General features: G+C 43.8%; 4 protein-coding genes across 8 annotated transcripts; 1 reads left to right on the top strand and 3 right to left on the bottom strand.

The window, feature by feature from the left end:
- Positions 1-3844: 3844 nt before the first annotated feature.
- On the bottom strand, positions 3845-54481 carry LOC129702476 (uncharacterized). Its single transcript, XM_055644206.1, has 16 exons — positions 54361-54481; positions 52165-52325; positions 49891-49915; positions 48247-48360; positions 45986-46126; positions 43992-44116; positions 40537-40657; positions 36940-37556; positions 28993-29071; positions 23767-23927; positions 19553-19577; positions 18571-18684; positions 15494-15625; positions 10871-11052; positions 9538-9655; positions 3845-4652 (listed from the first exon to the last, which is right to left on the bottom strand). Exons 1-16 carry the CDS (start codon positions 54428-54430, stop codon positions 4075-4077), a joined length of 2763 nt encoding a protein of 920 aa, XP_055500181.1. The 5' UTR covers positions 54431-54481; the 3' UTR covers positions 3845-4074.
- Positions 54482-55107: 626 nt separating this feature from the next.
- On the bottom strand, positions 55108-165844 carry mcf2la (mcf.2 cell line derived transforming sequence-like a). 4 transcript variants are annotated; one of them, XM_055644711.1, is made up of 31 exons: positions 165714-165809; positions 164877-165156; positions 126334-126414; positions 115070-115184; positions 112313-112403; positions 109485-109604; positions 106305-106421; positions 105495-105644; positions 104426-104550; positions 101709-101823; positions 98371-98490; positions 96024-96215; positions 95446-95637; positions 94470-94635; positions 93398-93486; positions 91161-91237; positions 86503-86569; positions 84227-84342; positions 83357-83426; positions 80722-80814; positions 78471-78563; positions 77260-77385; positions 74150-74371; positions 73230-73322; positions 71435-71513; positions 68383-68449; positions 65281-65381; positions 64332-64447; positions 61429-61541; positions 57847-57950; positions 55108-56594 (listed from the first exon to the last, which is right to left on the bottom strand). In XM_055644711.1, exons 3-31 carry the CDS (start codon positions 126404-126406, stop codon positions 56500-56502), a joined length of 3297 nt encoding a protein of 1098 aa, XP_055500686.1. In that variant the 5' UTR covers positions 126407-126414; positions 164877-165156; positions 165714-165809; the 3' UTR covers positions 55108-56499. The 4 variants fall into 4 exon arrangements, with proteins under 4 accessions (XP_055500686.1, XP_055500685.1, XP_055500683.1 ...); XM_055644710.1 differs by having other exon boundaries at positions 164877-165844; XM_055644708.1 differs by lacking the exons at positions 164877-165156; positions 165714-165809 and adding an exon at positions 150227-150683.
- A 17321-nt stretch (positions 165845-183165) lies between these two features.
- grtp1a (growth hormone regulated TBC protein 1a) lies at positions 183166-231171 on the top strand. 2 transcript variants are annotated; one of them, XM_055644705.1, is made up of 8 exons: positions 183167-183325; positions 183431-183570; positions 192612-192770; positions 195388-195512; positions 199417-199513; positions 213681-213853; positions 225580-225765; positions 230388-231171. In XM_055644705.1, exons 1-8 carry the CDS (start codon positions 183282-183284, stop codon positions 230475-230477), a joined length of 1014 nt encoding a protein of 337 aa, XP_055500680.1. In that variant the 5' UTR covers positions 183167-183281; the 3' UTR covers positions 230478-231171. The 2 variants fall into 2 exon arrangements, with proteins under 2 accessions (XP_055500681.1, XP_055500680.1); XM_055644706.1 differs by lacking the exon at positions 225580-225765 and having other exon boundaries at positions 183166-183325.
- Positions 231172-235003: 3832 nt separating this feature from the next.
- LOC129702762 (cilia- and flagella-associated protein 44-like) lies at positions 235004-242980 on the bottom strand. The gene is made up of 2 exons (XM_055644707.1): positions 242825-242980; positions 235004-235496 (listed from the first exon to the last, which is right to left on the bottom strand). Exons 1-2 carry the CDS (start codon positions 242882-242884, stop codon positions 235329-235331), a joined length of 228 nt encoding a protein of 75 aa, XP_055500682.1. The 5' UTR covers positions 242885-242980; the 3' UTR covers positions 235004-235328.
- Positions 242981-244456: the final 1476 nt, after the last annotated feature.

Genomic DNA, 244456 nt, shown 5'->3' with positions numbered 1-244456 from the left:
TTGCATGACAGCATTTTGAATAGAGTGGAGAAAGTTTCTTCCTGTTACTCTGTTCAGTATTCATTTCACAATGGACACAACTTAAAATAGCAAATTACTTGCACTTTCTATTCATCAGGACGTGGTAACAAAAGAGGGAGTGCAGAAGATTCACTAGAATGTTGGAATGGAGGGCTATAGATACAAGGAGGGATTGGATAGACTTGGTTTATGCTCATTTGCTAGCAGAAGGCTGAAGGATGACATAAAATTATAAGGACAACAGGCACAATAGGTTGTTAGATGTTGTTCCAAATGCAGGAGAGTCTAGAACTAGAGGGCACATGTTTAAAGTGAGAGGGGAGAAACTTAAAGGAGATCTGAGGGGTCAATTGTTCGCAAAAAAGGGTGGTGGTTATTTGGAATGAGCTGCCACGGGAGATGGCAGAGGTTGAGATAATTACATTTTAAAAGCATTTGAACGGGTGCTTGGATAAGAAGGTAGTGATAGGAGCCTAATAGCAAAAGGATTTGAGTATAAGAGCAGGGAGGTTCTACTGCAGTTGTACAGGGTCTTGGTGAGACCACACCTGGAGTATTGCATACAGTTTTGGTCTCCTAATCTGAGGAAAGACATTCTTGACATAGAGGGAGTACAGAGAAGTTTCACCAGACTGATTCCTGGGATGTCAGGACTTTCATATGAAGAAAGACTGGATAGACTCGGCTTGTACTCGCTAGAATTTAGAAGATTGAGGGGGGATCTTATAGAAACGTACAAAATTCTTAAGGGGTTGGACAGGCTAGATGCAGGAAGATTGTTCCTGATGTTGGGGAAGTCCAGAACAAGGGGTCACAGTTTAAGGATAAAGGGGAAATCTTTTAGGACTGAGATGAGAAACATTTTTCACACAGCGAGTGGTGAATCTCTGGAATTCTCTGCCACAGAATGTAGTTGAGGCCAGTTCATTGGATATATTTAAGAGGGAGTTAGATGTGGCCCTTGTGGCTAAAGGGATCAGGGGGTATGGAGAGAAAGCAGGTACAGAATACTGAGTTGGATGATCAGCCATGATCATATTGAATGGCGGTGCAGGCTCAAAGGGCCGAATGGCCTACTCCTGCACCTATTTTCTATGTTTCTAATGAAGGTACATGAGATTAGCATAGACAGGCATTATGGATCCAAAGAACACACCTGTGATCAATTCTGTGATTCTACAATCTATCTCATTGCTCTTTGTGATGCATTCCGTGCCCAAATTAGTCTTTACCTGTATTCACCAGAGACTGCACCTTAAATTGTTTCATTCCTGTAAGACACTCAGGATATCTTGAAGTCATGAAAAGTGTTTCAACATCACAGAGCAATAGAGGAGCCAAATAGGTCCTTTGCCCCACACAAGGCTGGCATGTTGATACACCCTTCTGGAGTACGTTACTGTAGTCAGCCAGCTTTATCACACATGCCAACAGAGTTCAGTACATCTCTACTAATTGTACCCTTGACCAGATTCAGTGTATCTCCAGCTGTTGTATCCTTGGCATGGTTCAAAATAGCTGCCACTATTGTATATTTGGCACAGTTCTGTGTATCTCCCACTGTTGTACACTTGCACAGTTTAGGATATCTTCATCTATCATGTCCTTGGTACGGTTCAACCTAACTTAGCAGGCTTCAGTGTATCTCCCACGATTGTTCACGTGGTTAGAGTATCTCCCACTATTATAAACCTGGCAGAGTTCATGATACCTTCCACTATTGTACACTTGTTATGGTTCAGTGTATCTCCCACTCTTGTATACTTGGCAGAGTTTAGTGTAACCCCCACTATGGTACCGCTACAGTCTTTTCAGGTGAGGCAGAGGCTCACTTGCACCTCCTCCAAACCTCATCTACTGTATCCGCTGTTCCAAGTGTGGACTCCTATTTATCGGTGAAACCAAACGCAGGCTCGGCGATCGTTTTGCTGAACACCTCCACCTAAACCTATCTGATCTCCCGGTTGCTAAACACTTTAACTCCCTGTCCCAATCCCACGCTGACCTTTCTGTCCTAGGCCTCCTCCATTGTCAGAGTGAGGCCCAGCACAAATTGGAGGAATAGCACCTCATATTTCACCTGTGTAGCTTATGAATATTGACCTCTTTAACTTCGTAACCCTTGCTTTACCTCTCTCTCCACCCTTTCCCCATCCCAGTTCTCCAACCAGTCTGACCTGTTCCTGATTACATTTTATCTCTGTTTGCTTTGTTGTTACCTTCTCCTAGCTAACAATGATCTATTTTACATTTTCCTTGAGCTTCACCCCCTTTGATGTCTCATTCTCATACTTCCTTATCTCTGTATCTCCCCCTCCTCTGAGTCTCAACCCGAAACGCCATCCATTCCTTCTCTCCAGTGATGCTGCCTGTCCTGCTGAGTAACTCCAGCATTTTGTGTCCATCCCCGCTATGGTCCACTTGTTATGGTTCAGTGTATCTCTCACTAAGGTGCACATGGCACAGTTTAGGATATATTCCGCAATCGTACCCTTGGCACAGTTCAGTACAGGTGCTCCCCGACTAACATACTATGCCCATCCCCTTCCCAAACTAACTCACTGAGAGTATTAACTGTCTCAGCAGCATCTGGCTGCACCTGGGGCACTTTCTGCAGCATGCCGCCTTCTGGGTATTCACTGCCACATTGTCGACTAGTTTCTGATATAAACTTGAAATTACAAACTGTCTAGATTGCACTAGGGATTGAGTGCTGGAGAGACAGTTGACGGCATGGAAAGAAGGCACCCGGGAAAGGCTGGGTTAGCACCCCAGTCTGTGTCTTTCGTGAGAAAGTCACCCAATAAAGTTACGGAAAGGCCTAATGAACCACCATGGTCTAAAAACCCATCAGGTAGGAATGAAATGCTTGGAGGAGGAGAAAGAGGTACAGCGCACAGGCCTTGAACCTGGTGAGGTGCAGGATAGGCCCGGCCAGGACTAACCCACAGAGCCCAGTCCCTCCACGCACTAGAATCTCTCCACCCCTGCAGAGTAGTTATTAAGATGGCTGATCCGTGGGCGTTTGTTGCTGGGACGCAAGTTGAGGCCTGATCAACCCGGGCTGGGTCGCCTGGGCGAGGGTGTCTGATGTTGTGAAACCCGAAACACCCGATGACCCTAGATGTGATCATCACTGAGGATGCGTCCCAGAGCATCTAGAAGATGTATATTTTTCACAGCACAAAATTATTTGTGAAAGTGCGAGGTTTATGTAAAACGCCTATTGCATACTTAGCTAAATTCAGTATATCTCCCGACTTTGTACCCTTGGCACAGTTCAGTATATCTCCACTGTTGAACTGTGATGTGCTGAACCGTGCCATTTTTAAGTAGCCACTGTAGTGTATCTGTCATTATTGTATATTTTTTCATAGCTTGTTATATTATTGTATAATATGATACAATTACACTATCAGACATGTATGGTTCAGTGTATCTTTAACCCCTGTATTTTTCCTATGTCTGTCACTACTCTACGCTTGCACTGTACCGTGTATAAAGCATCATTTTATTCATTTACTGCCAGTGTAAACTTGCACCATTAGTGTATGGGTCACTATTTTATACTTCTAACATTCAGCATTTCTGTATGCTTGCATAATTCATTTTGTCTGCCACAGTTAACTTTCTGCACTGTTCATTGTTGTGATTACATGTACCATTTGACTTTCAGATGATGTAAATTCTGATGATAAATATTTATTCTGGATATTACTGGTGCACTTTTCAGTGATGCTGTACAATTTAATTGGGACGACAGATTGCTGCTTGATATTTTACATGCGGCATTAAACAAAAAATGGAATGAAGGAGAAAACCAGCCATTTTGGATTATTTTATTTCAATCTTTGAAAAGGGTAAAACTCAGCCGCAAACATAATGTAGATAAACGTCGACATATTTTGATAATAGCTCTAATTTCAAATATGTTGTGAATTTCTGTCTTCAGCTCTGAAGTGTAATTGTATCTAGGAAGTTTAAGTTTGTTATGTAATTGGAATCATGAGAGATGCATAGCCTTCATATATTAAAATGAGATGCATTTTCAATCTAAGTATCTGTCTGTGTGTTTGCAAACAGGGAAGTCATCTCATTCATAGCCCTTTTGATCCACTTGATATATTTTGACACCTTTGTGTAGATGCCATATTTCCCTTTTTGTGCACATCCTTCTCCCCAACTCACAACACCAGTCAAGAACCAAGTGCCCTTGTGTTCAGTGACATGTGGTCCACCACTGTCTCCTTGACAAGCATCTTGCATCGCAATATCGTAGCCAGCACAGAACATGTTAGAAGTAACTGAGTATCGACTGGACTCGATACACTTCGCCCGATCGACAAAAGGCACAGTGAGTTGCTGGAGCTTGAGGGATGGCACACCATGGTCTTGGACACGGCCCCAGCCACTGATTAATGCATTCTGCTGATTCATCAATACTTTTTCTGCAAAATGTCTTTGGGGCAGACAGATTGCTACCACATTCTCGTTCAATTGTAGAGGTTTCTTCAACATTATAATTGCAATGTCATTGTCAAAGGTGTGTCTTTGGAAATTAGAATGAGCAACGATCATTAGAACATCTCGGCGTTGCTCTGTACCTTCTTCCACTTTGACATCAAATTCACCTACATGGAGTGACAGAAATTCCCAAATAAGTTTTTAACTAATGGTCGAAGTTCTGTCAAATTATTTGCAAAATAATGGAGTGCCGAGTGTATGTTTCTACTTTGCAATCTGGACCAACTGCCAGTAATTTTACAACTTGCTACATCAATCTAGTGTCTTTGGTGTCATGAGAATTAATTTGTTCTACTCACTTTTGTACCCTCTCGAGGAAAGCCGAGAAGGTAATTGCAACATCTTAGCCATCTCTTTTCATGGTAATAATTATATTAATATAAAACAGTGCAAACATTACATCACCACCTCAATTTACTACAACAGCATCAATTTATATTTAACGTACCATTAATATAATCAAATGTCATGCAATGCTCATATTATCCAACAAAATAATATGAAGATCCAAAAGAGGAAAATTACAAGTAGTTGACCTAAAACAAAGAGGCAGCTTTTAACAGAGGATAGAGGTTGAGAATGTAGTTTGCAATATAGATGCAATTCAAATGTTTTGGACATTGGAGACACAGCAGAGGTTGAGGAATAGTTAAATCTGCATTCCTCAAGCACAAGAACTGGCGAGCCTTTCGCATCCTGGAAGATTGTGGGACTGATGGGGATGACAAAGACGTGGAGTGACAAGGTGATGGAAGGATTTACAAACATGGATAAGAATTTTAAAAGCATTGAAATTATGGAATATTAACCAGGATTCAGGAAACCCAAGAGAGATTGGATTCAAGTTATTCAGTTATGATACAAGCAACAAAGATCATGAATGTCCAAATTCTGTGGACACAGGGTGGAAAGATAGAGTTGGACATAGATGAGGATTTCAACAGTGATTTCAACAGCAACAGGATGGAAATAGGTAGTCTTAATCCTTAGGAATATATGTTGGAAAATTATCTCGGAGTCAACAGGATGCCTAAATACCTCCGTCTCCTCTGCATCGGCGACCAAGATGTGGTGTTCCATACTACATTTTACATAAACACATTTCACTCAAGGCCAAAAAAACTTATCAAAGCACTCTCCCCCCCCCCCCCCCCCCCCCCCCCCCCCACCCCCACCCCCCCCCCCACCCCCCCCCGATGGGCAAAGTCAAAGCCCCCGGCTGGCGATGGCGATGTCCGCGGCCATGTCTGGGAACGTGGGTTCCCTGTCATAAAGGAGGCCTTCACACGTGTCTCCTGTGTCCCATAGTTCTGCTTATGCTCACCCTCCCCACAGACACAACATGGTCAGAGTTCCTTGATCTTCACCTTTCCCCGGTCCTCACTTTTCACCCCGTTGCAGCCCCCGCGCCAACAGACCCGACGAGAAAAGGTCCTCCGACACAGGGAGAGTCACCTCTTAAGGGAACCCTCCCCCCCCCCCCCCCGCCCCCCCCACACACACACCCCAACATAAAATAACAAAAACCATAAAAACCACCCCGTTCCACCCAGAGGCCGCAGGCACCAATCCCCGCTGCAACTTCTTCAGCCACTCACTTGTCCTCCGTTCCTTCCCTCTTAAGGAACGACCACCTCCCTCCAGGTACTTTCCCCTGCAGGCCACAAGAGATGCAACACATTCTGCCTTTAGACCACTGCTCCCTTTCAACTCCAACCAGGGACCCCTTTAGAACTGCAATCCTTTCAGGGACCCCAGCAATCCTTTCAGAGGTTCACATGTACCTCCTCTAACCACAGCTATGGCATCCAGTGTTCTCGATGTGGGCTCCAGTACATTGGCGAGACTAAACGTAGACTTGGCGACCGTTTCATTGAAGACTTACGCTCGGTCTGCCTCCGGCTTCTCCCGGTTGCCAAGTTTTTCAACTCCCCTTCCCATTCTCATTCCCATTCCCATACTGACCTTTCAGTCCTGGGCCTCCTGCATTGGCAGATTGAAGCCACATGCAAATTTTAAGAACAGCACCTCAAATTTGCCTGACAAACCAAAGGTATGTACATTGAACTATCCAATTTTAAGTAACTTCTACTTACACTCCCCTCCCTTTTGCCCCCTTCCTCCACCCTAGTTATTTTACCAGTTGCACAATTTTCCACTTTAATTCACTCTGGAGTTTACCACCTCCCGAGCCAACAATGAACCCACCAGGCCCTGAGATCGTTTGTGGCCAGCCCTGATTGATTCTGCTCTTCTATCGTTCCAGCTCTCAATCCAGAGATGTTTTATCCAGAGATGCTGCCTGACCCACTGAGTTAATCCAGCACTTTGTGTCTATCTTTACCAGAGGGAAAGGTGGATCAATGGCAAGAAAAATGAATTTGTGTGGAACAAAAGAGAATGTTTTAGACATCAATATTTATACGGAAGAACCATTACTGGATGTTGGACAAGCAATATGATGGTGACTAGAGGGGGGCTGAGATAGATAGTGCTGAAGTGGAACTGTGGGCTGCCAGCATATATGAGAGAAATTATATAGTACTCTGAATGAAGTTGCTGTAGATACAGACCGTCAGGTCAAGTGCTTTTAGCTGTTTTTAATCCCTTTAGTTTGTTCAGTTCTTTTTCTCTATTGATAAGTATTAATTCATCTATTTCTTCCCTGCTCTGCCTAATTTTCCACTATTATTGGGATGTTATCGAAGGCAAGTACAAAATATTTGTTCAGTCTCTGCCTTTTCATTATTTCCTATTATGAACGCATATATCATTCTCCTAAGGACCATTTGTTTAAGCTACTCACATTTTTATATTCATGTAGAAATTCTTACTGTCTGCTTCATATTTCTTGATAGTTTACTCTCAAGACAGTTATATTTTCTCTCTCTCTCTGTCTTAAGTTATCTACTGCTGGTTTCCCAATATTCTGGCCTACTATTAACGCCGGCAACACTGCATGGCTTTTCTTACAGTTCAATGCCATTTTCTACTTCCTCAGTTGCTAAAAGCACATCAGTCTTCTTTATGAACTGTTTTAGTGTTGCTGTGGGCCAGGGGTATGATTGGATGGATTCAAATGTGCTGATCTGGAAAAGCTGGGCGTAGATTTGGAATGTGACTGTCATTTTCACGGACTGTAGGAGAAATCACAAGAGGAATAGATCGGGTAGATGCACAAAGTCTCTTACCTAGAGTAGGTGAATCGGGGGGTGAGATTGCAACCTTCACGTGGTCCGCCCTGTTTCGACGAATGCAATCAACCCGGCGTGCACAATCAAATAAGATCAAATAGAACAAGTTGTCGTGCAACTTTAGGCTGTGCACGCCATACGCAAGAAGAAGAAGAAGAAGATGGTGAATCGAGGACCAGAGGACATGGGTTTAAGGTGAAAGGGAAAAGATTTAATAGGAATATGAGGGGTAACTTGTTGACACAAAGGGTGGTGGGTGGATGAAACAAGCTGCCAGAGGAGGTAGTTGAGGCTGGGACTATCGCAACATTTAATAAGCAGTTAGACAGGTACATGGACGCAGGCAGGTGGGACTAGTGTAGCTGGGATATGTCAGCCAATGTGGGAAAGATGAACTAAAGAGCCTGTTTCCACACTGTGTCATTCTGTGACTCTATGAATCCAGTTGGACGGAGACAGTTTGAAGGACAGTAATTTTTTTTTAGTGTAAGGATAAGAACTTAAGAAATAAGTCAATTGGCACTGGAGCATGCTCTGCCCTACTGTGAGATCATGGCTCGTCTGGCTAGGAACTCAGACCCATGTTTTTGCCTGTTCCCATCAGCTTCAACTCTCCAATAGAACAAAATCCTGCAATCTCAATTCTGAATGTATTTAATCACTCGGCTGCTGCAGCCTGGGACAGAGAACTACAATCATTCAAGCATCTGAGTGAAAAAAAATCTCCCTCATATCTATCTTAATTAGGATGCTTGGTGGCACAGCTAACAGAGTTGCTGCCTTGCAGCTCTGGTGCCCTGGGTTTAGTCCTAACCTCTGGTTCTGTCTGGAGTGTGTATGTTTTCCCACTGACTGTGTGGGGTTCCTTCCATATCCCAATGACGTTTGTTTTGGTAAATTAGTTATCCCCTGTAAAAGATCCCTCAGGTATAGCTCAATGATAGAATCTGAAACATAATTGGAATGTAAAGACAGCATACTACAGGGAAGATTAGTGGGTATGGGATTGCTCCATGAACCAGTATAGACAAGAAGGGCCAAAGGATTTTGTATGGAAAATATGGACTGAAACCTCTCGACTCATTAACAGGGTAGTTTACAACCAGATGTCATGAACACCAAATTCTCCAGTTTTCAGGTAACCTACTACCTCTCTGTCCATTTCTTTCTTCTTCTGACCTACCCAGGTCCTATCCTTTTCAACTCCACTCCATCCCCCTATCATCCATTTATTCTCCATACCTCACCCACTCCAGTTGTCCATCACCCTCACAATCCCCCGACTGTTCCCAGCTGCCGATCCCACATTTCTTATTCCATTCACTACTTTCCTATCAGATGCCAGCATCTGCAGCCTTTCGTTGCCTCCACCTTTCAGTTCCTCGACTCTATTCCCTGCATCTGCAAATCAATACTTTCTTACCTGGATCCACTTTATCACTTGCTAGCTCTTGTGCCACCCCTCCCTCCGCCTCTTTGTACTGACTCCACTCATGCAATCCATATGCTGGGGTCTGACCTGAAAAGTCGACTGTCCATTTCCCTCCAGTGTTGCTGCCTAACCTGCTGAGTTCCCTCAGTTGATTATTAGTTGTTCCCGATTCCAGCATCTGCCATCTCATGGGTCCCCATTAAAAATTATTAGATATAAATATTAATTGAAGAAATGGATTTTTACAAAAGAGGCAAAAGCACAGAAAATATTAGAGTCAGTGCAACATTTGACACTGAACCTGAAATAATTTTAAGTAAGAATCACTATTTGTCAATGAAGCAATGAAGGAAAGAGAGTCCCTACCTGCAACAGCAATAATATTCTTGGTCTGGTTAAGGCAATGGGCTGCAGTCAGCAGGAACCATTCACTTAAAATCGTGGCTCCACAGAATCCTAAGCCCGTTTCATCAAGTAAAAGAACCTGGTGGTTAATTAATAATCAAAATAATTATTGGACACTTTGGGCGTTGTGAAAATTCAGACAGGAGGTCACGGACAAAGACTTTCAGTGTGGAGTTCTCCCTGTGATTACATGGGATTCCTCTGGCTGTTCTGGCTTTCTTCCACATTTCATAGGCATCAGTTTGTTTAGTTTGGTAAATTACTCCATGCGGATGGGTGGTCAGAGGGGAGCTGACGGGCTTGTATGAGAGAGAATAGGTTACAGGGATAGAAGTGGAGATTCACAAAAAAGCTGTAGAAACTCAGCGGGTGCAGCAGCATCTATGGAGCGAAGGAAATAGGCAACGTTTCGGGCTGAAACCCGTCTGAAGAAGGGTTTCGACCCGAAACGTTGCTTATTTCCTTCACTCCATAGATGCTGCTGCACCCACTGAGTTTCTACAGCTTTTTTGTGTACCTTCTATTTTCCAGCATCTGCAGTTCCCTCTTAAAAACTATAAGTGGAGGTTGATGCTTTGAGAACAGGCATAGACTCAGAGGGCCAAATTATCTCAGTCTATGTTATAAGACAATATGAATCTACAGATGAGGAGAGTGAGGTTATACTGGGTGGGTTATTAAAGAGTATTGGGCAAGAATGGGACAGTGATATGGAGAGCAACTATGGGATATATTGTAAGATATGGTGCAGAGAAGACATGAGATTTGATTAAGTGGAGAGTGGGTGAGCACAAAACAGTGGGTTTTGACCTAGCACAATTTTAGTGCGTTTAGGGAGAGAACTGGAGTGTGAGATTTGATTGAGTGGTATATTAAAAGGTATTAAAGGATATGTGTATGGTGGAGAGGACAGTGCATAGAATGATACCGGGGATACTAATGCTATGATACTATGCTATGAGCAAGAGGATGGGATTGCACTGAGTGGAATATTAAAGTTTATTGGAATGAAGTCGATGAGTGGGATTAAATTGCGTGGAATCTCAATGACATGGGAAAAGACTGGGAGTGTGGGATTAGGTTTGGTGGGATATACAAGGTATGGGGTGTACACTGGGTGGTGGGTTTGGGAATGGGGCTGTACCCTAATTGGTGCATGTGGCAATAAAGATGAACTTGTACTTGAGATTAAAGTGCCTGTGACCTGTTTTTGTGCTGGGAATGGAGTGACTATAGACTTGTCTTCTGATTGTGAAGTGGAAGCTTTTCCACTCTTTAAATGCATGGTAAGTACCTGCCATGGACAGTGTCCCAGGGGGCAATCCCGGCCTCCCACGATTCTCACCATTGCGTCAGATCTTTCACCTTCTGTAACATCCAAATTGGCATTGGTGTAATTTACCATACTGCTGTTACTTTGTGTAGAATCGATGAATTCTGTATTGATGTCACCAACGGTTCCACAGGGATTACGTACTGTTCAAAGGAATAAAGAAAATTAACGTGTTTATTAAAGATTTATCAATCCATTCAGATGTAAGCATTTTATGACTAGCTTGAACACCAAAACGTTTTCAGAGGCATTTATTAGATTCCATTATTGTCATTCAGACCTTTCGGTCTGAACAAAATTATGTTGCCTGCAGTCATACACAGAACCAATAAAAACAAAACATACAATAAACACAAATTAAACATCCACCACAGTGAGTTCACCAAGCGCCTCCTCACTGTGATGGAGGCAAAGTCTTAGTCTCCGTCTCTTCCCTCCTTGTTCTCCCTCTGCGCTGAAGCGATCGATCCAGGACGGAGTTGTAGCCCTCCAGTCCAGCGGACCTCCGTGGTGATGTCGCCGCCGCCGAAAGCCGGAACGCCGTCTCCGCTCCGAGACGGCCCGCCACAGCATCAGCTCCGGGCTAAACATTATGCTAAAACCAAAATGTTAATTTGTTTTGAGAGGGTCTCACACCAGAGTTTCAGCAGCATAGTGGGTTCCAGACATAGGGTCATAGGATCACGGAGCACAGCAAACAATTCAGTCATCAATCCATCGAGATTAAACCTGCTGTTTCTCCCTCGCAGATGTTTTCCAAGTTACCTCAAATTAATATCCTCTGGTTATCAACTGACATTTTTAACGGATGCTCCTTATTAATAGAAAATAGGTGCAGGAGTAGGCCACTCGGCCCTTCAAGCCAGCACCAGATTCCAGGTTAAAAACTGTGGCTCTGAAGCTAGACAGACAGACAGACAGACAGGAATTGTCCAACACTAGAGGTTATAGCTACAAGATGAGAGGGGGATGGTTAATGGAGATGGGTTTTTTTTACACAGAAAGTGATGAAGGCCTGGAACACACTGCGTGGTGGTGTAGGAGGCAGATACAATAGAGGAATTTAAGAGGCTTTTAGATAGGTACATGGAATTGAAGAGGGTAGCGGGATATGGATCATACAGGCAGATGAGATCAGTTTAACCTTGCATCATCTTCGGCACTAATAGCTGCAGGAAGTATGTTGTTAATCTGGAAAGAGTGGAGAGATTTATGAGAACGTTGCCAGAACCGGAGGGCCTGAGCTACAAGGAGAGGTTCGGCAGGCTAGACTTTATTCCTTGGAATGCAGGAGGCTGGAGGGTGATCATATAGAGGTATATAAGATCATGAGGGGAATAGATGGGGTGAATTCATAGTGTTCTTACCCAGAGTAGGGGAATGTGTCTAAGGTGAGAGGAAAAATATCTAATAGGAACCAGAGGAGCAACTTTCTCACACCGAGGGTGGTGGGTATCTGGATTGAGCTGCCTGAAGAGGTAGTTAAGGCAGGTACTATAATTACATTTAAAGGACATTTGGACAGGTACATGGATTGTAAATGGGACTAGCGTAGATGGGGAATCTTGGTGAGCATGGATAAGTTTCCAATCATGTATGATTATGACCAACAGAAAGTTATCCTACAAAGAGAAACTAGATGGTTTAGGCTTGCATTCCTTGGAGTTGAGAATAATGAGGGCTGACATTCAAGCATAAAATCCTGAGGGTGCTTGGCTGGGTCGCCAATGGGATGTTTACACTGGGGAACATAACTATAGGATAAAGGGGCTCGCTCATTAAATTTGAGGTGTGTAGAAATTCCTTATGGCTGGATGTGGAGGGTACAGGAGGTGGAAGCTGGATAATGGGAAGAATTTAAAGAAGGTGGGGTCCAGCCACAGTAATGGAGACTGTTGCAAAGTCCCTCCTTAGAGACTAAATCTAAAACAAAGGGGCCGAGCCAGAGAGGTGACCAAAGACCAAAGTGATTCCTAAATGAACGGAGCGCGGTGTAAGTCACAGCTACACAATATCCTCCCACTGGGTGGACACTTGTAATCTATTTCTCCACCCTCGTGCCCATAACATCTATTCCTGACCCTTGACAATAAACTCAACTATTCAGACTTCTTGTCTGGAAACACACCCTCACTCATAGAAAAATAGAAACTTGAAACTCCCAACTCGGAGAGATGTATGGCTGGGGATAAACTACAAACTTAAGGTTAAGACGTGGATCCGTCATGTTACAAGTAAACAGCGGCTGAGGGTCTGAATCACCCATTTATTTTTGGTACACAGATGGCTGATGGTGATTTGAGAAGGAGGGAATATATGAATAGTTCAGCAAATCTAGGAATTTTGAGAAAGGATAGGAAGATTCGATTGGGAATTTGAGTTTCACTGTACCTTAATTGGTACATGTAACAATTAACTGACCTTTGAATCTTTGAACCTTTGGAAGTGGACAGCGGCAGGGAATGATGAAGACTTGAACAAACATGAAGAGAATAATTGTGTAGTAATTTGTGGAAGAGGGTATCTGACCGGACACCACGATCATTTACCCCTTGATGCTACTTAAACCAGGGCCTTCTTGCAGGTAGTCATTCACCTCCCGACCCACGTTGTGTCTCTCTGTCTTTCGCTCTCAGATACTGAGCTTTACACAGTGAGAAATCATGTAAAATAATCACTGAATTTTATTTTAAATGAATGTACCTGCGTGTTTTACTGTTTAGTTTGGAGATACAGCGCAGATAGTCCAATGAGTGTGCGATCTCCGCACATTAACGCTATCTGACGCACCCTGAGGACAATTTACAATTTTACCAGAGCCAATCGGCCTACAAACTTGGATATCTTTGAAGTGTGGGAAGGAAACTGGAGAACCCGCAGTGAGAACCCACATCAGTCACGGGGAGAACGTACAAACTCCGTGCACTATTGGACCCAGGTCTCTGGCCCTTTAAGGCAGCAACTCTACCGCTGCACCACCATACTGCCCGCACTGTTGAAGTGGTTTGCTACTTGTGTGTGACAGCCTTGCTGTAAGTTTCAGTGGGTTAATCCATTACAATGCAGGTACTACTTCTGTTCAAGTGGTACTTTCTGAACGAGTCCAGGAACAACGACCGTGGCCCATGGTCAAGTGTAACTGAAGTAGCGCTACTCCCTCCTCACTTCCTGGAGTGCTCCACTGGCTCACTATTGTTTGTGATGTTTGCTTTTCAAATATATTCAAGTCTTCCACCTGTCTTCCTCTTGCAAAAATGGAATGCATTTATAGCATGTCTCAATCTCGTCAGGTTAGTTCACCTCATCAACTGCAACTCTCCAGAATGTAGCTTTCTTTACTCCGGAATTTAGTGTCTACCTTTAAAATAAATCCGTGGTCCGCTGAAGAAACAACACGATAGACCACTTTGGAAGTGCAAGTCTTGCTGTACACTTCATACTGTAGAACACATCATAATACACTTTGAGTGAATTAATGGGGTTAGATTATTTTTTTTAATCTGTTGTCTAGAATTAATCGATACTCACCCTATGTACCTTACATTAGATTTAAATTGGAATTCCGATTTTTTTGTTTTGCTATTTGTCAATTTTTTTGTGCCCGATTATTTGGCGGCCAATCAACTGCTGTCTCTAAGGGGGTTGTGTCCAATCACCGACCAGTTTGCCTTAAAATTCCCATCCAATCAACAAATCGGTCTCCTCCCGTCTAATCAGCTGCTGTCTCCAAGGGCATTGTGTCCAATCACATTAATGGTAATTAGCAGCTACAGTAAAGGTTGGAAGCCAGCGGAGGGACTGATAGTCAGACGGGAGCAGGAGAGATTAAGACAGTGTATAATCCATAGCACCTTAGTGTACAATTTCATAATATATACTAAATAACAGGGCTGACAGACCTAGGCTGGGAACCTGGGGCTCACCAAAATTGTTCCCAATTGGGCCCCGCACCTCCTAAGGCCGGCCCTGACTTAAACTATTGGTCTGCCAGGGAGGGGTCCTACAAAAATGATCAGAATTGTCTACATCCGTGGAAACAATCGTTGGTAGGATACGGTTCTCAGTTCTCAATCTCGTTTGTGGCCGATTAAATTACTATGAACTTTGTCACAGAAAACAACACAAGACATAAGACTTTACCAGAGACGCTACCTGACACATTGAGTTACTCCAGCCCTTTGTATCTTTTTTTTGTAAATCAGCATATGCAGTTCCTTGTGGACACATAAGACTTCAGTTGGCCAATTTTATTATACTAAAGAATGCACTGAAATCAGGTTTGTGATGAGGGTGAACACCATCTGGTCTGCAAATAGACTCTGCCACTGCATCAGCTTTACATGAGAAATAGAGAAAGCCTGAGTGAAGAGGGAACTGTAAGGATTTGGTTTGTTTGTGATTTTAAATAAGCTGAAGAATGAGGTCGTTATGACAAACCGAGACTCGGTTTAGCTGTTAGCCTTCACAGCCTCGCCCTCCCATTACTGATGTTGGGACACAAAGCCACCAAATTATTCTTCACCTTCTGCCCCCAGCAAATATGCAGAGGTTGAGAAGATTGTAAAAAGCATACTAGGTGCTTACCTGCGGGAAGGCATAATTTCCCATCGATATCAAGTAAAAAGTCCTCAACGCAAGAACATTTTACCCGATCTTGCTGGACTTGACAGTAGTGCTGGCAGCCTCCATTATCCAGACTGCAGAGCTTTGGAATATCTGGAAGACAGTAAATATAAACTGAAGCAGGGACCTGATTCTCACTGTGGGCCAGAGGCCAGGCTCCCCGACTCATCTCGCGATCCCAGTAGGATGTGTTTAGTTTACTTTGGTTTAGAGATACAGCGCAGAAACAAGCCTTTTGGCCCACGAGTTTGCGCAGACCAATGATCCACATACACTAGCACTATCCTATACACAGGGGACATTTTTACAATTTTAGTGAAACCAATTAACCTACAAGCCTGTATGTCTTTGGAATGTGGGAGGAAACCGGAGCACCCGGAGGAAACCAACGAGGCCAAACTCAAGGTACAGCACCTGTCGTCAGGATCGAGCACAGGTCTCTGACACTGTGAGGCAGCAACTCTACCGTTGCACCACCCTGCACCGTGGTGGAAGATCAGACAGGAGATGACCAAGGAGAGCAGGCTCCACCAGGAGTAACTATGAAGAGTGCGAGTTTGTGGCAGTAAGGGTTTATGTTGTTTATGGGGGAAGTCAGTGCTCAGGGTACAACCCACACCATGGTTTGCGGAAGACAACACTGGTACCTGCCCAGCTGTGGCGTGATGAATTTCCCATGGGCAGCTGACCTGGGTGATTTAATAACCATTACCTGGTCTCTAGAGGTGAGTACGCTTCACAGTCCATCCAACTCCGATTTAACTTTCTACCCTGCTATCCCTTTCCCACCCACTGATGAATCAGAGAGGCGGGGGTCAGAAACAAGCTTAGATTTACCCACTTGCTTCCCCTGGCTTGGCCTGACAGTCGTCAGGTTTAAATCCTAGATGATCAAGATACCCATCTCAATGCAATGAATGCTCAATAATGTGGAGTGAACTTCATACGAGCTGAAGTTTGAGCTTGCGGCTCTCTTCAGCTGTCAGGGAATGAGTTCATGACAACAGAGGCCTGCTAAGTGGGCTTTTAATGAATTTGATTATGGGGCTGGAAACACCTGCTATTTCACTTGTGAGGCCCCCACCCCCTTCCAATCCCCCACCCCCACGACTAGAGGACCATGACTACCTGACAGTGACAGTGTGACACGTTTAGATCCTACTGTATGTTGTCATTAAACAGTTGGTTTTAAAATACATATTGGATTCACCGCTGAGCGGGCGATGCCTTACCTGGATCGCTGTTTGAAGGTCCGGAGTGTTGGGCCTGCTGCTTCAACAACATGGAGCTGCGGTTTGTGGAGCTCCCAGCCTTGGGCCGCGCTGATTTTAATATCGCGGAGCCCTGGGAACCCTTTGCCGAGGGCCGCCAGTGTGAATCTCCACCCAGCTCAGCCTGTGGACTTCGGGAGCCACGGTCTCCAGTAGGAAGTGGCTGATTCGGAAGTCCAAGCCACTAAGAATGTTCTCCCATTCTGACGTCGGATGGTGACCCCCAAATTTCATTGTACCAATGGCCATGAGGGGCGGGGGGTCCAAGAGGAGGGGGTCCGTTGGAGACGGGAAAAGGGATCATCAAAGGGGGCGAGGACACCTTCTCATGGAAGAACGGTGTGAGGCATAGGCGCCGGAAGAAGAGCTCCAAATCGCGGCCGGCGCGGAACTCATTGAGGTGGGGACGGAGGGGGACAAAGGTGAGGCCTCTGCTGAGGACAGACTGTTCGGTATCAGAGAGGGGGAGGTTGGGGGGATGGTGAATACACGGCAGGGATGGGGGTTGGAGCCGGAGGAAGACAGGTGAGTGGACTGAGGCCGAGGCGTTGTCTGGTGGAGTGGTGGTGGGTGGTCAGGGGGCAGGGGGTATGAGGACTGTAGTGTGGGTGGGGAAGAGCTGGGGTCACATGGTTTGAGGGGAATGGGGAAGACCCAGTGGAACAGCCATTGAGATTACAAGGGTTGGGGGGGGGGGGGGGCTAACACTAGAACCCACCGCAGTCAATCCCGTGGGAGTGGGAATCTGGAGCGTGGAAACATCAGGCCCGGTGCTGAGTCCAGGCTGCAGGTAAGGCGATGGCTGCGGCTGCTGGAGGGCGGTGGAGTGGCCAGGGTCAGTGGGCAAACAGTAGGAGGCCCCGGTGGCAGATGGTCGGTGGGGCGGCAAGGTTTGACGGGTCTGGTGAGGCAGCAAGGTGAGTAGGCCCCCCTAGATCTCGAGGCCCTAAGCTTAAGCTTGTCTAGCTCAGCCATTGGCCCATAGTTCCAGCAACTTGGGTTTAATCCCGACCTCTGGTGCTATCTGTGTTTAATTTGCTCGTTCTCTCTGTGATCACGTGGATTTGGAGCCAGTGTTGGAGCTCCGACCGTGGGTGCCTGTTGACTTTAACATCATGGAGCTTCTAGCCGCGGGCGCAGCGGGGACTTTAAAATCGCAGAGCCTGAGATCTTTTGCCGAGGATCGCCAGTGTTGGAGCTTCGATCCCGGGGCCAGTGGACTTGAACATAATGAAGCCGCGGTGTCCGGTAAGAACCTGTTCTGATCCGTCCCGACGTCGGAGTTTCAATCAATCCGACGAGATGGCCTGAACATCTTAGCGGCCACTGCAGAGGGTTCAAGGCCCCGACCACGGGTGAACAAAGGAGGAAGATGACTGAACGTTATTGCTTTCCATCACAGTGAAGAATGCCGATTCCACTGTGGTGGATGTTTATGTAAAATCTATTGTGCATTGTGTTCTTTTTACTTGTATGGCTGTATGGTAACTCAAATATCACTGTACCTTAATTGGTACATGTGACAATAAATTTGAACTTGAACTTGATTTCTCCCACATCTGAAACACATGTAGATTGGTTGTTTAATTAGTCGCTGTAAACTATCCCCAGTGAGTATGTATTAGTAGAATCATGGGGAAATTGATGGGGGATTGGTATAGCATCATTGTAAGTATGTGCTTAGTAGTTGATGTGAACTCAGTAGGATGGAGGTGCGATATGACTCTTACACCTTTGAGTAAGATTGCAAACTCTCCCGGATCTTACCGATTTCGCAGTTGTTGCCTTTGAAGCCTTGCGTGCAGTTGCATTGATACTGGTTGATGCCATCGCGACACTGGCCTTGATTCTTGCATGGATTGGATTCACACTGGTTCCCATCTGCAGGAAGAATGTGGAACATGTTTATGAAATTCCAGCTTCTATCCAACAGAGTGCACAAGGTACACAAAAATGCTGGAGAAACTCAGCAGGTGCAGCAGCATCTATGGAGCGAAGGAAATAGGCAACGTTTCGGGCCGAAAGCCTTCTTCAGACTGATGTAGGGTGGGGAGAAGAAAGGAAAAAGGAAGAAGAGGAGGAGCCGGAGGGCTGAGGGAGAGCTGAGAGGGGGAGAAGACAGCAAGGGCTACGGGAAATTGGAGAATTCAATGTTTATGCCGCTAGGGTGCAGACTGCCCAAGCGGAATATGATGTGCTGCTCCTCCAATTTCTGGTGGTGCTCACACTGGCCATGGAGGAGGCCCAGAACAGAGAGGTCGGATACGGAATGGGAGGGGGAGTTAAAGTGCTGAGCCACCGGGAGGTCAGGTTGGTGAATGCGGACCGAGCGGAGGTGTTCAGCGAAACGATCAGCAAGCCTACGCTTGGTCTCACCGATGTAGATCAGCTGACATCTAGAGCAGCGGATGCAATAGATGAGGTTGAAGGAGATGCAGGTGAACAGAGGTCACACGTGGAACGACTGCTTGGGTCCTTGAATGGAGTCGAGGGGGGAGGTGAAGCGACGTGTAGCATCTCTTGCGGTTGCAAGGGAAAGTGCCCGGGGAGGGGGTGGTGCGGGAGGGAAGGGAAGAATTGACCAGGGGGTTACGGAGGGAGTGGTCTTTGCGGAAAGCAAACAGGGGGGGGGGGAGATGGGAAGATGTGGCGAGTGGTGGGGCCACATTATAGGTCCCTTACTGGGCCAAAAACTCAAGCAGAGCAACCATAACTGAAAGAGATTAAATTAAAAGTTGTGGTTACTCACCTACATATTTATTCCAGAATTCATCCTGAAATGAGAGGAAAAGGGAAGACTGAATTGGACAGATAATACGGTGAGGTCCACTGGTAGCCATCAGCTAAGTATTCGCCATTGCCTGCATTCTGAGGTTTAGTTTGGTTTAGTTTAGAAATACAGCGCCGAAACAGGCCCTTCGGCCCACCGGGTCTGTGCCGACCAGCGATCCCCACAAATTAACATTATCCTGCACCCACTAGAGACAATTTTTACATTTACCAAGTCAATTAACCTACAAACCTGTACTTCTTTGGAGTGTGTGAGGAAACCGAAGATGTCGGATAAAACCCACGCAGGTCATGGGGAGAATGTACATACTCTGTACAGACAGCACCCGTCGTCGGTATCGAACCCGGGTCTCCAGCGCTGCATTCGCTGTAAGGCCACCGTGACTCCCCTCACAAAGTCTCGCGAAGACGGAGAAGGGCAAGCCCTTCATTCCCACAGGGAGTTAATATAGCAGGTGGATGACTGACATAGTGAGCAGGTGATGCGTGATACCCACTATCAGCACTGAGCTCCAGGCATTCAGTGTTTGACAATAGACAATAGGTGCAGGAGTAGGCCATTTGGCCCTTCGAGCCCTCGATCTAAATGTGATCATGGCTGATCATCCCCAATCAGTACCCTTTTCCTGTCTTCGCCCCATATCCCCTGACCGCTATTTTTATGAGCTCTATCTAGCTCTCTTTTGAAAGCATCCAGAGAACCTGCCTCCAGAGAATTCCACAGACTCACCATTCTCTGTGAGAAAAAGTGTTTCCTCATCTCTGTTCTAAATGGCTTACTCCTTATTATTAAACTATTGCATCCCCTGGTTCTGGACTCCCCCAACATCGGGAACATGTTTCCTGCCTCTAGCGTGTCCAAGCCCTTAACAATCTTATATGTTTCAATGAGAACCCCTCTCATCCTTCTAAACACCAGAGTGTACAAGCCTCTCGATTCTCTCAGCATATGACAGTCCCGCCATCCCGGGAATTAACCTTGTAAACCTACTCCGTCAATAGCAAGAATGTCCATCCTCAAATTAGGGGACCAAAACTGCACACAATACTCCAGGTGTGGTCTCACTAGGGCCCTGTACAACTGCAGAAGGACCTCTTTGCTCCTATATTCGATTCCTCTTGTTATAAAGATGCTGTTCCTCAAGCTTATATTGGGCTGATTTTCAGTCAGGATAAATGGATCATTTTCAGATTGATGATCATAGCTAGTGGGCTGCTACAAGGATAAGAACTGGGCCTCAATTATTTATAATGACTTGGCCAAGTGTGATCTGCTGTTGATACAAGGAAAGGTGGGTTAGCAATTATGAGGAGGACACAGGGAGTCTGCACATGGGTTAAGTTAGTGGGAAACAAATTGGCAAGAGGAGCATGATGTGGGAAAATGTGAGATTTCCCATTTTGGAAGGATGGACAAAAAGCAAATTATTACTTAAATTAATTAACCGCTGCAAAATGTTGTAGTGTGAAGTGATCTAGGAGTCCAGATACATGAAACAAAACGTTAACTTGCAGATTCAACAAATAATTTAAAGCCCTGTCTCACGGTGCAAGCTGACCCATGAGGTGCCCCGAGTGAAAGACTCGTGGTGTGTACGAGATTCCAAGTGTATGATCAAGAGTTTAACCGAGTTCCCACGGGCATGACAAGTTTGCCGTTTACTTGTCATTTCTGCGATGTTCCAAGTTCGTCTCCCGAGTTACTCTTGAGCCAACCCTGAATGAAGGTGTTTTAATAAGCAACGCCTTGTAGACAGATGAAGTGACAGCAGCATTTAAGAGGCTTTTTAGGTAGGACATGAATATGCAGGGAGTGGAGGGATACGGATGACATGTAGGCAAAGGAGATAAGGAGATTAATTTAACTTGGTGTGTCCCGACCCGACCCCCTGGGAAACTGAAGGGAGCAACAATCAACTTGGGGGGGATAAGGGGAGAAGGCAGGAACGGGGTACTGAATGTGGATGATGAGCCATGATCACAGTGAATGGTGGTGCTGGCCCGAAGGGGCCGAATGGCCTACTCCTGCACCTATTGTCTATTGTCAGTTGACTCGCGGCATTGTAATAAAATGCATTTGTGCCTTTGCCTTCTTCATGCTGCGGTGAATATGTATTGTTAGATTAGGAGCCCATACACTTCAGTAGACTGCTGGCCTAGCCACTGGTTCTTTTAAAAGTAATAAATGACTTTCCAGAATTTCAAGCTTCGCCAAAAAAAACAAGCATTTAACGCTTTCCAGAGCACTTGAACCAACTCTAGATTGGTTCTCGCTAAAGTTGACTTTGAATGTGATATTGTCTCTCTCCCAGGTTAAGGAGGCAAAGTCACATTCAATGGCAATGCAGTAAAGCTGCAAAAAGACAAAGGCCAACCACTAAACCCTGCCCCGCCATCCCAATAGATCAAGGCTGACATCCACCATTTACCACGACAGCTCCGTATCCCTTGGTATCTCTTTCCAGCACAATACTACCACTCCCTGTCTAGATAGAATAAGTTGCCCTAACGTCCATGAATGTTTGCGGAGGGAATTCCAACTTTGTACTGTGTAGAAAGGGATAGCAGATGCTGGTTTATACCGACTATAGGCACAACGTGCTAGAGTAACTCAGGCAGCGGGTCAGGCAGCATCACTGGAGATCAAGGATTGGTGAAGTTTCGGGTCGAGACGCTTCTTCGGACTAGCACAATTCTACCACTCACTGTCTAGACAGATCACATTGTCCTAACGGCCATGAATGTTTGTAGAGGGAATTACGGGTTTGTGCTGCTGTTTGTGAGAAACCGTGTCGCCACCCTCTCAGATAGTCTAGTCTGGTCCCAAACTCGCCTACAGATGGTGCGACTCATTTGCGTCCATCTTATTGAATTTACGTTCAGCATTGTAAGTACTTTTTAGACCGTATTAAAGAACCAAAGTGGACCATTGTGGGCTCCACCTTTCCTTGATCATCGTTGCTGGCTTGGATTTGTTATTTTCATACTTTTCACTCATTTGTTCTTTGTACCTTTCCATACCTCGCGTCTCCCTTTCCCCTGACTCTCAGTCTGAAGAAGGATCTCGACCTGAAACATCGCCTATTCATTTTCTGTCCTGTCCCGCTGCCTGTCCCGCTGAGTGTCTCCAGCATTTTGTGTCTACCTTCGGTGTAAACCGGCATCTGCGGTTCCTTCCTACCCGTTTTATCTTCTATATTGTGCAGAACAATACTTGCCAGCTCAACGTCGAATCCCCAAACTCACTAATTCTGAGACGGCACAGGAAATTGGGTCTTTGATTTTTTTTGGATTAAATAGAGTTTCCTATCTCAATAAGGTAGGTCGTAGACCTATAAGTTAATGGTATAGTTTCCAAAGTTTACACTGGAGGTCTGAAATTTATGCTGTGTGTCTGAACGGGAACAGTCATCTCAGATCTCAATTGCAGAACCCTTAACGCGTTTGTACCAGAATATAAAAAAGGCTTTCACGCCATTAAGCAAAGTAGCCAACAAATGGCACAACATTTTACTTAACAAAAGTTATTAGCAAGTATAACTCTGCATAAAAATGAAACAAGTTGGACGTTAAGATCTGTGGAAATCTTGCGCATAATTTTGCAGGACGTAAGAGTTCCCACCGTAGACTCACGAGACACTAAGGTAAATGCACGGGCCACTACGTTCTTAAAACGAGTTAAAATGTTTCAATTCTTAACCACAAGAGTAAATTTGACTCGTGGAAAACTATAAACATGTTTGAATTTTCCAAGAGTTGACAAGTTTCACGGGTACCTGCTGTTAGCGTAAGTTGAGTCCACGAGTTCCGACATTACAGCTCCGTTAATCGTACGTTATTACCACGAGTTTTAACTCGGGGTACCTCGTGTGTCAACTCGCACCGTGAGACAGGGGTTTTAGGAAGGCGAATGAAACATAGGGGAAATGTTAATGAGTTCATCTAAAACCCAGTTTCTTGTGATTTAAGACTCACCCTCAATTTTAAAATTATTCTTTTTGTTTTGCTTTGGCTTCATCTCTCTACACTTCTGTAATCTCTTTTAGCCCCATTGCTTTTCTGACACCGACCCTTTACTCATCCCTGAATATAATTAATCCACTACCAGTGGATACACTCAAGATGAGATCAACTAAAATTGGCATCTGAATACACAATAACGCATGCACTCACAGTTCGTTGGTCATCTTCAAAACATTCCCTTGCTTCTTCTTTCGAACACCTCTCTTCGAAGCATTCTCTCTGCAAGTTGCCTTCTTTCATTTCTTCAAAAAAACTGTTTGCACGTCTTAGGCGTGTTAAGAAGTTGCTTGCCTTCCTGTTGTCTAGAAATACTTGAATAGAAGCAGACAATGTTAGCCGACTGACCCAGCAGCAATGACTCAATGTCAGCTAAACCTCTGGTCATTAATAGTATTAGACTAGGACCAGGTCAGACAGAAGCAAGAAGGAAATAACCAATCCTGTGGAACTGTGAGCTTATCCGAACCTACAGTATCACAGACCTAACCTTACTGAGAGAGGCAATAGCCTATTAACAAATGATATACATATGGGTCTATGCCTGATTAATAAAATTAGCTGATGAGAGGACCATTCACTTGCCTCATTACAGCTGGGAAGAAATTATCCTTGAATCTGGAGGTATACGTTTTCAAACTTCTGTACCTGACGGGAGAGGGAGAAGAGGGAGTATTTCTTGATTACGCTGGTGGCCTTGCCGAGGCAGCATGACGTGCCAGCTCTCTTTAATAAAGAACTTTATCAAATGTCATTGGAAAGTCCATATAAACTAGATCCATGGGCCAAATGTAATATCCACGTGGACATTTTTCTGATTGGCTGAAATGTTTAGAGGGCTCAGTCAGTTAATCCTCAATTGGGTGAAATTCCCAACAATAAGTGTTGGGTGAGCATCTGTCATTCCCTGCTTTCCAATTTCCATCCATCTTAAATGGAAGTGCCCAATATTCCCATAGAAATGACATGTTATTGAATTGAGAGAAATTTGTAAAATTATAATTAAGACTCTCGTAATGTTCCCTTACTTCATGTGAAACCACCAGAGAGAAGCCACGTGATCCTGTGATTTTTTTTTTACTGCCTGATCACATAGATTCTTCTCATTGCTCTATTTGTGTTGTGTTAATTCTGCTAAAACTCTGTTCATATTCTAAACAAATAGAAATATACAGAATGTCATCCTTTGCAGTATATACTCTAATTGTGTGGTGAAAAGAAAGTGACAAACAAGAGGAACAGCACTTCATATTCTGCCTGAACATAACATTTTTCAGTTTCAGGTAACCTTCAAGCCAGCTGCTCTCACACCCAGCCTTCTTTAAAAATCTCACCCTCAGCCTCCGACCAAGTGGTTTCTTTCCCTTTTCCAACCCACTCTATCTGTCCATGAAAAGTGTGCAAGGAGTGTACCCGAGGCAAGATCAAACCCGGGACCATGAAGCTGTGTCACACCACCAATACCTGCAGTCTCTCTAGTTTCATTTTGTCAAGTACCCTTGAACATGGAAAAATATTCCTCGTCCAAAGTGTTAAAGACTTCAGGTTAAATTGATGTTTAGTGATCCCAATAGTCAAAAGAAAGTTGGAGCCAATGGCACAGATTGACCAGTATTGACAGACAAAGATTGAATCAGAAAACTGAAATCAGAATGGGAAGATTCTTTTGGCATGGAGTCTCCAAAATTGCCCTTAGATCGACTACTGGGAAATTATGCAGGTTTTTTTTAAAGAATAGCTGCACTAGTGTTACAGCTTATAATGTTCATACACCGATCAAGACAAATGGAAGAACATGACTGTAGGCTTTGACTTGTCCAACTGCAATGGAAAACCAAGTGGAGGAAGAATTAGATAAGTTAGAATAAATGGAATTTTAGTTAAACGGTGGTGGACAATACCAGCTGTGTTGGTTCCAAAGTTGACAAAACTTCATTTGAAGCAGAAACAAAAAATACTGGAAATATTCAACAGGTCACATCTATGAAAAGAGTAAAAAGGGCCATGTTTCTGGTTGAAGACCCTGTGCCAGAACTGAAATGGAGACTAAAATGCTTGTTAAACTGAAGGGAAGGTGAGGGAGAGGGGCGAGAATCCACAAACCTGTCTTCATCGGTGGTGGACAATGTCATAAACTTGAAGTTCCTGGGCGTGGATATCTCGGAAGAACTGTCCTGGACCCAGCACATTGATGCAATCATAAAGAAAGCCCACCAATGCCTCTACCTCCCTAATAGATTGAGGTGGCTCGGTATGTTTATGAATACGCTCTTGACCTTCTACAGGTGTATGGTGGAGAGCATATTGACTGGTTGCATCATGGCTTGGTTCCACAACTCAAATACCCAGGAACGGAGAAACTTGAAATAAAATGGTGGACACTGCCTAGTCCATCCCGGGTACTGACATCCCCACCGTTAAAGGGATCTACTGTATAGGTGTCGCTTAGTCAAAAAGGCGGCCAGCCTCATGAGGGACCCACATCACCCTGGCCACACTCATTTCAAACTCCTATACTTCCCCAGCCATTGGGAAGAAGGTAAAGGAGCCTGAAAACTACAACATCCAGGTTTAGAAGCATCTTGTTTTCCAACAACCATCAGGCTATTGAACACTACAAACCCAGGCTTCATAAATTCATAAGACGTAGGAGCAGATTAGGCCATTCAATCCATTCAGTCTGCTCTGCCATTCAATCAGACTGCTGATCGATCTTCTCCTGCCATCGCCCCATAAACTTTGACACCCTTACCAATCAAGAACCTATCAATCTCTTCTTTAAAAAATACCCAAAGACGGCCTCCACAACCATCTGTGGCAATTAATTCCACAGATATATCAAGAAATTCCTCCTCATCTCCTTTACAAAGGTACGTCCTATTATTCTGAGCTGTGCCCGCTGGTCCTGGACTCTCCCAGCAATGGAAACATCCTCTCCATATTCACTCTATCTAGGCCGTTCATTATTCTGTAAGTTTTAATGAGATCTCCCCTCATCCTTCTAAGCTACAGCGAGTACAACTCCAACTCCAACTGCATGGTATGGATCACATGCTATACAACAAAGATGACGTATTAATAGTTACAAATACTGAGGAACAAAATCTTTGCGTATCAGAAGAACTGTCTGTTTTTTTGTGAACAGAATATAAGGCTCAAAAAGAGAAAGACTGAGTGCATTAAATAATATCTTTGGCCAAGAGTCAACACAGCCAAATTGCAACCAGTAAAATAAAAAGATGAAGCAATTGTGAAGGCAGAGAAATCAGAAAACTTTGCAGATAATTCCTAGAAACAGTTTGTTTCTTTTTTTTTGCAGCAGTGCTGATGCTAGAAAAATGAAGAAGGGAATTGGGGCAAAGAACAGCAAATGTCATCTCACTAATGCAAGGAGAGTCTAGGAGGTGAGCTTTACCAGGATGCATCATGCACATTAGGATTTGCATGTTATACTTCAAATTGTGGAGTGGCAGCTGCAATAAACAATCTCACCAACATCACACAAACTTGAATTGTAAAATAAATTAATATTAAAATTGAGTTATGTGGAGTGGGAATTGGCTTTGGAGTGAAAAAAAAAGGTTCTGTCCATCTTGACTGCAGATGACAAGCTTATATTAGGAATTCCTGTTAAGACAATGATACTGACAATGTTTGTGTCCCAATGCAATTATGGGCCAGTTCTTATCTCAATATGATTACACAGTTGAACTTAGAACTTCTAAACAAAATAACCTTGGCAATGCATCTGCAATGACATCATATGAATTCAGACAGAGAGAGGAAACATAATGCTTACTTTGGAAACATCAAGGTGATTGTCAGGAAAAACACAAAATATCCTTCAAATATGAATTGGATGAACAGATAAATGTCCTGATGTATTCAACGGTGAATCAGAGTTGTCATACCAAAAGTATGAGAAAACAAATTTGAGTAGTGCATTGAATAGTATTGTGAACAGAAGGGAACTGCTGGAAGTTATGAATTAAAAAAAATATATATTTATACAGCGCGGAAGCAGATATTTCGCACAATATCCCCGCATATTAACACTATCCTACACACACTAGGGACAATGTTTACATTTACCAAGCCAATTAACCTACAAACTTGTACGTCTTTGGAGTGTGGGAGGAAACTGAAGATCTCGGAGAAAACCCACGCAGGTCACGGGGAGAACGTACAAACTCCATACAGACAGCACCCGTAGTGGGGATCGAACCCGGGTCTGCGGCGCTGCATTCGCTATAAGGCAGCAACTCTACTGTTGTGCCACCGTGCCTTGGATTATTTAAGTACCTGAAAAAGCCAGCAATAATTTTGCAGATCCAAGGCATCAAACACACCTTCAAGGAGATGAAAATGGTCGTTGATTATTTCCAGGAGGGGATTGATATCTTACTCATAGGTAGACACCAAAGTCGATCAATGTGAAAGGTGTACCAAGAAGGAATTAACACATTTTCTAAACGGCTCACCACAAATCTTTGATAAACAATAAGAAGCAATGAAGCAAATAAGAGGGGCATTCCTGTGGCACCGATTATGAAATGAGTTGCTAAATTGATAGCTTGGAAATGAGCGATAAAATCAGAAGTATACACATCATTCTTTCAAGGGATATGTGAAAGAATATTGAAGAATTATATCATTATGAATATACTGCAGGTTAATCCAGTGGAGGCCATGCAACAATTGATATACGATTAATTAGGAGTGAATACAATGCCATGTTCCTTTGTGAGGATAAGAGCTTCACAGAAAGCCTTTCAGTAGGATAAATCAGTACCTAGCATGAATTATGAATTAAAATGCAAAACCACGTTAATGCATGTCATGTATGTACAATGCATGTATCTACGTGCAATGGAATTAGAAAGCTCTGTAATCAGTTGCACATGTTCCAGTAACTCTTCCTTTCTCCAGGTCTGTGGTGATGAATGTATACACATCTACAAACATTACAGTTGGGTATAAATGTGGTACAAGGGCAGATAGGCAGGCAATCTACAGAAACGGCAAAAATAATGAACAAAGAGAAGATTTATAACAGATTAACTCATTATTATCACCATGCATTTTGCATCAAGCGTCAGCCTGATGCCTTTTTAATGAAAGCCGTACTTTACTAAAGTTCTTCATAATACTCACTTTAAACAAACACAAAAAAGAACTCCTAAGCAAGAGTGTGGGCATTTGGTTAACTATGTTTAAAGTACTGAAGCTTTCCGGATTGTAAACATTGACAGTAACCTCACGAAATCAATGGTGCTCCCGCCCTAAGCTAAGGTTTACAAAGTTCGAAGCTTACAACGAGGCCTGTTTTAAAGTGTTCCACTGTGAATTCAGTTCAAAAAGTTTCCAGACAGACAGTACCTTGCGTTTCAGCTGCTGTGAGGTTAATGAGGAGGTGAAAAAGATTTATAACCCACAAAAGATTCGCCATGGTCCGTTTCTACTAAACCTTCCTGCATCTGAATTTCAGTGCTCTGGCTAAATAAACAAAAGTTTAAAGTTCAGTGGCCAGATTAGCAAGACACTTGATACATATTGATCCTCAGTTCCCATTGCTTGCACCTCTGATTTCTAATCGGCAAATTTCACCAGCTTGCAAATAGCTAGAGTTAAAGCAAGAGTTTGAGAACAAAACAACCTTCATCCAAATCCAAGATCATTGGGAAAAGTTAAGACCTCTTTTTGTTTCAGGGGAAAATGTAGTTCTTGCCACCTTTCTACCTGGAAATCAATCATCCCAATTTCCTGACACAATGCAAATTGCCACAAAGCAGGAAGTGACATCAACTTTTAAATTATTTTTTCATTCACACCAGTTGGCCAGGCTGGGATTTGTTACCCAAGGACTCGTTGACTTGGAGAAGCTGGAAGGCAGTGACGTTTTTTAATCATTAGTTCTGTTGGGTCAGGAGTTTCTGGATTTGGAGCCAGTGACTATGAGGGGCCAGCGATATGTAGATGGTATGAAAGGAACACCTGCTGGGGATGGTGTTCCATTGCTTCTGCTGCTCTTGTCCCGGTGGTGGTAGAGGTCATAGGTTTGGGGTACTGAGAGTAACATAGAGAAGTTATTCATTGCATTTTGTAAATTATTTTTCTATTCTGGGAAAAGATTTGGACTGTCTACCCTATCTATGTCCCTCATAATTGTATATACTTCTATCAAGTCATTCTGCAACATTCGGCATTTCAGAGAAAACTATCCATGTCTGCCCAAACTACAGCTAATACCTCCTCATCCTTGCACAATTCTGGTCAACCTCCTCTGCACCCTTTTCAAAGCCTCCACACCCTTCTTGTAATGGGACCAGAACTGCACACTATACACCAAATGCAGCCTAACCAAAGCCCTGTAAAGTAAGTAAGTAAGTAAGTGATTTTTATTTATACAGCACTTTTAAATCAAATCATGTTGAAGCCAAAGTTCTTTTACAGAGAAAAAAAATAGATTACCATACATCCATATAAAATAAAAAAGAAGAAAAAAAGACACAATACACTATAGGATTCAACATGAACGCCCCCCCCCCCCCCCCCCCCACCCCCACACCCCAGAATCCCACCCCCCCCCCCCACCAAAAAGTCCTCCTCCTCCCACCACCCGGTCGGGGCCTGTTTGAGGCCTCCGCAGCCAGTCGCCGCAATGGCGGCCCGATGTTATAGGCCCACCTGGGGTGAAAAGTCCTCAGCGGCATGGAAATGTCTGGAGCGGCCGCCTCCTCCCCGGAGACCGCGGCACCCGCAGTCCTCAGGCCGCGCTGGTTGGAGCTCTGACTCTGGCGATCTCGGATCCCAAGCTCCGCGTTGTTTTAAATCCAGCGCCGCCCGTGGCTGGACGCCCTCAGCCACAGCTCTGTGATGTTGGGAGTCGGCGGTCACAGCACTCCGGAGCTTACCACACGGCGACCCGGTAAGGCATCGCCTGCTCCATGTTGGTGTCCCAGCACTGCGCCGTCGCCGAAGCTGTGGTCCCGGCCGGTCCCGGCAGGAAACGCCGCTCCAGTCCGATGGTTGCCTGCACGGAGAGGACAAAGATGCGATTTGGAGGAAAACCGCAGAAATAACGTTTCCCCCTTCCCCTCCCCCCCACCCACCACATAAAAGAAGACCTACAACAAACATTTTGATCTAACAAGACTAAAAATAAAATTAAAAAGGGTGAAAGGATGGACTGCAGGCGCCCCACTCCTGCAGCCCGCCGTCAAAGCTGCATAAAGGGGCTGTCCCACTTGGGCGACCTAATTGGTGAGTTTAGAAGAGTTTGACAAAATGACATGTTGAAGACCTCCTGCGACTATGTAGAAGACTAGCTTCGACTAGCTGCGACTAGCTACGACTAACTTCCTGAAAATTGGACACCGAATAGTGGAGAGTGAAGACGACCTCCTTCGACCTCCCTTCGACCTCCCTTCGACTATGATGAAGACTATCTACGACTACCCTTTACTACCTTCGACTACCCTCCATTACCTACGACTAACATGCCGACCTACTACGACCTACTATGACTAAATCTACAAGCAAAAAAAGTATCGATTTTTCCATGGCGACATTTTTTTACTCTTGGGCTTTTTTTTAACAAATTGAAAAAAGCGCCGCAACCTAGCTGTGGCCTTGAGTACGCGGAGACCACTCTCGAGCATGAAGGAGAGTTACGAAGACCTCCCACGTCCTTGTGTCGACCATGCTGCGAGTATGAGTCGAGGGCAAACTCGGCAGAATTTGCGGATTAGGTCGCCCAAGTGGGACATGCCCTTAATGACTTCTGGATTCCCATTAGTTTAGTTTATTGTCAAGTGTACTGAGGTACAGTGAAAAACTTTTGTTGCATGCTAACCAATGCCCTGACCAATGAAAATAAGCACACCATATTCCTTCATTACCACCCCAGGTACACCACCTATTTTCCGGTATTCTTGATTCGAGAGCCTTGCCGAATTATCCGTTTATTCCGGACCAACAGTGGCCAAACGATAATAATTCATAGTAATAATCTTGTGGGTTGTTGTCCTCGCTCAACATGTTAATTTACCCAGAGATCAAGAAGGGAGAAGATGAGAGACGTGAGTGTACAGTCACCGGCACACAACTTAAAGTAACAGGGCTCAGCAAACTGAGCTGGGCTGCTGTGCAGGGACTGCTTTGCTGCGCTCTCTGCCTGTCCCTGTGCTGAGCCACTCACTTAATTTTGAATGGGGCAACTCGCACCGCTGAAGCTCATGCATGCAGATTTTTTTTTTAAACTGTAAAAAAAGGATTCTTTGGGTCGCAGCGGATAGATCTTGTTCCTTGTTCCACACGGGGTGGGAGGCACGGCTGCACACGTACATCATGCACCGATTAACTCCTGGACTGCTCAGCTGGTGCAACAGCTAAGGATGGAGGTGAGTGTGGGAAACATAGAAACATAGAAACATAGAAATTAGGTGCAGGAGTAGGCCATTCGGCCCTTCGAGCCTGCACCGCCATTCAATATGATCATGGCTGATCATCCAACTCAGTATCCCGTACCTGCCTTCTCTCCATACCCTCTGATCCCCTTAGCCCCAAGGGCCACATCTAACTCCCTCTTAAATATAGCCAATGAACTGGCCTCGACTACCCTCTGCGGCAGAGAGTTCCAGAGATTCACCACTCTCTGTGTGAAAAAAGTTCTTCTCATCTCGGTTTTAAAGGATTTCCCCCTTATCCTTAAGCTGTGACCCCTTGTCCTAGACTTCCTCAACATCGGGAGCAATCTTCCTGCATCTAGCCTGTCCAACCCCTTAAGAATCGATGGGTGCTGCAGTGGGAGTGAAGAACTGCAAGGACAGAGGGGATGTGACAACTAAACGAGTGAGTGGAAAAATAAAGACATGTGGAAGACATGCAACTCATGTATACTGCGGCTGCAAAGAATCATTTCCATATCATAATTTTGTCCGGATTAAAGGCGTTGCCAGACAACCGCTAGAGTATTGTAAATACTTGTGACGTAATTTTCAAGGAGTTATGGACTTTGACCCAAAGATCCCTCTGTACATCAATACTGCTGAATCTTGCCATGTATTTTATATTTTCCCCTTATGTTTGACATCGCAAAGTGAAACACCGTACACTTGTTCAGATTAAACTGCATCTGCCATTTCTCCACCCATTTCTGTAGTTGATTTATATCCTGTTACTAGACTAAGTGGGAGTCGTTGGGTCCCATGTTCACACGGGAGGGCTGGTCCCCCGACGCAATATTCCACCTCTCCACCAATTCCACCTCTCCACCAATTAATTCAACCTAAACAACCATTTGCAATGTGTTTTTACTTCAACCCAAACAACCATTTGCAGTGCATTTTTACTTCAAACCAACCATATTTTCATTTTCAAACCACATTAAGGGCACTCACAGTTAAGTAGACATGTGTTCAGCGTTATTCAGAGCTCACAGAGACGTGACCATCTGGCTTCCTCCATCTTGCAGAGACTGAGTGAGGCACACCCCTTCCTGGTTTTATAGTCCCTCCCCCTCCCTCCAGCAGGGGCAGCAGAGAGAATGGCAAATTATTTAAAAACATTAATATCTCTCTGATTTTTCATCGATGGGAAAAATCCTCCGGTCCCGGAAGGTGGAGGGGGGCTCTGAGCGAGGTGGCCAAAAATGGCAGCCGTAGATGGCGGCGTTCTCTTAGAAATCGCAGCACAGCGAGCCAAAAGCAGTCAAGATCAGACTTTTAGTAATATAGGTATACATTGACAGCCTTCCTCATGATCTGTAACACCAGCAGTCTTGGTGTCATGTGCAAATTAACCAACCCGCCTCCATTTATATCCAAGTCATTTATAAATACAACAAACGGCAGAGTTTCCTGCACAGATCCCTGCAGAACTCTAATGGTCACAGATCTTTAGCCTGAATAGGTGAAAGTGACATAGCCACGCTAGCTACAGTAGAGGGAGAGAGTAGGTGGGTGACCACGAGGTGAGGGAGTAGACAGAAAGTGCAATTGACCCGTGTGGCCATTCCCTTTCAAAACAGGTATACCTTTTTGGATACTGTTGATACGTCAGGGTTGAACAGCAGCAATAGGCAGGGCTGTGGAAACGAGGCTGCCTCTGAAGCGCAGCGGGACAGGTAGTTTCAGCCAGAGCCATGGTGATAAGAGATTTGTTAGTCAGGAGATCTTGTGTGGCAATCGAGACTCCAGGATGTGTGTTGCATCCGTGGTGCAAGGGTCCAGGATGTCTTGAAGCGGCTGTGTAACATTCTTAAGGGGGGGGGGGGGGGGGTTGATCAGGCAGAAATCGTTGAGTAGGTTGGCATAAATGACATAGGTGGGAAAAATGGGATGAGGTCCTGCAAAATGAATATAGGGAGTTAGGCAAAATGTTAATAAGCAGAACTTCCAAGGTGGTGACCCCCAGATTATTCCCAATGCTATGTGCTAGTGAGAGTAGGAACAGGAAGATAGAGGAGAAGAATGTGTGGCTGAGGAGTTGGTGCAGGGGGGCAAGAATGTTTGGACATTTGGGATCTGCAGCCGAGGTCTTCTTCTTTCATGTCCATCTTCCATGTTTCAAATGTGAACATCAGTGTCATCGTCCATCCTGAAAAAGACGCAAGATTCCAGCGACCATCAGTGGGAGCCATCACTTGTTGCAATAGATGATGGTGGTCGCAGAATTAGCTCGGAATACTTCCAGTTTCCAGCCCCGCGACATGGACGAGGTGATCTGTACAAGAGGATTGGACTGTATCTGAACTGGAGGGGAAGCAATATACAAGGCCGGTTTGCTAGTGCTACACGGGTGGGTTTAAACTAGACTGTCAGGGGAGGGGATCCAATGCAGGACCGAGGTAGATGGGAGGCAGAAAGTCAGCATGGATGATGATAAAATAAAGTTCAGTGGACAGAACCGGCAAGAACACTGCAGGGAGTGTGGAATAACTGTTGGGTTGAATTGCACTTATTTTAATGCAAGGGGCGTGATGGGTAAGGTAGGTGAACTCAGGGCGTGGATAGGTACATGAGATTAGGACATTGTAGCAGGCCTGACAGCTTAATGTTCCAGAATACAGGTACTGCAGGGCTGTTGCTTCATTAAATAAGGAGAATGTCCTGGCAGTAGTCCGAGATGGCATTACTGATGGTTCATCCAGTGTGGCTGTGTGGGTGGAACTGAAAAATATCAGGGGGATGATCACTTTGTTGGGAATGCACACCAGGCTCCCAAATAGACCATGGGAATTAGAAGAGTTTGACAAACATAGCAAATATGCCAGGAGATTGTTGGCAGATGCAGTTTGTCATATGTTTGTCATAGTAGAGGATTTTAGCTCTCCCATTATAGACTGGGACTGTCATAGTGCCAAGGACAGACAGTGTGGAATTTGTCAAATGTGTTCAGCAAATGTAGAGATCCTAAACGGGAGAGGGCATAGCTTGATCTGAGGAAGTTGGGAAGGGCAATTGACTGAAGTCTCTTTTGAGACTAGCGGTCACTGTTCTGTTAGCTTTAGCATAGTTATGGATTAAGACTTATCAATTGAATATTGATATGTGGCCCACTCACAACTGCAGCCATAGGCATAGATTCACACAGCACAGAAACAGACCCACATAGTCCATGCCAATCACTTTGCCCTTCTGAGCTAGTCCCATTTACATGCATTTGACCTAAATCACTCTAAATCTTTTGTATCCAAGCACATGTCCAAATGTCTTAAATGTTATGAATATAGAACATAAATCAGTACAGCAATGGGCCTTTTGGCCCACAATGTTTGTGCCGATCAAATTGTCCACAGTGTACAGATACAGGATAAAGGGAATAATGTTTAGTGCAATATAAAATCTGATTAAAGATTGTCTGAAGGTCACCAATAAGGTAGATGGTAGGTCAGGACCGCTCTCTAGTTGGTGATAAGAGGTTCATTTGCCTGATAACAGCTGGGAAGAAACTGTCCCTGAATCTGGTGGTATGCATTCTGCCACTTCTGCACCTCTTGCCTGATGGGAAAGGGGAGAAGAGGGAGTGACCAGGGTGAAACTGGTCCTTGATTATGCTGGAGGCCTTGTCGATGCGGCATGGTGTCGATGGAGTCAATGGAAGGGAGGTTAGTTTTGAGTGATGGTCTGGGTTACATCCACAATTGGACGGAGTTGTTCCCACACCATGCTGTGATGACCCCCAATAAAATGTTTTCTACGCCACATCTGTAGAAGTCGGGGAATGTTATTGGGAACATTCCAAACTTCCTGAGCCTTCTAAGGAAGTAGACATGTTGACAATTGCTGCAGCTGGTCCAGGACAAGTTGCTGGTGATATTTACTCCTAGGACCTCCTAACTTTATTTTATGGCTTAAAAGTGGTATGTTTCATTTTGAACAGCTTTAGAATTTTGATGAATATTGGAGTTAGGCCAAGTGCTTAATTTGGTCGACAGCTGGTCATGCCCGGAAGCATTCCTTAGCCACCTGTCAAAGCCAAGTGTATGACCCAACGCACCAGGCATCAGAGCTGAGCTGAAGGATGTGTGTGTGAGTGTGTGGGAGGGTCAGAATGGATCCCAGTGCTGCTGGGAATATTTACTATGGGAGGCAGAAGTTTGTTTCTCCAGGTCAGTTGTGGTGTGTTCCCTCACTTCAGCCTGGGGGACGGATGCCACGGGCGGGTTTAACCTGTCACATAACAGTTACATTGAGGTGCCCACAGAGTGAAGAAGAATTAAACTGAGGTAGTTTCAATAATCTTTGTGATCAAGTACCCCCCCCCCCCCCCCCACTCTCCAGGAATCGCGCCTTTCGAGGTGAGTGAAGGAAGTCGACCCTCATCAATCAGCTGTTTACACTGAGGTTTGGGGCTGTGAAACTGCCCAGTGATAATGTGCACACCTCCACTCCACCAACCTGCTGGTGGTGTGAACCCTCCTGGGAGGCCACACTAGCCGCCTCCCGTTGGTGTGGTGTGGAGCAGCTTGGCGTGTCGGGCAGTTTGCTGATCACTGGAGGGGCGTGATACTGTGTACAACTCTGCCTCTAGAGGAAACTTTATAAAATTGCGAAGTGCTGTCAATGCCTGTCTACAACCCCCCCCCCCCCCCCCCCCCCCCCCCCCCCCACTTACCAACCACAACCCACACCGCACCACCAGGATATCTTTCTTCCACCCCCTCTTCCCCCTATCCCTCTCCCTCCCCCACTCCCTCTCCCTCTCCCTCTCCTCCTTAGAATTTTATAAGACTGATATAAAATTTTACTAATACAGAAACAATGTTTAACATTTTTTATTCTAAGAAGCTGCATGAGTTTGCTGGTTCATAAAGCTAGCTTATTGATAAGAAATGTTTGCTGTTGGCGGCACTGATCCTGTAGGATTTGCAGAACTTTCTGCACTGACTCTTGTACTGTGGGGATCCAGGAACTGCCTTATCCAATTGAAGTACTTGTGTACTTTGGTGTAGATTCCATACTTGCCTTCACGAGCACATCCTTCTCCCCAGCTAACTATTCCTGTCAAAAACCAGGTGCCTTTGTAGTTTGTAACATGTGGTCCCCCACTGTCTCCCTTACAAGTGTCTTTCTTTGCCTCCCGATAGCCTGCACAGAACATGTTGTCAGTGATGTTGAACTTGGTGCTCTGACGGCACTCAGATGGCCAGACCATCGGCACCTCGAGGGTGTGCAGCGTGTTAGTCGTCAGCCCAGCCTCCAACTGCATTCCCCATCCACTCACAGTGGAATGTTTGATGTGTCTCAACTCCCGCATAACAAAGTCTGGCTCGGGTAAACAAATTGGGACCACATAATCGTCCAGAGTGATCGGCACATCGAGCTTCAGCATTGCAATGTCATTGTTAATAGTTTTGTTGTTGTAGTTCTCATGTTGGATCAATTCCGACACGTTCCTTTTCTGCTCAGTATTTTCGTCTTTATTCAGCACATGGTCACCTGAAAAGAGGAGTAACGGCTAATTCAGTTCAGCTCATCTTTCAAATCAACGTCGTTGCAGCATGCTGGCCAACAATCTAAGGAATAACATCCCAATATCTACCATCAACTCCACCATTTGGTCACATTAAAGGACGGTGCTCGAATTAGCAATCCCACTTTATTCTCGTATAACATTTTTAATTTTTTTTTTTTAATCAGCTGCTCAGATTCTGCCACTCAGCTATACCAGGGACAATTAACAGTGCTTGAAAAACCTGCTCAACATGCACATTGTTGAGATGTTGGAGGAAACCAGAACACTCAGAGGAAACCCATGCAGTCACAAGGACAACATGCAGACACCACATGGACAGCCCTAGAGAACAGGATTGAACCCAGGACAGTGGAATTATGAGGTAGTGGGTCGACCATATGTACCACTGTGCTGCTTGCTTTCTGTAAGTGCATGGCTTTGAGAGGCATTGTTTCTAGGGAAATTGGGTGAGTAACAACTGATCGGTGACTAAATAAGTCAGTCCGTTTAATACCAAAGAGTTCTAAAATCAAGCTGGAGATACCTTTCATGTTATAAGGAGAAAGCTTTAAATTGGGAAAAAAAAAATCTAGTGCTGACAGAAAATCCTACAAAAACGGCAAAGATTGAATTCAGCATTTTATGCAATTTTGGAGGATAATTTCCCGGCTCGATTATTCTTTACTTAATGTGCAAAATCCCAAGCCATATAACTGCAAAATAAAACCACAACCAAATATAATATGGGAGAAACATAAACCAGACATGCAACTAACGTAATCTCCATTGTGGAATCCAAAACCAACCACACCTTAGCTGCACAATACTAACCCAACCCAAACTTTATTATGTTATCTCATTTGGAAGAATTTCAGCTCCTTCATTTTAAAGCAAAGTAATCCACAATACAGAATTCAACATTTTGGGTGGCACAGTAGCCAATCGTGGTGATTAGAGCAGGAGTAGTGTAAGAGTGGAGACACAGATTGTGTCTACAATTGGAGACTGCAGAGGTCAGAATCTTGAGGAAAAAAAAAGTGCTGGTAGAACTCAGCAGGACAAGCAGCATCTGTGGAGGGAATGGACAGATGATGTTTTGAATTGGGACCCTTTTTCTCAGATTCAAGGAATAAAGGGGGAAGCGTGTGAAAGAACAAACGGCAATCGTAAAAGAAAACATAAGTATAAGGAGGTGAAAAGGGTTACAGGATATCTGAGGTTGGTTGAAGAGGTCCCTAGCAGGGAGTTGTGCTTGTCAGAGGTGCATGATCTGCAGCTATTGTCAGAGCAATCTAATATTGAAGGAATGCTGAAGTGTTTTTGTGAAATCTGCTCTGCGTTCTGTATAAAAGATCGCACAAATCTTTGTTCAGTGAACAATTTGTTCCCAAACCCCGTTATCTTTGACATTCTTAAATAAAGTCTTGATTGTCTTACCCAATGTTTTAAAGTTGTCTTTAACAAGCAGCACAGTGGCACAGCGGTAGATTTGCTGCATTACAGCGCCAGTGACCCAAGTTTGATCTTGACTATGGGTGCTGTCTGTATGGAGTTTGAACGTTCTCCCTGTCACTGCGTAGGGTTTTCCCTGGTGCACTGTTTCCCACCCACATTCCAAAACCGTGCAGGTTTGCAGGTTAATTGGTTTCTGTAAGAATTGTCCCCATTGTGTAGGAGCGCTGGTCGTCACGGAATCAGTGGGAAAATGGCCTGTTGCCACGCTGTATCTCTAAACTAAAGTAAGGGGATGGAACGGGGCAAGAACTGGCAAGTGATAGGTGGATTTGGGTGAGGGATGTTTGACAAATGGGTGGAGATAGGCTGGAAGAGAAATGGAGACAAAAGGGTGTTGATTTGGAATCTCATAAGGAAGAAAGCTAGGGAGTGAGGGAAGGGTAGTGGGTGGAAGGAAATGGGGATGGGGGGAGAAGTGGGAAAGAAGAAAAAGAGGGACAGAGCAGGGCTGGGTGGGGGCAAGGGGGGGGGGAGAGATAAGTAGATAGTTGATTCTCAAAGGCTGAGTGGCTATGATTCCTTGCTGCATTTCTATATATATCTCTAAAATCTCATCAAAACACAAACTATACTTCCCCAAATTACCTTCCAATCCAGTTCCTATAATGCAATCCCTATTCACGCCCATCTCCAACATAGAATCCAGGTTTGGTTCAGCATCGTATCAAAAAATATTCAATAGAGAAAGGATGGGAGGGTGAGGGATGGGCGGGTGTACCCCCCACAGCCCTGTAAATGTTCAGTCATTTCGAGAGACTGCTCTGCTCCATAACATTAATCTCATCATTGGATACACTCTACAACTGGCCCCACACAAACCACAGCAGTTAAGAAGTAAAGACATTTCTCAACTTGGCCTTAAGTGAGCTGGCCCTTATCCGGGAAAATGTTGCTCCCAGCCGAAGACACTCCACAAGAGCAAGCTACCTCTGACATTTATGGCCTAGATATTGAACAGTGCTGGTGTGCTACTGAATGCATGTGGGCCCACTGTCATAAACATGTGCTGCACATAACGCTGTATAGGTGTTCCACAATGAGAAGACCCTTACCTCACCATTACACCATGGAATTCCAGATCTGTAGTCATTGAGTTAAGTCAGATCCGCTCGTGCTGGGGGAGGTGGGTGAAGGGGAAGATTGGTTGAGGTGGGGATTGGGACAGGTGAGTATTTGTGGAGTGGAGGTGGGGGGGGGGGGAGGGGGGGGGGGTGGGGGGGGGGGGGGGGGGGGGGGGGGGGGGGGGGGGGGGGGGGGGGGAGGGAGGAGGGGGGGAAGTAGCGGACCACTTAACAAAGTCCCCATGCGCCCACCCTGTCAGTCACTTCTTACCCAGCTGTGAAGGAGTCTGTGATTCCCACATTAGCCTCATCAGTCACCTTGGAACTCATGGAACTGGAGTGGAAACGAGTCCTGAATCTGAGGCACTGCCTGAGAATAAGAACATACCTGCTACGACTTGTAAATCCTCCATCGTCATGTTGTTGGTGCAATGAGCAGCAGTGACAGCCCACTGTGGACTGACTAACACGGCACCACATATAAAATGTCCTTTGTAAGCCAGAACCATCTGTCCAAAAATACAGAGCAGAATCAGATTGAAATGTTTTCATATCTTTTAAAGAACCAATCTAATTCCTCTCTATTGCTCAGCCTGTTTCCCTCAATATCCCAGTATTTAATCCCTTCAATGTCCCAGCATCTAATCCCACTTCCCATTCTCTCCCCACATCTTTATTATCCCACCCAGTCTATTTACACTTTCTTACCATACTCTTCAGTGTCTGACCGTATTAAATTCTGCTTAGTTCATTATTCATACGAGCAAAATTAGCCCATTTGGCCCATCGAGACTACTCCATCATTCAATCATGGTTGATCTATCTTTCCCTCTCAACCACTTTCTCCTGCCATCTCCCCGTGAACTTTGACATCCTTACTAATCAAGAACCTAGAAATCTCTGATTTAAAAATATCCAATTACTTGGCCTCCACAACCATCTATGACAATGAATTCCTCAGATTCACCCACCCCCTGGCTAAAGAAATTCCTCCTCATCGCCCTTCTAAAGATACGTCCTTTTTTTCTGAAGCTGTGTCCTCTGGTTCTGGACTCTCCCACTAGTGGAAACATCCTCTCCACATCTACTCTATCCAGGCCTTTCATTATTTGGTAAGTTTCCACATGGTCCTCCCTCATCCTTCTAAATTTCAATGGGTCCAGGGCTGTCACGCTGATGACACATGACTGTTGTGCCAAACATAATTCGAACCACAACATCAAGTTCGCAGATGACACAACAGTGGTGTGTCTCATCAGCCACAATGACGACTCAGCCTACAGAGAGGAGGTACAACAACTCATCAACTGGTGTGACATCAATAACCTTCAACTCAATGTCAATAAAACAAAATAAATAACTGTGGACTTCAGGAAGAAACAGACAGCACACACCCCACTCACCATCAATGGCAGTGCAGTGGAGTCTGTGAAAAGCACCAAGTTCCTGGGAGTGCATATCACAGATGATCAGACATGGTCCACCAACACCATTTCCCTAGTCAAGAAAGCACAGCAACGCCTCCACTTCCTTCGACGGATGAGGAGAGCCGACCTCCCCCCTTCTGCCCTCACCACTTTTTACAGGGGTGCCATTGAGAGCATTCTTACCAGCAGTCTCTCAGTCTGGTATGGCAGTTGCTCTGCTGCTGACCAGAAGGCCCCACAGAGAGTGGTGAGGACAGCGGAGAAGATCACCAGATCACCCCAACCAGCAATCCAGGACTTATACCCATCTCGCTAGCGCAAGAGAGCAACCAATATCATCAAAGACACCACCCACCCAGCACACAAACTGTTCACCCTCCTACCATCCGGCAAGCGCTACCGCAGCATGCGGAGCAAAACCACCAGATTCAAAAATAGCTTTTTCCCTCAGGCCATCAGACTACTCAACACACTCAAGAAAATTCCATGAACATTACACAAACTAAGACCAATTGACTGTCAAAATAACTTTAATTCAATGTCTGCAGTATGCCATTTGCAATTTTCTATATTGTACCTTTTATTATTGCACCTTAATAACATACCTCAAAATTTTACTACACTCTGGCACACTGTGAATATTTTATATAATGTATATGTCCTGTCTATTTTTATTGGTATATAGTCTGTCTGTGTTATAAATATTACTTGCACATTTGGAGTATGGGGAAACGCAATTTCAATCCTCTGTGTAACTACTTGTTGCATTATTTGAATTGACAATAAAGTTTACTTTACTTTACAAACACTCACCATACTTTAACCCCATCCCCAGGGTTATTCTGGTAAACCTCCCTGGACCCTTTCCATGCCAGCACCTCCCTACTCAGATATGGGACCCAAAACTGCTCACAATACTCCAAATGTGGCCCCTTATAAAGCCTCAGCATTACATCCTTGCTTTTACATTCTAGTCCTCTTGAAATGAATGCTAACATTGGATTTGCCTTCTTGACTACAGATTCAACTTGCAAATTAACCTTTTGGGATCCTGCACCAGCATTCCCAAGTCCCTTTACACCTCCGATTTCTGAATCCACTCCCCATTTAGAAAATAGCCTACGACTTTATTCCTACTACCAAAGTTCATGACCACACACTTTGCCACTCTGTATTCCATCTTAGCTAGATGCATTTGTCCACGTTTGACCCATAAACATTTTGTATCCATACACCCGTTCAAGTTTCTTTTTAAATACTGTGATAGTGCCTACCTCAACCACTTTCTCTGTCAACGTGATCCATATATCTCTAATAGATCAGCCTCCTCTGCTCCAAGGAATAAAATCCTAGCCTGCCCAACCTTTCCCTGTAGCCCCGGCACTCAAGTCCTGGCAACATCCTTATACTTCTTCACTGAGCTCTTTCCAGCTTCATGGCATCCTTCCTATAGCAATATGACCAAATCTCTACACTGTGCTCCAAATGCATCCTCACCAACGGTAAGAAAACGTCCCAACTTCTATATTCATCTCCCTCTCTTTGCATTCCCATACTAACCTTTCTGTCCTGTGCCTCCTCCATTGTCAGAGTGAAGCCACACACAAATTGGAGAAACCGGACCTCATATTTCACTTGAGCAGCTTACAACTCACCGGTGTGAATGTTGATTACTCTAATTTCAATTAATCCCTGCATTCCCTCTCCCCCCCCGCTCCCCCACCCCCAACTTACTCGTTCTACTAGTTCCACTGTTTGCATCACTGTATCTCTTCGTTATCACCAGCCAACAATGGACCATTATGGGCTCCACCCTCCTGTTCCTTGGTCATCCGTTGCTGTCCCTGATTTGTTCTGGCCTTTCCCTATTTCCAATTCCCCCTCCTCTACCTTCAGCCTGAAGAAGGTTTCGACCTTAAACATCCTTTTTCCTTTCTCCAGAGATGCTGCCTGACCTGCTGAGTGTCTATTTTCCATATTCAACACCCTGACTTCTTCTTCTTGTGTATGTCGTGCACAGCCTAAAGTTGTAGGACAACTTGTTCTATTTGATCTTATTTGATTGTGCACGGCAGGTTGATTGCATTCGTTGAAACAGGGCGGACCACGTGAAGGTTGCAATCTCCTACCCCGCACCCTGACTGATAAGAGCAAGAAGACCAGGAGTTCCTTTTTCAATTGGTTGGCACCAATCTCTGAGGCTGATTACAACCAGGAGGCAACCATCATGCATGTAGCACATGGAATTGAGCTATTGAAGCCAAATCAAGAACAGCTGGGTCAATTATTCAAGGAGGTAGAGGGGCTGAAATTTCTTAATTACTTGAGATCTACAATGGTTTACTAACCATGCTTAGCAATGCCAGGGAATTGAGGACACTACAGTTACAACCAGAATCTACATGTTGGTGTTTACCTGCCAAGGGGATTGACCTTTTACAGCTACATTCCCACCCACAATTCTACTCCTTTCAGTTTCGGCAGTGAGGCCCGATTCCAAAGAATATTTCCAAAGAGGCACCTTCCCGCAAGGATATTGCACTGTGGATGAAAATAAGTCATTGTGGTTTCCATAAATCAAATGTTGAGCCAACAGTTTTCTTTTATTTAGACATTCAACTAAGACCGAACGTGCCCCTCCATCTGACTCATCTGGAGCGCTCAGTATAATTGTAAAACCTCCCATCAACTGCTGCCCTGAGCATATCATAGGAGGGGTTATGCTGGAAAATTGTAGTCCACCTAAACGGTAATGAGTGTGGGATAGCAGGACCCTGGTATTTATTGGAGCCACTGTAAACAGGTAGTTGTGAGGTCCCTGGTATCAGGGACAATTATAGACAGACAATGACCAGATAGTTATTGGTTAGTTTTACTTTAGTTGAGAGATACAGCGCAGAAACAGGCCCTTCGCCCCACCAACTCCACACCAGCCCGGGGATCCCCGTACACTAACATTATCCTACACACACTAGGGAGAACTTTTTTACATTCATACCAAGCCAATTAACGTACAAATGTGTATGTCTATGGAGTGTGGGATGATATCGAAGATCTCAGAGAAAACCCTCGCGGTCACGAGGAGAACGTACAAACTCCGTACAGACAGCACCCGTAGTCAAGATTAAACCCAGGTCCCTGGTGCTGTAAGGCAGCAACACTACTGTTGTGCCACCATGCCGCCCGTTAAGGTCCTTAGATTTGGTAATACCCTGTTATCAATGTTATAGTGACATCACTATCAGTTTGCTGTAGAATCCTAGTTAGAGATAAATTATAGAGACACTGCTGTCAGTAAGTTTGAAGTTTACACCAGTGTGTAAGTCACAGTTATTGCAGATTATAGATTCACATCTGTTATACACAAGTGCTAAGGACCCTGATGGCAGTTCAATGTAGGGTCCCTGCAGTTGGTTATTAGCCTGAAAAAGGGTCTCAACCTGAAACGTCACCCATTGCTTCTCTCCAGAGATGCTGCCTGTCCCACTGAGCTACTCCAGCATTTTGTGTCTTCCGTTGGTTATTAAAGATTCTGTGGTAGTGCTATGTTAAGACCTAATGTTAATGTTGTCAGCGGGCCACAAGTTCCCATGCCCAGATAATCGTAGGATCCCTGACATGGGCTACTTATTTGGTTGTCTACGTTCCTTGTTGCCATCTGCTCACCATAGGATGAAGCATTGAAGCGCAGATTATTCGCTGGAGAAGAGGCCCTGGTCATTGCCAGCTGAGAGCTTCAGATATTTTCCAACTGATCACTCCCAATCTGTTGTGGCCATGCCGTCAAACAGTACAGCACCCAGTGCACCACATCCCTGGGGGCCACCCACTGAACTAGGCGCAGCTGCATTCAGGATCTCTGCCCTCATACACCTCCATGAGCTCCACACCCCTCCCTATACAGGATGGGAACTGTTTCCCTTCATTCCACCATGACCCTCAATCCCGCTTAGTCATGTCTCTGACAAAGGAGAGAAGACCTGTCCCTTGTTGTATTCTAGCCTCACAGAATATATGCACCTCCCACAGCTTCCTCTGTTCCAGGGTGAATAACCTCAGCCCTATCAATCTTTTTAAATCAGTGCGGCCCTCCAGGTCTAACACCAGTCTCCTGACCCAGACATCTCTGGTGTAACATGTGATCCTGAACGAGACACAATGTTCTAATTGTGGCTCAACTATTGTTTCGTTCATGGCCTCTGTGCCCTTTTGAATGTTTTTGCTTTAATTAATCAAATAATCTTTTTTTTTTACACTCTTATCTTCCCTTCCCATTGCCTTCAGCAATCTGTGAACCTACGCCAAGGTTGGTTAATTGTTTCTCATGTTTCAGAATCCTGCTATCAGCTGGCTTAGGGTTTCAGCATTTTCATCACATTTTGCCTGTCAAATAAAGATAATATAAATGACCTTTGCTAATGCACGACATTCCATCTTCGGCAAGTCTGTAGTCCATTGCACAGCTGCAATCACGAGATGAATTAGCAACATCGGTGCAGAACTGCATACAATGGCCATTCTCAAAGATGCATTTAATCTTTCTGATTCTTTCTGCAAGAAAGAAAAGTAGGTCATTTTCAGGCAATAGCCAGTGCAGAGTGAACAAGCTGTGTGTGTGTGTGCATGCATATCCCAGAGTGTGTGTGTGTGTGTGTGTGCGTGCATGCATATCCCAGTGTGTGTGTGTGTGTGTGTGTGTGTGTGTGTGTGTGTGTGTGTGTGTGTGTGTGTGTGTGCATGCATATCCCAGTGTGTGTGTGTGTGTGTGTGCGTGTGCGCGTGTGTGTGTGTGTGTGCGTGTGCGCGTGTGTGTGTGTGCGTGCGTGCATGCGTGCGTGCATGCGTGCGTGTGAGTGTGGCACTATGCGTGAGTGAATGTATGAATGAATGTGTGCAAGTAAACACAAATGAGTGAGTGTGTGTTCAAATGTGTGTGAATGAGTGTGTTTTCAAATGTGTGTGAATGAGTGTGTGTCTGTGTGTTCACCCAATTACATGAATAATTACTTGCAATGCCTCCAATAGAATTTCCTTGTCCAGTAATTTTTCACTTTTACAGTACTGATTATCCACTGTGATTGTGATACATTTCTTATTTGTTCAATTGCGTAAATTTGTAGCTTGAATCAAAAGCTGAGTTTTAGCCACTTCCTAATGATGCGCCATCTGGCCCACATAGGCTGTGGTCCGAGGTGCTTTATCCTTTAAGTTCGTGACCCAAATCACATAACTTCCGAATTTTTAACATATTGTGTAAAAATATTATAGAAATCATACCTGAAACTCATCAAGGACAAAACCTGCACATATTTTTAAAATATGAGAAAAACTTCAAATTTTCCGAGTAGTAATTGTCCAGTCAATGCACATTAGATATTGCGTCGGACGCCAATTGACCAATCATGGATTTTGTTTCATGGTAGCAAGGCAGCGAGCACTCTGGGATCATGGCTGCCTCCTAATTACATCAAAACAATAGCAAGGTTTCGAAGGAATAAAGATAATGCTAACATTGCTGATAATTTTGTTTTACAATTGATGTATCTTTGTAAAGTTATGATGCGAATTGTTAAATAAAAATAATAAATAAAAATGTAAAGCTAGGATTAGGATTAGGGTTGGTTGGGCTGTCGGTAGGCCGGTGGATGCTGCGAGGGGTCGGTCGGGCTGTAGGCCGGCCGGTGTTGCAGCGAGCGAGCGGGAGGACTGACTGACGCGCTGAGTAGCCACACTCAACGGCTCCCGGCTCGTCGTGGTGGTCGCCGCAGAAGCAGCTCTCCAAGCACTCTGCCCTCTCAGCACTCTTCCCACTCCACTCCTTCAGCTTTAGGCCTCACTCAACGGCTCCCGGCTCCGGAACCAGTTGCACTCAGCGACTCCCGACTGCACTCAGCGGCTCCCAGCCCCGGTCCAGCCACACTCAGCGGGTCATCGCGGTGGTCACCGCAGAAGCACTCCGCACATTCTGCTCCTTCAGCTTTATTCTCCTCGCCACCGATGACTGACAGCGGGTGCCGGAAGGGGCGGGTTTTACGATTTTTAAACCTTCATAACTTTTGTAATAGTTCACCAATTGGAACAAAACTTGGTGCACTTGCAGCACAGGAGAATGGCAAGGCGGCAAAAAATCGTAACGCAATCGGGTTCCATTTTTGTGCAAATGTAACAACAACGCAAACCGGAAGAGGACAAGATGAGAGTTTTAATTAAGGAACAGACAGACAGACAGACAGACAGACACAGACAGACAGACACAGACAGACAGACAGACAGACAGACAGACAGACAGACAGAATCAGATCTGACTTCCACATTTTGGTTTAATATGGCTAAATCCTTGAAAGGATGCACTCTGGCAGGGTGGCATGCCCAGGTTTAGCAGGACCGGGAGAGGATTTGAAATAGGACCAGTTATCAAAGATAAGGGAAGGATGATTCTCAATTTATTGCAAAGTTAGAAACAAAAGGCTGGAGTAACACAGCGAGTCAGGCAGCATCTCTGGAGAAAAAGAATAGATGACGTTTCTGGTTGAGACCCTTCACTGAGAGTCAGGGGAGGGGGAAACTATAGGTATGAAAAGGTACAGAACAAACCTAATGCCAACCACCCAGGAAAGGTGGCCCATTTATTGGTTTGCTTTAGGCCACAGCATCTAAAATACTACCCTTACCCGTTTCACAATTTGAGCCTTCGAAGTCCTCTGTACACCAGCACTGGTAACGATTCAACTGGTCCTCGCATATTCCTCCGTTTAGGCATGGACTTGATGAACATTGATCGCCTTCTGCAGATGACAGTTATTAAAACAGGCCTCTAGTTTCAAGAGAATAACAAAATAATGAAAATATTGAAATATCAGATATGGGGAACACAGCTTTGATCTTAAATGCAGTAAGAAGGCATGCATTATTTTAACATTTTTCCTCAGTCCTATTATTGTAGTGATTACAGAATATGGAAACAATCACCACTGGGTTTACCAGTTCATGTTGATGTTCTATTCCTGCTAACAATTCTTCATTGTCAGGCCTATTTTACTTGCTCCACTGCTGAGGTTCAACACAGTGGTGCAGCTTGTGATGCTGAAATCTCACAGCTCCAGGGCCCGGGTTTCATCCTGACCTCGGGTGCTACCTGTATGGAGTTTGCATGTTCTCCTTGTGATCTCATGGATCTCCTCTGGGTGCTGCAGAAGTAGGTGCCAGTCCAGGTGGGGCAGAGGGAGGGGAGGAAAATGGGTGGGAGGGGTGGCACATTGGTTAGTTACCTAATATTCAAAAATTCAATGTTCATACTGTTGGGCTGTAAGGTATGAGGTGTTGTTCCTCTAGTTTGCATGTGGACTCACTCTGGCAATGGAGAAGACCCAGGACAGAAAGGTCAGTGTGGGAATGGTTGAAGAATGAATTTGATTTGCAACTGGGAGATTCAGTAGGCTTTGCGAATCTTTTGTGAATCGGGTGCTCTCTCTCTCTCTCTTCTCCAGTCTCCCTCCTCCGACACACTCCGAGAGTGTGTGGCTGCTGTATGAATACCATGCTGAATGTACCTTTAAAGCGAAAAATATTGAATGCTACGACTCGGAACTAGAAGTGCTGAGATCACTCAGCAGGCCAGGCAGCAGTGAAGAGAGAAACTGAGTTAACAGTTAAAGCATAGTGTTGCAGCTGATAGAATCGGTTTCTCACAGCTTCAGAAACCTGTGCTGTCTTTGTGGATTTTGTTTCTTCTCCCTGGGATCAGGTGGTTTCCCCTGGGTGCTCTGGCTTCTACTCACATACCAAAGAAGTCTGTGTTGAAAGGTTTAATTGGATGTTGTAAATTACCCTGAGTGTGTTAAGACAACGGGAGAGTTGATGAGAATGTGAGGAGAATAAAATAGGATTAGTTGGCATTGATTAAAAAAAAGAGAAAAGTGCAGACTCTGTTGTCTGGCAATCAACCTCCACCTCCCTCCCATCACTTGCATCTATCCCTAACACTTGCCACTTTGTCCAGACCCCCACACTCTTCCATCAACCTCCTCCCCCCCACCTCACTACAATGTCAGAAGAAGGATCCCAGCCTGAAAAGTCATCTATCCATGTTCCCCGCAGGTGTTGCCTGACCCGCTGAGTTACTCTAGTGCTTGGTGACTTTTTTTGTAAACCAGCATCTGCAGTTCCTGGTATTCCCATTTGGTCTCATGCTGTCTGATATAATCCTTTGTCTACCCAAATGTTTAGAAGGCCATCATGATGAGGGTAACTTGTGGACAGTTCTTAATAAATACATTTTGTTTTGCTGATAACCCAGAAAGACCGTTAAAACGTACCTGTGAACTTGATCCAGAACTCTTCCTGGAAAAAAAGGGAAGAAAACGTTTTGTGTAAATCTCCAACAAAGTTTGGATGGTAGATGAAGGGAGGTCTCAACCAACTCTCAGAAATAGGAGCTTTGGGTCTTAACAGAGGACTGTTGCAAAAATCTGTGATGCCCTGAACAAAGAGGGCTGGAGGGCCATCCATTCACAGCATGCTCTCCCACATCCGGTACGGCTAGACTGCCTTCCAGCCCACCCCACCATCCACCAATACCTGCTCACCCACCAGTGTCCAATCTCACCTTCTCCAAGGCTACCTATAATCTCCAACCCAATGGTCAAACAAAACCATTTGTATTTGGAAGATGAAACCCCTGCCATTGGGACTTCCCAATTGGCATCAATGGACCACATTTCCTGCCATCCCCTCGGCCATCGTGAGCGCCAATGTATATCCCACCTGTAATTGTCACATGCTCCCCTCACCCCATTCCTCCAACCCCAGACACCCGTCTCCCTGCCTTTTGCTCCTCCTTCAGCTCTGTCAGCTGCACTCCTAAGGCAAGGCAGTGGCCCATCATTATAAATAAAGGAGGTTTGGCATCAGAACTGGTGGGGTCCAGAGGAGATTTACGGGGATGGTTCCTGGGATGAGGAACTACAGATAGGTACAGATAGATCGGACAGGTCTGGACTGTTGGAGTATGGAGGATGGACCAAGAGGAATCTTGATAGATATAAAATGATGAGGAGTTCAGACAGAGGGGATAGTGGGAGGCCTTTAAGATTTGTGGAGGTCTAGAGGTCATGGGTATAAAACAAGGGGTAAGGGAATTACCAGCAATGCAAGGAAAACCTTTAGTTACAAAGTGTGGTTGAAATCTACAATGATCTGCCAGCAGGTGAGGGAGGCAGGTTCCTCAGTGGCTATGAGGGAATTGAATGCATTGGAAAAAACATTTGCAAGTCTATGCAGAAGGTGCTGGAGGGAACTCGTTAAATGCTCTGGTGGAGAATTGGTATGGACTTGATGGGCCCAATGGCCTACAATGCTGCAATTGTGTTTGATTCTATGATGCTAAGTCTCTTCACACAGTCGCCAAACAAGCCTTTGGATGGCTTGGAGTGAGAAAAGTGCTTTTTTAAACGCTCTTGATGAACAGTGGCATTTCCTCGTTTCCCTCTTGCCTCCATCCCGAGAGTTAAGCAGAGGTTCACTGGCACCACCTCCAACCTCATCTATTGTGTCCTTTTCTCTCGGTGTGCTCCTATATTTCAGTGAGACCAAGTGAGATCGTTTCACTGAAAACCTTTGCTCAGTCCACCTTTGCCTACGCGATTGCCAAACATTTCAACTCCCCATTCCCATACTGACTTTGTCCTGGACCTCCTCCACTGTCAGAGTGAGGCCACATGCAAATTGGAGAAACAGCACTTCATATTTTGCATAAAGTTATCCTTGCATTCCCTCCCTCTCTCCCCCACTCTAGTCATCTCTCTAGTTTCACTTCATTAGTGATTATTTATCTATCATTTTGCTCTCCAAATCTGAGGAAGGACATTATTGCCATAGAGGGAATGCAGAGACGGTTCACCAGACTGATTCCTGGGATGTCAGGACTGTCTTATGAAGAAAGACTGGATAGACTTGGTTTATGCTCCCTAGAATTTAGGAGATTGAGAGGGGATCTTATAGAAACTTACAAAATTCTTAAGGGGTTGGACAGGCTAGATGCAGGAAGATTGTTCCAGATGTTAGGGAAGTCCAGGACAAGGGGTCACAGCTTAAGGATAAGGGGGAAATCCTTTAAAACCGAGATGAGAAGAACTTTTTTCACACACAGAGAGTGGTGAATCTCTGGAACTCTCTGCCACAGAGGGTAGTTGAGGCCAGTTCATTGGCTATATTTAAGAGGGAGTTAGATGTGGCCCTTGTGGCTAAGGGGATTAGGGGGTATGGAGAGAAGGCAGGTACGGGATACTGAGTTGGATGATCAGCCATGATCATATTGAACGGCGGTGCAGGCTCGAAGGGCCGAATGGCCTACTCCTGCACCTAATTTCTATGTTTCTATGTTTCTATTATCAGCTCTTCCACAGCCAGCAATGGACCATTGTGTGCTCCATTTTTCTTGAGTCATCGGTGCCAGCTCTAATTTGTTCTGTACCTTTTCATACCTCTAGTTTCCCACTCCCCTGACTCTCGAAAAGTCACCTATTCCTTTTTTCGCTCAGAGATGCTGCCTGACCCGCAGTCACTCCAACATTTTGTGTCTAACATCTTACAGTTCTTGATTCATTTTCAAACACTTCTCTTGCTTCTTCACGTGAGCATTGTTCCTCGAAACACTCTCGCTCAATGGAACCTCTTTTAAACTCTTCAAACGCCGAGTTGGCTCGTCGGTCTCTGTGCAATAGATCTTTGGCCTCATGCTCCTGCAGGAAGACTGGTGCAACAGATTGCAAAGGGTATGTCACCAGAAAATTAACTCCAATAGCCAAACCCCCCAACTTCTCCCATCGCTGCTTCTTAGGCAGTCCATGCTCGACATTGAGATCGATAAACCAGTTCTTTTAACACCATTATTTATTTATTTTGTCAGCACTCAATTTACAAATTTGAAACGGTGCATAAGATGAGGATGATAACTCTTCACTTTGGAGTAAGGTTTGATCTTTGATCTGGCGTGCTGTCGCAGCAGCGGATCCACAAATTATTTCACTCTTACTTCTCTGTGTCTACATCCACGTGTAGCAGAATTTGACTGCGCAGCATACAAAACAAGCTTTTCAGTGTATCATGGTGCACATGATCATAATAAACTAGACTAAAACTAAACTAAACATTATTAATCTATGAAACATTCTGGAATCTAGAAAGTATATGCCATGGGAGAATCAGCTGTGTGCACCGTTAATAAGAGAGCAGTAAAACAACCTCTGTCCAAAAACACAGTCACATTTTGAAGGTATTCCCTAAGGTTCAGCATATAGAATCATAGGGTACAGAGACAGGCCTTTTGGCCCAACTCATCTATGCTGAACAGGATGTGTTTCTGAGATAGTCCTATTTGCCTGCATTTGGTTCACATCCAGCTAAATCATTTCTATTGATGTACCCGTCTAATGTTTTTAAAATGCTTTTATTGTACCCATCCTTACAGCTTCCTCTAGCAGCTTATTCCAAATACCAAACCTCTTTGTAAAAAAAGTTTCCCTTCAGTTCCCTTTTAAATCATTCTTCTCTCACCTTAAATCTGTGCCCTCTAATTTTCTACTCCCCTACCCTGGCAAACAGATTGGGACCATCGATCTTTTCTAGGCCCTTCATGATTTTATCTTTATCTTTAACCTTCTTCACTTCAGGGAAATAGTCCCAGTCTATCCAGCCTCTCCTTATAACTCAAAATCTCTGGTCCCGATAACGTCCCCATGAATTTTTTCTGATCCTTCTCCAGATTAATGACACACTTCCTATAGCAGGGTGACCAGAAGTATGCACAATGCCCCAAGTATGGTCTCACCAATGTCTTGTCCAGTTGCAACATGAGGTCCCAATTTCAGTATTTAATGTATTGGCTGATAAATGCTAAATGCCGTCATCACCACTCTATCTGCCCGTGCCTCCACTTGTTGTGAATTATATACTGTAACTCTAGGTCTCTCTGTTCTACAGACCACTCTGGGGCCCGCCCATTTACTGTGTAAGTCCTGCCCTAGTTTAATATCCCAAAGTTTGAGCACCTTGTGGACACCACCTCATCACTGGTGTGTGTGTGTACCTAACATTCGAGGGGATCTCATGACTCAAAGCTGCAATCCTCTCACAAAGTTTCCTCAGTCCTGTGACAACAGTTTCTATGCCCCATAACTGGACCCACCCGTCTCCAGTGGAAACCCTACAGTTTACCTCTCCATAACTCAGGGAGCTGCTCTCCCTGTTGCCCACTGTCCTTTCTTCTGCCTCAGTGGAAATGGTGGAGGTGTCTGGAGACAGGCCCCTACCTACCAACCACTGCCCCACTATCATAACAATTCTACACCTTTTGTACAAATGGGAAAAACCCACTCAACATCTGCCTCCATTCGTAATGATATTCTCTTAGCCTTTCTCTTGTAAGCATTGAGGCAAATGTGTTTAATTGTCATATATACCGAAACAGAACAATGGAATTCTTACTTGCAGAAGCACACCAGGTTTGTAATCACAGTACTAAATAAGCAACAAACAAATAAAAAAGTTCACTGAATTAAAAAAAACAAAAATACTGCCAAACAAAATAAAAACCCACGTCCCGTAAAGAAAGAAATCAATTGTTAGGTCTTCCCCAATGTGAGTGAGATAGCTAAAAAGCATGCAGAAAATATGTCAAAAATCTGTAGAATGCACATATTATCACAACGTGGAGCAAGGACTAGGCAACGGGTTAATAATAATTGGCAGTCTTCTGCAGATCCCTGCGCTGTGGGCAAGTAACATACCTGCAGAGTGTGTCAGGCAGAACAGCTGAAGGACCCAAGAAACCAACACACTCGTGTATAAAGAAGCCATGTCCAGATTGACGATGGCCAGTCTCTGTTAATCAGAGAACAAAAACAAATAGAAATCTTGTGGGCAAAGTGCAGAGGAGAGGGTTTGCTCGAATGCACACTGACCCGGGAGATGTGTATGTTTAAGAGTTTGTGGCACAATTTGGGGCTAAATGATTGTATGTGTGTGTTTCATGTTTGTCACTATCTTTGAGCCAATTTAAACATTTTGATACTCTGTCATTAGTTTGCTGATGTGCAGGGTTAGTTGTTGGTGCTAACATAGAACATAGTTGTTGGTTTACATAGAACATAGAACAGTGCAGAAGCAGCCCCTCCGGCCCCCAATGTTTGTGCCGAACATGCCTAGTTAAACTGATCTCATCTGCCTGTTTATGATCAATATCACTGTATTCCCTGCACATCCATGAGTAAGCCCTAGTCAATATTAGGGAAGTTATAGTCACTCACTACAACAACCCTGTGGTTCTTGCATCCTTCCAAAATCTGTCTACATATCTGATCCTCTAGCTCCTGGTGGCTATTGAGCTCAACCCATAATGCCTCAGAAGACGTACCCTCCAGTAGTACTAGTTTATTGCCAAGATGAAAAACATTTTTTTTTTTGTTTTGCAATATATTTCAGCTTTATGAGGTCATAAATAGTGCGACATAAAAGATGAGAACTCTACAACAATGTGTTATTATTGCTTCCTTTATTGTACACATGCTTCCATACACAAAATACCATTGGACACAACTTGGACAACATCAAAATGACAGACATCACTGAAAAAGAGAGCAGAGTGTGCAGAACCAAAGGTGCTATGAAATGTATTGCATTGCAAGTTCTGTGTGATCTGTGGATACTACTACTACAACAAGGCCAAATATTGGAACCAGCAAAATCCAAAAAGGCCAATTGACAACTATGACTTCAGCCACAAATGAGGCCATCAATGCCCGTCAGAGATTGACTCGGCTGCCGGTGAGAGTGACACTGAATGCCCAATCATATTTACTGGGTGTGGGGCAGCAGGCAGGTCTCTCTCTCTGTGCAATTCGCACCCAAGTCATATATGGTCTCCAGAAAGCATTTCTCAAGCTTGTGTCATAGCCAAGATCAAATTTATTGCATACAATGTATTCAAGCATCAGGGTTGAAGGACGTTGGAAACAATGCTCAATCTGTAACATAAGCACTGCTGGCACAAGATGCTAATACACCATTTGACCATTTTGTCAGTTTTCCCATCTCTATAGAGTCATGGTTTTGGGACTTCAACCCCACCCCCTTACTGCAAAGGGGAAATGGTAGGTTACACAGCAGCAGGGGCAAGCACATTGCATCAACAGATGGATAAATAAAAACAATACCAAGGAAGCTATTAAATACTCATTAAAAACTTCACCTTAAAATGGCAACAGTTCAAACTTTCTAGATCAGATTCTCTCACAATGGTCACGAAGAAGTGATTCCAGTGTTGGGCATTATGTCCTAGAAACAGTTATGTGATGGACACGAGTTTAGAAGCATCTGAAAATCACAGCCAAATACCATAAAGTGCAACTTAATATTACTGCCAATTTCCCAGAAATATGCATATCCAAAGCTCCTGATGAAGTACCTTAACACTGGTACCTTATTTGTTGTCATTGTTGTTTCCCTGATGAGTAATCCCAAGACTATTTATTCTGTATTTGGCCTCACATTATTGCCCCCATCGCTCCACTTCGATCTACAATGCTCCCTGAGCTAATATCTTCACTTTGTGTGCATCAGAAACAGCCATGACCCCTCAGTTTCACGTACTGCAGCCTCCAGTATTGACGACAAGATATCTATGGATGTTCTTTAGCTCTGGCCTTTGCACTGTTGAGGGCCCACAGTTTCATCGCCAGAGATATTGGTCGTAACCTCCACTCCAAGAAAAGCTTTGGTGAATGTTAAAACCACAGTAGGCATCGACCATAAGCCGGGTGAGAAGGAGAAGCTGCAGGACAAATTACCGACTTTCTACCTCGGTGCAGGTTACTTCAGGAAGGGAGAACTTTGAGAAGGACCACCAATTTTACACATCTTCACAGTCATTAGCCCTTAATATCAGCAGTGCTGGTGCCACTAGCAGTGTAATGCTCAGTGCAGCTTGAAGAAGAACTCAGAGTACTCGAAGCACTTGCTGACTCTAGATTTAAAAAGAGAGGGTGAATGAAGAATTAGTAACAAGTGCCAGACTTTGAACCAACTATGCACATACAGAAAACAAAGCTTTTTCTGCTCTCGAGGTCTAACATTAGTTGTTTACATCAGGGAGAGTACCCTGTTGTTTATTTAAACCACACAGGGATCCACAAATTTAACCACGCTCATTGTGTCACCTTCCTAACCAATACCTGAGCATTAAATTGTCCCTTTTGGTTCTGCACTGGTGTCAGACTGGTGTTAAAAATATTAGTAAGGATGGACTAGTACACTGTTGGGAAGGGAGGTCCACTAACAAGATGAAAGAGTGTGTCAATAATTCAATGCAGGGGTCAGTTGGTACAGTGATTGTACAATAGCTATTGTGAATGGCCACAGGGTTTTCCCCAGGGTAGGGGAGACTAAGACTAGAGAGCTAAGATTTAAGGTGAGGGGGATAAGATTTAAAAGGAACCCGAGGAGCAACTCTTTCACACATGGTGGGTGTATGCAACAAGCGGCCATTCCCGCTTTCTCCGCCAAAGGGGCGCCACGGTGGCGCAGCTGTAGAGTTGCTGCCTTACAGCGCTGGAGACCCGGGTTCAATCCTGACTTTAGGTGATTATCTGTACGGAGTTTCTATGTTCTCCCTGTGACCCATGTGGATTTTCTCCGGAATCTCCAGTTTCCTCCAACACTCCAGAAACGTACAGGCTTGTAAGTTAATTGGCTTGGTGTAATTGTAAATTATTTCTCGTGTGTGTGGGATTGTGTGAGTGTGCGGGGATCATTGGTAGGCGTGGACACAGTAGACCGAAGGGCTTGTTTCCGCACTGTATCTCTAAACTGAACTGGAAACAATACTAAAGAAAGCCGTTAAGGCAGGTATAATCACACCATTTTAAAGATATTTCTACAGAGTCACGATCAAAGTAAATGGGATAAGCGTAGATAAGCATCTTGGTCAGCATGGTCAAGTTGGGCCGACTGGCCTGTTCCCATGTAGTATGTCCCTATGCCTAACATAATAACAGGTCGAGCTAGGGGGGGGAAACTTGTTGAGGGCAATGTGTGAAAAGAGGAACAAGCCAATGAAGGCACATGCTAATGAAAGGGACAATGTAAATGTGGAGAGAGGCTATAATAAGCATTGGTGAAGGAAGGGTATAATTCATGAGGGTGGCTTGATATTGGAGCATTAATAATGCCATCCCTTAACTAGCTGCCGATCTGAGATCTATCATTAATATTCTTACCTGAGCTGCTTATCGACTGGAAAGAATTGGAATCCCCCAGCAGTGTCTGCAGGTTTGTAGCTGAGACCCAGCCTTCTTTATTTGTGTTAAGATTTCTGACGAGCCTGAGAACAACATAAAATCAGTATGAGCTTTATCCCAATTCCATATTCAGTGGTGTGGCAACAGCACAGACATTATTGGTGTGCATTGAAAGTAACAACAGGAGCTAATTAAGCCAACAGCAAGGTAACAAAATGCTCTGGGGTTTAATTATAATGGCATAAACATTTTATAGACATCTACTAGAATAATGATTAATTTGCTGATTAATATCCACAGGCCTAATTTATTGATCCAGAGGCATGTTTAAATCCCACTTTAGCAGATGGAGGATTTACAGTTATTTATAATCCCATCTAGTTCACAAGTTCATCAGTAATGTCATCAGTCTGAAGAAGGGTCTCAACCCGAAACGTCACCCATTCTTTCTCTCCAGGGATGCTGCCTGTCTCACTGAGTTACTCCAGCATTTTGTGCCTACCAATTTAAACAAGCATCTGCAGTTCTTTCCTACATAGTTCACATGTTTATCAGGTAGGAAACCTAGTCTTCACCCAGTCTGGCTTGAATGTGACTTCAGACTGACTAATGTGCCTGACCCGTAACTCAGTCCATGCCAGCCAAGGATGGGCAATGACTGCAGACGTTGCCAACAACATGGCTATCCTATTAATAAACAAGGACAAGCTGTGGTTAGTATGTTGCAAGAGGCTCTGCGCAAGGCAGGAGAAGCATTTACAGAGGGGGTATTCGACCAGTACATTTGGCCTTACATTCATCCTCCCAAAGTGCAACACCTCACACTTGCTCAGATTAAGCCCTTTAGTTTATTCTCAACCTGCAATCCTTTTGGCAACCCTCCCTCTGTTTAACTATTCTTCACATTTCCATTTAATCAGCCACACTGGCAGGAAACCTAATCTTTGTGCAATGTCCTGTCCTCCATGCATAGTCACTTCACAACTTTTCAACCGCATTTGCCATTGTACTCACGTAGAGTGCCTTTTAAACTCCATTTGTGACTGAGAATACAGAACACCAGGGGGAGACAGAGAGCCGCAAGCAACCTTGCAGCAACTTTGCAACACTATTTGTGCCTCTATTTAAGAAGGGCTGCGAGGCACTGCCTGGGAACTATAGACCAGTGAGCGTAAACAAGCTACTGGAGAGCATTCTAAATGCACCTTGATTTGCAATTATGCACATATTTGTATTTGGAATTGCGCAGTCTGGCTGAGTAGGGATAGTTAGCATGGTTTTATAACATGGGAGATTATGTCTTACAAATGTGATTGATTTTTTTGAAGAAGTAAGCAGAAAGGTTGACAAGGTAAAACCATAGCAGTTGTCTATATAGACTTCAGCAAAGCATTTGATAAGGTTTGTATGGTCGCTGCTCTTAGGAAGGTTAGATCGCACAGGATCTCAGGAGAGCTAGCCAACTGCATAGGGAATTGACTTCATGGAAGGAAGCAGAGGGTGATGGTGGAAGGTTGTTTGAAGGACAGCACCCTCGGGCAGTCCTGGACTTTCTTACTTTTGTAAAAATATATCACGTACGTTCATCCTACTGTGAGTGTCGGTGCGGTCACTGTCGAACCCAACGTTGTTCCCTGACACCACACAACCTATCTCTCTCCCTCTGGCTTTACATTTCACTCCTCTTCTCTCTTCATTGGTCAACCTTTTGTCTCCTTGTCTTCTTTGTGTCTACATTTGTTTCCTTTTAATCTCTAACCTTTGTCAACCCAGCTGCTTATTAAACCCCCCCTTGCCTGTATCCATCTATCACATTGTCCTGCACCCACCTATTTTCCAGCTCTCTCACCCCTGCTACAATCTGTCTGAAGAAGGGTTTTGACCTGAAACACAGCCTATTCATGTCCTTCAAAGATGCTGCCTGACCTGCCGAGTTACTCCAGCACTTCAGATTCCAGGTGATTCCTTGTGTCGCAATATTTCAGGTGGGATAACAACAAGAAGAGCCATTGTTCAATACCCATCATGGACTCTTCCCTCAACCGGTGACACATGGGTCACACATCTCAAGTGAGTGACAGAAGATGTAGTAGGCACAGGTGCCGGGGGAAGTCCAGACAGGAGGACATATGAAAATCTCCAGATGCTGTGCTCTATGGGTGATTGATCAATGGGACCTCCTGAAGCAAAAACGAAAAATGTGCGAGGTCAATTATGGACAAAGGAGAGGTATTGAGCCAACTTGCAGAGAGCCTGCAAATATCCATCACCAGCATGAGTGGCTTGATGTCACACTCATGTATGATGACATTTTCATCCCCAGATCCACATCCACTGGGTGGCATGGTGCGCGGCAGTAGAGTTACTGCCTTACAACGCCACAGACCCGGGTTCGATCCTGACTGCTTGTCCGTACGGTGTTGGTACATTCTCCCCATGACCCACGTGGATTTTCTCTGAGATCTTTGGTTTCATCCCACACTCCAAAAATGTACAGGTTTGTAGGTTATTTGGCTTGGTGTAAATGTAACATTGTTCCTAGTGTGTGTAAGGGTGTGGGGATCATTGGTCAGCGTGGACTCGGTGGGCCAAAGGGCCTGTTTCCGTGCTATATCACTAAACTAAACTAAAGAAAGAATTGCCACCATGTGATGCAATGATCGCGTGAGTGTATATAGGCTTGAGGGAATGTACACTATGAATGTTACCTCTGAGACACATTATTGGTTATTAAGTGCCCTTTTAAAGTCAGAGTCATACAGCATAGGGACTGATCTTATGGTCCAACTCGTCCATGCCAAGCAAGATGCCTGTCTATGTTACATAGATAGATACATAGAAAATAGGTGCAGGAGTAGGCCATTCGGCCCTTCGAGCCTGCACCGCCATTCAATATGATCATGGTTGATCATCCAACTCAGTATCCCGTACCTGTCTTCTCTCCATACCGCCTGATCCCTTTAGCCACAAGGGCCACATCTAACTCCCTCTTAAACATAGCCAATGAACTGGCATCAACTACATTCTGTGGCAGAGAGTTCCAGAGATTCACCACTCTCTGTGTGAAAAATGTTTCTCTCATCTCGGTCTTAAAGGATTTCCCCTTTATCCTTAAACTGCGACCCCTTGTTCTGGACTTCCCCAACCGGGAACAATGTTGATCCCATTTGTCTGCGTTTGACCCATATCCCTCCAAATCATTACCATCTAATTGCCTATCCAAACGTCTTTTAAATGCTGTTATTGTACCTACAGTGCATTCAGAAAGTATTCAGACCCCTTCACTTTTTCCAGTCCCACTGAGCTGTACAACATAGTCAAAATTATTTTCTGTACTCTTTCCAGATTAATGGCACATTTCCTGCGTTGTCCCTGGCCCTTCTCGTTTTCACAATCTTATTTGCAACTTTTCTCAGTTCTAATGAAAAGTAAGTGAATTGGAACATTAACTGTTTCTCACATCACAGATTTTGCTCGACCTGCTGAATGTTTCTACAGCGTTGCGTAATCACATTGTTGTAAAGCCTGAAGAGATCAATATAAAGCAACCTGCAGACATACCATTGAGCATCCTGACCCTCACAGATCAGCTGTAACAGATCACCAATACGTGCAGTCAGCTCATCTCCCCCTGACTTCCCAAAGTCCGTTGTAACTGTGTACTTCCCAGGAAGCTGCAAGTAAAAGAAAAATGGGGCTGAGTCACATCCTTTCGCTGTCAGTGAGACCAACAATTGTTCATTCCTTCCCTCAGCTCTTTCTGAAATAGATAGCTGAGACTGGACTTTATGGTGAGTTTAAGAGAAAACTATGTGTCTACCTCAAATGGAGGAGGACCTGAATACAAAGAGAGAGAGGAGACAGTGTGCCTGGTCCTAATGATGGTCGCACGATGAACTAACCTGATGCTTCTGCTGTAATGCTCTCTCCGAGTCACTGGTTTCCCTTTTGTCTCCCCTATCTCCTCCCACCCAGGCTTTTCACATGTCCGTTTCTCACTTTTTCTAACACCCCTTTGTCTCCTTTTCACCGTCAGCCTTTATCACTTACTCACCTAACATGCCAAACCATCACTCCCCCCCCCTTCCACCCTCTCCCTCTCCCACACCCTCTATACATCTATCACTTGCAGGCTTTGTCCCACCTCCCCTTCTCTTTTCCACTTTTCTCCCCCTGACTCCAATGTCTAAAGAAGGATACTGACCTCTCTCCCCAGATACACTCTAACCACTGAGTTCCTTCAGCACTTTGTATTATGCTGCAACATCACTGGTTCCTGACCTCTTCCTCATTATGGAGTCATGCACCAACAACCAGTCTTTCAGCCCAACTCATTCATGTTCACCAAGATGTCCCTTCTACACCAGCCCCAATTGCCCTCACCTGGCCCATATGCCCTAAACCTTTCCTATCCATGTCCCTGGTCCAAAGTCTTTTAAACATTGTTATTATACCTGCCTCATACACTTCATCTGACAGCTTGTTTCCTATATCCACCATTCTGTGTGTGAAAAGTTGCCCCTCACATTCCTATTAAACCTTTCCCCTTAAACTTATGCCCTCTAGTTTTGAATTCCATTACCTCGGGAAAAAGACTGTGCCATCACCTTATTTATTCCCCTCATCATACTTAATTTCCTGAGCGATGAAGGGTGCCAAAAGCCGCCTTCACTACCCTGTATACGTGTGATGTCACTTTTAGCAAACTATATACTTGTACTCCTAAATCCCTCTGCTGTACCACGCTCCCCAGAATCCCACAGTTCATTGTGAAGATCCTGCCCTGGGTATGACTTCCCAAAATGCAACACCTCATACTTATCTTCATTAAACTCCAGTTGCCATTCCCTGGCCCACTTGCCTAGCTGATCAAAATCCCACTATATTTCTTGATAGGCAGCATCACTGTTTACGATACCACCGATTTTAGTATAATCTGCAAACAAGAATCATGCCTTTGTATATTCTCATCCAAATCATTGATATAGATGACCAATGGTCCATAGCAATGGACCCAGCACTGACTCCAAGGCTCAACCCTAGTCATAAATTACCTTCCACCAACACCTTCATTTCCTACTATTAGCCCAATGTTTAAAAGTTAAATTCTAGCTGGATCAACAATACAATACAATACGGTTTATTCGTCACATTGCACATAAAGTGCAAGTGAAATGAATATGTCAGCAGCGATACAATGAGATCCCATGCGAACTAACCTTTCAGTATTGCCTATCTTACAGAACCTTATCAAGGCCTTGCTGAAGTTCATATACGGTAGACAAGGTATATGGCCTCGACCTCATCAAACATTCTGCTTACTTCTTCAAAAAATTAAATCAAATTCACGAGACACAATCTCCTACACAAAAAAACATGTTGATTATCCCTCATCAATCAATGTCTTTCCAAATGCATGTGTATCTTAACCCTCAGAATGCTTTCCAGCAGTGCTTTTTGTGACAGTATGTGTTGGTACAGTACCTTAAACATCATTCATTTGTTTCCTGGCCATGTGGAAAGTATGTTTATTAATTGTGCGTACTTGCACCTTTTTGTATCCAAAAGATCTGTTCTCCAGCTACTTTCCTACCACAGATGTTAGGCTCACTGGTCGATAGTTGCCAGGTTTGTCTTTGCAGCCCTTGTTAAATAGAGGCATGACATTAGCCACCATCCAGTTTTCAGGCACCTCACTCATGTCTATCAATGATTCATAATTCTCAGCCACAATTCTTGCAATTTCATCTCTAGTTCCCCGCTGTGTCTTTGGATATACCCGATCAGGCCCCAGGGATTTATATAATTTATTAAGTTTTAGGTCAAAGAGCACCTCCTAGACTGTAATACCGATTGTGCTCAAGACATTGCCATTGACCTTCCCATGTTCTCTTATCTTCATGTCTTTCTCCATGATAAAAACAGAGGAGAAAATTGTCATCATTTTCAATTTTTTCTGTCTGAAGGGTCCCAACCTGAAACCTCATCTGTCCATTTCCCTCCACAGATGCTGCCTCGCCCACTGAATTCCTGCAGCAGTTTTAGTTTGCTCTAGATTTCTGCAGTTGCAGTCTCCCGTGTCTTCACTTTTTCTCGGTCTACCCGATTATGCAGCCACCACATCTGTCCTTTGTTCTGAGCATATCAATTGTTCAAAACCTGTAATTGCAGAGATCTGTCTCACACCTCACGGAAATGTGGGCATTTGTGCTATATCCCAAACCTCACCACCCACAGAGGATTCCTGCTGAACGACAACTAGGAAGAATTTCTGATACACAGTTGCTGCAGCTTAAAGGGCCGATGAAGTTACTAGTAGAGAACACTAAAGCATGTGGGGCTGCCACTATTCAGAGCATCAGGAGAAATTTAAAGCAAGGCTCACAATATTCTTACAATGATGATTGTAGTGTAGTGTCTGCCAAAATGCTCTCACCATAATTTCACCTCAAGACTATACATACCAACTTTCTATTAGTTTCCTCCTCACAGTCTGAAGAATTGAGTTGGTCATCAGCACTGGACCATTCATCGTTGTTTTCTTCTGGTACATCAAGTGGACGTGCCAATTTGGTCCAGCCTGGTAGGTAGGCAAATCCAGTAAGTATAGAATGTCAAAGCAAAATTTGAGATCACAAACCCTTAACATGGTAAAGGATATTAAAAAGGACAAACTTTTAAAGCATACATACTGTGGAACAATCTTACAAGACAGCTTATTTAAAAAAAAAAAAAATTGGAAAGATTCATTATGAAGGTCTGATTAATTTTAAATTATGTTTGAGGTCACCATTTTATTGCACATCCCCAGAGTATCTGCACATTTTATTAAATTTCTCATAAAGCAAAACACCTTTCACAGATCATGAAAACAGCCAACCAAGTCCATGATGACCATCAACTGGCTCAATTTTCTCTCTGGCATCTCCACCAATTATCTCCTCCTTGCCCTTGCCCCTCCGATTCTCTTGCCACCCACCTACCCCTAGAGGTGATTTGCAAACATCAATTATCCGACCAACAGCATGTCTGAGACTTGCAAATAAACTCAGAGGAAGCCCCAGGGGTTCCCAGGGGGAGTTCCACACAAACAGCACCCCTGGTTGGAGTGAATCCAAGTCTCTGGAGCAGTGAAGACCACAGCTGCTAACTGTACACTGTTATCAGTCCTCCTAACCTTTGCTACCAATCCTGCATCCGGGAAGATTGAATGTTGATATAATCACAACCCACCTCCACCCACGTCCCAATCCTCTTCTCTTGATTTTTTCATTAGATGTGGTTTCCCATCTTAGTCTGTGACATGAACTTATTCATGTAAATCAATCTAGTCAGTTATTATACATCACACTGTCTCCTTCACATATCACATTTAAAACTACCCCTTCTCTATTATACTAATGCACACCGTACCTTTCCCTTGCTCTGGTTTCTTTGGTGAGGTTACTGAAATACTGTGATTATCTGGGCTCACAATTTCAGGTCTTTTCACTTTCTGTGGGCTCCACAAGGGGCTGGGAAAAGTGCAAAATACAGTACACAAGAGTTATAATTAAGTAAATTGAAATGATGAGTAAACACAGTGCTTTCTTTGCTAGATACGGTTGCTTGAAAACAGGTTATGCTGCCAAATAATTGACAGCTGTTTGGTGCATTTTAAATTTCTGTAGCCTATTGGTTGAGCTGCAGTGTTAATGACAGAACCCAGGAGGCAAATATGATAGATGGGAGTGAGGGTCTTGTTACAAGGAGCAGCCTGGGGTAGAGGTACACAGAGAAACAGTACAGAAACCCCAAAAGAATAGATGGCAAGAATGTTAAACTGGGATACAAAATGCAGGATGATACTGACACAGGAAAAAAGGGAAACAAATATAAATATAAGTTTAAATGGGAGAGGACAGCAATGTTAAAGAAGTAGAAATTTAAAATCCAATGGCAATGAAACAGCTGCTTAAAGCCAACTCCACAAATATAAACAGCGAAACACAAATGGTGTGTAAAACAACAAAGGAACATAAATATTTAGGTACCAGGTTAATGGAAGAGTTCCTTAAGCTAAACTCAGTGAGGTAGAAATGCTTTAGCACAGTATTAAAATGGTGCAGCATGGGAGTGGGGTATGTGGGTGGCTAATGAGGGTCCACAGCAATTTTATTTGTGAGCGTTGGCAGTTGAAGTCTATTATACAGGAAGGCCGGAGTAGTGATGATGAGGTACTATGCCTTGCTCACCTTGCAGAGCTACGGAAGGATCAGGTGTATCACTACGGAGAGGCATATCACTTAAGTTAGTCAGTACGTTGCAGTTGGATGGAACTGGATGTCCCTGACCACTGCTCAGCTCTAAACTACTGCTGAATTTAAAGTAGACATAGGAACCCAGGATATAATAATGAAGGAGTCTCAATTCCTCTCCTTGTCCAATTGATAAAAAATATTTTCCATCTGGGTGTACAAGATTTCGTATTTTCTTTTTACAGTTCTTTTGACCTATAAGGAGGCCATTCAGCCCATCGAGTCTATACCATTCATCCACTTATTTGTCTACAATCCATTCTCTTGTCTGCCATGCTGATTCTCTGATCACCCACCGATACTAGAGGTAATTTACAGCATCTTATTAACCAGCACATCTTTGGGATGTGGGACAAAATCGGAGCACCTTGAGGGAACTCATACCGTCACAGGAACAATGTGTGAACTGTACACACAGAGCTTCTGAGGTCAGGATCAAACCTACACTGCTGAACCTTGAAGGCAAGTGTCAAGAGAGTCAATTCAAGAGTGCTTCAATCAATTCTACTAGCTGTGCCATTGTGCTACCCTCAACAGCAGAAATACCAAGGGGCAAAATAAATAGTTATGAGTGTAATTTGTAGGATTCCCAACTATCATAATGAATCAAAAAACAAGAGGTTGGAAGAAAGCTGGTGTGAGATTGTGGGAGAATTTACTTGGAAAATGTATTTTGGTGTTCAGAAAAAAAAGTGGTGATGTGACCGATATAGAAAAAGATTCAAAGGGGATTTAACGAGGTTCTTTATTAGTCTTGGTTAGAGAGTGTCTTAAGTTTCAAGGATAGACAAAAAATGCTGGAGAAACTCAGCGGGTGAGGGAGCATCTATGGAGAGAAGGAATAGGCGACGTTTCAGGTCGAGACCCTTCTCCAGACTGATGTCGGGGAGGGGGTGGGGCGAAAAAAAGAAAGGAAGAGGCAGAGACAGTAGGCTTTGTGGGAGAGCTGGGAAGGGGAGGGGAAGGAGGGAGAAAGCAAGGGCTATCTAAAATTAGAGAAGTCAATGTTGATACCGCTGGGGTGTAAACTACCTAAGCAAACTATGAGGTGCTATTCCTCCAATTTGTGCTGGGCCTCACTCTGGCATTGGAGGAGGCACAGGGCAGAAAGGTCAGATTGGGAATGGGAGGGTGAGTTGAGGTGCTGAGCAACCGGGAGATCAGGTTGGTTAGTATGAACTGAGCGGAGGAGTTGGGCGAAGCGATTGCCGAGCCTACGCTTAATGAGGTTGGAGGAGGTGCAGGTGAACCTCTGCCTTACCTGAAAAGACTGCTTGGGTCCTTGGAGGGAGTCGAGGAGGGAGGTAAAGCGACAAGTGTAGCATTTCCTGTGGTTGCAAGGGAAAGTACCCGGGGAGGGGGTGGTTTTGGTAGAAAAGGACAAATTGACCAGGGAGTTACGGAGGGAACGGTCTCTGCAGAAAGCAGAAAGGGGAGGAGAAGAGAAGATGTGGCCAGTGGTGGGATCCCGTTGGAGGTGGCGAAAATGTCGGAGGATTATAGGTTGTATGCGACGGCTGATGGGGTGGAAAGTGAGGTCAAGGGGGACTTGTCCTTGTTACAAGTATGGGGGGGGTATGGGGGGGGGGGGGAGGGAGGTGAGGAGTAAGAGCGGAGGTGCGGGATATAGAGGAGACCCTGGTGAGAGCCTCATCTATAATAGAAGAGGGGAGCCCCCGTTCCCTAAAATATGAGAACATCTCCGATGCCCTAGTATGGAAACCTCATCCTGGGTGCAGATGCGGCGTAGATGGAGGAATTGAGAGTAGGGGGATAGAGTCCTTACAGTAATCAGGGTCGGAAGTTTCAAGGATGGTCGCTTGTAACTGCAATAAGGAAAAATATACTTTGTACCAAAGGCTATACCCAGTGCATTTGAATGTTTCACATATAATGTTGTGCATAGTGAGATGTAGAATATATTCAAGATGTAGTTTCATATAGTTTGAAGATCCAACAAAGAAAAGACTTACAAGTATTGGTTGGAAAAGTGGTTTTGGATCAGGCTTGGAACATATGCTCTACTTTTGTTATCATTTCCTATTCTTCTAAATTCATCAATGCACTTAAAACTTCAATTTCAAATCTCATTGCTTTCAGAGAAAGAGGACATATTACATTAATATGTAAAACACAATGAGGAAATTGAACATGGCTTTGCATTATCATGCTTAATCAGTGGTAACCATTTAACCAAGTACATGAACAGATTACTTACCTGGTGTTAATGGGTAGAGCCAAAGGAGCCACTGGAAAATGCTCAAACTTTAAATGCTGATTAGAAACTAGAAAATAAAATTAGTTTCTGCTTAATTTATGGTAAATGTATTCAACTTCCAACAGATAGTGAACCAAAAACTACAAGTTAAACTGGTGAACAGTGAAAGAAATCACATACGAGTTAGACAGTTACACTCTGATCAAATATTATCTTTCTCATCCCTATCTGAAGGATGTAGATAATTAATCATAGAATTTAAAAGGAGAAGACCAATTGGCCCATTGAGTCTATGCTGACTCCCACCTGGGCAATCCATCAATCCCATTCTTACTTCTCTGTAACCTATTGCTCTCAAGAACTTATCTACTCCCCATTTCTCCTGCCATTCACCTACCCCAGGGACAATTGGCAGCATCCAATTAACCTACTAGCACATCTCAGGGATGTGGAAAGAAGCTAGAGTACTCGGGAGTTACAGCGAGAAAGTCCAAACTCCACACAGATCACACCCAAGGCCATGACCATTGAAGGTGTGAGATAGCAGCACTATCCGTTTCATCACAATATTCTACATTGCAGCTTAAACATTAAGCACAGCACACAATTCCAGGTGCCGAAGATGGAGAAAACCTGAGTCACAGGGGATGTGTTCTTTTGGAACAAACTCAGTATTCCTTTATGGATTGGGAATATTTTTTAAATAAAAGGCTTATGCTGAAAGTGGAAAAGAAAACATTAGGGTATCTAGCATTAACTCTGTATTCCATGAGTTAGAGGTGGACAGAGGAATGAAAATAAAGGGCAAGGGGAAGTAACATAGGATGTTGGCTGGGCCAACTAGTCAGACCCTTCCAGTTGGTTAACAAGTTATGATGTAAATAGAACTGCAGCACTCCTAACATAATAAGTCTTGCAGTTTTACCAATAGACTGTCACTCTCTGAATTGAACAAAAAAGTTTGTGGACCTTACAGGAATTATTTTGGGAGGAATGCAGCATCACACTGTTTTAATAATAGGTGAAGTTGTCAAACAGAACTCTTGCTTCAGCTCACAAGACTGAGTTAACAATTGAAAACTGAAGACACTTTCAAACATTGGTCTTCAATATCCATGTGGCCAATTGGATGTATATTCACATTTAACAGTAACTAGATAGTTAAATAGCACAGATAAAGCTGTTGGGATCAGATCAGGATCAGATTCAACATCAGGAAAAAGAGAAACTCTAAAGGAGCTATCTTAGTTCATTTTACATTGGACACATTTAGTAAATGTTACCATGGTTTCAGTGGCAGACTTTGATGGTCCAAATGGTATGATACCAATACCCTTATGGTGTAAATATAATATAATTGAAACTGGCTTACAATTGTACCTATATACAGTGCATTCAGAAAGTATTCAGACCCCTTCAAATGTTCCACATTTTGTTACGTTACAGCCTTATTTTAAAATGGATTAAACTTTTTTTTTTTTAATCATACCCCAGAATGAAGAAACAAAAACAGGTGTTTAGAAATGTTTGCAAAGTAATTAAAAATAAATAACTGAAATATCACATTTACATAAGTATTCAGACCCTTTGCTATGACACTCAAAATTGAGCTTAGGTTCATCCTGTTTCCATTGATTATCCTTGAGATGTTTCTACAACTTGATTGGAGTCCACCAGTGATAAATTAAATTGATTGGTCATGATTTGGAAAAGCACACACCTGTCTATATAAGGCCCCACAGTTGACAGGGCATGTCAGAGCAAAAACCAAGCCATGAAGACGACGGAATTGTCCGTAGACCTCCGAGACAGGATTGTGTTTTGAAACACAGATCTGGGGCAGGCACCGCTCATCGCCTGGCCAATATCATACCTATAGTGAAGCATGGTGGTGGCAGCATCATGCTGTGGGGATGTTTTTCAGCGGCAGGAACTAGGAGACTAGTCAGGATCGAGGGAAAGATGAACTGAGCAAAGTGCAGAGAGATCCTTGATGAAAACCTGCTCCAGAGAGTTCTGGACCTCAGACTGGGGCGGAGGTTCACCTTCCAACAGGATAATGGCCGGAAGCACACAGCCAAGACAACGCAGGAGTGGCTTTGTGACAAGTCTGTGAATGTCCTTGAGTGGCCCAGCCAGAGTCTGGACTTGAACCTGATCAAATATCTCTGGAGGGGCCTGAAAATAGCTGTGCATCGATGCTCCCCATCCAACCTGACAGAGTTTGAGGATCTGCAGAGAAGAATGGGAGCAATTACCCAAATACAGATGTGCCAAGCTTGTCCCGTCATACCCAAGAAGAACTTGAGGCTGTAATCGCTGCCAAAGGTGCCTCAACAAAGTACTGAGTAAAGGGTCTGAATACTTATGTAAATGTGATATTTCAGTTATTTCTTTTTAATTACTTTGCAAAAATTTCTAAATACCTGTTTTTGCTTTTTTATTATGGGGTATAGTGTGTAGATTGATTATAAAAAATGTAATTCATTTTAGAATAAGCTGTAACGTAACAAAATGTGGAAAAAGTGAAGGGATCTGAATACTTTCTGAATGCACTGTATATCTTTCAGAATTTCTTGCAAAGGGAGGGACGGTCAATTCTACACAGGCTACTGGAATATCTGAATGCATTTTATAAAAGTGGGGTGAAGTCATACGCATGCTTTTTTTTCTGCAGTAATTCCTCTTAACTGAACCAATCGCGATCACTGGATGAGCAAGATCTGCCTTATTGAATCCCACAATTGATACCAGATTATGTCACTTGTTATGGCAACATTCAATGGTATATATTGCAAGGGGATAATTTGATTTCCTATCCAATGTTGCAAGCAACTAAAAGCTACAACTCTTCAATATTCTGTCTATCTGAGGTTTTGTTATGGGATCAACAGGATTCCAAAAATGTTCTTCATTATTCAAGCCAGAAATAGATGCATTTGAAAAGGCTTATTCAATAATATTTACTTTCAGAGGAATAAACCAGCAACCTGTTAGCACAGAACGTTATCCATCAGTAACTTGCTCAAGCTGTTCCACACATTGTCCTCACCTCTACGAGCTTCCAGCTGGCCTGTTAAGACTTTTCTTATTTCATTCACCCATATGTTTTTAATTTCCTGGGTTGCTGCCTAAAGAGAGATAAAGACACATGTTCTCATGTTGAAAAGGTGGGCACTGTGATTTCATAAAACGGTGGGATACAGATACAATCCTAAAAATTCTGGTGAGAGTCAATGCAGGATGATTGGTGAGAATGAGCTTGACGCAATCAAGACTACCTTCGGAAGTTTGGGGTGAATTATCTTTTCATTTTTTGTCAGGACATTCTGTGAAGTAATGGTGCTATTCCTGTGTAGTAACAATGCAGGATAATCAGTAAGTGTGATTTCCCTCTGCTGTTGTGAATGGAGTCCTCACCCATCTCATCTGTGTCCTACATTTCTGCTCCCGCTCCATCTTTCTCCAGAAGGAACAAGAATTGAGTTCTTTGAGTCCTCACCTTTCACCCCAACAGATTCCGCATCCAAGTTCAAGTTCACATTTATTGTCACATGCACCAATTGGTACAGTGATATTTGAGTTACCATACAGCCATACAAATAGAAAGAACACAATACACAGTAGAATTTAACATTGACATCCGCCACAGTGGAATCAACATTTCTCTCTGTGACGGAAGGCAATAAAGTTCAGTCAATCTTCCTCCTTTTGTTCACCCGTGTTTGGGGAAGTCGCCACTACGGACTGCCCGATGTACAGGCCCTCTCGCTGGGATGATCGAAATTCCGACCCCGGGATGGATTGGAACACACTCTGCGGCTTGGAGTTCCCGTATCAGCCGCTTCTCTCCAGAGAAGCGGCTGATACGGGCTTCTGAAGTCTACAGACTCCGCTGGACGGAGCTCCAACACTGGCGATCCTCGGCAAAAGATCCCAGGCTCCATGATGTTAAAGTCAGCCCACGCCCACAGCTAGAAGCTCCGCAGACCATAGCTCCACGATGTTAGTCAGCAGGCCCCACGATCAGAGCTCCAACACTGGCTCCGTGACGGAAATTCCGCGCTGCTGCTGGTCTCCGGTCGAAAAGGCCGTGCCAATCCAGTTTGTAGGCCACGAGGGGGGCGAAGATGCGACACGGAGAAAAGACGTATCTCCATCCTGGTAAGTGACTGAAAAATGGTTTCCCCCAATTCCTCCCCAACACACCCCACATAAGACGTACTGAGAAACATTAAAACACAAATAACAAAAAAGGTGAAAGGACTGACGAGTTGCTGGCGAGGCAGCCACGGCGGTGGTGCCACCTGATAGATCCAACACATCATTCTCCGACATATCCGCATTCTTCAACGTGATCCCTCCACCGGTCAGATCTTTCCGTCCCCAACCCTTTCCGCTTTCCATAGATACTACCAACTCTGCAACTCCCTTTCCCCATCACTTTCCACCAATATCTCTCCCTCCAGCTTTACATTTCATTCTTCGTCTTCTCTCCTTATTTGACACCCTTTTATCTCCTTTTCACCTCGAGCCTTCGTCACTTACTCCACCCATCTGCCAGTTAACTTATCTTCCCTCACTTGTATCCACTTATGACATGCCAGGCTTTGTTCTGCCTCGCCTCTCTTTTCCAGTGTTTTCCCCCTTCTCAGTCTGAAGAAGTGACCTGGCCCAAAATGTTAGTCTGTCCATTCCCTCTACAGATGCCGCTGACCCCCTGATTTCCTCCAGCACCGTGTGTTTTGCGCAGGATATTTCCAAGTTAAAGGGTTGAGTTAAGTTAATTTAAATGGATAATTTATTAAATAATTAGAGGTTAATACAAACATCTGGTGCGCACTTACCTGCACAATGTAAACCTCTTCTCTTGCATTGTACCATATCTCAAACTTTTTACTATCTCCCTTAACATTCTCAGTGATACCAACAGTGGTCATCTGTAAAATGGAAGACAGCGTGTAAGAACATAGCAAGGCCAATTTACACAAAAACATTGCTATCAGACTGATGTCGATTTCAAAGCCCCATCCAGCAGAACCCAATGTTCAAGGCCAATATGTACCACAATCCCATGCATGCCTTATTAAGGAATATTCCCCATACCACATACCCAACTCTCTCTTTGATTTGATATCATCAACCTCACTCTTCCCCGCTGCACTCTTTTCAACAGGTTCACTACCGTTTGTGCAGTTGTTTGATTTAGGCTGTCTTTACTCACCTTCCAGGCTTGAGGGCTGATTATGGTAATTTTTGATTATAAATAAATGAAATAATCCTGAGCAGATACCATTTTCATAAATCATTCATGGGCATTGACATTGAGCATCCAGACCGCTCCAGTCCGTGCAGTTACAGCTATCCCTTCAGTGCAGATAGATCAGGATTTCCTTGATTCCCAATGTCGAATGATGAAGGAATGGCGATACAGTTGAAAGCCAGGGTAGTGTATGGATGCAGGGTATCTTTTGGGCCTAGTGTATCTGCTTCTCCCCATTCTCTATGGTTCAAGAAGAGAATGTTTGAGCAGGTGGACAGGGAGCCAGTGAATTTAGCTACTTTGAGCTAGATGGTTGGATCTTATCAGTGCTGCACTCGTTTAGCCATCGGAAGAGTTTTTCCTCACACTCCTCACTGAGCATGTCAGAGAGGACTGTGTACATCCAGTTATAGAAGTTTGAGCAAGAAAAAAAGCTTCATATCGACTGTGACCAAGGATTAATAACTCAAATGGTTTGTTTCAAGATGGTTACACAGTACTTACATGCAATGATTGTTTATAACTGTAGGAAGGGGCTTTGTCATATCCTTCCCCACTTTCTTCTCTTTTCTTGCAGAAGAGTAATGCCTTTTCATGGAGGAACAAGTGTCTCTGCATTGGCTTGAATCTTGCTAGGTCTTTGACTTTTGCGTGGCCCTTCTTATGGTCTGTCCACACATTGAACGAACCTTGCATTAAAAGCTTGCCAAGTTCATTTAAATTTCCCTGTTTAAAAAAAGGGAAACCACAAGGTTCAGATTCAGGTGAACAGATGTTACCCCAGTATTAATCAGCAAGACAGTTTAATGATCTGGTTCATGTTATGAGCTTCGTATCCTCAAAATTCCATTCCACAGATTGGAGAAGATCAAAAAGCTGTGGTCTCACAACTCACAGCCAGATATCGCATGAATGGAAGATGAGTCAAATAATTGGTAGATCTCTTTCTCTAGGTGGTACTTCCCTTAAACAAAGCTCCTTTCCCGAGGTCTGTGATTTACCCCAGTAGTGCACATACAAGGAAACAACATAAAGTATTATTATCACACTGATATCACTATATCAAATGCCAAAGTTTTACTTAATTGAAATTCATCACTTTAGTTTGTAGTCTAACAAGACCAGATCTCTGCAGGATTGCAAACATGGCCCCCATTTCAAGTAGGGCAGCAGGGTAAAGTCTGGTAAATGCAAACCTGTGTGTCTAAGATCGGTCGTAAAGATGTTATTCGAAAACAAATCTGAGGAATATGATTAATAATCACTGAAAATGCACACGATTATTCAGGCACTGAAGAGATATTGATCACATGTAGGCAAAGATTAGTTTAAAAGACACAAATTGTTGGAGAATTCTAGCAAGTCAGGCAACATCACTGGGGAAATTAAATATCACCTATCTATGTTCTCCACAGATACTGTCTGATCCGCTGAATTACTCCAGCACTGTCTTTTTTTGTAAACCAGCATCTGCAATTCCTTGAGTCTACAGAGATTAGTTTAACTTGGCATCATGTTTGGCACAGACACTGTGGGCCAACGGGCCTGTTTCTGAACTGTACTGTTCTATGTTCAGAGCCAGTGAAAGAAAGCCAACATGACTTTGTCAGGACAGAACCTGTCTGGCCAATCAGATTGAATTGTTTTGAAGGCGTAACTAAGTGTATTGATGACGATAGTGCAGTAGATGTTATTTATACCAACTTCAGTAAGGCTGTTGCGAAGATCAAAATTGGGAAACTAGTCCAAAAGGTATGGGATCCAGGGCGAGTTTACAAATACACAGGACTAGATGTTAAAGGTCCAAAGTGCCAAATATCAATTTACTCCCAATGGCGATGGGAGCCTTCTGCACTCACTTATGCTCCTCCAATGTTGAGAAAGGCTGGGCAGACACGTCATTGGGGTTATCAAGTGGGCACCTACTTTCATTGACGTTTCGCTGATTGAACCCACGACTTCTCCAGTAGGCTCAGCGGTGCATTCTGGCATCCCAGAACCACCCCCCTCTGCATTTGTCTAGTCGGTTATTTGGGAGACCAAATGGTGTTTTTCCTCTTCTGGCTACTCTGCTCTGCCATCCGTGATATTTCTTTGATGGCCTGGCGTAGGGCTCATCAGTCTTAAGGTGGATGTTGCCACGAATCCTCGACATTTAATTCTACCAGGCAGATATTCAAAAGGATGTTGCTCGGGATGGAACATTTCAGTGATGTGCAAAGACTGGAGAGGCTGGATTGTTTTCCCTTGGACAGAGGAGGATGAGAGGCCACATAATTGAGGTATATAAAATTATGAGGGGTATAGATGAGGTAGATTGCGGGAAATTATTCCATATGTCCGGTGTAGATAAAATGCGAGGACATAGGTTTTGGATAAGGAGTAAACATTTTAGAGGGCATCTGACAGGGAACTTTTCAACCAGAGAGTGGTGAATACCTGGAATACACAGAGATGGAGAATGTGGTGGAATAGCAGGAATATGATTAATAATCACTGGAAATGCACACGATTATTCAGGCACTGAAGAGATATTGATCACATGTAGGCAAAGATTAGTTTTAAAAGACACAAATTGTGGAGAATTCTAGCAAGTCAGGCAACATCACTGGGGGGAAATTAATCAGAGGCACTAACAGCATTTAAAAAGTGGCTAAATGAACACTTGAATTGTCCATGGCACAGATGGCTAGGTGCGGCAGGTAGGATTATTTATGGTTAGATCCCCACTGGTGGGGGTAGATATGGTGAGCCGAATGGCCTTTTTCCATGCTCTGTGACTCTATCAACAATAGCTACACAGAGATACGTTGCACTCCACCAAAGGCACTAGCTGGCAGTATACATCTATTGCGTCCGCTGCTCTAGATGTCAGCACATCTATATCGGTGAGACCAAGCGGAGGTTGGGCGATCGTTTCGCCGAACACCTCCGCTCGGTCCGCAATAACCAAGCTGACCTCCCGGTGGCTCAGCACTTCAACTCCCCCTCCCACTCCGTCTCCGACCTCTCTGTCCTGGGTCTCCTCCATGGCCACAGCGAGCAGCACCGTAAATTGGAGGAACAGCACCTCCGTGATATTTATTTGATGGCACTGGCGTAGGGCTTGTCCACTGATCCCCAGGTCCTTCATCAGTCTTAAGGTGGATGTTGCCACGAATCCTCGACATTTAATTCTACCAGGCAGATATTCATTCCGTTTGGGGAGTCTGCACCCCGGGGGCATGAACATCGAATTCTCCCAATTTTGTTAGTCCTTGCTGTCTCCTCCCATTCCTCAGCCCCCCTGCTGTCTCCTCCCATCCCCCAGCCTTCGGGCTCCTCCTCCTTTTCCCTTTCTTGTCCCCACCCACCCCCGCCCCCGATCAAGTCTGAAGAAGGGTTTCGGCCCGAAACGTTGCCTATTTCCTTCGCTCCATACATGCTGCTGCACCCGCTGAGTTTCTCCAGCTTTTTTGTGTAACCTTCGATTCTCCAGCATCTGCAGTTCCCTCTTAAATACATTTTAATTACATGGCCTCTTGTACAGTGGAGAGTGGAAATAAGAGGTCATTTGTTGTGAGGCATGTGGCATCACACCTGTCAGTTCTCCATTAAACCAGCCTATGATTTACCTCGTATCCCGTGATAGCGATCTGGTGCATTGAATCATTCACAGCTTTCAGGATTCCAACAATAGCTGCCAGTGCTTCCTGTAGATCCTCTGCTCCCTCACAGTTCTTGCTGTACTTCAGCAGCTCCTGTCAAACCAGATGCACACATTTTTTCCTCAACAAATAAAAGGGTTAACTTAGATAATGGTGGAAAATCACTGGCTTGTTGGTGTAAACAAGCCTTTGCTCTCCCTATTACAGTAAGATTAGTAAGTTTGCATACAAAAATTGCTGCAGTCGTGGATAATGAAGAAGGTTGTCTCTGATACAGAGGGACATAGCAAGAAAGTTGGGTGGAGCGATGGCAGATGGAATTTAATCCAGACAAGTGTGAGGTAATGCACTTTGTGAAGTCAAGTTCTATTGCGAACTAAATGGCAGGGGCCTTAGGAGTGTTGATGTTCAGATGACCTTGGGTTGCAGGTCTATAGCTCCCTGAAAGTGGTGACATAGATGGTTAGGGTAGTGACGAGGGTATTTGGCATGCTTGCCTTTATAGGCTGAGGCATTGAGTATAAGAGTTGGAAGTAATGTTGCAGATGAATATTGGTTAGACGGAACTTTGAGTAGTGTGTTCATTTCTGGTACACTACAAAAAGGATGTGATAATGATAGAGTGAGAGCAGACGAGGTCTACCTGGATGCTGAATGGAATAGAGATTCAATAGGCTGGTTTATTGTCACTGGACCGTGGGAGGCTGAGGGGTGACAGAGGTTACAAAATAAGGAGCATAGATAGAATAGATAGTTACATACGTTCTCCAGTGAATGGATGTGCAGAACAACAGCGCATAGGTTTGAGGGGAAGATTTAAAGGGAGTCTGAAGGGCATATTTTCTCACAGAGAGGGCAAATATTAGGATGACCTGTCAGAGGAAGCAATGAAAGCAGATACTATTACCTTTAAATGGTGTATGGAAATGTAGCGTAATATGGGCCTAATGCAGGCAAATAGGATTAGTGTAGAGAGGCATTACTTTGGAATGGACAAGGTGGGCAGTAAGGGTCTGCTTCTGCTTCTTTCCATGACTCTATGAATGGGAAGTAATTGCTCATCTTGTCTGCAGTGCCCAGAAATAATGTAAAAGGCTGCAGTGAATGAGTTTACATCTGCACTGCTGTACTTAATGTGGTGAAGAGTTCCAACCACCCAGTCCGGTGCTCACCCTCACCTTCAGTAGTAACTGGTACTTTGTTATCCGCTGCACAGGTTTGAGCAGATAGGAATCCAGGCCGAGCTTGTGTTCCAACTTCTTCTGACATTCCTGGAACACAATGTTTTATAGGCATGGAGGTCAGAATAATATTTATAGGTTTAATTGCTATTGTTGAACACATACAGAAATCAGCAACATAGAAATCTGGCCATAAAAAGGCATATAAAAATTCTATGTAATGTGAATTAAGACTGCATATTTTATTCTGGATAGGTCGTGGCTTTCACCAAAGTCCTAACATATCCCAGTATCGGAAAGCTATTCATATATCTCCCGGAAGTTGGGGCCAGTCAGCCTCTTCAATATTAATGTTTGCCAAAAAATCCAGTGCCCCCCCCCAGTCACAGCATCTAACTCTTCTTTCAGTGAGAGCACTCCAGACATTATTCACTGCCTGCCAAGGTTGTATTTGCCAATGTATACATTTCCTGCCCATTTCCCCTCATTATTATTCAGAAAAAAGGGTTGAAGTATAAACTGTTTCCATTTCACTTGTACCATGTCATATATTGTCCTCTTGTCTGATAATTAGATTGCCTTGTCCACTAGTTGGGTCATTTGATCCGCCAGAAAAAAAGACCTCCTCTGCTAGTAAAATTGCCTCTTCTGGTAGCTAAATTGCCTTGTTCACCATTTAGAACGCCTTAGAACATTAAAAAAAAGTACAGCACAGGAACCTACAAGGTCTATGCTGAACATAAATTAATCTCATCTGCCTGCACATGACCTATACCCTTCCATTCCCAGCATCTATAACCTTGGGCGAAGCTTCAAATAAATTATTTGTATCAGTCCCTCCTGCAATGAACCTCCGTTGTACATTCTACAAGAAATATGTGAGAGCAGAGCCAAAAACTGAGCTGTAGATGTATTCAAGCAATAGACATATTAGAGCAAGATCAATGCAGACTGTTGGGAACACAAGGAATGGAGAGAGCACTGTAGAGACTGACCTCGAGGGTCTGTCAACTGATACAAATGTTTTACAGATAGATCTGTAGTTTATGTAGATCATCTGGGCACTGTGCAAACCAGCCAAACTCTGACAAGACTGCTCAGAGCACATTGAGTCTCTGTATCAATGGTGTTGAGGAGGAGAAGATCGGGAACTTCAAGTTCCTCAGTATATATCACCAACAATTTGTCCTGGTCTAACCATATTGAAGGCTAGGAAATACACCAATGCCTCTACTTTCTCAGAAGACAAAGGAAATTTGGTTTGGCAGTTTGGTATCGCAACTGCTCTGCCCCAGGTCACAAAAGATAGTAGAGAGTTGTAAACGCACCCCAGTCCATCTTGCAATGCAGCTATCACAAACAACCCTCCATTGACTCCATCGATATTTCATGATGCCTCAGGAATGCAGTCAACATTATCAAGGACTACTTACACCCTGGCCATTCTCCCTTCTCCCCACTCCTGCCACGCAGAAGATAAACAAGCTTAAAAGTATGCCTCCCAGACTCAAGACAGCTTCTTCCCTGCTGTTCTTAGATTCTAGAAACAGATCTCTCAGATCCTCTACTTTACTTTGGTGTAGTCTTTTCACTTTTTAAATTAATTTCTCTGTAGCTGTAACACTATAAACATCATTTTGTTTACTTTCTCTTTTGTACGCATATGATTATACTCATGGCATGATCTACCCGAATACACACAAAGGTTTTTCACTCCATCTCAGTACATGTGACAATAACAAATCAATCTAAGGCTCTCGTCTGAACGCTACAATTGAATCTGCTTTTAACACAGTGCATTTAAAATTGTAACCATTCACTTTGTAATTTATTTTTGTTACATATATCAAGATAAAATGAAAAGCTACTTTTACATTTTATCCAATCTAATCAGTTTAATATAATATACACATATACAATTAAGCCAATCTCAAGTACAATATATAGAGCAAAGATCAAGATAAGAAGTGCTAGTTGGCAGGTTCATTTGTTCCCATAAAGGGCCGTCAAAGAGGAGTTGAGGGTGAAATTGGGAAGTTGATGGGAATGTTGTGAGAACAAAATGGGATTAGTTTGGGATTACAGTTGATGATTGCTCAATGCTTTGAACAGACTCATGAGGCCAAAGGGCTTGTTCCCGCATTATACGACAATATTTGCTTCTAAGTAATTTAACTTTATCAGTAGTTTAATAATGGATGAATTTGTAGCATATCAGGTGGGAGAATTAACAATGAGGTGAAAGTACCTGGAAAAAGATGCAGTCTGAACACTGCCTCCACAAACTTTCTGAGCGAGGTTTATTGCGACAGTACCATTCATAAATCTGAAGGCCTTCCATCTGCAATTACAAACAATCTTATTTGGAGAGATTTCACTTTTGAAAATTTCACTAAATTAAAGAAATTATATAAATCCCAACCACCACTGTCACTCCATTTAGTTTGATATTTGTCAGTCTACCCCACGACAGAAGGGAGAGTTGTACAATTTGATAGCCACAGGGAGGAAGGATCTCCTGTGGCCGTTCTGTACTGCAACTTGGTGGAACCAGTCTGTTTGCTGAAGGTACTCCTCAGGTTGACCAGTGTGTCATGTAGGGGTTGAGCTGTATTGTCCAAGATGCTCCGCTGCTTGAGGACCACCTCCCATGTATCTAATTACGCCCCCAGGATGGAGCCAGCCTTCGTGATGAGTTTATTAATCCTGTTGGCATCCGTGGCCTTCACCCTGCTGCCCCAGCACACAACAGCGAAAAGGATGGCACTGGCTACCACCGATTGACGTGACTTGATGAGATCACGTTGAAGGTGAAGGAGATAGAAATGTCGGATAAAGATGTGTTGGAGGCAGAAGTTGGTGGGGTGAAATGTGAGGACCAGGGGAATATCCTTGGTCTGTCTGGGAGGAGGGGGAGCAAGAGCAGAATTACCGATCACAGAGGAAACGTGGGTGAGGGATCCATCTATGACACAAGGGGAGAAACCTCACTAAAGAAAGTGGAAATCTCAGATGTCATAGAATGGAAAGCCCCGTCTTCAGAGCAAATGCGTCAGAGATTAAGAAATTAGTAGGGGATAATGTATTTGCAGGAAGCGGGGTAGGAGGTGTAGTCCAGATAATTGTGGGAGTCAGTGTGTATGGAGTAGACATCAGTCAATGGTCTGTCCTCCGAGATGGAGGTAGAGAAATCAAGAAAGGGAAGAGAGTTACCATAGATAATTCATGTAAATTTAATGGCAGGATGGAAGCTAGTGATGAAGTTGAAGATATCAACCAGTTCTGCACGGGTGCAGGAGGCAGCCCCAATGCAGACATTGATGCTGCATGGAAAGAGTTGGGGGATAGTATCTGTGTGCGGTTGGAATATGGACTGTTCAACATAACCAACAATAAGGCAGGCATAGCTGGGGTCCATGCGAGTGCCCTTGGCTAAACCTTTAACTTGAAGAAAGTGTGAGGGGCCAGTTTTCTTGCCTCCCCCACCACAATCAATCTGAAGAAGGGTCCTGACCAAAACATCTGGAAGTTGTCCTCACACATGCCAACTTCTCTTTGGACTCCTCTCATTGAACAGTACTCCACGATAACAGGCCTTTCAGCCTACAATATCTGTGCTGAACACAATGGTAGACATCTTGGCATTAAGACAATCACTCAACTACTGGCATATCACCCATATCATTCCATTTACTGCATACCTAAATGCTTGTCCAAAAGTCTTAAACACCACTGTCGTATCTGCTTCAACCACCACCCCTGGCTTTCCTGGCACTCACCACCTTCTGCGTAAAAAACTTGCCCCACACATCACCATTAAATCTAGCCTCTCTCAACTTGTGCCATCTCGTATTTGATTTTTCCATCCTCTCACTTTATAAGTATTTATTATTAATTATTTTATAAATTACATAATATAGAAAGATTTTAAAACGTAGCATCAATGTTGGTGGCTACAAAACAATTAGATTTTCATAAGCAACTTTTTTGTTCACGCAAGTCCTTGATGGAAGGATATCTGCTACTGTGACCAGATCTAGCCTTTATTTAACTCAGAACGCCAGCAACATGATTGACTTTTAAACACATTCTGAAATGCCCCACTGAGCCTCTGAATAGTATAAACCTAGGCAGATCACCAGTATCAATTTAGCCATGTTTCACTCATCTCTGACATTCCCAATCCAATCAAATTTACAATAATCTCCCACAAACATCTAGGAAAGGTCTAAATTAGGAGAGGTGCCCTATGGGGTTTTTCAAGTAACAGCCTGGCACTGCCTTATTTACAGGAACATATAATTCAACCATTATCCAAGACTCCATTGCTTAGAAAACATTTCTTGTCATTAGCCCCTTATTTTTAAACATTTATTCATCTTACCAAATCTAACCCCACCCCCACCTTGCTCCACTGTAGGAAGTATCGTGTTCACATCATCCTGTCAAGATTCCTCCAAATCTTAAAAGTTTTAATCAAGGCGAATACAAGCTCTAGCTAATCAAATAGACAGGTATTAGTGTAGTGGAAATGATGGAAAGTGTAAGTATGCTTTAATTAGGATCTGGAATAAGTGAAAGTGGGCGACTCAAAGAAAGATTGAGTGCAGGTGGGAGGAACGCAAGATTGGGTGGCAGAGAATGAGAATGAGAGACGAAATGAAGGCAGGAGAGGAAATGAAAGCAGGAGCAGGATGGAATTGTAAAGAGAGTATCAGTGGGAGTGAGAGTAATATTAGAAGCATGCCCTGGGATTTTATGGAGCATTACTAGAATTTGTAGGGTATACAATGGTGGTTTCTGGCACCCTAGGTTACTCCCTCACCATGACACCAACAATGATCTCAGACCAACATAACATCACTGAAAATGACTCTACATACCCTCTCCAGGAAACATCGTCCCACCAACTCCGGGCATGTAATGTAATTTTCCAAGTCCCTTAGGAATATTCTAAGTAGAAAGAAGAAAATACATTTTCTTAATTTGGCCTGTGTAAATTCCTTATCAAAAAGGATTCCATGAATCGTGTCTGGTTTAACATGAAGCTTCTACTAAATCTGGACATTTGTAGCCAGATTTGTCAGTAGAACCTTGATCCCGATCCGAACAATGCCAATCGGGCTAAAATATATACAGCTGAAACTTTTTACACTGGAATCCCCGAATGTACCAGCTCAGAAGAAATGACATATTATATATGGCAGAGTCCATAAACTCTTGATCTTCCATCTATTTATTGACCAGTCAAGTATTTTTAACATATGATCATTGCTATAATGCAGGAAATGCAGCAGCACTGTGTACAGCAGGGTCCCTCAGCCATCAATGACAACAGGCCAAGGGGATCATTTTGGCCAGAATGTTAGAGAGAACCTACTACCTTTCTTCACAAAGTACCCAAGGTATTTTACAACCAGGGTTGCAGTTTAATAACTCTGATCGTATAATGCAACAATGCTAAAGAAACAGGTTGCATTTTGTCAGCCGGGATTAAAACCTATGCTATTAATGAGCAGGTAGTGCGATTTCTGGGGTACACCGAGGGAAACAAGTTAGTCCACCTGAAGTGTGTTCAGGAAGTGGAGGGGCCTAGATCTCTGAAAGGTGAAGTTGGTGGAAATAGCTCCAGCTCCCACTTGCAAGAGCAGGTGGGTACTGGAGATGGATCCGGAAGGTGGTGTGTGAGTTTTCACGCTACGTACAAATGAAGAGACCACCACCCACCACTTACCACCTAGTACTTTTCACACCTGTTATGGAAGTCATAAATTTCAGGCATGTTTCCAAAGAGCACATCTTTCTTCTTCTGCAGAACCATCGGGATGAATGGAATCATTGAGGGGTTTTCCATTTCAGCAGCATAGCCCTGGAGGATGATAAACAGTGGATCAAAACCAATGCTCTCCCGTCATTTAGTGGTGGAAGAGACGTCCTGTCAACTACAATATCCTCAGTTGATCTTCTTAGATTGGAAACATATCAGGGATCTCACATCACTTAAAAATAAATTAGATAGGTATATGGACAGGAAAGGAATGGGATGGAGATTTATGGTCTGAGTGCAGGTAGATGGGACTAGGTGAGAGTAAGTGTTCGGCACGGACTAGAAGGGCCGAGATGGTCTGTTTCCGTGCTGTAATTGTTATATGGTTATATCACTATTCTTGAGATCTGGCTTGCAGGCAGGTCATTGTGACTGAGCACTGATGCAGTTTGTCGTACAATCTTCACCTACTGGTTACATTCTGTGAATTACTTTACAGAAGTCAAAATGTTCATGAAGATGTTAAGTAATTTAATTCCTACCTTCAATCTGGACATATGTTGGTACTTGCAAATCACAATACCACTTAACAATTACGTAAATAAATAAATGATCGAACTTCATGAGTTTCCTCTTCCTTAAGTTTACATTTAACAAAGCACCCCATCTCCTTTCAGAGAGGAAAGGATTGTTTCTTTTTCTAACAATCACAGGTAAATCAATTGGTTATAAAGTTACCTCAAGTTTAATTGATCTTTCGATGCCATGAGTAAAGCTCTCAGAATGCAAATACAACAAGTAGACATTCCTGTGTTTAAGAAATATTAATACTTTGAGGAGTCACACATTGCTCTGCCCCCCAAAGATGGACTTGTGTTGCTTCACTCTCGATTCACTGATTCCAGTTCTGCCTGACCCGAGAGTTCTCTCTGTATCAATTTATCATCTAAGTTCCATGTCGTATGTCCCAGCATATTTCTTTCACCATTATCACTGCTCTTTAATCTTCAATGCCTCCTGCTCATAGAGTCAGCACGGAAAAAGCCTTTTGGCCCAATTCATCCATGATGACCAAGATGTTCCATCCAAGATAGTTACCCATTTGCCCGCACCAGGCCTGCATCCCTCTAAACCTGTCTAATCCATGTCCCTGTGCAAATATATTTGAAATATTGTATTGTGCCTGGATCAGTGACTTCATCTGGCAGCTCGTTCCAAATACCCACTCCCTTCTGGTGAAAACGCTGCCCCTCAATGGGATCTGGACGCACAGGTACTTAGTTCCCTGAAAGTGTTGTCATAAACTGATAGGGTGGTAAAGAAGGCTTTTGGTATATTAGTTTCATCACTTAAGGTATTGAGTGTAGAAGTTGTACAAGACTTTGGCGAGGCTGCATTTGGTGTATTGTGTTCAGTTTTGGACACTGATATGGAAAGGATGTCAGTAAGAAGGAAAAAGTGCAGAAAGGATTCACAACAATGTTGCCAGGACTCAAGGTCCTGAACTGTTGGGAGAGGTTGGGCAGGCTAGGGCTTTATTACATGGAGTGCAGGGTGACCTTATAAAGATGTGTAAAATGATGATGGGAATAGATGAGGTGAATGCAGAAAGTCTTTTACCCAGGGTAGGTGAATCAAGAACAGAGGACCGAGGTTTAAAGTAAGAGGGAAAAGATTTAATAGGGGCGACTCTTTCCACTCAGAGGATGGTGGGTATATGAAATAGGTTCCAGAGGAGGGGGTTTCGGCAGGTACTACAACAACATTTTAAAGAAACTTGGACAGGTACATGAACAGGAAAGGAGATATAGGCCAAACAGAGGCAAATGGGACGAGCATAGATGGGGTATCTTGGTTGGCATGGATGAATTCGGCTGAAGGGCCTGTTTTCATATTGTATAAATTTTTGACTCGCATTCCTATCAAATCTTTCTGCTCTCAGCATGTACCTATGCTTTTGTGCACTTGATTCCCCTATCCAAGGAAAAAGAGTTTACCCTACCCCCCACAAGATTTTGTATACTTCATGAGATCACCCTTCAGTCTCTGTGCACCGACGAAAAACTGCTAGTATGCCCTCACACTGGAAAGAGTGCAGAGAAGATTTATGTGAATGTTCCCGCCAAATTTTATCGAATGGCATGAATTTGAATGATATGTTACGATGCTCAAATTGTCATTGTGTTAATGAAACAGATAATGAGGGACAGTGAAATTATTATGGTCATTGCTCTGTACAAAATTAATCATAAACTGTCTTACCTCAAGCACACAGAGCAATTCTTCTACATACGCTCGTTCAGTTTCAATCAGTTCATTCATTACGTGGCTGTGGAATTAAATAACCTTGTCACACAATTTTACCAAATTGCAAGAACTATACAAATGTGCAGCCTCAGTAACAGTTTTTGCACTTAAGAGTAATTACGGTAGCAGAGTCTGAAAAGTTATCAGTTGAATGAGTCCCGACTCAAAATGACACATATCCATTCCCTCCACATATGACTAAGTTATTCCAGTACTTTGTTTTTTCCCCAAAAGATATTGTTGACAAGCAGTGATAGAAACAATACAAAAGATAAAGCCTACTTAACTTTGTCCTTACCAATGTATCCAATTATACAAATCTTCCATTAATCTCACGCATTTGTCCATGACAGTAAATGTTGACCAGTGCACAATCCTTGGAATTTATCCCACACTATGGCTTAATGCAGAATCCAAGTTGACACCAATATAGTACTGTGTTACATGGAGAAAATGCCATCTTTCAGTAAGATGCATAATCAAGACCTTTCTGCTCAAAGATCCCATATTAGTATTCTGGATAAGTGTAGGGCAATTCTTACCAGCCCAATAACCCATTAATGTTATGTTTTTTTCATTAACCATAGGCTTGTGATAAGGTCCCTCATGGTAGGCTGATCCAGAAGATTAAGATGTGTGCGGGATTCATGATGACTTGATCATATGGATTCAGAGGGGTGCGGTGGAAGGTAGATATTCTGGCTGGATGCCTGTGACCACTGGAGTTCTGCATGGAAATGCGCTGGGATCTCTACTGGTTATGATATATATAAATGACCTAGACAATAATGTAGATGGGTTGGTGAGTAAGTTTGCTGACGACACCGGAAGAGTTGCAGACAGCAAGGAATGCTGTTAGAAGATACAGCGGGATATTGATCAGCTGCAGAAATGGACAACTTTAACTGCCTGCACGTAATTCATATACAGGTGCACAACCTTTTATCCGGTGTTCCAGAAACCGAAAAGCTCCGAAAACCGGCCATTTTTTCCAGATGTCGTCTGCGCACCAAAGCTCGCGTTTGGCGCCAAACTTGACCCAAAACGACCCACGGTCAACCCAGGTCTGTACTACTGTAGCGGCTGCCTCCTCCCTGGAGACCGGGAGACGCTTAAACATCTGTAAATCATTGCTTAAATGTTAGTCAGTTAGTTTGGAGGGCTTTTATGTGAAGGGGGGTGAAGGGGTAAACTTTAATTCTTAGTCCCCTACCTGGTCGGAGAGGCGGGGAGCGGTCAATGCATTACCGGGTCGCCGTGCAGTAAGCTCCACAGCGCTGTGGCCGGTGGGGCCGCGGGCGGCGCCGGTTGTACTCCCGACATTCTCGGAGCTGGGACGTCCGGCCGCGGGCCGCGCTGGATTGTCGGGAGTCGGCGGCATCAGCGCCAGGGGTAGAGTTGCCGGGGTCGGAGCTGGGAACCAGCGCCGCCCGCGGCTGCAATGAGCCCCCAGCTCCGCGGCTCCAAATCCAGCGACGCTCCGCGATGTTGTGTGTCGGCGGCCACAGCGTTCCGGAGCTTGCCGCACGGCGACCCGGTAAGGCATTGCTCGCTCCCCGCTGGTATCCCAGCGCTGCGACGCCGCCGACTCCCGACATTCCCGGAGCTGGGACGTCCGACCGCGGGCCGCGCTGGATTTGGAGCGCCTCGCAGCCAGGGGTAGAGTTGCCGGGGTCGGAGCTACAACCGGCGCCGCCCGCGGCCGGACGGAGCCCCCAGCTCCGCGAGGTTGGGAGTCGCCGACCAGGTAGGGCACTAAGAATTAAAGTTTCCCCCTTCACCCCGACTCCACCACCACCACATAAAATCCCTCCAAACTAACTGACTAACATTTATGCAATGATTCTCCCGGTCAAGCCGCCCGCGCTACCTACCTAATCTACGCTAAAAATCTTCCATTCTGAAATCCGAAAATGTCCGAAATCCGACAAGTGTCTGGTCCCAAGGCTTTCGGATAAAAGGTTGTGCACCTGTACCTCCATTTCCTGCATATACATATACAGTACCTACTCTTAAATACCACTGTTATATCTGCCTCAACCATCACCCCTGGCAGCAATTTTTCACCCTGTGTGTAAAAAAAACTTGTCCCGCACATCTTTAAATGGTGCCCCTCTCATTTTAAATCTATGCCCTCTGGTATTTGATGTTTCAATCCTGAGAAAAAGGTTCTGACAATCTACCCTGTGTCCCTCGTAATTTTATATATTTCTATCAGGTCTCGCATCAATTGCACACAATGCTCCAATTGTAATCTAACAAAAGTCCTATAACGCTACATCATGGCTTCCTGATTAAGAAAGAACTGCAGATGCTGGAAAAATCGAAGGTAGACAAAAATGCTGGAGAAACTCAGCGGGTGAGGCAGCATCAATGGAGCAAAGGAATAGGTGACGTTTCGGGTCGAGACCCTTCTTCAGACTGATGTGGAGGTGGGGATGGGGGGGGGGGAAGAAGAAAGGAAGAGGCGGAGACAATAGGCTGTGGGAGAGCTGGCAAGGGGAGGGGAAGGAGGGAGAAAGCAAGGACTACCTGTAATTGGAAAAGTCAATGTTCATACCACTGGAGTGTAAACTGCCCAAGCGAAATATGAGGTGCTGCTCCTTCAATTTGCAGTGGGAGTCACTCTGGCCATGGAGGAGGCCCAGGACAGAAAGGTCGGATTCGGATTGGGAGGGGGAGTTGAAGTGCTGGGCCAACGGGAGATCAGGTTGGTTGGTACAAACCGAGCGGAGGTGTTGGGCGAAACGATACCAAGTCTCACCAATGTAGAGCAGCTGACACCTAGAGCAGTGGATGCAATAGATGAGGTTGGAGGAGGTTTAGGTGAACCTCTGCTGCACCTGGAAAGACTGCTTGTGTCCTTGGATGGAATCAAGTGGGGAGGTAAAGCGACAAGTGTAGCATTTCCTGCAGTTGCAAGGGAAAGTGTCAGGCGAGGGGGTGGTTTGTCACTCTAACAGAGCTGCAGAGTTCCTCTGTGGAGATGGAAGAACCTTCCAGAAGGACAACTATATCTGCAGCACTCCACCAATCAGGTCTTTATGGTAGAGTGGCCAGACGGAAGCCACTCCTCAGTAAAAGGCACATGACAGCCCGCTTGCAATTTGCCAAAAGGCACCTAAAGGACTCTCAGACCATGAGAAACAAGATTCTCTGATCTGATGAAACCAAGATTAAACACTTTGCCCTAAAGGAAACCAGGCACTGCTCATCACCTGGCCAATACCATACTCACGGTGAAGCATGGTGGTGGCAGCATCATGCTGTGAGGATTTTTTCAGTGGCAGGAACTGGGAGACTAGTCAGGATCGAGGAAAAGATGAACGGAGCAACGTACAGAAAGATCCTTGATCAAAACTTGCTCCAGAGCATTCTGGACCTCAGACTGGGGCGGAGGTTCACCTTCCAACAGGACAATGACCCTAAGCACACAGCCAAGACATTGCAGGAGTGGCTTCGTGCCAAGTCTGTGAATGTCCTTGAGTGGCCCAGCCAGAGCCTGGACTTGAACCCGATCGAACATCTCTGGAGGGAACTGAAAATAGCTGTGCATCGACGCTCCCCATCCAACCTGACAGAGCTTGAGACGATCTACAGAGAAGAATGGGAGAAATTACCCAAATACAGGTGTGCCAAGCTTGTAGCGTCATACCTAAGAAGACTTAAGTCTGTAATTGCTGCCAAAGGTGCCTCAACAAAGTACTGAGTAAAGGGTCTGAATACTTATGTAAATGTGATATTTCAGTTATTTCTCTTTAATTACTTTGCAAAATTTTCTAAACACCCGTTTTCGCTTTTTTATTATGGGGTATTGGGTGTAGGTTGACGATTAAAAAAAAAAATAATTTGATCCATTATGGAATGAGGCTGTAATGTAACAAAACGTGGAAAAAGTGAAGGGGTCTGAATATTTTCTGAATGCACTGTAGGTGTATGTTGTCTACTGTCAGAGGAGCGTAATTACCTCAAGGAACACAGACAGTGTTTAGAGCCAGGTTGCAGGTCAGAAATGGACAGTTATCGCGTGAAAACAAATTCTCCAGTCCAAGTCAATGCTGATCCCCGATTTACACTAATCTCACATCTTCCCATCAATTTCTCCTGTTACCCATCTACATTCCAGAGGTAGACACAAAATGCTGGAGTAACTCAGCGGGTGAAGCAGCATCTCTGTAGAGAAGGTATGGGCCATACCTTGAGGAGATTTCGCAGTGGAGTGGACAATATGTGTAAGAAAGAACTTAAATGTGTAAGAAAGGCCCATTCCTTTTCTCCAGAGATGCTGCCTCACCTGCTGAGTTACTCCAGCATTTTGTGTCTACATTCCACAGGCATGTTTTTGAGATGTGGAACAAAACCTATGGGCATGCAAAGTTCACACACAACATCGGAATTCAGAATTGAACCTGGACCACAGGAGCTGCACCACAGTGCCAACAGAATGAAAGGTTATAGGTCACAAATGGACAATGCTCAGAGACACGTTATGGATCACGATGGACATTTAAGAGGCAAGTAATAGGTGAAAGATTGACAGTTTAGGGTCAGAGGAAGTATTTTTTAAATCTCTTTTTATTGTCAACTCTTCCCAATACCAGTTGATGTCTCACCTCCTTAACACTGCAAGGTTCTCCTCATCATCTGATGGGGAACATTTCCTTCCATCGCCAAGCTCATTCATCTCAATCTACAGAAAGAAGGAAAATCTTACTGTATTTTCATGATTCACTCTATGAACTGCAGTGATTAGTCTGACAATAATTAATAAGGTTATAAAATTACTACAAGCAGGCATTCAAAAAGTAATATAGGATTCTATAACTTATTTTTGGAGTCAATGTACACTTGGTGATGGAGAGGGGGTGTGCTTTATGACCACACAAGAGTTAATGTAGCATTCTGATGCTTCGGACTGGCTTAACCTGGTGAGCTGCTGGTACAGAAAACGCCTTGGTAATCACCAGGGGTGGGAAATCAGGGAGTTAGTTATCTAGAGGAGCTTAGGTGATGTGCAATGCATCAATGACCAGCAGGTCTGTCTCTCACCTATTACTAGCCCCTTAAATGTCCATCTGCTGCACCTTAACAAAATTGCCAAGCAGTATCCCAAGCTTCAAAACTAATAATTTTCCCATTATTACCTGAACCATATGTATATTAGCACATGTCAAACAGATCCGAGGGTGTAGGAATGGGGGGTTTTGATACCAAAGAGCCACTGGCACTTTGGAAAGGGAGCTGGCTCTGTTGGGATGCAGTCCACTCGCCTGGATAATTAGGCCTGCTGAGAGAGCAGGAAGGGCTCCGGGGAGGTTATAAAATTATAGAGAAAACATCAGGCCTAAGAGCCTTTTAGAAGTTTGGGCAATGAAAAGAAAGCTGCAAGGGTTTAATGATAATATGATACTAAGTAATGGGTAAAGAAAATGTTAATGGGATTGATAGATTGCTGATTGAAGGGAAGTGGTTTAGATTCAGTATGATGATCAAATATTCTCTGTACAGTTGGACAAGAGAAGGGGAGATTCAAGAAATAATCCCTCTCCCATGTTTTTCTTTGTCATGCCAATATTTGTCCTCCTTCACATCAGTGAGACCTAGCGTAAACTAAGCGACCAATTTGCCGAATACTTGCTATGTTTGCCAGAGCATACTGGAGCTTCCAGTTGCTAACTGTTGGCTCATGTCATTCTCAATGAAGCTCTGGGTTCAATAGGAAATGTTTTCAACCCATTTATCCAGGCACAGTGACTGCATGGTATCAGAACTAAGCATTTTAAGACCATCTAAGAGATATGGACTCTAGCTAAAAGGCAGGCATTTTTAAAATCTATATAGGATAATTAGGATATATTAGGCTCGCAATCTTTGTGGTGCTTCTTATTGGCTCAAAACCAATCACCCATGTTGTTCCTCTGGTCTCTTCCTAGTGGACCGGTTGGCATGACCTCATTATCTTCATCCTGAGAAGGGGTTGTTGTTCACAATTCTGTCTAGGTTTTTATCAGTTATAACATTGAGTTCACGTTGTTCTTTGTCTCTGCGCTCAGTTCACAGACTGTTCTTTTCAAGGAGTCAGCAGTTCGCAACAAACTCACTCTAACGATTCTCCACAAACCCCATCAATTCTGCGAACTCCTACACAAACATTTAAACTCGCCTTACCATTCCCACACACACATTACTGTCCTTGGCCTCCTCCGTTGTCAGAGTGAGACCACCCCCCCCCCCCCCCCCCCCCCCGCCACCCGTGTTTCTCCTGCCACCCCATCCCGGTTGCACACATTTCTACCACCACCTCAATCACCCTGCTCCTTTTCCATCCTCCATATGCACATTTCCCATCTCTGGGTCCTATATTTTCCTTTTATCTCCCCTCTTTCCTCTCCCCCCCGTGACCTTCCACCAATATCCCTCCCTCTGGCTTTACATTGTATTTATCCTGTTTCCTTATCTAACACTCTTTTGTCTCTTTTTCACCTCTGCCCTTCATCACTTTCTCCACTTATCTCGAATCATTCACATATCCGTATCCACCAATCACTTTCCAGGTATTGACCTGCCCCATTTTTCTTTTCCAGTTTTCTCTCCTATTCAATCAGTCTGAAGAAAGATCCCAACACAAAATGAGCATTTCCATCCAAATACATTGTACGGCCCACTAAATTCCTTCAGCCGTTTTCAATATTTAAACATATATATTGAGCAAATTGACCACAGTCAGGAACTACTTACTCCCTTTGACCTAATGCAACCACGAGTTAATCACTGCTCTGGACCACTGAGATACAGTTTACAGGTAATAATTGAATAGATCACGAAATGTAACTGTTAAAAACGGTTGTACCTTTGCAAGACTTCTGTTTTTTTTAAGCAGATTAATCTGGGTTACATTTACTTTGTGGCTGGAATTGGGCTCGTATCCTTTTCTGTTATCTGAAAGATAAAGTTTAAATTAAACATGGTTGTTCCTCCGTTAAGCATGCGAGTACAGATTGGCTGCTTTGAGTGGGGAACTGGTCCAGGTGTACAGCTGGAATACAGAGGGTACGGACCAGGTGGCAGATATAGCATGTTGGAGACGGAGGATAGATGTACAGCACAGAACAGGAGCCAGGTGAGTGGCCAGGAACATGGGTCAGTTGCCGAATCTCAGGTATGGACCCTTGGTGTGCATGCTGTGGAGCCAATGGTATGAAGCTGCCATTCGCAGGATTATTACTAAACGCCTCGGAGTCAGAATTCCAGCTCGATAGCCTGGAAGAGGAGCCAGGTGTGTGGCCAGGAACAGAAGCCTAGTACGCAAGTGAGGATAGGGCACTGGATACGTGGTCTGCAATAGGAGCCAGGTGTGCGGTCTGGATTGGAAATCCGATACAAGGCCTGAAACAGCAGCCTGGGTCAAGAACCAGGTGTATGGTCAAGATTGAGCACTGGATACTTGGCCTGGAACAGGGTGCAGGTGCGCAGCCCAGAACAGAATCCCAGGTGTGGGGAAATGGGCATGGAGTATTGCTCCCAGCTACTTGTTCAATGAGGAAGACTAAGGCAGAAGAGATAGCATTATTAAGCGATAGTTTATGTACAGGTGTCAGGACACACAAATCTACTGTAGCTGCATAGTTACACGCAGAAGATTAATTACTTGTAAGGAAAAACAAAGTGTTGGAGTACCTCAGTTCATCTGAAGCATTTTGAAGGACATGGATAGGTGATGATTCGGATTGGGATCCCTCTTCAGACTCATGAGTACCCATGCGGTTGCTTAGCACACCTTAGTGTTGTGTACATAATTGATCGATTGATAGAGTGTGCAGTGGCAAGAGGGAAACACCAGTGCAACTGTTCTGGCTTCAAGTTATGACCACATTTTTCATTCACCTCGAACTCTCAAGGCGAAAGGGGTTTATAAAAGGTACCTGTCGTGGAGAGAAGCATGGGAGACCTTAGAACTCCCTCTGGTCGGGGGGCCACTGGTTGGACAGGACGGGTTTGCTTTGCAGCCAGCTTCTTCAGGCTCACACGCCGTTTTTCAAACATCTCCTCCATTGCCTCCTGTTTCTGGAAGATTTTCAGGACATGGTTCTGCAAAAATAAATGTAGTGTCATTATACTTATAAGCAATTTCAAAGCTCTTACCTCAACTTTATATTCGCTGCTACATTCATATGGTTAATCTTGGTTCACAATAGAGATCCATTTATAGCAAGATTCTGCTGTTTGAGGGGTTTCCTGCATGCCTAAGGCAGCTCTAAGAGCAGGGAGTGGTAGTTCTTGCCCTATAAAAGTGTCTCCCACTATAAAAGTGTGTCCCACTTTTATCAAATATTTTCTTTACCCAATGTAAGCTTGCTGGATGTCTAGCTTCTTATCAGACTAGGAAAGCCCGAAGGATCTGGATGTAGTAGCGGATAGGGAGCATGCGGCAGGGAGAGTGGCGACTTAGAATCCATTCCCCATTTCCATGGAGGACTAAAAACAGATAATGCTGCATTGCTCAGCACTTTGAGCAGCATCTGTGAACCTGACTTGCCACAGGTTCTGTCAGACCAGCTGAATTTTTCCAATATTTTCAGTTTTTATTTCAGATTTTTAGCATCCACAGCTTCCCCCATAAACTTCCCAGGCACATTATATCTCTGTTCGTCTCCCATGTTCACCTCCCATCTTCCCTCCACTGAAGCTAGAAATTGGTATATTGGTGAAGGTTTTGATTTCTTTTACATTTTAACATCCTCCTTAATCCAAAACCGCCATTGTTTTTTTTAGATTATAATTTGCACCCCAGTTAACAAATGTTTTCATTGCTTAACAGGAATCGATATAATTTACAGATATAAAACAAGTCAGCATCACGGTGTCTCTCTGTAGTGTCCAACATCACCAGATAATTACCATGAGATCGTCTCCAAGGATTGCTGCATACTTGGTGCGAATGCTAGCCAGATCCTCCATCTTCGGGCCTGTGGCAGTATCCAAATATCTTTCGATCTCCTGCAAGGCAGCCTCTGCCCCATCTTGGGACTGACATTTATCAACAGGTTGCGAAGCCAGTAGGTAAATCCCAGAGTCACACCACTGCATGGCCTGTGGAACAAAGGGGGAGAAAGGAGCTCTCAGCTTAAGCCTTGCCAATAACCAGAGATAACTGGTAGGATTTGTCTCAGTTACAGTGGAGCATCTTGCCAGCAAACCTCTTCCACAGACTACTATTGTAGAAAATGTTTTCATATTATTTCCTCAAAGTTCATATGCTTTGTCAAGCAGGGTGTTAAGAATGTGCACCTTTATTTATTATTTTTGAATATTTCACCTGAATGATGTGGAAAACTGTTTCTGAATGATATTTGCCAGTGAGCCAAACAGGGGTGAGTGCTATTTGCAAAAGTTATCAACATAAGTGTTTAGTCTTAAACTCAATGCTAGGGTTGCATACCATTTATAATTTTATTGTAGTACATTGATGATCATACCTGTTCCAGCCTCGTGTGCAACTCCATTGATTGATTAAGCAATTCCTTCTTAATTTTTATTCCATTCACTAGATTGTCGCAGACACCTCTCAGTTCGTTGCATTTGGGGATTATTGTATCCAGAGCATAATGATTATCCTCTATCAGCTTATCTCCCTGGACAGTCAAGGCCTCTGCTCTGTCCAGTGCTTCCTGATACAACAGAAACAATTTATATTCCTAGAGTAATTAATTTGATGTTTTGCCCTAAATGATCTATCAGTGCATCAGTAATTAGGAAAACACAATTTAAAAAATATATATAATTTGTTCACATCTATTTCAAAAGCAAATGTTTGTTTTAAAGCAGAGATAGATACTTCATAATCAAGAAGATGACTGTCAATATACATAAATGCAGTGCTGGGGTTCCAGTCAGATCAACCATAATAGAACACTGTGCCGAGTATCTTAGTTCTATTCCTAATTGATGCATCTGGCAGACCTTTACTTTCACAGAGCAATTAACTCCTAGTACCAAGGGCTTCTTGCAAAGACATGAATTCAAATCTCATCGTGGGAGTAGGGGGGTTTTTAAATCAATTAATTAAATAATCTGAAAAAAAACGCTTATCCACCATTTTAGATCTTCATCAAGGATAACAAGGCCTTGCTGTTTCTATGTTGGTGTGTGGCCTTTTCAACTGCTTGTCATTCAGGGGCAGCTGCAAGACTGAATTGAGTAGTTTGCTGCGAAATGGAATAAGGAGTTCATGTAAAGGACAGTATCATGATCAAAGAGATCTTTAAAGTGTTATTTCTAGTGCATGCACACTGAGTCCTTGATAATTTCACTTTGCTCTCAGTGGGATGTCCCTGGTGCTTGAGCCACATCAGTGACTCCTGTATTCTTTCCCCACACTATAAATTAATATGGTCATGTGCATTCTATTCGACTTCACTTCGGAGACATGAACTGCCACTGTTTGCGATGCATATAAATGACTTGGACATAAATGTAGATGGGTTGGTTAGTAAGTTTACAGATGACACCAAGATTGCTGGGGTCATGGACTGTGAGGAAGGCCGTCTAAGTATACAGCAGGATATAGAACTGCTTTAACAAATGGGCGAATAAATGGCAGATGGAGTTTAATCCGAGTAAGTGTGAGGTATTGCACTCTTACAATAATAAACTTTTACAACATACAATTAATGACATGATAGAGGGGGTCCAAGTCCATAACTCCCTGAAAGTGGCAACACAAGTAGATAGAGTATAAGGTTTAGGAAGTCATGCTGCAGCTTTATAGAACTTTGGTTAGGCCGCATTTGGAATACTGTGCGAAGTTCTGGTAGCCCATTATAGGAAATGTGGAGGGTTTGGAGAGGGTGCAGAGAAGGTTTACAAGAATTATGCCAGGATTAGGGGGTATTAGCAACAGGCAGAGATTGGACAGACTTGGATTGTTTTCTCTGATACTCTGGAGGTTGCAGGTAGACCTGATAGAAGTATATACAATTATGAGAGGCATGGATAGGGTAGGCAGTCAGAATCTTTTCCCCAGGATGGAAAAATTAAATACTTAGCTTTAAGGTGAGAGGAGCAAACTTTAATGGAGATGTGCAGAGCAAGATTTCTTAAACCAAGGAAGCTGAGTGCCTGGAACACTCTGCCAAGTGTGATGGTTGAAGCAGGTAGGTTAGTAGCATTAAAAATACTTTTGGATAAACATGGACATGCAGTGAATGGAGGGATATGGGTTATATGCATCATGTTTGAAACAGACATTGTGGGCCGATGGGCCTGTTCTTGTGCTGTACTGTTGTATGTAAAATACCTGTCCACAAATTCTGAGGATTGGCAGCATCTGCAAATGTATAGACTATGATAGGCTTGTTTGATAGAAGTAATTTGCTACGGTGGAAGAGTCTTGATGAAGGAGGTTAGGGATCACATTAATGTCTGTCGTGATCAAGTAATGTAAGCAATTTCTTGCCCTTGATAAAGGACCACTAATTTAAATCAGACTTAGATTGATGCATTTTGCAGTTAGCTTCCCATGCCTTTTTTTGCTTTCTTCTGTGGAAATTATGGTGATTGTGCTGTGTCCTTTTCAGGAGGAAGGTTATTCCTCTACCCATTCCCAAATTTGAGAAGTTGGGATCTCAATAAACCAGATCCCTTGGGCTGCCAATACCCAGCCTCCCATCCAGCCTGAATTCAAAGTAGACAACACATTCCTGAATTTATGACTGTCCAAGCGTTGCAAATGTTTGATGGAAGATGATAATAGAATTGTGCATTCATTATCGTATCAATTTCTATTCAACATTTTTTGACAGAATTGTGACAATTATATATTACCTGGGATTTTTCTTCAAGGTTGCAAAGTTCCCTGATTATGTGGCCCACATGAGTCGAGCTGTTTCCAACATCTGTGAAAATACTGTACCGTTCTGTTATGATATCCAAAGCTGCCTTACTCTAAAACAGCAAGGAGGAGATGCATTAGGTGTAATAAGACCCCCCAATCGGATGTATAGCATGTGTTTTAATACCGAACATCTCTAAATAAAGAACTATTATTTCATTTTGTTATAAGTGTTGGGAAGAAGCAGCTTTATTTTCCTATTTGGGGCATGTGAAAGGTGGAACAGGCTTGCCTAATCTGGCCAGCAAGATCCTATTATCTAAATTCAATGTTTCTGCAGTTTCTTTCTTTTCTGAATCCCCTATGGATTGAGAGCTATGACTATGCAAGATGTGCCACATGCTCATGTTTATATGAGCACTTAACCTTTGAGACTGAAAAAGGCAACTGTTCCTGCCTGTTTCCATTCCTGACTATAGGTCACGGCTAGAAAATTGCTTACAGTAACTTCCCTTCTCATTCCCGCTTCATTACTCCCTCTTATTTCAAACATGCACGCTGCACGCAGAACATCATTGGAATTGCCACACACTCTAAATGCACGCTGACAAATCCCAGTTCAACATCAAAACCTCATCTCTATACATGCCATTCTGTCATGCTATTTGTCCAATATATAATCTTGGGATAAATAGAATTTGACTGTGAGAGGAAGACCTAAACCACTTTTCTTGGTCCCCATCAAGAATCTGATTTCTCGGCACAGACTTTATCCTCATTGTTGGACCTTTTTCCGATGTTGAACCAGACCATTCAGAAAATTGGGATTATCTCATATCCAATCCTTCACCAAGTATGCACCAGAAAACTTACAAAGATCACTGGAGCATCTCCTTTCTTCACACTGGCTGGTCTTATCTCTGGCTGAAAACCATATATCTGGCTTTGTTAACTAGAGTTAACTTGACATTTCTAATGCTCATGTGACACTTAACGAGACTTGACATTTCTAATGCTCATGTGGCTTACCTTCTTCCTGACACAGAGCTTTTCCAGAAATCTTCTGCAAGCTTCCAAACTCCCACCATCTACCATTCAACCATCTCCATGGCCACAGAGTCTCCAGGCTAGCATAAACTCCAATTTGAAATGCATGCCCTTTTGTTTACAAATCCACCTTGGACCTCATTCCTCTTTAGTTCTGTAATCTCCTTCAGTCCTATAACACAAGATTTCCACACTTTTCCACTCCTACATCTCCATATTCCTCCCGTTAGGCCATTTGAACATCCTTGATTTTCAACTGCCTAGGCCATAGAATCTACATCCTTCCCTAAACTTTATTCTAATGCCTTACATGATTGGATGTTAAATGCTGTTTGATAACGTTCCATAAAGTGCCCTTATCTCTGGCTTGCTGTAGCTCCCAGAGGCATTAAAGTTATTCCTGGCAATGGTCATATGCCACCTTGCCCAGTAATGAATGGGAGTAGACTTATGAGTGTTGTGCAATGTATCCAGGTAGTGCGCTTTGTGTAGTTGAGTGCCTGGAAACACGTGCATTCCATGAAAGGCCTTAGTATGTTGCTGCAAGATTCACAGTAGTGATAAGCACATGGTAGTCTCAGATGAGGATCTGCTATCATCCATCACAATCATTCCACCAAACCTGTGTGGTGGAGTACAAATGTTAACTCTCGTGCTGATTTAAAGAGATTATTAGCATAATAGAAACCCATGGAACAGATGATTATTTAGATTAATCATACAGTCCCCAGTCTTCAGCTTCATTGGTTATGGATTTCAAGTGCTTATCCACGTATGTTTGAAAATTGAGGCAGTAATTTGCAGACTCCACTAATCATTGCGTTTGTTTTCTCATCTGCCCTCTAATCTTTGTCCAAACTACTTTAACCCTACATGCTCTAGTTACGGTCTTCTCTACCTTCAGAGGGGTGAACACTCGCAAAGCGCCTGGACCTGATGGTATACCTGGTCGTGTTCTAAAAACCTGTGCGGACCAACTGGCTGGAGTTTTGACGGACATTTTCAACCTCTCACTTCTGAGGTCTGATGTTCCCACCTGCTTTAAAAGGGCATCAATTATACCGGTGCCCAAGAAGAGCAAGGTGACGTGCCTCAATGTCTATCGACCAGTGGGACTAACGTCGGTGGTGATGGTGCTTTAAGAGGTTGATCATGGTGCAAATCAACTCCTACCTCGACAAAGCCCTGGACTCACTGCAGTTCGCCTACCGCCACAACAGGTCAACGGTGAATGCGATCTCGCTGGCTCTCCACTACGCTATGGACTACTTGGACAACAAAAACTCATATGTCAAGCTGTTATTCATTGATTACAGCTCGGCATTTTTTATACAATTATCCCCTCCAAGCTGGTTACCAAACTCGAAGAACTGGGTCTCTGCGCATCCCTCTGCAATTGGATCCTCGACTTCCTCATTCACAGACTACAGTCTGTTCGTATTGGTGGAAATGTGTCAGACTCGATAACAATCAGCACGGGAGCACCTCAAGGCTGCGTGCTCAGCCCCCTGCTGTACTCACTCTATACTCATGACTGCATAGCCGGTCATGGTGCGAACTCCATCATCAAGTTCGCTGACGACACCACTGTTGTGGGACGTATCACTGATGGGGACGTCAGAATATAGAAGAGAGATCGAGCGACTGTCCATATGGTGCCAGCACAATAACCTGGCCCTCAACACCAGCAAAACCAAGGAACTGATTGTGGACTTTGGAAGGGGTAGGATGGAGACCCACAGTCCCGTTTATATCAATGGTGGAAAGGGTCAAGAGCTTCTAATTCCTGGGCGTGCATATCTCTGAAGATCTTTCCTGTTCCAAGAACACTGATGCAATTATTAAGAAAGCACATCAGCGCCTCTACTTCCTGAGAATACTACGGAGAGTCGGTATGTCAAGGAGGACGCTCTCGAACTTCCACAGGTGCACAGTAGAGAGCATGCTGACTGGTTGCATCGTGGCTTGGTTTGGCAACTCGAGCGCCCTGGAGCGGAAAAGACTACAAAAAGTCGTAAACACTGCCCAGTCCATCATCAGCTCTGACCTCCCTTCCATCGAGGGGATCTATCGCAGTCGCTGCCTCAAAAAGGCTGGCAGCATCATCAAGGACCCACACCATCCTGGCCACACACTCATCTCCCTGCTACCTTCAGGTAGAAGGTACAGGAGCCTGAAGACTGCAACGACCAGGTTCAGGAATAGCTACTTCCCCACAGCCATCAGGCTATTAAAGCGGTCTGCCTCGCCTACTTCTCTCCTGCATGGGAATCTCAGCACTCACCTCTCGGAAATCTTTCTCAAACTGTCGGAGTTGCAAGCACTGCTCAAGCTTCAGCTGGTGCTTATCCCAAAACTCATCAAAGGCCATTTCAGTCTCATTTAATTGAGCAATCAACCTGCAAATAGAAGGAAAATATAAGGCAATGTTCTTCTAAGGCATAATCTACTGAACAGTGGAAAATAACTAGCAGCACACAGCAAGGCAGTATTGCAAAGTGTAAATGGATAAATATCTCCACATCCACACTTTAGTTTATGATCCAATTCCTAAATTTACCACAGAGAAGATATGCAGCTGAAAAACTGTCTTCCTATCAGAGTTACTCACTGCTATTTGCATGGTTGATATTTTGTTGTCATGGAGTGATTCCCAGGTAGGACAACAGAAACTACAGGATCATTACCATGTAAAACGTGTCATTAAATCGCAAGAGGGGCAAGTAGGTGGATTTTCACTCTTAACGTGGAACAATGACATACAACAGAGGAACAGGGCCTTTGGCCCAAAATGTCAGCGCTGAGTATGATGCTATGTTAAACTAATCTCCTCTGCCGTCACATGATCCATATAACTATATTTGATGCATATCCATGCACCCATCTAAAAACCCATTAAATGCCACTATTGTACCTGCTCCACCACCAGCCCTGGCAGCAGGTTTCGGGCATCAATCCCTCTCTGTTAAACAAACTTGCCCCGCACATCTCCTTTAGACTTTTCCTTTCTTACTTTAAATCCATGCCCTCTGGTCCATGATATCTCCACGCTGGAAAAAGGTTCTGACCATCTATTCCCCTCATAAATTTAAGTACTTCTAGCAGGGCTCCACTCAAACTTGGATGTTACAGAGAAAACAATCCAAGTTTGCCCAAGTTCTCCTTATAGCTAATGCTCTCAATAAAACGGAGCCTCGGTTCATCCTGTTTCCATTGATTATCCTTGAGATGTTTCTACAACTTGATTGGAGTCCTCCAGTGGTAAATTAAATTGATTGGACATGATTTGGATGGCACACACCTGTCTATATAAGGCCCCACAGTTGACAGTGCATGTCAGAGCAAAAACCAAGCCATGAAGACAAAGGAATTGTCCGTAGACCTCCGAGGCAGGATTGTGTTGAGACACAGATCTGGGGAAGGGTATAAAACAATTTCTGCAGCATTGCAGGTCCCGAAGAGCACAGTGGCCTCCGTCATTCATAATTGGAAGAACTTTGGAACCACCAGGACTCTTCACAGAGCTGGCCGCCCGGCCAAACTGGGCAATCGGGGGCGAAGGGCCTTGGTCAGGGAGGTGACCAAGAACCCGATGGTCACTCTGACAGAGCTCCAGAGTTCCTCCGTGGAGATGGGCGAACCTTCCAGAAGGACAACTATATCTGCAGCACTCCATCAATCAGGCCTTTATGGTAGAGTGGCCAGACAGAAGCCACTTCTCAGTAAAAGGCACCTGACAGCCCGTTTGGAGTTTGTCAAACAGCACCTAAAGGACTCTCAGGCCATGAGAAACAAGATTCTCTGGTCTGATGAAACCAAGATTGAACTCTTTGGCCTGAAACCCAAACCTCACGTCTGGAGGAAACCAGGCACTGCTCATCACCTGGCCAAAACCATACCTTTCGTGAAGCATGTGGATGGCAGCATCATGCTGTGGGGATGTTTTTCAGCGTCAGGAACAGGGAGACTAGTCAGAATCGAGAGGAAGATGAACGGCGCAAAGTACAGAGAGATCCTTGATGAAAACCTGCTCCAGAGTGTTCTGGACCTCAGGCTGGGGCGGAGGTTCACCTTCCAACAGGACAACGACCCTAAGCACACAGCCAAGCCAGTACAGGAGTGGCTTTGTGACAAGTCTGTGAATGTCCTTGAGTGGCCCAGCCAGAGCTCGGACTTGAACCCGATCGAACATCTCTGGAGGGACCTGAAAATAGCTCCCCATTCAACCTGACAGAGCTTGAGAGGACCTGTAGAGAAGAATGGGAGAAATTACCCAAATACAGGTGTGCCAAGCTAGTAGTGTCTTACCCAAGAAGACTCGAGGCTGTAATCGGTGCCTCGACAAAGTACTGAGTAAAGGGTCTGGATACTCATGTAAATGCGATATTACAATTATTTTTTTTTAATTACTTTGCAAAAATTTCTAAACATCTGTTTTTGGATTTTTATTTTGGGGTATGGTGTGTAGATTAATGATAAAAAAATGAATTTAATCCATTTTAGAATGAGGCTGTAACATGACAAAATGTGGATAAAGTGAAGGGGTCTGAATACTTTCTGAATGCACTGTAGTAACATTGTGAAACGTAGAGAGAGAAAATGTTGGAAACACATAGCATAAATAATTCACTTACAGGCCACAACTCTGTTCCAACTTGATTCGGATGGAGAGCATAATTTCCAAGATTCACTTGTTCTTCTCATTGAACAGGCACAATTTAATCTACTGTATATTTTTGTTACAACATTGCAAAATAGTCTGTGGTGATTTTTGGACGCTCTTAACATAAGCGTATATTCCAGCCTCTACCTGCCACATGAAACAGTGTCTGTCAAAGCTGAATTGCCACATGTGGCCTTTTCAAAGGACTGCCATTCAAAGTACAGTAGAAGAGCAAGACATAGCAATCCTCTAATTTAGGATGGGATTATGATTCACCCTAGACATTTTGTCCCATTTCAGAAAGAGCAAGAGTCAATGAAATGACCATGAAAGCTCACCGTTCCACTGTGCTCCGATTATCCAGTTCATCTATGTTCAGCAGATGCCCTGGATTTCTGTTCACAGGTTCCTGAATGCAGGAGAAGAGGCAATAACCTTGGCTTCGTGTCTGGCTTATATCATTCTTTTGGAGAGAGGAAACAGAGAATTTAAAATTCACAAATAGAATAAGAATTCCACTTTAAGATTATACACTTTCTTTACATTGGGAAGAAATAACATCTTCTGGGATCTTGATAGGGTAATTGGGGAAAGAATGATTCCCCCTCTGGAAGAACAGAAAAGAGGTTCACTATTTAAAAATACACATTTAAGCCAGAGATGAGACTTTTTTTTCCTCTCAAAGGGTTGTGAGGCTCCTTAAAGGGTGATGGAAGGAGAAGTTTTAAATATTATTGAGATGGATAAATTCAATGAAAGCAAGGGGATGAAAGGTTACCGGGAGCAGATGAGAATACAAAGTTGAGTTTACAGTTTGACCAGTTATGATCTCATTGAATGGCAGAGCAGGTCTGAGGAACTGAGTGGACTATTCCTGCTCTAAATTCACATGTTCGTACACATTTCTGTCTGTAGTAACAAATATTAAACAGTAGAGACATCTCGACAGATTGCATTCTACATTCTCATGTGTTCAAATGGAGTTGTTATGGGTAGTTCAGCATGGACATGTTTCTTCCAATAATCACTACACACATTAAGGAGATGTGCATATGTGTGTATAATATAATTCTGGCTGCTAAAAACAGCCAAACATCATGCATGACTTCAATGGGACAAAATGCATGAGAGGCAAATGAAACCATCAGTTTCAACTTAGCTAAGAATTAGCTCAGCTATTGGTACATGAATGGGAAAGGTTTATAGGGATATAGGTCAAATGCAGGAAAGTGGGACTAGTTCAGATGGGGCACCTTGGTCAGCATGGACAAGTTGGGCTAAAGGGTTTATTTCCATGCCACGTGACTCTTTGGCTGCTGACAATGCAGTCCTTGTTCAGTAAGTTACTCATTATATACACCTTGGAACTTACATGTGCATTCATTCTCATTGTGTCTATCACATTACCTTCATCTTGTCTCGCTTTTCTGTGTGTACTGTTACAAGACGCAAAGTTGCTGTTACATCATTTGGCAATTCAGATTCAGCAAGTTCTGTTCCAAATGTCTGAAGCACCTGTGCGGTTTCCTTCACTTTGACAGCAAAACTCTCAATAGCCTAATGGAACCAAAGACATAGAAAATGTGAACTAAAATTAATACGATAAAATAGGATGGGCCTAGATTAAGTAATTTTCTAATCAGGTAATTTATTAATCATGCCACAAATATTGCAACTTTTGAGACATTAGAATCTTCTAACTTCTGACTAAATGCAGTCCGGAAAAGTTATTTTGTACATATTGTTGAAATTTGCATATTTTCATTACCAGTTATCTCAAAGAATGTTCTCCACAATGGATCATGGATCACAATGGTTAATGCCACTGTGTTGCAGAAGTTAGGTCCTTTGTCCAGTTCATCATTGATTTCCATTTAGCTAAGCTGAGCATTTGGCTTGACAGAGCTGTGCTAAATAACCAAAGGACAGACATTTTGTAGGGTGGAGAATGAGAATAAATACAGGGGGGAGGTTGGAAGGTTAGGTGGGAATGTCACCTGGGTCAATGTTGTTGTTCACAAAATCTGGTGGCTCGCCAGCAGGTTTTGGGCTTTCAGGTAACTAACAGGTATCTGGACAGGATATCTGAGACAACTCTGCCAAGGAAGCTTGCTGGGCTAGAAATAGTACAGCTACAGTGTTCCAAGTGATCGCTTTCAATACTTCGATTTGTACATCAAGACTTTTTTTAGGAGGAAAGCTAGAAGGAGAACTTACAGTCTGATGGCCAAACCATTGAGTGTGGCAATACTCCAGGGTCCCCCCAAGTTCCTCTGTCAATTGTGTTTTGTCGATGTAGCTGTGTAATTCTGAGATTGAATTCAGCATTATGACCTGCAAAGGAAGAAATTGCAATTAGAGCACCAAAAACTCAAATTGGAATTAAATCAATTCAATCATTAAACAAACATTCAATATTTTCAGACAGCAGCAAATACATGATGAAATTAAATGAAGCAAACTTTGACGTGTTTATTTATATTGAACTTTGTCAGAGTTTAACACCAGTTTAAATAAAGAATTAATATTGTTCAGGGCACTGGGGAAATCTTGCTCTTCTCTCAAAAGGTTCCACAAGTTCATTTAAAATCGTAAGTGGAAACAGAGGTACGGTTTAATGTTTCATATCAAGGACAGCACTTGCAACAATATAGCATTCCATCGGTATTTACCAAGAACAACAGCCTAAATTTTTGTTCTGGATTGTCTGGAGCTGGACTGGAACCGCCAACCCTCTGACTCAAGGCAAGGATATTCTGAACTAAGAAACAGTGACGTTTATAAAGCTTGGAAGATGACTCTGGAGCATACAAGGATTGAGTGGCATTACAACATTTAGAATACTATGTTATTTTTGAACAGTTCATCATAAGAAAGCAGGCATAGGATAACTATTGTTACAGATCCGGACAATGCAGTGTTGATGCTTTGACGGAGGTAATTCTGCCTAGAAAGATTCAAATAGAAAGTCATGCAAACAATGCACATAGAATTTCAGAGACACCAAAATGCTGGAGTACTTTGAAGAGAAAGGAAAACAGGAGAGTGTATTAACATACAAAGTGGGTGTACGTTTTGCATTTATTTGATGATTGGTATTCGGAAAGAAATGATATCCTAGGAGATGGAACCACTTTGTGACAGCTGGCATGAGAAGTAGTAAGAGAATTTGGGTCATCGGCAGTCATGCGACAAAGGGAGCAGGTGCTGGCTATCACAAACCAACTGACCTTGAAGAGAAAATAGGAGCAAAAATAGGAGTGATCGCAGGTTCATGGCTGGAAGGAAGATATGGGAGGAGGGCATATAAGAGAAGGGAGGTGAGAAGTAAACAAAACTGCACTCTACTGGTTGGTCAGAATATTTTAATTACTAATTCTGACTAAATAACGCAATAATCTAATATAGCCAACGGTCATAATAATTATGCGAGAATTAGGAGTGCTCACCACCTAGCCCCATGTTTTATAGGCCTTAGCCAATAAACTATACATGATCCTTTCTGCTCATCGCAGTTGGTCTCCTGACCAGGCATTCAATCTTATCAACTGACAGTCAGGAAACAGCAGAAAATGGCATCCTGGCATTAAGAGCAGTCAGACCATTGTAACTGCTTTCTCCTGTTTCCACATCCATTTCCATGCACCGCCGCTCCCTTCCATTAATAAATTCTAATTAAGAGTGCAACCAAAATGCAACACCTCACATTCTTCTGAATGACACTTCATGTTCATTCTTCGGCCCATTGTAAAGTTATATAACCACCTTCGCTTTTCCATATACGGCCAATTGCAATGTCATCTGACATGCCACCAACTTTCTCATCCAAATCATTTATATAAATACCAATCAAGTGTGCACCCAACACTAATCCCTGTGGCATGTCCTTATTATAGGCCTCCAGTCAGAAATATAACCAGTCAAATTAAGTTGAGTTTCTTGGCAAAAGCACGTACATAAGGTACATATACAATGAAAATCTTCTTGCAGCAACATCACAGGAACACATTTTCAATGTACCAGTACCTCACCGTACTTGTATCTCTGCACCACCCTTTGTCATCTACCTTCAAGCCAATTTTGTATCCAATTGTATCTTTGGATTCGCCTTTACCTTACCTTCCAAAGTTATCTCATGGCCCTTTTGCCCTTCTTATTTCCCTCTTAAATGTCCATATTTGAATCGAGCTGTGATGAGGTCAGAAGCCAAGTGGTCAGAGAGAAATCTAAACTGGACACCAGTGAGCAGGTTACTGGGACTAAATGCCACTTGATAGCACATGCCCAGGCATTTGCTGATGATTGAGAGTATACTGATTGGGTATTAATTAATCAGATCGAATTTGACCTACTTTATTAAAAATATTAGAATTACTAATTTTGACTAATTTTGGGAGGGAGAATTAGGCAAAAGTTACTTTTAATGTGTCGCCAGGGTGTCGCCTGTATGGTCGTGAGTAGTCTCCTCTGTTGTCCAAAGAGTTGTAGCATCTTTCAGGTCGCTGCTGATTTTTCAACATGTTGAACATTTTCGTCGACCTTCTGGACCATCCTATCTACTGTGATGCCACTATGTGACTGTACTCCAAGAACTATTTGCTCTGCAACACTCCCAAGGGCCCTTCCTTTCACTGTGAATGTTCTGCTTTGGTTTGACTTCCAAAAATGCAACACCTCGTACTTACCTGCATTAAACATCATTAGCCATTCTTCAGTCCACTTGCCCAGATGATAAAAATCTTGCTGTATTATTTGATAATCATTTTCACTGATTACAATATCACCTACTTTGGTGCCATCTGCAAACTTACTAGTTCATCCAAATTGTTGATATACACAACAAACTTCAATGTGCCCACTACAAATCCCTGAGGCACATTACTAGTCACAAGCGTTCTGTCAGAAAAACAATCATCCACTACCTCCTTCTATGAAGCCAATTCTGTATTCCAGTTAGCTAGCTCTCCCTTGATCCCATGCAATCTAACCTTCCAAAGTAGCCTATCATGTGTAATCTTATCAAAGGCCTTGCTGAAATCTATTTATATTTTTTTCAACCTTCTTGGTTACTTCTACAAAAAAACTCAATAAAATTCGTAAGACAGAATCCTCCACATATAAACTATGTTGACTATCCCAGATCAGCCCGTGTAACCAAATGCAAACATATCTTATCCCTCAAAATCCTCTCCAGTAACTTACATCCCATTCCATTACAGAGTGGCTAGGACTGTGAAGCAGTGACTCCACTAGCTACACCACTGGGCCATCATTGGTAAGCAGTGAGCTGACCTTGTCTCAGAGGTTGTTAGCCAATAATCGGATGTTAATGTTTGGATATAACACCTTTAATCAACAAATCCGAGATCAAAATCAGATTTGAGACATCTCACTTACCGGTGCCTTTAGTTTAAAATCATCTCGGTTGAATCTCAGGTTAATGTCAGAGATTGCTCGCTGAAAGATTCCTGAAGGACGAAGTACGAAGACTAATTGAAGATTCCCTGGAAATGATCCCTAGAATGAGAGAAAATGGGAAGGTCACCTTAATTCCCAAGAAAAAATGTCATACGCAACGGATGTGAATCGCAACAATTAAATTATCACTTGCTGTAGCTTTGCAGGCAAATTAGATGCAACAAACTGAATATATAAACATACAATATATTATCAGTTATTTTAAATTAGACCATGAGAGTGCAAAAGCCAAAGTATGTTGAGCAGCCATAGAAATACAAAGTCTTCGTGGTTCAGTAGAATTGTGATAGAGTTGTGGTTATGGTTGTGCAGAATGGTTCAAGAACTTGGTTGGTGATGGGAAGCAGATGCTCTTGAACCTGGAGTTCACAGTTCTGAGGCTCCTGTATCTTCTTCCCAATGGTTGCAGCCAGACAACAAGAGTGGCCAGGGTGGTGTGGGCATTTAATGATGTATCTGCTGCCTCAAGGCAGCATTTCCTATAGATCACATTGATGGTGGGGAGGTCAACATCCACAATGGACTGGGTGATGTCCATCACTTTCTGCAGCCTTCTTCGTTCTTGAGCGTCCGAATTTCCAAACCAGCCCATAATGCAACCGATAAGTTTGTATTCCATCGTGCACTTGTCAAAGTTCGATAGAGAATTCAGTGAAATACCAAATCTTCTTAGAAGACTGAGGAAGCAGAGGCGTCAGTGAGCTTTCATGGTGATTTCATAGTGGCCCACACCAGATCATCAAAGATGTATATGCCCAGAAATCTGAAGCTGTCGATCCTTCCACCACAGTCCCACCAATGAAGATAGGTGTATGGTCCCTTGGTTTTCACTTTCTGAAGTCAATTTCAGCTCCTAAGTCTTGCTCGTGTTGAGAGCAAGATTATTGTTCTGGCACCACTCAACTAGACTGTCTGTCTCCCTCCTGTAATCTGACTCGCCTATCCCCGTTATTTAATGATGGTGGTATCGTTGCACATTTAAAGATGATGTTGAAGCTGTATCTGGCTTCATTGTCATGTGTATTGAGCGAGTAGAGCCCGGGGTCGAGAACCCAGTCCTGAGGTGCCCCAGTACTGATAGTCAGCGAGGAGAAGCTGTTGTTGCCAATCTGTTCTGATGACGTCTGCCAATGAGGAAGGTGTGGATCCAGGTGCATGGGGAGAAGCAGAGATCCAGTTTTTTGAGTTTGATGATGAATTTGGAAAGGATGACAGATTAGTTTAGTTTAGTTTAGAGAAGGGCCCTTCGCCCCATCAAGTTCATGCCAACCATCAATTACCCATTCACACTATGTTCTGTTATCCTACTTTCGCATCCACCCCCTGCGTACTAGGAGCAATTTCCAGTGGAAAATTAACCCACAAACCCGCACATCTTTGGGATGTGGGAGGAAACTGGAACGCCGGAGGAAACCCACGTGGTCATATGAAGAATTTGCACATTACACACAAGCAGCACCCGAGGTCAGGATCAAACCCATATCTCTGGCACTATGAGGCAGAAGCTCCACCATCTCTGCCTCTGTGCCATCCTGTGGCATTGAATACAAAGCTGTAGTCAATGAAAAACAGCCTCATTTGCCCTATTCTTGAAGTGGTCCAGTGCAGAGTGGAAAGTCAGCGAAATCACATCTACTAGCTGGATCCAGGTCATTCTTGACATAGCTCACAACCTGAAACATCACTTATCCATTCCTTTGACAGATGCTGCCTGTCCCACTGAGTTACTGCAGCATATTAGCTCTCAATTGCTCTCAAAGCACTCAATCTTTGCTCTCAAAGCACTTAATCACAATAGGCTGACAATCATTGAGACATATCATCTTGCTCTTCTTGGGCACTAGTATTACAGGTGTCTTTTTGAAGCAGGTTGGGATCTCGGACTGTGGTTGTGAGAGGTTGATGATGCAGTCCTGATTTCAACCCAATATGTTGACGTCCTTTCCCCCTCACTGATGCTGCTCAAATCTCTAAGGTCCTCTCATCCAAAATTGGAGATTCTGTATGATTCTAGTGATCATGAGCATTCAAAAAATAAATAAAATATACAATCAATTAATTAAGAAATAAACCTACCTTAGAATCACAGAGACAGAGTACAAAAAAACAGGCTGTGCCAACCATTAATGATATTCTCCCCATGTTCTCATCAAGTCATCTCAGATTCCACCATTCATCTACACACATGGGCAATTTACGTGGCTAATTAACCTGGCAACCCACGCAGGTTTAAAGTCACTTTATCATTTAACAATAATAAAGCACACAAATACTTAGGATAATTAAAATCAAAGGAATGTAAATGTAACGCATACATACCTTTCCCTTGAAGGTGTGTTTTGCTTTCTAATGATTGGGCATACTGCAAGTCTAACCTGGGCACGTTAGGCTGCAGATTTCTCAGCCTAAACCCGAGATAATCTGCAGAAGTTTGCACTCAGTCGTTGAACTCTGTGAGAAGTCCAACAGCTAAACACTAGGGTTCCATCACCAGCACTTGCCTGTGTGGGGATTTGCCTCAGGGTCCTGAACTTCCGCAGGGAGTCATTGACAAAAGCTGGCCATCTCTGCTGACCTACTAGCTTCTCAGCTGGCGATCCCTGCCAACGTCTCCATGCCACGCTGAACATTTGTTACGTGTGATGGCATTGCCTTTTGCTTGCTTGCTGTTCCACAGCTGTCCAATGGAAATGTCAGGCTGCTCTTAATGTAAAGGCTGCTGAAATTTGTACTGCATCGAAACTCACCGCAATTCTCAGCAGCGATGCCTTCACAGAGGACCATTTGTCTTGCCTCCTGTCTATGAGCAAAATAAATCCAATGCCACCATCTTGAAGGCTGAATGAGAGAGAAGTAGTTCAGAAATTAAATGAGTAATATGAAAACAGCAGCCTGCCACAGGTAATTCCACTATCAAAAGCCTCCCAGCGTGCTGATCTCCCCACTGAACACACAGCCTGTGTACACACTCCCCTCACGGATCTTAATTCTTCTGGCTCTGAGCAACGGATTCGAAGCCGTGACTCCATTCATTAGTGTGAAGCAAACTGCTGTCAAATGCAGCCCACGACTCAAGTCACAGGACCCGATCAGAGGGTGCTTTCCTCACCACGTAACATGTCAGATAACTGTTGCTGATGAAGTCACCTGCTTAAATTACAGGCATAAAAGATATTCAGGAATTTACTAAGATCTGTATGTTAAATTCTTTGTGGGGGAAAAAAACTGCAGCATTTCCTTGAGGACGAAGCAAGAATGCAAACGGTGAACCACAGGCTGACCACAGACAAGGCGAACTGTGGGGCATCGATGTGCCAGGAGCATCTTCATATTTGTCTTTCAATAAACAACACATGAGTGAGCCCGCTAACCCCCAGTCCCTGTAAATCGGAACCAATTATACTATGCCAGCAGCTGGCTCCCAGCCAATCACAACTGGGATGATAAAGATGGGCAAGCCCTTCTGCAGACAGCAAACATTTCTATTCCTGGTACATTCACATGGAACTGGCGTACGGATCTCACATACAACAGCTCTCCGGATCTATGGTAAATTCTGCTTCTATATTCACTGGGTGCACGTGGGTGGCAGCTGTGGGTTTGAGTGCACCCCCAGAATTTGTTCAATTTTGATCTTGAGATATTGCTGCATTTCTGTGTCTATTGGTGGGGGGTCCGAGCAAAAAAAATTACTTCAAAAACGTCCACTTCTTCCATTTTCTAATTACAGTCTGAAAGGGGTTTGATTTACAAAACAGCAAAGTCATGGAACAAAAGAATGAAAGAGCACACAAAACAATAGACAATAGGTGCTGGAGTAGGCCATTCGGCCCTTCGAGCCAGCACCGCCATTCAATGTGATCATGGCTGATCATTCCCCATCAGTACTCCGTTCATGCCTTCTCCCCATATCCCCTGACTCCGCTATCTTTAAGAGCCCGATAAAAGCTCTCTCTTGAAAGTATCCAGAGAACTGGCCTCCACTGCCCTCTGAGGCAGACAATCCTTTGGCCCAAGATGAGTGTGTGAGAGTTTGGGAGAGCAGTGCCAGAGACCCAGATTCAATGCGGACCTCGTGGGTTGTTTGTTTACAGTTTGCACCTTCTCCCTGTGACGGCCTGGGTTCTCCCCACATGCACCAGTTTCCTCCCAGGTGTGGGTTTGCAGGTAAATTGCCCCTGTTGTATAGGGAGTAGGTGCGAAAGTGGAATAACATAGAACCAGGGTGAACGTGTGATGGATGGTCGACATAGATTTGGTGCGCCGAAGGTCCCACTTCCTTGCTGTATCTCAAAGCAGAAACTGAAGGGATAGTTCTAAACACAAAGCATTCAGAAATCTTAAAAGGGCAACCTTCTCCCCAGGAGGCAAGACTCCAAACTTGCACTTTAAATTATCCCTGCTGTCAATTATCCCCTCTGCCATAGGGTACTTGCTATATTTTATAGAAAATATCTCCTTCCCTTATGAAGGTATAAGATTGGTTGGGGATCAGGAAACCATAGTGGTGTGGAATGGAATAGAAATCATGGAAGTCTGCGGTGGTATGGGATGGAGCAGATGGAACAAAGAACAGTGAATTCTACGGTAGACAAAAGTGCTGGAGAAACTCAGCGGTTGTAGCAGCATCTATGGAGCGAAGGAAATAGGCAACGTTTCGGGCCGAAACCCTTCTTCAGTGAATTCTACCATGGAGTGGGATTGGATTGTGAGTGGAAATCTAAGAACTGTGATGCTGACGGATTGGCTAGGGATCAGAAGCCTGGAATATTGTGACATTGAGTCGTGTAAAGTGAGCTCTGTCATGAGGTGGGATTGGATGGGAACAGAAAACTGGAATGGCGAGGTTCTGTGTAGGGAACAGGGAACTCAGTGGTGCTGTGGGATTGGGATTGTGGTTCTGTGTGATCTTCACGGCATAACAACTGCAAGAGAGCTGCAAGAAGCAGCATCAACCGCTGAACACACTTGACCTTACTAACCTTGGATAACGTACTCTGGAGAACTCTTTCCAATTTCAGCTCTTTGCAGAAATTCAATTCTGAGTTGTATTTGTTTTGTGATGGCCGAGCCATGATTTTAATCAATATACCAGCCAATCTTGGTGAAAATAGTATCAAGCAAGACTGCATCTGTGCTCAGAAACTTTTCCCAATCTTTCTCAACTCCCTGTTCCTCTTCCACAATGCCAAAGATCTCCAGTAGGTGGCGGCAAGTCCACAGAATTGGAAAAGCCATGGACCAGTCAATGTTAGTATTAGCTCAGGTGGGGATGAGCCTAACCCTGAACTGTCACATGATATTCCTCTGGAAAAACAAACCAGTGGGTGACGTGCAGAAGTGTAAAGCTCATGTGACCTGACAGGATAGCAATTCCGGAGTAAGCACGAGACAAAGGGCTTGACTGTGTTAACAAAGGCACGGAGAGGTTGAGAGACAGATGCTGAGGTAAAATGCACATAAACTGCATGTCACAATGTTGGAGGAAAATACTTGAGCCTTACCTGGGAATGCTGGTCAGATAGGAAACAACATTCTGGAATTCCTCTTCAGGGATATCAGTGAAGTTAGGATATTCAGGAAAGGTTATAATTGGACACCCACCTTCTCCTCGACCACCTGCAAGGACGAATATATTCGTACATTATCATTAATCCAAACCGTTCACATTGATCTGAACAAAGCAAGGTGATTATACCGATGGAACTGAACCAAAATTGCAGTTAAGCAACGTCCATGAATACACCTTAGCAACACTGGTCGATATTTCTTTGCTTTCTTGTCTGTACGTATCCATCTTCATACAGTGTGTCCTTTGTTGGACCCCTTGAACACCTATCAGTGCCTCTTCATCTGGTGCTGTAGCTGCACAAATGAACTTACACTAGTAAAATGCATGGCATCCACACTGGTCCATTGTCCCTACCCTATTTAATTAAGTTAATGCAAGGCATTAATGTTCGTCTGGTCACATGCAGTTATCCAGGCCAAAACCCTGCTGTGATGAGGTCCAGGACAATTTGCTGGTGATATTTATTCCTAAGAGCTTGAAGCTTGCAGCCATCTCTACTTCAGCGCCTTCATTGTGTACTGGGGTGTGTGTACTACTCCGCTTCCTGAAGTCAATCACAATCTCATTTGTCTTGCTAACATTGATGGAGAGGTTTGTTGTCTTCGACGCCACGTTATGAGGTTCTCATTCACCTTCTTGTACTCCTAATGTCTAGTCGTTATTTGATATCCGGCCCACTACGGTAGTGTCATCTGCAAATTTGTAAATTGGGTTGTATTGGTATTTGGCTGCAAAGTCATGAATGTATAAGGATTACAGTAGGGAGCTGAGAACGCATCCTTGTGGAAATCTCCGATCGTAGAGGATGCTTTGTCCGCTATCCTCATTGATTGTGATCCGTTGGTCAGGAAGTCAAGGATCCAGTTAGAGAGGGGTGAGCCTTCTTAAGTTCCACAAGTTTGGAGATGAGGTTGGTTCAGATAATGATACTGGAAGCAGAGCTGTAGTCTATTAATAGGAGTCTGACGTAGGTGTCCTTCTTATCCAGATGTTCCGGCATGCGTGTAGTGCCAGGGAGATGACATCAGCCCTGGGCCTGTTGTGTAGATAGGCAAACAGCAATGGATCAAAGGTGCTTGGTAGGCTTGATTTAATGTGTGCCATAATCGGTCTCTCAAAGCACTTTGTGATAGTGGATGTCAAAGCCACTGGACGGTATTCATTAAGGCATGAGATCTTGTTTTACTTTGGCACAGAGATAATAGTGGTCTTAGTGGGTACCCCAGAATGGAGTAGGCAGAGATTAAAGATGCCCTCTGGCTTTAGAATCCTCTACCCTGGGAAAAAGACTAAGCCTTCACTTGATTCACGTCTGTTACGATCCTGTACACACCTCAATAAGGTTACCCAAAGTCAAAGTCAATTTTTACCTGAAGGTGCAGTGAAATGAATTTGCCAGCAGCGATACACTTAAAAAGAACACACAATACACAATAAAATTGAACACAAGCATCCACCACAGCATTCTTCACTGTGACCACAGCCCCATGATGCCAATGTCACCAGGCCAGCATTCTCTGGCGACCCCCGGCAAGGGTTCACCCGCTCCACAATGGAAAGTCCACGATGTGCCTGCTGCCGATGCTCCTGGCCCGACTCCGAGAAAGGCCACTCCAATCCATGGTGATAGGCCGGGAGGGAGGTGACATGGAAAAAGTCGCCTCTCCGTGGAGAAGGCGACTGAAAACGGTTCCCCCCCTTTCCCCTCCCTACCACCCCCCCCACACAGCCACACCGAGAGATACCCAAACCAACACTAGACACACAAAACCCCCCCAAAAAATAGTAATAACAAACACGCTGCTGGCAGGGCAGCCAACTCGCAGCACCCCCACCCCACCGACCCTTCAGTCTGCTCAAAAGAAAAATATCCAAATCCTATCTAGCCTCTCCCTGTAACTCATCCACATGTCCACATGACATCCTGGTGAATTTATTCAGTATTTTTGCCAACTTAATAACATCCTTCCAACAACTGGGCAACCAGAACTGCATGCAGTACTCTGTGTGGTCTCAACAACATCTCACACAGCTACATCATGATGTCCCAACTTTTGTACTCAGTACCCTTCCCAATCAAGGCAAGCATGCCCAGCACTTTTTAAAGCACATTGTCCACCTGATTCACTGCATTTGCATGTAGTATTCACTACATTGCACCTGCACTTCTAGATTTCTCTATTCTACAGCACTCTCCAGGATTATGCCATTTACTTTATGTCCTACCTTAGTTTGACATATCAGAGTGCACCACCTCACATTTTTAACAGCTATCATTCAAACTGATCGAGAGACTGTCGCATCCTTAGAAATCTTGCCTTGTAATCTTGACTGAATCTCGACCAAGTCCGTCGACTTTTTTTTGGCTTCATCACAGCCGTATTTACAGAAACCGACATATTATAAATAGTAAAATGCTTTCAGTGCGTTGGTGAAGCAAACAAATAAACTAACGGATTCAAACAGCCAGTGACACAGTTTATTTGTTGCTTGGATTAGAATTGCTCCCATGAACTGAAACTGCATGCAGATACATATAAATGGTAACCAAGGGAACCATGGTATCCCTTAGTTACCATGTAGATCTGAACCCAGGCCCAGTAACCCAATATATAGACTGTCCCTGTATATTGGATTTAGAATACCCAATTTATGGCCACTTCTTCATATAAACAAGTTCTTACAATTTTAAATTCAAAGGTCTGACATATATACGTACATAGGTTTGTTGCGGTTTGCGGCAGAACCTATCTTCTCTCCATTTGGAGTACCATATTTCCCGGCAATGAAGATGCTATTTTTTACCCAAAAATAAGGCACAAAAATAGACAATAGGTGCAGGAGTAGGCCATTTGGCCCTTCGAGCCAGCACTGCCATTCAATGTGATCATGGCTGATCATCCCCAATCAGTACCCCATTCCTGCCTTCTCCCCATATACCCTGACTCTGCTATTTTTAAGAGCCCTATCTAGCTCGCTCTTGAAAGCATCCAGATAACCTGCCTCCACCGCCCTCTGAGGCAGAGAATTCCACACACTCACCACTCTCTGTGAGAAAAAGTGTTTCCTCGTCTCCGTTCTAAATGGCTTACTCCTTATTCTTAAACTGTGGCCCCTGGTTCTGGACTCCCCCAACATCGGGAACATGTTTCCTGCCTCTACCGTGTCCAAGCCCTTTACAATCTTATATGTTTCAATGAGATCCCCTCTCATCGTTCTAAACTCCAGAGTGTACAAGTCCAGCTGTTCCATTCTCTCAGCACATGACAGTCCCGCCATCCCGGGAATTAACCTTGTAAACCTACGCTGCACTCACTCAATAGCAAGAACGTCCTTCCTCAAATTAGGGGACCAAAACTGCACACAATACTCCAGGTATTAGTTTCGAAATTCTTGTAATCCCTAGTTTAGACCTGGCTTGGAGACCGGACAGCGAGGGGACCAGCTCAAGAGCAAAGATCATAGAGCGGGCGATGGACAACAGGACAGCGGGTGGTCCTTGGAGCTTACTCCTGTGTCAGCGCGAGTAACCTAAATTGGTCCCTTGAACTAGTATTGTCATTCAATAAGATCACAACTGATTCAACTTGTCCCTGTGTGCTCCCGTTTTTCCCACCATCTCTCCACCTGCCGTCACCCTCCACCCCCCACCCATTCAGTCATTCAGAATGGAGGAGATCTGGAAGCCTTGGGCAAATTGAATTGTTACTTTCTTTATTTTTATTTTTTATTTTTTATTTTTTTGAGCGTGAAAAATTCTACGTGCCGTCAGCCTTTTTTCTAAATTTAGCAACTCAAAATGGGGGTGCATCTTCGACACAGGTTCGTCTTCATTGCCGGGAAACATGGTAATTGTTGGTTCTTACCAATCTTATGTACTTTTGTACATTCATTACAATGCATTGGATAAATAGTTATCATAGCAAGTGATTTTTCTGGTTGTTACCTGGAGACAGCTTGCGCATAATCTGCATTGTATAAAATTTTAAATGGGTATACATTGATGCTATGCAATGATGAAAAGCAATGAGTTTATGGTTGAGAGAAGACATTATATTAATCCTTTTCTGGAAAGGCCAATTTTGTTTTGTTTCATAGCTTGGATCTGCTGATACGTCAGGCACAAAGCAAACATGTAGGCTGCAGGCAGAGGCATATGACACCATTCTCTGCCTTCTTCACAATCCACACGCATCTTCAATTTCATGGTTCATTGGCTCTATTCCCATGACCGCATGAGGATTGAAATATCTCCAGTGGAATCTCCCCATCAGTTGTGCTGTATTTTTCTGTCTTACTAGTAGAGTTTGATGCCTCTGACCAGTTGAAAGGACTCCAATGATTTTTAAACTGCTTTCAGCTCTCAAACTATGGTCTCATAGTTCAGTGGACCATTTTGGGTTCAGAACTGAAGCCTATGAATGAACTTGTTGCCGTCATCACTGTGCACTGACTATGTTCAAACAAGGAAGTCAGTGGAATAGCACTATGCTGTCAAGTGGTGTCATTTACCAGAAATCCTACCACAGGTACAAGGTGCTGGTGACTTCTAAGGGAGAAATTTGAAGACTGAAACAAAGCTTCATTGTTAGTATAAGGTTCTGGCCATACTCAGGCCATTGTGTCTGAGAAATGTGTCTTCTTTATGTAGTTTTCTTCTTTAGGTTTTCTCTCTTAGAAGTCACTTCCTGTTTACTTCCCCCACCTTAGAGTTCACCTCTGATGTTCTCAGCCACAACCTTCCTGAAACCCTGCCAGCCTTTCTCTGATGAAGTAACGTTTTTCACTGCATCTCTGTGCATGTGACAATATAAACCAATACCAATGCCGCCAAAGTCTTCAACATGTTCTCCACGTGCCACCCCACCCCCACCAAACAGCAGAGTCTGACTCCCATAGCGAGTAAACAATTACAGTATTAGGGATTCTGAAAGGCAAAATTTGAATTTTGTTACCTATCAGCACCAAATAAAACAGACGCGATTGGAAGACGTGCACGTGTACCTTTGTCTCACCTGCATTGGCTGCTGCATGTTCCTGGGTGGAAGTGAGAGAGAAGATGTGGGGACTGGTGTATAGTTTGTTTACCTTAGTCGGTCAAGGCATCGCGTAGAAGAATCGGGAAGTCGCGTTGCAACTTAGTAAGGCCACATTTGGAGTTTAGTGTGCAGTTTGGGTGGCCTCATTACAGGAAGGGTATGGAGGCTTTGGAGTAGGTGCATAAGATGTTTATCAGAATGCTACCTGGATCAGATGGTATTCGTTATAAGCAGAGGTTGGACAAACTTGGATTGGGATTGAGGGAAAAATATGATAGAATTATATAAATTTATTAGAGGCATTGATAGGGTAGACAATCAGAAACTTTGCCCAGGGTAGAAATGTCAAAGACTAGAGGGCATAGTGTTTAGCACAGTGGGAGAAAGTTAAAAATAAGTTTTTTTAAAACACAGGGAGTGGTTGGTGCCATCTCTGCTGGTGGAAGCAGATAATAGTGTTGAAGAAGCTTTTAGATTGGCACATTGATATGCAGGGAATGGATGGATACAGGCAGAGGAGATAAACATGGCATCATGTTTGTCACAAATATTGTGTGTCGAGGGGCCTGTTCTTGCACTGTACTTTTCTGTGTTCAAACATCCCCACTTAAATGGCCTTCCGGATGGATCCCATGAGTTAAGGCTTCAGATACAGCGGAGATACAGACCCTTCAGCCCACCTTGCCGACCAGCGATCACCCCATACACTGTCGCCATCCCACAAACCAAGGACAATTTACAATTTTACCGAAGCCAATTAACTTACAAGCCTGCACATCTCTGGAGTGTGGGAGGAAACCAGAGCACCTGGAGAAAACCCACGCAGTCACAGGGAGAACGTGCATACTCTGTATAGACACAGCACCCATATTCAGGATCGAACCGGGGTCTCTGTCGCTGTAAGGCAGCAACTTCACCGCTATGCCACTGTGGCTCCCTGCTGCACCACATTGCCGCCCATCAACTGCACAGGTTGATGTCCTGTAATCTTGAAAACCTTCCCCTACATTCTGATACTTAAATGTCCGAATAACACATCACAAATTGTTGTTGACCTACAAATTGACAGACTGCGTGATCCAAATTGACAGACTCCGCCCCCAAGTTAGTACTTTAATCTCTTCATGGCCTCATTCTTCGCAACCACTATAATATTCTTCAGCCTAACTCCCTTTCAGGATCACGGTACTGTTCCAATTTCAGCTTCTTGACTATCTAAAGTAAAGTAAAGTAAAGTAAAGTATCTTTTATTGTCATTCAGACATTTCAGTCTGAACGAAATTGTATACCTTGCAGTCATAACATAGAATAAAATAACAAAACACACACTTAACACAGTTTAACATCCACCACAGTGAGTCTACCAGGCACCTCCTCACTGTGATGGAAGGAAAAAGTCTTAAAGTCCTTGGCTCTTCCCTCTTTGTTCTCCCTCTGCGTTGAGGCGATCCAGGCTTCTGATGTTGGGACCCCGCCGGGTGATGGTAAGTCCAGCGGCCACATCCGAGCTCTGCAAACGGGCTGGTTCAAACTCCGCAGCCCGGGGCGGTCGAAGCTGCCAAAGCTGCCACCCTCCAGTCCAGCGGACGAAGCTGTCATTGCAGGAGCTCCGGAGAACCGGTCACCAACCTGGGACCTGCGAGCTCCCGATGTTGTCGTCCACTGGGCCCACGGCTGAGCCTCCGAGGCTCCGAAGTCGGGTCGCCGCCGCCGCAACGCCACCACAGCCCCGAAGTCGGCCAGCCTCGCGTTGGAAAGTCCTGGCTCTGCCTCCGGAGCCTCGAGGTCGTTCCCAGTTGGAGGCCGCCAGCTCCGCGATTAGGCCTCAGCGCAGACGGAGACGGAGACGGGGGATACGACAAGAAAACGTTGCATCCCCCCCGCCCCCCGAAGGATGAGACCAAAAACAGTTTCTCCCACCCCCCCATACATACACAACTAAAATAAAAGAAATAAACTAAACAACAGGACAAAAAAAAAAGAAAAGACAGACGGACTGCAGGTGAGCCGCAGCTGCTTGGGCAGCACCGCCACTTCCAGAGTCTGTACTGTGATTTCATTATGTCCTTAGTGCCGAGTATTATTGGATACACTATATACAGGAGGTATTGTCAATACATTCAAGGCATTATATAAATTGAAGTCAAATTGTTCAAAACAACCACTGTAACTTTTAACTTTTTGTTGAATACCTTTGTGCATGGATATACGGGGGAAGTTTTTATTTCAGCCACATATTACTGACTACTCCACTTTTAACTTCTAGCCACTGGCATTTGAAACCTTTAGTGAAACACTATCCTGTTCAAGTTTAATTCATTCCTCTCATGATCATTAAAACTTTAGCTCACAGATTTCCTTAACCCCTCCTTACAACTTAAAACTGTTGCCATGCAAGGTCATTTACTTCATTTCAAGAGAAAGAATGCCAAAACGTATGGCAATGATTGGTGCCATATACCTTCAGCATTTAAAGGCAAATGAAGGATATGGAGGGTCTGAAGGATCAGTGTTGTCACTCCTCGATAAGTTGAAGCAGTCCAAATAGGTTTTACTACAGGCAAATGGGTGGAGTTGCTTTCTTTAGTTGGATGTATTTCTGCAATTACTCCCTATCCAGTGGGGTATTTTTATCCACCACCCCATCTTTCAAAAATACATAATGTGCTTGAGAACCTCAGCGGGTCAGGCAGCTTGTCTGGAGAACATGGTTAGGCAATGTTTCAAATCAGGACCTTTCTTCAGTTTGATTGTAGTAGGGGGGGAGAAAGCTGGAAGAGAGGGCATGGGAGTGATAGGTGGATCTTTAAAGTTGATATAATTGATCATCTAACCATATAACCATGTTCAAAGTAAATTAATAAAATAGTCTGTTCATTAATTCTATGATTTTTCTTTTGGCTTGTTCAGGGCAGTGTACAGAAGATTAGTTCAGAATTCACATAACAATCCTCCAGGATCAGGAAAGTGTGTGTCAGGTGTTGTTGTTACTTCTTGATGTTTTATTCGCATTTAGCAGCACTTGTCCATGTGAAGCAGCAAGATACAGCAACCAAATAACATGCAAATTGCTTAAAGAATATTTTATGGTTTTGAGAACTTTGCATGAAGTTTTGTTTGGAGCTTCATTTTCCACAGAACGTACCAATCAGAAGACACAGTGCTGGAGTAACTCAGCCGGTTAGGCCGCATCTCTGGAGAACATGGATAGATGTTGTTTCATCAGACATTGTGGTGGGGGGAGAAAACTGGAAAAGAGGTTGGGGCGGGGAAAAGTCTGGCAAGTGATAGATGGAGAAAGGAACTGCAGATGCTGGTTTACAGTATATCGGACAGACACAAAAATCTGGAATAACTCTGGGGGTCAGGCAGCAATGTCTCAGGTTGGGACCCTTCAGACTTAAAGTAGAGGGGAGGGAATTGGAAGTAGGAAAGGGCCAGAACAAAGTAGAGCTGGCAACAGATGACTAAGGAAAGGTAGAGCACATAATGGCCCATTGTTGGCTGGGAAAGAGGTAATAACAAGGGGATACAAGGATGCGAACAGTGGAACTAGTAGGATGACTAGGGTGGTGGAGATGGGGAGAGGGAATGCAGGGGTTGCTTGAAATTAGAGAAATTGACCGCTGGGTTGCCAGCTGCCCAAGCAAAATATGAGGTGCTGTTCCTTCAATTTGCGTGTAGCCTCACTCTGACAGTGGAGGAGGCACAGGAGAGAAAGATCTGTATGGCAATGGGAAGGGTGTTAAAATCTTTGGCAACTGGGAGATCACCTAGAATAAAGCGGACTGGAAGTAGGTGTTCAGATAAAACGATCGCCAAGTCTGTATTTGGTTTTGCCGATATATAGGAGCCCACACAGAGAACAAGAGATACGGTAGACAAGTTCACAAGTTACAGGAGTAAAATTAGGCCATTTGACCCATCTACTCCGCCATTCAATCATGGCTGATCTCTGCCTCCTAATCCCATTTTACTGCCTTCTCCCCATAATCCTCGACACCCATTCAAATCAAGAAGTTGTCTATCTGTGCCTTAAAAATATCCACTGACTTGGCCTCCACAACCCTCTGTGGCAATGAGTTCCACAGATTAACTGCCCTCTGACTAAAGACGTGGTTGGAGGAGATGCAAGTGAACCTTTGCCTCACCTGAAAGGACTGTCGGAGATATCACAGATGAGGCCCCCACATATGTCTCTTCTGTATCTCATAGTTCCACCTCTGCCTCCTGCAAATAATCTATCCCCTACTCCCAGATTCCTCCGTCCCCGCCGCATTTTCTCACAAGATGAGATGTTCCATACCAGGGCATCGGAAATGTTTTCATTCTTTCGGGAACTGGGGTTCCCCTCTTCTATCACAGATGAGGCATTCACACATATCTACTCTGTATCCGTAGTTGGGCTCTTTCTCCCCCTCCCCACAGTCGCAACAAGGACAGAGTCCCCGAGTCCTCACCTTTCAGCCCATCAGCCGTTGCATACAACACATCATCTGCCATCATTTTTGCCACCTCCAATGAAATCCCACAATGAGTCACATCTTCTCATCTCCACCCCTTTCTACTTTCCGCAGATAACGTTCCCTCCGCAATTCCCTGGTTCACTCATCCCTTCCCAACGAAACCAACGCCTCCCAGGAACTTTCCCGTGCAACTGCAATACCCGTCTCCATCCAGGGTCCCCTCAGTCCTTTCAGCTGAGGCAGAGGTTCACATACACCTCTTCCAACCCCATCTACTGTATCCATTGTACTCGATGTGGGCTCCTACATATTGGCAAGACCAAGCGCAGACTGGGTGATCATTTTGTTGAACACACGCTCAGACCACCTTGACATATGTGATCCGTGTGCCAAACATTTGAACTCCCCTTCCCATACTGACCTTTCATAGTCCTGGACCTCCTCCACTGTCAGAGTGAGGCCACATGCAAATTGGAGGAACAGTACCTCATCTTTCGCTTGGGCAGCTTTCAACCTAGCAGTATGAACAATAATTTCCCCAATTTCAAGTAACCCCTGAAATTCCTCCTCCCCTCCCCCTAGTCGTCCTATCGGTTTCATCGTTCACATCCTTGTATCTCTTTGTCACCACCTCTTCCCCAGCCAACAATGGGCCAACGTTAGCTCCACCCTTCCTTGGTCATCTGTTGCCGGCCCTACTTAGTTCTGGCCTTTTCCTACCTCCAAATCCCTCCCCTCAACTTTCGGCCCAAAACCTCACCCACACCACCAAGAGATTTTGCGAAATTGAGTTAGCTGTGCTTATAAAAGCCTTTTGAATAAAGGAAAATAATATAACTGATACACATTGCAGAGGATTCCTATCTAAGCTTCCTGTGACTCTCAGTTCTCAGACTTTTCGGGTTAACGGTAACACTCTTGTCAGCCACTTGTAGACCTACCCGTCACGTCACTGTAGTTCATCAGTTTTGCAAAGATCAAGCAGTAAAATAAATATCTGGCAACCCAGTCTACTAGCCACCAATTTCTAAATACTGCTACATCAGGCTCCAACCTCATTTTAGTCACAATCACATAATCACTGGTACAGTTTACCCTGCACAAACTATGGAGCTCTTAGGAGACATAAACCTGATAATCTCATCAGGGATCAGTGTCGTCAACGCTCCATTTAAAGATACAACTTAACAACAGATAGTGAAATATGAGAAAGCATAAAGTAAAACTATTGCAACAAACTTCACTCATGTTCCTTCGTAAATTGTCCCCACTAAAAATGCACTGATTCCATAATTAGTTAAATCAAGCACCCATCGCTTGCTGTCATTATTTAATATTATTCATTTCTTCTCTACAAGAAATGCTTCTGAATCAAAAATGGAACTTTATTATTTTAATTTGAACATTTTCAGTTTTTCTTTACCTTCCTGTCAGTGGGGCACTCTTTAAGCAATTTCCTGCTTTAGGAAGACTAAAAATATAAATTTTTATTCAGATTTAGTTACCTGAATAAATTGAGTTAATATAAATCCAAGTTTTAAAAGGCAATTAGTTGCTATGTTGCAATATTTACAATCTATGTCTTTGCATCTGGAATAGAGAAAGGAACTGGAATCTTAGTTTAGTTCCACATATGGTGTTGGGATAAAACCTTCATGAGGAAATGATGTGGAGTATACACGATTCATTACCTGATCGAAAGGCAAATTGTTTGGCCAGCTGTTCAGTGATGTCAGCAGCGTATAAAGGATTGTCTTGATGCATGATCTGATCTGCAAAATAAAACAAATATCTGTTTTAACTAGCTTCCCTCAAATGTATCTCCAATAGCTGCCTCAACGACATAATACTGAGTTTCGCATTTTCTCCTCTCTCTAGACAAAAATAGGTTCACTCAATTTCCGATTTGATTACCAAATGCCTTTCACATGTGAATTGCTTCAAGTTTTGCTCCTCCCCAGAGAGGAAGCATTCTCCATATATATAGCCTAAAAAACATTTGCATTTTAATGACCATATGCGCATTGTCCTAGTATTCAAGCGGTTGTACTTCACCCTATTTTAGGAAACACAACTGGGTATGTGGTGAATGTCTCAGTTAGGAAACAACATAGAAACAGTAAGCACAAGTTTCAAAGTAGTTATGGAAGAGGCAAGTCAGGTACCTGCAGGCTGGTGATTCTTATGTCATTATTAGGATAATTACTGGACAAAATTCTAAAGGACAGGATTCAGCTACATTTGGAAAGGCGGAGACTGATCAAGGATAGTCAGCATAGATTGGTACAGGGAAAATACTGTCTCACTAACTTGAATTAATATTTTGAGGAGGTAACAAAGGAGATTGATGAAGGCAGGGTAATGTTGCCTCTATGGTACTCGACAAGGTTCCAAGTTGTAGGATGGTCCAGAAGACACATGGGATCTAAGGCGAGCTGACTAACTATATCCAAAAGTTGTGTGGTGATAGGATGCAGGGTAGTAGTGGAAGGATATTTTTCTTGTTTGAAAATCTTTGACAAATGGTGTACCACTGGGATTGGTGCTAGATCTCTGTTGTTTGTGATGGATATTAACAACTTGGAGGTGAGTGTACGATGTATGATCAGTACATTTGACACAAAAACAGATGGTGTTGTGGAGAGTGATGAAGGTTGTCTAAGGCATATTAGTTCATTGATTAATCGTAACGTTGAGCAGACCACTGCCAGTTAGAATTTAATCCAACCAAATGCAAAATGATGATTTTGGGAATTCAAAAAGGCCAGGCCATATGCAGTAAATGGTAGGGCACTAAGGAGTGTCAATGAACCATGGGCTCTTGGGGATACAAGTTCCCTGAATATGGAAACATAGGTTAATAGAATGGAGAAGACATATGGCAAGTTTGACTTCATAGATTGGGGCAGAGAGTGTAAAAGTTGGGATGTTATGTTGCAACTTTACAAAAGGCTGCACTTGGCACTATTGTGTGGAATTCTGATCACCACACTATAGGCTGGATGTGATTGTGCTGGAGATTCACCAGGATTTTCCTGCACTGGAGGACTTTAGTTCAGCGGAGAGATTGAATAGGTTAAACGTGCTCCCTGGATCAAAAGAAAGCTGAGGGATATAAGTATATTAGATTATGAGGCATAGATATTGTGGATAGTCCAAATATTTTCCCATATGAGGGATATCAGAAGCAAAAGGGTACAGGTTTAAGATTAAAATAAGTCGTTTTAAATGGATCTGATGGTTCGTCATTTTTTTTTTTACAGCCGTCAATATCTGGAACATGCCGCCAGAGGAGATAGTGGGTTCAGATATAATAAACTGGGCATAGAGGATACCAGGGTCTGAAGTAGGGTCTCAACCCAAAACATCACCCGTTCCTTCTCTCCAGAGATGCTGCCTGTCCCACTGAGTTACTCCAGCATTTTGTGTCTATCTTCTGTTGAAACCAGCAGGATATCATCCTAATGCAGACAAATGAAACTTGTGTAGATAGGCAAAAAGGTCAGTATGGACATCTCAGAAGAAGCCCATCTCTGTGGTGTGATCATTCTACAGCATGCACGAGACAAGAATCAGTGTCAGTGTAGCATTAGTTTTCAGTCTTGTCTGCAAAAATAAGCTCTTAAACTGTTTGCACAGTTGGAACAATTTTAAGTGATTTGGAAAATGTACTCTCAGATCGCTGTGCTCCTCTACTCAATTAAAATACTAAATACCCAAATAATATCCTCTTAATATTTAAAATCAAAATGGCCAACTACTGTACAACCGAAGGATGTTAACAAGTGTTGGGGAAACCAGCGGGATGGATTTGTTGGCATCTCAGGCCATTTGAACTACACATTGCCCTTGGTTGGTCAATGTTTTGTACTGAAACATACTGGGGTCAAGGAAAGAGCGTTCACATCACAGCCCTGTTTTCACCAATCTTTCCACCACCACGCACAAAAAGCACAAGAAGCGCAAGACAGACACCATTGTATGCAGATGTTGAGAAGTGTGCTCAGCTCTGGCTGGACAACTTCTAATCTTGTGTGTGGACTCGATAAGAAGAACTGAAACATATTACCAGGTGGTAACATATTACATTTCTGATTGTTTGGGTTACAAACAGATCTCAGAAAAGGAATCCTGTATAACCTGAGGAGGAGCTGTACTGACACCACCAAGTGCAAACTGACTAAGGCAAGCCACCAGCTCTGTCAATTAGCAAAACTATTATGGATTTTGAACACTTGTATTTATTAATTCATTGGATGTTGGTGTGGATGGAAAGGCCAACTTTTGCCACCAACATTTGCCACCCAGGTCTGGTAGTCTTGCAAGATCATTTCAGAGGAAAGTTTTATAGTCAACAATATTGGAGTATCTGTAGTAAGGATGCCAGTTTTCATTCCTTGAAGTGCATTTGTGACAAGATGGGATTTTACAAAAATGCAGCAATTCGACCTTTTTAAAATAGAATTTATTTACCTGAACACAAATTTTCTGACATTCATTAATATTCATTAATCATGACGTGACTAAACACAAATGAAAATAATCAAAAACAGATTTTAATCGATTAAGTTGGGACATGAAGGATTATTTAGCATAAATGTAAATTATCCTTGTTCCTTGCAGCCGATTTCCCTTCATTCAAATGAAAAGATGTACCACTCCCAAGACAGGTCTAACCTATCAGCAGTTCAGTAGCCAGATTCACCTGCATCATTGCTGGGGGTCTACAACATGTTTAGGGCATCTGCACACGTTTACACAGATGTCTCAAACATTCCAACATTTGAATTCATAACTGCTGGCACTTCAATGTAGACCAAAGTTCCAGCTTAATGGCTCCTTCTTACTGAAATTAATTATTCATGTTTTCATGTTTGTTAAATCTCCTTAACTTGTTCACAGTCCCACACCACTTGGTTCAGGAATACCTACTTTACTACAATCATCAGTCCTTCAGCCGACCTGCATAATTCTAATCCTATCTCAGCAACGGAACATCACCAACCATCTGTTATACTACCATGGATTTGTTTTCTAATTGTATTTTTGCACTTATGTTTGTTTTTGCACAGCCTTTTTCGTTTCACAGTCTTGTATAATTTATGTTTTTGGAGTGTGAGAACATAAAACAGTCAGTACAGCACAAGAACGGGCCATTTGGCCCAATGTCTGTGCCGAACATGATGCCAAGAGCATTATTTATCTACCTGCACATAACCCATATCTCTCCGTTCCCTGCATGTCCATATGCCTATCCAAAAATCTTTTAAATGCTTTAACCACCAGCAGCATGTTTCAGGAACTCACCACTGCCTGTGTAAATATATTGTCCTGAACATCCCCTTTAAATTGTGTCCCTCTCACCTGAAAGCTATACCCTATAGTATTTGACTTTTACATCCTGGGTAATAGATTCTGACTGACTACCCCATTTATGCCTCTCATAATTTTATATACTTCTATCAAGTTCCCCTTCAACCTCGACATTCCAGAGAAAACAATCAAGCCTATTCAACTTCTCCCTGTAGCTGAAACCTTCTAATCCAGACAGCATTCTGGTAAACCTCCTCTGCACCCTTTCCAAAGCCTCCACATCTTTGCGCCAAAGGGGCGACCAGAACTACATGCAATACTCCAAATGCAGCCTAACCAAATTTCTCTAGAGCAGCATCATGACTTTCTGACCCTTATATTCAATGTTCCTAGCAATGAAAGAAGCATACCATATGTCTTCTTAACCATTCTATCTATGTGTGTCATTCTCAGGAAGTTATGGATTTGGACCCCAAGTTACCTCTGTACATCAATGTTGTTAAGGGTCATGCCATTAATTGCATATTTTCCCCTTACAAACACTTGCTCATATTAAACATCATCTATCAATTCTCCACCCATTTCTATGGTTTAATTTAGTTTAGTTTAGACATACAGCATGGAAGCAAGCTCTTCATCTCACCAAGACCACACCAACCATTGACAACCTGTTTACACGAGTTATACCACTACACACCAGGTGCAATTTACCAAGGCCAATTAATCTACGTCTTTTGGGATGTGGGAGGAAACCAGAAACCCATGTGGTCATAGGGAGAACGTGAAAACTGCACACAGACAGAATCCAAAGTCAGGATTGAACCCGGGTCTCTGGAACTGCGAGACAGCTGCTCTACCACCTCGCCACTGTGTTGCCGTACTGTGTCGCTGATTTATATCTTGTTGTATATTTTGAAAGCCATCCTCACAGTCTGAGATCCCTCCAGACATCTGCAAACTTACTAAAATTCACGTCGACAACATCCACCAACCTACCATCATCGATCACCTTCATCACCTCCTCAAAAAACCCGATGAAGCTAATAAGACACGACCTGCCATGTACAATGCCATGCTGCCTGACCCTTGTTTGAATCTATGTTCTGATGATGCTGGTGCAAGCAAGATTTCCATTGCACCTGCACCTCATCCTACTTGCTAGAAACACTCAACAGGCCAGGCAGCATTAGTGGAATGAGAGTCAGTTAATTCATCGGATCTGGATTCATCCAATTCATCGGACTTGGGAAAGAGAGAAAGCTAGAGGAAAATGCAAGTAGACACAAGGAGCTGCAAATGCTTGAATGCCCAGGTCATAGGTCACAAACGAAAAACACTCTCGGCAGCCCTGAACACAGACCTGCACCTCATCCGCAGCCAGGAACGATCCCGGGTTTCCGGCGCCGCAATCGCTGCCGAACCGCCACTGGACCATCCCCGTCCCCACCCGAGAGCCCCCCCCCCCCCCCATGCCCAGGGGTGGCCAGAGATGTCGGGAGTCAGACGGGAGCGGTGCCACCAGGCCCACAGCCAGCGCAGAGAAGCAGCGCTAAACCCAGCTCAACTCTCCCTGTCCCGCCAGGTTAACCTACAGCCCTGCCTGGACTTACGGGAACGACGGCCCAGGCTTACAGCCAGTGCAGAGAAGCAGCGCTAGCTCCATGGCTCCGGACTGGTGTCCCGTCAGTCCAGGCAGGGTTGTTGGTTAACCCAGCGAGGTAGGCACAGTTGAGCTGGATTTAGCGCTGCGTCTCCGCTATGGCCGTAAGCTTGGGCCGTCGTTCTCGTAGGTCCAGGTAGGGCTGGTAGGTTAACAGGCAGAGTTCAGCTAGATTTAACGCTGCTTGTCTGCGCTGGCTGTGGGCCTGCAGGCGCCGCTCCCGCCTGACGTTATGATTATTTAAAACACCAAGCATTTAGTCACACCGTTGGGTTTTAAATGAGTCAGAGTCATGGAGATCATTGAGTGGAGCTTGAATTGGCCCGTTCATGGGGCTTTTCACTGCCCGGCCCGGCGCAGTCGGGATCTTCCATCGCCCCACGGTCTAATTGCTCCGTTGAGGCAATCGAGGTTCACGATGTTGAAGCCCCCGCCGGGGGATGGAAGGCCCCGTGAATGCGCCGATTCAAGCCCCACGATTCAGGGCGGACGAAGCTGGTGTTTGGTGTCGGTCACCAACCAGGTCAGCTCCCAATGTTACCGTCCACAGCAAAGAAACTAGGCAGGGCCCACGGCCGAAGCCTCACGTGTGTGTGCGCATGCACGCGGCCGCCAAGAGGTTGTGTCCCCCCCATGTTTTGACAGCGATTTCCGTGCATGCTCATGACCATGCTCCCAATCCCTCCATTGCTGAAGCAATGTGAACCTCCAGATCCTGCACAAATGCTATTAAGTCTTCATTGGTGCTCATTATCCTTTATACCAAAACCAATACCCCATACTTCCATTTTAAATTTGATCTTTGTGCTTATATTTTCTGCTTGTCTATGTCCTTTTGCAAAATCAATTGTGCCATCCGCTGAGTTTAAAATGTATGAATGACACCAACATTCAAGTAATTCAGATATGTATTAATAAAAAGCTATGGTCCAAACAATGTTTACCATCATTCAACATGTAAAATCATATTTTACTGCTCTCCTTTACATCAATGTTTTTTTAAAAACAGGCTGAGAGTGACCTTCCTATTGCATGGACTACAATTCTGTTAATCAGCTTTCTATGTAATGCTTTGTCAAATTATTTCTTAAAATCCGTACTGGCACTATCCATTGCATTCCCTCATTAACCTTCTGTGTCGTCAAATAATTGCATTATGTTTTTCAAATGCAATGTGTCTTTTACCAATCTGTGCCTAAATCTTTCCTACATTTACTCAAACTTCTCCAAGTGCCTGTTACTTTTTTCTTCTAGGATTGCTGTTTCTAAGACCTTTATCCACTACTGACCTTTGTTTCTAAAATGAACAAATATACATTAAAAAAGTTTACATGTCATTTGAAAACCTGCTTCAATAAGATCAAGTCACCCAGTCATTCAGGAAAGTTATTATTTATCAGGCTTCTATTTCAATTGCACTATTACTGACGTTAAATTAAAAATAACTACCTCACTTTGCTGTCCAGGTTCCAAAGTTCTCTTATTAGCAGAGCAGTCAAGTGTAAACGAGAACCAAACAAGCTAGGAGAATTCAGTCATTTATCCAACTTTTCAACAGCGAATACAAGATCCAGTCAACCCTGTCCTTCGTATAATAAAGCTGAGGTAATCAATAGTCTTTATAACTTCTGCAGGACTGATATGAAGCACTGTGGTAAAGCTAAAACAGCCATTCATCTTATTTAAAAATCAATTACAACATCAAATACAATGCTGCCCGAAGGAAGGCTCTGCGTGTACAGGCTTCCTTCCTGGTGAATAATAATCAAGCTAAATTTAAACACAGACCTTATGTTGAGGAACTCAAACAATAAGAGTCGTCGACATCGGGGGATTCACCATCTGCAGCAAAGGCTGTAATTTACACCGGCAGGATTGTGGCTTTTACGTGTCAGCCGCAGAGCCGTGCTGGAGCGGTATGCAAAGTAGGCCATGTTTTTCGATTTGAATATGAGCAGCATATTCTGAGGAATAATCCATTGTGTTTTGCAGCCATGTCAGCTCTCAGCATGAGATAACGAACTGGCAAATGTATAATGCCTTTACAGAATACTTTACAGCCAATTAAGTAATTCTGAAGAGTGCCCAGTTGTTCGAAACATCGCAGTCAATTTGTGCCCAGAGAAGTCCCATATAAAACAATGTGAAAAGGTACTGAAAATCTTGTTCTTCAGCTCTGACCTCTGAGTTGTGTTAAATGCAGGAGAAGGTCAGATGGAGCCCTCAGGTTACAAGTCTGCTAACAGTCGACGTGCTGTGCTTGCTTCTTCCAACAGATGGACACATTTGCTCCAGGACACTATTAGAAATCTATAATAGGTGATAAATAAAAGAGAAGGGTCCTAATGCAACATGCTTTCATGAAATCTGTATTATTGGATTGATAACTGTGAGAATGCAGAACGTAATTATTTCAGGCTTCCATTTAATTAGGAACAAAATAATTGATTCTAAATAAACACCAATTATGAGCCTGCTATGGAGTCCAATCTTTTTCCTGGTCAAATCCAACTGAACACTTCAAACATCAATTATCAGAATGTGTTTTTTTCTGCTGAAGCCATTAAAAGTTAGGTGGAGACTTCCCAAACTTAATTTGCACGGAACTCTGATTGACATTCAAGATAAAGCAGATTGCTGTGTAGTACAAATCCTGTTACTGAAGTCAGTTGCACTTCATTACGTCTAAAGCCTGTCTTTAGCTAATCTAACTTGGTAACATATTATCACGCTATCGCATTAGCATCCTTAAAGGGACATACACACATAAATAACTTTCATCAACAATAAGCGAGTTCAGTATTCTGAAAAACGCAAAGAATCATGGGATTTGTCAAAGGTCATTCACCATGAAGAAAAAGCAAACGAAGCGCTGTCTGAAGAAACTGTGTATAGATAATTATCTTTATTCATAATTTATGTGTAAAAATATATTTAATCTGAGGAACAGGGTGCCGTGTGGTCACATTATAGGAAAATTAAGGTATTCCAGACTGGAACACAACGATGATAGTTTCTGAGTAGAATTTCACTATTCTGCTCATTTCAAGGCAATGGAATTCTTCAGCCTCATCTATGAATACGAATGAGCAATGAAATTCTCAATTCCAGAGAGACTGCCATAAGTGGTCAACTACTCATCCCCCCCAAAGGAACAGGTAGCTGGAGAATGGGGTGTAACAGCGAGAGAGAGGGGGCAGATGCGAGTGGGAGACAGGGGAGATCGAGCATACAGACCCACGCCTCACCTGCAGCCAGGATCGAACCCGGGTCTCCGGCACTGCAAGCGCTGACGAACTGCCACTAGACCGCACCATTTACCCCCCACCCACCCCGAGTGTCACATCCCCGCACGGGGGGCAGCCGGAGTCGTCCAGGGCAACCCCTGACCGACGAGACCAACGGCCCCAGGCCCACACCAGCGTGGAGAAGAAGTGCCAACTCCAGCCCAACCCCGTTCCAACTCCCGAGGAACCCGCTCCCCGATGGGCCAGGGACCGCCACTGGCCAACCCCCCCCCCCCCCCCCCCGGTGCCCGGTGAAAGATGACCACCATTTGCTGACCGGCTGCTGTGGTTCCCACCCCCCTGCCATTGTCGAGTAGCACTGGCAAATCTCCCTGCAGGGATATCAGTGCCCCTCCACACAGTGTAACCTGTCCCTATTGTACATGTCACCACCACCCCACAAGAGATCCCAATTGTGCAAAAATATGAATCGCTATCCCTTACATAAACTCCTCGACCACACAGCAGCTTGCACCTATAGTAATCCAGAGATCACGACCCACGAGGTCCTGCAATTTAACCTTTTACCTGACCTTATAGTTACTGGGCAGGTTATCATCCCTTTTCCTAGCTATGTTATTTGTGCCAACATGCACAATGACTTCAGGCCACTCTCTCCCTTCTCCCCCCTCCCCTCCCTCCCTCCCCCTCTCTCCCTACCTCCCTCCTTCTCCTTCTCCCTCTCCCCCTCCCTCTCCACACCCACCCGCCCCTTGTCCTGGAGCCGCTCCAAGACATCTCAATAGGGTAGACAGTCCCAGACCCTTTTTCCAAGGATGCAAATAGCAAATGACAAATTCATTTCACTGCACCTTCGGGTGCATGTGACGAATACATTTAACTTTGACTGACTTTGAAATACTAGATGGTATAGATGTAAGTGGAGAGGGGAAGGTTTAAAGGTGATGTGTAGAGTATGCATATCCCAGAGTGAGGTGGGTGACTGGACACACTTCCGAGCGTGGTGGTGGACATAGATGTAATAATAGCATTTAAGAGGCTTTTAGATTGGCACATGGATATGCAGGGAATGGAGATATGAATCATGTGCAGGCGGATAAGATTTTATCTTGACATTATGTTCATCAAAGGTATTGTGGGTTGAAAGGCCTGTTCCTGTGCTGTACTGTTGTAAGTGTTATAATATGTCAGCTTTCAGGTTCTCCAATCAATCTAATGATATGTTTTTACTAATACTGCTGTGCCTTATTCTCACTATTACATTAATTTTCGAATAAATCCAGCAGGTTTTGTATATCTTCTGTGAAGTGATTGTTAAATTTGCCAATTCCTTAATTTTCCATTATAAACTCTCTGGTCTTTGTCTCAAATAAGCAATTGTAAGCCCTTTGAAGTAACCTGCAAAAGCTTTAACAGTCTGCTCTTATATTTCTAGTCTTCTATCTCGCCTTTCTTTATCTTGGTCTCCATTCACAGAGTTATAAAATGCTTTAGATCCTCAAATCTACTGCTATTTCTTTTTTTTCACTTAAATTTTTTATTGATTTAACTAATCAAGTATCTAAACAAATCTTTGTTTTCGAGACCATACTTTGACTTTAAATCTTGGAAGCTCATAAACTCGCCATTTTCTGAAACTATACACATTGCCGTTATGCCTTTTTGTGCCCATTCTTTGAATTTTGAATCATACACCCCTGGCTTAAACTTTGAGTCATATGCGAACCACTTCAATGCGTGAACCCCTCTTTTTAATTTTTATTTTTCCACTATAACATTCCATATTTCTAACGTAAATGCTACTATTGGATCCATAGCATGTCTAAAAGCCCCTCTCAGGTATTTGTCTCCCACCAAAATCTGGGTCTGGTAACCCTGTATCTCCCTTTCCATTTCTTTCCATCGAGATTCATAATCAGGTCTACACCAACAAGCCAGAGGTCTGAGTTGAGCTGCATAAAAGTATTTCTTCAGATTTGGTAAAGCCATTCCACCCTTGCTTTTCAGCAGTTGAAGTGTTGTTAATTTTATTCTTGGTTTTTTGCTATTCCAAATGAATCTAGAGATCATTTTATCCCAGGCTATGAATTTATCTCGGGGAACATTAATTGGGAGAGATTGGAATAAATATAGTAGTTTAGGTAGGATATTCATTTTTACCGTTTGTATTCTGGCACTGAAGTCTAGAGGAAGGGTCGACCACCTCTCAACATCCTTTTTGATGTTTTCTTCAATTTTGTTATAATTAGTTTCAAACAAGTTGGAAAGTGTTTTGGTTCTAGTTACACCAAGATACTGCATTGTTTTAGAGTTCCATTTCAGATTACAGGTGCACAACCTTTTATCCGGAGTTCCGGAAACCGAAAAACTCCGAAAACCAGCCATTTTTTCCAGATGTCGTCTGCGCACCAAAGCTCGCGTTTGGCGCCAAACTTGACCCAAAACGACCCACGGTCAACCCAGGTCTGTACTACTGTAGCGGCTGCCTCCTCCCCGGAGACCGGAAGACGCTTAAACATCTGTAAATCATTGCTTAAATGTTAATCAGTTAGTTTGGAGGGCTTTTATGTGAAGGGGGGGTGAAGGGGTAAACTTTAATTCTTAGTCCCCTACCTGGTCGGAGAGGCGGGGAGCGGTCAATGCCTTACCGGGTCGCCGTGCAGTAAGCTCCGCAGCGCTGTGGCCGCTCAACTCCCAGCTGGGGCTGCGGGTGTCCGGCCGCGGGCGGCGCCGGTTGTAGCTCCGACCCCGGCAACTCTACCCCTGGCTGCGAGGCGCTCCAAATCCAGCGCGGCCCGCGGCCGGACGCCCCAGCTCCACGAATGTCGGGAGTCGGCGGTGTCGCAGCGCTGGGATACCAGCGGGGAGCGGCAATGCCTTACCGGGTCGCCGTGCGGCAAGCTCCGGAGCGCTGTGGCCGCCGACTCCCAACATTCGAGGAGCGTCGCTGGATTTGGAGCCGCGCAGCCAGGGGTAGAGTTGCCGGGGTCGGAGCTCCAACCAGCGCCGCCCGCGGCCGGACGGAGCCCCCAGCTCTGCGAGGTTGGGAGTCGCCGACCAGGTAGGGGACTAAGAATTAAAGTTTCCCCCTTCACCCCTACTGCACCACCACCACATAAAATCCCTCCAAACTAACTGACTAACATTTATGCAATGATTCTCCCGGTCTCCGGGGAGGAGGCAGCTGCTCCAGACTTTTCAAGCCGCCCGCGCTACCTACCTAATCTATGCTAAAAATCTTCCATTCGGAAATCCGAAAATGTCCGAAATCCGACAAGTGTCTGGTCCCAAGGCTTTCGGATAAAAGGTTGTGCACCTGTATATGCATCTCTGATTTGTTGGGATGGAGCATAATTGAATGAAATAATTTGTGTTTTTGTTATATTCAATTTATACCCTGAGTAGTATCCATATATTTCAAATAGGTTCATTAGATTTGGGACATATATCTGGTCGTTCAAGAAAAATAATGATATCATCAGCGAAAAGACCAATTATATGTTCTTCCCCCCTATTTTGACCCCCTGCAGGTCTTCTCTCTGCCTTATTGCTTGTGCTAAGGGTTCGATATACAAAACGAAGAGAGTAGGAGAAAGACAGCATCCTTGCCTTGTGCCCCTCTCTAACTGGATCCTTTTTGATATATTTCCATTTACCTTAATCCTAGCTGTAGGCTCCTGATATATTGTTTTAATACACCGAATTGCATCTTCATTGAAACCAAATCTCCTCAGTACTTCATATAAGAATACCCAACTAACACTATCAAAGGCTTTTTCTGCATCTAAACTGACCAGGACCATATTTGTATCCTTTTTTTGAGCATTATCCAGAATGTGGAGGGTTCTTCTAATATTATCCTGTGTTTGACGCCCCCGAATAAATCCAGTTTGGTCTTCATTAATCAGATCTGGTACAAAAGTCTCGAGTCTTTTGCAAATGATTGAGGTAAATAGTTTGTAGTCTACATTTAAAATTGAGATTGGCCTGAAATGTTTACATTGCTCTTATTTGCTTTGCTTTGCCTTCCTTGGGTAAAATGGTAATAATTGCTTCCTTCCATGATGGGGGAGCCCTGCCCTCTTTAAGGGTCCAGTTAAAGCAAGACAAGAGCAGAGGTGTTAGCTCTTTCTTAAAGGCCTTGTACCATTCTGGTGGAAACCCATTGCTGCCTGGTGATTTACTAGCCTTGAGTCTACTGATTGCAGCTTCCAGCTCATTAACCGTAAATTGTGATGTAATGGTATTATTTTGTATCTCACCAATTGATGGCAGATCAAGTGAGTTAAGAAAACTTCTCATTGTCCTTTCGTCAGCTGATGGTGGTTTAGAATAGAGTTTCTTATAGTATTCTTCAAATATTCTTTCTATCTCATCTGGCTCATGTGATAATTGATTGGTTTTAGGATCTCTTATTTTATGAATTGTATTAGAGGCCTGCTGTTTACGCAGGCGTCTGGCCAGGAGTCTAGTTGCTTTTGGACCTGCTTCATAATAGGTCTGCTTTACGAATCTTGCCCTTTTTTCCATATCTCCCCTGAGGATCTCATCTATCTCCCCCCTTTTTTCCTTAATCTGTTTTAGTACCAACTGATCCTGTATGTTTTTATGTTTTTTCTCCAATTCTTTCAGTTTTTCTACTTTATGTTCATACGTAGCTAGCCGGGCCTTTTTTTGTGATGATGTCAGGGCGATCAGCTTTCCACGTATAACTGCCTTCATAGCATCCCACAGTATTACAGGATCCACATCCCCGTTATCATTCTCTTCTATGTACCTTTTTATCTCTTCCCTTATTTGTTCCACATTTGCCTTATTATTCAAAATACTCACATTGAGTCTCCAAACAGTATTTCTTTTTCTACTATTCAGGTGTACTGTCAAGCTGATCACAGTGATCAGATAAATCTACTGCTATTTCTAACAAAATTTAAAAGCCTCTTTCTTGCAATTAAATTGAAACCTTTATACAAATATTTCATATTGTAATACCTAAATATACAGTGAACCACTGAGAAGTAAGCTCATAGTTTTGAATATATTCATAATGAATGCAAACAAATGCAGTGCCATATTTTACAACTGCATCGAGCCACTTCATTGGTGTATCACATTGGTGTATCCAACTTGTTATTCATTATAATTATTAATCTGATCATAACAAATGGATGATTTGATCTTAAGTCCCAAAAACAGTAATTGGTTTATCTCTTGCATCAATCAAACTCCTGTATCATGTGGCATTGTATTAATGAAGAAGAGAATAATTTTATCACTCATCAATAAAAACATAAACCTATGCTCATTGCGTAAATTTAGATGTATATTCTGTAAATTTTAAAAGTTCCTGAAGGTGTAAAAAATTGCAACTAAATTCAAATAACTATAAATTACAGCACAATTTCCTAGAAACTATTTTCAATCATAATTGAATTTTATTATTACCATTGAATTACTATTACTTTACTTTTGAGTATATAATTAATTCTCAAAAGTTTCTCAGAAACTGCTTTCAAATATTATTAAGTCTCAACTATTAATTATATCTGCTTGTTCCTCACGCTAATTTAAATTATGGCACAATCATTGGCATTGATGTTCAGTCCTCCTGGTGACTTCCTCCTTTAATCACAACCCCTGCAAGTCCCAATTACTTCCAGATGACTACAATTCATGATCTCAGGGTAACATGTTAATTTGTATCCAACCAGCTCAGTTATCTTACTAATGCTCTCATTTGCAAGTATTCTCACAATATATGTGTATGTAAAAAACTGCCACATTTTTTTCATTTCAATCAAAGGAAGTTGCTGTGGTAATAACCCATGCATCTCTATCGGTAGCTACTCTACAGGAAAATGTCAAGAGTGTTTTATTGTCATATGTCCCAAAATGAGACCAATTCAATTCTTACTTCCAGCAAGTGTATAGTAGTAGTACACTGAGACAGTATTCAGAGTGGCCAGATTTGGGGTCATTTTCGAGTCCCTGTGGTTATTGGTGTAGAGTCGTCCACGATATCACTGTCTGTAACACCACCTATTTTGGTATCATCTACAAACCTAAAACAATACAGCACAGGAACAGGCTCACAATTCGCATGACAAACATGATGCCTGTTTAAAATCATCTCCTCTGCCTGCATGTAATCCATAACCCTCTATTTCCTGCATGTCCATGTACCTATCTAAAAGCCTCTTAAATGCCGTTATTATATCTGCTTCCATCTCCAGCCTTGGCAGAGCATTCAGGCACCCACATCTCTGTGTCAAAAACATGCCTGCACATCTCCTTTAACTGTTGCTCCTCCCAACCTAAAGTGATGTCCTCGTCTTTGACATTTCCGCAGAGGGAGAAGTTCTACCCTATCTATGTCTCTTCACAATTTTATATACTACTAGCAGGTAGTATACTTCAGCTTCCAATGCTCCAGGTGAAACAATCAAAGTTTGTCCTGTCTTTCCTTATAGCTAATATCCTCTTATTCAGACAAGCATTCTGGAAATCTCTTCAGCACCCTCTCCAAAGCTTCCACATCTTTCCAGTAATAGTGTGACCAGAATCTCATGCATTACTCCAAATGTGGTCCAACCAAAGTCCAACAAAGCTGTGACATATCTTCCTCACTCTTATACTCTTCAAGAATCCCAACACAACCTCCATCATGCTCTCAAACTGCTCTGGCATATTAGTATCCCCACACTGATTTGACTTTCCTCCATGTCCTTCTAGATAGGAAATATAGATGCAAAATATTCATTTACTACCTTGCCTATATTCTCTGACCAAGCATAAATACTCTCCTTTACCCTCGAGCAGTCCTACCTTCTCGTTAATTGCCACCTTGTTTTTATGTATGCATAAAAAGCCTTGGGATTTTCTTTAATCCGAGTTACTATTGATATTTCATGGCCCCTTTTGACCCATCTAATTGCCCCCTTGAGTTCTTTCCTACTTGCTTTATATTCCACAAAGGCCCTGTCTGATTTCATCTTTCTAAACATACATGCTTCCTTTCATTTTTTGACAACATTTGCCTCTTCAGTCATCCAAGGTTCCCTTACATTGCCATCCTTATCCTTCCTTCCTACTGGAACATGCCGGCCCACTACTCTTATCAGCTAGCCTTTAAATGACTCCCACATATCAGATGTGAACTTACTAAAAAATAACTGCAATGGCCCCGACCCAAAATGTCACCCTTCCATGTCCTCCAGTGATTCTTCCTGACCATGTTCAAGAAGGAACTGCTGATGCTGGAAAATCGAAGGTAGACAAAATTGCTGGAGAAACTCAGCGGGTGCGGCAGCATCTATGGAGCGAAGGAAATAGGCAACCTTTTCGGGCCGAAACCCCCCTTCCCTCCAACTCTACGATTCCCCCTTCCCTCCAACTCTACGGAGTCTGAAGAAGGGTTTCGGCTCGAAACGTTGCCTATTTGCTTCGCTCCATAGATGCTGCCGCACCCGCTGAGTTTCTCCAGCAATTTTATCTACCTTTGTCATTCTTCCTGACTAACTGAGTTACTCCAGCACTTAAGAGTCATGGAGTCATAGAGTGATACAGTGTGGAAATGAGCCCTTTGGCCCAATTTGCCCACACAGGCCAACATGCCCCAGCTACACTAGTTCCACCTGCCTGCATTCGGTCCATATCCCTCCAAACCTGTCCTAACCATGTACCTGTCTAACAGCTTCTTAGACATTGGCATAGACCCAGCCTCAACTACCTCCTCCGGCAGCTTGTTTCATACACCCACCACCCTTTCTGTGAAAAAGATACCCCTCAGATTCCTATTAAATCTTTTCCTCTTCACCTTAAACCTACGTCCTCTGGTCCTCGATACATCTACTCTGGGCAAGAGATTCTGTGCATCTACCCGATCTACTGCTCTCATGATTTTATACACTTTTATAAGATCACCCCATCCTCCTGCACTCCAGGCAATAGTCCCAGCCTAAACGTCTCCCTATAGCTCAGACCCTCCAGTCCTGGCAACATCCTAGTAAATCTTCTCTGTACCCTTCCAGCTTGAGAACATCTTTCCTATAACATGGTGCCCAGAACTGAACATAATACTCTCACCAACGTCTTATATAACTGCAACACGACCTCCCAACTTCTATACTTAATACTCTGACTGATGAAGGCAAATGTACCAAAAGCCTTTTTGACCACCGTATCTACCTGTGACTTGACCTTCAAGGAACCATGTACCTGCACTCCTAGATCCCTCTACTCTACAACACTCTCCGGAGCCCTACCATTAACTGTGCAGGTCCTGCTCATGTTAGACTTACCAAAATCCGACATCTCACATTTCTCTCTATTAAATTCCATCAACCATTCCTCAGCCCACGTGGCCAATTGATCAAGATCCTGCTTCAATGTTTCACTATCTAAAAAACTGCCCACTTTTGTATCATCAGCAAACTTGCTAATCTTACCATATACTGTATGTTCTCATCCAAATCATTGATTTTGATGACAAACAGTAACAGGTCCAGCACCGAACCCTGAGGCACACCACTAGTCACAGGCCTCCAGTCCGAGAAGCAACCTTCCACCATCATCTTCTGCTTCTTTCCATGAAGCCAATTTTCTATCCATTCAGATTTCTTTCCTTGGATCCCATGAGATCTAACCTTCCAGAGCAGCCTACCATGCGAAACCTGGATGCCTTACTGAAATCCATGTATGGAACGTCTACAGCTCTGCCCTCATCGATCCTTTTGGCCATGTCTTCGAAAAACTCAATAAGATTTGTGAGAAACGACCGCCCATGTACAAAACCATGCTGACTATCCCTAATCAGCCCTTGTCCATCCAAATGTCTGTATATCCTATCCCTGAGAATACCCTCTAGTAACTTTCCAACTACAGATATTAGGTTTACTGGACTATAGTTCCCAGTATTTTCCCTGCAGCCCGTCTTGAATAGAGGCACAACATTTGCCAAAGACAACTCGTAAATTTAAACCAGAGCTCTGGCAATTTCCTCTCTAGTTTTCCACAATGTCCTTGGATATATTTGATCGGTCATAAGGAATAGGAGTAGAGTTAGGCCATTCGGCCCATCAAGTCTACTCTGCCATTCAATCACGGCTGATCTATCTCTCCCTCCTAACCTCATTCTCCTGTCTTCTCCCCTCAGGCCCTGGAGATATGTCTATCTTCATACACGATAGTACCTTCAGCACCTCTTTGACCGTAACACTGACTGCTCTCAAGATACTTCCATTGAGTGCCCCAAGTTCCTCTGTCCTCCTGTCTTTCTCCTCAGTAAATACAGAGGCGAAATAATCATTGAGGACCTTGCCTATCTCCTGTGGCTCCACACGGAGGTGACCGCTTTGATTCCGACTCTCTCTCTAGTTACCTTTTTCCCCCTTATGTATTTATAAATACTTGATCCAGTATACTTGATCCAGTATCTGCAGTCCCTTCTGCCTTCATTTTAATGCTCCCAATTTATTCTCACTAGCTCCCTCCAAATAATGTTGTAATCTGCCATACTCTAAGGTCCAGATTCTTATTCCTTATCCTTATTCATAATTATCTTAAAACCTATGGTGTTGTGATTTCTGTTTCCAAAGTACACTTCCACTGAAACACCAGTCACTTGGCCAGGCTCATTTCTCAGCACTAGGTCCAGTATAGTCTCTCCTCGAGTTGGACTATCCCCATCCTGTTTCAGGAAATCCCCTTGGAAAGACCTAACACATTCTGCCTCGTCTAAGCTTTTTGCACTGAGACCCATCACCATTGTGGAAGTTAGTCAAAATTGCTTCTTTCTGTAATCTGTCCGCATATCTGTCCCTCCACCTGGGTTGGGTATTGGAGGGTCTATACCACAATCCCATGAGAGTGATACATAAGAGGTCATAAAACAAATCTGACTGAGTTTTTTTGAAGATGTGACCAAGAAGATTGATGAGGGAAAAACAGAACTGTAGATGTACTGTGTAACAAGGAACTGCAGATGCTGGTTTAAACCAAAGATAGACACAAAAAGCTGGAGTAACTCAGCGGGTCAGGCAGCATCTCTGGAGAGAAGGAATGGGAAACATCACCCATTCCTTCTCTCCAGAGATGCTGCCCGTCCCGCTGAGTTACTCCAGCTTTTTGTGTCTATCTTTTACTGTAGATGTAAATATGGATTTCAAGCATTCGACAAGGTTCCACATGGTAGGCTGCTCTGGAAGGTCAGATCGCGTACGATCCAAGATGAGATAGAAAATTGGCTTCATGGAAGGAAGTAGAGACTGATGGTGGAAGGTTGCTTCTCGAACAGGAGGACTGTGACTAGAGGTGTGCCTCAGGATTCGATGCTAGGCCCATTACTGTTTGTAATCTATGTGAATGATTTAGAGTAGATGAGGATGTACACATCAAGATTAGCAAGTGTACATATTATACAAAAGTACGTATTTTTTCAGATAGTGAAGATGTTTGTCAAAAATTGCAACTGGATCTTGATCGGCTGGCCAGATGGGCTGAGGAATGGTAAATGGAATTCAATACAGAGAGGGGTAGTGTGAGAGAGATGGTGAAGTGTTGTATTTTGGAAAGTCTAATATGGGCAGCACCTACACAGTAAATGGTATGGCTCTGGAAAGTGTTGTGGAACAGAAGGATCTAGGAGTGCAAGTACATTGTTCCTTGAATTTATTTGCTGACCCTGCACATTGATCAGCTGGACTTTAAACATTTCCCACATTATCTGTGGATTTACCCAACAACAGCTCCCAATCTACCTCGCTAGCTCCTGCCTAATGACAGTATAATCTGCCTTGCCGTAAGGCAACAATGTGTACCTTCCCCCATATCCAGACCAATCGTTACTTAAAACAATCTTAAAACTTATGGAGTTGTGATCACTGTCTCCAAAATGCTCTTCCACCATAACAGCAGTCAGCTGGCAAAGTTTGTTTTCCAATACAAGGTCCAATATTGTCCCTTCTCGTGTTGGACTATCCTCATACTGTGTAAGGAAACCTTCTTGGTTACACCTAACAAATTCTACCCCGTCTAATCTTCTTGCCCTGAGTAAGTCCGAGTCAATATTGAGAAAGTTAACGTCACCCAGTACAACAACCCCGTAGTTCTGCCTCTGTCTACAACCCCATCATAATCTGTCTACAAGGGCAGCACAGTGGCGCAGCAGTAGAATTGCTGCCTTACTGCGCTAGTGACCCAGGTTTGACCGTGATTACAGTTGCTATCTGTATGGAGTAGGTACGTTCTCCCTGAGACTGCATGAGTTTCCTCTAGCACTAAATTCTACACTCTGATATTTTTCTCTTTGCACTACCTGTCGCACTTGTGTAATGGCTTAATAGTAATCACATATACTGTGATTTGATTATGTCATGCGCAAACAAAGTTTTTCCCTATATCTCAGTACAGGTGACAATAACAAACTAATACCAATACCAGACTCCCCCCCAACTACCCCACCCCCCCCAACAATACTAGCTTGTTTCTCTCATTTTCTGCTCTGATGAAGAATACTAGACCTGAAATGTTAACTGTTTCTCTCATGCATAGATTCTCCTGACCTGTTGAGTGTTTTTAGCCTTTTACAGTTTCTGTTCAATACATTTGTCTGTTTCATACCGCCCCCCCCCCTCCCCTCCCCACCCCCCCCCCCCCTTGAGTTTATTCCTTTATTAGTGACTATCCGCCCCAGTTTTAGACTTCGCACATTGAAAATAGCTTCTAGAGATTAACTATATGGAAATACAAAATTTACAAGACAAAAGGAGGCCATGTGGCCCATTATCTCTGTGTTGTTCGTAAAGGAATAATCCGTGCTAATGTCAGATTTCCTCACCAGGTCCGTAGTCGTGCAGGTTACAGATCATCAAATACACTTCAAAATATTTTTAAGTTCTCTTTATCATTTTAATTAGATCAACTTTTCACCTTCTGTTTTCTAAAAAATAAACTCGGCGTTTCATGATTGTTGCAGCTTACGCTAAACATTTGTCGATGCCTTCAGTTATTCTATAGACCTAGAGTCATAGAAGCAGTATAAGGCCATTCTGCTTTTAATCATGGCTGATCTATTTTGCCCTCTCAACCTCATTCTCCTGCCTTCTTTCATTAACCTTTGTCCCCCTTACTAATCAAGAACCTATCAGTCTCCGCTTTAAAAATACGCAATGACGTGCTATCCACAGCCGTCTGTGGCAATAAATTCCACAGATTCACAACCCCTCCAGTTAAAGAAATTCCTCTTCATCCTCATTATAAATTACGTCCTTTTATTCCGAGGCTGTGCCCAATACTCTCCCACAACTGGAAACATCCTTTCCAACTATTGAAATTGTATTTAGTCGCCTGCTATTATTTTTATGCTTGAAGAATACAAAACCTCAAAGTTCTTTGAGTTCAGTGAGATTACGGAGAAATTAGTTCTGTTTGGAGATTATTCCACCATGTTTCCTGAATGTCCGCTTGTGCTAAATAAAGAGTTTTTATATCTACTCTTCCGGTCTTCATGTGGCTCATTTCGAGTCACAAAAGTGGCCAGTTGCAATGACTCAATTTAGTTTAGTTTAGTCTAGAGACACGGCGCGGAAACAGGCCCTTCGGCCCACCGAGTCTGCACCAACCAGCGATCCCCGCACATTAGCACAAGCCTACACACATATGTGACAATTTACACTTATACCATGTGTCCAAACCTAAGCCAATTAACCTACAAACCTGTACATCTTTGAAATGTGGGAGGAACCCGAAGATCTCAGAGAAAACCCAGGCGGTCACAGGGAGAACGTATAAACTCCGTACAGACAGCACCCATATTGGGGATCAAACCCAGGTCTCCGGCGTTGCAAGCGCTGTAAGGCAGCAACTCTACCGCTATGCCAGTGTGCCACCTTGTATTGATGTCACAATCTAACACAACAGGGGAAATAGTCTTACTGGAGGCCCATTAAGCAGTGTTTATTAAAATTGGTGTTGGTTGGGTGACGAGAGCGGTGAATGTGGGAGGCATGGTGCTGGAGAGAATTATATGGGGAAAATAGATGGAGATTTAATTATCAGACCTGATAATGCCTCTATTATTTTATGGAGCATTCTTACAGTTTGCAGATTGGGGAACTTTTAAAATGTCTGATTGGTGGGATAACGCCCCCACTGGCTGGGAGCCCAAAGTAGAGTACAAAGGACAGTAGCGAGCTGCTGGGGATCTAGCCGGCATTAGCAAAGACAAAGCCCAGGGTTAATCAGGATTATAAATAATCTTTCTCACAAACAACCATATCATTAATCATCAATCATGTTATAACATTTTCTGTAGCTGGAGGAATCAAGGCAAGATATAAATATGGTTCTGACCCCATTTGTTCATTAACAGCCGGTAATACTGGGTAGTTCATATCCCACTCTTATGGTCTTATAGATTCCCTTCAGAAATAACATACGAGGAAAATATGTAATATACAGTTCAGATTGCAAGGGAGTCTCGTTACACCCTCTCCTTTGGTTATGCATCAATCAATTAGAAACTCAGTCTTCAATCTTCATAACTTCAGACTGTGGTAATATCTTCAGAAGTACAGCACTGCTGTGTATGAAGTTATCGCTCTGAGTTCAGTGTAATAGTTATTAGAATCATTTTCCTTTAGTTTTAAAGCATCATACTAGAAACCGGCCATCCCACAAACCCAGCCACACTCTCACTGCAAGCTTGCTTCCACCCACTTGCCAACTATCCAAGGGATGAAAAAAATAGACTGCACGTTCTTGAACTTGAGTATATTCAGTCATGTCTTAAAAGCTTTTCAAAGATTTTCTTCAGATTTAAAGCCACCATATAATTGGAAAGCGGTTTGAATTGAATAGGTAACTCACTGGTAACAGATTAACAATGATTTATTTTTTGTGATAAATCTATTTTCAGCTACATTAAATTTACCTTTCTTTAAGGTTGCCTTTCTTTAATACATCCAATAATATATTTTGGACAAATCTTTAAAAAAAAAGTTAAACAATACCTGGCACATTAAAGATTTAGCATTTGATAATTTGCAAATGAGTTTGTATCTCTAGCCCCAAGTACAATGTGTAAGCCAAAATTACGACGTATTGCAGCAAATTGCATTCAATTATATCTGCCTATTGCTGATGTTACTTCCACATCACAGTTTTGTCGCAGATCCTCAATCAAACTAACCAAACCAACTGTTAACTACGGCTGAAATAAAAACCCGTCTCATCGAAAATATATGCACGACCCATGGAACACATTTTCCTTAATTCACGGCGTAATATTTTCATTTCCCTCATTGTACAAAACAAGAGTTATAGTCAAACAGCATAGAAACAAGTTATTCGGCCCAACTTGGCCATGCTAGCCCCAAATCCCTCAAAACTTTTCCTATCCATTACCTCTCCAAATGCCTTTTAAATGTTGTTATGGTACACCTCAACTACTACTTCTGGCAGCTTGAGCTATTTATCCACCACCCTCTGTGTGAAAAGGTTGCCCTCAGATTCCCACCGTGTCCTTTGATATATCGGATTAGGCTCAGGAGATTTATTTACCTTCATACTCTTTCAGACATTCAGCACCTCCTAGACCATAGCAAGGATGGTCCGCAAGACATTTCCATTAGTTCCATTAGTTCCATTAGCCCCAAGTTCTCCAGTCCTCATGTCTTTCTCCACAGTAACAATAGAGGAATGAATACTCATTCAGGACCTTGACCATCCCCTGCAGCTCCACACAGAGATGCCCATTTTGGTTTAAAGTAAGAGTTAAAGTTACAGTTTAGAGTTAAAAATCCTGGCTTACTCTAAGATACACTCTAAGATGGATACAACCTCCTCCCCTGTGATGCTATCCAACTCAACCCCCCCCCCCCCCCCCCCCCCCCCGCCCCCCCCCCCCATCACAGTACATGGATAGCAATAGTCTCAGGGAGAATGGTCAGCATGGTGAATAGCATGTTTCCATGCTATGACTATGACTATGTCACTATGTGGTTTTGCCATCCGAGACGCTGACCAGTTTCACCGTCCGTGACAAAAACTGTTCTAGTGCGCAGACACATCCGGCTTCAAGGACAGTAACACAGACAACTCCTGCTCCACTAACTGCGGGGCTGATAGATCCGTCCACCAACAATATCACACAGAAAACCCTTCCCACCATTAATGACACATTTATAATTTCTTAATGTGTTTACCACAGCAAGCACTTTCTCATCCCAATAAACAGAATTGTCCCTCCACCCGATAGACCTCTAGTTACTGACCTTACAATACCATCAACTCCTGTGATACTTAACACCTGCAGTCATTCAAGCTCCAAATAAAAATGAAAGAAGCAACGCTTCCAAAACACACCTGTCATGTACTTCAGCTGCCGCCACGTTTCAGCACTGTTCTTATACAAAGAGGAAACTGGGTTATTATTCATTGTGCCAATTTACTAGATAAACAGTTTAGGAGTGGTGCTACTCATTCTCGCATTGAGCAACAGCAACAAGACTGATGTCTCACTCCGTACTACACACCAGAGAATATTGTACAAGTCACCCGGCAGTCTGGGTATGACTCTAGGGTCTATCTGAATATGGTGGAATCACACACACACATGTGTAGCCCTCTTAGACTTGTTAAAACCTTGTGACGATCAAGATAAATGTACTTACAATTCCTGTTTTTAGGAATAATCTCACATTAACAACTTAAGCAAGCAGAAGTAAAATCACCTGTGCTTTTGGTCGATTGTTTAGAACCTCCCTAAGGGCCCCTATGAGGATTTAATAGATCCTGTCAGGTGATATTGTTCTGAGAATAATAGCCAGCGTGTCCTCTGATTGAGGATTCAAGCTCCATCACTTTTAGCAAGGTTACACCAAAATCCAGGCCAAGTACCCAAAGAAAATTTACAATATCAAACAAAAGATACTGCAAAAACAGTATCAAAGAACATAAATAAATAACATAATACAGCACAGGAGCGGGCCCTTCTGCCTCTACCACCACCCTTGGCAATGCGTTCCAGGCCCCCACCACTCCATGTAAATATTTAACCTGTACATTTCCATTAAACTCTCCCCTGCTCACCTATTAGCTATGCTCTCTAGTGAGCATAATGAACATTTCCACTCTGGGAAAAAGGCTTGGACTGTCTACCCTATCTGTGCCTCTCATGATTTTATCAAGTATCCCTTCAACTTTTGACATTCCTGAGAAAGCAATCCAAGTCTATCCAACCTCTCCATGCAGCTGAAACCCTCTAATCCAGGCAACAATATGGTAAATTTTCTCTACACCCATTTCCAAAGCCTCGATTGATCATTCAATGATCACATCCCAGTTAAGAGAGTGTAGATGTCTAGGACCAATCCATTATTGCAAAAGTTCATCTGATTAATTTCGGGATTAATGGATTTGTCCTAGACATCTATGCTGTCATATAGACAATAGACCATACACAATAGGTGCAGGAGTAGGCCATTCGGCCCTTCGTGCCAGCACCACCATTCAATATGATCATGGCTGATCATCCACTCCCATAACTGGGAGGTGATCTCAATGAAACATGTAAGACTTAACAGGATATGGATGGTATCTCCCTGGCTGGGATATCTAGAACCCAGGGTCATAGTCTCAACATAAAGCTCAATCGTATGCACAAAACCATGAAAGGAATCGATTGGGTAAACGGTAAAGGGCCTGTCGGGTAATCGAGTCTTTTCCCCAGAATAGGGTAAATCACGAAACAAGGGACATAGGTTTAAGGTTTAAGGTTGGGGGGGGTAAGATTGAATGGGAACCTGATGGATAACTTTTTTGCACAAAGGGTGGTAGGTGTATGAAAGCCATCAGTGCATGAATGGGTTGAGTAGTCTCTTTCAGTGCCGTATTATGGTATAACAGTGGAAGTTCAAGCAGGTGTTATGATCAGATGTACAATCAGTTGGAAAGATCATTGAAATGCTGATCTCTATCTAAAGACTTGAATACCAAGATGAAAAGCTCAGCTACAACCATTCGATATTTTGGTTAGGGGGGTGGGAGGTGTTGTTCCCAAAGAATGGGAAGAGGTGGAGAAGGGGATGTGAGGGGAGGGGAGAAGGGGAGAAGAGTGGAAGGGTGAGAAGGGAAGGGAGGAAGGGGGGGGGGGGGGGGAGGAAAGAAGGGGGGGGGGGAGGGGGGGGGGGAGAAGGGTAGGGGGGAGTGGAGACAGAAGGATGGGGGCGGGAGGAGGGGAAGAGAGGGGTGGAGGGGAGAGGGGAGTTCAGTCTACACTCACTGAATCCATCCCTATGAAAAGTTAGAGACAGTGATTGGATCTGGAAGCGGACCAATACATCTGTAAATAAAACTGAACGACTCGGACATCTTTTCATTTGCACAATTGATTTTATTGTATTAATTTTAATATATTAATGTTTAAAATCCATGCATTAAAAGAAGAATATTTTAAGCCCATCTGTGGTACCTAACCCTAACCCTAACCGGGCGTCACCCGCAGGACAGCATACATCAGCGTGTGACAGGGCGCACATGATGAGACACCCAGATGTCGCCCCTGGATTTTGAACATTCCAAAATCTAGAGGCGACAGGGAGACACCGCTCGTCACTACATGCGTCACCACGCGTCACGACCCGACCACGATGCGACAATCTCTTTTCAGGTTGTCGCCGAAAATGTCGCCCAAGTGGGACAGACCCTAAAGAGACTCATGAGAATGTTCTGAACTGCATGTGCTGATTTACAAAATATGACACAGTGCTGGAGTAACAGAGTGTGTTTTATTTATTAAAGGCAATCTGAAGAAGGGTCCTGACCCGAAACGTCACTTATCCATGTTCTCGAGAGATGCTGTCTGACAGATTGAGTTACTCCAACACTTTGTCTTTTTTTTAGATTGGTTAGGCAAATGGGCTGAGGAATGGTTAATGGAATTTAATATACAGAAATGAGAGTTTAGTTTAGTTTAGTTTAGAGATACATTGTGGAAACAGGCCCTTCAGCCCACCGAGTCCACACTAGCACTATCCTACACACTAGGGTCAATTTTACAATTTTTACCAAACCCAATTAACTTACAAACCTGTACATCTTTGGAAACTGGAACACCCGGAGAAAACCCACGTGGTCACAGGGAGAACGTACAAACTCTGTACAGACAGCACCCGTAGTCAGGATGAAAAAGGGTTTTGGCCCGAAACATTGCCTATTTCCTTCGCTCCATTGATGCTGCCTCAACCGCTGAGTTTCTCCAGCACATTTGTCTACCTTCGATTTTCCAGCATTTGCAGTTCCTTCTTGAACAACGTCAGGATGAAACATGTGTCTCTGGCACTGTAAGGTAGCAGCTCTACCACTGCGCCACTGTACCACCCAGGTATATTGTATTTTGGGATGTCTAACCTGGGCTGGGCCTGCACAGTGAATGGTAGGGCTCTGGTGAGTGCTGTGGAGCAGATGGATCTAGGAGTGCAGGTGCATAGTTTCTTGGAAATGACGTCACAGGAGGATAAGGTGACCAAGAAGGTATTCGGCACATCGACCTTCATCAGTCAGAATATTGAGTATATAATATGTTACAGTTATATAAGATGTTGGTGAGACTACATTTCGAGTATTGTGTTCAGTTTTAGTCACCACGTTATAGGAAAGAAGTTGTCAAGCTTGAAAGAGTGCAGAGAAGATTTACCAGGATGTTGCCCGGGCTTGAGGGACTGAGCTATTGGGAGGTTGAGCAGACTAGGGGTTCATTTCTTGGAGTGCAGGAAGATGAGGGTGATCTTATAGAGGTGTACAAAATCATGAGAGGATAAGATCAGGTAAATGCACAGTCTTTAGCCCAGAACAGGGGAATCGGGAACCAGAGAATACAGTTTAAGGTGAGTGGGAGGGAAGATTTTATGGGAACCTGTGGGGTAACTTTTTTTTACACAAAGGGTGGTGGGAACATGGAACATGCTGTTGGAGGAGGTATTGTAGGCAGGCACTATCGCAACGTTTAAGAAATATTTAATCAGGTAAATGGGTAGGGCAGGTTTAAACAGATACGGGTCAAAAGCAGGCATGTGGGACTAGTGTAGATGGGGCATGTTGGTCATCATGGACAAGTTGGGCCGAAGGGCCTGTTTGCATGCATGATTCTATGACTCTAGTGCTCTGATGGTACCATAGGCTTAATGGGCCAAATGGCCATGTCTAGATCATAAGAAAATTAAAAAATATATGACAAGTAGTCCAAAAACTGGAGCCTGATTTTTCAGGCATAAAAAAAGTAAGAGCAGTGTAGAGATTTGTGAATTACTTCAAGTGGTAGCTGAGTTGATTATCTCTATAGATATAAAACTCTGAATATTGTTATATTCCGGACGGTAGAATGAATAACAACTTACATGCTGGTTGCCTGGATCACGAGAGAGAGATTTATTACCCAACATTTCCTGCTTATATTGAATACCAATTCATTAACATATACATGAATATGTATGAATAAATTACAAATGTCTATTTATCTGTGTGTGTGTTTGTGTGTAATCACATCTTCGCGAAAAAACGACGCAGTAACGGTAAACATTTTTACATATTCCGGTAGACATTTTTCCCCTGGAGTCCAAAATTGCCTTTATCTGAAAATGTAATGCTTTATTTCTCGAGTGTGGGCATGACTCAGTCTCTGCAAGATGGGGGAGGGAGAGGTCACGACTCGTTGTCTTTAGTGACCTTGCACGCTGCTTGAAATGGTATGAAACTGCACTTGAATTTGGTGGCCTTGCATCCTGCTTGAAGTGGTAAGAAACTGCACTTGAATTTGGTGGCCTTGCACCCTGCTTGAAAAGTAATTTGAAGGAATAGTTATGAGTCAACTGCGAGCCCACCAACCGTGAGTGAGTGAGCTGCCAGCACAACAGGCTTGAGTGACTGAGCCGCCATCCCAAGAAACCATTCGACCTACAATGTCCATACTAGCCCTCTGGAAACCAGTCCCTTCAGCCCACACCACCCATACTAGCGCTCCAGAAAGCCCCCCCCCACTGGCCACCAATATTGGAATTGGTGGAATATTGCGTTGAGGGGCCAGCCCTCCCGTGTGATGCTGGGACCCAACGGGTCCCACTTAGCCTAGTATTAATATAATATCAAGGGGGGTGGTTAATGTGTGTGGGGTGGGGGGTGGTTAATGTGTGTGGGGTGGGGGGTGGTTATTGTGTGACCCCACAGGCCACCCCCCCCCCCCGCAAGGGGATGGGTCCAACGGGTCCCACTTGGTCTAATTAATTCTAAGCCTAAGAATTTCAATACACAAGAATCTACGATTTTTGTTAACCAAAGCTATTAAAAGCAGGATATATGGTTAGAGATTACTCCTGGCTAAACCAGGCATGTAAAATTACATAACTACCACAATGCCCATGTTCGTAGTGTCATAAAATTTTATGATGGAAGTGTATCCCTGGATACATGCCAGTCCACAAATATTGAATACATCTGTCAGCACAAGACCAGCAGGATTACTTTTCCAGACTTTTTTTGGTTCATACTTCTCTATCTAGATATCTCTGCAACTCAAAAGGTCCACTGACTCAACCCAACCAACCACATACATACTCATATATAAATCCCCACCCATACGCCTTAGACAAACAAAACAAAAACAAACACACACAATCCAAACCCTCTGCAAAGTGCTGGATTAAACTATTCACAATGCACACCATACTGCACATCCACTTTGTCAGTTCACAGCATTGACAATGACTTGATTGCTCTTCCATTTTGTACTTTCTGATGTGGCCAATGTCCAATTTTAAGTCCTTGGTTATTTGTGCAAATTCAATGAGACCCCTCTCATTCTTCTCAGCAAATACAGGCTCAATTAACCTAATCTTTATGTACATGCCAGTCCTATAATCACAGGAATTCTGCGCAAAATGCAGGAAGATTGTTTCTGATGGTGAGAATGTTCCGAACCAGGGGGTCACTGTCCAAAGATGCAGGATAATGAGGGGAAAGTTCTTATATAATAAGAACATCTTTCCTCAGATAATTGCACACAATACTGCATTCAAAGTGTAGTCTCACCAAAGAGCAGTACAAGTGCAGCGAGATATCACTGCTCCTGTACTCAAATCCTCTCACAATGGAGGTCAACATACCACTTGCCTCCTTAACTGTCTGCTGCACCCCTGTACTTATTTTCACGGACTAGTACACAAGAACATCCAGATCATGGTTCACCTCCCTCCTTCCTAATTGGTTACCATTGTTAAAAAAATCAGTCTTCCCATTTCTGCCACTAATATGGATAACCTCACATTTATCTATACCTCAGTTTCCATGCATTTCAATCAATCTATTCAAATCACTGAAGCTTCAATGCATCTCCCTCACCTCATACTCACACCCAGTTTTGTGTTGTCCACAAACTTGGAGATATTATATTTAACACTCTCATCAGTGGGGGCGCTGCGAGCCAGCTGTCCTGCCAGCAGTGTTAGCTTTTTCTACTTATTTTGTTTTTTTAGTGTGTCTCAATGTGTGTTTTTAATGTTTCTCTGTGTCTTGTGTGGGGGGTGGTGTGGAGGGGGTAAGGGACAAACCGCTTTGGTCGCCTCCTCCACGGAGAGGCGACTTTTTCCATGTCGCCTCCCTCGTGGGCTAACATAGAGGATCGGTGCGGCCTTTCCTGGAGACGTGCCCAGGGCTTCAGCAGTGGCCGCAGCGTGGACCCTTTGTTGCAGAGCGGGCGAGCCCTCGCCGGGGGGAGTGCTCTGTTCGCTGGCTCGCGGCAGCCTGAAGCCGGGGTCTGCGGAGCTCCAGCTGGCGTGGCGTCCGGAGCCTGGGATCCCTCGTTGGGGACCCCAGAGGAGAAGAGCTCCGACCGTCGGCCTGCGGCCTACTTCTAACCGAAGTCAGCGCGGCGGGGACTTACCATCCGGAGCGGGATCACTTGCCGTAGATCCATGGAGAGGAGCTCCGACCGCCAGCCCTGCAGTCTGCGGTGCTTCTGGCTACGTCGCGGCGGGGACTTTAGATCTTCGACCGCCAGCCTGCGGCCTACACCATCTTGAAGCCGCGGTTTCCGGTGGGGAAGCACCGATTCGGGACTGACCTGGACTTACCTTGTCTGCACATCTGGATGCCCGCAGCGGCGACTGCGGAGGGGTGTGGTCCCGACCACGGGGGAAAATGGAGGAGGACTGACCAAATTTTGTGTCTTCCACCACAGTGATGAATGCTGTGGTGGATGTTTGTGTTAATTTTTTATTGTGGATTGTTTGTTCTTTTGTTATTGTACCGCTGCTGGCAAATTAATTTCACTTGTACTTTATGCACTAAATGATATGGATGTCAAGTCAAGTTTTATTCATCACTTTATGTGCAAGTGACGAATAAAACTTGACTTGACATCCATATCATTTATATCCAAGGCCCGAATCCTAGTATCACACATCACACTAATGGTCACTAATGCCACTCAGAAAATAACTAATTTATTCCTAATTGAAAACTAGTTTTCTATCCATTTCAGTACATTACCCTCAATCTCATGCTTTAATTATACATGCTAATCTCTTAAACGTAACTCTGTCAGAAGACATCTGAATATTCATATATACCACATCCACTGTTTTTCCCATCCATTCTAATAGATAGATTGGCAGATTGGTCACACACTTTATGTAAATTACCTTCATGTAAATCGATGGTGACATCACCCAATCCTCCCACTGTTTTTCAGCAGTGAGGATAAAGGAGGAAGGCAAGGAATGGAAGAAAGCAAGAGGGGAAGGACAGGGAGTATTGAGAGCATTTCAAAGGGTGATTAAGAGTCCACCATGCTATTGGTTTCTTGCCTTGAGAAGTTTTACTGAATTAGTACTGAACGATAGTCTGGTAGGTTTATGGTTACTTTTAGTTTCTTTATTCTAGATTCCAGATTGATAATAACTTAACCACAATGCATTCACACCCCGAAAAGCTACTGTATTGCTTTGCACTATTTCCATTGCAAGAACAACTGATTAAATGCATCTATGAGCCACCTCCAACTTAGAAATGACATAACACATTTAGATATAACTAGACTAACTGCGACCCATTGGGTCCCAGCATCACACGGGAGGGCTGGTTCCCCAACGCAATATTTCACCTCTCCACCAATTCCAATATTGGTAGCCAGTTGGGGGGGGGGGGGGGGCTTTCTGGAGGGCTAGTATGGGTGTTATGGGCTGAAGGGACTGGTTTCCAGAAGGCTAGTATGGACATTGTGGGCCGAATGGATTCTTGGGCTGGCGGCTCAGTCACTCAAGCCTGTTGTGCTGGCAGCTCACTCACACACGGCTGGCGGGCTGGCAGTTGACTCATGGCTATTCCTTGAAATTCCATTTCAAGCAGGGTGCAAGGCCACCAAATTCAAGTGCAGTTTCATACCATTTCAAGCAGCGTGCAAGGCCACTAAAGACAGCGAGTCGCGACCTCTCTTTCCTCCATCTTGCAGATGCTGAGCCATGCCCACACTTCAGGGTTTTATAGTCCCTCCCGCCTCCCACTAGAAGGGGCATGGCCTACATGGCGTGATTGACAGGAGAGAGAATCTCAACATTTTTTTAACACTAATAACTATTTTTTTTTTATCAATGGGAAAAATCCTCGGCACCTGATGAGCGGAGGGGGACTCAGAGTAAGATGGCCAAGAATCACAGCCGTACATGGTAGAGTTTTTTCTAAAATCAATATAAAGCGCAAACAGGAAGTGGTCAAGATTAGACTTTTATTTATATAGAAGGCAACTTTAATTGGGCAAGGCAACTTTAATTAGGCAAGGCAACTTTAATTAGGCAAGGCAACATTAATTAGGCAAGGCAACGTTAATTAGGTAACACAGCTTTAGCATTTCCAAACCAAAAGCAACACAGCTTTAACATTTCCAAACTATATTTTTAAACCTCATTAAGGGCACTGACAGGTCAGTAAAACCACCCACAGTTTAGTAGACATGTGTTCAGTGTTATTCACAGCTGAGACTGAGAGACGTGACCCTCTCGCTCTCCCATCTTGCAGAGACGGACTGAGGCACTCAACACTTCCTGGATTTGTAGACCCTCCAGAAGGGGCGTGACCTTCAGGAGTTCTCAACATTTTTTTAAACACTAATAACTCTTTTCATTTTCATCGATGGGAAAAATCCTCTTGTCCTGCGAAACGGAGGGGGACTCTGAGTAAGATGGCCAGAAATCACAGCCATAAGTGGCAGCGTTTTATCTAATATCAATATACAGAACACCAGGAAGTGGTCAAGATCAGACTTTTAGTAATATAGATATTAGTGCAATGCACTGTATTAACTTGAGAGATGCAGAACTAGATGGAGGAAATAAAAGTTGGTTCCACTAATTATTATTTGAGCGTAGAACCTACATTGACCATTTCATCAACGCACTCAGAAATTGAAAGAAGCAGTGAATGAATTGAATGCAGTGGCTGCATTGTGCTGCTGCTCACCTCACTGGAGGGTGGAGAGAGATATGCTAAGCACTTGCTACAAAGTATGCTGGATTTTGGTGGCTTTTTGTGCCTCTCTACTGGTCCACCCCAGACAATGAGCCAAACATTTTGGAGAAGGCAATTCTGGATTTGAGCAGTAATGGTGGCGCAGCGGTAAAGTTGCTGCTTTACAGCGAATGCAATGCCAGAGACCCAGGTTCGATCCCGACTACGGGTGCTGTCCGTACCGAGTTTGTACATTCTCCCCCGTGAGTCGGTGTTGGATAGTGTTAGTGTGCCGGGATCGCTGGTCAGTGCGGACCCGGTGGGCCGAAGGGCCTGCTTCCGTGCTGTATCTCTAAACTAAAGTAAAAAGAAGAAATAAAACAAGGATGGTACAAAGGCTTCTGGAGAAAATCAGAGCGATCCATGTGGCAAGAGGGAAAATGTTAGTGTGCAGGGATCGCTGGTCGGCACGGACCTGGTGGGCCGAAGGGCCTGTTTCTGGGGCTGTATCTCTAAACTAAACTAAAATGAAGAAAAAAAAACAAGGATGGTACAAAGGTTCTGGAGAAAAGCAGAGCGATCCATGAGGCAAGAGGGAAAATGAATTTTAGGGAAAAAAGAGATATATAAAAAGGATGAAAGACATGAGAGACAGAGAAAGGAACAAAATAGGGGGAAAATAAAAGAAATGTTTGTACAATGGAAAATGGTGAAAGACAGTTGGCAATAATGCTGCAGGTGCTTCTGCTCATCTTGTATCCAGGAATTTTGTTTCAGGTGATAATGCAACAGACCAGTTCTCTGCATGAGCCACTTAAACATTCTAGTCCTCAGGTAAGATAAGAGGGAAACAGAATAGTGCTGACCAGCGGGTTCGACTGACATCCATTCCCTGCACAATGCAACCTGTCTATACTTCTGTTCTGGCAGCTGGTCCTGAGAAACCATGGGCCAGCAAGCACAAAGGGCTGATCAGTGATCATTATAATGGGCCTGTCCCACTTAGGCGAATTTTTAAGCGACTGCAGGAGATTCTGCGGTCGCTACATGTTTGCTGGTGGTCTCTGGCGAGTCTCCTTCACAGTCGCAAGGAGTTCCTGCATTCTGGGAACTAGTCGCTGCCTCATTATGGTTGCTGCAAAATTTTCAACATGTTTAAAAATTTACTGCGACCAAAAATTGGAAGCCATGGAAATTATCGAGAATCCTGGAGTCGTAGGTGCAGTTGTAGTGGGGTCGCCATGTAGTTGTAGGTAGTTGAAGTAGTCGTAGGTAGTTTTAGTTAATTACCTTTGCTGACTGGTCATTTTCATTGGCTCATTGCAAAAAAAAAAGTACGTAAACAGCTGCACGTAGTGCGCAGTAATTCAAGTGCGCGGTCACACACGCAAGGAAGGAATGCACTGTATTTAAAGTCTCGCTTTACATTTACTTTGATAAAACAAATACAAGCACTTCAAATGCACTGCTTTTAAAAGGATATTAATTTTATACATTTTGACGAATCTAACACTAAAACAAGCAATACACTGAATTTAAAAGAACATTATTTTTATACATTTTGATGAATCTAAAAATGTTTTAAAACACAAGCAATGGGTTTTTAAAAGAATATATTTTTATACATTTTAACAAGCAATACACTGAATTTAAAAGAACAGCTGTCCACCACAGCTAATAGTACGATTGAATGGAACTTCTGTAATTGAAGTATATTGAATCTCCCTTGAGTGGACATGCTTGCTGTCCATTGCCCCACGTGTGCTTGAAGTTCCAACTTTTATCAAAGCCTTATTCAGCCGCACTCATTTTTAAACTTAAAAAGAAAAATGCACTTGCACTTGCAGCTAGCAGACCCCCCCCCCCCCCCCCCCCCACCCAAGTTCAGAGTTTTAATCGTTACGAGACCGGGGGGGGGGGGGGGGGGGGGGTGGTGGCATCACACACACACGGTTGCGGCGGGGGGGTTGCGGCATCATCACACACAAACAAAAAAAAAACACTCACAGGGGGAGGGGGCGGAGGTGGTGGGGAAAGGGAGGGGGAGGATACGGGGAGGGGGGGGGGGGGGGGGGAGAGAGAGGAGGCGCGAGAGAGGGGGAGAGTGGGGGGAGAGGAGGGAGTGGGGGGGGGGGGGGGGGAGGGGGAGCGGAGATAATAAGAGCGAATGATGTGGCTGATGGTTTCAATCTCTTTTTAATAGTCACCACTGGGCTGCTGGAAGCTATGCCCACAGTTTGCTTGTGTCGTACATCTAACCCTCTGCCAGGCTAGCTGAAAGTCAGTCACTGAAATTAATGCACACATCATCACTCAAACTTTCATAGCAAGACTTTCATCTTGCTATCTGGTTATCATTGTGCGGTTATGAGTTTGAAATTCCAAGAAGTTGCGTGATTGTGTAGTTTACTTTAAAAGCCTGTGTGACAGGCTTCAAAATCATTGGAACAAATATCGAACGCATAGAGAAAAAGAAAGGGCAAATTCTTACTATCACTCAGGCTCTGGAAAATAAACAATAACATTTTAAAATAGTAATGAGACTTTAAATGTCAACCTACACATGATTTGAGTTAATGGATGTAATAAAAACAACATCTGCAGCCAAGTACAAAACATTTGGACATGTACATGCAGAGGAAAGATTTAGAGGGATATAGGCCAAATGCAGGCAGGTGGGACTAGTGTAGATGGGGTTCATTGGTCGGCATGAGTAAGCTGGGCTGAAGTGCCTATTTCCCTACTGTGTGATTCTGACTCCAGGAGGCAGCAAAGGTTGTGAGCCCTAACAGTAACACAGAAGCATAGAAAGATTAGAGTAGTTGTCCATTGGAACGCTGAACTAAAACATCCTATCATCAACTAGAGAGCGGGCCTGACCTACCATTTACCTCATTTGAGACATTCAAATGATCTTTAATTGTATTTCACTGGGTTCTATCTTGCACTAAATGTTATTCCGTTTATCCTGTATCTGTACACTGCTAACGGCTTGAGTCTAAGTATGTACAGTCTTTTCGCTGACTGGATAGCACGCAACAACAAAAGCTTTTGACTGTACCTCGGTACACGTGACAATAATAAAACTAGATTAAACTAAAATAAAATAAACTGTCTAGCCCTGATATATATTATGTCCAGTAATTCATATGTCTTCTTTATATATTCAATGATTTACCCTCCACTGCCTCCTGCGGTCACGAATTCCAAGGATTCACCACCCTCTGCGTGGAAAAAAATGCAGCCGACCAATGAACCCCATTCCTGAACCTCTTACCATCCAACTGTGATCCCAGTTCTATAACCCCCAGCCCAGGGAAACATTTCCCACTTCCAGTGCAGATAAAATTTTGTTTGCTTCAATGAGATCCTCTCTCATTCTTCATATTGTAGTGAATATAGCTTCCTCATTCCAACCTTTCCCCATACAACAGAAACACCACCACTGAAAACAAGTTAATGAAACTTTGTTCCCTCAATGGCAGGAACAAGTTTTATTTCATAAATAGACCAAAACTGCATGCAATACTATAGCTGTGATCTCCACAAAACCTTATTCAAAGGTTGTAATTGTTAAAATAATTGGATTTGCAACCTTCATTTTGACTCTGCTGGCAAACCACAACTTATCCATAATATTATGGTAAATCCGATCTGATTATCAGATTGGATTGGAGATCAAAGCCTATACTGGCAACCCTGGCATCATTAGGGATGGGGGGGGGGGGGGGGGGGGGGGGGGTCAACAAAGAAAAATCAGGTGTTTTGTTAAATTTAGGCCCCATGGGTATTCAGGCTTAAGGACATGGATTTGGGGAGGGGACTGGTATGTGGGAAAGGCCATAAGAAATCGAAATGTAATGCTGCTATCGGAAGTTTAGATTTGTCCTGTGACAACCAAACAATGGTCACTCTGCAGATAATGTGGCCTAAGGTTCATTTCGATAATGTAAAGGGAGCACTGCACAGGACTGCAATAAGGTCACTGCCTACGGTCCTGCCAAAAAAATGTCTGGTGACAGAGTTGATTTTCCAGACAAAAATGAAACAGAAATTAATGTTATCATATTCCTCTCCATTTCTTGATTTATCATTAATTGTCTAACATTGAAATATTGCCATTTGAACTTCGATGCCACATCTATGCAACTTGATAGTACTCATAACTTTGATAGCATAATAAGTATTCCCACTGCAATGCACACTGCAGTGATATCAATGCAGTAAATGATGCTAGTGAATAAATGACTCTAGTACGTGGATATGCAGACAAATAAACACCCACACACACAGTGAGAGATAGAAAATGTTGATATACATATTTAACATTACACTTACTGTAGATATTTTTCAGAGTTAGATCTAATATTCCACAATAAAGTCTCTACACACACATCTTTCATATATTCATACTGCAAATATTCTTCAGGTTTATCTAGCATTTCTAGTATGCGGCAGTACTGTGATTACTCCTCTAGAAAGTTATTTCTACCTTGAAACCTGAAGATACAAATAATTACATAATAGCACTTGCATACATCTGTAACTTTCTAAAGCTGCAATGTTTGCTTAGACCTTTTTAAAAAAACTTTCCTTTAAAGATTCATTTAAATTGGATGAACATACATAATTAAAGCATATTAACCACTGAATATCCATTTTAAGATCCCTTCAGTCTTTTGCCCTTAACTCTGATTATCAAGACCCTCACTCTCTTTTTTTGGTAGTTATTTGTTTAATAAAATTTCCTTAAACACTGCCTGGGATTAAAAATGTAACATCCACATAAAACTTTAGGTAAGAAGGTTTCTTCTGAATACTTATTGGAGACTTAAAAGTGGTGCCTCTGATATTTTTCTCACTAAAGAATTTTTTTTTCCTGCACCTACCATTATAATAAATAACTTTAAAGGTCTCTTCTTGATCACCACAGATGTAACCTATTGATCATCTTCTCATAACTATCTTCTCATAACTACAATCTTGCATTTCCTCGTGAATACTTTTTGCATTCTGGCAACTATAATGATAACCAGTACTTTAGTCTAACCAATATTCCATGCAGATTTAGCATAGCTATTCTACTTTTCCGTTCCAGAAAATAAATCTTGCTTTGCTGGTTTTATTGGACTTCTTAACCCTTGTCATTAGATTAGTCAGATTATTGAATTCACATTGATATTAAATTGATATGTATGCTATTATCAGAAAAACCTTTACCTGACACCTTAATCTTGTAGCAACTAGGGGGTTAATGCTGCATGTATCAATGCTCACCATGACATGAATATTCTATCAAACAGCATGAAACAACCATAGGATTTAAGGGAGCAACATTTAAGACCAACTTATGTATGGATTTCCAAAGGGGTTAGGAGTGGGGAACATTGGTATAGTTGCATCATTTTGAAAGAAAGACAATCACACACATAATGGATACTAGAGACTGAGATTACAAAAAGGCAGAGAAATTAAACTACTATTGTTAATCCAGACAGTGTAAATTGAATGAAGAGCTCACCAGACAATCTTCTTTCGTTATGTCCCTTTGAGTTTATCTTTGGAAGTGAGATGAGCAATGGCTGAGGTCCCCTTATAAAGCATCAAATCAATTGCAGTGAAGTTTCTTGTAATAAGATTTGTATCTTTGTTCAAAATACACATTTCACGCTGAGAATTCCTCTATGAAACATTCGTGAAAGTTCTTCTTTTAAATAATCATCTGTATCATTAGGAAATGATCAGCAGAAGCAAACATCTTCTGGAATAATCCGAATAGAAGACAGCTTTCAAGGATAAATCTGCAGCAAGAGAAAAGTAGAATCAATTCTGACAACTGGTGCGATTAGAGTAAATCTCCCTCCTGCAGGCAAACAGAATTCTGCAGAGCAGATAACCACATTGTCCTTACTAACACAATGCTTGTTTTCTGCCATCTAATAGGATATCTGTCAATGGATAGAATATAAAATTACTTAACTGGGTGATGATAGTGTTCACTGTATTCCATAAGTGAATAATTCTTCCTTTGTAAAATTTATCATTGAAGAAAATCAGCTTTGATTTCCTGTCCCGTTGGTTATTGTTAAGCATGTGCTATCTTCAAATAATCTACAGATTACAGAAAGCTTGGACCTCAGTGTAATAGACATTTCCAGATTTAATGCATTACATACAGTACAAATATATTTCTTGCAATACTTGGATATTAATCAAATGGCAGCATTGAATGGAGACAAACATATGATTTTTTACATAAACGGAAACCACATAACAGTCTCGGCTGTGAGATTGACATCGTGTTTCACAGTATTTGTACACTGTTAAAACATTTTGAGTCTTATTTATTTCCACTTACCATGACTCACCATAGCAGCAGCAGCCAAGTCTCAGCAGTATTACAGAAATGGTGCACCACTAGAGGACAGTCATTCATTCAACTGCGCAAATCGGCATGGAACTGCACTTCTGTATATTGCTGATTCAGGTCCTTTCCCATTACTTGCCACAGATGCAATGTTTTATCTCGGTCAGCAAATCAGGGCAATTGGTGGCGTACAATTATTTCAACACATTGAGAGACTTGAGATTTACCTGTTTTCATTCCACTAAGTGATCCGTTCTGGTTTCAGAAATCATGCCTTCTGATTGGGAATAGGTTTAAATAATTATGCCATCAGAATTAACAGGAGAGAGTGTAACTAAAATGATAAACTTATTCTCAGTCTTTCACATTATTTAATTATATCATCAGTCAGCAATACAATTGTAATAAGACATATTTAATGGCTTTCAGTTTGTTAGGAGATTTGTAAAAATCATATTACTAGGAGGATTGTGGCTTGCAATGACTCAACTCTCTTGTGATACCAATTATTACACAAAGTTTATCACAGCAGTCCAGCAGCAAGAATCAGCAAATCAGTCTTCACTTGATCTCTAAGGATCACAGCATTTTGTTTTGTCAACATTACAGATGTTGATAGAGTCACGAGGCGATACAGACACAAACAGGCCCTTCAGCCCACTAGGTCTCTGCTGCCCATCAACCACCCATTTACATTAATCCTACATTTGCATCAACTATCTCCCCCCCCCCCCCTCCACAACCAGACTCACCACTTATCTCTACATGGAGAGCAATTTGCTGTGGCTAATTAACCTACACACACATACATTTCCAGGATGTGGGAGGGAACTGTCGCACCGAGGAAATCCACTCAGTCACGGGAGAATGTCCAAACTCCACGCAGTGTCAGGATTCAACCTGGGACTCTGGCTGCAATTGAAGCAGTGGTTCTACAGGTGTGCCACTGTGCTTTTCTACCATAAGGATTCACCAGGACAACATTTCGTCTAATGTCAGATACAAGCAATCTAAAAATTAATGTCAAAGATCAATTTCTTCAAGATTACAATTTAAGTCACAAGATCAACAGCATATGTCAGACATGAAAAATCACCAACAAAATATAGGAAATAGATAATTCTTGCTTTTGGCTATAACAGTCCTTCAACGAAGGCTAAAGTTTTCAAATGAATTTCCTCATTTTGACTGCCTCATTGCACTTTATTTTTACTTGCACTTTCTCTGGAGCTGTAACAATATATTCTGCACTCCGTTTATTTTCTTCGCACTACCCGATGTACTTACTTATGGTATGATTTGTTTGGATAGCATGCAAAACAATGTTTTTCACTGAATCTTGGTACATGTGACAATAATAAACCAATAGCAATATAGAGATACATCGTGCTCCGCTTCTGAAAGTCTGATCCATTGTGAGCAATAGAAATAGAGAGAAATAGGAGAGGCCCAAAGATAGAATGGAAGGATCCAGAGATGGAGGATGACAGAGATGGAAGGATAGAACTGAGGAGGAAAATAGGGAGTTGTAGGGCCAGCAGAAGGGACTGGCAGCAGGAGCTTGGATGATAAGAGAAATTGATGCTCTGGTCAAGAATAAGGAGGCAGGGGACAGGTATAGGCAGCTGGGATCAAGTGTATCCCTGAAGGAGTTTTGGGAAATGAGCAGCATGCCAAAGGTGGAAATTAGGAGGATAAAAGGGGGCAGGACATAGCTCTGGCAGATAATATTAAGGATAACCCAAAGAGATTTTATAATTACATTAAGCGTAAAAGGGCAATCAAAGGGAGAGTACGGCCCACCAGGAATCAAAGCAGTCATCAGCTGCAGTGGAGCGGCAGGAGATGGGCAAGGTCCTCAATGAATATTTACCCTCTGATTTTACCAAGGAGAGACACAAGGACTGGGGAACTTGGGCCAGTCAATGGAAATGTCTTGAGGGGAGTCAGTATTGCAGATGAGGAGATGCTGAACGTCCCAACACATATGGAGGTAGGCAAATCGCGGGCCTGATCAAATATATCTGAGGACACTATGGGAAGCTAGAGACAAAATTGCAGGTGCCCTGGCTGAGATTTATGAGTCATCACCAAATATGGGGGAACTGCCAGAAGTCTGGAGGGTGGCAAATGTTGTGCCTCTATTTAAAAAGAGTTGCAAGGTAAATGAGATAACATGCAAGACATGTATTTCTGTATATCTTGATTATTCTGTATCTTCTCTCTTTCTATTTTTATTTATTTTTTCTTTATATACAACTACTACGGACTGACGCAAAACTGCATTTCGTTGTACTCATACTTGTATTTGTGCGATGACATTAAAGTTGAATTGAATTGAATTGAAAACCTGGGAACTCTAGGCTAGTGAGTACACCATCTGTCATTGGAAAGTTAGTGGAGAATATTCTGAGGAACAAGATATACATGCATTTAAGATAGACACAAAATGCTGGAGTAATGCCGCGGGCCAGGCAGCATCTCTGGATAGAGGAATAGGTGATGTTTCGGGTCGAGACGCTTCTTCAAAAGTCTGAAGAAGGGTATCATCCTGAAATGTCACCCATTCCTTCTATGCAGTGATGCTGCCTGTCCCGCTGAGTTTGGTGTAAACCAGCATGTGCAGTTCCTATAGATGCATTTAGATAGACAATGGCTGCTTAGGGATAGTCAGCACAGCTTTGTACGGGGGGTCCTTGTTCATCAGTCAATGAAAGTAAGCATGCAGATACAGCCGACAGTGAAGAAAGTGAATGGCATGTTGGCCGTTTTAACAAGAGGAGTTGAGTATAGCAGCAAAGAGGTCCTTCTGCAGTTGTATAGGGCCCTTGTGAGACCACACCTGGAGTATTGCGTGCAGTTTTGGTCCCCTAATTTGAAGAAGGACATTCTTGCTATTGAGGGAGTGTAGCGTAGGTTTACAAAGTTAATTCCCGGGATGGCGGGTCTGTCATATGCTGAGAGAATGGAGCGGCTGTATATTCTTGAGTTTAGAAGGATGAGAGGGAATCTTATTGAAACATATAAGATTATTAAGGGTTTGGATACGCTAGAGGCAGGAAACATGTTCCCGATGTTGGCGGAGTCCAGAACCAGGGGCCGCAGTTTAAGAGTAAGGGGTAACTATTTAAAACGGAGACGAGGAAACACTTTTTCCTCACAGAGAGTTGTGAGTCCGTGGAATTCTCTACCTCAGAGGGCGGTGGAGGCCGTTTCTCCGGACACTTTCAAGAGAGAGCTAGATAGGGCTCTTAAAGATAGCGGAGTCAGGGGATATGGGGAGAAGGCAGGAACGGGGTACTGATTGGGGATGATCAGCCATGATCACATTGAATGGCGGTGCTGGCTCGAAGGGCCGAATGGCCTACTCCTGCACCTATTTTTTCTGTTGTCACTGTCCATATAACTTTAATGAAAGTGATGGTATGTCAAACCCTAACCACTAGATGGCAGTGCTGAACACTTTCATTTTCCAGTGCAGCCCTCCATCGAAAACAACATTTGTAAACCCTCCAAAATTTGCAGTATAGAGGAAGTAAGGACTCTGCAGAAGGACTTGGAAAGATTAGGAGAGTGGGCAGAGCAGTGGCAGATGAAATTCAGTATAGCAAAGTGCGGAATCATGCATTTTGGTAATAAGAATAAAGCCGTAGATTATTTTCTCATTGGAGAGAGAATCCAGAAATCCGAGGTGCAAAAGGACTTGGGAATACTGGTGCAGGACTCCCAAAAAGTTAATTAGCAAGTCGAATCGGTAGTAAGGATAGCAAATTCAACGTTAGCATTTATATCACAGGGCTGCCAACTCTCACGCTTTGAGCGTGATACTCACGCATTTCAGCCAATTCTCACGCCCTCACGCTGAAGATTAAATTCTCACGCTGACAGGCTGTCTTCAGTCCCTGCACAGCAAAGATCCTATAGCGGAGCCGCATGACAGCGATCTGCACGGATTGGGGAAGCGCGTCGGTCCCGGACAGTAGGTGTCAGCGCTTTTGTGCGCAGTCTGTGAGCGCTGCGTTTCCAGCTGCCGCGTCAACCTCGCTCCCTCCCTCCCGCCCTTCAACTCACACGGCAGCGCCAGCGCCGCCAATCCACGCTACACCATGCCTGCCAGACTCCCTGGGCGGCCGGGGAAAGAGAGGGAGGGGAGAAAGAGAGAGAGAGAAAGAAAAAAAGGGAGGGATGGAGGCAAAGAGAGACAGCGGACGGAATGTAGTAAGGGATTGAAGGAAGGGAAGGAGAAAGGGGAGAAAGAGGAAGCGTGAGGAAAAAGAGGGAGGGTGAGGGTGAGGAAAGAGGGGAGGGGAGGAAAGAGGGAGGGATGGGAGAGAGGAAAGAGGGAGGAGGAGGAAGGGGAAGGAAAGGTGTGTGTGTGTGTGTCTGTGTGTCCCTGTGTGTGTCTCCTGTGTCTGTGTGTGTGTGTGTGCCTGTGTGTGTGTGTCTCCCTGTGTGTGTGTGTGCGTGTCTGTGTGTCTCCCTGTGTGTGTGTGTGTCTGTGTGTGTGTGTGTGTGTGTGTGTGTGTGTGTCTCTCTGTGTGTGTGTGTCCCTGTGTGTGTGTCTCCCTGTGTGTGTCTGTCTCCCTGTGTGTGTGTGTGTGTGTGTCTCCCCGTGTGTGTGTCTGTCTCCGTGTGTCTCTGTCTCCCTGTGTGTGTGTGTGTCTGTCTCCCTGTGTATGTGTGTCTGTCTCCCTGTGTGTGTGTGTGTGTTAATGTGGTGCTCCCTGTGTGTGTGTGTGTGTCTCCCTGTGTGTGTGTGCGTGTCTCCCCTGTGTGTGTGTGTGCGTGTGTGTGTGTGTCTCCCTGTGTGCGTGTGTGTCTGTCTCCCTGTGTGTGTGTGTGTGTGTGTGTGTGTGTCTTTCTTTGTGTATGTGTCTCCCTATGCGTCTGTGTCACATCCTGGCCTTAGACAGGGCCGCCAACTCTCATGCTTTGAGCGTGAGAGTCACGCATTTCAGCCAATTCTCACGCTGATGACAGAATTCTCACGCTGTCTTCAGTCCCTGCACAGTTTGTCTTTTTGCGCCATATCACAACGATCTGTGCAGTCTGGGGAAGCGCGTCAGTTGGCGGCTGTGAGTGACGTCGCATCTCTTCTTTCTCTTCTCTTCTTTCTTGGTTGGATGTGCAGCCGCCGACAACATGAAGCAGCCGGAGATAAAACTAACCAGGTGAATCGGTTGTAAAACATGGGGAGGACCACAATGAGGCCAAACATCTAGGACAGGGTTCGGCAACCTACGGCACACGGGCTGAATCCGGCCCGTAACCCGAAAAACCACGTTTTTTTTCAATTCGTTTTCGCAGGGTCGGGGCAGGCGAGCCGACCTGAGAACTGCAGCCAGTCCCTGGGACGCGAGCTGATCTGGGAACGGCAGCCAGTCCCTGGGCACGCAGAATGCCAACTTGATCATTATGGACAAATTGGGCCAGCCACGTACATGTTGTATAACTCTGACTCTATGAAGATCTGAATGGGCTTAGAATGACCATTTAAGCAAAATTGCCCCCACTTTCCCCATTTTGATTCTTGAGATTAATATCCCTTTGCTCTGTTAACAGCGTTAAAGTACTTATGAGGTCGAGTCAGGAAAGGGAACATGTTATTTCTTTTTAGTTTGCTTTAATTTGTTAGTTGATTGTTTGTTGAGTGCCATCATTTCTGAAATGGTCTTAAAGTAACTTAACTGTTATAAAGCAGTAATAAGTGATTTTTGTCCAAACAATTGGAACTTGCATAAAATGTTTGCATTATTAGCAGGACTGCCAACTCTCACGCATTGAGCGTGAAGCACACCTATTTCACAAAATTCTCATGCTCTCACGATGATCACAAAATTTCTCACGCTGAAATATCTGCGGGTGCTGAAAGTTGAAAATAAAGCAAAAATTGCTGAAAGTTCAAAATAAAGCAAAAATTGTTTTAGAGGTGGGTAAAAACCATGAGGGGAATATCAGGTGAATGCATAGTCTTTTTCCCAGGATATGCGATTCAAGCACTAGAGGTTTAAAGCAGGGCTATCAAACTATCAGCACCAACCTCCCTTCCCCTTCCTCCCTGAGGCACGGCACACACCTCCCACCCTCACCTCCGGCGGCTCTATGTCCACACCCCATGGAGTTTTAACCCCGGCCTGAAGCCAGGAGCGGACCGGGTGAGTGTCGCCTCTGGAGCCTACTATGGGAGGCAGAACACCCCTTCCCACACCCTCCCTCACAATTTCTCACTCTCAACTCTCACCCAATGTTGGCAGCCCTGTATCAAGAGGACTGGAATACAAAAACAGGGATGTAATGCTGAGGCTCTATAAGGTGCTGGTCAGGCCGTATTTGAAGTACAGTAAGCAAGTTTAGGCCCCATATCGACAGAAGCGTGCGCTGGCTCTGGAGAGTGTCCAGAGGAGGTTTAGAAGAATGATTCCAGGAATGAAAGGGTTAGTATATGATAACGTATGACAGCACTGGGCCTGAACTCACTGGAGTTTAGAAGGTTGAGGGGGGACTCCATCCATCAATCCACCCATCCATCCATCCATCCACCCATCAAACTCTGATCTTGTGCTCTTCCAGTTTGCGGGGTTTTTCTATTTGTGCAATAATGGTACGCAATAGCACTACAATTCTTTGCCAAGTTACTCATCGCTCAGCTATAAAGAATAAAGTAGCTTGTTAGTTTACTCCCGTGTCCGGGTATTATTTAAAGTCCGTTTCCAGCATCAAATAGACAACAACTGGCGACGAGGATCAAAGAACAGAAAAGCAATGAACGAGTACTGCCAAGAGAAAAGAAAAAAGTTAAAAAAGAGTTTGTATTTGGTGACACAAATTGGAACGACACTAAGCAAAAAGATTTGGCTATCCAAATTGTATTTGAATTGGCGCCAAAGAAAAAAAAGGTCGGAACGGGAAGCGAGAGAAACAAGCGGGTCAGTAAGGGTCACCGAAGAGCACAGCTGGAAGCTGAAAGCCTAATCAGCAGGACAGCGACTGTGTCAGCTTACCTGGAACGCTTTCCAGTGCTGTGCAGCCCATGGCCAGGCCCAGCAGCCGCCACCGACGTCGGGTGAGGATCCAGTACCGTGCAGCCCACGGACCGGTCTGACACTCGCCACCAACGACAGCTGAGTCTCCAACCTGGTCGCGAGAGAGCCAGCCCGGCCGCTGCAAAGCCAGCCCGGCCGCGAGCAAAGCCAGCCCGGCTGCGAGCAAAGCCAGCCCGGCCGCGAGCAAAGCCAGCCCGGCCGCGAATACAGCCAGCCCGGCCAGCGGGACACAACCAGCCCGGCCGTGAGACACAACCAGCAAAGCAGCAACAGCCAGCCCGTGAAGCCAGCAACAGCCCGGTGAAGCCAGCAACATCCTGGTGAAGCCAGCAACAGCAACAGTAAGGACTGAGGACAGAGAGTTCGCTGAGGCACCAGAGTTCAGAGACAGACAAGTCAGAACGGTGAATTCCTCGCAGTAAAAGCTGGACTGTATGAATTTAATGTAATGCTCACTGTTATCAATGATGTGAGTAAATATGTGTGCATAGCAGGTATATGGCTTAAAATGTTCTATTTTGCTACTAACATTAAATGGGCTTTGGTAATGGAGAGAATTGAAGTATTGGATGATGGATTTTGTCAAAGAGTCATCCACGTTAATTTCATTCACCAGTACATGAATTCAAGAACTTATCAAGATACTTTTGTGAGAGTCATTTTTTCTGTCATACACTCAATCACTGCATTTTCCATCTTACCGACTCATCATGGTGGCACAGTGGTGCAGCTGATAGAGCTGCTGCCTCACAGCTCCAGAAACACGGGTTTGATCCTGACCTCGGGTGCTGTCGGTGTAGAATTTGCATGTTCTCCCTACGACTGCGTGGGTTTCCTATGGGTGCTCCAGTCTCCTCTCACATCCCAAAGACATGCAGGTTTGTAGGTTACGTTGCTCTGTAAATTACCCCCAGTGTGAAGGGAGTCAATGAAAGAGTGGGGTAATATAGAACTAATGTGAACGGGTGAATGATGGTCGGCATGGAATTGGTGGGCTGATGGACTTGCTTCCATGCTGTATCTTTAAACTCTCAATAGTGTCCTGCAGATTAATACCATTCTCCTGGCTTTCAACAACACCCCCAATTTTCTTGTTACCTGTGAGTTTACCTTTTGGCCTTCAGCCAGTCTTTTATTTTATGCTTAAGATTCCAACATCTGCAGTTTCTTGTGTCTCCAGCCAAACCAGTCTCTTCTCATCCTGCAATGTTATATCCCAGGCAACATTGTGGTTAAAAAATACACAGATTGGAAACTAATGCAACAGTTTGTTATGCTCTCTCAATTTGCTGTGCAGTCTCTCAAGATTTTTATATATTGCTGTGTGCAGTTTTAGCTCTCTCTGTCTCCCTCTAATGTCATCTCTGATTACACCGCTATGCCCAGTTACTTCCTCACATTGCAGGGATGCCCAAGATTTATCTATAAGGGTATTTTCATTTCAGGAAGAATACTACAGGCCAAAGTTGTTCCATGCACAGGATAACTAGTTCAGAAGCAGCTCAGATCAGAATATTTATGTCAAACCGCATATCATGAATTGAAATTACTGCACATGGCTGGCTCGGGCCGATTTCTGTGCTGTGCTCATTGTGAGAACATTGAAGCTGGTGAGAGGACTGCAGTCTGCATTGTATTAATAGCCACTGCTACACGGGCTATTGTCAGAGAGCACAGGCATCCACCTTACTCTTGGTAGGACCCCAATCCCTGAGCAGAACAGGTCCTATACTCATTCATGAAGCTCATTCCAGTGAGAAAAACTATGTGTACATTTAAAAAAAACATTCCAGCCATCATTCTGAGAATCACTCAATTTCAGAGGTTTCTGGTTTCACTCTATCACAGATCATATACGCGCAAATTCTAGACCAAACTCAGACATTCTACCAATGGCGGCTCTGTGACTGATAGATGGGCCATCTTACTGTAAGCGTTGCTTCATTTGTTATCTTAACTGAGCCCCGTACAGTTCCAATGAAATTGCACACCCCTTATAATTCCATTGTTGTGAATGTGGAAAAATAGTGGAAGGCAATATAATTTCAGGTCCATGTGGCAACTGAATCATCCTACCACAACCAGAGAGCAGCGCTGAACTACTATCTCCCTCTTTGGTGAACTTTGGACTACCCTTGATCGGACATTGCTGGCTTTACCTTGCACTAAACGTTATTCACTTATCATGTATCTAAACACTGTAAATGGCTTGATTGTAATCATGTACTGTCTTTCTGCTGGATAGCGACAACAAAAGGCTTTTCACTGTACCTCGGTACACGCAACAATAAACTAAACTGTACTGAACTGAAACTGAGACTGATGTGAAAGGAAGATACAAAAAACAGCAGAGACTAGATTCTTGATCAAAACATAACATGCTGGAGAAACTCAGCAGGTCAGGCAACATCTTTAGTGGTGGAATAAAACTGGGTGAAAAAAAGGTCTTATCTTCCACTACCTGCAACCTCCGGCAACCACCTTCAACTAGCATCGCAACCGGTTTCGACTAAAAAATTACCGATTTTTAAAGCAGCAACCTATTTTTAGTCGCGGCCGGTTTCGAATTTTTTGAAATAATCTCCGGAACATACCAGGTGATGGTGGAATGTTGTTCTACGGATTGCTCTTTGTGGTTTTTATCAATAATTTAGATGAGAATGTACAAAGCATGTTCAGTAAGTTTGCAAATGACACAAAAGTGGGTGGCATCATAGAAAGCAACAATGATTATGAAAAATTGCAGCAGGATCTTGATTAGTTGTGCAACTGGGCTGAGGAATGGTTAATGGATTTTAATACAGACTAGACTAAGTGGGACCCATTAGGTCCCAGCTTCACACTGGAGGGCTGGTCCCCCAACGCAATATTCCACCTCTGCACCACTTCCAATATTGCTGACCAGTGGGGGGGGGGGGGGGGGGGGGGGCTTTCTGGAGCGCTAGTATGAACCATTTTAGAACCAATAGACATTATTTTTGCAAGCTTTAGAACCAATAGACATTTTTTGCAAGCTTCAGAACAAGCTTTAGAACCAATAGACACTTGTTTTTGCAAGTTTTAGACCAATAGTCTTCTGCAGCCAAAACCGGTCAAGAACAGACTTTTAGTAATATAGATAGATTGAAGATAAGTGTGAGGTGTTCCATTTCGGGAAGTCAAACCAGGGCAGGAACTTCACAGTGAAAGACGGGGCTCTGGGGTTGTAGAGCAGAGGGATCTTGGAGTGTTGGTACAGAGTTCCTTGAAAGTGGTGTCACTGGTAGATAGGGTCGATCAAGAGACTTTTGGCACATTGGCCTTCATCAGTTAAAGTATTGAGTATAAAACTTGAGATGTTATGTTACAGTTGTACAATACATTGGTGAGCTCACATTTGGGGTATTGTGTTCAGTTTTGTTCACTCTGTTGTAGGAAACACGTTAAGTTGTAAAGGGTGCAGAGAAGATTCACGAGGATGTTTTCATGATTCGAGGACCTGAGCAATAGGAAGAGGTTGAACAGATAAGACTTTTATTCCTTGGAGCGCAGGAGCCTGAGAGGTGATCTTATAGAGCTTTAGATTTTACTTTAGTGAAACAGGCTGGAAGTGGAGATTGACATGTTCGTGATTAGTAAGGGTGTCAAATGTTATGGGGAGAAGGCAGGAGAATGGGGTTGAGAGGGAAAGATAGATCAGTCATGATTGAATGACAGAGTAGTCTCGATGGGCCAAATTGCCTAATTCTGCTCCTAAGGCAATGAAAAGAATTAAAGGGGAGTTGATGGGCATGCAAAAGAGAATACAATACAGGTTACAGGGAAATTAGGAGAGTGAGGTATTATTAGTATTGCACCGAGATAGTGAATGGCTTTGTTTTGCATACTATTCAGGCAGATCATACCATACGTACAAAAGGTGGGATATGGGTTATGTACAGGTAGATAAGTGATGGTTTTGGCATCATGTTTGGAACAGACATTGTGGGCTGAAGGATCCTTTACCTGTGTCTCCTTTGTGCCTTGCAGTTTTACACGTGCTCTACCTGCACCCAGATGGAACAAGGACTGAATTCCCTTGGTCCTTACCTTTCACCTCACTAGCCTCGACATCCAACACGTCATTCTACAATATTCAAGAGTGAAGTCAAGAGTCAAATGTTTCATTGTCCTATGTACTGAAACAAAACAATGAAATTCTTATTTACAGGTTTTTTAAATGCAGATAGCATAATTAACAAACATTAAAAAGTTCAGTAAAGAAGAAAAAAACAATATAGTGCAAAGCCAAACAAAAGCCCGAAAGTCCCAAATGCAACCACAAAAGTTTGTTACTTTGGAGTTTAGTTGGTGTTTGTGGTGCTCAAGATTTTTGTTGGCTAGAAGCGGTTTCTGAACCTGGAGGTCACGGTTTTCAGATACCTATACTGTCTTCACGATGCCTGGACTGAAATGAGAGTGTGGCCAGGGTGGTGTGGTCCTTGATGTGGAGGCTATCTTTTTGAAGTTGCACACGCTATATAAAATCCCTTAGATCATGGGGAGATCAGTATCCATTAATGACGAGAGTGTCCACTACTTTTGGTGATTTATTTTGCTCCTGGGTGATCGAGTTGTCGAACCAGGCTGTGATACAACTTATTAATATGCTCTCTATCATAGACCTGTAGATGTTCAAGAGAGTATGTCGACATACCAAATTCCTTCAATGTTCTAAAGTATAGTCGTTGATGGCTTTCTTTATGATTGCATCAATGTGCTGGGTTCTTCAACTACCATCAACCCGATCCCACCACCACTCACATCTTTCCATCCCCATCCTTTTTCGCTTTCCGTAGAGACCATTCACTCCACAACTCCTTAGTTCACATCCCATCCCATCCAAATCACCCCTTCCCCAGGTACTTTCCCCTGCAACCGTAGGAGATGTAACATGTGTCCCTACATCTCCTCCCTCACATCCATCCAGAGACTGTAGCAGCCCTTCCAGGTGAGAATGAAGTTGACATGCTCTCCTCTAACCTCATCTACTGCATCCTGATTATAAAAAAATCATTAAGGTTTACAATGATGAATCAGAGCCTTTGAGGAATCTGAAGCAAGCAGGAAATAAATCAAGCTGGAAGGTAGAAGGGTTTGTGAAATTTTATTGAGTCCGATTAAAGAGTCCAAGGCTTTTTTTATACATATATTAAAAACAAGGAGATAACTAAAGATAAGTTAGGACTGCATAAGAATAAAGCAGGAAATTTATGCTTGGTGTCAGAGGATGTAGGCAAGATGCTATACGAGTACTTTGCATCTGTACTCACCAAGGAGAAAGACAGTGGACAGTGAGATCAGTGTGGGAATAATAATATGATATGGTTTCAAAGGTCTTTTATTGACACGTGTACCAATTAAGGCACAGTAATATGCGAATTACCATACAGCCATACTAAAAAAGCAACAAGACACACAACTACATAAAAGTTAACATAAACGTTCACTACAGCGGATTACCCACATTCCTCACTGTGATGGAAGGCAATAAAGTCGAATCTTCTTCCCTCATTTTTCGTTGGGGTGATTGAAGCTCCCGCGTCAGGGCGATCGAAGCCCCTGCGTCGGGGTGATCGAAGCCCCAACGTCGGGGTGATCGAAGCTCCCACGTCAGGGTGGTCGAAGCTCCCACGTCAGGGTGGTCGAAGCTCCCACGTCAGGGTGGTCGAAGCTCCTGCAGCTTAGAGTTCCTGAAGTCGGTCTCTAACCAGACCGCGAGCTCCACGATGTTAAAGTTCGCAGTCTCCCGCGGTAGAGCTCAGAGGTCGATCCCTGGCAAAGGGAGCGCGGGTTCCGCGATGTTAAAGTCCTGCATGCTCCCGCAGTAGAGCTCCCGAATTCGGTCTCCAGCAAAGGCTGCCAACTCCTCGATGTTGGGATGCAGTGCAGACAGAGATACTATACGGTGAAAAAAAATTCCCCAACCACCACATAAAACAAGCTAAAGAAAAATAAAAACATAAAATTAACACATAATAAAAAGAAGAAAGGCACAGACAGACTGTTGGCGAGGCAGCCCTTGCTGGAGCGACCCAGTGGTCTTTTTAAGATCAAGAAAGAGGTGGTGTTAGGGCTCTTGAGGGCATTAAGGTGAATAAATCCCTATGACCTGATGGGATCTATCACACGTTACTGAGAAATTAAGAAAGGAGAATGCAGGGGCCTTGACTGTATCTTCTCTAATCAGAGGCAAGGACCCAGAGGATTGGAGAGTAGCCAATGTTGTTTACCTTCTTTGTTTAAGGAAGTAAGTAGGGATGATCCAATGAATTATAGGCCGATAAGCCTTGCGTCAGTGAAAGGGAAGCTATTGGAGAGGATTGTTCAAGATAGGATTAATTCGCATTTGGAAGAGAATGGGCTAATTAGGTATACTCAACATTGCTGTGTCCTCAGCAGGTTATGTGCTACAAATTTGATTGAGTTTTTGGGGTATATGAATGAGCTGCCGGAGAAGGTAGTTGAGGCAACAACATTGAAAAGGTACTGTATTTGGACAGGTCATGGATAGGAAAGGTTTATTTGCCAGCATGGACAAGTTGTGCCAAAGGGTCAGTTTCTATGACTCAATGACTTAAGAAACTGGTAGGAAAACTTCTGGGGATGCTATTTATACAGATGGCATTTAGTAGTGGCATTTATAGGAACCTCGTTGAATTGAAGGTAAATTACTAACCTACTAAAGAAATTGGTTGTTCCACAGGTAACAGAGAATAGAATAGGCAGGTGGTTGAATTGCCACATTGTGAAAATGCCCAACTGGTTGGTGACGCAATTATTCACTGCATTTATATGTAGGTTTCACAGAAAGCACATATCCCAGTTTGCTGATCATAAAAATGTATTTAATTTAAAGTATTTTTTGCAGAATTATAAATTAAACAGGCAGGCAAAACTAAAGCAAACATATTTAATTGTGGATAAATACAAGCAAATACAAAAAGATAAGTACTGTACTTTATAATTATGAAAACCTACAAATGCCTAGATTCAAAGACCATGTGCATAAATCATTGAGATATATTTAGGTTTATTTATTTCATGTGCAGAGTGAATTGTGTTCAGTGAAAAGTTTTGTTTATCATGCTTTCCAACCAAATCAAAATTGATTCCAACCAAATCAAAATGCTGGAGAAACTCAGTGGGTGAGGCAGCATCTATGGAGCGAAGGAATAGGTGACGTTTCGGGTCGAGACCCTTCTTCAGAATCAAATGAGACTATACATGAATGCAATAAATCCAAATTCAAGTACTATAAGCTGAGCCAAGGGAAAGATACAGAATGCAGAATATAGTTTTCATCACTGTAGCAATGATAACATACTGAAAATAATTAAATTATTCAATGGAATGCTGGCCTTTCCAGAGGACTAGAGTAAAATTTATAGAAGTATCGCAAAGCCCTGGGACTGAGTTATAGAGTGGTTAGGCAGACTAGGATTTTATTCATGGAGTATAGGGGACTGAGGGGTGATCTTATAGATATATATATAAACAGATGGTCATAGAAAGGGTGAATGCACAGTCTTTTCCCAGGATTGGGGAAATCAAGAACTGGAGGACATAGGTTTATGGTAAGATGAGAAAGAACCCTAGGGGAAACTAATGATCAATTATGGGCAGTACAGTCGTGTAACTGGTATAGTTGCTGCCGCACAGCGCTTGAGACCCAGGTTCAATCCTGACCTCGGGCGCTGATTGCACAGAGTTTGCACATTTTCTCTGTGATGGTATGGGTTTCCTCACATACCCCAAAGACGTTCAGGTTTGTATGTTAATTGGCCTCTGCAAATTTTCCCTAGTGTGCAGTGAATGGATGCAAAAGGGGGATAACAAAGAACTAGTATGAACAGGTAGACATTGTGGGCCAAAGGGCTGGTTTCCTTGCTGTATCTTTCCTTTAAACCATCAAAAAAATTGATGGTAGGTATATGGAACAAACTGCCATAGGAAGTGGTTAAAGCAGGTACAATGACGACATTTAAAAGACATTTAAATAGGTACATGCCGATAGGAAAGGTTTTGAGGGATATGGGTCAAATATAAGCCAATGGGATTTGCTTAGATAGACTTCTTGGTCAGCTGGACGAATTGGGCTGAAGAGCCTCTTTCCATGGAGCATGATCTTATGACTGGGTAGAATATAACTTTAGCAATGTAAACAATTTTGTGTATCACATATTTTAGGAAGGATATATTAGCCTTGGCAGAAGTATCAAATAGATGTGCTGGAAATTTACCTGACAAGAGTAAAATCACCAGGAGAGATTAAACAAAATGTGTCTATCTTCGATTTAAACCAGTACAGTATCTGCTATTCCTTCCCACACACACTATGAAGATTTGCCAGATTAGATATAAACTATTTTCATCTGTCATGGACTCAAGATGTGGAACAATTTCCATCAGGCTCTTGAAGGATTGAAGTTTCTGCACGTTGTGTGATGTTTCCAACAACAAATGATGGAGTCAAATGAGCTTAAACAACAAACAACTGGAGTAACTCAGCAGGTCAGGTAGCAAGGTACTTCAAGTTTGAAGAAGGGTCATGATCTGAAATGTCACCTATCCATCTCCAGAGATGCTATCTGACCTGCTGAGTTACTCCAGCATTTTGTGTATTTTATGGTAAACCAACATCTACAGTTCCTTGTGTCTACATTTTACTGCTCCACTGCAAAATCTCAAGACTTTGAAGAGGTTCCAACATGAGTTTTGAGACGCTCTCTCGCTGCTCCCCCTCTGCAATTCCTGCTGCTCCCCTGCTCTATGACCATGTTCTCAGACTCTCTATTCCAGCAATGTGTGTTTTCGCAGCACTTGTCTGCGCCCCACCTTGTGCCACGTAGCTTCCAGCTCCATTTCCAGGCCTCCCAGTTCAGGCCAAACTAGGATCTAATCAAACCTACTCCCCATCTTCCACTTTTCACGACATTCGCTGGTACCTTCTTGCTCTCAGTCTCTCACGCAGTTCAAGGCCTTACTCACCCAGACTTGCAAAGGAGCTCAACTTCACTTTATCCTTTGCCACATCCACTCCTTCAATCAACACTTTTTCTTCCACCTGACCTGCACTAAGGATTGCAAGCTCACCGGTCCCCTGACTGGGACCCCCACCGACTCTCCTTGACCCCTGGAAGGATCATGCCGTGTGCCCAACCACCATGTAGCCATGAACCACAATACGATAGCCGATGAAGACAGCACCAATGTTCCCCATATCTCTGGCCACTCATAGGCTTGTGCCACCACCGCAATCCCTCATTATTTCACAGGCTGTTCCCAGACCTAGCCTACCAATGCCGACCTTCACCACATCTCCAGCTATTCCCAGGCCAGGGCCACTGACTCCACCAATTCACACTGACGCCGGTGGATCATAAGGAGAAAGATGAACACGGGAGGTAATATCATTGGGACATAGACCACTCAAGTGGAAAATGAGATGTTGTTCTTCTTAACAAACAAATTATACCAGGACAAGTGTTAATTTTAAATCTCCGCTCCAGTTCTCCATCCCATGTCCCAGCCCCCAAATTTCGTCAACTCCATCTACCGACATCCCGCAAAAATCATCCCGTCATCTTCTACTGTTTCCGATCAGCGTGACTTAACAAACCTCCCCTTGCTCATCGCCCACCATTAACCTGTTCAAGTATCATAGTTACACAAAAAAGCTGGGGAAACTCAGCGGGTGCAGCAGCATCTATGGAGCGAAGGAAATAGGCAACGTTTCGGGCCGAAACCCCAGTGTTGCCTGACAAGACACCCAGCGGCAGGGCCAAAGATTACAGAGGAGCTCCTCTATAATCTTTGGGCAGGGCAGAGCAGAGCGTGTGGCGGCCAGCCCACCGCCATTGACGGTTATGGGTGGGCGGGTGAACGGCCGAGGCGAGGCCGGCGCGTGCGGTGAGCGGGCTGTTCGGCACGAGGCCGAGGTGAGGCCTCTGTAAGGCGCGGTTGGCTCCGGCCCCTGTCTGGTCGAGCTACTGCATTGTTGTTATTTGGTGTTAGGTTAAAAAGAAAAATAAATCGCAGATGCTGAAAACCTAAATAAAAACAGAAAATGTTGGAAACACTCTGCAGGTCAGGTAGCATCTCTGGAAAAAGGAACAGGTTAAACGACCTTCGTCTATACCAGAGATATAGTTTTAGTCGTGTTGGGAGGAGCGGCAGATACTGGTTTACACCGAAGATAGACACAAAATGCTGGAGTAACTCAGCGACCCGAAACGTCACCCATTCCTGCTCTCCGGACATGCTGGGATAGGATCTTTGCGCTGGGCGACTCCAGTATTTTATGTCTATTTAATAGCTGTATTTGTAGTAGGCGGGGTGATTGTCAGGTAATGCGGGCGGGGCATTTGTCAGGTGCGGAGGGCGGGGGAATGGCGGGCTTTAGTAGGCGGGGTGTGCGCCGAGCCGGCTGAGGGCTGTCTCGCTACCTGCGGCGGCGGCTCGGGCCTGCCACTGCAGGAACAGGTCGGCTGTGATCATGGAAGTACCAGACATCGGTTCCGATGAGGAGCGGGTGGCCAGGTACTAGTTAGGCCGGGATTCGCGTCGTTGTGATCGGGTGATTTCCCCGGCGCCGTGCGTGAGAGCGGTTGGAGGTCGGGTCTAAGTCGCCGCTTTTCTTTCCAGGGTCGACGAGTACGGGTTCGAGCGACCGGCTGGCAACGATACCGAGGGGCTGGTGTCGGATTACCAGGCAGTGCTGAGCCGTCGGGCGATCAAATGGCGCAAACTGTTGCAGAGCAGCAGACTGCAACGGAGCCTGAAAGGTGAGTCACGGGCCGGGCCAGCAACTGACGCCCTCGCCGCCCGGCCGGGGCAGTCCTGCACTGCCCCAACCTGACCCTCCTTCATTTTCGTATATGTCCCACTACCCCAACCTGTAATCTCCCTTCTCTGCCCGCAGTGCCAAAATTGTTCCTAAGATGCCAGTTTTTGTCCGTCTCCCACTTGTTCTCTGATAGGAATGGCGTTTCATCTCCCTTTGCTCAGTGTTAGGACCTGTCTTTCCTCTCACTGCGCCCCTCCCCCATGCATCCAATCATGATGCCAGACGAAATGTGTAAGAAAGAACTGCAGATGCTGGTTTAAACCGAAGATAGACACAAAAAGACGGAGTAACAGCGGGACAGGCAGCATCTGAAGATGGGTCTCGACCTGAAACGTCACCCATTCCTTCTCTCCAGAGATGCTGCATGTCCCGCTGACTTACTCCAGCTTTTTGTGTCTATCATTATGATATCGGAGCCCGTCTCCCTAAAAATGCTGTGGGTATTGAGTGTTGAACCTAAAGAGTTGAGGTTGATTGTATGATCCACACGGTCCTTTCCCGTCTGGAGTAACGTGGAGAGGTTCTTGATTGGTTAGGTATATATCTCATGCACGTTGCTGCTTCGTTGATGTGGTAAGGCACGCATATTTTAAATTGTACTCGAAGATTTAATTTTGTAACAATTGGAACTGAATTAAGTGTAACTATACGATGTATAGACTTAAGGGTAATGTGAACAGAGAGTACATTTTGGAATATGTGCTGGAGATACATTTAAGGAGTGTGTGTTTCTATTGCATGGATATTTAGTAATGTAAAATTTATAGATCAGCTGGATTTATTGAAATGAATAAGTGATGCTGTTCTACTTGTTTTGTTTGTTATTGAATTATTAAAATATATAGCATGGAAACAGACCCTTTGGCCCACCAAGTCCAAACTGACCATTGATCACCCATTCACCCTAGTTCTATGGGATCCCACTTTTGGGTCCAGTCCCTGCACACTAGAGGCATTTTACGGGCGCCAATTAAGCTATACACCTGCACATGGAAGGTTAGATTCCATGGGATCCAAGGACAGAAAGCTGAATGGATAGAAAATTGGCTTCATGGAAGGTAGCAGAGTGATGGTGGAAGTTTATTTTTCAGATTGGAGGCCTGTGGCTAGTGGTGTGCCTTGGAGTTCATTGCTGTTCATCATCTATATCAATGATTTGGATGAGAACGTACATGGCATGATTAGCAAGTTTGCAGATGACATTGTGGGTGGTATTGTCGATAGTAAAGATGATTGTCAAAAATTGCAGCAGGTTATTGATCGGTTAAACGGGTGGGCTGAGGGATGGTTGATGGAATTTTATATTGAGGTGTTGTATTTTGGGAAGACTAACATGGGTATGACCTACCCAGTGACTGGTAGAACTCTGGGACTGTTATCGAGCAGAGGGATATAGGAGGTGTGCACGTAAGGTCACTGGGTCATAGGGCTTGACGCACGGAGCCGCTCAATCCATCTGTAGGACATCCGTAACTTCCGGTATATGTTATTAATGCAAGAAATGCGTAGTTCTACCTGTTAAAAAATGCCAAAATGTTGGTTTTTTGCGCTGTAAAAAATTGTGGAAGTCGGGGTAAGCGTGAGAGACATGTACCCAACTTCAGAATTCCAAAAGTGAAGCGATATGAAGGTAAAGGGAAGCGAGAGCTGAAGGGACAACAACAGCTAAAGTGCTTGGCGAACATTGGTTGTGCAGATATTGGAATTGAAAATATTGGGAATTATAGTGTTTGCTCACTGCATTTCATCAACAGTAAGGCATTATCTGTGGTTTTACTTGATTCCTTTGATATCTTAAAAAGTCAGAAGTGATAAATCTGGCTGTAAATTTTGCTTCAGAGGCGTTTTCTTTTTGTATGTAAAACCCCACTTGAGAACCATGGGCGATTAAAAAAATTTACAGCCAGGTTTATCACTTCTGAAACTTATTAGATGCCAAAGGAATCAAGAAAAAACACAAATGATGCCTTAGTTGATGAAATGCAGTGAGCAAATGGCCAATGTTTACCAAGCACTCTGGCTGTTGTTGGCCCTTCAGCTCTCGCTTCTATCTACCGTAATTTCTCCTCACTTTTGGAATTCTGAAGTAGGCTAAAGGTCTCTCGCGCTTATCCCGATTTCCATAATTATTTACAGTGCAAAAATAGACAATTACGGCGGGTTTTAACAGGCACGCTACGCTGGAAACAATGGTAAGTGCTTACCTGAAGTTCATCGCGTGTACTCTATTTGGCGTAGCGTGGCAACAGTACGGGTCATGCGTAGTGACCCGACTGCCGTGAAACCTCCCTATAGTAATGCAGGTACATAGTTTGTTGAAAGTGGCACCATAAGTAGATAGGATGGTCGAATAAGCTTTTGGTACATTGACCTTCATCAGTCAGGAGTCTGAAGAAGGGTTTTGGCTCGAAACGTTGCCTATTACCTTCGCTCCATAGATGCTGCTGCACCTGTTGAGTTTCTCCAGCATTTTTGTGTACTATTGAGTATAGAAGTTGGAAGGTCATATTGTAATTATGTAAGAGATTGTAGAGGCCACATTTAAAGCATTGTGTTCAGTTCTGATTATCATGTTATAGGAAAGAAGTTGCCAAACTGGAAAGGGTGCAGAGAAGATTTATGAGGATGTTGCCAGGGCTTGACGGTTTGAGCAGGAAGTAAACAGCCATATAATATGATTTTAATGAGGTTTGCTGCAGGGTAATTGTTAGCATTGATACCAGGTAGAGCTTTCTGAGACAATAAGCTTTGCTTGGTTTTAATGCCGTTGCACCACCACCCCAATTTTATACTGGCATATTTTTCTGAATTGTGTATGGCCTTACATTTCTTGTGAGGCCTGAATCTATATTCCAAATGAAATAACTCATTAATTAGTTTCTAAACTATTGGTCGAGACTAAGCTTAAATTCTGTTGTGGCTTAAAGGGACTTGGGAGTGCTGGTACAGGATTCCCAAAGAGTTAATTTGCGAGACGAATCGGTAGTAAGGAAGGCAGTTGCAATGCTAGCATTTAATTTTTAGAGGACTAGAATATGAAAACTGGGATATAATGGTCAGGACTGGTCAGACCACAGTTGGAGTATTGTGAGCACATTTGGGCCGCATAACTGAGGAAGAATGTCCTGGCGTTGGAGATAGTCTTCGCCTATGCCTTTGTTCCTATTGCCAAAATGTACAACTTTACACTTTGCTATGCTGTATTCCACTTCTTTTCCCAATCCCCCAACCTATTCAAGTCCTTCTGCAGAGTCCCTGCATTCTCTGCACTACATGCCCCTCCACCTATTTTCGTGTCATCTGCGAACTTTGCTACAAAGCTTTCATATCCCTCATCCAAATCATTGATATACTATGTGAAGATTAGCAGCCCCAGCACCGACCCCTGCAAAACATTGGCAGCCAACCAGAAAAAGACCACTCTTTGCCATATACAATACAATACAATTTATTTGTTGTTTGGACCCCGTTGAGGTCCAAACGAAATGTCGTTTCTGCAGTCATACATACAAAACGAAAAAGACCCAAGACACAACACAATTTACACAAACATCCTTCACAGCGCATCTTCTCCTCGCTGTGAAGGAAGGCAAAAAAAACATATCACTCCCCCTCTTCCCCCCCCCCCATGTCAGAGTCAAAGCCCCCAGCGGGCGATGTTAAATGTCCCACAGCCATTAAAGCCACGCCGGGTGATGCAAGGCCAAGCACCGGGTCTTGGTGTTGGAGCCCCAGCCCCGGCAGGGTCTTGGTGTTGGAGCCCCGGCGGGCGCTCACAAAGTCCCGCGGCAATTCCAAGCCGCGCGGGGCAGGGATGTAAGGCCCCGCTCAAGGTAATCTTCAACCCCGCAACTCGGGCCGGAGAAGTTGCCATTGCGGAAGCCCCGAAAAGCGGTCGTGGCCATATGGCGGCGTGGTCAGTTTTTCCAAAAGGAGGGAGAGAAAGAATTCTCCTCTTAGAACCATTCTTCTTCTTTGGAATAAAAATACTTCTTCTGAATTATTCCCAGAAATTTCTGTCATTGCTGTCCCACCATCATTCCAGCTGGGGTCCCTTTCAATCCCAATCAACTTTAGCCAGCTCATCCTTCAAGCCTCTGTAGTCACATTTGCTCAACAGTAATACCGACACATCTGATTTCATCATCTCCCTCTCAACTTGCATGTTGAATTTTATCATATTATGGTCATTGCCTCCTTGTGGTTCCTTTACCATAAGTTCCCTAAACGATTCGGGAATTTCCTTGACATGGTAGGCTCAACTACAAGTTGTTCTAAGAAGCTACCTCGTGGACAGTCTACAAATTACCACTCCTGGGGTCCAGTACCAACCTGATTTTCCCATTCTACTTGCATATTGAAATCTCCCATGACGACTTTAATATTTATTTTCTTACGTGCCGATTGTATCTCCTGATGTGATTTGTGCCCTATATTTTGGCTACTGATCGGGTGCCTGTAACTAACTCCAATCCGGGTCTTTTTGTCCTTGTGGTTTCTTAGCAAGGATTCTACATCTTCTGATCCTATGTCACTCCTTGCTAAGGAGTGGGGGGAGGGGAGGGGAGGGAAGAAGCAGAGGGGGTGGGGGGTAGAGTTTGAGGGGTCAGGAGGGGCACGTCATCAGAGGGGAGGGCTGGTTCCCGAACGTAATACTGCCTCGCTCCCTCGCTCCCAGCTGCAAAACGCACCTGTCTCCTACCCATTCTGGGAGAGAGGGGGCAGACAGGGAGCGTGAGGGGGGAGGAGGGGAGGCGCGCCGACCAAAGGACTGTGTTCAGCGGCTTCAATCCAGGGACGGGGAGGGGGGGGTGGCTGGGCTGCGGGTGGGGTGGACGACCGAGCGGGCGGGGCCATGGCAAGCGGGCGGGCGGGCGACGTCACCAGCTCGTTTATTTTCTAAGTTAGTTGAGATTTGTGCACATTTTCATACATAACCCGAGAAATAAAGCATGAATTTTTCAGGTAAGACTATTTTCGACTCCACCGGATAAAACTACAAGAACATATAAAATTTTTACCGTCAGGGCGTCGTTTTGTTCGAGCAGATGCGCGCGCGCGCACACACACATACACACAAACACACTTAAAGAAGTGAAAGTTAAGAAGCCAAGAAGTACAGAAGACATAACAGGGGTGACGTCACTCGCAGTGCGAGCAGACGGCAAGCAGGCAGATCCATTGTGACGTCATCAGCGAGACTATCTCATTATTTTCTAAGTTATTTGTGATCATTTTCATAAGTAACTCGAGAAATAATGATTGAAATTTTCAGATAAGGCGTAAATTGCTATGTAAAAATATGTAAAGATGTCAACGTTAGCGTGTCGTGTTTTCGAGGAGATGTGAAACGCACATGAACATCACACACACACAAAAATACAAATCCAAGATCAGACTTTTATTAGTTACTAGACCAAGTGGGACCGGTTTGGTCCCTGTCACACGGGAGGCCTGGTCCCCCAACGCTATATTCCACCATTCAACCATAGCCGACAACTACGCAGGGGCTGCTCATTTCGCCTTATTCACCATCCCTCATTTTGAAACTGTAAAAAAAAAATGCGCTTGCACTTGCTAGCTATCAGAACTCGGTGTGCTGTGACTTTAAAAAAAAAAGCATTTCACTTGCTAGGGCTAGCAGGACTCGGTGTACTTGGAGAGCAACAATGTTGCAAGCAGGGTTACAATCCCATTGTGTCAGCTGTAAGGACAAGGAATAAGCAGTTATTTTTTTCCAAGTTTTTTGAGATTTTTGAACATTTTGATTAATAACTCGAGAAATAATGCATGAAATTTTGAGATGAGACAATTTCGGAGTCCACGGGATAAATCTCTACCGGAATATATTAAAGTGTTCGAGAAGATGTGATTATACACAAACAAATACACACACAAATAAATACACCCACATACACGATCAGACTTTTAAGTATGTACCGGACCAAGGGGGACCCGTTGGTTCCTGTCCCCTCAACGTGGGGTGGGGCTGTGGCGTCGCACACACACACACACACACACACACACACACACGCACTAACCCCCCCCCCCCCCCCCCCCCCCCCCCCAAACATACAGGGGGAGAGGGTGGGGAGGGAGGTTGATGGTGGGGGACTCCCTAGAGAGGGAGGGGGGCAGAGAGGAAGGGCCCTCTCCCTCCACCCCCTCTTTCCCCCACCCCTTTCTCTGCTTCGGGAAGGGGGTATTGGGGGGGGATGGCATAGAGGCAGCAGCTATGTCGTAGAGCACAAGTCTCCCCATCGGGCCACGGACCCAAGGTAGGCTGCTGGCGTTGTTGACCAGAGCGAGGCCCACTGCGCTCTGAGGACTGAAAAACGGAGGAGGGCCGGCAGCACACTCGCCAGCGTGACAGACGATCGGGCGGGGGAGATGCAGAGGAGGTTGTCCCCTGTGACAGGCGCGATGGCGACTTTTCAACTGCGCTTGTCCGTGGCGTCGCTGCCATAATGAAGGCCGCCGTCATGTTGTTGAGGAGCAAAGACATTGTGACGTTATCAGGTCGCTTCATATTCAGTTGTATTTTAAAAACAATTTTAGTAAAGAAACTCGGAAAAACATTAACCAAATTTTCATTTGAGGAGATTTTTGAATTCATGAGGTAAATCTCTACCGGAATATGTAAAAATGTCTCCGTTACTGTGTCGGGTTTTGGAGGAGATGTGACTGACAACCAAACAAACAAACTAACAAAGAGAGTTTTAATAGTTACTAGACCAAATGCAGACTCGTTGGGTCTGTTCCCCCAACGTGCGGTTGTGGGGGGGGAGGGAGGCGGCATGCAGCGTCACACACACTAACTACACCCCCCCCCCCCCCCCCCGATAAAACCTTGAGGGTGACGCTGAGAGGGGAGGGGGGAGAGAGAAGCAGGGAGGGAGGGTGGAGGGAAGGGGGTAGGGGTTTGGGGAGGGGAGGGACGGTGAGAGGGGAGGGGCCGGGAGGGGAGGGAGGGTTAAATGAGAGGGGGGGAAAGTGTCAAAACAACTGAGGAGAGGGGGGTAGGGGGAGAGGGGGGGGGATGGGATGTGAGGGAGAGAGAGGAGGTGGGAGAGAGACAGGGGGGGGGGGGGGAGAGAGAGAGAGAAATGGAAAGATTTGGGGTGGGGAGAGAGAGAGAATGCCTTTTTACTCAACCAAATCCCCCCCAAACAACCATTTGCAGGCAGTGCTTTTTTCCCTCAAACTAACCATAACCATATTTTCATTTTCAAACCGAATTAAGGGTGCTTACAGCTGTGTAGACATTTGTTCAGTCATTCAGAGCTCAGACCTCCATGCTGTAGAGACTGATTGGGGCACACCACTTCCTGGTTTTATAGTCCCTCCCTCTCCCACCAGCAGGAGCAGCAGAGAGAATGGGGAATTTTGTAAAAGCATTAATATCTCTGTCATTTTTCATCGACGGGAAAAATCCTCGGCACATATACGGCGGAGGGGGGCTCTGAGCGAGGTGGCCAAAAATGACGGCCGTAGGTGACGGCGTTCTCTCGGAAAAACGCAGCACAGAAGGCCAAAACCGGTCAAGAACAGACTTTTAGTAATATAGATATGATATGATAATAGATATGATAAGATATAAATACATCAGAGGTTAGAAAGATGTAAAAACATCTGGAAAGCTGCTTATAGTGTGGGAAACCTCTTGTGGAGTTTAAATACTATTCAGATTATGCAAAATGGACTATTACGTGAGATACTGTTGAATATCTAGAGGATGACCGTAGTGGGTGAGGATTTTACTGTGGGGAAATGAATTAAATTTAACTGACTGTGGCAATTAACTTGGTATATGAAAAGCCTACAGCTAGGCAGCAGTTTGAAAGCCTGTTTACATAGATCCTACTGTTTTGGAAAAAACAGATCTGCAGCTCATCCAAATTATTTATATAATATCACTATACCAGGGTATTCATTCATTTTTAACCAAGGAGAAAGGGAAAGGATTTATGAAGTGCTTCTATTGAAATTGAAAGGCTCTTTCACCCAGAGATAAAATATATGACTGAATAAAGATGTTTGTCATATCCAAAATGGTTCATGAACTCCGAGAGAAGCAAGCCACTTCTCTGCCAAATACTTCTAGCCTGAATAGCACCATCATTACCTTGCTTGAATAACATGTTCCTGGGGCCTTAGTGTGGGTGTGGAGACTTTTCTGTTTAGTCATGTTATTGAAAAAAATATTTTTTGGACATTTTTATTCAGTTAATTTTTTTGGTTCCAATCCTGCTCTGGAACGTTAGTTTGCATGGTGTCCAGGGAGTGCTAGCCGACGGGATAGAGAATTAGCTTAATGGAACGAAGATGGTGGAATTTTATTTTTGGACGTCATGCCTGTGTCTTGTGATGTGCCTCGGGGATCAGTGTTGAGCCTTTTGCTGTTTGTGGTTTATATCAATGATTTGGATAACAATGTACAAAACATAATTGCAGATTACACAAAAATAGGTGGCATCATAGATAGCGAAGAAGATTATTCAAAATTGAAGTAGGATCTTGATCAAGTTGGGCAGATGGGCTGAGGAATGGTTAATGTAGTTTAATACAGATATATTTGCACTTCTAGAGAAAGACAATGTTTTTGTTGGAGTGCTGATGGTCTTGTCATTGTGGAAAATTCTGCTGAGCCTGTTCGAAAACAATAATGCTGAGTCTAAGAGGAGGACTTGCAGTACTAATGTCTAATCATTTGCACATTCTCTTTTCAATAATGTCCAAATGATAGTGCCATGGCACCACCAGCACTTGCTCTGGATGTACATAAATTGACAATAGTAAACAACCGTATCCTGGTTAATTCAGAAATTACTTGTTTTTCCTTGCTACTTGTTTGAACTTGTTTTTAAAAAAGTGAGAAAACTACTTGATCAGAATCAAAAATTATGACGAGACCATCAGTGAAGGTGTTATTGTGTTAACTTGTGTTTAAAATATTAATCACTTTTATTCCCATAAAAGTAAAACGATATATCAGAAAAGGCATTCCAAACGAATATCGTAGTCTCATCTGGATGACTGTGAGTGGAGCCCAAGGACAGATGGAAAATAATCCAACTTACTACAAGAAACTGCTGGAAATGGAGGAAGATCCAAAGCTGGTTGAATCTATTAGAACAGGTACCAGATGCATATCATTAAACTAATAATAGCTGTTGTAATCTCATATGAAGTCCTAAAGTTAATTTGTGTTATGTAATCACAGGAGTGTTGCATGTGATGAGGTAGGATACAGGAACAGATGAAGGAAGGGAAACGTGAAAGTGGGAATGTTTGGGTATCTCTGATCTCAAGGCCAGTGTGTCAGTGGTTTGTCTTATTTCCAAGGTCTACTAAAGCGACACAAAGAAAAATAGTCCATTTTTCTGTTGTTGCCATCTTAAAAACTAAAAGAGAGGCAAAATAATAACATGATGTTTACATAAGAAGGTACCAGAGAACAAAATAGAGTTACAAGACTGCAGATGGTGGTATTAGAGCAAAATACTAACCGCTGAATGAACTTAGTCAGGCAGCATTTGTGGAGGGAAATGAAGAAGTGACATTTTGGATTGGGACAGTTTTACAGACTGATGGAGTAGAGGAGAAAGAGATGAGGGAAAGGAATGGGGCAAAAGCTGACAAGTGATAGTTGGATTGAAAGCCTCCCCGGAGCTTCTGACACTGGTCCTGCCGCCGTCTCCTCACTGCCTCCCCGGGACGACTGACACTGCTGCCGCCGCCTCCCCGGCTGATTGTGGCGGCTGACACCGTTTCCACTGGCCCGTACCTTTACTCCAGCCTCCACGGGGCTCCACCAGTGACTCTGCCTCCCTCCACCGCCCACCAGCAGGCCAGAGTGTCTCCACCAGTCCCCCTCCTCTTGGACTCCCCCAGACGGCCTTTTACCCTCTTTAGGCACGGTGGCTCATCACCCTCCGAACAAACACCGCCAGCGAACCGATATGTTCAACCCTGCTCGGGCGGCAGGTGGTCCAGCCAGCCAGCTCCACCGTACGGATCCCACCCCCAAGACGGTGACAGAGGGTTCCTCCCCATGTTCTGCTGCGGTGCTTGGGTCTGCTTGTGGCAGCAGGGCAAAGACCCTCTTCAACTTGGGCATCAGATCAGACAGGCCTACACAGCACCATTGCTCACTATCTCCAGACTTGGGGAAGCATGATCCAAGGGAACTTTCTGTGTCTCCAGGATGGACTGTCAACTGGCAAGCTCGGACTCTGAACAGAGGACATGACCTTCACGGGCCCTGTCCACAAACACACCCAGGTCACCCACCCCTGAACCAGCACCCGGAGCTCCCCCACATCTGCACCTTGCTTTGTGGATAGGGCTAGCATCTCGGCGCTTTCTTTAATACCCCCACATCCAGTGGATCACTGCACCTTTCACCCTCAGACACAGCCTGGACAAAGGGCTCAGGCTGGGCTCCCATCGCCACAACTATCACTTCTGGTAATCCCACCACTGCAGGGCCACACAATGGACATGACTCAGGCACACGGCTGTAACAGCTGAGTATTTCTCCCCCACAGGAAGCTCCTGTACCTCAGGGCTGCTCTCTACTTCAGATGATGGGTGCCCCTACTTTTCTTTCTGTAAGCCTTCAGGTGCCCTAAGATCTCCATCTCGGAGGAGGTCCTGCCTCTGCCACACTGGCCCACTTCCTGGCCCCGTTAGGTCAATTTTTAATCTCCCCAGGGTTCATCTGGGCCAAGGTGGCCTTGATGTTTTATTTTTTGCCTTCTTACCCTCAGTACGGGCCTCAGCCCCCCACCCCGGCCCAAGACACACTCTACCCTGCAATTTAGGCATCCTGGGCACCGAGGTAGAGGGTGTAGCCAGGATTCTAGGGCTTTTTTTTCCTGAAAGTGCCCGACACTGCAACTGGATACCAAAATTGCCCTTGGTGTCCCTCTCCCACACCACCTGCATGAACAGCTGATGTTGAAACAAAAGGACATGACAGAGGCTGCTCTCCTGAAGACTTGAGTGGGATTGGAGTAATATCTGACGGCTCATCCCCCAGAAGGGGGAGATGGAGCTCATCAGGCATGAAGGGAGGGCCGTTGGAGAGTATTACCCATTGTACTTCATGGGTCCACTGGCAGGAAAATCCCACCCACCAAGATCACCTTATTCAGGTCGCAGCCTGCTCGGTCTTCAAGAAAAACACAGCCTTTTCTGACATCCTTCAGACTGCGACAATGATTGAAGGAACAACAACCCCAGACATTGCCTTTACACAGCTATCAATACTTATGTCAGGCTGCACATTACATGCCAGGAGTGGATGAAGTAGCAGCTACACTCGTTTAGCTCAACTGAGCACCCATATGAGATTGATTTGTCATTTTATTGTCACAGCTTTCCTCACTTTCTACAACTCCACTAATTTTGGTGTTGTCTGAAAACTGATTCCACCAACTCATCTACATTTATGTCCAATCATTTAAATAGATGACAAGCAACAGAGATCCCGACAGAACACCACCAGTCGTAGATCTCCAGGCAGAGTAAACACCAGTCCTGATCCTTTGATATTGTTTTACTTTCAATAAAGGTAGAGATAATTTTAGTGGGTAGTGCAGACACTGAGATCTTTTGACCGTTTCTTTCTTGCTAATTCTAAACCATGGTGTGGCTCTGAAAAAGTGTCAGATGGATATGTACAAGAGGAAAACAATTTGAAATCAGTGTTGGTTAATAATGCCTCATAACAAATAGCTTTTATTTTCAGATATTAACAGGACGTTTCCTGACAATGTGCAGTTTCGCAGAACCACTAACCCCTCCTTTCTGCAGCCACTTTTTAATGTTTTGGTGGCATATGGAAATCACAACAAAACAATTGGTTATTGCCAGGTATGCAAGATCTTTTCTTTAAGGGCTTTGTCCAGATCAGTGTTCAATGTCTAATCTTTAAAATCATGTGATCATAACTGGGTGCAGGTCATTCTCTACAATGTTCTTGCCAAAAAGAAACACCCAGGCATTTAAAGTAGTGCCAAGGTGACAAGAAGCGGGTCCGTATTGTGAGGAAAGATTGTAAAATCTGAATGCCATCCTTTGAAGGACAATACGATGTGCCATCTGTACGGGGTTTGTATGTTCTCCATGGGTTTTCTCTGGGAGCTCCGGTTTCCTCCCTCATTCCAAAGATGTACAGGTTTGTTGTTAATTGGCTTTGGTAAGAATTGTAAATTGTCCCTGGTGCGTAGGATAGTGTAGTGTACAGGGTGTAAACCTTGGTCGGCACAGATTCGGTAGGCCAAAGGACCTGTTTCTGCACTGTATCCCCAAACTAAACTAAACCAAACTTTAAAATTAATCAATGAGGAAATCTTTCCAGAGTATATAGAATATTAGAGGAGGGTAACTCAGTCCTCTTACTATTTCCAGTTAAATCTCAACCAACAAATAAGTGGAGAAGAGTACTGGTTAAGTGTACTAGATGTCCAAATTTAGATGGGAAATACCAGAAATATACATTTCAGACATTTTGGGAGTGTTAACTGTCGTCCCCCCCTAGATTTGGAGATCTTCACAAACCCTGTCCAGAAGTGTTTAGCACAAGGATCAATGTGAGGAGGAGGAGGAGTGTGGAAGCACGACTTGGATGTGATAGCATCTGTTTGATTCTGAATTCACAATGAGAAACTGGTTCATGTGCACACTTCTAAATGGCTCAATACTTTAAGCAACTGATCTAACCTATCCCGCTTAATGCTTTTGGCTTTTCTTAAATTTTGGATCTTGCTCTGTGTCTGTTCTTTTGACAGATGTTCTCGATGAATGGTCTTTACCGTTATTTTTGTTTATTGTCATAGGTCGCCTTGTTTTTCTCTGAAACCTTAACAGTCATACAGCATGGAAATAGGCCCTTCGGTCCAACTTGTCCACACCGACAAACGTGTGCCATCTACATTAGTCCCACCTGCCTGTGTTTGGCCCATATCCCTCTAAACCTATCCTACCCATGTACGTGTATGTTTCATAAATGTGCGATAGTACCTGCTTCAACTACCTCTTCCGACAGATCGTTCGATATGCCATCCACCTTTTGTGTAAAAAAAGTTACCGCCCGGGTTCCTATTAACTCTTTCCTTATAGTAACTCTTTCCTTATAGAAAATAGTAAAGAATGTGTATATTGGGGGATGTAAATTATTTTCTTCCCATCCATGGAATAGAGTAAACTGTGGCCCCAACTGACCCTGTGAACAGATGATGAAACATCTCTTAAGGGGCAAAGAGCTATTCAGCATGGAACTGGACACTTTGGCCCACCTTGTCCATGCCAGCCAAGTTGGCATACTGGGCTAGTCACATTGACCTGCATTTGGCTCAAAGCCCTCAAACCCTTTTTATTGCTTTTAGGGGCAGCACAGTGGTCCAGCGGTAGAGTTTCTGCCTTATAGCGCCAGAGAACTGGGTTCGATCCTGACTGTATGGAGTTTGTACGTTCTCCCTGTGACCACGTGGGTTTTTCTGGGTGCTCAAGTCTCCTCCCACACTCCAAAGATGTACAGGTCTCTAGGTTATTTCGTTTTTGGTAACATTATAACTTGTCCTTAGTGTGTTGGATGGTGCTAGTGTACAGAGTGATCGCTGGTCGGCCCTGGACTCGGTGGGCCAAAGGGCCTGTTTCCGTGCTGTGTCTCCCAAGTCTAAAGTCTGGATCCATACCTATAAAATGTTTTTAAAAATTGAAATTGTATCTGCCTTCTAACTACCCTCAGTGAAAAAGTTTCACCTGAGGTGCATCTTAAATGTTTCCCCTCTCATTTAAGCACATGTCCTCTAGTTTTAGAATCTTCTACCCTTGGAAAAAGACTGAGCATTCACTTTATCCATGCTCTGTTCACTTTATCGTGCCCTCTATAAGGCACAGTGTAAATGGTAGTTGCAATTTCTGGTCTCCTCCTGGGCAAATTATATTTCAACCTCCATGAATCCAAGAGTGGGTTGGTTTTGGAATATATGAGGTCGTAAGTATAATCGTAAGCTCTATTTATGCTTAGTGTGGTTTAAATTTTGTTTGCCCAGGAAGTTACCAGAGCTACAAGTGTTCTTGTGGTTTCCTCCTGTTATTTTGATGTGAAGGAAATGTTGTTTAATGATTATGCACAACCTTATCTTTCTTAAATGTGCTCTATGTAGGAACTGAACTATTTTGAGCGTTGTGATCCTTAGAATAGCTTCAATCATCAAAATATATTTGCTAAGTCTTTGTTTCTCATTTTTGGGGTGAGCCTTAACCTTCTCAACTCAATGTGGAAGTCCTGATGGTACTATTTTGGAGAAAATCCAGGTAATTCTGTGAATCCAGAAAAATCTTGTGTCCTGTTTTCTGTCGGACTTTTAAGTCAGGTTATCAAATCATTCTTGCCTTGTTTGTCAAATCTTGGGTATTTTTCTACAGTTAGACCCTCAAAACTTTTGCCTTGGAATGTGCTTTGAGAAAACAGTTTATATTGCCCTCACTCTTGCCTGGTAGAAGGAGTTTCATGATCAGTATTGCCTGATTGGTTTTTGCAATAAGAAAACTACAGAAGAACACAAATTAGTACCCACAAAATTTTAAATATGGATAGACACAAAATGATTTGATATGGACTCTAATCTCGATGCAATGAGATCAGTCGCTTGGCTAAGGAGAGCCCTCTAATAAGTGTAGAGAGAGGAGAAAGGAAATGACAGATGAAATAATTCTTCAACCATATTCCTTGATTCCCTTCCTGAGCTTTACTCTGGGTTTTAGTGTGGAATGTTGCAGCTTTGTAACTGATATTGATTCCTACATTTACCATTTGTCATTTAAATCGTTTATTTTTACTGTTTATAAATGACCAAATGCCGAACCATGGAGATTTCCAAACAAAATATCTAAGGAACTATCTCTTATGTCCAGACTTTTTACAGAAAGTCTGATATCTAGAATGGATTGTTCTTCATGGAATCCAATAGTATCAGTGAGCTGTTAATGGTGGGTAGTGCATTGTGCAGTGAGAAAGCTGGTGTGCTAGTCTTCATTGCGTGATACGAAGGCAGGTATGTTCACACCCAACATTACTGCACATTTCATGCACAGCTCCACAGCACCAAAATTCTGGCATTGAAAGCTACAGTAAAGGGAAGCCTGATTGATGGGTAATCATGATGGTGTGTTTGAATTTGTAACAAGCACCAGTTAGAAGAGCAAGTGTGTCGACAGTTAAGATTAAACTTGAACGAGCATGAATTAATTTTGTGCAGGATTGAAATGGATAATGTGAACAATCCACATAATACCTCTAGGAATCTGTATGATTTCTGACCATCCATCTGATAATTGACACACAACACAGACAAAAGAGCATAATCATCTTCTGTCAGCCCCGTTAACCCATTTGACTTGTTCTTGCACTATCAAAGATAGTTGCTTGGTTCTTTCCATCCCTCCTGCTGCATTCTCTGCACCATAAAATTACTTTTCTCTCTTTCCCAGTTAAAGAAGTGTTCTCAACCGTAAATATTTAACTGATTCTCTCACTCTGTCTCCACAGGTACTGCCTGAACTGCTGAGTTGCCAGCATTCATTTCAGATTTCCAGCATATGTAGTTTTGTTTTTGATGTCCATATTGAACCTTCATGGTTTAGGCTGTTTCTTTCCTTTATCCACAATTAAATCTTAACCAAGTTTCTATTTTAACTTCTCATGGGTTTTATTTTTGTCAACATTTTCTTTTAGAAACTGTAACTTTTTGTTTAATTTGGGTTTTTTTAGGGAATGAATTTTATTGCTGGATACTTGCTCATAGTGACCAAGGATGAAGAGAAGTCCTTCTGGTTGTTGGACTCGTTGATTAAGAAGATAGTGCCAGGTATGCCAGTAGCTTGCAGATGTGCATATTTTACTGTGCTAGTATCATTCACACTTTTTGAACATTGGATTATAGTGTTCATTTGTTTTGACCCCATTAGGGGAAGGATGTGGTGGCTTTGGAGAGGGTGTGGAAGAGGTTTATGTCAAATATAGAATTTTATTGTCATACGTCCTGAAACACCAATGAAATTCTTACTTGTAACAGCACAACAGATATGTAAACCTATACTAAACAGAGAAAGTTCAGAGTATATTATATTATTTATGCAAACGGAAAAATAAATAGACCATAATATTGCAAAAATATGTCCCCAAGTCTCTATGGTTTGGAGCCTATTTGGAGGTTGTTGTGTTTAATAGCCTGATAGTTTTAGGCAGAGCTGCCATGTAGTATGGAATTTCCGTATTTTGAACGGAAATGCGATAAGAATACGGATGTATGGATTTGCTTTGTAAAATACGGATTTTTAAAATATCGGCCTGGCTTTCTGTTTCATCTTGCTGCTTAAAAAATGCAAGGATATAAAAAGTCATACTGTAACTCTAAAAATTATAGCAGATTAAATCTACTAGTATTTTAAATTTAAAGATCTGGTTGATTATTTTTGTAAGTTTTGATCTGCCTGTCCCGCTACAGGTTTAAACAGCACTGTCAATTTAGCGCATGGGAATTTAAACAAACAGCGCTATGGGTTCCAATTATAACACTACCAACTGGAGCGCTATTGTCTTTACACATAGTGCTATGGGCTTTACACACAGCGCTGTCACAGCATATTGTTCACAGACTGTTCGGGGAGGGAGAAGGAGTGAGAGGGAGAATAAGAGAGGGAGGGAGAAAAAAAGGAAGGAGAGAAGGAGGAAGAGAGGGAGGGAGGAAAAGAGAAGAAGGCAGAGGGAGGCTTCCAAAATGGCTTCTACATCATCAGCTGGTGCTAAAAGCAGGAAGCAGCCGTTCAAACAGAAGTATACAAAGAGATGGAAATGAATGCACTGCCAAGTAAGGTGCGTAGAAAACGTGTCAATTGGTAGCAAAGTTATGCATTCTTGTACTCTTACATCGGCATGACCACACATAAAAATGGCACCGCATAAAAATACTGATTTCCTCAGCAAATTACAGATTATCAGGTACTAGAATACTGAAATGCTCTGACAAAATTTGGCAGCTCTGTGTAAGGAAGAAGCTGCTCATGAACCCGGACGTTACAGTTTTCAGGCATCTATACCTTCTTCCAGATGGAAGGAGTGAAATGCGAGCATGGCCAGTGCGATGTGGGTCTCTGATGATGTTGGCTGCCTTTTGCGGCAGCAACTCTTATAGATTACTTAGGTGGTGGGGAGGTCAGTATCCGTGCTGGACTGGGCAGGGTTCACCTTTTGCAATCTTCTTCGTTCCTGGGTGTTCGAGTTGCCGAACCAAGCCGTGATGCAACCAGTCAATATGCTCTCTAATGTACACAAGTAGAATTACCAGAATTCTACATGGATTAGAGGGTATAATGAGAGGTTAGACAATCTTGAATGATTTTCTATGGAGCATCTTAGGTTGAGGGTAGATCTGGTAGAAGTATATAAAATTATCAGGCATATGAAGGGTAGTCAACTTCTTTCAAGGATGGAATTATCCATTCCTGTTTAAAAGAGATGTGCAGGGCATTTTTTTGTTTTTTTAATATTGAGGTTAGTGAGTGTTTGGAACATGCTGCCAGGAATGGTGGTGAAGGCAGATGCTGTAGTGCTGTTTAAGAGATGTTTAGATATGGAAGGATATGAATCATGTGCAGGCAGATAAGATAATCTACGTGTAGGAAGGAACTGCAGATGCTGGTTTACACCGAAGATAGACACAAAAAGCTGGAGTAACTCAGTGGGTCAGACAGCATAACTGGAGAAAAGTGGTATGTGACGTTTTGGGGTCAAAACCCTTCTTTGGACTGAGAGTCAGGGGAGAGGGAAATGAGAGATATGAAAAGGTACATGGCAAAAATGAATGCAAAAGGCAACGATGATCAAGGAATGGTAGAGCCCACGATGGTCCATGATGGCTATGGGGAAGGTAATAACGAGTGGTACAATCAGTAAAACTTAGCAGGATGACAGTGAAACTAGTGCAACGGCTACTGTGGGGTAGGGACATAGTGGGGATGCAAGGGTTACATGAAATTAGAGACATCAATATTCATACCGCTGGGTTGTAAGTGGAATATGAGGTGCTATGCCTCCAATTTGTGTTTAGCCTTGCTCTGACAATATCGGAGGACCAGGACCAAAATGTCAGTATGGGAATAGGAAGGGTGGTTAAAGTGTTTGGCAACCAAGAGATCGCGTAGGCCAAGGTGGACTGAGTGAAGGTATTCAGCAAAACGATCTCCAGTCTGCGTTTGCTCTTGCCCATATATGATTCCACACCTGGAGCAGCGGATTCAGTAGATGAGGTTGGAGGAGGTATGTGAGATTAATTTATGTTGGCATCATGTTTGGCACAGACATTGTGGGCCGAAGGGCCTGTTCTTGTGCTGCACTGTTTTATATTCATACTGCCACATGTAAATGGCAATGGATCTGGTTTAAACAAAACAATTTGAACAATTCAGCATTTCCAGACAAGTTCAAAATTTTCAAACAGGAGCAGAAATGCTGGAAATACTTAGCAGCCCAGGCTGCATCTGTGGGAAGAGAAACAGTAGACATTTCGGGTCAGCTCTTCGTTATAACTAGGAAGTAGACAAAATAAACTTGTAAAGTTGCAGGGAGGGCAGGGGAGGAGGATGTCTCCGAACGGATGAAACTGGGGAGACCAAATGAGGATAAGCTGTAAATAAGGTTTACTGGTCTGAAAGAACATGATCAGGTAGAGAGTGTGAGCATTGACAAGAGTATAGGGACTGTGAAATGCAATGCAGGACATACCCGGAAGATCAGGCTGTGCATGTCCTCCACTCAGTGGGGGGAGGAAAATGGAAATAAAAACAAACTAATTTACAGATGGATAACTGATGCAGACCAAGAAATCAGATTATTTGATGTTGGAGTTGAGCTATGTACCAGACCTGATTGTAGTGTGAGGAACCACTGGGGACTGATTCAGTTGGGGGTGGTCGGCTTCGTTAAATCTGGCTGTTCAATTCCCTACCCCTCCGGCTCTGCTAGATCATGAGTTTAACTTTCTGTCAAACCATTGGTACTAGTTTATTACTGTCACATGTACCAAGATACAGTGAAAAACTTTGTTTGCCAGCTATCCAGGCAAATTGTACTACATTTGAGTACAATCAACCCATACATAAGTATAACAAGTAATGCAAAGAGGAAAATACCAGAGTGCAGAATAGAGTGCTACAGCATTATAGTGTTACAATTTCAGAGAAAGTGCAGATAAAAATAGTCCGAGCCCCGGTGTGAAGATTGCGAGATCGGGACTACACCATTTGCTTGTAGTCTGGGGCAGAGCTGAGCTGAGTGGCTGTCAAACTTTTAGTATCTTCTGCCTGACAGGAAAGGGGAAATGAGGGTGCAAGTGGCCTTTGATTGTGGTAGCTGGTTTTCTGAGGCAGCATGGTGTAGATAGAGTTAATATGATGGTGGTGTGGGGTGGGTTGCAGTTAGTTCACTTGGTGGAATAGACAGTTGATGGAGGATGGCTGGTTTGTATGATGGACTGGATGTAGAGGCACTTCATTGTACTGGCACAGAATCCAGAGCACACTGACATGAAATGTCAATGGCAAATTGGATTAAAGAAATTCCCAAGGCTTTTTATGTGTACATTTGAAACAATTAATCAGGGACAAAATAAAGGAGGGAATTTATGTTAGGGATTGGAGGGTGTCAGCAAGGTACTAAAATGAGCAATTTGCATCTGTAGATGGTGGGGGAAAACGGGAGTACAGGGAAAAGTTGAATCAGTTGTCATCTTATTGAATGACAACACTTGTTCAAGGGACCAATTGGGGGGAGAGTTCCTTTCATAGCGTGTGGAGAGTCTGTGCTAGGGGTAAAGGTGTGGGGGGGCAGGAGTGTTGAGAAGGAGGGGATCGGGGATAATGCCAGTAACTCATTCACCGCTGCTGCGGTGCTCCCGATGCGGAGCCACCGCATTGTAGCCGGGGATAGAAGCAGCTCGGGTGGCTGCGAGCAGCCGCCGGGACCCAACAGCAGAACTGGCCGCCACTTCAGCACCTTCTGCCGGCCCACTCACCTTTGGCAGTGCTCTCCATCTGAACACCTCTCACCTGCCGCTCGCCGGTTTCGCTCATGTCAGCCGCTTCCCGCAAATCCTTAAATTCCCACAGCCGAGTAACCTTAATCACGCTGTCGGAATTCAAGGTTTTGCGGGAAGCGGCTGACATGCGTGAGACCGGCGAGTGGCAGGAGCGAGGTTTTTAGACGGAGGGCTGCCAGAGGTGAGCAGGGGCTGGCAGAAGGCGCTGAGGTGGCGGCCGGTTCAGCTGTACGGCCCGGCGGCCACGCAAAGCCACCCGAGCTACTTCAACCCCCTGCCTCAATGCGGTGGTCCGTGAAAGGAGCGTCGCAAGAGGGTTACTGGCATGATCCCGATCCCCTCCTTCACAACGCTCCTGCCCTCCCCGCAAATTTACCCCGGGCCAGATTCCCCAAACGCTGTGAAAGGAACTCTTCCTCCACCCCGGGAAATACCGTATTTAAAAACATATAGCACCAAGAAATGTACTTACCACATTAATGGTACACAAACTCCATTCTTCTCTCTTTGTTTCCTAAGATACTCTTCAGATAATGGCAATCCATATTTGAAAAACCCACCAAGAAACTAGCGCTGAGCATGCGCAGTACAGCAAAGGCAGAATTTCAGCTGCCTTCAGCCCCGCTTGTCATTGACGGCTTGAAGCAGCGCCGACGGCACCTGGGCTGCACAGACCTTCGCGTGTTACAAGTGCTGTGGATGGATGAAAGGCACGGAGAATTATGCCTACCTATGAGATCGATCTCTTAGATAGGCATAATTCTCCCATGTCTTTACTATTTATATTTAGTAATTACCATTTTATAATTTTAGTCAGGGTAGGCAGTGCCTACCTTGCCTACCCTGACGGCACGTGCCTGCCGGGAATTAACCTTGTAAACCTACGCTGCACTCCCTCAATAGCAAGAATGTCCTTCCTCAAATTAGGGGATCAAAACTGCACACAATACTCCAGGTGAGGTTTCACTAGGCCCAATACAACTACAGAAGGACTCTGCTCCAATACTCAACTCCTCTTGTTATAAAGGCCAACATGCTATTCGCTTTCTTCACTGCCTGCTGTACCTGCATGCTTACTTTCATTGACTGATGAACAAGGATCCCCAGATCCCGTTGTACTTCCCTTTTTCCCAACTTGACACTGTTTAGATAGTAATCTGCCTTCCTGTTTTTGCTACTGAAGTGGATAACCTCACATTTATCCACATTAAAATGCATCTGCCCACTCGCCCAACCTGTCCAAGTCACCCTGCATTCTCATAGCATCCACCTCACAGTTCACACTGCCACCCAGCTTTGTGTCATTTGCAAATTTGCTAATGTTACTTTGAATCCCTTCATCTGAATCATTGATGTATATTGTAAATAGCTGCGGCCCCAGCACCGAGCCTTGCGGTACCCCACTAGTCACTGCCTGCCATTCAGAAAGGGACCAGTTAATCCCTACTCTTTGTTTCCTGTCTGCCAACCAATTTTCTATCCATATCAGCACTCTATCCCCAATACTATGTGCCCTAATTTTGCCCACTAATCTATGTGGGGCCTTATCAAATGCTTTCTGAAAGTGCAGGTACACTACATCCACTGACTCTCCCTTGTCCATTTTCCTAGTTACATCCTCAAAAAATTCCAGAAGATTAGTCAAGCATGATTTCCCCTTCGTAAATCCATGCTGACTCGGACCGATCATGTTACTGCTATCCAAATGTGCAGCTATTTAATCTTTTATAATTGACTCCAGCATCTTCCCCGCCACCGATGTCAGGCTAACTGGTCTATAATTCCCCGTTTTCTCTCTCCCATCTTTCTTAAAAATGTGTGATACCATTAGCTACCCTCCAATCCACAGGAACTGATCCGGAATCTACAGAACATTGGAAAATTATCACCAATGCTTCCACGATTTCTAGAGCCACTTCCCTTAGTACCTTGGGATACAGACCATCAGGCCCTGGGAATTTATCAGTCTTCAGTCCCACCAGTCTACCCAACACCATTTCCTGCCTAATGTGGATTTTTTTCAGTTCCTCTGTCAGAGGATCGGGAAGGCAGCTACAACTCTCGCTTGCCTCATAACTCAAGTCAGAGGATCGGGAAGTCAGCTACAACTCTCGCTTGCCTCATAACTCAAGTGTGGACCAACCCAAAGCTGACAGTGAAGACAAAGATAGCAGTCTACAACATCTGTGTCAATAGCACACTGATGTACAGCAGTGAGACATGGACTACATATGCCAGACTGGAGAAAAGACTCAACACCTTCCACCTTAGAAGCATCCGCCGTATCCTGGCAAGACGGTGTCCAACACCCAGATCATGTCTTGCGCTGGCCTTCCCAGTATTTACACTCTACTCAGGCAGGGCAGACTACGATGGCTGGGTCATGTCCACCACATGGATGATGGCCGTATTCCAAAAGCCATCCTCTGGAGAGCTGACATCTGGGAGGAGAACTCAATTTGCTCGAGTAACTCAGCAGGTAAGGCAGCATCTCTGGAGAACATGGATAGTAGACGTTTCGGGTCACAACTGAAGAAGGGTCCTGACCCGAAATGTCACCTATCCATGTTCTCCGGAGAAAGTGCCTGACCAGCAGAGTTACTCCAGTACTTTACAACTTATGGTCGCAATGCTCTCCCTCTTTCCATTCACTATTCGTATTAAAGATAGCATTGTGGTTGTAAAGGAGATATGGCTGTCACAAAGTGAGTACTTAGTTGCATTGCTGTGCCTCTGAGTTCTTGTTTGAATTTGGAGCAACGGGATTATTTGCAGCTGCTGAGAGCATGTGATGGCCTTACAAGGCAACTGTTCTGAAATAACTAGCTGCCTCGTCTCAGCAGATTAAGGGCAAATTACAAGCTCAGCAAATCGCTTTACTGATTGAATGTGACAGGTATTGAGTTAGTCCCTTGCAGGACACAACAATAAACCCCGCCAACTTTTCACATTGTCAAAGCAAAGTAGCAATCAGCTCGTCGATGTGTTCATTTAATGTGTAAAATATAACCATGGGATTGACTACTGCAGGGGGAGTCACAAGCTTGTTTCCAATTATTGTGATTATTTTATTGAATGTGCAGTCTGCTGCACAAAGTGTGTAGTGTTTCTGTGACCGAAATCCATGATATTGACTGATTTCATTCAGCACAGAGTTCAGAGATGGGCTATTTTCTGCAGCCATGTGAAGCAAATTAAAGCCATCACGTGCAACCAGGCTTGGTGTGATGGTTTAGAACAGGGTTCAAGCAGGGCACTCGCCCCCCCCCACCCCCCTCCCCCCTCAACTTCTGTGATAGGATCACAGGGTGGACCCATTCCTCCCACATTGCAAGAGATACCATCAAGGGGATCATTGAAAATCAACTGTGCTAGGTTTCCCCCACCACCTACCCATCACAACAAAGGGCAGTAAAAAATGCATTTTGCCTGAAAACCGGCAGCATCGTTGGTCTGCACTTGCCTTTGAGATGGTCATTTATTTTGTAGACACAGCATGGAATCGAGCCCTTCGGCCCTCGAAGTCCACACCGATCGTCGATTACCTGGTCACGCTAGTTCTCTTTTCCCACTTTCTCATCCTCTCTCTACACACTGTGGACAATTTACAGACGGCATTAACCTACAACCCCACAAATCTTCAGGATATGGGAAGAAACTAGAGCATCCAGAGGAAACCCATGTGGTCACAGGGAAAATGTGCAATCTGCACATTCAGCATACGAGGTCCGGTTTGAACCCAGGTCTCTGGCACTATGAGGCGGTGGTTCTACTAGCTGCGCAACTGCCGCAACAGGGTTAAGTGATCCTACAAACAATTTTCAAAGCCCCGTGCTCCTCTATTGTGTCATGGAAGGCAAGTCAATATACATTTACATGGTGAGCAGGGGGCACGAGCTCCAAGAACATCCTGGCACCATGGGTGTTGGACCCCAATTTGAATATCCACGGTATGAAGCTTTTGTAATTATTTTGGTTCAGAACGCCGTGGCCAAATCATCTTCACTTCCTCCAAAAGCAGGGCTGTGGAGTTGATACCCAAAACACCCAACTCCTTGATTTCTTGTGTATCCGACTCTGACTGCGACCCCTAGGTACAGGGTATAATAATTCTAAATCTGCTATGATGACATTACGCAAGATGGCATTTCATAAGAACTACATGAATCATCAGGCTACCTTTTAAACACATGTCCTTAAAGTTTTGAGTCTAATGGTTGTAGCTATGCTATTGTGGCTTTTGTATTGTTTATTCTTGAAAAAAACCCATCATTATGCTAAAAGAAAGAAGAAAATTACATATAGGACTATGACAGAATGAAAATTCCATTGAATTAAATAAAAATGATAGAAGTATTACTCCAAAATGTATTAAACTAAGGCTACAAGTATGAGCTAAATAGCTAAATTCTGACAAAAAAAAATCTCAAGTGCAATAGAAATTAAAAGTAAATGCACAGGTAGTTGGGTTTGCTATTAAAGTACATACCTAAAATGTATTAATAACGTCCTTAGGAACAGAATCGCTTGTGCCAGATCCTCTTTCATTGAAGTCCTTGAATGTGATTTAATTATTTTCAGTGCGGAGAACAGTCTCTCCACGCAGACCTGTGGGTGGTATGACTGTTACTATCATATCTGCAAATTTTACTATTTCTGGATAAGCAGGGATGACTTCTTGTACTGTAAGTTTAGATGAGCGATCACATTTCTCTACTTCTTTTAAACCACCAAAAAAATTGCTTAAATTCCAATATTTAACATCAAAAGGATTCCTTCGCACATTCAAACAGGAACGCATTGCTCTCTTCAATTTTATCTGAATATTTTGAAAAATCTGACCATCATTTGAAGAGGATGAGAAGGATTTGGCACTTCCTTCTTCATTTTGTGGTTCTGACTTTTCAGATAATAGCCCTTTTAAACAAACTACATCACAGAGGGTCACTTTTGCTTTAGCAATTTGATCATCGCTCAACAAGATTCGGTTCATTGGATCTATGTAGCCTGCCGCTAACAAGATCTGATTTTCAAGTAGCAGACCCTCTCTTCTTCATTGATGGCACAATTTCTTCAGCAATGAATCCAACAGCTTTGGATAGGTGAAATATTAACTTTTTCTACTCCCATAAGATGGTAACAGGAGTAAAATCCTCTGCTTGCAGCTTTTTGATGATTGCATAAGGGTGAGCAAGCAGAGCTTCTAATTGTGATACCAAAGTTTGTGATAACTAAGTTTGGGATGAATGGTGGCTTCCATTTTAATGAACATGAACTGCCCATTAAGAGTTTTTTAAGCTTTTCCTTTTCATTCTTGGCTTCTTCAAGTATAAGTTTTCTGATACTCTCCCTTGCCAGAGAAACTCCTAGTTTCTTAGTTATTTGTCCATTTCTCGGGTGGAAATAAAATGTGCGGTATGTATAAAAAGTGGGATTTTTTTTCCGATTTACGTAGTCTCTGAAATTTATCTTGTCAGACTCCAGCAGCACCAAAATTACTCTGACTCGGCGATTCCGACTCCATAGTCCTGTCCAAAAGTCCCTGTTGTCACAGGTACCAAACTTCAGGTTATTCCATTCCCTTCACTAATTCAGAAATAGCTAATAACAGCAAAAGCTTTGGGATCTGTAGTGCTGAAGACATGTTTCAGAAATGGTGGTGCTGCTTACCAAGATGTTCCAGTGCCCCTGCACATTTAGAATATATTCAACAGGTGGAAAATGCCCCCAGAATATCCTGTGTGCAAAAGTAAAGTAAAATTCAACCCACCTCATTGTTTTGTTTTAAAGGAACAGGTGGTGTCAGGACAATGCTTGCCAGTAATCTGTTTATAGATATTCGGTTTGGAGTTTGTCAGCATCATTTTGCTCTTTGCATCATATTACCCTTGGTTGAAAATGGGCAAAATAAGTAAATTGTTGAGGTGAGGTGAGAGAGTCTGCCCTTGGAACAATGTAGTCTGTATAGCAACAAGGCTCCCTGGCGAAACATCAAAGGACAACGCCATTGAAGGGCCCTGCCACACACAAAGGAACAGGCAGTTTCTGTTTTCTTCTTCGACCTATGTTCACTGTGCATACAATCCTGCGATGCGGCTCTCAAGAGAGCCATTTAATTTTCAGATATGCCTGGTCTGCTCTAGAATGCTGAGGGCAAGAATAGAATGAGGTTAGACAAAAAATGCTAGAATAACTCAGCAGGACAGGCAGCATATCTAGAGAGAAGAAATGGGTGACGTTTCGGGTCGAGACCTTTCGTCAAAGCTAGATCAGTCTCTTGCCTAGAGTAAGGAATTGAGATCCAGAGGAGATTAATTTAAGGGGGGGAAGATTTAATAGGAATCTGAGAGGTCACTTTTTTTACACAAAGGATGGTTGACGTATAAAAAGATCTGTCGGAGGACATAGTTAAGGCAGGTACTATTACATGTTTATGAAACATTTAAACAGGTACATAGGATAGGTTTGGAAAGATAGGGGCCAAACAAAAGCAGATGGGATGTGTATGTCGGTGTGCGTATGTTGGGCCGAATAATCTGTTTTCCATGCTGTATGACTCTGACTTCGATTAAGTCTACCTTCAACCTCTGATGTTCCGGAGAAAACAATCTAAGTTACCTCTCCCTGTAGCTGAAATCCACTAATCCAGGCAGTATTTGGGTAAACCACCTCTGCACCATCTCCAAATATTCCATACTGTTCCTGTAGAAGGGTGACCAGAAGTGCACACAATGCTCCCAATGCAGCCTAAACAAAGTCCTATAGAGCTGCATCATGAAGAGTTCAAGTAATGCTTGAGCATTGCACAGACCAGTTCTAACAAAATGTCAAATAACTTCTGTTCAACATTCAACAGCGCTCCTGTTATTAAAAAATCCTGCCTTCCGCATCCTGGGGTTTACAATTGACCTTAAATTTAGCCGAATGTCTTGTATATTGGCTACAAGTGTAGATCAGAGTGCTTTTCCTTCATCTACAAGGCACGTCAGGAGTGTGATGAAACATTTGACTTGCTCTAAAAAATCTTGATGACAGTTCCCAAACACTTAACATCTGCTGTTTAAGAGGGAACTGCAGATGCTGGAGAATCGAAGGTTACACAAAAAAGCTGGAGAAACTCAGCGGGTGCAGCAGCATCTATGGAGCGAAGGAGATAGGCAACGTTTCGGGCCGAAACCCTTCTTCGTCTGAAGAAGGGTTTCGGCCCGAAACGTTGCCTATCTCCTTCGCTCCATAGATGCTGCTGCACCCGCTGAGTTTCTCCAGCTTTTTTGTGTAACCTTCTTAACATCTGCTGCCTTGTGCAGCGGGTGCCTGGAAACGTCACATGTAAAGTTCTCCTTCAAATTGCATCTGTAAATATTTGTACCAGTAGTTTGTGACCAGTGATCACATTTGCTTTTTATTCCTCCGTTATTTAATTGACTAAATTTAAGTATTTATGGGCCCAGCTAGATGTGAGCACCTAATTCTAAATCATTAGCCCAGGCCACTGGATTAACAGTCTAGCATCACAATCACCTGCAACCTTTTATTATGATAATCCACATCAAATTGTTAAATTGCTAATCAGATCTAAAGATAAAGTTTGCAGATTAAAAGAACATGACCTTGTCTCCACACAACATGTATTAGATTGCCACTCGCTGGAGAATGTTGCAGCAATGCTCCACCCACTGCGACACAATAAACCACTGGTTTTCAGCAGGGAGGGTCCTGGTGAGGAACACTGAGCCATCCACATACACGGAATGGTGAGATCCAATTAAGTAAAAAAATGTGGTTGGTCCACTCAAACAGGGTTGGTAAGACAGATTCCTGTTGTAAGTGTGGATAAATTGGGGGAAGACCCACAAATGAAAATGAAAAGAATGAAATAATAGAAAAACATCCTGGAAATACTCTGCAGGTTGGATATCATTGGTTGAGCAAAACAGTTAACTTTTCAGATCAATGACCCATCATCAACATTAGAGATTTAGATTCCTCTGGTGCATCGGTTAGTGTTGCTGCCTCACAGCTCTAGCGACCCAAGTTAGACCCCGACCTCTGGTGCCGTCTGTGTGGAGTTTGCACATTTCCCCTGCAACGGTGTTGCTGTTGGAGTCATTTACAATAATCAATTAACCCAAGTATGGTTGGTAGCAGAAAGAGTCTTGACGGTCTTGTGAGAGAATAAATTGTGAGTGCAGCGAAACTGAGAAGGGGATGGGATCGATGAGATTGCTTTAGGAACCAGTATGGAGCTATTGGTTGATTGATTTCCTGTGTCAAAATAGTTCAAGTTCAAGTTACATTTATTGTCACATGCACCAATTGGTACAGTGAGATTTGAGTTGCCATACAGCCATATGAATAAATAAGAACACAATACACAATAGAATTTAACATGAACATCCCCACACAGCAGAATCAACGTTTCCCACTGTGAGGGATGGCAATAAAGTTCAGTCATCTTCTACTTTGTTCACCCATGGTCGACAAGGGAAAGGCTGACACTGAGCAGAGAGGTCCTCCTGCAGTTTTATAGGGCCCTAGTAAGAGCACACCTGGAGTATTGTGTGCAGTTTTGGTCCCCTAATTTGAGGAAGAACATTCTTGCCATGGCGGGACTGTCATATGCTGAGGGAATGGAGCGGCTGGGCTTGCATACTCTGGAGTTTAGAAAGATGAGAGGGTATCTTATTGAAACATGTAAGATTATTAAGGGTTTGGACACTCTAGAGGCAGGAAACATGTTCCCGATGTTGGGGGAGTCCAGAACCAGGGGCCACAGTTTAAGAATAAGGGGTAAGCCATTTAGAACGGAGACGATGAAACACTTTATCACACAGAGATTTGTGTCTGTGGAATGATCTGCCTCAGAGGGCGGTGGAGGCCAGTTCTCTGGATACTATCAAGAGTGAGCTAGATAGGGCTCTTAAAAATAGCGGAGTCAGAGGGTATGGGGAGCAGGCAGGAACGGGGTACTGATTGGGGATGATCAGCCATGATCACATTGGATGGTGGTGCTGGCTTGAAGGGCCGAATGGCCTACTCCTGCACCTATTCTCTATTGTGTGAGCGGGTGAGTGAGTGGGTAGGTGTGTGGGTGTGTGTGAGTGAGTGGGTGGGTGAGTGTTTGGGTAAGTGTGGGTGGGTGAGTGAGTGGGTGGGTGAGTGAGTGGGTGTATGAGTGTGAATGAGTGAGTGGGTGGGTGGGCGAGTGAGTAGTTTAGTGTTGTTTTGTGCAACCTGGACTAATGGATTGACTGATCACCTTCTCAGATTTCCCTGAAAATCAGTGTCTGTGCATCAGAGCACACAAGTAACACAACAGAAAACAAGGTCACAACTCCAAATTCCAATGGATATTTGGCAATAATTCGAGCTATATCAATGGTTCATAACTTTTAAGGAACTTTGAGTTGACAGTTGATTTTTCTGCTGTGCAAAACATGATTTTCAATCAAATCTGAGATGGTGACCAGCCAACCTTCTTACTTACTTATTTGGTACAGAATCAAATCATTCAATACCAAGCAATTTATATACAAGTCTCCGATAAACCATCAATGTTTGCTGGATTTTGGTCCTTGAAATTGGGATTTTTGGACCTTGAAAATCCTTGAATTTATAGCTGTTCCAAGTGTACGAATCCTACTTATGGCCCAGTATTTTATGTAAAACTAATAATTATTTTCCCTGCGTCACTTTGCGGAATCTTCAAATTGCACCTTTTGCGAACATTCAGGACCAGCGGACATTCAAATGAGTGATCCAGGGGGTGACATTTTTTAACAAGCAAGGCAGTCTGATTCATAAAGGACACAAGAATTATTTCAGTGATCATTGCGCAGAACTTAGAATATTTTGCTTAAGGTTCCTTCATTTTTGAAATGCTGCTTGCAAAGGACATGTTTATGTTTCCTGCTGAATCTTTTATTTCTTCCTTTGCCAGATTTTTACAGTCCAACAATGATCGGGCTTAAGACCGATCAGGAGGTTCTGGGTCACCTGGTTAGGTTAAAGGTTCCTGCAGTGGCTGAGTTGATGGAACAGCACAGCGTGATGTGGACCTTGGTAGTCTCACGGTGGTTTATCTGTTTGTTCATCGATATTCTCCCTGTGGAGGTAAGTTTGTGAAACAGGACATCTTTGTACTGCGGTACCATGCAGTTCAGTTTTCCATACATACATGTTTTTTTCTCCTAAATGATTGGATCATACTTAAAGCTTCAACATGTTTGTTTACCTGTTTAGCTCTGTTTGGAGTGAGCAATTTATCTTGGAGAAACTTTGTTAGTTGCATACTTAAATCTTGTTTTTAAGGTGCTGTGGATAAGGGGCGCTAGTACAACAGTGTCAGCCTTTCCCTTGCCGTCATCCTGGGTGACTACACTTGCACCGTCTCCACAGTTCATCTTGGAACTTACTGCAAATATTTTTATATTCATTTAACAATCACAAGATAAATTGATTTTTGCAAATGGCCTCATCCCAAATTGTACCTCTGTAGCTTAGTTCACAATAGTTGTGTACTACGAAACTTAGTATTATAGAGAATCGGGTTGTAAAGACAAGAGTGTCATTGGGAAAAGGAAAGTAGACAAATGCTGGAGAAACTCAGCGGGTGAGGCAGCATCTATGGAGCGAAGGAATAGGTGACGCTTCGGATCGAGACAGGTTAGAGACCAGAGAGTTTGACACTTGCAAAAAGGTATTTTTCGCCATAGGACTTTTAAAAATGAATGTCTTTTTAATTGATTTTTGTTCCTGCAAACTAAAAATATAAAAGGTTGTTTAATAGAGTACCATTGCACATGTGTCAATAAAAGTTCTTGTCAATTTCAATAACCACTCGTGATTAAAGAGGCAGCTGTGCTCTTGAGAGACATGGTCTCTCATTACTGCAGGGAGGTAGCATTGAAACTTTTTATCAGACATTCTTTTTACCCAAGACGGCTTTTTTTCTGCTTGCCCATTTTGAGTACGTTTTAAGTGGTTCTATAGTTTACTCAAAATCATGTTATAACCAATTTGTCCCTTATAATATGAATAGTATTCCCTAATTAATCACTTGTTATATCCAATTCTCAGTATGGAAATGCACGTTATAGCAGATCTGCCTGTACATCTACATATTTATGCTGCTTCACAGTAACCAGTTTAAATTAAAAAGTGCCACGGTCATATTTTTGTGTGATTGGATACTGTGCAATATAGACGCGGGTCAATCCATAACAGGCTGCTTCTGATGCTGGTCCAGCTAAGTACAGCTGTTTAGTTTAGAGTTTAGGGATACAGCATGGAAACGGGCCCTTCAGCCACTGAGGTCACACAGACCATCTGTTCACACGAGATCTAAATTATCCCACTTTCTCATCTACTTCCTACACGCAAGGGAGAATTTCACAGAGGCCAATTAAGTTTCATATCCACATGTCTTTGGGATGAGGGAGGAACCCAGAACAACAAAAGGAAACCCACACATAGGGAGAAAGTGCAAACTCGACACAACATCGGAGGTCGAATCGAACCTGGATCTCTGGCACAGTGAGGCAGCAGCTCTGAAACTTGTGTCTGCCACACAGAGATTGCTGCTCTATTTGTCACACCAGCTCATTTGTCACGCAAGCACAACAACCTGGCTCTCAACACCAGTAAAACCAAGGAAGTGATTGTGAACTTTGGAAGGGGTAGGATAAGGACCCACAATCCTGTTTATATCAATGGACAATGGTGGAAAAGGTAAAAAACTTCCTGGGCGTGCATATTTCCGAAGATCTTTTCTGGTCCCAGCACACTGATGCAATTATAAAGAAGGCACATCAGCGCCTCTACTTCCTGAGAAGATTACGGAGAGTCGGTATGTCAAGGAGGTATCTCTCGAACTTCTACAGGTGCACAGTAGAGAGCATATTGACTGGCTGCATTGTGGCCTGGTTCGGCAACTTGAACGTCCAGGAGCGGAAAAGACTGCGGAAAGTTGTGACCACTGTCAGTCCTTCACCATCTGACCTCCCTACCATCGAAGGGATCTATCGCAATCACTGCCTCAAAAAGGCTACCAACATCATCAAAACCCACACCAACCTGGTCACACACTCATCTCTCCATTGCCATCAGGAAGAAGGTACAGGAGCCTAAAATCTGTAACATCCAGGTTCAGGAACAGCTTCTTCCCTACAGCCATCAGGCTATTAAACACAACATCAAATATGCTCTTAACAATAAGTTTATTATTATTATTGCACTATATCTGTTTATTTATTGTGTATATATGGTCTATAGACTCACTGAACTTTTATTTTGCGTTTTGTATTATGTTTACATATTCTGTTGTGCTGCAGCAAGTAAGAATTTAATTGTCCCACCTGGGACACATGACAATAAAACTTTTGACTCATGCTTGCTGCACTCATAACCTTCAGTAGCGTATCCTTTTCAAGCATATCTGGACTGGAAATTTCTTTCTTCACCCTGACTTTGCCTTTCAGTTTATGCTCATAATTAGCAGGTCAAAGTGGTCAGACTAAAAGTGACATGGTATCGTCTAGTCAACAAGAATCTGCTGAGACATTCAACTCTTGGACATTGGAATTCTTGGCACTCAAAGCAACGTTTCCAAGTCTCTCCCACTTTTGGATATTTGCCATTGGTAAATTTGTGCTGCCATTGCAACCCTGTTTCCTCTTTTTTGCCCTCTACAGCTACATAATATCATTAGAAGTTACTGTAAATTGTAGGGAAATTATTGAAAAATAAGTCTGAGGGACGATAAATCTACAGAAGAATCTTTGAGATGAAATATTAACCCTTTCTCTTTCCATAGATGCTGCCTGGCCTGACAAGTGTTTCAACATTTTCTGTTTTTATTTCAGATTTCCATCATTTGCAATTTTTTAAATCAGTATTAATACACCTTATTGTTATACCCATTAGCAATTTTAGAATGTAAGAGGTATGTTTAGTAAAGGGCCTGTCCCACTTGCGTGTCCTTGGCATGCAAATTACGCGACCTCGTGGTCGCGTTGAGCCGCGATTGTCCGGCGAAGGTCGGGCGCGATTACATGCATACGCACAGCCGTCTGGAGCGTGTGACGTCATTTGAAGATGGGCACAAAGCTGGAGTAACTCAGCGGGACAGGCAGCATCTCTGGAGAGAAGCAATGGGTGACGTTTCGTGTCGAGACTCTTCTTCAGTCTGAAAAGAAGGGTCTTGACCCGAAACGTCATCCATTCCTTCTTTCCAGAGATGCTGCCGGTCCCGCTGAGTTACTACAGCATTTTGTGTCTATCTTCAATTTTCTTGGCCCCGCTCTGGGAGTAGAAGTGGGGGCGGATCCGGACCGCAACGGCCGTGAGCCCCAGGCCGAGCTCGGCGATCGTTTGCCTGCTTCTGCTGCTGTTGAAGGTGAGATGTTGCGTCGCGCCAGGGTCTTGAGCCTGTCCCACTTTGGCCATCAGTTCCGCGACACGCCATTGGCGCGCAAAGATTTTGTTCAATACAAACATTTTGGAGCCCCGCGCGATGTCGCGCACAACTACATACCCCTCCGCGCTTCTAAGTGGGACCGGCCCCGCATGGCCATACGATGCCCGTACGCCTCAACGTGACCACGAGGTCGCGTAATTTGCGTGCCAAGGACACGTAAGTGGGACAGGCCCTTCAGTTCACAGAAGACACAAAAAATTGTGGTGTCATTTTAGACTACAGAAAGATATTGATGAGCTGGTAAATTGGGCTGATCAATGGCAGATGGAAATTAATCCTGAAAAATGTGAGATTATGCATTTTGGGAGGATCATTTTATATTTTGTAAGAACATTTTAACACGATGTGAATGATCTTTTGGATATTGGCTAAACAGCTATCATAATCAAAGACGTCCCGTCCTGTTCATTCCTCACCCTCCCTGCTCCATCAGGGTGATGAAAGCTATTTCCACAGTCCAGATGTACTTGAATAAAATGGGGTGCACTGCTGAAAGTTATGAAATGCAGCAAGCATGATCTGTATACAGAAGATACAGAAGCTTGAAACCATGCACTTGTGGCGCCATCATGTGGCCGAGCCACTTTGGTCTCGAACAGTCGTTCCACGAGCTCAAGCTCAAACTCCCGTGTGGACCTGGCGTGATCTGGGCCGATCTGGTTAATCAGCTGACGGGGTGCAGCAGACGATGGAGCTAGACTTAACGTCACAGTCAACACGTTAACACACCTTGCCCTTTTGTACTAATTGTTGAACTGTATCGTTTAAATATTAAACTGAGTGTTTATACAACACATGAACCTCTTCAGTGGTGAACCCCGACGATCCAAAACAGCCTCTTTTGGATTTCATCATGCCGGGAGGAGAACTCAGATTAGCAGAACGCAGTTTCACTCCAACTGCCCACCTTCTGGACATCACAGCCCCAAGTGTGGTTTGAACAAGCTGAAGCCCAATTCCACATCCGCCAGATAACTGCCAATGTCACCAAGTACCACTACGTGGTCTACGCTGGACCAGGAAACCTCCGGGTGCCTCATCGGTTACCTTCGCCAGCCACCAGCCGACGACAAGTACGAAGAGCACAAGACGCTCAAGGACATATTCGGTCTCAGCCGCTGCGACAGGGTGGCTAAACTCTGGCACATGTTCGTGCTCATGAACAAAATGCTCGCCCTGATGGATGGGCACAAAACCTGCCTCCTTTTCGAACAGGTCTTCCTCGAGCAGATGCCTGAGGACATCCGCCTGCTCCTCCCGGATGACGATTTCACCGATGGCTGGCAGCCCTTGCCACCATCAGTCGGGTGGCAGCTGTGCCTCGGCAGGTCATACGGGCGGTCCTGGCCTCCACGGAAGGAGCGGCAGCGACGTCGGTCACGAACGTCGTCAGCAAGGACAAGTAGTGCTACTACCACCAAAGTGCCACACATACGGGAAACGCCTCGGACAACCGTCAACTGAGGCCGGCCAAAAATATTGTATCTTCTATACCTGGGATTGTCATTAGGGTCGGCGTTTTCTCGTTGACACGGGAACGAAGGTCAGTGTTTTGCCCACATCGGGGGCCGACACTCGTTCCGGAAGGCAGGGGGCTCCCCTGACCGCCGCCAACAGCAGTAACATCAGAACATATGGGGTCCGCAAGATTCCGCTCAACTTCAACTCCAGTTGCCTCAAATGGACCTATACCATCGCCAATGTCTCACAACCGCTGTTGGGCGCTAACTTTCTCCGTGTGCACTCCCTGCTAGTCGACTTGAAAGGACAACGTTTCGTTAATTCTGAGACGTTCGAGTCGATCGCCTTGCGCCACAACAAATTGACTGCGCCCCACGTCGGCTCGGTGACTTCCAAAGACTACACTAGGATCTTGGCCAAGTTCCCTGACAGCACAACTCCCCAGTTTACAACGGCCAGTCCCAAGCATGGGGTGAAGCACCAAATCACCACCACCGGGCCGCCAGGCTGCCCCCCCCCCCCCCCCCAGACAGCCTGTGGGCATCCTCGCTTCACGTGGTCCCCTAAGCGTCTGGGGGCAGGAGACCCTGTTCCTTACAGCTGATCGGTGCCCTGTTCCTCACATCCAGGACTTCACGGCAAACCTGGACTATGCCACGGTATTTTCTAAGATCGACCTGTAACGCAGCTACCATCAGATTCCGGTCCACCCAAACGACATCCCCAAGACGGCCCTGATCACACCGTTCGGGCTCTTTGAGTTCCTGCGCATGCCATTCAGCCTCAAGAATGCTGCCCAAGCTTTCCAACAGCTCATGGACACGGTGGGCCGCAGGCTGGACTTTGTGTTCGTCTACCTCAACAACATCCTCGTCAGCAGCCGCTCGTGCCAGGAACACCGCGCATACATCCAGCAGCTCTGCCGGAGGCTCAACGAGCGTGGCCTGGCCATCAACCTCGCCATGTGTCACTTTGGCCTCACTTCCATCAACTTCCTCGACCACCACATCAAACAGCACGGAGTGGTCTTGCTCCCGACCAAGGTTGAGGCCATTCGCAAGTTTGCCAAACCTTTTACTGTGATGGGACTCTAAGCGTTTGTCTGCATGGTCACTTTCTACCACCGCTTCGTGCCAGCAGCCGCCAGGATCGTGTAACTGCTGTTCAAGGCCCTGGCCAACAAGCCGAAAGTGCTCGTTTGGGACGACGCGGCCATGACCGCGTTCGACAAGGCAACGATGCTGATACATCCACGGGCCAACGCACCAACAGCTCTCACAGTTGACGCATCTGTCACAGCCGTGGGTGGAGTGCTAGAACAACTGATCAATGGCAGCTGGCAGCCCCTTGCCTTTTTCAGTCATCACCTGAGAGCCCCCGAACAGAAATACAGCGGTTTTGATCGGGAGCTCCTCGCTCTCTACCTGGCCATCTGGCATTTCCGCTACTTCCTCGAGGGCAAGGTTTTCACAGCTTTCACCGACCACAAGCCAAAGTGTCTGATCCTTGGCAGCCCGACAGCAGCACCACCTGACCTTCATCTCAGAATACACAACTTGCGTCCAGCACATCGCAGGCAATAGCAACCGGGTCGCAGATGCGTTGTCCCACACCACCATCAATGCCATCCATGCACTGGCCCCAAGTGTTGACTATACGGCTGTGGCAGCTGCCCAGCGAGAGGATGAAGAGATGCTCGCGTACCGCTCCGCCATCTCAGGCCTGCTGTTGGAGGATGTGCAATTGAGGCCCGCTGACACCACATTCTTCTGCGACGTGTCTATGGGACATCCAAGACCCATCATCCCCGCTGCTTTGCCCCGCCAGATTTTCGACATGGTTCACGGCCTAGCTCACCCTTCCATGCGGACAACAAAGGCATTGATGGCAGCCAAGTTCATGTGGCATGGTTTGCGCAGACAGGTCGGCAACTGTGTCAGAGCGTGCATCCCCTGTCAAACCTCCACGATCCAGCAACATATCAAGGCGCCGCTGTAGGACTTCGCCCCATCACAGCGTTTCGACCACATCCACGTTGACATCGTTGGACCACTGCCCCCATCCGGAGGTGTCATCCACCTCTTCACCATCGTGGACAGATTCACGTGAAGGCCGGAAGCTGCCCGCTCTCGGATACCTTCACTGCGACCTATGCACGTGCCCTCACCGCCCACTGGATCGCCCGCATTGGCTTGCCTCCTCCGACAGAGTGCGCAGTTCACCTCCGAGCTGTGGTCAGCCATGGGCCAGCTGCTTGGCACTAAGCTGCACCTCACAACGGCCCACCACCCGCAAGCAAACGGCCTAGTGGAACATTTTCACCGGCACATGAAGGCATCCCTCAAGGCACGGCTCACAGGCCCAGACTGGATGGCCGAATTGCCGTGGGTCATGCTAGGTATACACTGCCCCAAAGGAGGACCTGGCAACTTCCTCGGCCGAGCTGGTGTTCGGCGACCCGCTTACGATCCCAGGGGACTTCATCCTGGCGGAGCGTGGACATCAAGAACGGCCCACGATCATGCTGACGCGCCTCCGTGAGAAGATGGGTACTCTTTCTCCAGTCCCAACGTCCCGACTCGGTCTCAACCACGTACGTCCCACCCGACCTCCAGGACTGCCAGTACGCCTTCCTTCGCCGAGATTTCCACCATACACCACTGCAAAAGCCTTACGAGGGACCCTTCAGAGTACTGCAAAACGACGCCACGGCTTTCATCATCGACGTGGGCAGCAGACACGAGACTGTCTCCATGGCCCGTCTTAAGCCGACGCACTTGGACATTGACTAAGCGGTGCAGGTGGCACAACCCCGCCGCAGAGGGCATCCACCATCACGACCAAACCCGCCCTCAACTCTACCAGCTACAACCCCGAACACAGGAGACACGTACAAAAGATCAGGCCGCCTCACTCGACAGCCTAACCGCCTCCAATACTCCGCTTCGGGGAGGGGGGGGGGGGGGAGATCATATGGCGGGCCGAGCCACTTTAGACTTGAACTGTCGAGCTCAAGCTGTCGAGTGGACCTGGCGTGATCTGGACTGACCAATCTATGCCAATCTGGTTAATCAGCAGACAATGGAGCTAGACCACGTCACAGTCAACACGTTAACACACCTTGCCCTTTTGTACTAATTGTTGAACTATCATTTAAATATTAAACTGAGTGTTTATACAACACATGAACCTCTTCACACTACTAGATTCTGGAACAGCTTCTCTCCCTCTATTATCAGGCTTCTGAATGTTCCTTCCATAAGCTCCTGCCTGATTCACCTCTACCCTGTTGCGGACATTGGACTTTGTCTATGGAACTGGTGCGCAACAGTGCTAAGAAGTAGATTCTGCGCTCTGTATTTTCCACATTGATTTTACCTAATGTACTTGAGTGTGACATGATTGTATTTATGTACAGTATTTTCTGATCTGATTGGATAGAGGACAAAACAAAGCATTTTCACTGTACCTCGGAACACATGACAATATTAAACCTAAATGTTTTCCCCTGTGACCAGAGACAATAGGTGCAGCAGTAGGCCATTCGGCCCTCCGAGCCAGCATCATTCACGTGATCATGGCTGATCATCCACAATCAGTACCACGTTCCTGCCTTCTCCCCATATCCCCTGACTCCGCTATCTTTAAGAGCTCTATCTAACTTTCTTGAAAGCATCCAGAGAATTGGCCTCCACTGCCTTCTGAGGCAGCCTCATCTCCGTTCTAAATGGCTTACCCCTTATTCTTAATTTGTGACCCCCTGGTTCTGGACTCCCCCAACATCAGGAACATGTTTCCTGCTACTAGTGTGTCCAAACCCTTAATAATTTTATATGTTTCAATAAGATACCCTCTCATCCTTCTAAATTCCAGAGTATATAAGCCCAGCCGCTCCATTCTATCAACATATGACAGTCCTGCCATCCCGAGAATTAATCTCGATAACCTACTCTGCACTCATTCAATAGCAAGAATGTCCTTCCTCAAATTTGGAGACCAAAACTGCACACAATACTCCAGGTGTGGTCTCACTAGGGCCCTGTACAACTGCAGAAGGACCTCTTTGCTCCTATACCCAACTGCTCTATTTATGAAGGCCAACATGCAATTCGCTTTCTTCACGGCCTGCTGTACCTGCATGCTTACTTTCAGTGACTGATGAACAAGGACCCCCAGACCTTCTTGTACTTCCCTTTTTCCCAACTTATCACCAGTTAGATAATAATCTGCCTTCCTGTTTTTGCCACCAAAGTGGATAACTTCACAGTTCGCATCTGCCAACTCACCCAACCCGTCCAATTCACCCTGCATCCTCATAGCATCCTCCTCACAGTTCACACTGCCACCCAGCTTGTGTCATCTGCAAATTTGCTAATGTTACTTTTAATCCCTTCATCTAAATCATTAATGTATATTGTAAATAGCTGCGGTCCCAGCATCGAGCCTTGCGGTACCCAACTAGTCACTGCCTGCCATTCTGAAAGGGACCTGTTAATCCCTACTCTGTTTCCACTCTGCCAACCAATTTTCTATCCATATCCGTACCCTACCCCAATACCATGTGCTCTAATTTTGCCCACTAATCTCCTATGTGGTACCTTAACAAATGCTTTCTGAAAATCCAGGTGCACTACATCCACTGGCTCTCCCTTGTCCATTTTCCTAGTTACATCCTCAGAATATTCCAGAAGATTAGTCAAGCATGATTTCCCCTTCGTAAATCCATGCTTACTCGGACAAATCCTGTTACTGCTATCCAAATGTGCCGCTGTTTCATCTTTTATAATTGACCCCAGCATCTTCCCCACCACCGATGTCAGGCTGACTGGTCTATAATTCCTTGTTTTCTCTCTCCCGCCTTTCTTAAAAAGGTGGGATAACATTAGCTAACAAATGATCACCAATGCGTCCATGATTTCTAGAGCCACTTCCTTAAGTACACTGGGATGCAGACCATCAGGCCCTGGGGATTTATCAGCCTTCAGTCCCCATCAATCTACCCAACACCATTTCTTGCCGAATGTGAATTTCCTTCAGTTCCTCCATCACCCAAGATCCTCTGGCCACTAGTATATCAGTGAGATTGTATGTGTCTTCCTTAGTGAAGACGGATCCAAAGTACCTGTTCAAATCGTCTGCCATTTCCTTGTTCTCCATAATAAATTCACCTGTTTCAGTCTTCAATGGTCCAACTTTGGTCTTAACTAATTTTTTCCTCTTCACATACCTAAAAAAGCTTTTGCTATCCTCCTTTATATTCTTGGCTTGCTTACCTTTGTTCCTCATCTTTTCTCTGTTTTGCCTTTTTAGTTATCTTCTGTTGCTCTTTAAAAGTTTCCCAATCCTCTGGCTTCCCGCTCATCTTTGCTATTTTCTACTACTTCTCTCTTTTTTAATACTGTCCCTGAATTCCCTTGTCAGCCATGGTTGCCTCTTACTCCCCTTGGAATCTTTCCAATGAACTGATCCTGCACCTTCTGAATTATTCCCAGAAATATCTGCCATTGTTCTTCCACTGTCATCCCTGCTAGGGTATCTTTCCAGTCAACTTTGGCCAGTTCCTCCCTCATGGCTCCATAGTCCCCTTTGTTCAATTGTAATACTGACACTTTTCTGTTCTCCCTTTCAAATTGTAGATTAAAACTTACCATATTATGGTCACTACCTCCGAATTGATCCATTACCTCGAGTTCCCTCATCAAATCAGGATCATTACACAACACTAAATCCAGAATTGCCTTTTCCCTGGTAGGCTCCAGTACAAGCTGCTCTAAGAATCCATCACGGAGGCACTCCACAAACTCCCTTTCTTGGGGTCCAGTACCAACCTGATTTTCCCAGTCTACCTGCATGTTGAAATCTCCCATAACAACTGTAGTATTATGTCACTACATGCCAATTTTAACTCTTGATTCAACTTGCACCCTATATCCAGGCTACCGTTTGGGGGCCTGTAGATAACTCCCATTAGGGTCCTTACAATTCCTTAGTTCTATCCATACAGACACTACATCTCCAGACTCTATGTCACCCCTCGCAAGGGCCTGAATTTCATTCCTCACCAACAGAGCTACCCCACCCCCTCTGCCCACCTGTCTGTCTTTTCGATGGGACGTATACCCCTGAATATTCAGTTCCCAGCCCTGGCCCTCTTGCAGCCATTCTCTGTAATTCCCACAACATCATACGTGCCAATTGCTAACTGACCCTCAAGTTCATCCACTTTATTTCTTATACATTCGTATATACCGGTATTCACCTCCCCTCTCACACCGGTCACTATTGGCCCTAACCTTACTCTCTTATCCCTTCTCGAACTTTCCTTCCCATTAATTTGGGTGTCTTTTGTAACTTTTCCTGTACTCGCTTCCCCTTTAACTCCATCTTTATACTCCCAATTTGTCAATCCCTTCCCCCCCACTATTTGGTATGACCGAATGGGTTTCCTCCAGGTGCTCCCAGATCCCAAAGATCTGCAGGTTTGTAGGTTAATTGATCTCCGTCAACTGTCCCAAATATGTATGGAGTGGAAGCGAAAGTGCGATAACATAGAACTAGTGTAAATGGGTGATCGATGGTCGCTGTGGGCCAAAGGGCCTCTTTCCATGCTGTATCTCTAAACTAAACTATTAAAGGTCAAGTATATGCAATGAATGGTAGGGCCCTATAGAGTATTGAGAACTATGCACCTCGATATTAGTCCAAAGATAAAGGGGATGAAGGCCACAAATGGTGTACCAGCCTTCATTAGTTGTGTCATAGAATATAAGAACAGGGAGGTTGGTAGTTTTATTTATTGTACAACAATATAGGTGGCAGCACAGTGTTTGCCATGTGTGTAATGGGCTGACAGGCCTTGTCCCTGTGCTGTTTGACTGATAACTGTTTTCCATTATTCTAGACTGTCCTTCGAATCTGGGACTGTCTGTTCTATGAAGGATCTAAAATCACGTTTCGTGTGGCCTTGACGTTAATAAAGTACCACCAGGCTTCAATTTTAGAAGCAAATAATTTCCCAGCAATCTGTGAGAAATTCAAACAGATCACACGTGGTCCTATGGTCCAAGACTGTCATGGTTTTATGAAGGTGCGATTATTTCAGCCGTTTTTGAGTTTATTGTCTGATCTTGTTGAGTTTATTATTCATAGATCAAAATTCAATACCTGTAACAAGCTCTTCCCAGTGAGTCAGGATGCCAAATGTGAATGTGATGTATTGACAAGCTTGCATTTTAGCTTAGGCAGCACTCTAAACACTTCACCCTAACAGTCAAGCCAAATAGATGGTCAGCAAGGGATACAACTCATGAAACACTGGTTGGTGTCAGTCTGTAAGGCTTCCCCCAATCACCTTATTGAGGTCAGTACAATAAATTGACACACTAGAGCTTGAAAAAGAGTTATATTCACTCCTGGGTTGAGCGATTAAAACAAGGAGCTTATTAATATTTACAAACAGGAAGGGGGTATTGGCTCAAGAAGGGTATATGGGATTCAAATGAAATTGATTTAATGAAATTAAAAAGTAATTTATGCAGTGATTGAACACTAACAGCTGATTGGAACACCTAGAATATGAAGCAGTACAGCACAGGAATAGGTCCTTCGGCCCAGAATATCTGCACAGAACATGATGCCAAGAGCAAATCTTATCTGCCTGCACATAATACATATACTTCCATTCGTGCATATCTAAAATCCTCTTAAATGCCACTATCGTAACTGCATCCACCACCACCTCCGACAGTGTGTCCAGGCATCAAACATGTTCTGCACATTTTCTTTGAATTTTGCCCTTTTGACTCCTTGTATTTGATATTTCCACCCGAGGACTGTCTACCCAATTTATGCCCCTCATAATTTTATACACTTCTATCAGGTCTCCCATCAATCTCTGGCATTCCACAGAAAACAATCCAAGTTTACAACCCTATCAGTCTGAAGAAGGGATTCGGCCCGAAACGTTGCCTATTTCCTTCGCTCCATAGATGCTGCTGCACCCGCTGAGTTTCTCCAGCTTTTTTATGTACCTCCCAGTTTTCAACATCTCTCTAATACCCCTGAATATAGGCATCATTCTGGTCGATATCCGTTGCATCCTTTGCAAAGCCTTCACATCCTTCCTGTATTGGCACGACCAGAACTGCACACAATACTCCAAATGCAGCCTAACCAAAGTCCTATAAAGCTGTATCATGATGTCCTGACTCTTACAGTGCCCTCCATAATGTTTGGGACAAAGACCCATCATTTTTCTATTAGCCTTATTATCCAGAAATGTGAGATTTGTAATAGAAAAAAACATATGTGGTTAGAGTGCACATTGTCAGATTTTAATAAAGGCCATTTTGATATATTTTGGTTTCACCATGTAAAAATTACAACAATGTTTGTACATTGTTCCCCCATTTCAGGTCACCATAATGTTTGGGACACAGCAATGTCATGTAAATGAATGTAGTCATGTTTAGAATTTTTGGTTGCATATCCTTTGCATGCAATGACTGCTTGAAGTCTGTGATTCATGGACACCACCAGTTGCTGGGTGTCTTCTCTGGTGATACTCTGCCAGGCCTCTATTGCAGCCACCTTTAGCTTATGCTTATTTTGGAGGCTAGTCTCCTTCTGATTTCTCTTCAGCATATAAAAGGCATGCTCAATTGGGTTCAGATCGGGTGATTAACTTGGCCACTCAAGAATTGATCATTTTATTAGCTTTGAAAAACTCCTTTGTTGCTTTAGCAGTATGTTTGGGATCATTGTCGTGCTGTAGAATGAACTGCCGGCCAATGAGTTTTGAGGCATTTGTTTGAACTTGAGCTGATAGGATGTGTATACTTTTCAGAATTCATTATGCTACTACCATCAGCAGTTGTATCATCAATGAATATAAATGAGCCAGTATCTTCAGCAGCCATACATGCCCAGGCCATAACACCCCCACCACCATGTTTCACAGATGAGGTGGTATGCTTTGGATCTTGGGCAGTTCCTTCTCTCCTCCGTACTTTGCTCTTGCCATCACTCTGATATAAGTTGCAGTGTAGCCTCTGTATTTCTGTTCATTAAGTCTTCTGTGGACAGTGGCCATTGACAAATCCACACCTGACTCCTAAAGAGTGTTTCTGAACTGTCGGACAGGTGGTTGGGGATTTTATTTTTATTATAGAGAGAATTCTTCTGTCATCAGCTGTGGAGGTCTTCTGTGGCCTGCAAGTCCCTTTGTGATTAATAAGCTCACCAGCGCTCTCTTTCATCTTAATGATGTTCCAAACAGTTGATTGGTAAGCCTAAGGTTTGGCTGATGTCTCTAACAGTAACACTTTTTCACACAGTGGTGAGTCTGGAATTCTCTGCCTCAGATGTTGGTGGAGGACGGTTCTCTGGATACTTTCAAGAGAAAGCTAGGATAGGGCTCTTAAAGATAACGGAGTCAGGGGCTATAGGGAGAAGGCAGGAATGGGGTACTGATGGTAGATGATCAGCCATGATCACAGTGCTGGCTCGAAGGGTCGAATGGCCTACTCCTTCACCTATTGTCTATTTTATTCTTGTTTCTCAGTCTCATTATGGCTACTTTGACTTTCATTGGCATTACTTTGGACCTCATCTTGATAAACAGCAATAAAAGTTTCCAAAGGTAATAGAAAGACTGGAAGAAAGACTAGGTGCTGAGAGCTCTCTTATACCTGTAATAAGGAGGAAATTAAACACACCTGAGCATTTACAAACACCTGTGAAGCCATGTGTCCCAAACATAATGGTGCCCTGAAATGGGGGGACTATGTAATTTTTACATGGTGAAACCAAAATGTTTAAAAATATCTTTTAATAAAATCTTTTCAGGGCACCATAATGTTTGAGACACATGGCTTCACAGGCGTGTGTAATTGCTCAGGTGTGTTTAAATGCCTCCTTAAGGCAGGTATAAGAGAGCTCTCAGCACCTAGTCTTTCCTCCAGTTTTTCCATCGCCTTTGGAAACTTTTATTGCTCTTTATCAAGATGAGGTCCAAAGTTGTGCCAATGAAAGTCAAATAAGCCATAATGAGACTGAGAAACAAGAATAAAATAGACAATAGACAATAGGTGCAGGAGTAGGCCATTCGGCCCTACAAGCCAGCACTGTGATCATGGCTGATCATCCACAATCAGTACCCCGTTCCTGCCTTATCCCTATATCCTCTGACTCCGTTATCTTTAAGAGCCCTATCTAGCTCTCTCTTGAACGTATCCAGAGAACTGGCCTCCACTTCCCTCTGAGGCAGAGAATTCCATAGAGTAACAGTGATCAAGTGTTACTGTTAGAGACATCAGCCAAATCTTAGGCTGACCAATATCAACTGTTTGGAACATCATTAAGAAGAAATAGAGCATTGGTGAGCTTATTAATCACAAAGGGACTGGCAGGTCATGGAAGACCTCCATCAGCTGCGTATATAAAATGCATCACATATCATATATACCGTATATGATAAAGGCAGCCTATGATATGCACGGGGCTTTGAATTTACAGTGCACTCCATAATTTTTGGGACAAAGACCCATCATTTATTTATTTGCCTCTATACTCCACAATTTGAGATTTGTATAAGAAAAAAACACGTGGTTAAAGTGCACATTGTCAGATTGTATTAAATATTAACTTATATCAGAGTGATGGCAAGGGCAAAGTATGGAGGAGAGAAGGAACTGCCCAAGATCCAAAGCATACCAACTAATCAGTGAAACACAGTGGTGGGGGTGTTATGGCCTGGGCATGTATGGCCGCTGAAGGTACTGACTCACTTATCTTCATTGATGATGCATCTGCTGATGGTAGTAGCATAATGAATTCTGAAGTATAGACACATCCTATCTGCTCAAGTTCAAACAAATGCCTCAAAACTCATTGGCCGGCGGTTCATTCTACAGCAAGATAATGATCCCAAACATACTGCAAAAGCATCAAAGGAGTTTTTCAAAACTAAAAAAATGTCAATTCTTGAGTGGCCAAATCAATCATCCGATCTGAACCCAATTGAGCATGCCTTTTATATGCTGAAGAGGAAACTGAAGGGGACTAGCCCCCAAAACAGGCATAAGCTAAAGATGGCTGCAATACAGGCCTGGCAGAGCAGAAACCAAAATATATAAAAATGGCCTTTATTAAAATCTGACAATGTGCACTTTAACCACATATGATTTTTTTCTATTGCATATCTCAAACTGGAGTACAGAGGCAAATAAATAATTGATGGGTCTTTGTGGCAAACATTATGGAGAGCACTGCATGCGTACATGCATGCACACACACAGATATATAGTCAAACTGCCCTAGCATATTAGTATTCTACACAGGGCATGTTTCTGTTTTATAAATCTGTCTCTGAGATCATTGAAGGTGTAAGGAGTAAGGTGGGATGCCGGCAAAATTAGCCCAAAGCACATTAACAATTTGCGAACTAAAATTGTTGGGCCAAGTAGCTTGATTCCATGCTATATTAATCTGATGGACACAAAATGCTGGAGTAACTCAGCGGGACAGGCAGAATCTACGGAGAGAAGGAATGGGTGAAGTTTCGGGTCGAGACCCTTCATCAGACTGATAATAATAATCTGTGTCCTTTCTAGGGAATGTTCTCTTAGTTGCTGTCAAACTATTTGTTACAGCACATTTAAGTAATGACAGGTCCTGATTAATGTCTTTTTTTTACCCTCATCGTTTTAGAAAATATTTACTGAACCTGGACGACTGCCTCTCACTGTGATCACAAAGCTACGAGAGATTAGCGGAGCTCAGTTAGATGACCAGAGTTGATGTGCATGTTCAGTTCCAGCACACAAAGTCCCTCAGGATTTGAAATACTTCCTACATTCCTCCATTGTGCAGATGGGCTGGAGTTGCCTGACCTCTATCCCAGTTCCTGTGAGCTACATCTAACCTGTAGAATATTGACTTTCAAAAACTTAATTAGCTATTTGTACATTGAATTCAGGTGATCAAAAATCCAGCATTTGATTTAGATATAAAGTAAGATTACTTAATGAAGGGCTGTTTGTACTTGTAGATCTTTTTGGTCACTTAATTTATATTTACCTTTCCACTAAAATATAACTTTTTAATATATTGTTAAATAGAATGATCTAATTATTAAGTGTGAAGATGGTAAATGTGTTATTTGATATCGGTGACATTTGATCAGGTGTAATTTATCCATGGCATAGCCTGGATAAAGGCATTGCTACATGTTTCTTTTTTGATTGATGTGGAATGCAGCTGTGCCTCGCAGCAGCAAGCAACTTGGATATGTAAAAGGCAATAATCAAAATTAGGCACTTCTCTGGATGTAGAATTGCTCCTTTGGTGTATGCAGGGTTCCTTCTATCTGCGTGACAGCTGATTTTTTTGTATTGATTGTTTATAAATGCAGAATTTTACAGATGTTTAGATGTATTTTTAAGAAAAGATTAGTTTCTGTGCAAAAGTAATAATAAACATCAAGTCAAAGAGTGTTTTCTGTAAAACAGTGGGTCTGAATGTTATTGACGCCAAAGGAACCTGGCAGCAGACGGCTTGTCTCTGATTCATCATGTAAACTATCCCACTCATTTGTTCCCTGTTTTATTTCCTAGTTGAGAGAGTCGAAGAGGATTGGGTAGGGTTTGCATATGAAAGTCAGGAACTGGATTTGGGCTGTAAATTGATTAGAGGTAATGGTAGACTGTTGAGCTTAATATGTTGAGGTATATTGGGACCAGAGGTGATTGCTGAGACCAGCATAACCATAAAACCATTGAAATTAACTCTATTGGAGGACAACCAGCTGAGAGTTCAGCCAAATCCAAATTCCTCCTTCCTGGCAGCACAGAATATGGCACAACCTGTTCTTTTTCAGGTACCTTTTAAACATGCTAAATCATTCTGCCTTCCCTATCCTTTCAAGTAACTTAAACCCACCGTGCTCTTATTTAGATGGGAAAAATAATCCTCAAACCCTCTCTACCTCTTGCTCTAGTTCTCAACTTGGCTCTTGATAAAAAGTGGGTCCTTTCTCATCATTCTATTGATCATTATCCTTTAATCATTCTCCAAGATCGTTGATCATTATCCTTTGCCTCCTGAAATTTTGCAGTTTCCCTGGCTGCTATTGGATTTTACCTTTCTGAGCTCCATGGAACATTGTAAAGTCCACATATACCAATCCTTATGGATTCCCCTTGTCAACATTTAAAAAAGGAAATTGGCCAAGTTCGAACTGTAAAACTCCAGAGGAACGCAATAATCTAGGCAGGCAAGTTATCTACATAGTTAGCTCCATGATCTCTCCTAAGACAGCTGCAATTTCTTTCCTTTCCTTGATTTCACCTTCCCCCTTTCAGACTGCAGTGTGTTAGGGTTCAGATGAGAAAACGTAAAAAGACTGCTTGGAAAAAACATCTGTAAGTTTAAAACCTGAAATGATAATAGCTTGCAAAGCAATAGAAACTGGCTTTCTCTTCAGCCTTCCTGACACAGCCATACGGATAGAGAATTGGCTTAATGGAAGGAGGCAGAGGGTAGTGGTGTAAGGGTGTTTTTTTTGTGTGGAAGGCCTTTAACTAGTGGTATGCTTCAGGGAACGGTGCTGTGCCCATTGCTGTGTATGGTTTATATAAATGATTTAAATGAGAATGTATAAGGCATAATTAGTAGGTTTACAGATGACACTGAAGTAGGTGGTATTGTAAAAAGTGAAGATAATTATCACATTGCAGTTGGATCTTGATCAGCAGGGCGAGTGGGCTGAGGAAAGGGTATTGGAGTTTAATGAGAGCGAGGTTTTGCATTTTGGGAAGTCAGATCCGGGTAGGAACTTCACAGTGGATGGTAGGCTCCTGTGAAGTGTTGAAGAGTAGAGGGATCTAGGAGTACGAGCATATGTGCTTTTTACAATGTTGCACACAAAAATGTGACAAAGGGGGCCAAATTTCAAATTCCTTCAAAAAAGTTGACAAGCACTTTATTGGGTTCATGACTAACAGTATCAATAAGAAAAGATAGCATCTTGATGGCAAGTTTCAGAAAATTGCATCAGAATACACAAATACACTTTGTGTAACGGTTGTCGTGGTGTCCACCAGTGACCTGGTTGGCACAGTAAGTGCACGTATTTCTTATTCCTTTCTATGCTTATGAATACCACATGGAACAATAAAATTGCAAACACCGTTTCCACTTCATTCACCTGATCATGTAGTAGAATACTACATCCATCTGAGTGGACACCGCAATAAGCGTTACACATCATACACACAAACGCACATTGCGGTGGACAGTAAAAGGTTTGGTGTCCCAGAAAACGAACGTTACATTATTAGCGAAAACCAAACATTTTCACTAATGTAATCTAAACGGAACATTACCTTATGGATTTTAGCTATATCGATGGCCGATGATTCGTCAGAACATTTGATTTGGGCTGATTTTTTAGTAAGTAAAATGTCTCCGTAACAGTCGTTGCAGAGCTTCCCGAAGTTGACATGAAGGAATGAAGTTAACGTCTTGGTCCATAGGAAAGGTAAACAAGAGACCGTGTTGCCAAATTGAAGATTGGCTCAGTTTCTTAGTTTTGATGACCAATTTATGTAAAAAAAAATTTTTTAAGTGATTTTAAAAAGTCTGTAATTATGTCGTAAACGGTCATTGCGATTTTGACACCATGATGTTTTTGATGTGTTAAATTGGAAAATTAGAAAAAAGAATTAACTCGCCCAAAAATCGCTTCTACCATAGGATACCTCATTGGGTTTTTGAAAAGCATTAGCGGTTTGGAGGTACTGACCCCGATAACGGTCGCTGGGACAATGGACACCAAGCACAACGACCGTAATGGGATCTTTTTGCTGTACTGTATTATCTTATGTTAGTATTTTTCTCCTGGTATTGCTGAAGATATTTCCCTAGATCATTATCAAAACATATATGTATAATGGGCCATAAGAAGTTTATTTATGAATTAAATATTCATGAGTAAATGTGGCAGAGTTTTTAATGTCACATTTTTGGTGTCCAAATTGGTGGTAAAACGATGGAGATTTGTCTGTCATGCAAAAAGTTTTTGACTTTCGGTCTTGAAGTTATCTAATTTATATCTTATTTATAAGGTTTCACATGATGGGTAGATTTTTGTTAAGAACAGTATTGGTGTAAAAAAACTGAATAATCTTGTTTCTTAAAATCTCTCCAGTATTGTAAAAATACACATATAGTTTGAAATAAACATACAGACATGAAAATGCATAAACATGCATATAGACATGAAAATGTCACAGTGAGATAAAAGGTATAAAGAAGGCTTTTGGTACATTGACCATGTCAGAGAATTAAGTAGTGAAGTTGGGACATTAGGTTACAGTTGTACAACACAGTGATGCCATGTGTGGAGTATTGTGTTTAGTTCTGGTCACCTGGCTATAAGATGTCATTAAGCTAGAAAGAATTACAAGGATGTAGCCAGGACTTGAGGACCTGAGCTATAAGGAAAGTTGGCCAAGCAAGGACTTTATTCCTTGGAGCACAGCAGGCTGAGGTGTGATCTTGTAGAAGTGTATAACATCAAGAGGAGAATAAATAGAATGAATGCAGTCTTTTACTCAGGATAGAGGAATCAAGAACCTGAGGATGTTGGTTTAAGATGAGAGGCAACGTTTTCACTTGGGTGGTGGGTATTTGGAATTAGGCAGATACTATAACAGCATTCAAAAGACACTTGGACAGGCACATGCGCATTTAAAAGACACTTGGACAGGCACATGAATAGGGAAGGTTGAGAGGGGGCCAAACCTGGGCAAATGGGACTAGATTAGATGGAACATCTTGGTAGGCATGAACAAAGATACTAGAGGAGCTCCTCAAGTATCTTTGGGCATGAATAAGTTGGGCTGAAGGACCTGTTTCTGTGCTCTGACTATATTACATGTGTGGGCAGTTTTAAAATCGTGCTAACAGTAGGCATGCCATAAAATGAGGAAATAATCTGTTGTACATAGAAGCAAAAAAAAAAGTGACACCATGTTCTTGTGCCAGTTTGGCAATGTGTTTCCCTACGGGGCTAGGCAGCATCTATGCATTGGGTTTTCTTTGACCATAAGAGCAGAAGATATAGGACCAGAGACTGACCTGCCATTAATCAGATCATGGCTTCTTCCTCAAAATCTTGCTAGATTATCCACTATACCCCTTTTCACAAATTAGACGCCTGAAAACCACCAGCATTCAAAAGGTACGGCAAATAACCACTGCCCCAAGGAAAGTAAGTTCATCAAATGTTCTTTAATATCATTTTGATTTCAGAATTTACTGTGTGTTTTAGGGGGTGTCAAAAACATTTTAGGCACCGAATAGAAAACGTGCTACTATTTCCAACATTACTCTCTCACCTGGACAGTTTCTAACTATACAGCTGAAACAGCCACCTATGCTTCTCTTGAAGTGCAGTTGTGTGAACGTTGAACATCTTTGAAAGGAATGCCCATCTTTTAATTAATAACAAAACAACTAATTTTGGCGCACAATGAATATGATGATTGCATCCATTTCAGGCCAGAATAAAATCACATCTATTTGAAGCAAAACAAAATTCACCCTATTAGAAATAGAGAGGAAGTTATACTAAAGATGGTGCATAGTTCACTGTGGTAAAGGTGGTTGGGCAGGAGGGAGAATGTGACCTCCCTTTCGCGTTAGCAGACTTATTTCGTCTTTCAGGTCTTTGATTTCTTGCGCTTGCTTCTCCACCAGCTGAATCTGCTCCCGTTTCTCCAACAATTTAACTTTCTGTTTCTGAATTTCTGCTCCCTGGAACAAATCAGTAGTAATAATCTTCATCAGTTCCACACAAGTTGAGGATTGTGACACATTTCAATGAAAACCTATAAATTGGAGCTACATGTAGCTAGACCAGACATACATGTAAAGATGTACATAATATTTGATTTTAGTGCTGAATTACACTTGAATTGCAGCAGATTCCCTCACAGTGCAAACCCTTGGCACTCCTGCATCATTTCAAATGGAAATTGTCTCCAGTCTATTTTTCTACCAATACACAATTAATAAAATATTGACTCTTAAGTGTGTTTGAGTTCCGGCGAAAAAACTTATACTTAAATTTTGGAAAAATACATCTGCCCCTACTCTTAAAATGTGGATTACAAACATGTCTGAGGCTACATCTTGAAGATATGAGACTTGTCTTAGCAGGAAAATCAGAGCAATTTTCAAAGACATGGAGTCCTTTCATTGATTCATTACAAGGATAGTATGGTGCAACACAACTTTGGAATTATACTGATTTACAGACTGGGTGATGGGTGGGGAGAGAAATGAAGCAGGTATATCAACACATTTTTTCGTTTTTGTCTTTTTATTTCTTTGCGTTTTTCCTATTTATTTTACTTACTCACTCTTCGTCTACACTCATTTGGTAGTTTAGGGGTTCTATTCTTACACATTCATTTTCTTTCTTTTTTGCTCTTTCTCTCTTTCTATTTCATCTTTGCTAAAAATTAAAATTGAAGCTGTACAATAAATGTATTATGTCATATGCTGCGGTTTATACTTTTGTACACTGCTTCTAATAATAAAAAAAAAAAAACAAAAATAAAAAAAAGTGTTTGGGTTCCAACTTTATTCTCCCCTTGTGTGCACTGAAACAGTTTGTTGCATGCTAGTTGAGGTCATAACCTTTTAAACCCAATATTTATTTCCTGTACGTTGTAATGCAAAAACAGCAAGATGAATTCTGAAATGAAAGGGAATGTTTTACCTGTGCATGCCTTGTGGTTCATAGCTCATCACACAGTTCGAGGTTAATTATGCCCCTATCGAGAAGCTTTCAGTATGTGGGGAAAGTTAGATTAGATAAGATTTAAATTCTTGAAAATAGGATTATACAGAGACAGATCAAAAGGTTACAGGGTTGGATATGAGGAGATCATACAAGATGGGAGCAGAATTAGGCTATTCGTCCCATCAAGTCTTCTCCGCCATTCAATCATGGATGATCTATCTCTCCCTCCTAACTCCATTTGCCTGCCTTCTCCCCATAACTGCTGACGCCCGTATTAATCAAGAATCTATCTCTGCATTAAATATATCCACTGATATTTGCCTCCACAGCCATCTATGGCAAAGAATTCCACAGCTCAGAGATGAACTGACACAAACAGTGCGACTGGCTGAGAGAGGATAATGATAAAAGGCGTAATCTGGCCGGAGTATGGTTTGAAGGAAATGTGTGTATCCTGAAAATACCAAGAATTGAGAAAAAGAACATTCTCTCTCCATAGATAAAAACAGTAAATGCTGGAAATACTCAGGTCAGGTTACATATTTGCAGTTTAAACTGTTTAAAGAACTTTAACTATGTTTCTCTTCCCACAGATGGCCTAATATGCTGAATCATTACAGCACATTTTATTTATATCTCAGATCTCCAGCATCTGCAGTATTATATGAACATAAACTGGAGTAGGCCATCCTCCTGTTCTCGTCTGGTCTATCGTTTCACAAAATGACTGATCTTTGACTTTAGTTCCGCTTTCCTGCATTGACCCTGCACTCGGGGGCCTTTAGAGTTAACCAAAGGAGTCTGTTCCGTGCAGCAATGCAGAAATTAGAAATGCAATAGTTTGGTTTTATGAGCATCTAACCACCTGTTCTGCTTCCCTAACTAAGCCATTACTGTTAAAGGATCTACATTGGAAAAGATTTTTATTTATTTTTATTCAATTAATTTTGTGACTTATTACAATGCAGAAGGAGGCTATCGGCAGCAGAGAAGGGAATAGGTTTCACTCAACTCTGAGTGTGTCTCATTCGTAATTCGTGATTTTGTCCACTGAAGTAATGGCAGGCAAGTTGTTACAGTGTCTCCTGCAGGATGTGGGAGGTCAGAGATACCGCTGGTGCTTCTGACAACTACACCTGCGGAAATTGTGTCCAGGTACAGCTCCTGAACGAACGTGTTAGGAAACTGGAGCAGCAGCTGCGTGACCTCAGGACCATCCGGGAAAACGAGTGTTTCCTTGCCAAGGCCTACAGTGAGGTTGTCACACCGAGGATACAGGAAGAGTGAAGGTGGGTGACAATGAGGAAGTGAAGTAAACATGGAGTGCAGGAGACTCCGGTGGCTGTACCTATTGAAAATAGGTACACCCCCTTGGGAGCTGTTGGAGTGGACGACACAACAAGATTGAGTAGCAGCCAAGGCTGTGACTCCAACCCTGATGCTGAGGCTCAACGGGGAAGAGTGACGTCAGGCAGAGCCGTAGTGGTGGGGGACTCGACGGTCAGAGGTGCAGACAGGAGATTCTGCGGCAGCAGGCAAGACTACCAAGATGGTGTGTTGACTCCCTGGTGCTAGGGTCCAGGACGTCTCGGAGCGGCTGCATGCCAAAAGAGTGATGGGGAGCAGCCGGAGGTTGTTGTGCATGTTGGCACGAATGATATAGGCAAGTAAAGGGAAAGGGTTCTGCAACATGAGTTTACAGAATCGGGTAGAAGACTGAAAAGCAGGACCTGCAGGGTAGTTACCTCAGGATTACTTCCAGTACCTTGTACTAGTGAAGGTAAGATTAGAATGATTGGGGAAATGAATGTGTGGCTGAGGGTGCAGGGGGCAGAGATTTACATTTCTGGATCATTGGGATCTCTTCTGGGGCAGGAGTGACCTGTACAAAAGGGTGGGGTTGCACCTTAACTGGAGGTGGACCAACATCCTAGCGGGCAGGTTTGCTAATGCTACACGAGAGGGTTTAAATTTGATTGGCAGGTGGTGGAATCCCGTACAGGACAGAGGCACGTGAGAGGCTAAATGTTGGTATGGAGGGCGGTGGGGAAAGATTTGTGGACAGAATAGGCAGGTGAAAGGCGGAGAGCAAGGAAGGAGGGTTGATTTAAACTGCACGTATTTTAATGCAGGGGGCCTGACGGGTAAGGCAGATGAGCTTAGGGCATGGATAGGTATGAGCGACTGGGACGTTGGAGCCATGACTGAAACCTGGTGAAGGGAGGGGCAGGACTGGCAGCTCAATGTTCCGGGGTACAAGAGCTTCAAGAGAGACGGGTGAGGGAAAAAGAGGAGTGGGGGTTGCATTGTTGGTTAAGGGGGATGTCACGGCAGTGATCAGAGGTGACATTACGGACGGTTCATCTAAGTGAGGCTACAATGCCCTCTATAATGTTTGGGACAAAGACGCATCATTTATTTATTTGCCTCTACTCCACAATTTGAGATTTGTAATAGAAAAAATGACATGTGGTTAAAGTGCATATTGTCAGGTTTTTAAAAAAAGGCAATATTTACACATTTTGGTTTCACCATGTAGAAATTACAGCAGCTTACACATAGTCCCCCCATTTCAGGGCACCTTAATGTTTGGGACACAGCAGTGTCATGTAAATGAAAGTAGTTATTTTTAGTATTGCATGTACTAAAATGTACTTTGCATGCAGTGACTGCTTGAAGTCTGCGATTCATGGACATCACCAGTTGCTGGGTGTCTTCTCTGGTGATGCTCTGCCAGGCCTGTATTGCAGGTTACACAGAAAAGCTGGAGAAACTCAGCGGGTGCAGCAGCATCTATGGAGCGAAGGAAATAGGCAACGTTTCGGGCCGAAACCCTTCTTCAGACTGAAGAAGGGTTTCGGCCCGAAACGTTGCCTATTTCCTTCGCTCCATAGATGCTGCTGCACCCGCTGAGTTTCTCCAGCTTTTCTGTGTAACCTTCGATTCTCCAGCATCTGCAGTTCCCTCTTTAACACTGTATTGCAGGTATCTTTAGCTTATGTTTGTTTTGGGGGCTGGTCCCCTTCAGTTTTCGCTTCAGCATATAAAAGGCATGCTCAATTGGGTTCAGATCAGGTGATTGACTTGGCCACTCAAGAATTGACATTTTTTTAGCTTTGAAAACTCCTTTGTGGCTTTAACAATATGTTTGGGATCATTGTATTGCTGCAGAATGAAACGCCGGCCAATGAGTTTTGAGGCATTTGTTTGAACTTGAGCAGATAGGATGTGTCTATACACTTCAGAATTCATTATGCTACTACCATCAGCAGTTGTATCATCAATGAAGATAAGTGAGCCAGTACCATCAGCAGCCATACATGCCCAGGCCATAGTCAAGTCAAGAGAGTCAAGAGTCAATTTAATTGTCATTTGGACCCCTGGAGGTCCAAACGAAATGCCGTTTCTGCAGCCATACATTACACACAAATAGACCCCAGACACAACATAATTACATTTTACATAAACATCCATCACATAGCTGTGATGGAAGGCCAAAAAAACATATCTCTCCACTGCACTCTCCCCCCCCCCCCCCGATGTCAGAGTCAAAGTCAAAGCCCCCGGCTGGCGATGGCGATTGTCCCGCGGCCATTGAAGCCACGCCGGGTGGTGCGAGGTTGCACACCGGGTCTTGGTGTTGGAGCCCCCGGTGTGCGCTCGCAAAGTCCCGCGGCCATTCCAGCCGCGCGGGGCAGCGGTGTCAGGCCCCGCTCCAGGAGCTCTTCAACCCCGCAACACGGGCGGGAGAACTCGCCGTTGCAGGAGCCCCGAAAAGCGGTCTCCCTCCAGGGATCCGCGGGCTCCCGGTGCCGCCGTCCGCAGACCCGCAGTAGCAGCCTCCGCATCAGCAGCAGCGGCAGCAGCAGCAGCGGCATCGGCAGCAGCAGCAGCAGCAGCGGCGGCAGCAGCAGCAGCAGCGCTCCTCCACCGCTCCACCCGCTCCGGTCTCGGCCAGCTCCGCGACGGCAACGGTGAGTCGGCACCAGAGTCCCCGGCTTCTTCCCGTTGGAGGCCGCTCCTCGTTGCGGCCTCAACGACACCTGAGACCCGACGAGAAAAGGTCGGGTCTCCAGTGCAGGGAGAGATTCAAAAGTTTCTCCCACCCCACCCCCGCCCCCCCCACACACACACCCCAACATAAAATAACAAAAACTACATAAAAACACAGACAAAAAATAATAAAACGCGGACAGGCTGCAGAGGCCGCTGCTGGCCAAAGCCGCGCCGCCTACCGGCCATAACACCCCCACCACTGTGTTTCACAGATGAGATGGTATGCTTTGGATCTTGGGCAGTTCCTTCTCTCCCCCATAGTTTGCTCTTGCCATCACTCTGATATCAGTCCACAAGACCTTTTTCCAGAACTGTGGTTGCTCTTTTAAGTACTTCTTGCCAAACTGTAACCTGGCCATCCCATTTTTGCAGCTAACCAGTGGTTTACATCTTGCAGTGTATCCTCTGTATTTCTGTTCATCAAGTCTTCTGCAGACAGTGGTCATTGACAAATCCACACCTGACTCCCGACGAGCGTTTCTGATCTGTCGGACAGGTGTTTGGGGATTTTTCTTTATTATAGTGAGAATTCTTTTGTCATCAGTTGTGGCCTGGCCTGCCAGTCCCTTTGTGATTAGTAAGCTCACCAGTGCTCTCTTTCTTCTTAATGAGATTCCAAATAGTTGATTTTGGTAAGCGTAAGGTGTGGCTGATGTCTCTCGCAGGTTTATTCTTGTTTCTCAGTCTCATAATGGCTTCTTTGACTTTCACTGGTACAACTTTGATCCTCATGGTGAAGGTGGTTGGGAAAGGTTGCAGCAGGGTCTGGATCGATTGGCCAGGTGGGCGGAGGAATGGTTGATGGAATTTAATACAGAAAAGTGTGAGGAGTCGCATTTTGGGACGTCGAACAAGGGCAGGACCTACACAGTAAATGGTAGGCCTCTGGGTGGTGTTGTAGAGCAGAAGGATCTAGGAGTACAGGTGCATGGTTCCTTGAAGGTCGAGTCGCAGGTGGATAAGGTGGTCAAAAAGGCTTTTGGTACTTTGGCCTTCATCAGTCAGAGTAATGAATATCCAAGTTGGGAGGTAATTTTGCAGTTGTATAAGACGTTGTTGAGACCTCAATTAGAATATTGTGTTCAGTTCTAGGCACCATGTTATAGGAAAGATATTGTCAAGCTTGATAGCGTTCAGAAAAGATTTACGAGGATGTTGTCGGGACTAGAGGGTGTGAGCTATAGGGAGATGTTGAGTAGGCTGGGTCTTTATTCCATGGAGCGCAGGAGGATGAGGGGTGATCTTATAGAGGTATACAAAATCATGAGAGGAATAGATCGGGTAGATGTGCAGTCTCTTGGCCAGAGTAGTGAAATCGAGGGCCAGAGGACATAGATTCAAGGTGAACGGGTAAAGATTTAATAGGAATCCGAGGGGGTAACTTTTTCACACAGAGGGTGGTGAGTATATAGAACAAGCTGCCAGAGGAGGTAGTTGAGGCTGGGGCTATCCAATTGTTTAAGAAACAGTTAGACAGGTACATGTATAGGACAGGTTTGGAGGGATTTGGGCCAAGCACAGGCAAGTGGGACTAGGACATCTGGGACATTTTTGGCCGGTGTGGCAGGTTGGTCCGAAGGGCCTGTTTCCACATTGTATCACTCTATGACTCTACCAGGATGTTTTATGTTAATTAACAGCAGACAAATGTCTTTTTAAATAAACTTCTTAGTTTGCTTTTAAAAAAATAAGTTAAGTTATCCAAAGGTTACAGGTAATTAACGGAACTAAGTAATAGAACAGCGTTATTTGGTTATTCTGCTTTTGCAAGTTAGTATATTCTTTACACTACTGATTGTACTACAAAATGTACACCATTCTGCTATATTACGTTCATTGTATAGTTATTTTTATCATTACCGTATATACTGTTTTCTATATGAGCTTCATGCAAACAAATTTCCTTGCACCTTGGTGTATATGACACGAAACTTACCCAAGATCCCATGTACTAATTCAAACAAGAGCACGGAAGTTCTCTCGGTTGCTGTGATCGATATTTCTCCCTCGGGTTACTAGCGTTATTGCTGTTCGTGGCTCCCTCCCTACCATAAGTAATTCATGTAAAGCCCAATAATCTTTTCATGAGCCCACTCCTATAATTCAACTCTGAGCCTCAGTGACAGGATGTATTGAAACCTGCCCAGGGATTCACCAAGTAATCACATCATCTGGGAAGTGGAAGTGAAGAACGAGCCAAAATTTAAGTAATATACAATTTCTGTGCCTCGTTCATTTAAAATATGCCAAAATATATCTGATGATGCAACAAGTTTACCATTTTTTTCTGTTGAATATTTAACTGTGCTTCAGTCTTCTCCTTTTCCGTCATCATCATATTCAATTGATCCAATCTGCACGTGTACTGCCTGGTGTAATGTATAAGCTCGTTTTGCAGCTCTGCTATTTTCTCCTGTATTGAGTCAAAAAAGTAAAATAATGTTACAGCAGTGATGAAGAGTTCAAGAAGGAACTGCAGATGCTGGAAAATCGAAGGTACACAAAAATGCTGGAGAAACTCAGCGGGTGCAGCAGCATCTATGAAGCGAAGGAAATAGGTAATGTTTCGGGCCAAAACCCTTCTTCAGACTGAAGAAGGATTTCGGCCCGAAACATTACCTATTTCCTTCGCTCCATAGATGCTGCTGCACCTGCTGAGTTTCTCCAGCATTTTTGTGTACCTTACAGTAGTAATGATCGTCTTCTAGTTATTTAGGAAGATCTGATAGTAAAAGGACTTTTACTTTAAAAGGATCTGATAGCAAAAGGCAAGAGGAGGAAGAGCAAGCCTGCTGAGGAAGTTGCCTTGATACAAACAATGACAAATCAAATGCATATTGCTTTTCGAGTTGCTCCCAAATAATGGAAAATCCCAAGGAAAGGGGAGGTCTTCCTCAACACCAGCCAAAGGAGCTTGGGGTCTCTTTTCCAAGCACTTCCACAGGGAGTAGCACCTACACCTGTTATTGGAGTCTTGACATTAATTAGAAAAGGAACATATTGGCGTTGGAGGTACTGACCCCCAATGTAGAGAATGTAGGAGAAGTTATGGAAGTCTCCTGAAGTAATAGGAAGGAAGTTTAAGAAGGGATAAGAGCCTAAGGTCAGGTAAAGTCTGGACCAATGTAAAGAGGGGTGAATTAAAGGCAGAGATTATATTTGAATACACATGGTCTACGGAACAAAGAGGATGAGTTAAAGTTGGTTAGAAAGGGAACCTACATAAGTGACGGTAGAACAGCAATGGCAAAAATTTCTGGGTTCAATTCAGACAATGCAGCATCTTTTCATTCCAAAGAGGAGGAAAGATTCTAATGGGAGAATGAGGTGACCGTGGCTGAAAAAGAAAGTCAAAGACAGCATAAAACTAAAAGAGAAGGCATATAACATTGCAAAGATTAATGGGATGCTGGAGGATTGGGTAGCTTTAAAAAAAAAACAACAGAAGGTAACAAAAAAGGCAATACGGGGAGAAGAGATGAAATACGAAAGTAAGCTAACCATTAATATAAAAGTGTTAATATGCGGGGATTGCTGGTCAGCGCAGACGTGATGGGCCGAAGGGCCTGTTTCCGTGCTGTATCTCCAAACAACTAAACTAAGGACAACAAAGTTTCTTCAGATAAAGAGTAAGAAAGCGGTAAGAGTTGGAACGCTGGAAAATAATGCTGGAGAAGTGATAATGGAGAATAAAGAAATGGCAGAGGAACTGAATACGTTTTTTGCATCAGTCTTCACGATGGAAGACACCAGCAATGTGCTGGAAATTTAAGTCAAGGGATGGAAATTAGTGGAATAACTATCACTTAAGAGAAGGTGCTTGGGAAGCTGAAAGATCTGAAGGTGGATAGGTTACCTGGACCGGATGGACTACACCCCAGGGTTCTGAAAGAGGCAGCTTTGGAGATTG

Source organism: Leucoraja erinacea, chromosome 13, assembly GCF_028641065.1.
Source record: "Leucoraja erinacea ecotype New England chromosome 13, Leri_hhj_1, whole genome shotgun sequence".
Taxonomy (NCBI): domain Eukaryota; kingdom Metazoa; phylum Chordata; class Chondrichthyes; order Rajiformes; family Rajidae; genus Leucoraja; species Leucoraja erinaceus.
The sequence above is the reverse complement of the archived record's forward strand: the minus strand, read 5'-3'. Positions and strand labels throughout refer to the sequence as shown.

Bases quoted from the DNA above. Each gene is read 5' to 3' on its own strand.
- LOC129702476 (XM_055644206.1), bottom strand. From the start codon at position 54,430: ATGGCTTCTTTATACACGAGTGTGTTGGTTTCTTGGGTCCTTCAGCTG. The intron at 46,127-48,246 runs GTAAGGGTAGTA...TCTTTCTTGCAG, and splicing joins AGGCTCAAATTGTGAAACGG to AAAGAATCAGAAAGATTAAA. The intron at 23,928-28,992 runs GTACTGTCTGTC...CTTCTATTCAAG, and splicing joins CACAGCAGCTGAAACGCAAG to TATTTCTAGACAACAGGAAG.
- mcf2la (XM_055644708.1), bottom strand. From the start codon at position 150,299: ATGAATAATAACCCAGTTTCCTCTTTGTATAAGAACAGTGCTGAAACG. The intron at 109,605-112,312 runs GTGAGTTTCGAT...CTCTCATTCTAG, and splicing joins CATCGCTGCTGAGAATTGCG to GGATCATTTCCAGGGAATCT. The intron at 71,514-73,229 runs GTAAGTGCGCAC...ATCTCTCTTTAG, and splicing joins AAGAGGTTTACATTGTGCAG to GCAGCAACCCAGGAAATTAA.
- grtp1a (XM_055644705.1), top strand. From the start codon at position 183,282: ATGGAAGTACCAGACATCGGTTCCGATGAGGAGCGGGTGGCCAG. The intron at 195,513-199,416 runs GTATGCAAGATC...GGGTTTTTTTAG, and splicing joins AAACAATTGGTTATTGCCAG to GGAATGAATTTTATTGCTGG. The intron at 225,766-230,387 runs GTGCGATTATTT...TCATCGTTTTAG, and splicing joins ACTGTCATGGTTTTATGAAG to AAAATATTTACTGAACCTGG.
- LOC129702762 (XM_055644707.1), bottom strand. From the start codon at position 242,884: ATGATGATGACGGAAAAGGAGAAGACTGAAGCACAGTTAAATATTCAA. The intron at 235,497-242,824 runs GTAAACTTGTTG...GATTTGTTCCAG, and splicing joins ATATTCAACAGAAAAAAATG to GGAGCAGAAATTCAGAAACA.